This window comes from Plecotus auritus (assembly GCF_963455305.1).
Source record: "Plecotus auritus genome assembly, chromosome: 2".
Taxonomy (NCBI): domain Eukaryota; kingdom Metazoa; phylum Chordata; class Mammalia; order Chiroptera; family Vespertilionidae; genus Plecotus; species Plecotus auritus.
Genome location: NC_137771.1, coordinates 129,638,446 through 129,926,803, shown reverse-complemented (window position 1 = coordinate 129,926,803; position 288,358 = coordinate 129,638,446). Strand labels below are relative to the sequence as shown.

Genomic DNA, 288,358 nt, shown 5'->3' with positions numbered 1-288,358 from the left:
AATAGCCTATAATAGCTTAATCATACAACTCTGAAAAAAAATAATTTACAATTAGTAAAGCTTAGGGTAATTGAAACTGAAAAATGTATCTCTAGCATAATTTAGTATATTGTCAATGTAGGTTCTTAGTCAGTGTGGGTTGCTATAACAGATTATCGCAGATTGGAAAGCTTATAAACAACATCAATTATTCCTCACAGTTCTGGAAACTGAAAATCTGAGACCAAGGTGTCAGCATGATAGGGTGAGGACCCTCTTCCAGAGGGCAGACTTCCTAGTGTGCCCTCACTTGGTGGAAGGTCTAGAGAGCTTGTGAAGCATCTTTAATAAAGGCACTAATCCCATTAATGAGGACTCTACCCTCATGAACCTAAGCACCTCTCAATGACTGCATCTCTTAATACCATTACAATGGGCATTAGGAGTTCAACTTATAAATATTTGGAGGACAGGAACAGTTAGACCATAGAGGTAGCTATAACTCTAACGTAGGTATCAAGATCCATGTTTTCTAAAGTATGCTCTCTGAACTAACTCTTGTTAGCTTTATAAAATAAGAAGACATGCTGGAGAATGTTATAGAAAGTAATGGTCAAGTAACTAATGAACCCAATTTTTAAACATTTCTCTGGCATGTAGCTACACTCTTTGACCAATAAATGACAGTGTCCTCCCTCACGATCAGAGTGGCCTTGTTTGTCCCTCAGCTCTGGGTGTGGACATGTGTGTGCTTTGCTGAAGAGCCTGAAGCAGAAATAAAAGTTCTAATCCTAAACTTCAGAAGATTTTTGTGTGAGTCAAATTCCATTTCAATGTTGTGTTCTTGGCATGGCTTTGAAGATATGCTTAGGTTAATCTGCTGTCCTAGGAGGATGCATGTGGAAGAATTTAGTTTAGCCAGCTTCTCAAGATAGGTTGGCTAAGCAGAATAACTTAACTTTTCCCATGAAGTTTGTTTTCCAAATTACAAATGGTATTCCCAAGTACCTCAGGTAGCTGTAGCCAAACTGCTGCTTTACTCAAAAGTGTACCACAGTAAGAAACTGGTAATCAAACATAAGCAAATTGTGTTGAACAGCTTTATCTACTCCTCTTTACCCATAGGATGGAATATAATCAGCTTTCTTCTAAGCTAACTGTTTAAAAATAAAAAATATATATAAAAATGAATGATGAAACTTTGGAGAGACTATATTATCAGCAGAGATTGGGTAGTATGACTCCCTCGATCTTCAGAACACACATTATTCAAATGTGCTTTATAGATGAGTGTTTTGATCTTTAGCTATAATTTTAGGCAGTTTTTCAAAGAAATACAGGTTGTCATAATCTTATTCTAAACATCATTATACTAGTATATATTTTTTTACTTATGGGAAGACCTTTTCCACTTCATAATGCATAAAAGAACAACAAACTTTTAAACTTTCCACCTAAGGCAGTGATTGCTACCTGCTAAGTGTCAACTCATTTGTAAGCTGTTTTATGTGCTTACCAAAATTACAGAGTTATTTTGGAATGCTTAGGAATGATTCAGATATTATTCTTTACAATGCAACTCAGTTGTCCCCTAAAAGAGACAATATATTAATATTGACTTTGCTTTTTTTCTTAATTTTTTCTTATTGAAAGGATAAATTTTACTATGATTATTAGCCTTCAAATTATATTTTGCTGAAATAAAGTGTGTATGATATATCTAACATCAGGTAATTATTTTAACTGGAAAAAATAACTCTGTTTACATTTATATTTTCTTTAGCAATTTGGACTATACATTGTACAGGATAAGGCAAAGTAAGTTTATAGTTGTTCATATGGAAAATAATTCAATAATTAATAAGTAATAAAACTGTGTTTCACGGACTCACAACTGTAAACCTACGTTTTTCCCACCCTGTATGGGTAAAAACCAGCAACTAACCAGAAACAGATTCTGAGTAACCAAAACACAACTCAATTCCACAAATGTATCTTGAATGCCTGTTACCTGCCAAGCACTACTTTAGGTCAGCAATAAAGAAAACAAAGGCTCTTCTTTCCTGGAAATTATAATCTGGTAAAAATTTTTGCAATTAGCAGCTAAATTTTTATAATTAATTAATAAATTAATCAATTAAGTTCCACAAGAACTTATTTGACTCATTTTTTAAAAGAAAGAACACATGTCCACCCGCAGTACATTGATCTGGGATTTGGAAAACAGAGGCAGTAAATGAAGAACAATTGAGCAAGACAGTATAGGCTGTGTTATGTTCAATTTTCAGAGAAAGGAGAAAATAATTAGAAGTCACATAGAGGATGATCTTTAGTGGCCTCTCTAAAGCAATGCCATGTGTGCTAAGAACAGAGAGATGAGAATGAGCAGAACATACAGAGACTTGGAAGAACATTTCAGCAAATGCAAAGCATAGAAAACAAATGAACTGTAAATAAGTGAATTGATCTCCAAACACAAGAGTAATTAAGGAAGTGCAAATTTAGCAACAATTAGGTATGATTTTACACATTGGCTTGGCAAATATTTTAAAGTTGGCAATGTTTAAAGAAATGAGAACTCCCATAGTGTTTGAGAAAGAAAGATAAGGACCCAAAATGACAATGCTGATAAAGCTACAGTACATTGCAGGAAAAGGAATTGAAGTAAGGGTATACATCACAACCATGTTTAAGACATTAACAAAATACACTGTGGAGAAAAAGAAGGGAAGAATAATGATGGCATGTACAGTGATGACCCTAGAGTGATGGCCAGAGCAAGATTTTCCTGGATCTGTGCTAAGAAATACAATGTAGAGCCATTTAATAGTTTAACTGGAGCCCATCAATAATCAGATTTGTGTGGTGCCAGAGAGAAGGATACTCCAAGAAGCAAAAGCTCACACAATACCTACAACTTCCTGTTGTAGAAAATATGCACATGCCCTTCTAGAGCAGTCACATGCAGGTAGGTTTGCTTAGTGATTAATGGTCAATTTTTTATAGACAAATAGGAGAAAGCTTAAAAATAAGATTTCCATTTTTTTTTAACTTAAGACTTTTAGAAAACTATTTAAACTTTCTGAACTTCAGTTTTAAAATTATGTTTTTATTGATTTTTTTAGAGAGAGAGGGAGGGAGAAGAAGAGAGAGATAGAAACATGGATTGGCTGCACACCCTCTACTGGTGATCAAGCCCTCAACCTGGGCATGTGCCCAGACTGGGAGTCACACTGGTGATCCCTTAGTGCATGAGATGACACCCAACCAACTGAGCAACACTGGCTGGGCTTTTTCTGCCCTCAGACCCTGGGCACCTTACATAACTTCCTTTGCATTGATTTTCTCATGTATAAAGTGGAACATCTGTCTCAAGTATTTTGTTTGTCCTTTTCCAGGACCTAGATTAATTTGGTGGTGAGGGTGTGGGGGGAGGAGTAGAGGGAGTAATCACTTGCACTTTAACATAATTATATGTTTCTTTTAAAATTAGCATTTTAAATATAATTTAGCCATAATTTATCTTTTATTTTTAAATATTGCTTGCTTTAAAAATATCTATATGTGTGTAACTGTTTACATCTCTTCATATGTATCCATATCTATATGTGTGACTAAAAACAGAGTCTGGCCCATATTAACTGTGAAATAAATGATTAAATACTTATAATATTTAAACCTGCAAAGTTTTTATATGTCTGTAGTTGTGTTTTCTCTGTGTATATAAACTTATAGAAAGAGGTGCTCTTTGTTAATTAAAAGAAGTCAAGTAAGACTCCTTCCATGACTGTGGAAATAAATATTACATACTTTATTTAGTATCAGAGAAAACCATTTAGAAAAATATTACATTAATTGTAATTTTCAACATCCTAGAGATTCCATTATTTAAGTAAAGAAGAGATAAAGTTGTAAGCAGATGACAGGGCATGGATTTCACTTTTATCCAGGCACAACCTAACTTTGGCTGCCTGCACTGGATAACCAGCCTGAGGGCCCATGCTTCTGTCCTTACCACTGTTAGCCCCTTCGCACCAGGTCATTCATAGTGTTTCAGTTTTCATCTGCTCCATAGGTTCCAACAGAGTCTGTCTATTGATTGAGAAGCACCACCCAAATTCAAGATATATTAATAAGACTGTGTGATATTAATGAGTCTGTGTGTGTGTGTGTGTGTGTGTGTGTGTGTGTGTGTTTGAAAGAGAGAGACAGAGACAAAGGCAGAGAAATGGGAAGAAAGACAAAGAAAGCTATGAAAATGTCATTTACTATTCCCCTTTTCCCTTTTTGTTTTTTGATTATGACTTATGGCTGCTGTTCAGTGTAGTCACTCAGGTGGTCAAATTTTTCACATTTCACATATTTTGGGAGAGGATATTTGGGAGAGAATCACTCCTCTAGGGTGTAGTGATGATTTAAAAATTTCCTTTTTAGCCAAAACCGGTTTGGCTCAGTGGATAGAGCATCAGCCTGCGGACTGAAAGGTCCTGGGTTCGATTCTGGTCAAGGGCACATACCTTGGTTGCGGGCACATCCCCAGTAGGAGGTGTGCAGGAGGCAGCTGATCAATGTTTCTCTCTCATTGATGTTTCTAACTCTCTATCCCTCTCCTTTCCTCTCTGTAAAAAATCAATAAAATATATTTAAAAAATAAGTAAAAATTTCCTTTTTACACAAAGTGACTCATTTTTGTAAGAAGAAAAAACAATACCTGTATATCATTTTATCATTTGAGGATAAAATGTTATACATGTTATACAGATAATATAAATCATATAATCTAGGTTTTTGGGGTTTATAATAATTTAGAAAGAAAGTAGATCAAGACTATGAAATTGCACAATGTACTTAAAGAATTCAATGTAGTACCTAATAAAGAATTAATGCATAATTATCATCTTCATGATGAAATAACTTGAATCTCTACTAGAAATTTCCCAGAAATATTTGCTACCCAGTACAATTGTTTATTATATATCTGAATTAAAATATTGATAGGTAAAGTACATTAGTATTGCCATCTTATATCTACATGTTAACCATAAATTTGTATTCTCTTTCTTTAAAAAATATTTTAAATGATTTAAGAGAGTACAGGAGAGGAAGAGATAGAAACATCAGTGGTGAGAGAGAATCATTATCAGCTGTCTCCTGCATACCCCCTACAGGGGTTAAGCCCGCAATCTAAGCCCTGACTGGGAACTGAACCATGACCTCCTGATTCATAGGTCTAGGCCAGTGGTCGGCAAACTCATTAGTCAACAGAGCCAAATATCAACAGTTACAACTATTGAAATTTCTTTTGAGAGCCAAATTTTTAAAACTTAAACTTCTTCTAATACCACTTCTTCAAAATAGACTCGCCCAGGCCATGGTATTTTGTGGAAGAGCCACACTCAATGGGCCAAAGAGCCGCATGTGGCTTGCGAGCCCAGTTTGCTGACCACGGGTCTAGGCTCAACCACTGAGCCACACCGGCCAGGCTGTATTCTCTTTCAAGTGTTAATTTCAAATAATTGTACTTTAGAAAGTCCTTAATAACTCTCTTCTCAATTATTCATTCATTCAGTTCATTCAACATATATTTATTTTGCATCTATATGTGTCAGGAACTTCCCTAGGTGCTGCAAATGCAGCTGAGAATTAAATCCACACTTTCATGGAGTTAACATTCATCTGGGAGCAAACAGAACATAACAAGTCAATGTATATTGTAGAAGGGGTAATAAGTGCTTTAAAAAATAATAAAGCTACTTAATAGCATGGGAAATAGAGGGACGGTGTGGGATACTATTCTATCTAATAAAAGAGTAATATGCAAATTGACCATCACACCAAGCCATAAGATGGCCACCCCCATGTGGCCAAAGATGGATGCCCCCATGTGGACACAAGATGGCCGCCACAAGATGGATGGCAGGGGAGGGCAGTTGTGGGGGGACCAGGCCTGCAGGGGAGGGCAGTTGGGGAGGGACCAGGCCTGCAGTGGAGGGCAGTTAAGGGGGACCAGGCCTGCAGAAAAGGGCAGGTAGGGGGACCAGGCCTGCAGGGAAGGGCAGTTGTGGGCGATCAGGCCAGCAGGGAGGGCAGTTAGGGGTGACTGGGCCAGCAGAGGAGGGTAGTTGGGGGAGACCAGGCTAGCAGGGGAGGGCAGTAGTTGGGGGACCAGACCTGCAAGGGAGGACAGTTGTGGGGGGACCCAGGCCTGCAGGGGAGGGCAGTTGGGGGTGACCAGGCTGGCAGGGGAGGGCAGTTAGGGGCAATAGGGCTGGCTGGGGAACAGTTAGGAGTTGATCAGGCTGTCAGTGGAGTGGTTAGGGGGTGATCAGGCTGGAAGGCAGAAGTGGTTAGGGGCAATCAGGCAGAGGCAGGCGAGCGGTTGGGAGCCAGCAGTCCTGAATTGTGAGAGGGATGTCCCAGTTTGGAGAGGGTGCAGGCTGGGCTGAGGGACACTCCCTCCCCCTGTGCATGAATTTCGTGCACTGGGCCTCTAGTTTTAGATAAGAAATCATTTAGGCAGAGATCTGAATGAATGAATGAAACATTCAAATACATTAGGGAGAAAAAGTCAAACCATAGGAAATATACATAAATGTAAAATCTGTGAGTTGGAAGCAGGTTTGGCATATTAAAGGGTGTGAAAGAAGACCTGTGACTGAGTGAAGAGACAGGAGGTATGGTATGAAGTGAAAGAGGTAGCCCTGAGAACAATCATGCAGGACCTTGTATGCCAGGGTGAGATCCTGAGTGAATTGGGGACTTATGGGAGTACATTTTTTTTATCAGAAGAGTAAAATGATTTAGTATATGTATTCATTTAAAAATGAGCACTGCTATACTGAAAGTAGCCCTGCTATAAATCAACTTGAAAAAAATTGATAATTGAGAATGATGTAATCCTATATAATAAAAGCCTAATATGCTAAGTGTCCAGTCGGATGGATGGTCAACCATTCAACCAATCAAAGTGCAATATGTTAATGATATGCTAAGGCCGCTCAACTGCTCACTATGACATGCACTGACCAACAGGGGCAGACGGTCCAACCAGTAGGTTAGCTTACTGCTGGGGTCCGGCTAATTGGGACTGAGTGAGACAGGCCGGACACACCCTGGAGCCTTCCTGCGGTCCCTCCCTGTCTGGCCAACCTCCTGTGTCCCTCCCTGGCCCCGATCATGCACCAATGGGGTCCCTCGGCCTGGCCTGTGCCCTCTCGCAATCTGGGACCTCTCAGGGCATGTCAGAAAGCTGGTTTTAGCCCAATCCCCCAAGCCAGGCCGAGGGACCCCACTGGTGCATGAATTTGTGCACCAGGCCTCTAGTTCTAAAATAATATGTTAACTAGTGACTTGTTCAAGTTACACATTTTTTTTCATATCCAATCTGTTAAGCAGAAAGCTGTAGAATATAAATTACCATCTACCCATATGTTTTTTGTTTGTTTGTTTGTATGCTTAAAGAATAGTTAATAATGGAAAAATGTCACATAATCATTAGTCCCATAGTTTTTAAATGGGAATATCCTTATTAATATTTCAGTTATGTTGTTTAAAAATTAAAATAATGTCAATAAGTGAATTATACCTTAATAATGTTCTGTAACATCCTTTTTTTTCTTTATTAAGGTATTACATATGTGTCCTTAACCCCCCATTGCCCCCACCACCACCACCATCCCTGCTCATACCCTCACCCCCCTGGTATCTGTGTCCATTGGTTATGCTTATATGCATGAATACAAGTCCTTTGGTTGATCTCTCCCCCTTAATCCCACCATCCACTACCTTTCCTCTGAGGTTTGATGGTCTGATCGATACTTCTCTGTCTCTGTATCTGTTTCTGTTCATCAGTTTATATTGTTCATTATATTCCACAAATGAGTGAGATCATGTGATATTTATCTTTCTCTGATTGACTTGTTTTGCTTAGCATAATGTTCTCCAGGTCCATCCATGCTGTTGCAAATGGTAGGAGTTCCTTCCTTTTAACAGCAGCTTAGTATTCCATTGTGTAGATGTACCACAGTTTTCTAATCCACTCATCTGCTGATAGGCACTTAGGCTGTTTCCAAATCTTAGCTATGGTAAATTGTGCTGCTATGAACATAGGGGTGCATATGTCCTTTCTGATTGGTGTTTCTAGTTTCTTGGGATATATTCCTAGAAGTAGGATCACTGGGTCAAATGGGAGTTCCATTTTTAGTTTTTTGAGGAATCTCCATATTGTTCTCCACAGTGGCTGCACCAGTCTGCATTCCCACCAGCAGTGCACAAGGGTTCCTTTTCTCCACATCCTCGCCAGCACTTGTCGTTTGCTGATTTGTTGATGATAGCCATTCTGACAGGTGTGAGATGGTACCTCATTGTTGTTTTGATTTGCATCTCTCAGATGATTAGTGTACCCATCTGTTTTATTAATGTCAGGAAATAATTTAATGCTTTACTTCTATAATTTAGTAAAAGATAAACAACTATATATTTTTTAAATTGAAGTGAAGAACACTTATCAATATGTTTACTTTTTAATTATCATAGAATAATCAACATAACAAATGCATCTCCTAACTCTAGAAAATGTTTTTTTAATACATTGATTCATTTTCTGTCTTAGAGGAGAACTGTTGTGAATGCTTTTAAATTTATATTTATATTTACTGCTATTATTTCTCCCCTTTTCATTTTTAAAACATTTATCTATACTAAACCTCTTTTTATGTCTATTTTAGAACTGCCCCAATTAATTTTGATTGTACTAAAGTGAAAATAAATGGGCACATAACATAGGCACAATACTGTCAGCCATGCTTTCCCAGGCACAAAGCATCGAATAGAGCATAATCTTTCTTTTCAGTGTTCTACTGTTTAGTAGGAAAGAAAATATGTAATAGATAGTTATCATAACAGTATGTAAACAGTGAAAAATGTAAGATAGAAAACTTCTTTGACTAAGTAGCTGTGGACATATTGAGATGGTTCTTACTTTAAAATAGACATATGTTTAGAACTATGCAATAAAATCCTTTTTCTTTTTAAAATATATTTTTATTGATTTTAGAGAGGAAGGGAGAGGGATAGAGAGAAACATCAATGATGAGAGAGAATCATTGATCGGCTGCCTCCTGCACACCCCTTACTGGGGACTGAGCCCGCAACCCAGGCATGTGCTGTAATCGAACCTGGGACCCTTTAGTCCGCAGACCGACATTTTATCCGCTGAGCCAAACTGGCTAGGGCCCAGTTTAAACTTTTTAAACAGGGGGCCAGTTCACTGTCCCTCAGACCATTGGAGGGCCGGACTATAGTTTAAAAAAAAACTATGAACAAATTCCTATGAGCACTGCGGGCCCGGGATGAGTCGGCTGCTAAGCAGGACAGGCAGTGGCACCCAGTGGGCCAGATAAATGTCCTCGGCAGGCTGCATGTGGCCCGCGGGCCGTAGTTTGAGGACCCCTGGTAAAATCCTTTTTCATCTATTGCTAAAAATAGGATGTTTCTTCAGATATGTCATACACATACATATTATAAAAATGTGACTATATTAGAAAGTTACTCTGTAAATATACATATTTGATAATGAAATATGAAATGCTTGTTTTATTGGCATAATTCCAGGTTATGAGTGTCTATTTTTCAAGATACCTGAACTCAGACGTGGAAAAGACCTAACAATCTCAATGAGTTTCTATCTGAATAAGGGAAGATATTGCTTATCAATTCAAAAATGTCAGAGAAAATTCCCCATAACAGGGAGGTTATTTAATAAATAATATATGAAAAGAAGATCTAAGAAAGTAACCTTCTGCAACAACTTGAATTGTTTGCAAATGTTATTTGTTGTAAATCGTACAGGCAAAGAAAACTATAATCAACATATGTAACTAAGTAAATCAAAGAAGTTTTGTAGTATTTCCAAAGTAAATTCTTTGGGGCTTGAACTGTATTGAAAATTGATTCTTTTTTTTTTTCTTTTTTAATAGGTACTTGGTCAATTGAATATTTTTTAAAAATATTTTTATTGATTTCAGAGAGGAAGGGAGAGGGAGAAAGAGATAGAAATAATGAGAGAGAAAATTGATTGGCTGCATCCTCCACACCTACCCTACATTGGGGATCGAGCCTGCAACCTGCGCATGTGCCCTGACCAGGAATCAAGCCATGACCTCTTGGTTCATAGGTCAATGCTCAACCACTGACCACTGAGCTATGCTGGCCCTGTGTTTTTGTTTTTGTTTTTTAAAGAAAGCCCTAGCCCAAGCTATTGCAGAATCTACAAAGTTTGGTGCCTGTATATTAATTTGTGTTTACTTAGTGTTAATACTACAAATAGAAACATAATATTTTTAAATAAAATAAATCTAGGTATAAGAGAAATCTCTTACATAAGAAAGAATATGATCACATTTTTGTTTGTCTCTCTGTGTTTATTATGTTTTAAAGGATGCATTTATTGTCTTTCTTTTATTTGTATGAGGGTAAATCCTGTTTGATTTCATATTTGACTTCTTATTCACATGGCTTTGTAAGACTACACAGAATGGAGATAGCTATAATACACTTTGAATTATTTTAAAGATAAACAACAATGTGGGAAAGCATGATATATTATTTCTCTATCTACCCAGGGAAGTTGGGTTACCATTTTTTCCCAAATTAAAATAATAATGTGTGAGCATTTATTATTAGTTTATTACAATTTAAGTATTGGGAAAACAGTTACATGCTTGAAATTAATAATCCCTCTCAATATATCAACTAAATAAATACCATTGTCATTTTCATTTTACCAATAGGGAGAATGAGACTCAAAGAAGATGGGTTCTTTTCCAAAGATCGCATAGCCATGAGGAGGTAAACATTCTTACCACTAACTGTTTTCATGGAAGTATACCTGGCTTTCATTTTGAATAAAACCATATCCTTACTGAGTACTGGTGTCTCTGCTCTTTTAACCAAGTGTTTATACTTTTCAAAAGAGATAATATGTGGTCCTAGCTTGGCTGCCTTGGCCATCGGGCTGCCTTTTAGTGGTGCTGTAAGCGTTCTTCTACAAGTCATCTCACAGGTGCTGATTTCCCTGAAATCTGGCCCCTATATTTTTTGTTAAAGTCTTACAGTGACTTCTGGTCTAATGTGTTGAGATTGAGGTGACAGGTTTATTTCACTCCATATATGAGACACAGGCCAAAGATCTGAAGAGAAGTACTTGAATCTAATTTCAATTTTAATAGTGCTCTCTAATAATAGGCTTTTAAATAGACTTCTTTAAGTGGAAAACAGTTTGAATAGATTATTATTGATTTTTTAAAGATCCCTTGTTTTAAGATCCCAGCAGAAATATCTGAATGGTGGGAAAAAAGAAACGTTGAGCTTTGGAAATTTGGTCATAAACCCAACCATTATTTTGTGACAGGGATTACTATAAATAGTGCCTATTCTAGGGAATCTGTGATTATCTAAAAAGGGGGGAAAAACAGAAAGGAACCAAGCATTTAAAGATACAGTTCAAAATCCAAAGTATCTGTATGAACCACAGCATGGAAGCTGATCAGGGGAGAATGTATGAAGAAGAAAGCAGTCAGAATCATTTAAAAGTCAGTTAAATGATATATATTTATCCCTTGAATGCAGTAAAAGTTATAGATAACCTTAGTGAAAGCTGACCAGTGCAAAACATCAGGTAAAGTAAGTTGGAAGTGAATGTATGGTGATAGCAGATACCAAAAATGCCTTACCAAATATTTAATACTAGAGGTCCGGTGCAAGAATTCATGCACGGGTGGGGTCCCTTGGCCTGGCTAGCGATTGGGGCTGGCCAGCCGGGGGAAGAACCGCTGGAGGTTGGCTATAGGAGCGCACTGACCACCAGGGGGCAGCTCCTGCATTGAGTGTCTGCCCCCTGGTGGTCAGTGTGCGTCATAACTACCAGCCAGTCAACTTGTTGTCCAGTCGTAAAGGTCACTTAGGCTTTTATATATCTACACTAATAAAAGAGAAAGATGCTAATTGACCATACCTCTGCTACCTCCACAGCCAATCAGGAGTGATATGCAAATAAACCCAACAAAGATGGTGGGTAAATTTGCATATGCAGGTGGGGCAGGCAGCACCTGACCCCCCGTGGAGTCCATGGGGACTGGGAAGGCGGCATGGACAGAGCCTGTCGTTGCCCTGGGGTCCAGGCGGTAATCGGGACCAGGCAGGCCAGGCGGGCAGTGCCTGATGCCCCCCGCGGAATCCTGGCTGCGATTGGGACCCGGCAGTTCCAGCAGGTAGCACCTGACACCCCCTGCGGAGTCCAGGCGGGACCAGGCAGGCAGCGTGGACAGCACCTGATGTCACCCTCGGGGTCCAGGCGGCGATCGGGACTGGGCAGTTCCAGCAGGCAGCCCCTAATGCTGCCTGAGGGGTCCAGGCGGCGATTGGGACCGGGCAGCCCGGCAGGCAGCGCCTGACGCCCCCCGGAGTCCAGGCGGTGATCGGGACGGGCAGGCAGCATGGACAGCGCCTGACGTCGCCCTCGGGTTCCAGGCGGCGATTGGGACCTGTCAGTTCCAGCAGGCAACGCGTGATGACTCCTGCGGAGTTCAGGCGGTGATTGGGACCAGGCAGGCCCTGCGGGCAGCACCTGACACAAACAATAATAAAAATAAAACATTTCAACAACACTCCTTTCTGGACAAAATTCTTTCTTTTTAAATTTTTTAATTTTAATCAAAGTAGTAAATACAAAGTTCATAATGTATCTTTTTTTTTTTCCTAATAGGTGTGTAGTGTAGTGGTATATCATTATTGTTTTTATCCTATTGTTGACACTATTATAGGTGTCTCCCATCCCCCCCCCCCCCTTTACCCTCCTCCACCCAGCCCCCCCACCTCTGGCCATCACCACACTTTTATCTATGTCCATCCCCCTCCCCTCTGACCTCTGTCATTTGTCTATGTCCATCCCTCTCCCCTCTGACCTCTGTCAGTCCCTCCCATCCTATATAATAAAAGGCTAATATGCAAATCGACCAAATGGTGGAACAACCAGTTGCTATGACGCACACTGACCACCAGGGGGCAGACGCTCAATGCAGGAGCTGCCCTCTGGAGGTCAGTGCACTCCCAAGGGGGAGTGCCACTCAGCCAGAAGCCAGGCTCACAGCTGGCGAGTGCAGTAGTGGTGGCAGAAGCCTCTCCCGCCTGCACTGCAGGCGGGCAGTAAGGAGCAAGGGCTCCCAGACTGCAAGAGCCCGGGACTGTGAGAGGGATGTCTGACTGCTGGCTTAGGCCCGATCCCTGAAGGCAGACATCCCCTGAGGGCACCCCCTCCCAATGCATGAATCTCATGCACCAGGCCTCTAGTAGTTAAATAAAAGAGCAAAACTACCAAATTTGGAGATTTATATCCAGTTTCTTTAGGATATGCTGAAACTATATATATATATATATATATATATATATATATATATATATATTTTTTTTTTTTTTTTTTTTGCTGCACTGGAAATGATCTCTACCAAAAGAATTAATTTGAGTCATACTCTGGGAAAGAATAATAGGTAGTTAAAAATAATAACTGCTGTTAGAACTAGTAAATCAGAAATTTTACGATGCAAGCTTGACATCTGGGACACTGTGATGGTCAAAAACTTAGTATTTAAAACCATAGACAGATAATGAAATTGATCTCAAATGAGAGAAATGTTTCTCTTTCTACCATCTCTCTGTCTATCTAACTATCTAATATCTATTTATCATCTATCTATCTATCTATCTATCTATCATCTATCTTATATTTTTTGTTGAATCAGAGAGAGTTTTAGGGGGAAATAGAAATACATTTGATAAGTCTGCACTTCAATTTCTTTGTTTCACTTTAACTAATATGAGTATATAATTTTCTCAGAATCAAATCAAACAATAGAAATAATTTTTAGAGTAAGTGTTCAATTAATATGCTCTTCAGTAAAATAGACTTATCTCTTCCACTTCATTGCTCTGTAACCTTGGGAAATTTAACTTTCCTGCCTGTGACTCAATTTCCTCATACAGCAAATGAAAGCAACAATACTAACTTCATAAGGATATTGTGAGACTAAATAGGATATATGTATTTAAATGTTGTCCATCACAAAGCAAAAACTAAAAAAAAAAATTAACTTTTACTAGAATACTTTCTTGTGGCAGGCATTTTACATTCATTTTGTCATTTTATCTTCATGGTAGCTTTGTGAAGGAAGTAAGCTATTGTGCCAACTTGTTTCTTCCTGCCCTGTCTCTCCCTGCCTCCTATTATACATCCTCTTTCATTGTTGCTCCTATTTTTTCAGTCAGTGTATAAAGAACAAGGCACTACATTAAGGCCCAGAGCTACAAAGATAAATATGATATAAAAACTGCTTTAGAATTTATCAAAATATAGGAGGAAAAAAAGACACAATATATAAAAATTATGATTAGAGTGCTCTACTACTTCTTTTTAAGATCTTATGTCTAGTCACCGAGAAAGGAGATGCAGTGTTCAGGAGTCCTGCTTTCAGTATTGGGCCCTGTATACCTCAAATATAAGTAACTCAGACTTTCTTAGTTCATTTAATTTGTTTTGTTTTATTCTTGTTCTCCCAACCCCCATTAACTAAGATCATTGTATTAAGGATCTGAGCAATAGTTGGTGAAAGGGCTATAGTACATTAAAGATTCTTTCTAATTCTTAACATATTAGAGAAAAACATTTTAGCAGATTATAATTTGGATGCTATATCATCTTTCAGAGTTTTGTAGTAAAGTGTGAGATGAATTCCATTTGCTTGAAATGATAACAATCTGCTTTTTAAGATTCATTTTTTTTCAAACATCTTTTATTCAGTTCAACTGAAGGACAGAATAGAATGAAACAGATAATGAGCTAGCAGCTCATAAGACTAACCTTTTTGAATAATTAAAAAATGTACATTTGCTACCTTGTTGTGTTTCAACAGAAAAGACATGCATCCATCTCATCCAAAGGAATTTTAGGGATCTCTAAACATCAAAATTAAAGAATCAGAAATGCACAATTATTACAGGGGAAAGAAAATAGCTGTCAAATATATCTGTAGGAGAGAAATGTATTACAGAACAAATAGGAAGACTCAATTGTATTAGTGAATTTAGAAATCATCATAAGAAAAAAATGCAACAATGAATGGATAACAAGAACTTTTAACAGTTAATTCCTAATACTGAATAGAAATTGATGAAATTACTGTATTGAGATGGAAGAGAACAGCAAATGGCCATAGCCAAAACTAGTTAATTCTTTATACAACACCAGCCCTCCCCCCCGAACAGAGATGTTTAAATTTTAACCATATGTGATTAGTAGACTAGCATAAAACATTTAAGACAAAAGCTACAATTGTATAATATTTTTTATTTCTTAGTAAAATTATTCTTATATAGTACTAGAAAATAAATATTATATATATATATATTTTAATATATTTTATTGATTTTTTTACAGAGAGGAAAGAAGAGGGATAGATAGTCAGAAACATCGATGAGAGAGAAACATCAATCAGCTGCCTCCTGCACACCTCCCACTGGGGAGGTGCCCGCAACCAAGTTACATGCCCTTGACCGGAATCGAACCCAGGACCCTTCAGTCCGCAGGCCAATGCTCTATCCACTGAGCCAAACCTGTTTTGGCTAAATATTATATTTTGAGAGTAGTAGTTAATTTTCCCAGGACTGCCACATTTCTATATTTTATAATGTAGGCCATTAAGTTGAATTAACATGGCATTTTATAAACATTCTTAAGAACTAACTTAGCTCCCAAATTTTAAATATCTCTAATAAATTATATGTTTCTTAATATAGCAAAGAATTGACATTACAAATAGTTTTACTGCTTAATTGTGTCATGACAAAATACAACCCCAGAAGATGACTTAAAAATACCTCTCTTTAAGGTACTTAGTATCATAATTATTAATTCTATGGAATGAATCAACTTAAGGGAAATTCTCTTCATCGAAGGTTAAATGATCACTAGAAATACCAAATGAGAGGCAGGTATCCCAGTCATTGTTTTGTTGTCTCTTGATAACATTTTTTCATTTATGTTTCTTTTATTGACTATAAATGTGAATAATTTGTAAATGTGTAAATGGAGAAAATTCATAAAGAACAATAGCGTCTCCCAAACTTAAATTAGAGAATAGCCCAGTTGACTGTGTTACTCTCCTGAAACAATTTAATGTGGTGTTCTGTGAAACCACTTTCATTTCAGAATGCCTAGAATGGAAGGAAAATTGAAACAGATATGAAATCTTAAGTAACTCAATTTTATGTAAATTTATGTATGAAACAAAAAGCAGTGCTGCAATGTAATCTTCTGGGTTTTAATTTGATTCAAGGTCTGATACATATTTTGACCATCTTTCCCTCATGCAAAAAGAGAAATACTCCAGATAGAACAAGTCATTGACTGCTTAATGTACATCAATCAAGCTTGCTAACTTACGATGTTTCTCAAGGGTATTGGCTCTTTGGGAGTCGTCAGAAATATAAATGGACAACGTGATGTGGGTAAACAGTGCAATGGAGCAGGGAGGCATGGTTCAATGTGCCACATTCTTTCATTTTAAACATCTAATTAATGGTCTGCTGTATATCCTGTTTCTCAGGGGTCAGAGGTATTGTTAAGAATCTTTGATGTCACTTGATTAAATAAAAAGAGATGACAGACTCATCTGGGTGTTAGATAGGGAGGAAAAAGCCCTTATCTCTAGAAAACTCATGGGAAATAATAGAAGCAATGGAATACCAAGAGAATTAGTGCCCTTTGGTAAATTTTATTTATTAAACTTTTAACCCCTAAGGAAGAAAAATTAAAACAGTTTATTCTAAGCAAATAATTAATTTGATATATTTTGTCTGTGAAGCTAATTCCCTGAATACTTTTTTTTGATTAAACCACTTGTATAATGAGCAGAATATTTTAAAGAAAAATCATATTTATGAGAAAAATGGTGTCACCGATTGTAGAATTTTATTCTCTCTTTTGCAAAACAAAATATGTTATTGCAGTGAGAATTTAGATGTGTTTGAATACTGAGGTTTAGACATGAGGGCCTATATAGGTTATAGGAAAAGAAAATCAATAAACTTATGTCAGCTAGCATGTATTAAATATGGCAAAATTCACACTGAATTCAAATTGTATTACTTTTGATATTAATAAAGAAACTAGAGGCCCGGTGCATGAAATTCATGCATGGAAGGGGGGTGTGCTGCAGCCCAGCCTGCACCCTCACCAATCCAGGACTGCTGGCTCCCAACTGCTTGCCTGCCTGCCTTCCTGATTGCCCCTAGCCGCTTCTGCCTGCCAGCCTGATCACCCCCTAACCACTCCCCTGCCAGCTTGATTGACACCTAACTGATCCCCTGACAGCCTTTTTTCCCCTAACTGCCCTCCCCTGCATGCCTGGTCACCCCTAACTGCCCTCCCCTGCAGGCCTGGGTCCCTCCCAACTGCTTTCCCTGCAGGCCTGGTCACCCCCACCTTCCCTCCTCTGCCAGCTTGGTCACCTCTAACTGCCCTCCCTTTCAGGCCTGGTCCCTCCCAACTGCCCTCCCTTGCTGGTCATCTTGTGGTGGGCCATCTTGTGTCCACATGGGGGCAGGATCTTTGACCACATGGGGACAGCCATCTTGTGTGTTGGAGTGATGGTCAATCTGCATATTACTCTTTTATTAGATAGGATAGAGGCCTGGTGCACGGGTGGGGGCCAGCTGGTTTGCCCTGAAGGGTGTCCCGGATCAGGGTGGGAGTTCCCTTGGGGTGTGGGGCGGCCTGTGGTGGTTTGCAGGCCGGCCACACCCCCAGCAACCCAAGCAGAGGCCCTGGTACCTGGGGTTTATTTATCTTCTACAATTGAAACTTTGTTGCCTGGAGCGGAGCCAAGCCTTCTGTTTGCTTCGTGGTGGCAGCCATTTTGGGGGGGATTTATGTATCTTCTATAATTGAAACTTTGTAGCCTTAAGCAGAGGCCTGGGCTGGCCAGGGTGTGCGGAAAGCTTGGCTTCCTCCATTGCTGGGGGCAACCCTAGCCTCCTGCTCTTTTCAGCTCCATGGCTGCCACCATTTCTGTTTGGATTTATGTAAGCCTCCCTCCTGCTCTCTGTGGCCATAGCCATCTTGGTTGGGTTTATTTGCATATTCGCTCCTGATTGGCTTGTGGGCATGGCTTGTGGGCGTGGCTTGTGGGTGTAGCGGAGTGATGGTTAATTTGCATATTACTCTTTTATTAGATAGGATCAACTTTGAGTGAGCATATTTTAATCACTTAACTATTTTCCTGGATTACAAACACTATTAAAAATTGTGATTCATTCTTTTTTTTTTTTTCTCATACATTCAGTCACTGAATGCTGAGCTATCTGGTAGAAAATTAAAGGTGAATGGAATTTTAAAAAAATTAATGCTCCAAAGATATCTCTTCTCTGTGCCAGGCATTCCTCTTAGTGCTACTATTAATGACATCATGAAGCTTATATTCTTACAGGAATGATGTAATAAATATAAATGTAAATAACACTCAAGTATTACAGATGGTGTTAAACCATATGAATGAAATACATAGCATGAATTGACAGTAACTGGAAGAAGTCATTTTAAATAAGATTGTCAGAAAGACTTTTAAAATATATTTTTATTGAGAGAAACCAAGATGGCGGCATAGGTAAGCACCTAAACTGCTGCCTCACACAACAATTTCAAAACTACAACTAAGAGACAGAACAGACATCATCCAGAACCACAGGAAGGCTGGCTGAGTGAAAATTCTACAACTAGAAGGAAAGAGAAAAGCTCACGAAGAATCAGAGGAGTGGCAAAGGGCTGTGGTACGGAGACACTCACGCAGAGAGGAAGGGCAGCTGAGAGCCTGGCTGACTTTCTCTGGCGGGAGGGGGAAGGAAACACCCGACTGCACTGAACCCCAGTTCCAGGCGAAACCCCGTGGACCCAGGCTCATACAGGGGGAGTCTGGACTGTCAGGTAGTGAGAAAGGCACACGGAGACTTGGAGACTTGGGGGAACCACAGTGGGCAGAGGTCTGGAGGTGCGCACGTGCGAGTGCTCGCAGAGAGGACTGAATGCGGAGGTTGCCACAGGCTTTCCCTAGCAGAAGGGAGTCGGAAGCTCCTGACAGCACTGAACCCCAGTTCTGGGCTAGCCCCTGGGGACCCACGCTCTTACAGGGGGAATCTAGACTGTCAGGTGGAAACTCAGGGGACCTCGGAAGGCAGAGGTCTGGAGGCGTGTGCGCAAGGGCAAGGCTGATGGGAAGCCAAGACCGTCTGCTCCGCCCTGAGACTCCGCCCCATCCAAGCTGAGCACAGAGGCTTTTGCCTGGTCACCCCTAACTGCCCTCCCCTGCCAGCCTGTTTGCCCCTAACTGCCCTCCCCTGCAGGCCTGGTCCCTCCCAACTCCCCTCCCTTGTTGGCCACCTTGTGGTGGCCATCTTGTGTCCACATGGGGACAGGATCTTTGACCACATGGGGGCAACCATCTTGTGTGTTGGAGTGATGGTTAATCTGCATATTACTCTTTTATTAGATAGGATAGAGACCTGGTGCACGGGTGGGGGCCAGCAGCTGGTTTGCCCTGAAGGGTGTCCCGGATCAGGGTGGGGGTTCCCTTGGGGCAGGGGGCGGCCTGGGAGAGGGGCCTGTGGTGGTTTGCAGGCCAGCCACGCCCCCTGGTGACCCAAGTGGAGGCCCTGGTATCTGGGGTTTATTTATCTTCTACAATTGAAACTTTATAGCCTGGAGCAGAGCCAAGCTTTCTGCTCGCTCCATGGTAGCAGCCATTTTTGGGGGGATTTATGTATCTTCTATAATTGAAACTTGGTAGCCTTAAGCGGAGGCCTGGGCTGGCCAGGGCGTGCGGCAAGCTTGGCTTCCTCCGTCGCCGGGGGCAACCCTAGCCTCCTGCTTTTTCCAGCTCCGTGGCTGCCGCCATTTCTGTTTGGATTTATGTATCTTCTATCACTGAAACTTTGTAGCCTTGAGTGGAGGCCTAGGCCAGCAAGGGCAGGCGGAAAGCTTGGCTTCCTCCATTGCCGGTGAAACCCAAGCCTCCCTCCTTCTCTCTGTGGCCATAGCCATCTTGGTTGGGTTTATTTGCATATTTGCTCCTGATTGGCTTGTGGGCATGGCTTGTGGGCGTGGCTTGTGGGTGTAGCGGAGTGATGGTTAATTTGCATATTACTCTTTTGTTAGATAGGATATAGGAAGTTTATCAGATGTTATTTGCAAATATTTTTCCCAGTGTTGATTAATTTCTAAATATATGAAGATGTTTCTATTATTCTGTTATTGACTCCAGTTTAATTTCATTATGATCTAAGATAATTCTTGTTTGACTTTAATAAAATTCATCAAGGTTTGTTTTTTTTTGTTTGTTGTTGTGACCTCAAGATTTGTTTTATATTCATTGAATATGGTCTACCTTAGAGAATGTTATTTATGCATTTGAAAGGGATATCTATTCTATTACTTTTGGGTAGAGTGTTTCATAAATATAATGAAGTCCAAGTCATTGATATTTTTCATCCATTTTTGTCTATCTTGCTTATTTTATGTCTACTAGTTCCATTGATTAAAGGAGGAGTGTTGAAGTCTCCACTATGGGTTTATTTATTTTTTCTTTCCATTTTTGTGTTTTGTATTTTAAAATTATTTTGTTTGGTATATACACATTTAAGATTATGTGCTTTCTTAGTAAATTAACCATTCTATCATTATTTAGTAACTCCCTTTTTCCTTATGATCAACTTTGCTCTCATGTCTTCTTTGTCTGGCATTAGTATAGCTTCCACAACTTTTTGTTTTTGACTTGTGTTTGCATGCTATGGCACTTTTTATCCTTTTACATTTTTTCCTCCCTACCACATTGTATTTGAAGTGAATTTCCTTAAATAGCATTTAGTTGCGTTATAATGTTTAATTCATTCTGGCAATTTCTCACTTTTAATTCACATATTTAAGCACATTACATTTAATGTAGTTATAAATATGTTTTAATTTATATATACCATTAAATTTTTTAATTCCAGTTTATTCTCCTTTTTTTCTTTGTCACTTCCCAGCCATCTTTCATGTATATGCACATTTTTAGCATTTCATTTTTATTAATACACTAGAGGCCCGGTGCATGAAATTCATGCATGGGGGAGGGGTGGCTTTCAGCCCAGCCTGCACCCTCTCCAATCTGGGACTCCTCAAGGGATGTCCAACTGCCCGGTGAAATCAGGCCTAAACGGGCAGTCGGACATCCCTCTCACAATCCAGGACTGCTGGCTCCCAACTGCTTGCCTGCCTGCCTTCCTGATTGCCCCTAACCACTTCTGCCTGCCAGCCTGATCACTCCCTAACCACTCCCCTGCCAGCCTGATTGATGCCTAACTGATCCCCTGCCAACCTGTTTGCCCTTAACTGCCCTCCCCTGCAGGCCTGGTCACCCCTAACTGCCTCCCCTGCAGACCCAGTCACCCCCAACCGCTCTCCCCTGCAGGCCTGGATCCCTCCCAACTGCCTTTCCCTGCAGGCCTGGTCGCCCCAACTTCCCTCCTCTGCTGGCTTGGATATTTCTAACTGCCCTTCCCTGCAGGCTTGAAAACCCCCAACTGCCCTCCCTTGGAGGCCTGGTCCCTCCCAACTGCCCTCCCCTGCTGGCCATATTGTGGTGGCCATCTTGTGTCTACATGGGGGCAGGATCTTTGACCACATGGGGGCAGCCATCTTGTGTGTTGGAGTGATGGTCAATCTGCATATTACTCTTTTATTAGATAGGATAGAGGACTGGTGCATGGGAGAGGGCCAGCTGGTTTGCCCTGAAGGGTGTCCCGGATCAGGGTGGGGGTTCCCTTGGGGCGTGGGGCGGCCTGGGCGAGGGGCCTGTGGTGGTTTGCAGGCCAGCCACACCCCCTGGCGACCTAAGCAGAGACCCTGGTATCTGGGGTTTATTTATCTTCTATAATTGAAACTTTGTAGCCTGGAGCGGAGCCAAGCCTTCTGCTTGCTCTGTGGTGGCAGCCATTTCTATTGGGGTTTATATATCTTCTGTAATTGAAACTTTGTAGCCTTAAGCAGAGGCCTGGGCCAGCCAGGGTGTGTGGAAAGCTTGGCTTCCTCCATCGCCAGGGGCAACACTAGCCTCCTGCTCTTTTCAGCTCCTTTGCTGCAGCCATTTCTGTTTGGATTTATGTATCTTCTATCATTGAAACTTTGTAGCCTTGAGTGGAGGCCTAGGCCTGCAAGGGCAGGCGGAAAGCTTGGCTTCCTCCATTGCCGGTGAAACCCAAGCCTCCCTCCTTCTCTCTGTGGCCATAGCCATCTTGGTTGGGTTTATTTGCATATTCGCTTCTGATTGACTGGTGGGCATGGCTCATGGGCGTGGCTTGTGGGTGTAGCGGAGTGATGGTTAATTTGCATAGAACTCTTTTATTAGATAGGATTCAAGTTTTTGTTATATCTGTCTGTTAGTGCATATGTTGTTGTAGTGATCCATGGATTACAGTATACATATTTAATCTACATCTGTCTACTTATAATCAACATTTTTAAAGTGTGGAGTGAAATGTAGAAACATTACCAACATATCGATCTCTTTATATTGCAATTGCCTTATGTATTACATCTTTATTCATTGAAAATTCCATCAAATATTGTTTTAATTTTACTTACAAGCAACATACATATTTTAAAGAGCTCAAGTGAAGAGGAACATTTAATTAGATTTGGCCAAATGTATACCATTGCTTTGCCCTTTCCTCAGTTTTTGTTTTCAGTTATCTTCTGGTTTCATTTTCCTTCTTTCTGAATAAATCTTTTTAGCAATTCCTATAGAACAGGTCAGCTGGCATGAAATTCTCTTACTTTTCTACCTTATTCTTCATTCAATCTTATGCCAAAATTTCTGTTCAGATCTGAGTTCCTTGTCTCACAAAGTTGAAGTATTAATTCTTGGACTAAAACAGTTAGTGGAAGCAAATTTATTAAGAGATAGATGGATTCTCTCTGCCATAGGGAGCAACAGGAAGGGGGCCCAAAGTGGGTTACAGGTAAAGCTTCTTTCTCTCAGGCTCCAAAGGGATAGATATATGCTTTGCTAGCTCCCGATTGGTTCTTTTCAAAGAATTCTGTCTTAGCAACATCCCTAAGGATTGGTTATACGCCTCACTGCTTTGTGATTGGTTATTTGCAAGCTGCCTGTTTTAGCAGCATCCATACATTTTGAAGCTCACTTCTCTCACTGGCGCCCTTCCTTCCCCATCCAGCTGGGTTGTCTTAGCAACTCCCACCTAGCTAGGTTTTGTTTGTCTCTGTGGTGCAGTCAGCAAGCAACATTTTGCCTGTGTCTGCAATGCTCCACTACCGCCCCCCCCCCCCACACACACACACTCCAGTCCCTGATTACCAGTTTCCTTCTGCCCCCTCAAATTTTATTCATGAGGATGTTTTTCCTTTTTTTAAATAATATATTTTATTGATTTTTTACAGAGAGGAAGGGAGAGGGATAAAGAGTTAGAAACATCGATGAGAGAGAAACATCAATCAGCTGCCTCTTGCACACCACCTACTGGGAATGTGCCTGCAATCAGGGTACATGCCCTTGACTGCAATGGAACCTGGGATCTTTCAGTCTGCAGGTTGACGCTCTATGCACTGAGCCAACCAGTTTGGGCAAGGATGTTTTTCCTAAATGTAGCATTCCAGGTAAAAGTTATTTTCATTTTTATATATTAAAGTGTTTCTTAACTTACTTTTAGCCTTAATGGGTTCTCATGAAAAAATGCATACTCATTCAAAAAGCATTCCCCTGTCAAATGCTATATTACTGTATTGTTGTTTTGTAACTGTTTTCAAATTTTTTATTTTATCTTTAATTTTCATCTTTTCGACTAGGATGTTCCTTGATGTGTTTTTTTGGGGATATCTTTTGTGGGGTTTTTGATTATGATGTTTCTGGATGTGATGTTTCTGGGATATCTTTTGTGGAGTTTTCTGAGCTTCTTGACTCTGTGGTTTGATTTATTTGCCAAATTTGAAAAGCTTTCAGCATATATATATATATATATATATATATATATATACACACACACACATATATATCAGATTCAGATATATTGTCAAATTTGAGAACCTTTTAGAATATATGTATTCTAAAAGTATATGCATGAGCATATCATATATATATACTGATATATATATATATATCTGTATATGTATACATATACTTATATTCATATGACTGAAAGTTGGTAAAGTATTAGAGGTAACTTAATCATTATTTTATATTTTTGTCTCTTCATTTATTGACAGTTATGTTTTTGTGAATTACAAAATAAAAACATTTATAATTTATAATTGTTTGTTTATATCATAATATAAACATACTAGAGGCCCGGTGCACAAAATTTATGCACTGGGGGGGCTCCCTCAGCCCGGCCTGCCCTTTCTCACAGTCTGGGAGCCCTCAGGGGATGTCCTTCTGCAGAGGGAGGCCAGACTGCGGCTTAGGCTCGCACCCTCCGGGGAGCGGGCCTAAGCCGCAGTCTGGCCTCCCTCTGCAGAAGGTGACCGGCTGATCAGGAGAAGGCACTGTCCCCATCACCCCCTCGCTGTTGCTGCCTCTGGCCTCCCTCTGTGATCAGGGGAAGGCGACGCCCCCATCATGCCTCTGCTGCTGCCACTGTCAGCCATGAGGATGCCTGAGCCTCAGCCATCGCAGCCTCTGCAGCTTTCCTAAGCCTCGCCCAGCCCTCATTGCCTGAGCCTCGGGCCCTTGAAGCAGCAGCAGCCATCGGGAGTGCTCACAGCTGCTGCTGCCTTGTGGGGAGTACAGGCTGCCCTCCACCAGGCCCTGCCTCCCCTGCCTCCATCCCCGCTGCCACTTGCCCAGGGCTGGCCCGGGGCAAGCAGCAGCAGCCATTGGCAGCTTTCCGGAGCCCCGGGCTGGCCCTGGGCAAGTGGCAGCTGCCATCGTGTCCCCAACACTGCAAGTCCCCTCCCCTGTTCCCAATGCTGCAAGTCCCCCCCACCTGCTATGCACGCAGCCTGCTCATCGGTCATTACTGTGATGGCATCACAACCAATTGCATATTACCCTATTATTAGATAGGTATCTTTATTTTAAAAAATATTAATTATATTATAAACATTACCTTTTAATGTTTTATTTAAAAATATTAATTATGTTATAAACATTACCTTTTAATGTTTTATTTAAAATAATGTCAACATTATTTAAAATAATGTCTTCTATAGTGGCATTAGTAATGGGTGATAATAAAAAATATCTTTTAAACAATACTGATATTTAAAAATGAATTATGTAATATATATTAGGCCAAACCTTTTAAAAAAACTGCTAGTATGTGATAAGTATAATTATCTCAGAAAATATTGCAAAACATTTAGTTTTTGTTACTTACATGAATACAGCTAAATTTCTCATTATTTTCAGTGATTTAAAGTACTGACAAAATACACACACTTTTAATGTACTTTCATAATATTTTATTATATACATATGGGCTGGTAATATCTATTTCTCTATCTTAATGATAATTAGTAATTCATAACTCTAATTAAGGTGTCAATACATTCATCCCTGGTTGGTATGGCTCAGTTGGTTGGGTCATTGTCCCATACACCCAAAGCTTGTGGGTTTGATCCCAGGTTAGGGTGATCGGGGTGTGAATGGGAGGCAACTGATAGATGTTTCTCTCTCACATGGATGTGTCTCTCTCACGTGGATTTTTTTTCTCTCTCTCTTTCCTTTTACCTTCCTCTCTCTCTCCGAAAAAGAAAAATTGACAAAGATACATATGACAAAAATAAATTATCCATGACTTTATTACTGAGACTATTTTCCCTTTTCTCAGGTTGTATCTACTTTATGATCTTGTCAAGTATGAAAAAGCAAACGAGAAATTACAAACTTTTAGTTAAATACAAGAAAGAAGTACCTGTGCTCTGTACATTTAACATTTCACCTTGTAAAACCCTGTTCAAGCCCAGCTGGTGTAGCTCAGTGGTTGAGCATCTACCTATGAACCAGGAGGTTACGGTTTGATTCCAGGTCAGGGCACATGCCCAGGTTGTGAGCTCTATCCTCAGTAGGGGGCATGCAGCAAGCAGCTGATCAATTATTCTTTATCATCATTGATTTTTCTATCTCCCTCTCCCTTCCTCTCAGAAATATATATATTTAATATACTATATTAAAAAGAAAAAAAAAGAGATAAAGTGAGTCAAACTAAATTTGCTATGAACTTGACCCTCTCAGTCTCTGAAATCACATTTTTACAAACAAAGACAAATGAAAGAGTAGAAATTATAACATACCATAGATTGTTCTATCAATATCAACTGCAAACAAAATAATTTACATTGAATATTTTCCCCAAAATGTCATTTATTATATTTTTTCTTGCCTATTAATACTTAGATACAATAACGCTTTCTGGTTTATATGAAGAAAAAGAGCGCGTTAAAAATATCAATAGCTATTCAATATCATAAAACTATTAAGAAGTAATTTTGGCTTTAAGTCTGCTACTTTTTGGTTTGAAACTTTGTACTTATAGTTATCATGTTCCCCTTTTCACTTTTGTAGTTTTTGTAAATACATTATATTTATCACTGTGTGCATAGACTCTATATCTTTTTCATTTAAGCATGCCAATATACAAGGCATGAATAGGTGAGATATCAAGGGTAACAGATTTACATTTGGCTGGGAGAAACTAACAACAGCAATTAATATTTATATTTGCTGAAAAACAGACTTTGGAATTTTGATACTTAGTAACATAGAAGAACCTTGAGGGGGTGGGGGGTTATGGGGAAATAATTTGTGTTTTTGCTTCCCTGACAAAGTTTATATAAAGTTACAAAAAGAAATTGACAGCCAGCTTGAAATTGAATTGCCATGGCCTAGAGCAAAGAATATCCTTACATGATATTATTCTACAATGTCATTATAATTTTAGATATTTTACAACAGCATATTGTACAATTATCCCAAACAAACTTACAAACTAATTCTTTCAATGTTTGGCAGCAATTAAAAAAAAAAAAAAAAAAAGAGGACATGAACGGATTTAATCCCTTTCAGAAGGAATTAAGGCGCTGGGAAGGCACTTGAGCATTCTATATTGGCCCCTCTTGCTTTTTGTGCCAAGAGGGACCCTCTTCTCACAATCCAATTGCCCTCAGCTGTTGCCTGAGCTTTCTGTTCATGCTGAGCTTGAAGCCTCGTGGTGGCTGGTACCATGGATCTGTCTCTCGCCCAATCGTGTGAGCTGGGCCCTCCCTGGAGAAGAAACCTGAGTTCCCCGAGATATGTGATCAGTGCTGGGGCCCTGCCAGCAGGCGAGGGGATCCCAAGGCAGGTGCTGGGCATGGAGGCCACGGGGGGCATAGGCTACCAAGGAGACAGAACTGAACCTCACATCACCCTGCTTGGCCCCGGAGGATGACTGGTTAGAGACAGGGTAAGATTCCTCAGGGAAGGAACAAACAGGCACAGTCGCAGAGGGGCCATCAAGAGAGAACTTGGGAATCAACAGAGGTGGGGCACAGACCCTCACCCCCCCAACCTTGCAGGGGCCTGAACCCTCACCCCGTCTGAGGGAGGTCTACTGCCCCCATGGCTGCTTTGCTTCCCACGCCCAACTCAGATCAGGACACAGGTGACAGACAGTGACTTGGCCCAGCTCAGATTGGGACCCAGGTAACAGACAGAGACTTGGCCGACAGCAGCTGCCCTATATCTAAATCCAGCCTAGCACCAGGAATGCTCAGGGCCTACTCAAGAATGCAAATAATCCTTTCCACTAATATTTACAGGGTAAACTAAGATTGTTGGTAGAGTATTAAATTTGACAGTAAAATAATAATCAAGTTTTCAGATTAATTTAAATAGGCTAATTGAAATAAGTAAATATTCAAGAAAATGTAATTGTACTGGACAAAAAGCTGTTCCTAATGTGGTAACTAAAATTTCTATTGGTAGTTCATATCATGGTAAAATTCCTGAACATGCAATGAAACTAAAGCAGTCATATTTTTGTGCAAAAAATTAAAATTTAAAGTTATCAAGACTGCATTATAAAATTTACAAAAGCCTCCATTAATCAAAAAAGGGGGGATAGTAGGGTAATATCATGTAAGGAAAAATATCCTATAAGTAAATTACATCTAGAAAACTTTTACTTTACAAAATTAGTTTTCATTTGTAATGCTAACAGCAAGACACCCATGAAAAACACACATGGTGTCTAAATAAGACAAAGGAAAATCGTTTGGGCAAAAATAAAAAAGGATCCCAAATCAATTATATAGAAAAGATTCCTTTATTAACTTTTGGTCGAGAATATGTTTGTATATTTTCAGAACACAGCTCCAAGACCATGTGGATTCCTGCAACAGAGAGGAATTGACAGGTCTTTTCCAACCACGAAGACAAGAGGAGAAACAGTCCAGAGATGGAAGACGCTGACGACGCCTTGCCACGCTAGCAGTCAGCAGCTGTGCATCGCAGCAGGTTGCCTAGGACCAAACCAGAGAGGGTCTGACCTGCATTGCCACCATGTGCCCACCATCCAGATATCATTGCTGACATGTACACTTAAGGAACTGTTTGACATTGAAACGGGGACTCAGAACTGTTGGACATTGAAATTGGGACTCAAACATTTTTTGTTATTATATGTTTATTTCTAGTCTGCAGAGGCAAGATTTTTTAAAGGAAAGAAATGGGGGAAAAATAGATACAGAGGCAAAGAAGCATTGAACAGACTGTCAAACTATAGCGGGAAGGCAGAGGAGGTTGGGTGGGGGGCTGTAAGAGATCAACCGAAGGACTTGTACACATGCATATAAGCATAACTAAGGGATAAAAGACACTGGATGGGGGGGGGGGCGGCAGGTAAAGGCATGTACTGGGGGGAAGGGGAGGTCAATGGGGAAAAAAAAAGGAGACATATGTACTACTATTTGTAATACTTCAAACAAATTAAAAAGATAAATAAATAAAAGAAGAACCTTGATTGTGTTACATATGAAATGATTTAAATTAGTTCAGACACATTTCTAAGACACATCTTTTTTTTAACCTTGTGAAAATATAAGATTGAATTATCCATCAAATTGTTCCTGTCTTATACGAAATTATTAATACTCAATAAAAGAAGAGTGATTTATGTAAGTAAGTCAGTTTAAAGAGAATAAAGTATGAACAGGGAGACAAAATAAAAGTCTAAAATTCTGTGCATATTTTGCAAAGAGATAAAGGTCAAAAGGACTATTCTTAGAAAGGACATTAAAATAGCCACATTAAAATAGTAATATGTTCCAATCCATAAACTATAATTTCACAACCAGGGAGTAATAAAATACAACAGGATTCATCAATCAAGTGAACTATTATTTTTAACTCATTACCAATATATCCAAAGAAAGGATGCATAAACTCAAATTCAAATGAGGTTACTCAAAAATAATAGTTCAACGGTAGGTAACACAGGTATCTATAAGATACCTGCATGCTATAAGACAGTTACTACTTGAGCAAGAATCAGTTATTTCTTATTTTTACACTTTATCTCAAGTTATATTGGTGGATGATCAAGTCTTGATCTCTGATAATAATTGAACTAACCAAATACCATGGTAGACCCTGATATGGTACTTTTTGTCCATGTCATTATATACCTACTTAAGAGCAAAATAATTTTTTTTAATGCATATGAATTCAATAACTACAACAACAGTGCAATGCAATGGATATTTTATTTAGAATTGAGTGTCTACTCTGTGCCAGTTAGCATTTTATAACACTAATTTCAGTAAAATGTTTACATTGAAAAAAAATCAAAGGCAATATATAATGAGGATTAAGTGCAAGTCTTTACTGCCAGACAGACATTGATTTTGTCACTATCTGTGCAATTTTCCTCAAGTTCTACTTCTATATGCTCCTATCTCATCATCTTTAAAATAGTAATGATAATATTAATAACTAGAGGCCCAGTGTATGAAATTCATGCATGAATGGGGTCCCTAGGGCTGGCCAGCGATCAGGGCTGATCGGAGAAGGGGCAGCAGTTCCTGGGCCAGGCATGGAAGGAACCACCACCGGGCGGTTCCCCACCTATCCCCCTCCTCCTTCCCTTGCTGCCGTGCAGCCACCACGGCGGGTAGGCTGCGAGCGATCAGTGCACAGAAGGTTGGCTACTGGCTCCAAGGAAGGAGCCAGCCCTCAGTCCCCATGGAAAAGGGGCCTCGTCCACCGCCACCCACCCCCGGTTCCCTGTCCCAGCCCGGGGCCCGGCCATGATTGGGTAATCAGGGCCTGCTGGCTGTGGGAGGTTGGCTGTGGGAGCACACTGAACTGACCACCAGAGGGCAGCTCCTGCATTGAGAGTCTGCCCCCTGGTGGTCAGTGAGTGTCATAGTGACTGGTCATTCCAGTTGTTCCAGTCGTTCCGGTCACTTGGGCTTTTATATATATAGAATAATAATGATACTAATACATTTTCAATAAGCTTGTTAAAAATAATAAATAGTGCATTGCATGTATAGCTTAGTAGATTAGAATTTTTAATTAATTGTGAAGTGTTAATTTAACAAAACTTTGGGGACATTAAGTAACCCAAACTTCAATTACTGACATTATCAATTCATCTATAACTAAGATGCTGAGAAAATACATGCAAGAAGAAAAATATCCTAATGATTTTTTTAGTCCACATTGAAAATATTGGCTATATCTAATATTTGCTGAATATCTTTATTCAAAAGTCTTCCTTGGAGATGAAGCTCTGAAACTAGATTCAACTAATAAAATGTGTGTTCTTGGAAGAATGCTGGCACTTAGGGATTCTTTGACCTGTCTGATTTTTACCCTTGAGCTAACTTTTAGATAGAATAACTATAATCAATTATTTTTGGTGGAAATACTAGATTTTAATAATCAGTGATAATTTTGGCAAATTGTTACCTATACCCCCGTGCATTAGTCATACAAACTTGCCTATTGCAAGTGATGGATAAGGCAGATATTCATGTTGGGTGACCTGAGCATAATATATAGGCTATCTAAGGGTTTTACTGGTATCTATCCTACTGAACATAATTGTCTAAATTCCTAATCATGAAATTTCACTGCCATTTTTCACCCCTTTTTCTGATCTGTTCCTTTCTAAATCACAAAGTCAATAACACAACTTTTAAATAATTGACATATCCACATTATAATTTGGTCTGGGAAACAATTGGTTAGAAATTCATGTATTATTATGTTTAAGAACAGTATTTCTAAAAAAAATGTATTATGTATTAAAACCTAGTTGGAGGAAATTCACATCAGGAGTGTAGAGTTCTATTCTGTTCTAAATTTTAGAGGCTATTAAATAAAGAATTGTTAAATGACCTCTAGGCATTTATAACACACTAGAGGCCCAGTGCACAAAATTTGTGCACTGGGGGGGGGTTGTCCCTCAGCCCAGCCTGCACCCTCTCCAATTTGGGACTCCTCCTGGCAGTCGGACATCCCTCTCACAATCCAGGACTGCTTGCTCCTAACTGCTCTCCTGACTGCCCCTAACTGCTTCTGCCCACCAGCCTGATCACCCCCTAACTGCTCCCCTGACAGCCTGATTAACACCTAACTGCTCCCCTGCCGGCCCGATCGCCCCCAACTGCCCTTCCCTGCAGGCCTGATCTCACCCCCAACTGCCTTCCTCTGCCGGCCAATTTGGTTCTGATTAATAGGTTTCTATGCCAGTCAATGTCAAAAGCTCCACCTCCTAGGCAGCCATTGGCTCCTCACAGTTGACCCAGATTTGGTTCTGATTGGTCAGTTTCTATGCCAGTCAGCATCAAAAGCTCTGCCTCCTAAGCAACCATTGGCTCCTCACAGTGACCCAGATTTTGTTCTGATTGGTCTGTTTCTATGCCAGTCAGTGTCTCTGGGCTTATCAATGGTGCCTGATCAGAAAGGCGGGGCTGATCAGCAGCCCCGGTGGATGCCTGGAAAGAAATGGAGGCATGGCTGCTGGCCAGGCCCAGAGAGAAAGAGAGAGGCAAGTGCTGATCAACAACTGCCACAGAGGCTATGGATCACCCTGCTTCTCTCTTCAGGCCTCTCTCTGGGCCTGATTTGTAGCCCCCTCAGTAGTCAGTGCTGGGTCAACCCAGCACTGACTGCAGGACTGACTTCCGGTTGGTTGAGCCTCCCGTTGTGACAGACCCAGGGTTTTTATATATTAGGGTTAATTGTAGTCATTGTCTTTAGTTATGGATATAAAGCAAATAAAGTTTGTGAAAAGTATCCATATGAATAAAATAAACAACATAGTTACATTCATATTGGCACTAATAAACCTTTAAACAAACTTGCCTTTATAGTAAAAATTCCATTTCAAGCTTTATGTTATCCATAGTGTCATGCCATACTACCTTAATTCACCAAACAATGCATTGATTTCATAATATAATTTACTTGAATAGCCATATTATAAAATATAGCATTTTTTTTTTTACTAGATATCAATTACCTGATATTTTCCCTTTAATTTACTATACTGTGGCTTGTTTCAAATTGAAATGAATAACATAGCACTCTCTTCAATAACTATAGCCTTTTACCTAATGATCCAATAAATTAATGCTTGTTTGATGGGTGTGTATACTGCTTTTGCAAACCCAATAGGAAGTTGCCAGTGCTTTTATGCAGAGGCAATATTTTCTCTTGTTCTAAATTTCTCAATGGATCAGCTGTTAATATAGTATTTTCTGTAACAATTAAATTAAAGTGCCAGAGATTTGTTTCTCCAGATGTTCAATTTTTTTGATTAAGTAATGCCTTAAAGGAACATTTTAATATGGTAAGTGCACTACCTTCATGAACCAAGTTTTACTTGTTAAATGATGAGTGGCTTCCTGCCATTACATTTTCATGAAAAATGATGATTGTATAAGCCTTATACAGTGGAAAAAATATATTTGGCTGTGTAGGCCAATACTGAAAGACAAACCCACAAAAATGTTGCATTGTTATCCAAAAAATTAAAAATTATAGATAATAAAGAGTTGTATAACCTTTAGAAAATAAAGTAATATCATTTATGAAGCTAAAGGTTAAGTAAACATATTTAATATCTCCAAAACAAAAGTCTACATAATGTGGCATTTATTTACTGATTCATATTCTATCAGAATTTGAGATTCCTGTTAAATCACAGCATTGGTAATAGTAACTTCCCTAAAATGCATGAGACTAATTGTGAAATGTAGGCAGACCTGCAAAGTCAAACAAAGGTTTTCAAAATGTTTACACATTATCATGAAACAATTCCAACAGAGGGGGCAAATTCTTATGCAAAACATTTAAAAGTCTTCTACTTGTAGATATGATGTAGTTATTAGCACCATACTTCCCTCTATGAGCAGATAGAACACTGAAAAAAGACATTTTTAAAAAAAATCCAACTTATTTTTGTTTTCAAACAATAGGCAATGTATGACTTTAATCCCTCAGCAAACTGGATTCACTTATGATCCCTGATGAGGCCTACAATTTTCTTGGCTTTCTGCCAGAAAGTAGTTTCTAGGTAACAATACAGGAGACAATAATAGCCTCCTTGAATTGAGGAGACAATCAGAGGTTGAGAAAGCAGATACACCTATAGTTTGCTAGACTGTAGACCATAGAGGATGAAAATATAGAGAAAACGCATTTCTAAAATGTGGGTGGTTTTCCCCTTGGAACTATTGTGCAGTAACAAGCTGCACGTGGGAGGATGATATCCCATTAGGCTAAACAAAGAAAGGCTTTAAGAAGGAAGCTGAACAATTCTCAGAACTCATACTGGGTTGGAAATCATTCTCGTGCTGACTAGTCAGAGTGGAAAATCCTCACTGAAACCGGGTGTATTTAGTGGACACATGATAAGACTCATGCCTTAGTAAAACTGAATTATTCCTGGAATAAAGCCTGTTCTTAACTCACACTAGCAACTTAAAATGAGTCTCAAAGGATCCAGATAAACAACAAATATCATAACAGCCTGACTGATAAAACCTCCTCTACTCTAAAGGATACAACAGTACCTAGAGCACAAGAATGCAAAATTTACAATGTGCAAGCCCCAGCCAATAGCTTCTACATATGTGTGAATCTACGGTAGCTTCGAATGTGCAGAGCTGCAAGACAAGTTCCCACCCCAATCAATAAGAGGAATCTTTATAATCTACAAAATCATGTTTTGAACCCATGAGAGACACTGATATTCAGGACAATGGGTGAACTGAATTCCAATGGGTAATGAGCTACTCTGAGGACAGTGGGAACACATGAACTGTTTTAACTTTGGCAGATCATGAGAGATGGCATGGGAAGAAAACTTATGAAAATTCAGTGAGTTAAGGCCATATGTGAACTGGCATGAGAGTTTTGAACTGGGAAGCCCTATAACCAAAAGGGGTCCTCAGCCAATCAATAGCCCTTTTCAGTGACTCTCCATTAAGTGCCATGAGCGGGAAAGGTGGCCTGAGAGTCCCCGTGATGTAGGCATGGAGGCCGCTGAATTCTGAAACTGGAATAGAAGAATTATGCAGTGCCTATTTGTGCTCCTGCCACTGTGGAAGGACAGATTAGTGACCAGCTGGTAATAGGGACGAAATCTGCCGGCACCGCGTGCCTTTGCGATGAAGCAAAATCTGACTGCTGTTGGGGGATGAGCATACTGACCTGGAAAACCCTGCTTTGACCCACAGAGGAGCAAGTGGTTGGAGAGCAATTTCATCCTTGGAGCAGTGGATGTGCAAGACCTGCTGAAAATGTAATGTCGGGCAAGAATACTAAGGAAAAGCCATCTGGCACTTTAGGCTTCACATTAAAAAGCAGTTAGTGGTTGTCAACCACGGAAGGGATTTGAAGCCTGTGGCATATGTAAGGTAGTTATAGCAACAATAAAACTCAAACCAACATCAATTACAGTCCAGATTGATTTTAACCCTCAGAGGCCTGAAAAAAAAGGTGCACCCATGTGAAAGCATACATATATATTTAACTCAGTGTTTATAATTATTTTGCACACATCATTAAAACTACTGTGAAACACACATAATAAGCAATAATAAACTACATATTATGAAGAGGTAAACAGTCAATATAACCAGGAACAGATAAGACCAGATATTGGAACTATCAAAGATGGTCTTCAAAATAACTATAAGTAATATTCAAGGAAATAGTGAAAAAGGGGAAACTACAGATAGACAAAAATAAATTTTATTGGAGTAAAAAAACAAATAATCAAATTAAAATGCTAAAAATGGAAAACAGGATACCAGAAATTCTTTTAGAAGAGTTATCAACAAACTGGATGAAGCAGAGCAAAGAATGACTTAACTTGGAGATAGGTCAATAGAAATTATACAGACTGAACCATAATGAGAAAATCAAAAAGAAAACAAAGATAAGAGAATCTAAGTGGACAATATCAAATATCTTATATATGTAATTTTTGTTTCAGAAGGGAAATGAGGTAGAATAAATATATAAAAGATAATAGACACAATTTTCCCAAATTAATAAAAAATAATGAAGAGGCTCAAAGAATCCCAAGTTAGGTAATTACATTAAAACAACAATAAACAAAACACCAAGGCACATCAGAGTAAGACTTCTGAAAACCAATGAGAAGAAAAATCAAACTCTTCTTTTTATCAAGAATAAAAAGAATCATTACATACAGAGGAAAAATAAAAAGAATAGACTCAAATTTCTGACCAAGATCCAGAAAGAGTGACCATATTTACCCTATTACTTAAAACAACTGTAACAGAGAGATCAACTATACTAAAGATATTCAAGACATTAGACTTTAAACAAGAAAAGTGCTACTCCTTGGAAGCAGGACACAAATGATGTAAACTATTGCCCCAGCTTACTACCTGGAAATATTCTTCAATGTAAATTACGTTAAGAATACTTTATTTTCAATCAACTTTTATTTTCTCTTAAAAATAAGTAAAATTGATGACTCATGTTATATATATTTTCAAGGCTACTGATACAATTTAATAAATTTCCCTGCAGGCTAGTCAAACCAAAGTATATACTAGTACAACAGTGTCTGAGTGTATTACTTTCAAATTTTTATAATTGTTTTGTTTATGTTTGTCTCTAACACTTCTTGCAAGGGAAAATTCTATCTTATTTTTATCCCAAAGCCTAGCCCAACCCCTATAATATGCAGTAGCTAGCAGTCAACAAGGCTTTATAAATCTGTACCTATGCATGACAGGCTTATCTATAAGCACAAAATTATACCACATAACCTCTAAATGCAAGTATCTCTGAGCTCAGAAAGAAGACATGCATGTTTATTATCAGCTTGTAAATTAGATGTCTCAGAAGAGATGATGTGTAATCTAAGTTCTTTAGGAAGGAGGAGAAAATAACAATAAAAAGGCCACATCACTTAATAAAGACAGGTACTCAAAAGCTATTGAAATTTGAGCTTGCCCTTGAATGAAGATGAAATTTCAGTGTGTACAATGAAAACTTAAAAGACAGGAGGAAAGCAATATATTGCTTTTTGAAGAATGATGAAATTGTGTTGGGGAGTGACTGTGAAGTAATTGAGAATTTATAGGTATTTGAAAACTAAACCAAACAGCTGGGACTATTTTTGTCTTTGTTTATTTATTGTTTGATGGTGATGGTGGTGTTTTAGTTTAAGCAGTAAAGAGAGAGAGTACCTTTTTGTTTGTTTTATTTATTAATTTTAGATGAATTTGTGAACACTATACAGAATTAATTGGCTGTGAATAGAAGGATGGAAAAACACTAGAGATAAGATGGATATTAGGAGGCCACTAAGATGATTTAAATAAAATATTGTATAAGCCTATACTAAGTTTTAGCATAATTTATAGAATAATAGACTAGCAGACAATTGGGAGTCAGACATCCAAGCAGATTTATATCGTTCTTCCTTTAATAATAATAAAATGTTTAAGAAAATAAGAAATCCCAAAGTAACAGTTGGTCTCAACAGTTTATGATTCCTCAGCCATAACAAAATACTATGTACTATCTACAAGACTTGTCTCAGTTTTGTGCTACAGACTAATAATTTTTTATACATTGGTTTGAGTCTCTTGGGAAATAAGAAATACAATAGTAGGGCAATGTTGTCAACAGAAAGAAATCAACGATGCACATAATTGAGGAACAGAAAATAAGAAAGCAATCTTGATTGTGTTTTTATAATCAAAGACAGTGAAGTCAATCATTACTGTGATTACCTAGATTCTCAATCAACTAAGTAACTACACTATTTATTAATGGCGTGATTATTTAGGAGTATTTAGATTGTTAACCACTAATGGAAGTAATGAGAAAACAATGTACTTGATACATTATTTCTCATACAGAAATAATTGAGATAATGTGGGGAATGGACAGAAAGAAATAAATCAAAATAGAACTGAAATCAGAAGTAGAGTGAAAGGACAAAATATGTCTTTAAATTGATAATTTTCTTACCCAAGAACAAACAATATACCCTGGATTAGAGTCCTGGAAATTTTTATATTCATTTTTATTTAAATGTAAAATAAATAACATCAAATAACATACAAAAATCTTAGAATTTATTTTTCTATACTTAATGTGAGGGAAATCATTCAAAATTATGAAATAGAAGACTTCATTTTAATGCTTATGATGCTGGACAACTCACAGGACAGCCAAGGGAGGCCTCAATCCAGGTTCTTGTCACTGAGCAGGAAAGAATTCAAGACTGAGACAGAGAGGTTTATCGAAGCACAGCAGATTTATTCAAGTGATAGTATGCACTGAAGAAAGGTGAACTCAGACAGTGAGTCCCACTGATTGGTCTGTTGGGGAGGTTTTTATCAGTTATGGGCAGGGGAGGGAAATGGGTGGTTCCTGGTCTCTGATGCTGGGGGTCAGCTGGGAGAGTGGTTGTCTGCACAGCTCATCTCAGTCCCTCCTTTCCAGATGGTGTCAAGGTGATCTGAAGGGCTGAGTGGCTTCAAAACTGTGACTAGTAGGTCAACATGGCTGCATCTCAGGCTGAGAAAGGTTTTTATTCGTCTGAACTATTTAATACTCCCAGAAAATTGGGAGGTGGATATCAGGAAGCAGTTATGTAGCCACCAGTTTGGTCCACAGTGTTCTAACTTAGAAAGGGAGGGGAGGGGTAGAGCCTGGGACCACTCTTTTCTATGCTAACTTTCCTGCCTCACAGAACATTTCATACATGTGAATAATAAAAATTATATTTTAAATGTATTAATTTTGGATATTTGTCATATTTCTAAAATAAAATCTTAAACCATGTTTGAATGAACATGCTTGTCTATATAGTTTTGTTTCTACTGATGATTATATTATTGGTGTATATTTCTAGGACTTACATTACCTAGTTATTTAGTATGTCTTCTTGAGATATTTGAAAGGCTTTTTTTTTTTTCTTCAAATTTCCCTCTAGAAAATGTTGAAATCATTTACATTCCTATTAACTGTGTGAACTGCCCAGCATCACTGGAGTAATATATATTTTAATATACTTTTATTGTTTTCAGAGAGGAAGGGAGAGAGATAGAAACATCAATGATGAGAATCATTGATCAGCTGCCTCCTGCATGCCCCCCAGTGAGGATGGAGCCTGCAACCTAGGCATGTGGTCTTTGCTACTGATTAACTTGATACAGATTTCTTATAGACTTGCAAGGCAATCTGTACTTGATAAAATTCAGAAGGTATTTGGGCTGTAGTTACAAATATGCCACCAAGGGTAATTTTCAGTGTTTTTCCCTTTTGACTATGCTTCTTGTTTTTCAATATTAGTTCTCCAATATTTTTTTCTAGAAATAACCACTTCTATGAATGGCTTCTAAGATTGAATGATTTTGGTGAGACCTCTGCTCTTCAGTTGTCCCCAGGATTAGTGGTTCTCGGTATTCAAGGATAGCTTTGGGCTTTGTGGATAAGGAATCTCTTCTACCCCATCTAACTCATTTCCTCTTTGGATTCAACTCTAGTTCAGATTTCTCTGTTCATTTTGTTTCTTATCTTCTGACCTTTTTTTTCCCAAACCACTAGGGACACAGTCCGGGTGGACTATCAGTACTCTCTCATCACCTCCATTTTTTGGGCCTTCACAATCTCACTCAGTCTCTGACTAAAATGAAAGATTACCAATAACATCATCATCATCATCATCATCATCATCATCATCTATTTAATGTCATTATTTACAGCAAAGGATTTCAACACATAAAGATAAAAAAGTAATGGTAGGAGGGATTGGCTCAATAGGGCAATGCCTAAGCCTCATCTTGAGCCACCAAAATTCTCTGTTAAATAAGATAATAATAAAATAGTCCTCTCTATCTGTGTCGGATAAGGTTCAAGACCCCCAGCTGATACCTGAAAACAGATAGTACCAACACATATCCGTTGTTGTGTTTTTCTTTCCTCCTATACATGAATAGCTTTTCTCTTAAAGAACACACTTTATGGCTTCTCTTTGACATATCTAAATTGCCAGAATCACTACTTTATTTATTTATTTTAATTCTTTATTGTTTAAAGTATTACATAAGTCTCCTTTCCCCCCATTGACCTCTCCCCAGTGGTTCCCACCCCACCACATGCCCTCACCCCCTACTGTCTGTGTCCATGGATTATGCTTATATGCATGCACACAAGTCCTTTGGTTGATCTCTTAACCCCCACCTCTGCCCTGCCTTCCCTCTGATGTTTGACAGTCTATTTGATGCTTCTATGTCTCTGGATCTAATTTTGTTCATCAGTTTATGTTTTTCATTGTATTCCACAAATGAGTGAGATCATGTGATATTTTTCTTTCTCTGACTGGCTTATTTCACTTAGCATAATGCTGTCCTGGTCCATCCATGCTGTTGCAAATGATAAGAATTCCTTCTTTTTTACAGCAGCATAGTATTCCATTGTGTAGATGTGCCACCATTTTTTAAGCCACTTTTCTGCTGATGGGCACTTGGGCTGTTTCCAAATCTTAGCTATTGTAAATTGTGCTGCTATGAACATAGGGATAAATATAAATATCTCCTTTCTGACTGGTGTTTCTGATTTCTTGGAATATATCCCTAGAAGTGGGATTACTGGCTAAAAAGGGAGTTCCATTTTTAATTTTTTGAGGAATCTCCATACTGTTTTCCATAGTGGCTGTACCAGTTTGCATTTCCACCAGCAGTTGATGAGGGTTCCTTTTTCATCTACATCCTCACCAGCACTTGTCCTTTGTTAATTTGTTGATGATAGCCATTCTGACAGGTGTGAGATGGTACCTCATTATTGTTTTGATTTGCATCTCTCAGATGATTAGTTACTTAGAACATGTTTTTATATGTCTCTTAGCCTTCTGTATGTCCTCTTTTGAAAAGAGTCTATTTAGGTCCTTTGCCCATTTTTTTGATTGGATCCTTTGTCTTCCTTTTGTTCATTTGTATGAGTTCCCTATAAATTTTGGAGATTAAAACCTTATTGGATATAACATTGGGAAATATGTCCTCCTATGCAGTAGGCTCCCTTTTCATTTTGTTGATGGTTTCTTTTGCTATGCAGAAACTTTTTATTTTGATGTAATCACATTTGTTTATTTTCTCCTTAGTTTCCATTGTCCTAGGAGCTGTATCAGTAAATATTTTGCTGTGGCAATGTCTGATATTTTGCTGCCTATGGATTCTTCTAAGATTTTTATGGTTTCCCATCTTATGTTTAAGTCCTTTATTTATTTTGAGTTTATTTTTGTGAATTGTGTAAGTTGGTGATCTAGTTTCATTTTTTTGCATGTATCAGTCCAATTCTCCCAACACCATTTATTGAAGAGACTGTCTTGACTTCATTGTATGCTCTTGCCTCCTTTGTCAAATATTAATTGAACATAATGGCTTGAGTTGATTTCTGGGTTCTCTGTTCTGTTCCATTGGTCTATATGTCTGTTCTTGTGCCAGTACAGGCTGTTTTGAGAACAGTGGCTTTGTAATATAGCTTGATATCTGGTATTGTGAGCCCTCCAACTTTGTTCTTCTTTCTCATGATTGTTGTGGCTATTCAGGGTGTTTTTTTTTTAATTTCATATAAATTTTTGGAGAGTTTGTTCTAGATCTATCAAATTTGCCTTTAGTATTTTAATGGGGATTGCATTAAATCTGTAGATTGCTTTGGGTAGTATGGACATTTTAATGATGTTGATTCTACCAATCCATGAACATGGTATATTCTTCCTTTTGTTTATGTCTTCCTCTATCTCTTTTTTCAATGTCCTTTAGTTTTCTGACAATGTCCTTTAGTTTTCTGAGTACAGTTCTTTTACCTCCTTATTTAAGTTTATTCCTAGGTATCTTAATTTCTTTGGTGCAATGGTAAATGAGATTTTTTTTTTAGTTCCTCTTTCTGTAAGTTCATTATCTATATATAAAGCCTAAGTAACTGTCTGACCTTGACATGCAAGGACCAACAGGGGTAAGATGCTCCAACCAACAGAGGAGGTCCTGGAATTGGCCAGTGAGATCCCTTGGCCTAACCTGCAGGGATCAAGCTGAAACCGTGCACCAGTGGGGTCCCTCAGCCTGGCTTGCAGGGATTGGGCCAAAACTGTCTCTCTGACATCCCCTGAGGGGTCCCAGATTTTGAGAGTTGCAGGCCTGGCCGAGGGACCCCACCAATGCATGAATCCATGCACCAGGACTCTAGTTAGTATATAAAAAAGCCATAGATTTCTGGGTGTTAGTTTTATATCCTGCCACATGGAAAAATTCATTTACTAAGTCTAGTAGTTTTATGATGGAGTTTTTAGGGTTTTCTATGTACAATATCATGTCATTTGCAAATAATGACAGTTTTACTTTTTCTTTTCCAATTTGGATGCCTTTTATTTCTTCTTCTTGTCTGATCACTATGGCTAGCACTTCCAATTCTGTGTTGAACAGGAGGGGTGAAAGTGGGCATCCCTATTTTGTTCCTGTTTTCCACAGTGGCTGTACCAATCTGCATTCTTAGGGGAAATGCTTTTAGTTTTTGCCAATTGAGTATGATGTTGGCTGTAGGTTTGTCATATAAGTTTTTATTATGTTGAGGTATGATCCCTCTATTCCTACTTTGCTGAGAGTTTTTATCAAGAAAGGATATTGGATTTTGTCAAATGCTTTTCTGCATCAATTGATATGATTATGTGATTTTTGTCTCAATTTGTTTATGTGATGTATCACGGTTATTGATTTGCAGATATTGTACCATCCTTGCATCCCTGGAATAAACCCCACTTGGTCATGGTGTATAATCTTTCCAATGTAATGGTGGATCCAATTTGCTATAATTTTGTTGAGGGTTTTAGCCTCTATGTGCATCAGGGATAATGGCCTATAATTCTCTTTTTTTAAAATGACTTAATCTGATTTTGGAATTTGGGTAATGCTGGCTTCACAGAAAGAGCTTGGAAGTGTGCCTTCCTCTTGAATTTTTTGGAATAGTCAGAGAAGTACAGGTTTTAATTCTTCTTTGAATGTTTGGTAAAACTCCCCTGTGAAGGGCTTTTATTTGCTGGAAGATTTTGATTACAGAATCACTAATCTTGAGCTTTGGAGCCATTATTAAGTAAGCTAAGGGTTACTTGAATAAAAGCACTGCAATTCTAGTTCTTTATGAAATGTTAAAGGGTCTTCTTGAAGAAGAAAAAAAGATAAAAATATAAACAATAAGATGGCAATAAATACATACCTATCAAAAATTGAATACACTAAAATTTTCTTTAAAGCCATTTCACTAACTTATCTATTTAAAAATGTTAATTTTACAGAATTACTTTAAGTATAATTTTTGTATATTTACTAAAGATAACCTCAATTATCTATCTACATTTGTATTAACCTTTTAAGTTTCTATGCTTGTTATTTTTGAGTGAATTAGAAAACTGGTACATCTACACAATGGAATACTATGCTACTATATAAAAGAAGAAATTTTTACGATTTGCAACAGCAAGGATGGAACTGGGGACCATTATGCAAAGTGAAACAGGACAGTCAGTGAAAGAAAAATACCACATGATCTCACTCATTTATGGATAAAGAAAACATAAACTGCTGAACAAAAATAGATACAGAGGCAGAGAAGCATGGAACAGATTGTCAAACTATAGCGGGAAGGCTAGGGTGGGTTGGATAGGGGAGGTAAGAGATCAACTGAAGGATTTGTATGCATGCATATAAGCATAAATGATGGAAGCAAGACACCAGGGGGATGAGGGCATGTGCTGGGGATAGGGAGTACTGGGGGAAGGAGAAAAGGGGGGGGGGAAGGAGACTTATGTACTACTATTTTTAATATTTAAACAATAAAATAAAAATGAAAAAAGACTAAATCAGTAATCAAAAAAATTCTAGTGGCAGATGCTTCACTAATAAATTCCACAAACGTTTAAAGAATCAACACTAATCCTTCTAAATCTCTTCCCCCCAAAAAAGTGGAAGAAAAAACTTCTGAAATCATTTCATGAAACCAATCATATGTAATAAAAGAGTAATATGCAAATTGACCGTTCCTCAGCAACACCCACAAGCCACGCCCACCAGCCAATCAGGAGCGAGTATGCAAATTAACCTAACCAAGATGCCTACGCCCATGGAGAGAGCAAGAGGCTTGAGTTTCCCCGGCAATAGAGGAAGCCAAGCTTTCCGCACACCCTGGCGGGCCCAGGCCTCCACTCAAGGCTACAAAGTTTCAAATATAGAAGATAAATAAATCCCAACAAAAATGACTGTGGCCATGGAGCAAGCAGGAGACTTGGCTCTGCTCAAGGCTACAAATTTTCAATTATAGAAGATAAATAAATCCCAGATCCCAGGGCCTCCGCTTGGGTCGCCAGGGGTGTGGCTGGCCTGCAAACCACCACAGGCCACTCTCCCAGGCCACCCCACACCCCAAGGGAACCCCTATCCTGATCCAGGACACCCTTCAGGGCAAACCAGCTGGCCCCCACCCATGCACCAGGCCTCTATCCTATCTAATAAAAGAGTAATATGCAGATTGACCATCACTCCAACACACAAGATGGCTGCCCCCATGTGGGCAAAGATGACTGCCCCCATGTGGACACAAGATGGCCACCACAAGATGGCCAGCAGGGGAGGGCAGTTGGGAGGAATCAGGCCTGCAAGGGAGGGCAGTTGGGGGTGATCAAGCCTGCAGGGGAGGGCAGTTGGGGGGAGATCAGGCTGGCAGAGGAGGAAAGTTGGGGGCGACCGGGCCTGCAGGGGAGGGCAGTTGGGGGGGACCGGGCCTGCAGGGGAGAGCAGTTGGGTGGGACCAGGCCTGCAGTGGAGGGCAGTTAAGGGTGACCAGGCCTGCAGGGGAGGGCAGTTAGGGGCAAACAGGCTGACATGGGAGCAGTTAGGCATCAATCAAGCTGGCAGGGGAGTGGTTAAGGGGTGATCAGGCTGGCAGGCAGAAGCGGTTAGGGGCAATCAGGAAGGCAGGCAGGTGAGCAGTTGGGAGCCAGCAGTATTGAGAGGGATGTCTGACTGCCCGGTAGGATCGGGCCTAAAAGGGCAGTCGGACATCCCTTGAGGGGTCCCATATTGGAGAGTGTGCAGGCTGAGCTGAGGGACACCCCCGTGCACAAATTTCATGCACTGGGCCTCTAGTATTATCATAATACCAAACCACACAGAGGAGAAAATTGTAGAACAAAAGAGACATAACAAAAAAAAAAAGTTTCAAAATATAAATAATTTTCAGTACTTAACAGCATATAAATATAAAGCAATTGTATCTCTGTATAAACAATAGTCCTGACAGTTGTGTTTATCAGGTAAAATTATTACTACAAACATGGGCTTATTGGATTCTTAGTAGTATGAATCAATACCTTTGTGGAAAAAGGGATTGTAGCAAAATTATAAAATATTTACTCTATAAATATAATATCCTGGGTGCATGTTAAATAAAGAGCCACATAACAATAACTTGTTCACATACACATTAAATACTAAATAATTTAACACAAGCAATTCAAAGAATATTAAACAGCTATGCTGCTGTTTTTCCACTTATTCCAAATTTATTGATTCTGCTGCTACTCAAGTTAAACTTAGAAAATGATAGTGTCATTTATTGCTTAATTCTGTAATCATTGTTTTCTTATACATTACAGATACATGAAATAACAATATGGAAGGAAAAAACAAATTACATTATTTGGCTTGTTCTTAATTTACTTACACTTCCCAAAATAATTCAAGACCTCATGATATTCCTGTTTGATTAGATTTGAAGGTAATAGGCCATTTTATTGTATGAATAAATTCAATTCACTCTTTTGTAGACTATTATATTTTCCAGATTTTACAAATTATCTCATCTTATTTATATTTTAAATGTTGTAATTTCTTTGTCATAAATCAGAATATTTTAATCCAATTATATTTCTACTTTGGTCTTGCTTTCTATGTTTACTAGAGGCTCAGTGCATGAAATCATGTGCAGGTATGGTCCCTAGGCCAAGCCTGCAACCAGGGCCATCTTCCCCTGCTGCCAGCAACCAGCCTCGCCCCCTGCTGCCACCCACCTGGGTTCCCATTTTGCCGTCTGGCAATGGGAGCCTGAAGGCTCGGGGGGAGGGACTGAGAGGTTGGCCAGTCCCACCTGCCCATGGCCCTGCCCCTGCCATGGGTCACCTTCTGTGTGTGGGGTGACCAGCAGGATGGAGGCTTTGTTTTGGTGCCACCTGCATCCCCTGACACCCACCCCTGGGTCCTTGTTTGCCATCAGGTGATGGGAGCCTGCCGGCTGGGGAAAGGGACCGAGAGGTGGTCAATCCACCTCATAGTGACTGGTTGAGTAGCCTTTCTGGTCATTCTGCTGTTATGGTCACTGGGCTTTTATTATATAGGGCTAGTGGCCCAGTGCACGAAATTTGTGCATGGGAGGGGGGTTGTCCCTTAGCCTGGCCTGCACCCTCTCCAATCTGTGACCCCTTGAAGGATGTCCTACTGCTGGTTTACAGGGATCAGGCCTAAAACGGCAGTCTGACATCTCTCTCACCATCTGGGACTGCTGGCTCCTAACCACTCACCTGCCTGCCTGCCTGATTGCCCCTAACCACTCTGTCTGGCAGCCTGCTTGCCCCCAACTGCCTCCCACTGCCGGCCTGCTCACCCACAAATGCCCCCCCACCAGCGTGCTTACCCTCAACTGCCCCCCCCCCCTGCTGGTCTCCTCACCCTCACCTGCCCTCCCCACTGGCTTGCTCACCCCCAACTGCCCCCCTGCCTGCCTGCTCACCCCAAACTGCCCCCTGCTGTCCTGCTCACCCCCAACTGACCCCCCCCTCACCAGTCTGATCACCCCCAATGCCCCCCACTGGCTTGATCACCCACAACTGCCATCCCATCCTGGCCTGATCACCCACAACTTCCCTCCCCTCTTGGCCTCTAACCACCTCTACCTCGACCCCACCACCATGGCTTTGTCCAGAAGAACATCTGGAAGGTCTCCTGGAAGGTCTCCCAGTCTAATTAGCATATTACCTTTTTATTAGTATAGATAGAGGCCTGGTGCACAATTGGGGGCTGGCTGGTTTGCCCTAAAGGGTGTCCCAAATCAGAGTAGGAGTTTCCTTGGGGCATGGGGCAGCCTGGGCGAGGGGCCTGTGGTGGTTTGAAGGCCAGCCACGTCCCCCAGCGGGGACTCTTACTCCATTGGGCGTGGCCAGCCTGGGTAAGGGGATGAGGGCCATTTTCAGTCTGGCAACACCCCTTTCAGGGTGGGGGTTTCCACTGGGGTGCCTGGCTAGCCTGGGTGAGGGGCTGATGGCTGTTTGCTGGCTGGCCAAGCCCCCCAGTGGGGACCCTCACTTCATGGGAGTGTGGCCAGCCTGGGTAAGGGGCTGAGGGTTGTTTTCAGGCTGGTCATGCCCCCTGGTGACCCAGTCCCCCAGCCCCTCCTTGAGTGGAGGCCAAGACAGGTGGGAAGCTTGGCTTTCTCCATTACTGGAGGCAACCCAAGCCTCCTACTTGCTCCAGCTCCATGGCTGCCACCATCTTTGTTGGGTTAATTTGCATACTCACTCCTGATTGGCTGGTGGGTGTAGCGGAGGGACCGTCAATTTGCATGTTTCTCTTTTATTAGTGTAGATTAGTAGAGTTAAGTTTTCTCTATCATGTCACTTTTTTCTTAACATTTCCAGTAGTTTTTAATGGTCCTTGTTACCTCATCCTTAAACAAAATATCCTACAAATTCTTCTTTTTCCTCCTAGTTTCTTTACATTATTACACATCTTGTTAATTTTTAATACTCTCTTATTTTGCAATATCTCTGTTTAAAATCATTATAGATATTTCAAAATCTGACTTGAGTTAATATTTGTAGTTCTTTGACACCCCCTTTATAAAGACACATTTGTTTTAACAATAATAATTTGTTAAATAACAAAAATAAGTAAATAATAAAAAACTGAACATCTGGTTTTTGCATTAAAAAATCTAAACTTTGGTTTATGGCACTTTTCACTCTTTATCTTCACCATGTCATTCTACTATTTCAAGTCCATTCTTCATTCTGTTCATAAGTCATTATAAAAAAAATTAAGATGGACCTCAAACAATAAAAAAACAATCAAAGTTAAATATTTAGAAATGGAAAAGTGGTTATATAAAACATTACAATTACTGTTTTGATTTCATTTGGAATATAAATTTAGGGATCATGTAGATTATAGTCTGAAATACCTCACACTACTATTTTTATTTCCTCCTGTGTTTCTTTTAAAAGTACCAGAAAAAGATTTTTCCACTAAATCCTTCAACACAGAATTTAATTAGACTGATCTGCATTAATAATCATACATATTTTATTTTCTACCAATTTACCAGTTCATATTTTTATTTTACATTACACCCTAGTCTCCAGCCAAAATTCATTTAAACACAACTTGCAATTTCTTTTTTGGTTCATTTGCTAATTCAATTCTCCGACCTGTAACACCCTTGTTTAGTCTCAATTAGTAGACTAGGTGGAAGATAACAGCCTGTAGATATCAGAATGAAAATACAGTAACAATCTGGGTGTCCGTTGATTTTTTAAATTACTAAAATAACTAACAGGGTATTTTTTTTTATTATTATTGCTTAAACCAGGCAATTCTGTCAATACAGAGAATAGTAGTGGTGGTGAGGAGCTATATTATAAATTCTTCAGTGAATCAATAGGGATTGAGGGTTTGAGAGGTTTCCTCAATAACAGAAGGCAGGAGAGTAGTTGGACTGATGAGAAACATTTAAAGGAAGCAGGTTTCTTTAGAAAGATGAAAGGGACAATATTTTTGAAATAGTTATCAGAAGGATGTGTCATAATGGAGCATTGGAGAATCGTAGCCTGCACTTTAAAGGAGTCCAGAGAAAGCAGTTTTCCACTGACAAGTACTGGATTAGAACACCATGTTGCTTGAGGACATATCATAAGGTGCAGAGGACACAGTGTGGGATGTAATGAAATTTTGAATAAAATAGGAGGTATAAAAGAATCAAGAAAAATAAAAGTCTTAGTAATGGTGGATGACCAAAGAGGTTTAGTTTTTAGATGCTGAGTCAAATAAGTAAGGCAAGCATGGTGGAATTATTCTTAAAATGTGTAAATGGAAGTTGGCCTCTTTCTTGGAATCCATTTTTTCAAACTTGAGAAGCAGAATCTGTTGTGACTTGGTGAAGAAAGACCAGATATAAGAGAACTTAAGATCTGTGGGCATCCATTATAATTGATTTTAAAAGGCTTTGTTGGAGTAAAAGTTCTAAATCCTAGCATTTGGGGCTCTGAAAATCTAGTTTAAGAATAAGTATATATGTACTATTTTTAGACCCCCTTTATAGACACAAAGCCTAGTGTTGTTAAATGCTGGTTAAGTGATCAACTAAGCCAAGATTATACTTTATTGCAAATGCTGTGCCAATGATGTAAGATAAAAAGGATATGGAAATCATTATACACCATCATATAATTCTTTCATGGCACTAATATCAAGGAGAAAAAAAATGAATATATGGATATATCTTGTGCCCAGGCAAAAACAAAGTTCTCAGGTTAATATTTTTTCTTCATTTTAACTTAATTAAATGGACCCGCATAATTGATTATTTCTAAGTGAGCACTCTAATAGAATCCTGCCTCACAAGTATTTTTTAAATATGTTAGAATGCACTACATGGAATGGGGTTGGTCTAATTGTGCAACCTCATAGCAACTCTCTACATTATCTGTGTTCCAATGATCAGGGTTTTTGTTTTGTTTTGTGTTATTTTTAAGGATCATTTTTTTCTGCTAGGCTTCTGCATTTGTACATACTACACACTATTCACACTAATGGCATGGCATTATCAATTTCTTTACCTATCACTTCATCAACAAACTAACTCTCATTCAACTTGAGATCTGAACATTCAAATGTTATTTTTTCAGAGTGGGTTTCCTTTGACATATGGCATCACAGTGCTCTGAATGTGTATCCATCGATAATTAAACACTGGTTATTTAATATACATCTGCCTCAAACACAAGAATATAAGTTCAATGAGTTAAAACATTGCTTATATGATGCAAGCAATTTAGTTACTTTATTTTCTCAGAACTTAACATATTAGTTCTCAAAACTTAAAATATTAAATGCTTATTTTATACTAGAGGCCCAGTGCATGAAATTCATGCATGGGGGTGTGTGTGTCCCTCAGTCCAGCCTGCACCATCTCCAATCTGGGACCACTCGAGGGATGCCCAACTGCCCGTGTAGGCCCGATCCCACCAGAATCGGGCCTATACAGGCAGTTTGGCATCCCTCTCACAATCCAGGACTGCTGGCTCCCAACTGTTCACCTACCTGTGTGCCTGATTGCCCCTAACCACTTCTGCCTGCCATCCTGATCATCCCCTAACCACTCCCCTGCCAGCCTGTTGGAAGCCTAACTGCTCCCCAGCTGAATCGATTGCCCCTAAGCCCTCCCCTGCCAACCTGGTCTCTCCAACTTCCCTCCCTTGCTGGCCCAGTCACCCCTAACTGCCATCCCTTGCCAGCCTGGTCACCCCCAACTGCCCTCCCCTGCTGGCCATCTTGTGGCAGCCACCTTGTGTCTACATCGGGAGGTCCATCTTGTGTGTTGGAATTATGGTCAATTTGCATATTACCCTTTTATTAGATAGGATATATACTAGAGGCCCAGTGCATGAAAATTCATGCACTGGAGCAGGTGTCCCTCAGCCCAGCCTGCCCTCTCTCACAGTCTGGGAGCCCTCAGGGGCGGGATGCAACCTGGCGATCAGGAAAAGGCGATGCCCCCATCACACCTCTGCTGCTGCTACTGCCAGCAACGCAAGCCTTGGCTGGCCCTGGTTACCTGAGCCTCGGGCAGCCCTGGGCAGCTGGGCAGCCGCCATCCAAGGCTTGCCTGCACCTCGGACCGGCCCTGGGTGGCTGGGGGGCTGAAGGGACTGGGGGACTCCAGAGGCAGGCGTGTGGCAAGGCCAGTCCTGCCTGGGGGTGGGCCCAGCCTTGCTGCATGCCTGCCACCCAAGTGGGGCTGAGGGGACTGGGTGCTGCCATCTTGTGGTTGTGGGCACCGCCATCTTTGAGGGTGTGGCAGTCAATTAGCATATTCCCTCCTTATTGGCTGTGGGTGCCTCCATCTTTGTAATAGTGTGAGGGTCAATTAGCATATTCCCTCTTTATTAGATAGGGTATCTTACCTAATAATAGACAAACATGCTAATTGACTGTACCTTGGTGGTTAATTTGCATACGCGGCTGCTCTGGGCCTCTGAGCAGCGTAGGAAGGTGGAAAGGCAGCTCTGGCCAGAGCGAAAGTGGTGCCGGCAGCCAGGGAAAGGAAGGCCCATTCTGGCATGAATCTTTGTGCATCGGGCTTCTAGTCAACTAATAATAACCAATAGCCTCAGATGCTAAGCATACTCCAGAAATTTCATTTGTATAAATTTCATCTTCAAGATATTGTTAATGATGGATCAAAATGATGCTCAAATTCACTAATCATGAATCATCAGACAGATGCAAATTAAAACTACAATGAGGTATCACCTTACACGTGCCAGAATGGCTATCATCAATAAATCAACAAACAAAATGTGCTGGGGAGCATGTGGGGAAAAGGGAACCCTTGTGCATTGTTTTGGCAAATGCAGAATGGTGCAGCCAGTATGGGAAACAGTATGGAATTTCTCAAAAATTAAAAATTGAACTGCTGTTCAATGATCCCACTTCTGGGAATATATTATAAAATATTGAAACACCAATCAGAAAGAAAAAAATCCATTTTGTGTTCATAGTAACATTATATACAATAGCTAAGATCTCAAAACAGCCCAAGTGCCCATCAGTAGATAGCGGCATAAAAATGCTGTGGTACATTTACCCAATGGAATACTATGCAACTGTAAAAAAGAAGGGTTTCTTGTCCTTTGCAACAGTATGGATGGACTCGGAGACCATTATGTTGAGTGTAAGTAGGCCAATCAGAGAAAGACAGATATCACATGATTTCACTTATAAGTGGAATCTAATGAACATAATAGACTGACAAACAAAATAGGTCCAGAGACATGGAGGCATGGAACAGACAGGCATATCTCAGGGTGTGTGTGTGTGTGTGTGTGTGTGTCGGGGGGGAGGACTGGAAGAGATTAACAAAATAATGTATATGCAAAAGGGAACATTTGTAATACTTTCACCAATAAAGATTTTTTTAAAAAAGGTAAAAAAAAAAAGAATGTATATGCATATATGAATAAATAGCCCATGAACACAGACAATAGTGTGCTGGAAGCCTGGGAGGGGGTGGGGGCTCGGTGGAGGAAAGCAAATGAGGGAAAATGAGGGACATCTGTAATTCTATCAACAATAAAAAATAAATTTAAAAATAGATGGATCAAATATTCAGAAAATGGATGCACTTATAGTATTTTTTTGAAAACATCTGTCAACAGGGGAAATAAATTATACATTCAGTGAGACATTAAACAATTCAAAAAAATGTTGGAAACTAAAGGTTAATTTTTTGGGGGGAGAGGGGTTAGTCCTCACCAGAGAATATTTTGGCATTGATTTTTAGAGAGAAGAAGGAAAGGGGAGAGACAGAGAGGTAGAGAAACATCAATGTGAGAGAGACACATGGATTGGTTGCTTCCTGCACATGTCCCAACCAAAGCAGGGCCCTGACCAGAGCCAGGAATCAAGCCTGCAACCAGGGTATGTGCCCTTGACCAGAATCAAACTCAGGGCCAAAACTCTATCTACTGATCCAAACTGGCTAGGGCTTTTCAAGTGATTCTTGTAGATAATCTTTATCCTAAATGCTGAAAACATCTTTGGTTAGATAAGGATTTATATGTTTTTCTCCTCTGAAATTTTAACTATTATAATTATATATTTGGCCTAAATAAATACTGCTGGGATAAGTACACATCAGCAAATTTGAGGTATATGTTCCTGACAAGCAAAATTTTCCAAGGTATTAACATACCTAATAAGGGGGTTTTATTTTGCTAAAATTGACAATAGAAGTAAAATTTCAGTGTCTACACTTTATTATAATTAATTTGTTGTAAGTAACTGTGATCTGGAAATGTTATAGAAGGGATAGCTAACTCTTTGAGTAATGAATCAACCATGAAAAGATATGCTCTGTGCTTCACAGTAGAGAACTGGGGAGGCAGCAGTCTTACATCACACTCTTCCCCTAAGAAGCCCAATCATATATTTTTTGCACTTCATAATATGTCTTAATAATGAAGGTTGTTTAATGCTTTCTGGGTAAGGAGAGAAGCATAAATATCTGTTATGAGGTGGTATTATTAAAATGGAGGTGATAGATAGTAGTACTTTATGAAGTGCAGGCAACAATGTGGGATGTTTAAACAATTATTCTTCAAACTTTATTCTCTATAAAACTGCCTGTGTTTTGCTATAATACTCATGAGTTAATATTTTGAAAGACCTAGTTAAAATGCAAATGTGCTACCTAAGACAAGTACAGGAAAGCCATTTTTGTTTATTATCAACATTTATACATCATAATCTTTCAAGTGTGTAAAATTAGATGATAAAATTTAAAATTGTATTGAAAAAGTTGTTTTAAAAATAAAGAGACTTCTATCCTTAAAATTTTTCATTAGTACTGGTTAGTACTCTACTTTTCCCTCTTTTTGCTATCAGGAGCCTCAAAGATATGAAAATAAAGTAAATCACAGTAGTCCCCACTTACCTGGGATTTCTCCTTCTGCTGTTTGTCACCCACAGTTAACCACCAGCTGAAAATATTAAATAGAAAGTTCCAGAAAAACAATTCTCATATTTTAAATTGCAAGTAATTGTAAGTAGTGTAATGAAATCTCATGCCTTATTGTTCCCTCACACCCAGGACCTGAATCATCACTCTGTCCACCATATCCATGCTGTATACACTTCCCAACCTTAAGTCAGTAGCCCTGTGGGTTATCAGATCTACTCTCCTGGTATCACAGTGCTTGTATTTAAGTAACCCTTATTTTACTTAACAATGGCCCCAGGTAAAAAAATAGTGATGCTGCAATTCAGATATGCTAAAGAGAAGCCATAAAATTCTCCCTTCAAGTGAAAATATGAATATTCTCAATTTAATAAGCTTATATGAACACTCTGAAAGGAACCTCTGAAAAGTGACACCAAGCCATTTACTGCAATTAAGGGATGGTTCTGTTTTCAGATAAATGTGTGGATTGCCTTTCTCCTTTGCTAGTGCTGTTATGAATTGGAGTTACCACTGGGATCTCAGTTCTTTTCCTAGATGCGGAAAAGATTTTAAGGTCAACGAAAATGAAAGTAAAGCAAAATGAGGTTTATTGAAGATACACTCATTTGGTAAATGGTGTCTGAATTGAGTTAAATTATAGGATACTTAGCTTGTGTTTTGAGAACTAATTGTGGATGTGGGGAATACTACTCTCTTCCCCCACCCCACCCCCCAACCAATATACACACATTGAAACTGGGTCCAGAAACAAAAAGGGCTGCATATTTTCAGGGGCTTGGGGAGAATCTATAGAAGGATCTGACCTCAATAATGGAGAGTACTAATTGCTATTGACAACAACTGAATGTGAGTTAAAAATGCAGAATCTCAATATCAGCCCCACCCCAGATTTACTGAAGCAGGTTACTCATTTGACGAGTTATACACGTGATTGGTATAAATGTTAAAATTGGAAAGACACAGGATTATAATAGTAAAATAGTTGGCCCTGATCCTGTTAAAGTCTGCTTTGTTTCCAGGGCCTTTAGATTAATAGCTTCTGCTTGGTCTTGCATATAGACATGCTAATGGTTAGAGAAATTCTTTTTGTGGCTTGAGTTTTACAAAAATAGCCTTTTATCAGAAAATGCCTCTCCCGAGGCTATACTTGGAGTATATACAAAATCAGTGATTATTTATCAAAGATTTGCAGGCACTCCTTGACCAGACTCCCATCAATTAGAGTCACCAGGCTAAGAACAAATAAGTTTCACAATCATACTTGAACTCTGCTGGTGCTCAAATGTCTTCTGTCATCAATCACCTCTTGCCCCTTCCATTTTCCCCTTCTCTTGACATAAATGAAGCCTGAATTCTGTAATTTCTTAAGATGGTTCTTTAGGTCATCTTGAGTTTCTGAATAAAATCCCAATTCCTTGTCACTTAGCTTATTGGTACCGATTTGGACTTGTTTACACAAATGCATTAAGCAGTGATAACAAATAACAATAAAACCTTGGTTTTTAATTTAAGTGGAGAATTGAACCTTTTGATGGTCACAGGGAAGTATAACCTCAGTTAAATGCCCTTGTTTAAATCTTGGAGACTTTATCCTTTTTTTTTTTTTTTTAATTCTGCATCTAGCTTTCTGGCAAAATTCCTGTATTATGGAAAGTGTTAAGTAATTACTTGTTATGTGAAGAAATAAGTTTTATAGTTTTAATCATTTCAGGTTTACTGCTGCATGAACCACACTACAACTTTAATGGCATATTACAAATCAATTTAAAGAATTGAATAAGAAATACTATATCGAATAAGATCACTAGTATTTAGGAATTTGTAATCCCATAGACTCCATTAGATAGAGATAAGCTTTGCTGACACTTTCATATACTAAGATAAAAATAAATACATATTGCTTCAGGAAATATGGTGCAGTTAGTATCTATAATATATGACACATATCTCATTCATAATAAACTTATGATTGCTAAAAATTGTACTCCTTATTAATGCTTATAGCATAGCCCACTACTATTTTCTAATCATTAAAATACATAATACAATATCTAAAAAATTACATATATTTTAATTTTTATTGATTTAAGGATTAGATTACATGGAACAATATATACCATAATCTCAATTTATAATTTTGCATCTCCCATTTTAGTTATTTTGCAAGCAGAATAACTATTTCTTTATATAAACAATATTGCCTAATCCTTGCATGGCAAGGAGCATATCATAAACAAAACATAAGAAATTCCAAGCACATGATAAATTTCTCAAGTATTTATTGAATGAGTAAATAAACACACTTGTTATAAATTATTAAATGGCCCCTGAAGATAAATTAATGCATTAGGAGAAAAAATCATCAATTTTTATATATTGGTTTAAAAGTTTTTATATGGATAATCTATACTAATAAAAAGGTAACATGCAAATTGGTCAGGATGCCCTCATAGTAATGACTAAACAGCAGGCTGTGTGGAATGACCAGGCCGTTAGGGAGGTTAGTGAGGGATGACCACACTACTGAACAGCAGGCTGCGTGGGGCGACCAGGACAGCAGGGGGGTTAGTGAGGGATGACCAAACTACCAAACAGCAGGCTGTGTGGGGCAACCAGGCTGGTGGGGGATGGGGAAGTTGGGGGTGACCAGGCCAGCAGGGGGGGCAGTTGGGGGTGACCAGGCTGGAACGGGGGGCAGTTAAGGGCAATCAGGCAGGCAGGCAGGCAGGTGACTGGTTAGGAGCCAGCTATCCTGGATTGTGAGAGGGATGTCTGACTGCCGGTTTAGGCCTAATGGATTGGGCCTAAACCGGCAGTCAGACATCCCCCAAAGGGTCCTGGATTGGAGAGGATGCAGGCTGGGCTGAAAGGACCCCCCTATGAATGAATTTTGTGCACCGGGCCTCTAGTTTTATATAATGTTATATTCATAAATGATAATTTCTTACTTCCACTTATTTAATGTAGAATTTAATATAGATGTTAATAATTATTTTAGATAAAGCACAAAATGTTATATCTACCAAGTTACACAGTTAATTCTTAAATACTTTTACATTAATTTTTAAATAGAATTTTCAGTCTAAGACTTTTTTCCCCCACTAAAATTTTGTTTCTTATATATTATGTTACAATTTTCTTAACTACCACTAAGATACATTTTTAACTTATAGCTATCGAAGAGGACCAAAGTATAGATACCCTAAAACTGCCTCTTGGAATATTGATTTTATTAACCAAAAAAAAAAAAAAATCAGAAAGAGCTTTTTACCCTCCCCTTTCCCCATAAGAAATTCAGATGGAAAAATCTGATTCAGGAAGGGAACATTATCATAACCACCTTAGCATTAGATAGGAAGGATCCAAGCAGGGGCCAATTACCTAGAACAACCTCTGTGTCCCAATGTTCCTGAGTTGCCTAGCAAACATTGCATGTTCTGCCATATATGTTGTGCTCTTCCTCAACTACCCATAATTTGCCCATTTTCACTTTTAAAATTTAGGACTCCAAGCCCTCTTTTATTTTTCCTTCAAAATGATACATGTGGAGATTAAAAATGGTGGCAGAGTAGGAGGATGCTGCATGGGCATGCTCCCAGGAACAAGCTGGAATTACAACTGAAATACAGAAAGGCTTCCTGATTAATCAATGGAAAAATCACAGGAGAGAACCCTGATACCCAAGGACCGAAGGTGGAGACCACACAGAGACTGGTAGGAGGAGCAGAGGCATAAAAGGGCTGGCCAGGCACCCACAGACAGCAACTGAAGTACCGAGAACTATCTCAGCTGTGGGGGGGTTGCCACTGAGAACTCTGGGATCTAATCCCCAAGCTGGGCTCCCCAGCAGAGAGCACCAAACTGAGGAGGGTAACCGCATAACATCTAGCTGTGAAAAACAGTGGAGTGCTGTCTGCCAGGGAGTGGCAGCTGAAAGTTTGTGCACCCTCTTAAAGGGCCAATGCACAAAAATTCTCTATGGAGCCACCCACCTTGTGCTCTGGTAGAGGGAGGGTGAAGTGTACTGGAGCTATGAGAGCAGAACCCAGGATTGGGGATTCATGGAATAGAGCTCAGAAGGCAGACACCTGAAGTATCCTGGGCTGAGTCACTCCCTCACATGGCAGAGGACACCTTTCCCACACAGACATTTGCCTTGCCTGGGAGGAAGACAGTTGACACACCCTATTGGAAAACACCTTGTCCTGAGGCCACTTAAGAGATTAAAAGTAACAATTAGCCTCCAGGCAGAAGCAACTGCCCCACCCTGTTGAAAAAACAATTGCCTAGGGGCAATTCAAGCCAGAATCCTATTAGTCTATAGGCAGAGGTGGTCTCTGGAGGCTTTGAGTCTTTGCCTGATCCAGTTAGTCAGAAACAGCCTTTAACACTGTCCTACACTAGAGAGATGTAGAGGATTTACCTAATACATAGTCACAAACCCAAACAGACAACCAAAATGAGGAGACAAAGAACCCCCAAATGAAAGAACTAGGGAACTCTCCAGAAGAAGAGATAAATGAAGCAGAGATAAGAAATTTATCTGAAATAAGAGTTCAGAGTAATGATGTTAAAAATGCTCAACAGTATGAAAAAAGAACAGTCTGAGATAAAGTAACATAACACAAATAAGAATGCATTGGAAGGAATATACAACAGATTAAGGGAAGCTGAGGGTCAAATCAGTGAATTAGAAGACAGAGTTGAAAATATCACTCAATTAGAGAACCAAAAAGAAAAAACAATTAAAAAACAGGAGGACAGCTTAAGGGAGCTATGGCACAATGTGAAACGTAATAATATTAGAATATTAGGTGTGCCAGAAGAGGAAGAAAGGGAGAAAGGAACAGAGAAGGTGTTTGAAGAAATAATGGTAGAAAACTTCCCTAACTGGTAAAGGAAAAAGTTAGATAAATTCAGGAGGCACAGAGAACCCCAAACAAAAAGAACCCAAACAGACCCACAGCTGCTGACTGCTAGCGTGCAAGGCGTCATCAGCGTTTTCCATCTCTAGACTGTTTCTCCTCTTGTCTTCATGGCTGGAGCAGACCTGTCACAATTCCTCTCTGTTGCAGGAATCCACATGGTCTTGGAGTTGTTTTCATCCACATCATAATTAAAATGCCAAAAATTAAAGACAAAGAGAGAACCTTAAAGGCAGCAAGAGAAAAGAAAACTGTTACCTACAAAGGAGTTCCCATAAGGCTGACACCTACAGGCCAGAAGGGAATGGCATGAAATACTCAAGGTAATGGAAAGCAAGGATCTGAGACTAAGATTACTATATCCAGCACAGCTATCATTCAAAATAGATGGTCAAATAAAGAGGTTCCCAGACAAAGAAAAAAAAAAAAAAAAAAAAGCTAAAGGAGTTCATCACCACCAAGCCAGTATGACAAGAAATGCTAAAGGGATTGCTGAGAAGAAGAAATAGAGAGAGAAACATAGTCATGTAGAATTAAAATCTCTATAAATAAGTACCTCTCAATAATAACCCTATGTGGGAACCCCTTTCACGTCCCACATGGTTCAGGGTTCCAGTTCAGGGTTCGGGTTCTGGAGAAGGTCTCACACAAATGAAAAGAAACTTGGAAAAGTATTAATTTGGGAATATCGGGGGCCAGACGGGAGCCCACCTCTAGTGGGAGAACTACCCCTTGCTCTGGCCTTGCAATCCCTTTTATTGAGACTATGGGATACACCCATAGCCCTTAGGCAGGAAATTCCAATAACAGAAATTTACATAGGAGAAACAGAGGTGGAGGCTGCTTCAGCTAACAATGTTTCAACTAAACAGTGAGTGATTAGAGCAATTAAGGTTGTTGACCAGCCTTCCCGGTTTCCTGTCCACATCTTTCTATTAGTAGGACAATGATTGGTTTCCGGCACCCTAAATGTAAATGGATTAAATGCTCCAATCAAAAGGTGTAGGGTAGCTGAATGGAAACAAAAATATGACCCAACTATATGCTGTCTACAAGAAACCCTCCTCAAAACAAAAGACACACACAGGATGAAAGTGAAGGGGTGGAAAAAAATTTTCCATGCAAATAGAAAAGAAAAAAAAAAAAAGCTGGAATAGCAATACTCAGATCCAACAAAATAGATTGTAAAAGCATCATGCTAATCAAAATAAGCCAGTTGGAGAAAGATAAATATCATATGATCTCAGTCATTTGTGGAATATAATAAACATCATAAACTGATGAACAAAAATAGAGCCAGAGGGGAAAAATATTCTAGAATATAATAGAAGTAAAATGCCTGTTATTTGCAGAATTTTAATATTTCCTACAACTTTTGTGATATCATACTATATTAGTACAGTTTTGATAATATTATTATACTTAAAATTCTTTTATTCTTGAAATATTAATGTTTATTGCATGTAATATTATTATATATAATATAATTTTTCTTGAATAATTGGTGTTTATTGCATGTAATTTTATCATATTTAAAATTGTTTTTCTTGAGATGTTAATGTTTATTGAATGTAATATTATTATATTTAAAATAGTTTTTCTTGAAATAAAAAAAAAAACTGGAAAAAAATGACATACATACTCAATTTGGCCTCACTGTCTTTGGAATTTTCATTCTTATGTGGGTTTTCCTTCTGCACATATAAAATTTGATTTTCACCTGTTAATCTGTCTGTCAGTTTGATTTTTAGTCCAGTGGGAGAAAAACTTTTATTTTGCTTTTTACTCCCCACATCATTAAATTAACAATGAATTTGTGAATTCTCTCCTGGACCCTATTGTGAGTATGAGGCAGGTAGTACATAATACACAATCAGAATGTGAAAAACAACACCATTGCTATAAATCTTTCTAAAAAATTATTGCATTTTCTAAAATACCTAAAACCATGTTATGATACCTGATATGAATTCAGATAGGTATTAATATCTTAATTTCTATTGCCCATAATACTTCCTTGTACATATATTATACATACAGAGATCATGGAAAATTTACCTTACTATTTGAACAGGATTTACAGCAAAAAAAGCATATTTCAGTGGGAGGTAAGCAATATACTTTATTGAGTGTTTTGTCTATAGAGGTTTCCATTTAAAAATCAATACAGCCTCCTTCAAATGCATTTTTCATTTCTAACAAAACTATAAAGATTTATTTCTTTGCTTCTTTTTTCCTATAGGACAACTCTATACTTGATTATTTAAGTAAAATGTTACTTCCTACTATCACTACAGTTTTTTCTGAATTCACTATATTCATCTTTTCAATTATGCAATTTTTCAGTTACCTTGTTATTTTGACTCCTAGTCCATTTTATTTTTATGGTCAGTATGACTGGTGGTCAAATTTACACAGCTAACTGGAGGATGACTAATCCCTAAAATAGGTAAAACCAAAAATAATATTTTTATCACGTTTAAGAGATGAGATAGCCATGTAAGTTACTGCCTGTGACATTGTAATATAAGAAATATACACTGAGAGGCCAGATTATTATGATCTCTGAACGCATAATAATCTGGCCACTCAGTGTATATCTTATATAATAAAAGGCTAATATGCAAATTGTCCCCTCGACCAGGAGTTCGACCAGCAGGCAGGCCGGCCAACTGCCCATGTCCCCTACCCCTGGCCAGGCTGGCCAGACCCCACCCATACAAAAATTCATGCACTGTGCCTCTAATATATATATCTTTATCTATCTATCTATCTATCTATCTATCTATCTATCTATCTATCTATCTATCTATGTAATACACACACACACACACACACACACACAGACACTGAGTGGCAAGATTATTATGGGTTCAGAGATCATATTACCTTTTTATTATATAGGATATATCATATCCTATATAATAAGGCTGCTCAACTGCTCGCTGTGACGTGCACTGACCACCAGGGGGCAGATGCTCCAACTGGTAGGTCAGCTTGCTGCTAGAGTCCAGCCAACTGGGACTGAGCAAGATGGGCCGGACATGCCCTGGAGCCCTCCCATGGTCCCTCCCTGGCCCAATTGTGCACCGGTGAGGTCCTGCAGCCTGGCCTGCACCCTCTCAGAATCTGGGATCCCTCAGGGGATGTTGGAGAGCTGCTTTCAGTCCAATCCACAGGCCACTTCCCTTGGGAGGGCACCAGATGCAGGGCTCATGGCTAGCGAGGACTGCTGCAGGCCTCTCCCAATCAGGACTGATTGGGCACGAGCCCATGGCAGGCACAGTGGGGTCGGGATGAGCAATGAGTGGGAGCAGCAGGTAGGAGCTGCAAGTGGCATTGGACTATGGGTTTCGGCCCGATCCCTGCAAGCCATCCACAGAGACCCCACCCATACACAAATTTGTGCACCGGGCCTCTAGTATATATATAGGTATATATATTTATATATATTATTGATTTCAGAGAGGAGGGGAGAGGGAGATAGAAACATCAATCATGAGAGAGAATCATTGATTGGCTCCCTCCTTCTTGGGATTGAGCCCACAACCCGGGCATGTACGCTTTACTGGAATCAAACCTGGGTCCCTTCAGTCCACAGGCCGATGCTCTATCCACTGAGCCAAACCATCTAGGGTTATAATAAGCCTCTTTTAATGTTACCTGGGTTTATGCTAATAAACTCTTAATGGACCCCTAGATAGCTCTGGAATGGGAACCATGTGATTAGAGGGTCAGAACTTTCAGCCCCACCACCTGACCTCCAGGGGAAGTGAGAGAGGCTGGGACTGAGTTAATAATCAGTATATCTCATAATGGAACTTCCACAAATGTCATCAACAATGGGTTTGAGGAGCTTCCAGGTTTATGAGAGTGTCTCCATTCTGGGAGGTTGGCATACTGCACTGGACAGAAGCTCTTATCCTAGGACTCTTCAAGACCTTTATCTGGTTGTTCATTTATAGCCTTTATAATATTCTTTCTAATAAACTTGAAGTAGTAAGTAAACTATTTTCTCCAAGTTCTCTGAGGCATTCTAGCAAGTTTATTGAACCCCAGGAGGGGGATATGGGGGTCCCTGATTTATAGCCAATGGGTCATAAAAATGAGAAACCTGGGACTTATAATTGGCACCTGAAGTGGGAAAGGTCTTCTTGGACTGAGCCCTTAACTTGCAGGGTCTGTCTCTGGCTCTGGATACTTAGCATTAGAATTGAAGTGACTTGTAGGACACCTAGTTGGTGTGTGCAGAGAAGCAGAGAATTGCTTAGTGTGAAAACCCCACATATTTGCTGTCAGAATTGTAGATACAAACAGATCTTACTGGCCCAAAGTTTATTGGCTCTAAATCACTATTACATAAATGTCATAAGCAAGTCCTGGTCTGCAGAAGGAGTAGCTGAGACTTATTTAAACAGGCATAGCCGATGGGGTGTCGAGGTAAGAATTATTGAGCATTACTGAGTGCTCAGCACTCTGGTATGTGTTTACCATATATTATCTATTTTGTCCTTGAACAGCTATATAGGATATATTTTATGCGTGGAAAATCTTTAGTGTGTAACTCATGCAAGCCACTAGCAATTTGAAAACAGGCAGACAAAGCCAAAGATGAGACATTGCAGGAAAAATTTTAAAGGATTTATAGTTATGAAACTCAAGGTAAGTTCTACATGAGGAAATAAGTCCACTGAGAGGTGGTAGTGGATATGTGTGTTGGGTTGAATGTAAATATTAGTACTAAAAAATCTAAAATGGAGTACATTTTTAAACAATGAATAAGTAGTTAGATAAGTACTTCATTTTGCAAGCACGTACAGGGTACTAGACACAGTTCAAACACTTAGAACTATTAACTCATTTAATCATCATAACAACCCACGGGGGTAGGTAGGCACTTTTATTAACATCATGGAGAAGAAATGTGGAAACACAGAGAATCATCAGCAAATTATCCCAAGTCAAATAGGTATGAAGTGGTTCAAATTCTATCAAAGTTCCAAGCCCCAGGCTACAAGTCACAGAACTTTGAGTTGAGTTCCACTGGAGATTAGGGGCTATCTTACAGAATAAAGGGGGCATTCTTAAGTCCCAGTGTCTAAACAGTTGAAGTTGTAGGGGTAGGACATTCATGATCTGAGGCAATTAGATACCAATAGATTTGAATATTAGATGGACTAGTAAAAAAAGCAGAAGCTTAATTACTTAGAAATAAAGGTGAGGTTTATGGGGTAAAAAAGAATAAACCTGCTCTAGCTAGTTTTTTCAGTGATTAGAGCATCAGCTGAAACTGAAGGGTCATGGGTTTGATTCCCGTCAAGGGCACATACTTCAGTTGCAGGCTCAATCCCAGGCCAGGGTGCTTGCAGGAGGCAACCAATCAATGTGCTTCTCTCACAATGATGTTCCTCTCTCTCTGTCTCTCCCTATCCCTTTCATTCTCTCTAAAAATCAATGGAAAATATCCTCAGATGAGGATTAATTTTTAAAAAAGCATAAAAGCAACCATCAATAAAATAATAAGAATGCCAACTCCATGGGAGAACATATTCACCAATGATACATCCGATAAGGGGTTAACCTCCAAAATCTACAGGGAACTCATACAACTTAACAAAAGGAAGATAAACATCTAATAAAAAAAATGGGCAAAGGACCTCAATAGACACTTCTCCAAAATGGACATATAAAAGGCCAAAAGGCATATGAAGAAGTGCTCAAAGTCACTGATCATCTGAGAGATGCAAATCAAAACAACAAGGTACCACCTCACACCTGTCAGAATGGCTATCATCAACAAATCAATAAACAACAAGTACTGGTGAGGATGTGAAGGAGAGGGAACTCGCGTGCACTGCTTGTGGGAATGCAGACCTGTGCAGCCACTGTGGAAAACAGTTTGGAGTTCCCTCAAAAAACTAAAAATGGAACTCCCATTTGACCCAGTAATACCACTTCTAGGAATATATACCAAGAAATCAGAAACACCCATCAGAAAGAATACATACACCCTTATGTTCATAGCAGCACAATTTATAATAGCTAAGATTTAGAAACAGCTTAAGTGACCATCAGCAGATGAGTGGATTAAAAAACTATGGTACATCTATGCAATGGAATACTACGCAGCTGTAAAAGAGAAATAACTTTTTCCATTTGCAACAGCATGGATGGGCCTGGAGAGCATTATGCTAAGCGAAATAAGCCAGTCAGAGAAAGATAAGTATCACATGACCTCATTAATATGTGGAATCTAATGACCAACATAAACTGATGAACAAAGAGAGACCCAGAGACACAGAAGCATCAAACAGACTGTCAAGCCTCAGAGGGAAGGCAGGGAAGGAGAGAGGGGGGTGGGGAAGAGATCAACCAATGACCTCATATGTGTATATGCATAACCCAAGGACACAGACAGTGGGTGGTGAAGGCCTATGGGGAGGAGGGTGGGAGGGAGCAATGAGGGGAAAAAATGGACATATGTAATACTTTCAACAATAAAGATTTATTTTTGAAAAAAGCATAAACCTAATTATAAAAACCTAATATACCAAGATAAGAGATAATCAAACCCTGGTTAAAGATGAGCTATTAATCTATTGACAGAAACATAATACATATACTAAGACACAAAAATTGTCCAGAAAGCACTGAAGCTTTCTGCTAGGATAAGAAGTACGGAATCCAAGCAGAACATGACAAAAAGATAGACATGATTAAAAAGTGATAAATAAAACCTACTAGATTTTCCAGCTTTTTCTAATACAATAATCTTAACAATTTCTTACACATTTGACCTTTTTTTTTCTTATTTAGTTGCATATTACATGTTTACATTTATGGCAACATTTTCATAATAGAAAAAAAAATAGATCAATTTTCAATTTTTTGAACATGCATAGAATTTGTGATAGCTGTATTACTAAAAGAGTAAACCCCTAGAAAATTGTGCCATGATTTTAATGGATATGTTCCTCACAAAACTACTCAGATGACTTGATACCTGAATCAGATTGAGTCAGAGGCCACAGCACAAATTAGATATAATGTCAAAATGGTTTTATTATTTTCTAGCATGTGTGTGACTTCTTATATTTATTTCCAGGAATATGAATCAAAGTATCAGTGAAGTGCAGGTAAAACCAAACAAGTTTCATAGATTCAGTTCATACATCATTGATCAATGAATGTTATCAATTTTCACACAGCCCAGGATCCTGATAACTTTCCTGTTGAGTGCATAGCATAAATTTTAAATGGCCTAGGGCTTGCCATGAGGAGAATTGCTAGAAAGCACTCTCAATGCCCTAAAAAATATTCTGAATTACTAGTCCATATAATAGAAGAAACTTTTAATGCAATTCTCAAAATCACCTAAAACAAATAGAAATATACTTCTTTATATTTAAATTTTCTAAAGATCAACTTTCAAATAAACATTATGATAATATAGGTAACAAAAATATTTTTCACAGTTGATAACCTCTGTAGTTTGAAACTACAAAGCACTTATTAAATTAAAATGAGAACAACTCTAAACTCCAATTGTCCCAATCATATTTTAATATTCTTGTTATAAATTCAGAAGATAGAACTAATCCATAAAACATTTAATACCAACCATCAATTAAAGCACATTTTGAATGGAAACCTGGTGTTCACAACATCCAAATAGGCAGTGCCATTGTGGACCACTGACATGATACTATTGTGAATCTGTCTTCCTATGTTCTCCCAACCCCCAACTCTTCTCAACATGGGGATCACATGATGATTGCCTGATTCTTCTCAGAAGTCACTGCTGTATTAACTGTTGCTTCTAACACCTAAGGAAGTAGAAAGACCATCTAGGCCCACATTACAACTATAGGGATTCTTTTATAAAGTAGCAGAATAATCTATATTCTTCTGGGGTTAGTGGGGATGACATTTTCTATGCCTTTCCACTCCGTTTTATTTTGTAGCTGACAAAAGTAGAAGTCTGTCCTGCATCTGTCCAAAATAGAAGAGTCTTTCACCTCCTATCAGAATTTAACTTCCTTATTCTTCCTTTCCTCTAAGTAAAATCATTTTCTCTATTTTCTGTCCCAACACTTGGAACTCTTATTTCATGGTAGCAGCCTTCTCTACATGTACAAAGTCTTATTTGGAGGCAAACTTCTTTATTCTCTTACCCAACACATATCAGGGTCTTTGTTTCTGAATTTCAGTCCCTTACTGAAATATGGACCTCTACCATATTTTAAAAATATTAATGTTTAGGCCCAGCCAACATGGTTTAGTGGTAGAGTGTCAACCCATGAACCAGGAGATCACAGTTCCATTCCCCATCAGGATACATGACCCAATTGTGGGATTGGCCCCCAATGGAAGGCATGCAGGAGGCAGCTGATCAATGATTCTTTCTCATAATTGATGTTTCTATCTCTCTCTTGCTCTTCCTTCCTCTCTGAAATAAATAAAAATATATTTTTTTAAGAAATACTACTGTTTAAAGACTCATAAAACTCGAATGAAACTTTTGCTCCCATCTTATGGTATACTGATCTACCAACACTCCCTTTTATTTATTAGTACCTGAGTCAATCTTAATTTTAATACTTTTATCCATTAATTTGATTTTGTCATGCTCACAGATGACTCAGCCAATGTGATTATCTTTCAATTCTCTGGGAAACTCTTACTATGACTATTTTCTCTGCTAAATTTCTGGTAAAAATTCCCATGTTTATATACCGGAACTAGCAGCCAAGGTGCATCCATCCACCTCTGAAATTTATAATTTAAATGATATATACTAGAACATTACAATCTTCTACTTTGAGCTACACTTAACAAAATTTAACTCTGACTTTACAAAGAACTACAGCATTATTTATTTATGTTTCCCTACCCATTAACACTGTTTTGTTTTCTCCTTTAAGACAGCACGTATTTATAATCAATTGTTTATATTATTGTCTTTGTAATTCCTTAATATTTTGTCCTAATCTTTGTACTTGTAAAAGACACCACCATCTGCCCTAACCGGTTTGGCTCAGTGGATAGAGCGTCGGTCTGTGGACTGAAAGGTCCCAGGTTGGATTCTGGTCAAGGGCATGTACCTTGGTTGTGGGCATATCCCTAGTGAGGGGTGTGAAGGAAGCAGCTGATCGATGTTTCTCTCTCATCTATGTTTCTAGCTCTTTATCCTTCTCCTTTCCTCTCTGTAAAAAATCAATAAAATATATATTTTAAAAAAAAAGACACCACCATCTACTCAGTTATTTAGGTCAAGTGCTTGTGAGCAATACTGGATATTTACATTTTCTTTGTCCCTCATACCCTGTGAATCAGGTCCAATGATTCTGTCTTGTAAATGCACTATTATTATATTTTTCCTTATTTGCAATCTCATCTCAGTGTTTTGAGCTATCCTTACCTTTCATCTAAACAACATGAACCACACACACACACACACACACACACACACACACACACAGACACACACACACACACGCATGGGTGCGCACAGCAGGTACAATATGCAAAATAAATAAAGCATAGGTCAATATTTGTGGGCATAGTGAAACACTTTTTAAAGGGTCCCTTCAATTCTCATGTTTAGTTTCTATTTTTCTTTATTTTTAAAGCACTGAAAAAGATGTTTATTTGGTGAGTTATGTTTACAGTAGGTAAAGGCTATACAGAGAAAACCAACAAGAGCAGGTACCTGTCAAAGAAGTTACTGATCTGTTTCCATATCAACAAAATTCCAGTAAGGCATGCCTCAAAGAATCCCAATCTAGACATGAGTGGTTGAATATCTTCAATAGACTTTTTTTTTTAATAATAAGAACTACCATTTATGTAGTGGTATATTATTTCTAATCATTTCAACAACCCCGCAAGTTGGGCATTATCACCACCACTTGGCCCACATTTAAGGAGAAGTAGGAATGTACCTTGCTCAAGGTCAACAACTTATAATTTTAGAGCTGCAATCTAAACCCAGGCTCTCTGACTTGAAAGACCACCATCTTTCCACTTAACTCCACCATCACTCTCTGTCCAAAGCAGCCCCAGTTTTTATTTGGCTTTATGTACATCCTTATTCATCTGCCAGTGAATTATCTAGAGCACATTTTTTGTACTTTTAATATGTTTTTTTCTTTATTGATTAAGTTATTACATATGTGTCCTTATCCACCCAATACCCCCCCATGACACCACCCCCACGTTCGTGCCCTCACCCCCCTAGTGTCTGTGTCCATTGGTTAGGCTTATATGCATGTAAACAAGTCCTTTGGTTTATCTCTCCCCCTTCCCCTCACTGTACCCTGCCTTCCCTCTGAGGTTTGAAGGTCTGATCTATGCTTCTCTGTGGGAATTGAGGGGATGCATATTTTGTGTCATTGACGATGTCTTGTGATAGTATTGTTCTGATTTGATATTGGGAAATAATTGCAAGGTAAATTTAGTTTATTTATTTCATAGCTTTTAAAAATGCTAAACTTTTTGTCATACTGCAGCATGAATGATACTTTTTGCTTGATAGATTTTATTTTTGAGCAGTTTTAGGTTTATAAAAATATTGAGTTGAAAATATAGTCCCCATATAACCCTTCTCCCAGCCACCATGCACAGTCCCCCTTATTGTTAACATCTTGCTGTAGTGTGATATATCAGTTACAATTAATGAAGCAATATTGATGTATTATTATTAAATTCTAGAGTTTACATTAGAGTTCACTCTTTGTGCTGTGCATTTTATTAATTTTGACAAACATATAATAACATAATTCCACCATTACAATATCATTCACGATAGCCCTAAAAATTCCCCATGCCACTTATTCTTTGCTCCATTGACCCCAATGCACTCCTAGTAATCACTAGCTTTTTACTCTCACCATAGTTTTATCTTTTCCAAAATGTCATAAAATTGGAATCGTATAGCATGTAGCTTTTTCAGACTAGCTTTTTTCACTTAGCTATATGCAGTCAATTTTCCTCAATGTCTTTTCATAGAGCAATCTTATAAAAATAAAAATCACATCATGTCACTACCCTGCTTAGAATGCCTTGATGCATTCCCACTGTTCTAAAATAGAGTCTAAACCAAGCTTCTCAAACTCGCGGCCTATGGGCAGCCTGCGGTCCACAGTCAATATTTTTGCAGCCCAGCCAATATAACAGTATGTAAGAAACGTTTTAATAAAAGTTTTGTACTTAATTTTTACAATATCCTGTTATACATAATTATTAATAACAAACTACAATGTTCACTAAAAACTGGTTATCATAATTGTTATGCATGCAATTCCCTTACATGCCTTATGCACAGGCACACCATTTCTCTCCACTAATACTAGCAGCGAATATTTTAGCAGCTGATTGTCATGTCATTAGTCTTGGGCTGACTTGTTTGGTGTGTGCAACAGGAAATATTTCGCTTTTGGAGAACAAGAAAAATAGGTTTATTTGCATTATGCTTATTAATTTATGCAGTTATTCAGTGTCTGTTAAGTTAATATTCAAGAAAAAAATTAATTTTTATTAAAATGTTCTATTATTTTATGTTAACAATACTCATTTATTTCAGCCCTTTGTATTCAGCATGTCTCTATAGAAATAAACCTATGCTATGAAAATTGAAGCTTTTGATTTTTTACGGCCCACATAAACTTAAACCTTGCTTATTTGGCCCATGTTAGCTTTTAAGTTTGACATGCTTGGTCTAAATGATGTTAAGACTCTATTACTCAAAGTGTGTTTTCTAGAGAAAAAAAATACAGCTTCACCTAAGAGTTTATTCTAAATATGGATTCTCAGGGACCATCCCAGTAATATAGAGTCATTATCATATACTGGGAAGACCCCTAGGTGACTCAGATGTTTATTGAAATTAGAAAGCACTGGAGTTAAAGGTCCTGGATGATTTTTACTCTGCATCCTCTTTCTAGCCCTATTGTGAACCATCTGCCCCTATGTAAACACTGAATAACAAGGAATTCCAATCTTCTAAAAATAAAGACTTATTTTTCTCTAGATGAATAAAAAATTATAGAAGGTTTTTATTTGAAAGTAATGAAACAGGTAATAAAGTCGTATTAGTAAATAAAAGTTCTACTTTTGTAATCATACCTTTTCTCTTAATGGCAAATTACTTTGAGTTTTATTCTTTCAAGAATGTAAGTATTTTAATGATTTTTATTCTAGAACTAGAGGCCCGGTGCACGAAATTCTGCACTGGGCCCGGGGGTGGGGGTGTCCCTCAACCTGGCCTGCACCCTCTCCAATCTGGGACCACAGACTCCTAACTGCTTGCCTGCCTGCTTGCCTGCCCCTAACCGTTTCTGCCTGCCAGCCTGATTGCCTCCTAACTGCTCTCCCTGCCAGCCTGATTTACGCCTAACTATTCCCCTGCTGGCCCGATCGCCCCCAAATGCCCTCCCCTGCTGGCCTGATGGCCCCCAACTGCCCTCCCCTGCCAGCCTGATTACCCACAACCGCCTCCTCCACCAGGACCCACCTCCTCCATGCGAGGCAATGGAAATGCCAGGACCGGCCTCCTCCTTGCTGTGCAGAGCTGCAGGAGCCCCAGGCCTCACTGCACAGAGCGGCCACCAGGCACCGCCTCCACTGTGGGCACGGCCATCTTGTGGCAGCCATCTTGTGGCAGCCATCTTGTGACCACACCGCACGAGGGCATCACACGAGGGCGTGATGCCACCTAGGCTTTTATTATACAGGATAAAAATCTATGCAAAATGTATAAGTGTTTAATTAAAAATTTTACTTTCATTCCTTTTTCTTTGAAAGTAATCTAAAATATTTGAATCTATATGGACATTTAGTCCTAGATTAACATTTCTTTTCTTTATACTTTATATTTCTTTGATGAAGAACAGAGCTATTTCAGCTTTTAAATAAACCCAGAAAGGCATATATATGTATGTATGTATATATATATGCCAAGTGACCAGAACGACAGAATGACTGGAACAACCAATCACTCTGACATGTACTACAGTGGCCAATTGACCTGATAGGGGCCCCAATCGCCCCCTCCCAACTTCCTGTGGCCCCTCCCAGCCAACCTCCCTCAACCCTCCTGCAGCCCCTCCCAGCCATCCTCCGGCCAACCTCCTACATCCCTTCCCCCCAACCAGCCTGGCCCCAATCGGCCCCCATTGGGGCGGCTGGCCAGAACCCACCCGTGCATGAATTCATGCACTGGGCCTCTAGTGAGTTTCAATAAGAAAAGAAGGCATAACAACTTAGTCACATCAAAGCTCACCTGGCTAATTTCTATCTATCTATCTATCTATCTATCTATCTATCTATCTATCTATCACATAACAGCTTAAACATAATTTCTTTAGGAAAACCTAATTTGAATTCATCAGTTAAGGGTAGATCCTTGCATTAGCTTGATATTATTTTTGCATATGTCATTGTCACTGCTAAATTGTGAATCCCATTGGGAATTAAGAATAGAATGTTTCTCATTTTCTTCAGCATCCTCAGGCTCTAGGACACTGATTAAGTCACAGATGACTCAATCAAAGATATTTTCTCAGTAAACATGCAATTGCTGTGTGATGTCAGTAAATATTCTCACTCAATCCTGATATCTTTAACATGTATATCTGTTGTCTTGTGCAAAGAACATTGATTTTCAGAATCAAATACTTTTTAGTTGATTTTAAAGGAAGAGCCTAAAATATCCTATATAATAAAAGCCTAATATGCTAAGTGTCTGGTTGACCAGTCAGCCATTCAACCAATCAAAGTGTAATATGCTAATGATATGCTAAGGCCCCTCAACTGCTCACTATGATGTGCACTGACCACCAGGAGGCAGATACTCTGACTGATAGGTTAGCTTGCTGCTGGGGTCTGGCCAATCAGGACTGAGCGAGACAGGCTGGTCAAGCCCTGGAGCCCTCCCGCAATCCCTCCCTGGCTCGCCAACCTCCTGCGTCCCTCCCCGGCCCCAATTGTGCACCAGTGGGGTCCCTCAGTCTGGCTTGCACCCTCTCACAATCTGGAACCCCTCGGGGGATATCAGGGAGCTGGTTTCAGCCTGATCCCACAGGCCAGGCTGAGGGACCCCAGACTGGTGCACGAATTCATGCACTGAGCCTCTAGTGCTTCTATAATTTCAACTTTATTCTTCTTTGTGTTTAGCCTAAAATTTAAGTGTTTCTTCTTTTGCCAACATTGAGTATAATCCACAAATTTTTCTTAGTTTCATTTACAAAACAGATATATTCTTAGCAGGCATATTGGTAATTTTAGGTCCTCTCTAGGTACAATTTCTTTGGGGAAAAGGATAAGGTTTTTTTGACTGTTACTTTTCATTTTGTTTGATTGCTTGCCGTTTCATAGCAAGCATTCAGCAATTGCTCAATAAAAATTAATTTCATTTTTCCTATATATCTCAAGTATCCTTTCAGAATTTATTTTATAAGCTTTCTAACTACACTTGTTTCTAGATAAATGTCTTTTCTGTATATTTTTATAAAAGCCTGATGGAATGAAATGGCAGGTTCAATATCATACAGTAAAACAAAGATGAAATAAAATACAGGCCTCCTTAATCTTGGTTCACTACTCCCATCACGGCACCAAATTTCTTTGTGGAATATTAATGGGAAACTGTATTCTAACTTGCAGGCCAACAATAACCAAGATCAAAATAGAGTGAATAGCTTGAAATAAAAACACCTAGCACATCAGCAATAAAGACAGAATATATCCTTGAAATACTGCTTTCCTTGGGATTCAGAATTTATATTCAAAACAATTGCAGTTGCTCTGAGACACCACAATAACACTTTTACAGCAAAGTTTCAAAGGTCTAATAAATTAGATTCTTCCTTGGCTCAGTCAAAAATACTGTGTTCAGCAGTTTCAACAATGGGAGCTTCATCTAATTAAATTAAGTGCTGTAGAAGCCCATGCCAGCAATGCTACCTTGAGCTGATAGATTCAGGTTCCCAATATTGCTAATCTGGCACGCAGCCACCAGAGACTATGAGCCAACAATTTGATCTTAAGTAACTGAAAGACAAGAAAGGGGCAATTTTCTTTTTAATGGTACAACAGTTCTAACATGAAAATTTATATCTCACACTACTATCTATCTAAAACATTTTTTGGAGGCCCACTCATTAAATTTAGACATTTAATTCTGAAAAACACTGTGAGCTCATTACTATTTTAATATTATAACTAATTTTCCTCCACAATCATCTATGACAAAATGGCAAGTTTTACTTGAATGTACTTTCAACACTGAAAGATCTCATAGTATATGGAAGATTTAGTGCTTTTCAGCTTGTGGGTTTTTCTTTTTTTTTTTTTTTTACTTGTTAATATGTTTGTTTTGATAATTTAAAAAAATAAAAGTAAAAGTAAAACTTGCTACAAAAATTTTAATTATTATAAAATTTTAAATCTGGAGCAAAATTACTAGTATATTTTTTACAAGTGTAGAGCAGTGAATTTTTTCAGTGAATTTATATATTTAGATAGTTTACTAAAACTCATAATAAAATTTTCCATAATTTAATTATCAGATTGTTGATTTGACTCATAGTTTAATTAAGACTGATTATAAAGTAATCTTTCAATCATAAATAACCATATTATTATATTTATTCATTTCAGTCATGGTCTCACAACTACCAGAGTACATAAATGAAAGTAAGCAAAAAGCATGGTGTATATTAGAATTACCAGGCATATTGATAATTTCTGGTCCTTTTCCTTTTTTTAGATGTAATCTCTTTTCAAGGAAGTCTTATAAGAAACTGAGAATATTAAACTGTAAACATCAATAAAGGGACATGGAGTAAAATATAATTATCATTGTAGTGGAATGAGTGTTATAAAATCTTAATCTGGCTTTTGAAACATGTTTAAAAATGTAAGGTTTATGTAGCAGTCATGAGGGATCACATCCTGGGTATGTAATGATGGAAAGATATGTTTAACGTATGGAGGACTTTAAATATCAGGGCAAAAGACCAAAGCTTTAAACATAGGGCTAGTTCTCAGCCAAAATGTGAGATCAAGTGTTTAAAACAAGATCCACAGGTGATTTGTATGAAAGTTAAAGTTTGAAAAGCACCGATTATGTAGTATGTGTATTTGTAGTCTGTAAAGTTCATTATGATAACAACCCAAACATATTCACTTTTGTATTTGCACTACAGGCCCAGTGCACGAAATGGGTGTGGTCCCTAGGCCTGGCCAGTGATCAGGGCCTATTGAGGTTGTCTTGCCCAGTCCAGATCAGGGCTGGGCTTGCTGGGGCCTGCCAGATGGGGCCTGCCAGCAGGGGGAGGTATGGGGGGAGGGACCGCGGGAGGTTGGCTGTGGGAGTGCACTGACCAACTGGGGGCAGCTCCTGCGTTGAGCATGTGGTCCCTGGTTGGTCATTGTGCATCATAGTGACTGGTCGACTGGTTGTTCTGGTCCTTCGGTCATAAAAGTTGCTTAGGCTCTTATATAAATAGACCAGTGGCCCAGTGCACGGATTCAGGCACATTGAAAGGAAATTAATTAGAAGGTGGCTGGTGGGGCAGGACTGGGCAAGATGGGCCATACATGCCCTGGAGTCAACCTCCCATGGTCCCTCCCCAGCCAGCTGCACATGGGGCAGGACTGCGGCTCAAAGGGCATCTGTGAAGTGAGCGGGGTCCCTTTGGCAAGTGGGGTCCCTTGGTCTGGCCTGCAGGGATTGGGCTGAAACTGACTCTTTGACATCCTCTGAGGGGTCCTGGAGTGTAAGAGGGCACTTTGCAAAATTGCTGTTGTACAGGGTGTGGAACGCAAACACAAGTGTGCAGTAAACCAGGTAGAGGTAAAACAAACAAACAAACAAACAAAAAACAGTAAAAGAGGTAATATGCAAATTGACGGTCACACCCTCAGGCCGGCAGGGGGGTTAGTGAGGGATGACCAAACGACTGAACAGCAGGCTGTGTGGGGTGACCAGGGCAGCAGGGGGCCATGAGGGGCAACCAGGCCACAGGGGGGGCAGTTGGGGGTGACCAGGCCAGCAGGGGGGTAGCTGGGGGTGATCAGGCTGGCAGGGGGGGCAGTTAGGGGTGACCAGGTTGGCAGAGGGGGGCAGTTGGGGGCAACCAGGTAGGCAGGCAGGTGAGCGATTAGGAGCCAGCGGTCTAGGATTGTGAGAGGGATGTCCGACTGCTGGCAGTCGGACATCTCCCAAGTGGTCCCAGATTGGAGAGGGTGCAGTCTGGGCTGAGGGGACCCCCCTCATGCACGAATTTCATGCACTGGGCCTCTAGTATATAATAAAAGGCTAATATGCAAATAGACCAAACGGTGGAACAACCAGAACAACTAAACAACCAGTCGCTATGACGTACGCTAACTACCAGGGGGCATGTGCGGAACATGGCGGGTGTTGACCATGGTGGGATGGCGGAGCAGGTAAGCAGGGGCGCTAGACCAAAACGGTGTACCGGTCAGTGTCATCGGGGTGAGCCTTTGGTGGTTACTGAAAATTCTTTGCTCCCGTGCACCACGGTTCTGCCCGGCATTTGCACCTGCTGCCAGCACCAGCCCCGCTTCCACCCATTACCAGGCCTGGAGCTGCCACTCACACCTGTTGCTGGTGCCTGGTGCCAGTCCCAATCACTTGGTGCCAGAAGCAGGTGTAAGTGGCGGCTGCTGACCCTGATCGCCCCTGAGTGCTTCTCCACCTCCCCCTGCTCCTGAGGGACAATCGGGGCAGCCCCTGTGCCTACCACAGCCTCACGGCCCACAGTTCCTTTCAAGGTGCATGAATTCGTGCACTCGACCCCTGATATATATATATATATATATATATATATATATATATATATATAGAAGATACCTTTGATTTTGTCAATCTCTATTCAAAACTCTTCAATGGATTTCGTGCAAACAGGATAGTTTTATCTTCCTGCCTGGCATGTGTGGCCATTCTCTAGCTAGCCTTAACTACCCTAAACCCACCCTGGTCTCTCATGAGGCCCCTTAATAGCAGAATAAACTTCTCCTTTCCCAACACACCCTGCTCTTTTCAGCCTCCTTGCTTTGTTCCTGGTATTCCTTCTGCATGGGATGCCTTCTCTATGTACCTCCATATAAGTTGCTGACCCTCCAAGCTAGCTCAGGTGCCACCAGCTCCACAAAGTTTTCTCTCATCCCTCTAGAAAAGTGAGTTTTCCCCTATGGATTCCTGAAACAGTTGTCAGTTCTTCTACCTTAAAAAATTGTTACTTAGTTTCAGATTATCTCCCAAACAAAATATAGTCCTCTAAACCCAAGGTTCTATCAGTTTTATTTTATATCCCTACTAGAGGCCCGGTGCATGAAATTCATGCACAGGTAGGGTGCCTAGGCTTGGCTGGTGATCAGGGCCAGCTGAGGCCTCCCTTCCCCAGCTGTTGGCTGCCAGCTGGGGCCTTCCTTTGTTCCTGAAGCCCCCTAGTGGTCAGTGCACGTCATAGTGAGCAATTGAACTCTTGGTCTCCCAGTGGAACTCCCGAGGAGACAATTTGAATATTAGGCTTTTATATATATATAGATATCAATTAACTAATTAATCACTCAACAAATCAACTGAAATTAGTATTATATCTATCAGGAGATATAGTGCAGAGGTTTTTTGTGTGTTTGTTTTGTTCATTTTTTAACCTTCACTCAAGGACATGCTTAGAGAGAGAAAGAGAGAAAGAAAGAAAGAGAGAGAGAGAGAGAAGAGACATCTATGTTAGAGAGATATGGGCAGAGTTTGATAGGAAAAAAGGGGGGCATGGGAGATTGTTTAACAATAATAAATGCACTGACATTCTTTCTCTAATCACAGATTAACACTTCATTATCCCACTTTATTGAGTCAGGTGATATAATTATGTAATTTATATGCTCAGCTCTGCTGAACAGAGTCATTAGGATGACTTTTAGTTTAATATGTTATCCCCTTCAAATAAAATGACTTTAAATGAGTTTTCAGTTATTTACCTAATAGTGAAAATTTTCAATCTAAGCATTTTGATGATTAGCAGCTACTATTAATACCTTCTTGACTATCATATATTACATTGTCAAACTTTTTATAAATATTCCATCAGGATTTATGAGTTGAAAATTGGGTCTATGACAAAGATTACCACTTACGTATTCTAGATACCGAAGAAAATATCTACTCACTAATACTTTCCTGAGTGTAAAATATTATTAGGTTAATTCAATTAATTCTTAGTTTACTTTACAGATATTTAATAAAGGTATCAAAATCTTTTAAATTTCTTTTCAGATTATCTACAGATTATCAGGTATAAAGAGGATTCTTTAGATAATCGAAGTCAAACAATGAGAAACACTAAAATCTATATTTAATTTAACAGAAGGAAACTCTATTAGACACATACAATGTATACTAATAAAAGGGTAATATGCTAATTAGATCAGGAGACCTTCTGGAGATCTTTTGGACATCCTTCCTGGACAAAGCCATAGTGGCGGGGCTGAGGCAGAGGCAGTTAGGGGTGATCAGGCCAGGAGGCGAGGGCAGTTGGGAGTGATTAGGCTGGCAGGGAGGAAGTTGGGGGTGAGCAGGCCAGCAGGGGGAGGCATTTGTGGGGATCAGGGTGACAGGGGGGGCAGTTGGGGGTGATCAGACTGGTGGTGGGGCAGTTGGTGGTGATCAGGCTGGCAAAGGGGGGCAGTTGGGGGTGAGAAGGCCAGCGGGTGGGGGGACAGTTGGGGGCTAGCAGGCCGGCAGGCAGAGTGGTTAGGAGAAATCAGGCAGGCAGGCAGGTGAGTGGTTAGGAGCCAGCCATCCTGGATTGTGAAAGGGATGTCCAACTGCTGGTAGTCAGACATCCCCTGAAGGGTCCCAGATTGGAGAAGGTGCAGGCCAGGCTGAGGGACACCCCCTGCCCTGTGCACAAATTTTGTGCACTGGGCCACTAGTATTGCTTATAAAATCCCTTTGGTTCAACTCTTGGTCCAGCTATGATTACAGCAAAGCAATGCCAACCAGGCTCTAACCAGCATAGCACAAAGGTAGCTCTTACCTGATGCAGAATACAGCTTCATTCCTTTTTTTTCCCTTTTCATTCAACTTAACAAAATTATACAAATTTCAGGTGCACAATTCTACAATGCATTATTTGTGCACTGTACATTGTACTGTTTGTTCACCACTCTAAGTCAGGTCTCAGTCCATCAACATGTATCCCCTGCTATACCCTTCTCCACCTCCCTCCAATCCCTACTCCAGCCCCAGGCAATCACCACACTGTTGTCCATGTCCATGAGTTTTTTTTCTATTTCTGTTTTATACAATTTTACTCAATCCCTCCAGCTCCCCCATCCCCACCTCCCAGACAACTGCCAGCCTGCTATCTATTTATCTATCACTATTTTGGTGTTAGTTTATTTTGTTCATTAGATTCCTCATATGAGTGAAATAATATGGTACATGTCTCATCAGTAGATGAGTGGACAGAAATAGTTGTGGTACATTTACACAATGGAATACTACTTAGCCATGAGAAATCTTTTCCAGTCAATGTTGCTCAGTGGTTGAGTGTTGACCTATGAATAGGAGATCATGTTTTGATTCCTGGTCAGGGCCCATGCCAGGGTTGCCTGTTCTATCCCCAGTGGGGAGCATGTAGGAGGCAGCTGATCAATGATTCTCTCTCATCATTGATGTTTCTATCTCTCTCCCTTCCTCTCTGAAATCAGAGAAAGAGAGAGGTAGAGAGAGATAGAAATCTTACCCTTTGTGACGGCATAAATGGACCTGGAGAGCATTATACTAAGTGAAATAAGCCAGTCAGAGAAAGTAAAGCTTCAATCCAAATATCCTATGACTCTGTGGTACTGGACATCAAGAAAATCAGCTGAGTACTCTTGCTTATACAACCTAAATGGCCAGGAGTAAAGTTCAAGGGGTCACTTTTTCAATCGATTGAAGCCAAGAGATGAAGCCTTTTCATTTTTTGCCTCCCACGCCAATGCTTCTGAAATCCATTTTATGTCTTCTCAGACTGTTGGATCATATCAAGCACCAGTCATATGTGGCATCCTCAATGAGGAACATATCCTCCTCCCTTGCCTTCTTTTTTGCTTTTTGTTTTTCTTTGCTTTTCCATGCTTGCCACTCATGCTCCTTTGGATCAGTTTCCAAGTAAACTATCTGCAAAATACCCTATGTTTGGGGTTCACCTTTTACTGAAAAAGAATATAAATATGTAAGAAAAAGTTCATGTTCAACTATGTACTTATTACAAGCTTTTTCTCTGTCAAATATTTGCTTTTATGTGGAAGGAATGAAAATACCATTTCAGTAAAAAGTCTTCTGTTCCCCATTAAGGATCATAAAATTCCTAGACCTATACCTCTGGAGTTTATTGGCTGTATCATTTCCTTGCTCAGTTTTCCTGGGTGCAACTCTCTTTTGACAGCCCATCAGATAAACCATCAAAGAAATCTTGTGGATGTCATGCTTGTGCTTTCTCTTCCATCACCGAATTTAAACTTTCTCACTTTCAGACCTATACATATATAGTAAATAGCAGTGGCTAGAATCAATAAACCCCTCAATCAAACTATGAACTAACACCATATCACCAGACAGAAGTAATAGAGTTGAGAAGGGTCAGAAAGGGCAGCCAGAATAATGAAGGGGATGAAGTGGCTTTCATATGAGTATAAACTAAATCATTTGATGATAATCTGACTTAGATTTAATTTGATCCAGAGTCAAAAAGTCTGTGTAAAGTCACAAAGTTTTGGAGAGGACAATCTATTTTCCAACTTTCACAATGTTAGAATCATGATGCACGGTTCATTTTGAAGGCACAGTATTAAAAGTTCCTCTTAAACCTATGAGTTGTAGTTATTATTACCCCATGGGGAGCCATCTATTGAAACAATGGATAAGAACACCAAAAACCGTGGCTGATAAATATTCCTAAGTAGACAATATTGGCATCTGGCATACTAAAGAACATATCTGTGACACCTGCATATAAAATGTAGGTTTCTGTCTCTGGCTAAAACAGCTGAAAAGCATTTCTTTAATATTTTAGAGCTGACAGCCTTACAAGTTATTCAAAATAAGATATATATTGCCATCACAATCCAAATAGGGACTCTTTTTCATGGTAGGCAGTGCAAGATTCATCACTTGTCTCTCACCTTAGAAGTAATATTGCAACATACTACAAACCACTGGGGCCTTGGCAACTTAATTAATGTGTCAAGTTGCTGTAGTTTCCTGGGGATTATCTCTGATCTGCTGTCAGACACGTATTTTAGGCAGTTAAAGTGTTTCTCCACTTTTTGTTCACTAGGATCTAACATAATATCAGTGATGAAATAGGCTTGCATCATTTTTTAAGGAATATCATGATAATCAAGATGCCTTTGGACTGGGGAGCACAGGGAACAGAACTGACATACCCTGGTGCAAATACATGCTGGTATATTATTGTCCTTATTGTATTGAAACAAAGCACTTCTGATTTTCTTTGGTAATAGTGATAAAAATAGATTAATAACTGCATTTCAGGTTACAAAGTGTATTAGATTTGATATACCACATCCATTACTGCAGGTTAAAATAGTGCGATCAAATGAAGGAGTTTGGATGATAGATGATCAATAATTAGACTTTCTTCACAACTTACCTATTTTTGAGTTAACTGGTGATGTTAACTAGTTATTTAGTAGTGTTGATCACTCCTACCATGTTCAAGAATTTCATGATAGGACTAAACTCTGCCATCACCTCCATGGATGTAGAATTGGTTTTATTATCTTGATTGAGAGGGGCTTTTCTTTGGCTTTCAGTTGTCCCTTTCTGCCATTCCTGGGGTTAGGGAATTGATGTAGGCATTCTAAGCATATGTATTTCATTATGTATTCTCTGAATGGAAAGTAACCCTCAGATAAATCTGTGTTCCCAGGAATAGAGGAGGAGACAGATTTAGGTCTACACTCCCTTTCCAACCTGTGTACAAGATCTATTTTAGTGGGCCACTGTGATTTCTCAGGGCAACATGAATTAGAGTCAGTCAAAGCCAGTACCTCAAAAAAACTCAGAAATTCTAGTTATTCCCTGTTTACTTGCAAAATTAGTCTGGTAACTGGTGTTAAGTTTCTCTAGAGTAATTATGGACTAATATTCATAGTATACTACCATACCTGAGATGTAGAATCCCTTCCTCAAAGGAACTGTGAGCTCTCTGTGAACTGTCTAAGAACTAAGCAAGAGGCTATGAATAGTTTTCTGACCACTTAAACAAGAACTGTTTTGCCTAAATATAACAAGTTACATCGGAGTATTCTACCAAGCAATTTCATTTCCACAGACTCCTTGATCAATGAGATATATCAAATATTATTTTTTTTCTTTAATTAAACCTTTTGAGATAATTGTAGATTCACATGCAGTTGTAATAAATAATACAGAGTTCTTTTGTGTATACCCTTTACTTGTCACCCAGGGATAACATCTTACAAAATGATACTGCAATATCACAACCTGAGTATTGGCATTGATAAAATAAAGATATGGAACATTTTTATCACAAGAATTCTTCACATTGCCCTTTTATACACTTACCTGATTCTCTCCCAACTCACCCCTCTCTCCTAATTTTGTCTTTGCAAGAATGTTATATAAATAATACCATACAGTATGTAACTTGTAAGGAAAACCTTTTGTACTCAGAATAATTTTCTGGGAATTCCTTCAGGTTGGCGGTTGTGTCAGTAGTCAGTTTCTTTTTTTATAGCTGAGTAGTATTCCATGGTAGGGACTTCCAATGTTTTTTTTTTGTTTGTTTGTTTGTTTTAACCTCTTCAACTATTAAAGGATATTGGCTTTTTTCCCTATTTTTTGCTATTATGGGTATAGTTGTTATAAACACTTGTGTCCAGGTTTCTATGTACCTATGTCTTTCTTGATTACTGTACCTATATAATAAATCTTGAAATTAGATGGATTCCTCTTTATGACAGTTATTTTTGGGTGTTTTTATTGCAGTTGATTTCATTCCACTGTGATCTGAGAAGATGCTTTATATGATTTCAATCTTTTTGAACTTGTAAAGACTTGTTTTTGTTCTAACATGTGGTCTATCTTTGTGAATGACCCATGTGCACTTGAGAAGAATGTATATTCTGCTGCTTTGGAGTGAAATGTTCTATAAATGTCAATTAAATCCAGTGTGTCCTTTAGAGTCACTGTTTCCTAGTTAAGTTTTTGTCTGGAAGATCAATCCAGTGAAGTCAGTGGGGTGTTAAAGTCCCCTACTATGATTGTATTATTGTCAATCTCTCCGTTAAAGTCATCTAGAAGTTTTTTTTACATATATTTAGGTGTTCCTATATTGAGAGCATATATGTTTACCAGGATTATATCCTCTTGTTGGATCAATCCCTTTAGTGTTATGTAGTGACCTTTGTTGTTTCTTGTGATGGTCTTCATTTTAAAGTCTATTTTGTTGAAAATGAGTATTGTTACTCCATCTTTTTTTTTCTTTTCCATTTGCATGGAAAATTTTTTTTCCATCCCTTCACTCTCATCCTATGTGTCTCTTTTGTTTTGAGGTGTGTCTCTTGTAGATGGCATATACTTGGGTCATGTTTTTTGTATCCATTTAGCTACCCTATGCCTTTTGATTAGAGCATTTAATCCATTTACATTGGACAAGAGTCCCCCATATCTTCCAGGTAGCTGGCACCTGAATAAACCTCCTTCTATTCACCAGCTCCTGTCTCATGAGTTTGGCTTTCATGGTGCCATGCAGCCAGGGAACTTAGTTTCTTTCAGTTACAGCTCTGCTTGGCTGCTTTTCTAAGCTGGGGAAAAAGTGGGTTTGCATGAAAAAACAGGCTTTTTTTAAAAAGGTGGGCCATTGGAACCTTCCATGTCAGTATATAAAATGCAATTGTTTGAGTGGGACATAACATTTTGCATTTTTTTTCCAAACAGAAAGTGGAGGTGTGGTGATATTCCTGTGGTCAATTTATTGGGCATTCCTTCTGGCCACCTGGTCTTAACTTGGCTTTCTGGTCACCTGGTATTTCTCTATTCCTGGACTCAAGTCCCTATACTGTCTCACTTCCTTTCATAATGAGGCAGGGAGTAATGAAGTTTAGATGAGAGCCATAATTTGCAATCACTTACTCTTTCAGGTTGGAATTCCTAAAAGAGCCCAGGACAGAAATTCTGGTGCATGTGACTTAGTGAGGAATTTATTTCAAGAGAAGGTGATTGAGAAAAACAGAATAGGGAAATATCTTTCTATATTTCAGGCTTATTGAATGTTTATTGTCTGTGCTTGAAGCAAGCCCCTGGATAAACTCACTGTTTTATCTGGACTCAGCTGGGGGTAGACTAGGTCCTTCCACAAATTGCCCTGCAATTGATGATGGGTGCTAGGAGGGACCTGCTGGCCATGGGTGACCCACACACACTATTGAATCTGATCTTGTTCTGTCTCTTCTCTATGTTAGTAAAGTATTTTCTATCTAGTGCTTGACTATATTGTGTTTTTCTTGGCGACCCCAACACCAAAATGCAATGGGCAGAAATATTTATCCTGCCTTGGGTTTGATAACTATTGCACAGTTCTCTGCTTGCCAGTCCCGTCTTCACAAAGAGCAGAATCTCTACCTCTGCTGGTGAGGCTGCTCCACCTCCTTGGAGAGTAAAAGCAACCAGCAACGGGCATTGACCTTGACTTAGCTTTTATTTAAGGTTATAATTTGCGGTTTCACATCTGCTTCAAACTCTCAGAAATGACGTATGCTATATAGTATTGTGATCAAAAATAAAAATTTAAATTTAAAAACACTACATCAAATTATCCATATAGAAGATGTGGAACAACTGAAACTCTTAAATTGCTTATGAAATTGTAAAATGGTACAATAACTGTGAAAACAAATTTTTAAGTGTACTTAAAAATCTTTGCATGTAACTCAGATCACCTCCTTGAAGCCAGAGGCTGGAGAGGAAGTGGTGTGTTTTGAAAAAGAATGAAAAAAAAAAAATAAAAATTAGCAAAAAATAGTTAACCATCTGCTATGTGAGAGGAGAATTATGTAAACTCCAGAGGCAAAATGTCATAATTGGAATAGGAAGGCAAAGAATTGAAAGAAGCACAACTCTGCAACTACAGCTGCATAAACAATATTCCAAATATCATCCTGATGCAATTATCTTAAGCCCTGAATGGGAACTTGGGAGGGGGTCTCAGAGCAACCTTTAAGTCCTTCACAGGAGGAGTGATTCTAAAGAATAGATAAAGTGAAATAAAACAAATTAGGCTAGGAAATGTAGTCCCTTTTTTAAAAAAAATCTTTATTGTTGAAAGTATTACATATGTCCCTTTCCCCACCAAAGACCTCTTCTAGCCCACTCTTGCACCCCACCCCAGGCCTTCACCACCCTATTGTCTGTCTCCATGGGTTGTGCATATATGCATACAAGTTCTTTGGTTGATCACTTTCCACCCACCCATGTAGCAGTTGTTATAAATATGGGTATGAACAAGGCTGGATTTTTTTTTTTATCTCTTGGATCTACCAATTTACTTAATATTTTGCTGATTTATGTAAAAAAAAACAACCCTCAAAAACTGTTAAAAACAACAAATAATATGTACCAATTCTACTAAGGTTTTGCCTTTTGGTGCCCAGTATACCACATGAGAAATACTGTATACATGTATATATAGGGTGTCCCAAAATGTATATCTACACTCTGAATAATTATAAAGACAGTGTTTATTAAATACATTTATTTTCAAAACTGAGCTACCAGGTGTTAAAGTGGGTATACATTTTTGGGACACCCTCCATATTTAACTATATTCAAGGTTAAGCTGTTTGCTAAATTTATAAGCAAGCAAATTTTTCAAATAATCATTTACATGTATTGGCAGGTATAAAAACTTTATTGAATTTAAAAAAAAGAAAAAAAGATTTTTTAAATGTATTTAGGTGTTTAAGTTTTTTTCTATTTGAACACTGTGTTCATGTGTGTGTGTGCACAGAAGTCTGAGCAGAAAGATAGGGAGGGAAGGACAGTGAAGAACAGGGTATTTCTGCCAATTTTTTATCTGAATAATTTTTTGAGGCAAATTATAGAGGTTTGAAGTAGGGCAGCTGCTTTAATGAGTGAATTTGTGAATCTAAGATGAGTACATTTGAAAGTATGGGCACAAGCATTGTTGATTTGAATACTGATGGAAGAGTTGGGAACAGGACCATCTATTCCATTGCCCTGATCTGGCACACTGTGGGCCTGGGTAGTGCCCTGGAAAACTAGAGCTCCTAGAAGACAGAGGTCAGTAATTATGGCCATCAGAAGGCTGGCATTTTTTCAAGGGCACTAGACAATGTGAAAGCAACACAAACACAGGTCACTCACATTGGGAGCAAATCTTCAATAAGAAAACTGAGGCTGAATAACATGACATCCTAAGTTACACACAAAAATAATTGGGGAAAGCTTAGAAATAAAGTTGCTAAGGTCTAGGATGTGGAAAGAGCAATATGGGAACAGAATTTGTTCACAAAATTAATGGTGCAGCTTACCAAGTAAGTGTAAAAATGGTTTCATGAACATTTGGATTATTGTTCAAAGAATTTTCACTTGCAATAATGACAATAATACAGCATCCTACATACATAATTGTAATGCTTTTTATATCACATTGTTTTTTATAATATGAAGTTTTACATTAAAATTTTAATTAACAAAAAGACAAAGTGATAGCATTAAGAAATCTATCACCAGCTTTCTGAATATCTGAATGACCACTGAAAGATTTTCTATTATTTCTTGTATATAACTTGCAGTATTTAGCAATTTCAACAGATTTATATATTTTTATTCACTTAGCTTATACTCTTAGTTTTCTTGATAGACACTTTCCTCTGACCTTTAATATGTGCAAATACACATGTGTGTATATATAGACTAGAGGCCTGGTGCACAAAATTTGTGCATGGGGGGAGGGTTGTCTCTCAGCCCGGCCTGCAACCTCTCCAATCTGGGACCCCTCAAAGGATGTCCTACTGCCAGTTTACAGGGATGGGGCCTAAACCAGTAGTCGGACATCCCTCTTGCAATCCAGAACTGCTGGCTCCTAACCGCTCACCTGCCTGCCTGCCTGCCTGATTGCCCCTAACCACTCTGCCTGCCAGCCTGCTCGCCCCCAACTGCCTTTCCTGCCGGCCTGCTCACCCCCAACTGCCCCCACCCCTGCTGGCCTGCTCGGCCCCACCTTTCTTCTCCACTGGCCTGCTTGCCCCCAACTGCCCCCCTGGTGGCCTGATCACTCCAAACTGCCCCCACTCACTGTCCTGATCACCTCCAACTGACCCCCACTGAAAGCCTGCTTGCCCATGCTGGTCTGCTTACCCCCAACGGCCCCACCCCCCACCAGCCTGATCACCCACAACTGCCCTCCCCTCTTGGCCTCTAACCGCCTCTACTTTGGCCCTGCCACCATGGCTTTGTCCAGAAGAACGTCCTGAAGGTCTCCTGGAAGGTCTCCCAGTCTAATTAGCATATTACCCTTTTATTAGTATAGATAGAGGCCTGGTGCACGGGTAGGGGTGAGCTGGTTGCTTTGAAGGGTGTCCCGGATCAGGGTGGGGGTTCCCTTGGGGCATGGGGCCTGTGGTGGTTTGCAGGCCAGCCATGCCCCCATGGGGTGAGGGTCCATGCTGGGGGGGCATGGCCAGCCTGGGTGAGGGGCTGAGGGCTGTTTGCAAGCTGGCCAAGACCCCCAGTGGGGACCCTCACCCCATGGGGGTGTGGCCAGCTTGGGTGAGGGGCTGAGGGCTATTTTCAGGCTGGCCACACTCCCTTCAGGTGGGGGTCCCCACTGGGGTGCCTGGCCAGCCTGGGTGCATGGTTGATGGCTGTTTGCAGGCTGGCCAAGCCCCCCAATGGGGACCCTCACACCATGGGAGTGTGGCCAGCCTGGGTGAGGGTCTGAGGGCTGTTTGCAGGCTGGCCAAGCCCCCCAGTGGGGACCCTCACACCATGGGAGTGTGGCTAGCCTGGGTGAGGGTCTGAGGGCTGTTTTCAGGCTGGCCATGCCCTCCAGTGATCCAGGCTCTCAGCCCATCCCTTTTTTCTTTTCTGTTTTTTTTTTTTTTTTTTTTTCAGTGCCTCCTTGAGCAGAGACCAGGGCCAGCTGGAAGCAGGTATCTGGGATTTATTTATCTTCTATAATTGAAACTTTGTAGCCTTGACCAGAGGCCAAGGCTGGCCAAGGTGGGTGGGAAGCTTGGCTTCCTCCATCGCCGGAGGCAACCCAAGCCTCCTGCTCACTCCAGCTCCGTTGCCAACGCCATCTTTGTTGGGTTAATTTGCATACTCGCTCCTGATTGGCTGGTGGGTGTAGCGGAGTGATGGTCAATTTGCATGTTTCTCTTTTATTATTGTAGATATCTGCATAAACATATACATAAGACTTTCCTCATTTGTTTGGTTTCTTTGCTTTTGTTTTTTGATAAGTTTGCATTTTTTTAGTAAGATACAATGTGAAGTTGAATGAGTTTTGCTGCTATTTTTCTCAGGAATACAACAGCAATGAAAGAAGACTTCTATGGGACATTGGCAAGGCCATTGCATATTTTTAAATTCTCTTCCTTCATTAATTCATCAAGTGTTTATTGAGTACCTTTGAATGCAAAGTACTGTGCTAAGCACATAGGGGTTACATAGATAAATTGATCATTATCCCAAACCTGGATGTCTTCAATTTAATAGTTAGAATTAGACACAAAATTACTATAATCAAATGTGACATGCAAAATGCTGTGAAAACACATAGGAAAGATAAATGTGTTATATCATGGACAAGGCATAAGGAGTTTCAAGGAGAGCGATGCCGAGATGGAACATGAGAGATGATCAGGAGGTAACTAGGCAGAGATGAATAAACAGGCACTCTCAGTACAAATAACTGAAGGGGAAAGAAAGAGGAATCAGGAGCTGAAGGTGAGCTACAGGTGTGCAAGATACTAATGTGGCTGTAAGTCAACAAAGGAATGTGTGCCCAGAGATTGCAAAAAATAATGCATGCTGGTCTATATCCCTGTGAATTTTAACCTTCAAAACAAATTTACTAATGCTAGTCTCTGCTATTCTCATTGGATTTTCTTCTTAAACTTATTAATTTTTAAGACCCCCTCAAACTCTTTATAGTACTTGAAAATTTATCCCCCCAATAGATGAAATCATTTCTTTCATTATATCAACTCTGTCATACCTACTTTATATTTTATGGATATCATATCAGAGGCCTTTGTTTTTAAAATCTATGTAATCCTATTATTCTAAACTGCTATATAGATTTAGAAAATAGCGAGTACAATGAACATAATAAGCACTCAATAAATATCTGTAAAATATATGTCTGTAATTCAGATGTCAAGGTCACCCAAGCTGTTTTGTAGAGGAGCAAAAATTGAAATGCCTAAGCTGTGATGTTCATGCTCAGACTCTGTTCCCAGACTCTGGTTCAGCTTCTTAAAGCTGCCCTCTTTAAGGCTCTTTCAGTGGCTGTTATCTCCATGTTTCCTCCATCCCTCCCTGTTTGTTTTAACAGTGTAGCTATTTCCAGTTGCTGCTCAGAAGTATATTTACGCTGGAGCTAATGAAGCTTAATCTTACTCATGCTGTTGCCTTTCTAGGCTCAGAGGGAGGGTCCAGCAATGTTCTCTCATGCTCATATATTTTCATAAAATTCGCAAAACTGAGATAATAATTGCAATCAGTTAGGACTGCTTCTTCACACTCTAATTTCCACTCTGTCACACTTTCTCTAATTCTGTGTGGTATTAGGGAGACTACTGCTAAAGTTGAGGATTCATATTTTTTGAATTTTGTTTCATATACAGAGTGGGGCAAAATTAGGTTTACAGTTGTTTGTATGGAAAATAATACAATAAATAATAAATAAGAATAAATTATGTTTTGTATACTCACAGATGTAAACTTAATTTTGCCCTATCCTGTATATATAAATATATATTATACATATCATTTATGTTATAATAGATATAAAATGTAAACATAAGTAGATAATTATATGCATATTACATTTGCATTAATTATATTGCATTAATAAATTACATATGTTATATTTATATTACATATACATACATATAGACAATTTTATATGTACTATATATTAATTTTCACATTTATATATGCATATGTGAATATATGAACTTATATATATATATAATTTTTCTGCCCTTTATGATATATTTTTATAAGTTTAATGTAATAATTACATGGCTTTTAGTACTTCATTTTTATACTCAAAATGTATTGCAATTATGTTTTCCTTAATATTTGGGGTTTATGAAATTTGGATTTTTTTACTATACACAAGAATGATTGTTCTAAAACATTAGCAATTGAAGCTTCTTACCTTCACCCCAACTGATGTTTGAATATTTCCTTCTGCAGAATGATTGTTTTAATATCTGAAAAACTGCGTGTTTTTTGGTGCATATTGCATATTGTATAGTATAGAGTTGCTTCTCACTACAAAGTTAATCAAGTTTACCTATCACTTTGTCTGCACTGACTTTATTATTTGCAACACCACTCCCTTCCTTTTCCCACCCCATTTCCCATTCATTCCGTATTGTAGCCAACATCCTCACATTTCAGGATATTGTTATTTTTGAAATAAAATCACAGGTTTTATTCTAATTTATAGCCAATACCAAGAAAAATAAAATGGTCCATAGAAGAGAAAAATGATTAAATTGTTTAGTTGGTGTACATGTATGTAGGTTAATACTTTGAACTAATACAATCTTAAAATGAAGCCATATTATTCTCTAATATTAGTCTTTCTGAAGATATGATTTCTGAATTAAATTGACAACTATATTTGTATTGCTCCATTTGAGTCAAGTTATATTTATAATTTGGTGAGAAAATAGAAAATAAAATTAACTTTGAGTCTGATGAAGGAATTGGTGACTGTCAACAGTTTTCGTTTCTCTATGCAGTTACATGCTACACAGAAAAGGAGAATTAAAACCAGATATTTAATTAAACAAAACAACAAAAAAAAGAGAGATTGATATATGTAGTCAGAGTATCCCCTGAGAGAAAAATAAATGAGCAGTTAATTAAATACCAATTGCCTTAGGTTGTAATCACTTAATTAAAAAGATATACTGAAAAGGAATTTTACATAATTAATACTCTAAAATTATTCAGTTACTTAAAATAATTAGTAGCTCACCACCATTCTTTCTTTACATTTGAAAAAGCAGTCTATTTCTGAAAACATTGTGATGATTTTTACATGAAAAATAATTATTTCAGTAAAGCAGTAGATCAAACATGAAAGAGCTAAAATAATTTGGTTCTCTATTTATTTTTGCTGTAGATAAAATATAAAAATGTTTCTTTTCAGTAATCTTAATTAAAAAATCTAATGGAAACTATATAACATTTTTAAAAGTTTTGCATGAGACTATATCTATAAAATATTTCTTTTCCCCTCTTTTCAGTCTGTTGATACCCAAACCTAATATCAAAACAAAGTAAAACACTATTTTCTTCCTTAATTTACTCTCCTATGTGTTGTTCTATATTATAAACTGCCTGTGTGCTCTCATTTTTAATTCATCCTTTACCTAAGCATTTGATTCTCACAAGTTCTAAACTCTTCTTAACTCTCAAACCACCATTTTTAACTTGTCTCTGTTCCTAGTTTCTACTTAGTTGAATTTTGCTCTGACTACCAAATTAATTTCAGTAAAACATAATCTAGATTATGTTCCTCACTTGGGGCAGCAGAACTTACTTGAGCAATGTATTGAGATAGAAAACTGCCCCATAATTAAATGTTATTCAATAAATGAGCATTAGGAATTATTAATTAATAATTATAAATAAAACATTGGGAACCAAATTACATTCAAAGTATATATAAAATTATTTAAATTAAAAAACATGTACAATTATTTTAAAAGTGTTACTAATTGAATTATTCATAATACATTTATGGTTGCCTAGGAACTAAAATTTCAAGTCTTCTAACAGCTGTACATTCTCCCCTGAGAAAGCAGTGAGATCAGAATTGCTCCCCACTTCCTCTTCTATGTCAGAAACTATCCACAGAGCTTCTATTCTCATATCCTTCCAATAAATCAATATAATTATCACCCTACATTTTACTTTTACCTTTAGAGGTTTTATTCTAAGAAACAACCGTTATAACTTTTGGTCTTGAAATGGCAGGACAAGACTAGCTAATTTTCCCCTTTCTGCTGATATTTATAGTAAAAATAGGGGAGAAGATGTAGGTACATAGCTGGTAAATAAGAAAAAACAATATAAATAAATATGTCTTAAACCCACCCATCACAAATGCTACATTACTCTTTTATTATTGAATGATCAAACAAATATCTTTTGTCTTCAGAACACCCAGCAAAGGCAGAATGTTAATTCTGATAAGGTAAAAACAAAAACAAAAAACAACAACAACAACACTAAAAACCACACAAACAAAAAAACAAAACCAACAAACTATATAGCTTCCCTCCCCAAAGAAAGATACAAGGGGGGCATTTACTTCATAAATTTCATATCATTAATATATGCACTGAGTATAAAGGTTAATTTTTGTCTTCAAACACTAATTTATGGCTATACTATTTCTTTTATATATGCATTTTATCTGTTTTTGGCTTCAGTTACAACTGGGAGGCAACTGGGTAACATGAACCACAGTGTCTGGGCAAAATACTTTTCATGAAATATCTGAAGTTTAACCCTTCTCTATCATCCAACTCCGGTCTTTCCAAAAGTGAGAGAGACATAGCTCTTATTTTAACTTTCATATCATGCTTAATTTCTCTAGAAATCTAATTATTTTCAAATTAGGTATTGAAATTGTCTTTTAACTAGAAGTACGCATTGTTAAATGTAGTCAACCTTTGATCATTAATTAGCAGCAAATAATGTCCATGCTTGTCAAGTGTAAATATAAATGCATTTCAAGTACTATATTTACCTTTACTAATGAATAAACTAAGGTAAACATGTATATTTATTTTTATGTGTATTCTATATAATAAATTGGTAATATGCAAATTGACCATCACTCCAAGACACAAGATGGCCACCCTCATGTGGTCAAAGATGGCTGCTTCCATGTGGACACAAGATGGCCGGCAGGGGAGGGCAGTTGTGGGCGATCAGGCCAGCAGGGGAGGGCAGTTAGGGGTGACCGGGCCAGCAGGGGAGGACAGTTAGTGGTGAATGGGCCAGCAGAGAAGGGCAGTTGGTGGGGGACCCAGGCCTGCAGAGGAGGACTTTTCGGGGGGGGGGGCAGGCCTGCAGGGGAGGGCAGTTGGGGGTACCTGGCCTCAGGGGAGGGCAGCTGGGGGAGACCCAGGCCTGCAGGGGAGGGCAGTTGGGAGGGACCAGGCCTGCAGGGGAGGACAGTTAGGGGCAACCAGACCTGCATGGGAGGGCAGTTGTGGGGGGACCAGGCCTGCAGGGGAGGGCAGGTAGGGACAATCAGGCCAGCAGGGGAGCAGTTAGGCATCGATCAGGCTAGCAGGGGAGTGGTTAGGGGTGATCAGGCTGGCAGGCAGATGCAGTTAAGGGCAATCAAGCAGGCAGGCAGGCGAGCAATTGGCAGCCAGCAGTTCTGGATTGTGAGAGGGATGTCCCAGATTGGAGAGGGTGCAGGCTGGGCTGAGGGACACATACTCCCTCCCCTCATGCACTAATTTCCTGTACCGGGCCTCTAGTTATTTATAAAAGAAATCTCAGAATATTTGTTAATGACATCACAAAAAATCAATAAAACATTTTTCATGAAGTTAGTCAAACAGCCATACTGCTGTATTAAATTGATGTTAATAAAAGACATTAAACTGCAATTGAATAATTATTACTCTTTACTAGTGAGAAGCAAATATACATTATTTTACTAAGATGTTTAAATATTGAAAGAATCCTGTGAATAGCAGTGGAACCATGTAAGGGCAAATGAACCACATCAAAATGAGAGAGCTTCATGACTCCCTAAATACCCTCAAGTGCTTTACTTATGTTAAGTATTTCGTAAGTATATGGTTTATGCATCACTCTGTGCAAAATGGTGCCCTATTATTAGTACTTACTCCTCCTAAACACATACTTGTATTGTCTGATTAGATGGTTTTAGAAAGGTATCTCAGGAAGAGATTCAAAAATGGTGGAGGAGTTAGTGGAAGCTTCACTGACACTCTTCCAGGACCAAACTGGAATACAACTAAAAAGGAGAAGAACCACCCTGAAAAATCAACTGATTACTAGCTGGGGAGAATAACCAAGGATGGTAAATGGAGATCCCATAGAAACTGGTAGGATGTACGGAGGCCCTAAAGGGCTGGCTGGGCTCTGACAGAGAGTAGCTGAAGTTCTGGAGATATAGCTCAGCTGAAGGGGGTTCCCACTGAGAACTCTGAGGTCTAGACCCCAAGCTAAGATCCTGAGCCCAGAACACCAGAACTGAGAAAGGTGCCCACATAACAGTTGACTGTGAAAAGCAGCAGAATTGCTGTCTACCAGGGAAAGACAGCTAGAAATTCAGGCATCCTCTTAAAGGGCCAACACACAATATTTAGTGTGCAGCCACACTCCTTGGGCTCTAGCAGAGGGAGGGCAGAGTGGACTGGAGCTGTATGAGCAGAAACCAGGTTTGCGGGGGTCTGGGGTTGAAGCTCAGAGGGCAACCACCCCAGTTTCCTGTGCTGAGTCATTCACTCACACTGTGGAGGACATCTTTCTACAGTGAACCTTCGCTATCCAGGCAGTGTTCTCTTGGGGGCAAGGCAGTTACCCCCTCTGTTGGAAGACCTCTCAGCCCCACCCTGTAGTCAATAGCCTAAGGCAAATCAAAACTGAGTGTCAATGGGCCCACAGGCTGGAGGCTTTGACTCTTTGCTTGATGTAATCCAGGGCCCAGGGCTAGGAAAAGAAGACCCTGGTGCACATCTTGGTTCGTTCCAAAAGCATTCAGCACCATCAGAGGGAGCTGCAAGCTGTGCATTGCTGATAGTTCCAAACAGGGTACTCAGGGCCAGTTACAGACAGCATCTGACATTGTTCTGCACTGGAGATTGGGACTCATAGCAGATCTACCAAATATACAGACACAACCCAAACAGGCATCCAAATGGGAAGCAAACAAACAAGTCCCAAATGAATAAACAAGAGAACTCTCCAGAAGAAGAGCTAAATGAAATGGAGATAAGAAATATATCAGGCATAGAGTTCAGATAAGAAATATATCAGGCATAATGATGGCAAAGATGCTTAACAGTTTGAGAAAAGATATAGTATTTATGAAGAATGACATAGCACTAATAAAGAAAACAGTGGGTGGCATACACAGCAGATTAGGGGAAGCTGAGGATCAGATCAGTAAATTAGAAGACAGGGTAGAAAAAAAATCAGTCAATCAGAGGACCTAAAAGAAAGAAACAATTAAGAAAAACAAGAGAACAGCTTAAGGGAGCTGTGGAACAACATGAAACATAACAATCCTATATTAGAAAAGCCTAGGTGGCATGACGCCCTAGCGTGATGTCATGACAAGATGGCCATGACAATGGCTGCCACAAGATGGCTGCACACACAGCCGAGGAGGGGCTAGGTGGCCACTCCACATGATGAGGCCTGGGGGTCCCACAGCTCTGCAGAGTGTGGAGGAGGCCTGTCCCGGCATCTCCACTGCCTCGTGTGAAGGAGTTAGATCCCGGTGGAGGAGGTGGGTCGCGGCAGGGGAGCACAGTTGGGGGCAATCAGGCCAGCAGGGGAGGGCAGCTGGGGGTGATCAGGCCAGCAGGAGAGGGCAGTTGTGGGCGATAGGGCCCACATGTGGCTCGCGAGCTGCGGTTTGCTGCTCTGTTGACTAATGAGTTTGCCGACCACTGGGTTAGGGGGTGATCAGGCTGGCAAGCAGAAGTGGTAGGGTCAATCAGACAGGCAGGCAGGTGAGCAGTTGGGAGCCAGCAGTCCCTGATTGTGAGACAGATGTCCGACTAAACCGGCCGTTGGACATCCCCTGAGGGGTCCCAGATTGGAGAGGGTGCAGGCTGGGCTGAGGGACACCCCCTCCCCCCAGTGCACTAATTTCATGCACAGGGCCTCTAGTATTCACATAAAAGGAGTGTCAGAAGGGGAAGAAAGTGAGCAAGGGATAGAGAATGTGTTTGAAGAAATAATGCTGAAAACTTCCCTAACTTGGTCAAGGAAAAAGTCACACAATTTCAGGTGGCACAGAGAGTCCCCCAAACAGGCCCACACCCAAATACATCATAATTAAAATTAGAGACAAAGAGAAAAATCTTAAAGGCAGCAAGAGGAAAGCAATTTGTTACCTACAAAGGAGCTCCCATAAGACTATCAGCTTATTTCTCATCAGAAACTCCAAAGGCCAGAAGGGAATGAGATGAAGTATTCAAGGTAATGAAAAGTATGGATCTGAAACCAAGATTACTATATCCAGCAAGGCTGTCATTCAAAATAAATGGTGAAATAAAGAGCTTCCCCCACACACAAAAAGGCTAAAACATTTGGTCATCACCAAAGCAGCACTGCAGAAATGCTAAAGGGATAACTGTTATGAACAGAAGAAATATATAGAGAGAAACAAATGGAACTACATCAAAATAAAGACCTTCTGCACAGCAAAAGAAACCATCAACAGAATAAAAATGGAGCTCATTGTATGGGAGAACATATTTGACAATGATACATCTGATAAAGGGTTAATATCCAAAATATTAGAAACTCATAAAACTTAAAAAAAGGAAGAGAAACAATCCAATTTTAAAAAGTGGGCAAAGGACCTAAACCAAGCATGTCAAACTCTCGGCCAGCACATGACTACGGCCCACCAGCTGTGAGTTTGACATGCTTGACCTAAACAGACACTTCTCTAAAGCACACATACTGATGGCCAAGAAACATGAAAAAATGCTGAAAGTGACTAATCACCAGAGAGATGCAAATTAAAACAGCAATGAGATATCACCTCACATCTGTCAGAATGGCAACCATCAACAAATCAATAAATTACAAGTGCTGGTGAGGATGTGGAGAAAAGGGAACCCTAAACACTGCTGGTGGGAATGCAGACTGGTACTGCCATTATGGAAAACAGTATAGAGTTTCCTCAAAAAATTACTTATGGAACTGCCATTTGACCCAGTGATCCCACTTCTAGGAATATATGGTAAGAGACCTGAAACACCAATAATAAAGAATGTAGCAGCCCATTTTACTATAGCTTAGTTCTGGAAACAGCCCAAATGCCCATCAGTAGATGAGTGGATAAAAAAGCAGTGGTAGCCCTGACTGGTTTGACTCAGTGGATAGAGCATTGGCCTGTGGACTGAAGGGTCCCAGGTTCGATTCCAGTCAAGGGCATGTACCTTGGTTGCAGGCACATTCATAGTAGGGGGTGTACAGGAGGCAGCTAATCGATGTTTCTCTCTCATCGATGTTTCTAACTCTCTATCCCTCTCCCTTCCTCTCTGTAAAAAATCAATAAAATATATTTTTAAAAAAGCAATGGTAAATTTACATGATGAAATATTATGCAGCAGTATAAAAGAAGGATCTGTTACCCTTTGAGACAGCATGCAGGGACCTAGAGAGCATTATGCTAAGCTAAATAAGCCAGTCAGAGAAAGACAAGTATCACATGATCTCACTTACATGTGGAATCTAATGAACAAAATAAACTGATGAACAAAATAGATCCAGAGACATAGAAGCATGGAACAGATTTCAGAATATCAGAGGGAAGGCGGTGGAGGGTGGGTGGGTGGGAAGAGATCAACCAAAGAAGTTGTATGCATATATGTTTAGCTTATGGACACAGACAATTGAGTGGTGAAGGCCTGGGACAGGGAACGGAGGCAGGCAATAAGGATCAATGAAGAAAAAAAAGGGGACGTATGTAATGTTTGCAATAATAAAGATTTTTTTTAAAAGGTAACTCATATTTTTATTACACAATTTCTTCACACAAAGAAGATTAATTAAAGAGCAAATATTAAAGGAATGTGCAAATAAAATCAGTAATGTGTTGTTATGTATTTCATCTAAATGATATAGTATCCAAGTAATTTTGAGATACTTTTTAATTTATTAGGCTCAAAAGAAAATATATATTCCCTTGAGAGAGTACTGTTTTTATTATTCTTGTTGAAACTAGGAAATATCTGTAGTGATGCTAACTTATCTAACAAAATTGATTACCCCTTGCAGCACTTTATTTTTTCCTGCAATCTATATGGTTTTCCAAGAAAAAAGTTCTGGGTTACATTTATGTTTTATAACATAATATTAGCAATGTGAATCCTGTCTACTTGGTTTAAAACACCTGGGACATTTAAACAAACATAAAAAAGGAGATTTTTTTATTTCATATATTTTTTTATTATACAGATTGCTTAAAATAATAATAGTTATTTATGTATTTATTTATTTACTAGTGGCCCAGTAAATGAATTTCATGCATGAAGGGGAGTGTCCCTCAGCCTGACCTGTGCCCTCTCCAATCTGGGACCCCATAGAGATCAGGCCTAAACTGGCAGTCGGACATCCCTCTCACAATCCGGGACTGTTGGCTCCTAACCGCTCACCTGCCTGCCAGCCTGATCACACCCTAACTGCTCCCCTGCAGGCCTGATTGATATCTAACTTCTCCCCTGCTGGCATGATTGCCCCCAACTGCCCTCCCCTGCCAGCCCAATCACCCACAATTGCCCTCCCTTGCCATGACCTGCCACTTCTGCTGGGACCCACCTCCTCCGCACAAGGCAGTGGAGACACCGGGACCAGCCTCCTCCATGCCATATGGAGCCACGGGACCCCCAGGTCTCACCATGTGGAATGGCCGCCAGGCCCCACCTCCTCTGTGTGCGTAGCCATCTTGTGGTGGCCATCTTGTGACGACGTTGCATGAGGGCCACCTAGGCTTTTATTAGTATAGATTATTAATCCTCACCCTAGGATATTCTTTACATTGATTTTTTTTCCCTTAGAGAGAGAGTGGACAGGAGGAAAGGAGGGAGGGAGAAAGGGAAGGAGTAAGGAAGAGAGAGAGAGAGAGAGAGAGAGAGAGAGAGAGAGAGAGAGAGAGAGAGAAACACCAATGATTAGAGAGAATCATTGATCAGCTGCCTCCTGCATTCCCCACATTGGGATTGACCCTGCAACCTGGGCATGTTTCCTGACTGGGAATCAAACTGTGAACTCTTGGTTCATAGGTCAACATGCAACCACCGAGCTGTGCCAGCTGGGCTAAATTGGGAATTTTAAGTTATTAGGGTGACCTTTATTTATCCCAAAATTTTAAAAAATAAGGATTTTGAATAGGCATTATCTAGAAATCTGTGCAAAATTTTTAAATGTTTGTAGAAATTGCAGTGTGAAATATTCTAGAGCATTAGTGAAACAAAAATGCTTGTCTCTCAAATTTTAGGGTTTTTTTTTTTTTGCTTTTTTTTTTTCTAACTATATAAAAATTGGCAAATGAGATATGGATATTTATGCTTGTGTTAAATAAATCTTTATTTTTGAGTCTCAATCACTGTTATAAACTTCTATGTAGATATAAACTATTGAAAGCCCATTGTAATAAGGAATGCATTTTTAAAAAATAAACATTTCCAGAAGTGTAGTCCCAAACTTTGAATTTCATATGTTAAATTACAAAAATAATTATTTTATAAGGTGTTTTAAAATTAGAAAGAAAAAATACTTTGAAATAGTATGCATTCTATTTCTCCATTATCAAACCCATAAACTCTAGTCAGAGGCTGATTCTCTATCCTGCTCTTTAATATTAGCAGTGATGGGCAGTCTAAAATCCCCATTAAAATATTAATGCATACTGCACTAGCTTCCCCTTTCCCTGAATAATTCTTATTTATCATAATATTGCTGAAGATGGAAAACAGTAGATTAGCACCTTCAATCTAATTGAAGCGCAAACTATTTTTTGTTCCCACCTATCCTGCATATTCTTAAATGCTGCACCAATTCCATGAGTGCCCTTTCACTTTTTTTCTCTTTATGTAGAGTGCTTTCTTTTTCCTTCTGTTGGTAAAACATTTGCTCAACACTTATCACCAAAAATAAAGGTCATCTTTGCTCAAACTTTTCTACCTTATCCTGAGTCTTCCCTTTGTTCTTATTCATACAACAGAGTATCAGGTTGTGTTACAATTGTTTGCTTAGATGCAAATCTTCCCCATTGGTTTTGGCCATTTTTGGCAAGGACATATTTCTCTACCCAGAATCTAGCATAGAGCCGAACCATTTCCAAGTACTTAATAAATGAATTAATGTGCAAATACATTCACCCTAAGCAATGGTTTTTCAGTTCCAGCTACACCTGTAACTTTTTTTCTACAAATATAAATACTCTAAGATTTAAAAAAAAATTAAGAAGAACAAGTATTCTGAACCTTCAGTTGAAGTATAATCAACATAAAAAGGGAGAAAACCCTGTGAATTTTTAAATTCGAAGTCTTCGTTATTTAATTAATCACTTCGACAAGTGATTATTTGCCACAAGCATTCTGATAGGCTCTAGGTAGGTGGCCAGTGGTGAAAAAACTATATTCCTGAATTAAAGAAGCTTATTATCTAGTGGTGGAAGCATACCAGTGAGAAGTGAGCGGTAATTACAAAACTTGAAACAAAATTAAGAAATCAAACAGTAAATTAAAGTAAAGGGTAAAGGGAGGATAAATGGTAATGGAAGGATACTTGAGTTGGTGAACATATGAATACGATATGCAGATGATGTATTATAGAATTGTACACCTGAAACCTATATATTTTATTAACAAATGTCACCCAATAATTCCAATAAAAATAAACAAATAAATAAAAAAGTACTCATGGAATATAACTTATTAAGATTGTTTGGAGAAGACCTCATTAATGAGGTCCCTCATTTCTTATTTTACCTCTTAAAAGCATTTACAAACATATGCACACAGAAATTATGGTAAAACTATTACACATTTGCTAATATTCTCCTTAGGAATTATTCCCTTGCTGCCTTTTGTTGTTTTTGTTGTTGTTGCAGTTTAAAAACTATCAGCAGTGAGTTCTCATTCACATTAACTGTTTGTAGATTTTTAAAGGTGGTGACAGGTACATAGGTGAGCAATGTATAGAGTTTGTTTGGTGAATTTTCATCTTCATTACATTTTCTGGACACCTGCACCCAAATACCATACAAGACATTCCTTATTCCTTTGGCCCAGACAGCTTTGTTGAGCCTGATGTCAATGTGTACATCTGCAGTTCCCATTTCTCCTTCATGGAAAATTTCCAGATCTCTTTGATTACCTGAGGGACACACTTCTTGAAACCCATCCCATGGATACACTTGTGAATGTTGATGGTGTATTCTCTGATCATTACCTCAATGGCAGAACGCCCTTCTTGTTGTCACCCTTCTTTGCAGAAGCCAATATGCCAGGCCAAGTTGGAAAACCCTTGTTGCCCTTTTTACCATGATAGTTTATTTCCTTTGGTGAAAGATTATTTCTTTTACTTTTTCTGATTCTCACCTGGCATATGGAAAGCGTGAGATGATCGAAGGATTTTCTATCAAGAGAAGCAGGGAACAGAGGTGATATTCTCAATTCTAGATTTTCCATTTTGATTCTCAGCTATGAAAAATCTACATTTAACAAACCTAGACATTTTAAATGTGTGTGTGTGTGTGTGTCTGTGTGTGTATGTTAGGAAGAGAGGTAACTTTGATCTGAATAAATCCATGAAAGGAAAGACTGAACAAAATGGAACTGAGCATAACAAGTTGCCCCTGAGCTAGGGCAGTGGTGTATGTACCACATTGTTACTCTGTGATTCAGTAGAAATGCCCCATGTCTGAGAATATGCAGTAGCAACATTGATTCTATGGAGATGCCACTGTCCAGTCTACCCTGCAGAGGCCATAAATCTCATTTTTCCTGCTCACAGAGGGAATCGCAAATAAAGCACTTATTGGCTCCTTGGTCCCATGCTCTTCTTGTTTGCAGCTTTCTCTACTGAGAATACATGAAGAGCTTCTCAAAAATTTAGTGGAAGAAGAATTGCATGTATGCTTACCAAATTCTCATGCTATTCTAACTTGGGAGTCTGTTCACAATAAAATGAATTAAACTCTGACTTACCATTCTCCATGGCACATACCCTTAGAGTGGAATAACATTGCCTATATTTCTTGGTTACAATGGAGCGTTTATGAAGTTAAAAGTGCTCTATTTCTCTATCATATATTTCATCAGTGAGACATTGTTAATGTGGGTGACCTAATTATAAATAAACTAGAGGCCCCATGCACAAAATTTGTGCAAGGGGTTCGGCCCTCCTAGTCGTGGCAGCTTGCCTCAGTCCTCGCAGCCCTGGCTTCATCCAGAAGGTTCTCTGGAAGGTCGTTAGGCTGGCTGTCCAGTCTAATTAGCATATTATGCTTTTATTATTATAGATGAATAAATAATTTCAAAATGTCTCATAACTGCCACTAGATGCAATTAATTTCCCTATATAGCCAGGTATATAAATAAAGATTTCCCTATATATCTAAAATGATGTCTTTCCAAAGAAATCAATAAGATGAACTGTTACATATAATATAGCATTTAATCCAAAATACAAATCAGATAGTCCAGTCTTGGTTTATTTCTTGCAAGATATATCATCCTGCAATTATTTCTCATATATTCTTACTTTAATAGCAATGTTTTTCTCCATTTTCAAATATGTCATTCTGTATGACTTTATTTTTCCTATATGTGGTTCAGGAATAATATTAAATGATTTGCTAATGGTTAAAGAACAAATATTATCTGAGATTCTGGAGATAACTTCTAGATTCTTTGGAGAAAGAAAAGCCATCAAGTATTCCTAATCATGATGGAGTGAACAGAATGGAAGGAAACCAGATAAAACACTCATTTTTCCTGTTTTCTCCTTTCTGCTCCTTTTCTTTGGATTCACTTTATAAAACTGTTGATACACATACAAATTAATTATATGTTTAACCATCTTCAGGGAATTTGCAACCCAAGAAAAGTTTGGTTATCCAAAATGGATCTCTGATTGATTAAATACATAAAGAGGCACTATGGGGAGTGTCATGGGTTTTGCCTAACTCACATAAAGTATTTTATTTTCATATTATGAAGCCCCTATCTAGTCTGTTAGGGGGTATTTTTTTAAATATCAGGTTTGATTATACCCTGCAATAGTTTCATTTATCAAGCACCAATATTTGCTAGGCCAATCTTTCATCAATTCCTCAATGAATATTTATTGAGCACCTACTATATAATATGTATGAGAATAACTCTGAGGACACAGATTTCAACAAAGAGATAATTCTCTTTTTTTCATGGAGCACACCCAAATCCTAAATCTCTCATTTCATCCTTGTAGAAACCCTGTGAAGTACTTGTGTCATTACTCCTACCATATTATCATTCAGAGCTTCACAGATGTAGCTGAGGTCATGTGAATATAAAGTAAGAAAGTGAGGAGTATCTGTTAAGTTTAGTATTTGGTTGAATGATCATTGTTAAAAGTTAAATGTGCCCCCCAACCCCCCCAAAAAAGAATATATATGCATATATTCTAAACCAAAATACCTCAGGTATTTAAAGTGGTAATTAAGGAAAAATGCAGTCATATGGGTGGACCCTGATTCAATATGATTGGTGTACTTACATAAAAAGGATGCATGGAACAGACTGACAGGTCTCAGCGAGGAAGAGGGTTGGGGGCAGGGAACAGAAGAAATTAAGCAAGGAACATATAGGAATATATTCATAGTTCATGGACACAGACAATAATCTGTGAAAGGCCTGGGTTTGGGTGTGGGCTATGGAGAGGGGAAGAAATGGGGGAAAATGGGGACGTCTGTAATACTGTCAACAATAAGAAAAGACACACAGGCACAAGGAGAACACCTCATCTATAAGAAGAGAGAGGTCTCAGAAGAAACCAATCCTGTTGATACCTTGATCTCTGATTTCTAGCCTCCAGAACTGGAAAAAATGACTTTCTGTTGTTTAAGCCAACCAATCTGTAGTTGTTACAGCAGATTAAAGTTTTCTAGTGCCCTCCCCTCCCCCGCCAAATATATCCCCTATGTCCTAATCTCCAGAACCTGTGAATTCAGCTTAATTTGAAAAAATATATATATTTTCAGATGTCATTTAATTAAAGATCTCAATGTGAGATTATTTTGGATTATCCATGTGGACCCTAAGTCTGATAAGCATCATTAGAAGAGGAGAGACACACAAGGAAAGGAGGAGAAAGCCTTGTGAAGAAGAAGACAGGAATTAGGATTGTGTCCACAAGCCAAGGAACTTCTGGAATTCCCCCAGAAGCTAGAAGAGACAAAGAAGGATTTTCCCTTCAACACTTTAGAGTGTGGCTCTGCCAATACTTTGATGTGAGACTTTTGGCCTCAAGAAATGGGAGGGAATAATTTATGTTGTTTTCAGCCACCTATTTTGTGGTAATTTGTTTTGGCAGCCCTAAGAGAAGGAAGCCTGCATTCTGAAGAGTGTTTTCTCTGGATTTCCAACTTCTGACTCCATTTACTCCACTGTACCATGTTCACTGAAGTTTCTAGAGAAGAGACAAGAATGAAATGTTAAATTACAAATATGATTGCTGATGTTATATATGCCTCAGTCTTGGCTAACAACAACAACAACAAAAAACCACACTTCTTTAAAAAACAAAACAAAAAAATCTTGTGGATATTTACTTTCCTAATCTGTTATTTTAATGAAATCTTTGTACTGTCTAATCTCCCTCTGCTAAAACTTTTAATGTAGTTGGCCTGTTGCAAAATTTGATAAAAAGTAAATATTTAAAATGATTTCTGACTGTGCAAACACTTCTTTCATTGGTATTCCCAATTCCTTCTATATCTTTGCATATTAATTCAAATATTATTTTATACTCTGAAATAATAGAGTATAAAATAATATACTTTGAAAGTGATTGTAAACAATCAGAAAACAAAATATTTCTAATAGACCCTGAAGCTAGAGAGGACACTCTAGAAGGAACAAAGATATAGGATGGGAGAGATGTGAGGAGGCACTCAAATTATGTTCCTTGATCACTTTTTATGGTGCTGTAAAGAAAAATATGACAGCAATATATGAAAGAAAGCCCAGAGAGATAAATGATTTGACCTTGATTATAAGTGGAGGATTAACTAATGTAACCCATTTCTGTCCTGGGAAGGAAAGCAGGATGTCAGAAGTTAAAGATGAGCAAGCAGGTAAAAGAGCTCTGGTCAGACTGATGGGTAAGAGTTTTGTGGAACTGCTCCATGTGATTATCAGAAGGCAGTAGGATCAAGGCCCGGCTGGCAGGCATTCTCCCTCATAGGTCTGTCTCGAGAAAGACTGTTGTAGTCAAGATCTTGTCTTACCAAAATGAGTAGGGTAAAAAAGAAACAAACCATAGGCTTTCAAATAATAATAAAAATCTCTATAATATCAGGACCTAGGGAGAGTTAGTAAAAGCATACAACTACCATTAAATAATAATAATAATAATAATAATAATAATAAAAAGATTTTTGCCCTAGCCAGTTTGGCCTGTGAACTGAAAGGTCCCAGGTTTGATTCCAATCAAGGGCACATGCCCAGGCTGTGGGCTCAGTCCCCAGTGGGGGTCTTGCAGGAGGCAGCCGATCCATGATTCTCTCTCATCATGGATGTTTCTATCTCTCTCTCCCTCTTCCTTCCTCTCTGAAATCAATAAAAACATATTTTAAAAAAAGATTTGTGGTAGATTATTTCAGCTGCAGTTATCTAGAGAAAGAAAGTGCTGTTTTAAAAGCACAATGGGTAGAAAATTGGTAGTAGAAAACAACACAAATTGTATAGACAAGAACATATGGGCTGTAAAGTCAGCTTAGCCACTATGTTGCTTTGTAGCGAAGGGCTATTTAATTTGTTTTTCTGATCCTCAAATGACTTGATAACATTTACTTTGAAAGATTTATGTAAGGATTAGAGGTTTTCTAAAAGTCAGGCAAAGTGTCTATACATATGCAATGTTATATCATTATTTATTTTTACTTATAATATAATTAAGGATTTGCCAAGAGAATAAGACATTGCCACAGTCCTAAGCTCATGAAGAACCAAACAGGTGGAAGTGTCTGGACTTGCATTTTGCAAATTCAAGTTGTTAAAGTGGTAAAATATGGATGGTGATAAAAGGCTACCCTACTCCCTCTCTTCTTTCCATAATATCATTTTACACTTCATGGAATTGTTTTGTGTCAGGTGAAGCAGTCATAATCAGGATCAAACTAGACATGCCATAGTTTCAATTCACTGACTACCAATTACAATAGTTCAATAGGAGTACATGCAACCCATGCTTCCCTCCTTGATTATGCGAGGTAAGTTTTATATCAGAACTTAATAAATGATGTCTCTGGAAACTGACAGAATTGAGGAAGCTAGCATGGTTCCTGGAGTATAAATTGGGATGGAGAAGAACAGAGCTGAGTAGAAAGCAGGTCATGTAACAATACAATGTACTCATGAGCTTAAACCGGCATGCTACCCAGGAATATTGCAGAATTGTCAGCCATCATCAACTTAAGCCATAGTTCAATAGAGTTTGTTCCCATTCCTGATCGATTAGTTTTCAAAAATCTTGGCAGTTTTTGATATTCTGTGATTCTGATTTATGATTGATGATTTATTTATGGCTTAGTAGACCAACATGGCTCTCTGTGTATTATCGGTGGGCTCGTGTTGAACAGACATGATAGGAAATGGTCTGAAAAGAGCAAGTTGAGGGAAATAAATACATATAATATTGACAGGATGTAAAACCCACCTTCACTTTAATTCTTCACTTTTACTGCTGATGACAGGATTTGTAGAGATGAAGTGGCAAAGCCATGACCAGAGCACAGTGATTTTGACACCAGGTTCAGTATTTGTTGTGTTAGCCAACAGTTGTTCTGTGACCACATTTATTTCATCCAAGAACTCAACTAGTTACAGAGGATGTAATTCCTCTTCTGAAAGTCATGTCTTATAGGCATTATTTGTGCCCATTTCTATGAATCTTGAAAACTTTTCAGAAATGAACATTTATTTAAAATCCAAAATATAAGATAACAATCTTTTGTGGTCCTACCAACTAAAACAACTATGACAACTTAAAATAATTATGCTTAAATGTAAACATTTTTTTGTTGTTGTTGGTTACTACTGTCTTTTCATGTCTGAAACATAAATCCCAGCTACTGTCAATTTAGAATTCCTTTAAATGTAAATTACCCTTTGTAAGAAAATTGGTAAAATTATTTACATATCTAAACTCAAGTTTAAACATATTAAATTTGCACAAGTTAATAGGACTGATCTTTTGTTTTTATATCGTTGCCTGGGTACAAAATAAAATAAACAAACTATTATTTAAACATAATTAAAACAGTAAAATAAGTTACAAGGTTAGAAAAATAGTCACACAATATCATATTTATCTTTATTCAAAAGCAGCAGTCATCAGAACTCTGATATTGTTGCAAAAATTTCAGCAGTTGTTTATGCTAAAATGGAAAATATAAATAAGTAAAACTGCCACATGAACATTAATCAAATGTTTTATAAACAATTGGTCAATAGAAGAAATTTTGAACTCTGGACATTTTAAGTTATGTTATAAGTTGTTTTTAATATTCATGTAATAGTTTTTAAATATAAATTAATTTTAAAAATGAACATTTTTTCTATAACTACTTCTTTTTCAGTTATTAATGATACAGTGAGCCAGTAGACTAGAATCACAGAAAGAGTTGAAAATGACCATGACATAAGGAAAATATTACTATTATAGTTTCTGTTTATAAATCTAGGAATAATTCTTTTTTTTTTTAAATATATTTTATTGATATTTTACAGAGAGGAAGAGAGAGGGGTAGAGAGCTAGAAACATCGATGAGAGAGAATCATCGATCAGCTGCCTCCTGCACACCTCCCACTGGGGATGTGCCCGCAACCAAGGTACATGCCCTTGACCGGAATCGAACTGGGGACCCTTGAGTCCTCAGGCCGACGCTCTATCCACTGAGCCAAACCGGTTTTGGCAATAAATCTAGGAATAATTCTTAATAAAATGTTGAGAGACAAGGAAAACAGGAGTCTCAATGGATAAATAAAATATCTTTTCTGTTGAAAATAAATTAGTAAGGAATGCTTGAGGAAGAATTGCAAAAATATAAATGAAAGTCTGTACTTTTTATTTTTATATCTTCGATTTTTCAGTATTCCCTCGTTCCTGCTGTTTCTATTGCTGCTGTTTTTACCAAAAGGTGTATTAGCCTCACTTGTGATTTCCTGATTTACAGACATCAGTGAGTTGGAGGACAGCACACAGCACAAGAAAGAGCATTTGGGGATTCAATGAGTAGGTGTTAATCCTTTACAGAGAATATTTCTCTTTATCAACCTCCAATCTTCTGACTTCAGAATTTTTAAACAAATATTTTAGACACATTTTCTCTACCTTGTGTGTTTCCATGGGGTTGTATCTCACCTGCTTAATTGTTTCGTTGACAAATAAAATGAAAGAAAAAGAACACAAAATAAGCATTCTCACTTCCCCTTTGTGAAGAGTTTCCTATTTGATTTTCTACATTTTTGTTCACTTTCCTTTGAAAGGTAGAGAGTTGGTAATAGAACTGAAATGAACTTCTCTACTAGATTTTAAGACTTTTGACTATATGGACTACCTCCCCAAGGTTTAGCATTTTCCCAGAGTTTACAAAGTTTCTTGACTATCACAGCTCTTCAACCAATACCTTTCCTTTATCCAGACAGATGACTATTTCTTTTTTATTCAAGTCTGGAAACAGAAATAGTGAGTATAACTATAGGCATGATGAAAGCTTAGATTTAAGAAGTTGGTACAAGCAAAGAAATGTAATACTTAAGATAAATGAAACTATGTGTCAGATATATTCGTTTTTTTTTATATTACATAGAAATGACATTTCTTTAAATGTCTGGCACACTGATAGACTAATCTTGCCAGAACTTTATAAATATATTAACTCCGATGTGCTTTCTGGAGCTATTATTTTAAGGCAAGAAGTGTGCTTGTATAATGAGCTCGAGTCATCAAGAAAGCCTTAGACAGAGAAGTGGAGTAGGGATGGTGAACGCAGCATAGTAGCATTATCAACCACATTTCTGGCCTAACCACAGTAAAATGGGTTCTTATGTGTCTCAGCTGGTACCTAAAAAGAGATGTTTGAAAAAATTTTGTTCAGATATCAAACAATGGGAACAATAATACTAGTATTTCTTTGAGACTTGTTTACTGCAAAGCTTTGCTACCATACATGTTTTTATGCATGGTGCCACAATCAAGTTGGAAAGAAGAGCAGCTCAAAGACTCACTGGAGGGCTTTGAAGATTACCTGGGTGAAAACAGAATAGAGTTCTATTTCCTTTGGGTCTATTTCACTGGGATAAAAGATGCCAAGAGAGCTGGTAAAACATTATTTTAATGCATATCTGTGAATGTCTCCAGAAGAGATTATCATTTAAATCAACAGACTGACTAATGATGCTTGGCTTTATAATTGTGGGTGGGCATCATTCAGTACACTGAAGACCTAATAGAACAAAAAGGTAGAGTGTGGAAAGTTTTCTCTCTCTACCTGAGCTGAGACTGCATCATTTGCCTTCAAACATCCGTGCTCCTGGTTTTTAGCCGTTTGGACTCAGACCACAACTTCACCCTTTCACCATTGCCCCCTCTTCCCTGAACCCCATTTTCAGGCCTTTGGACTCAGACTGAATTACACCATGGGCTTTCTTGGTTCTCAAGCTTACAAATAGGCATTAATGGGACTTGTTGTCCTCCATAACAACATGAGCCAATTTCTGCAATAAACTCTTCTTGTGTGTATGCATGAACTTGTATTAATTTACCTAGTTTCCATTGGTTCTGTTTACCTGAACAACCATGACTAGTATGGTAGAAAGTTAGAGAATCTGAGCTAGCAAATGACAGTGAGGGTTATTCAAATTTAAATTACATCACAGAGTTGTTCAATATCAATGCCAAACTCCTAAATCTCTCTTCTGGGCTGAATTGAACACTATATACTAACTCTCCTGGATTCCTGTGCCCCTTAGGTTGTAGATGTAATTTAAATTCTGCAACCAAGTACAGTGAGTTGAGAAGTAAGACATGGGGCAGAAATGACATGGTTATAAAGCCAACAACAGTGGTCTCATTTTCCTAAGTGAACTGAGGATTTGTTATTATTACAGAAAAAGCAATGCCATTTCTGTCCAATTTTGTAATGTGGTCTTGGTAATATGACTGAAGATGTGAACTCATTCTTGAATCTGTGTCTTTACCTTCCTCATGATTCTGTAATCCAATTAATACCTTGAAAATCACTTTTTGCTTAAAGTAGTTTTAGAGGTATCAATTATTTGAATCTGAAATCTGAACAATATAATTAATAGAGATGTCATCATCACTTCCTGAAAGTTACCAAGGGAAAGAAAAATTAGATTTCATATAGTGTAGCGAAACCAAAGTGTATTGAGCTGTCATAATGAGGAGTGCATACAAATAGAAAGGAGAAATCAAGTGGAGCATAGGCAGTCACAAAGTGATCCCGCACACACACCAAATATCTCACCTAAGTTTTCTAAACAGAATATTGTGCATATTGAGAGCCTTAAAATACTTCTGCCAGACTCACTGGAGGGCTTTGAAATCCCTGGCATTCATTTTTGGTAACGCTCACAAGCACAGAATAGCCCAGTGGTCGCAAATTGCAGCTCGCGAGCCACATGCAGCTCGTGAGCCGAGGTTTGCCTCTCTGTGGACTAATGAGTTTGCCGACCACTGGAATAGCCTCACTTGTATAAACTACTATTCACTCTCCTAACTTCAAGACCGTCTCTACTGTAAATTAGCCAATTATAAGTATGCAACTACAAATATGCAACAACTAGCTCTCATCACCCCTCCACCCAGAAACACTCCAATTTAAAATGTAAAATCTTAAACATGGCAGCATAGGTTAACATAGTACTTCGACAACCATATCAAAATTTACAACTAAAATATAGGATAGCCATTATTCAGAACCACCTGAAATATAGCTGAACAGAAGTTCTACTACTAGGGAATTAAAGAAGAAGCATATCATCAAGACTGGTAGCGGTGGGGTGGGGGATGTAGGGCAGAATGGTGGAACCTGCTGGTACTATACCCAGGTGTGGTGGTTTAAAATTGGGAGGGATATCTTGAGGTTTCCCTGAAGAGTAATGGGTACATGCCCCACCCCAACCCCCAGCCTAGGGTTCTAGTACTTGGAAGAGAAGTCCCCACAGCTTTTGGCTGTAAAAAACAGCAGAGAGTGTGGCTGAGTAACACAGAGGCTGCCTGAGACCCAGGCAGTTCCTCTTGAAGGGCCTATGCATGAACTTTGTGGAACTCACTCCCCCTGAGCTCCAGTGTTGGGGCAGTAGCTTGAAAGGAACCTGGGATATTTGAGGAGGAATATAAGGAAGGGTAAAACACCCCATCAAAACAGCAAAAAGAATCCAAAAATATGAAGATAGTGTAAGGAGCCTCTGGGACAACTTCAAGCATATCAACAGTTGAATCACTGGGCTACTGGAAGGAGAAAAGAGAGAACAAGAAATAAACCTATTTGAAAAAAAAAAATAATTACAGAAGACTTCCCCTACCTGGTAAAAGAAACAGACATACAACCCCAGGAAGCACAGAAAGTCCCAAACAAGAGGAACCAAAAGAGGCCCACACCAAGACACATCATAATTAAAATGCCAAAGGTTAAAGACAAAGAGAGAATCAAAAGCAGCATGAGAAAAGCTGTTAGTTACCTACAAGGGCGTTCCCGAATGACTGTCAACTTATTTCTCAACAGAAACTGTGCAGACCAGAAGGGAGTGGCAAGAAATACTCAAAGTGATGAAAAGCAGTGACCTACAACCAAGATTACTCTTCCCATAAAAGCTATTGTTTGGAATTGAAGGTCAGATAAAGAGCTTCCCAGACAAGGAAAAACTAAAGGAGTCCATCACTACCAAACCAGTGTTACATGAAATATTAAAGGGTCTTCTTTAAGAAGAAGAAGAAATAAAAGATCAAAAATATGAACAATAAAATGACAATAAATGCATATTTATCAACAATTTAATCCAAAAATCAAAATAAATGAACAAGGAATAGAATGAAAAAAGTAAAATGATGAATAAAATAGAACTAGAGTAATGGAAACATGGAACAGACTGACAAATCTTAGAGGATGCGGGGAGGGAGGCCAGGAAGAGATTAAGCAAAGAATTTATATGCATATATGCATTACCTATGGACACAGACAATAGGGTGGTGGGAAGGCCTAGGGTAGGGTGGGAACCAGGTGGAGGAGTCAATGGGGGGAAAAAAAGGAACATCAGTAATATTCTCATAAATAAAGGTTTAAAAATAAAATAAAATGTAAAATAAAATATCTCATTTTCTCACATATATTAAGACTCATCTTTGACAACAATGCTGTTTTTTGGTGCCCACACCCGCCCCCTGTCTAAGCTCACAGGCTATAATCCTCCCTGACTTTACCTATCTTAGTATTTTGTGTACACCAGATAATTATTTTTCACTAGAGGCCCGGTGCACAAAATTCAGCTTGGCTTGTGCCCTCTTGCAGTCTGGGAGCCCTTGGGGGATGTTCGACTGATGGCCCACAGGGAGCGTGCCTCAGCCATCAGTCGGAAATCCTTAGTGCTGCTGCGGATGGCGGGAGAGGCTGCCACCACCACAGCTGCACCGGCCAGCCGTGAACCCAGCTTCTGGCTGAGCAGCGCTCCCTCTGTGGGAATGCACTGACCACCAGGGGCAGCTCCTGCATTGAGCATCTGCCCCCTGGTGGTCAGTGAGCATCATAGCGACCAGTCCATTCACCATTGAAAAAATGACAACTTTCTTTAGGCATTTTCAAGATGTGTCTTGCATAGGATATGACATTTCGTTCTTTTTTTTTTATCCTCACCTGAGGATATGTTTCCATTGATTTTTAGAGAATGTGGAAGAGAAAGGGAAAGACAGAGAGAAACATCAAAGTGAGAGGAACACTTTGATTGGTTGCCTCCTGCATGAGCCCTGACCTGGGCCCCAGCCAGGGAGGAGCCTGCCCTTGATCAGAATCGAACTGGACCCTGCAGTTGGCAGGCCTAGGCATTATCTACTGAGCCAAATCGGCTAGGGTAGGATATGACATTTCTTAGCCCTCCAGCAGCAGACCTTCGTTTTTTTCTCCAGGAGTGTGTTGGAAAAATGCTAGATCACCTTTTTGGATTCTTATACCCAAGTTACTAAGAATATTACCACTGGCATACAGAAAGCTTAGCCAATGAGCGGTCAGAAAAGGTGTTTCCTCTGTAGTTCACACCGATCACCGATTGCCTCCAATTGCCAGCTCCACCCCTGCCCAGGCCCAAAGCCTCTGGCCGAAGCTTGGGGCCTGAGCAGGGGACCCCCAGCTCCTTCCCATAGCCGCTCCGCCCCTGCCCAGGAGCCCTCTGTCTCAGGCCCTTCCCAGGTTTTCAGGACCCACGCAGGGCCTACCTCAGAGTGACCTGGGTGCCGAGAAAGTTCCCGGCACCCAGACTGCTGGGCGCCTATGTATGCAAATTAACCACCATGTTTGTTGGGTTAATTTGCATACTCACTCTAATTGGCTGTGGGCATAGTGGAGGTACAGTCAATTTACATGTTTGTCTATTATTAGGTACTAGAGGCCCGGTGCACGAATTCGTGCACCAGTGGGGGTCCCTCAGCCTGGCCTGTGGGATTGAGCTGAAACTGGCTCTCCGACACCCCCCAAGGGGTCCCGGATTGTGAGAGGGTGCAGACCTGGCTGAGGGACCCCACCGGTGCATGGTTGGGGCCAGGGAGGGACACAGGAGGCTGGCCAGCCGGGGAGGGACCACGGGAAGGATCCAGGGTGTGTTCAGCCTGACTCACTCAGTCCCAATCGGCTGGACCCCAGCAGCAAGCTAACCTACCTGGTCGGAGCATCTGCCCCCTGGTGGTCAGTGCATGTCATAGTGAGCGGTTGAGCGGCCTTAGCATGTCATTAGCATATTACGCTTTGATTGGTTGAACGGCTGACTGGTCGACTGGACACTTAGCATATCAGGCTTTTATTATATAGGATGATATCTTTATGACTACATACAGGGGTTGACAAAAGTAGGTTTACAGTTGTTCATATAAAAAATAACATGCAGGTTATTATTATTACAATAGATTGATTAACTCAAAAGAATGTTACAATTCAACTGTAAGCCTACTTTTGTCCAATCCTGTATTTTTATTTTGTTTTATGGATACCAATACTTTATTTCATCAGTCGCTCATTTTGTGGTAGCTAGATGATTTCTAATTTTCCTTATTTATTTATTAGTGCTTCTTTACATTTAGCAAATTAATATTTAAAGTGTTATATAGAAATGTGGTTATACAGTTCCTAGTTTACCTTTTAACTTTATTATGTGATTTGTATTCAGAAATTTGCTTTTAATTTGTGTTTTCCTTTTAACTTTGGACCCATTTTATTCATATCTTTCACTGCTAGCCCCCTACCTCTGCTAACAACCAATCTATTCTTTGTATCTGTTTGCTTGTTTTTTGTTTTTGTTTTGATTCCACAAAAGAGAGATTATACAGTATTTGTCTTCCTCTGTCTTAATCGTTTCACTTAGCATAATGTTCTTGAGGCCCATTAATTCTGTTGTAAAGGAAAGACTTTATACTTTTTTATGGCTGAATTATCCATAAGTGGAATGCCTGGATCATATATTAGTTCTATTTTTAATTTTTTGAGGAACCTCCATACTGTTTTCCATAGTGACTGCACCTATAGTCACCTATTTACATTTCCACCTATAGTACATGAGGGTTCCCTTCTCTCCATATCCTCTAGAACACTTGTCACTTTTTTGTCTTTCTGATAATAGTCATTCTAACAGGTATGAGGTGATATCTCATTGTAGTTTTGATTTGTATTTTCCTGATAATTAGTAATGTTGAGTGACTTTTCAGGGACTTATTGGCCATTTGTGTTTTCTTTAGAAAAATGTCTATTCAAATTTTCTGCCTATTTTTTTAATAGTACTGTTTTTTGTTTATTTGTTTGTTTGTTTTTTGCTATTGACTTGAATCTGAGTTCTTTATATATTTTGACTGTTAGCCCCTTATCACCTATATGATTTGAAAATATGTAAATATGTTCTCCCATTCAGTAGGTTGCCTTTTCATTTTGTTGATGGTTTCCTTTATTGTGAAGAAGCTTTTTTAATTTTATATAGTTTCACTTGTTTGCTTTTATATTTTCTTTATTAATTAAGGTATTACATATGTGTCCTTATCTCCCCATTGCCCCCCAACCTCCCACTCATGCCCTCAACTCTCTGGTGTCTGTGTCCATTGGTTAGGCTCATATGCATGCATACAAGTCCTTTGGTTGATCTCTCCCCCTTACCCTCACCCTCCGCTACATTCCCTCTGTGGTTTGATGGTCTGATCAATGCTTCTTTGTGTCTGGATCTGTTTTTGTCCATCAGTTTAAGTTGTTCATTATATTCCACAAATGAGTGAGATCATGTGGCTTATTTAGCTTAGCATAATGTTCTCCAGGTCCATCCATGCTATTGCAAATGGTAAGAATTCCTTCTTTTTTACCGCAGCATAATATTCCATTGTGTAGATGTACCACTGTTTTTTAATCCACTCATGTGGTGATGGGCACTTAGGCTGTTTCCAAATCTCAGCTATGGTAAATTGTATCACTATGAACATAGGGGTGCATATATCCTTTCTGATTGGTAGTTCTAGTTTCTTGGGATATATTCCTAGAAGTGGGATCACTGGGTCAAATGGGAGTTCCATTTTTAGTTTTTTGAGGAAACTCCATACTGTTCTCCACAGTGGCTGCACCAGTCTGCATTCCCACCAGCAGTGCACGAGGGTTCCTTTTTCTCCGCATCCTCACCAGCACTTGTCATTTGTTGATTTGTTGATGATAGCCATTCTGACAGGTGTGAGATGGTACCTCATTGTTGCTTTGATTTGCATCTCTTGGATTATTAGTGACTTTGAGCATGTTTTCATATGTCACTTGTCCTTCCTTATGTCCTCTTTCCAAAAGTATCTATTTAGTTCCTTTGCCAATTTTTTGATTGGGTTATCTTCCTTTTATTAAGTTGTATGAGTTCCCTATAAATGTTGGAGATTAAACCCTTATCGGTGATAACATTGGCAAATATGTTCTCCCATGCAGCAGGTTTTCTTGTTGTTTTGTTGATGGTTTCTTTTGCTGTACATAAACTTTTTATTTTGATGTAGTCCCATTTGTTTATTTTCTCTTTAGTTTCCATTGCCCTAGGAGCTATATTGGTGAAGATATTGCTTCAGCATATGTCTGAGATTTTGCTGCCTGTAGATTTCTCTAATATTTTTATGGTTTCCCATTTTATGTTTAAGTCCTTTATCCACTTTGAGTTTATTTTTGTGTATGGTGTAAGTTGGTGGTCTAGTTTCATTTTTTTGCATGTATCTGACCAAGTTTCCTAACACCACTTATTGAAGAGACTGTCTTGACTCCATTGTACTAGTATGTTCTTGCCTCCTTTGTCAAATATTAATTGAGCATAGTTGTTTGGGTCAATTTATGGGTTCTCTATTCTATTCCATTGGTCTATATGTCTGTTCTTGTGCCAGTAGCATGCAGTTTTGAGAATAGTGGCTTTGCAATACAGCTTGATATCTGGTATTGAGATCCCTCTTACATTGTTCTTCTTTCTCAGGATGCTGCAGGTATTCGGGGTCTCTTTTTCTTCCAGATGAAGAAATAATGTGAAATCCTCAACAAAATTTGTTCTTGGTCTGTGAAATATGCCATTGGTATTTTAATGGGGAGTGCATTGAATCTATTGATTGCTTTGGGTAGTATGGACATTTTAATGATGTTGATTCTACCCATCCATGAACACGGTATGTTCTTCCATCTGTTTATGTCTTCCTCTATCTCTTTTTTCAGTGTCCTGTAGTTTTCTGCATATAGGTCTTTTACCTCCTTAGTTAAGTTTATTCCTAGGTATCTTGATTTTTTTGGTGCGAAGGTAAATGCAGTTGTTGTTTTTTAATCTCTCTTTCTATAAGTTCACCATTGGTGTCTAAAAATGCCAAAGATTTCTTGGCATTAATTTTGTATGCTGCTACATTGCAGAATTCATTTATTAAGTCTAATAATTTTTTGATGAAGTATTTAGGGTTTTCAGTATCATGTCATCTGCAAATAATGACAGTTTTATGTCTTCTTTTCCAATTTGGATGCCTTCTATTCCTTCTTGTCTGTTTGCAATGGCTAGCACTTCCAGTACTATGTCGAACAGGAGTGGTGAATGTGGGCATCCCTGTCTCATTCCTGGTCTTAGGTAAAATGGTTTTAGTTTTTGCCCATTGAGTATGATGTTTGTTGTAGGTTTGTCATATAAGGCTTTTATTATGTTGAGGTATGATCCCTCTACTCCCATTTTGCTGAGGGTTTTTATCGAGACAGGTTGTTGGATTTTGTCAAATGCTTTTTCTGCACCAATTGATATGACTGTGTGATTTTTATCTCTCCATTTGGTTATGTGATGTATCATGTTTATTGATTTGTGGATATTGTACTATCCTTGCATCCCTGGGATAAATCCTACTTGGTCATGATGTATGATCTTTCTGATGTAATACTGGATCCGACTTGCTAGAATTTTGTTGAGGATTTTGCATCTATGTTCATGAGGAATATTGGCCTGTAATTCTCTTTTATTGTGTTGTTTTTATCTGGTTTTGGTATTAGGGTAATGCTGGCTTCATAGAATGAGCTCAGAAGTGTTCCTTCCTCTTGAATTTTTTGGAATAGTCTGAGGAGGATAGGTTTTAGTTCTTCCTTGAATGTTTGGTAGAACTGCCCTGTGAAGCCATCTGGTCCTGGGCATTTCTTTGCTAGCTGCTTTTTAATGACTGCTACAATTTCCTCCATAGTTATCAGCCTATTGAGATCAGATTGAGTTTAAAAAGGTTGTATTTCACTAGGAATATGTCCACTTCCTCTAGGTTGTCTAGTTTGTTGGAATAGAGTTGTTCATAGTATTTTTTAATAATTCTTTGTATTTCCTTGGGGTCTGTTGTTATTTTGCTTCTTTCATTTCTTATTTTTTTTATTTGGGTCCTCTCTCTTTGCTTTTTAGTGAGTTTAGCTAGAGGTTCATCAATCTTGTTTATCCTTTCAAGGAAATAGCTCTTGATTTCAGTGATCTTTTGTATTTTTTTTTTTTTTTTTGGTCTCTTTGTCATTTATTTCTGCTCTGATCTTTATTATCTCCTTTCGTCTGCTCACTCTGGGCTTTTTTTTTGTTGCTCTATTTCTAATTCTTTAAGTAGTAGAGTTAGATGATTTATTACCATTTTTTCTTGTTTTTTGAGATAGGCTTGTAGAGCTATAAACTTCCCTCTCAGGACTACTTTCACTGTGTCCCATAGATTTTGGGTTGTTGTGTTTTCATTGTCATTCATTTCCAGGATGTTTTAAATTTCTTCTTTGATCTATTTGATAATTCAATCATTGTTTAATAGCCTGCTATTCAACTTCCAAGTGTTTGAATTTTTTTATTGTTTTATTGTAGTTTATTTCTAATATTATGCCATTGTCTGAGAAGATGCTTGATACGATTTCAATCTTCTTGAATTTGGAGAGACTTTGTCTGTGACTCAATATGTGGTATATCTTTGAAAATGTCCCATGTGCACCTGAGAAGAACGTATATGCTGTGGTTTTGGGGTGAAATGTTCTGAAGATGTCAATTAAGTCCATCTGATCTAGTGAGTCATTTAGGATTGCTGTTTCTTTGCTGAATTTTTGTCTGGCGGATTTATACAGTGATGACAGTGGGGTATTAATGTCCCCTGCTATGATTGTATTGTTGTCAATTTCTCCCTTGATATCTTCCAGCAGTTGTTTTTTTTTTTTTAATGTATTTGGGTGCTCCTGCATTTGGGTGCATGTATGTTTACCAGAGTTATATCCCCATATTGTATTGATCCCTTTAATATTATAAAGTGGTCTTCCTTATCTCTTGTTATGGCCTTCACTTTGAGGTATATCTATTTTGTTAGATATACCATAAGTAATGCCACCCCAGCTTTTTTTTCATTTCCATTTGTCTGAAAGATATTTTTCCATCCCTTCACTTTCAGACTGTGTGAGTCTCTTGTTCTGAGGTGGGTCTCTGGTAGACAGCCTATATATGGGTCATTTTTTTTTGTGTGTGTGTTTTTTTTGTTGTTGTTGTTGTTGTTTTTCTTTTTATCCATTCAGCCACTTGATGTTTTTTGGTTGGAGCATTTAGTCCATTTATGTTTAAAGTTATTATTGATAGGTGCTTGTTTATAGCCATTTTTATTTTATTTTTTTGTGCCTGTGTTCCTTCTCCCCTTTTTATTTCTTCTTTTACAACAGTCCCTTTAGCATTTCTTGCATTGCTGCCTTGGTAGTGATAAACCTCTTTAGCCTTTTTTTTTTTCTGTCTGTGAAGCTCCTGATTTCCTCTTCAATTTTGAATGATAGCCTTGCTGGATAGAGTATTCTTAGATTCAGTCCCTTACTTTCCATCACTTTGTAAATTTCCTTCCATTCCTTTCTGGCCTGATGTGTTTCTGTAGAGAAATTGTTTGATAACCTAATTGGAGATCCCTTGTACTTAACTTTCTGTCTCTCTTTTGCAGCCTTTAAGATTCTCTCTTTGTCCTGAACGTTTGCCATCATAATTACAACGTATCTTGGTGTGGGTTTTTCTAGTTCATCTTGTTTGGGACTCTCTGTGCTTGTGTGACTTTTTTTCTTTCCCACATCAGGGAAGTTTTCTGACATTTCTTCAAATATGTTTTCTAACCCTTGTTCCTCTTCCTGTTGTTCAGGCACCTCTATTATTTGTATGTTCCTTTGTTTCATGTATTTCGAAAGCTCTCTTAGGCTCTCCTCTTGTCTTTTAATTTTTTTCTCCAATTGCAGTTAAGTTTGGGTGCATTTTGCTTCCCTGTCTTCTAATTTGCTAATTCGGTCATCTGCTTTTCCTAGTCTACTGTTGAAACTTTCCATGGTGTTTTTTATTGCAGCTGTATCACTCTTTATTTCTTCTTGATTCTTACATAAGTTGTTGATTTTTTCATCTATCCTGTTTATGAACTGTATGGCCCTTATTTTGATTTTTTTCTGACATATTGCATGCCTCTATTTCACTTAGCTGCCTTTCTGGTGATTCCTCATTTTTTTCCTTTGCGGGTTTCTTTGTCTCCCCATTTTTGCTCTCTCTGAAGGATCTAGGTGTTGAGTGATAAGGGGGGCTGCTCCTTGGGCAACAGCAGCTCCTCAGAAGGTGGATGCTCCTCTGGTGGGTTCTGCTCAAAGCAGTGGTGGCTCCTCTGGCTAGTTGGGGCAGGCTGTTCCCATAGCTGCTGCTCCTTGGATGGGGGTGGGCAGCTCACAAGGCAGGAGCTCCTTGGACGGGAGCGTGCTGCACATGGCTGCTGCTCCTCAAATGGGGTCTGGCTGTATGTGGCTGCTGCTCCTCAGAACGGGGCACACTGCTCACGGGGCTGCTGCTCCTCAAATGGGGGCAGGCTGCTCACAAGGCTGCTGCTCCTCAAATAAGGGCAAGTTGCTCACAGGGTTGCTGTTCCTCAGATGGGGGCAAGCTGCTCACATGGCTGCTGCTCACATGGTCACAGTGCCCTGGGCTAAAGCATTGGGCCAGCCAGAGGGGAACATGTTTCAGAACTCACAGGAGCTCACACCCAGGGTGGCTGGAGTCTCAGTGACCATGGGACCATAGCTGAGGCAGCAGGTCACTGGTGGGGGTGGCTGTAGAGTCCCGGCTGTTATCTGAGGGCACCCTGGGTGGAGGTGAGGCTGGGATCCCAGTTACAGCAGCTCTCCCCTTCAAAAAGCCAAGGCTTCTGCAGAAGAATCAGCCACTCCAGGACTGTTTGCAATGGTAGCAGAGGCTGCCTGGTTAGGCGAGCCCAGTCAGCCTGCCCCCGAAGGTACTACGAGATCTAACTGTGCCCTACTCATACACACACACACACACACACACACACACACACACACACACACAAACACCACACATCCACACACTCCTCTTTTGCTCCCTCACTCACTCACGCTCTCTCCTTTACTGCTGCCTTCTTCTTGCCTCTGTAGTTGAGTATGGAATGTTATTGACCCGTTTGTGGATGGAGTCTCCTCTCTGGGTGTCTGGTTATGTGGCTCGCTCTCTATTACATTGGCTAAACGGGATAAATTTCACCTCAACAAGACATGACACAAAGAGAACAAAACATGAATGTACTCACAACACTGATAACCTCAATATAAGTGACCACCAAAGAAAAGAGAATTAGGGGAGAGAAAAGAGAACACAAATTATATTGAAGAGAGAAAAAAATGGTATGAGAGTAAAGAAAAAAAAAAGAAAAAGGAAAAAAAAAAATATATATATATACACACACACTAGTATATGGGGAGAAAACACCAGAGAATAAACAGATAAAGCAAAACATACAAACACCAAATACCCAGTAAAAAGGGTGGGGACAGAATTTTATATACAAAAAGTAAGGATAAGGAATTGGATGAATATGGGGAGGACCTCAGTACAGTATAGAGGAAGTAGAAAGAGGATGAGTGGATAAGAAGAAAAAGAGAAGAAAAAAAAATGAAATTAATTAAAAATAGGATAAAATAAAAAAATTAGTATGATAAAAAATAATGCAAAAAAATAAAAAATATAGAAACAAACAAAAAAAGGAAAATAAAGAAAAAAAAGAGACAAAATAATAATAAAATAAAGTAAAATAAAAATTAAAAAGTGAAGTGTTGTTCCTTTCTGCCAATTTTTTATTTTCCATTGAGGGCTGGTTTAAGATCCCACTCTTCTGTACTGTCTGCCGCTTCTGTTTCCTGTTGCTGGGACTGAAGGTCTCTCTTTAGGCCACTTCCTGAGGGCTGTCAGGGACTATTCAGACTTTTTTTTTGTATCCTTTGTGCCACTCAAGGTGTAGTCTGGGTGTGGCTGTATTCGTTGCCTGGAGACTCCAGGGAGGGGCTATCTCTTCAGGATAAAATGGCTGCCTAGGTCCAGCATGTCATGTATGACTCAGCGCTAGACTCGCGGCCACCTCTCCACAACCTTCTCCTCTCCCCAGACTCCACAAGTCTGCACCTCCACCTGCACCTCAGCCATGGGAGAGTGTCTGTATTTGAAAGGTCCTATGAACTAGGTTCAGCTAACAAAAGCAAAGACCAAAAAGAGGGGAAAGAGCTGTGCCACTGCTAGCCCCTCTCCCCACAGAGCAGTGGATCCTGGGCAGCTGTCCAGGCTGCCCCCTCTGGGCTCAGTCTTTCTTGGCTGTGGACCCAGATCTAGAATCCTTTCCACAGTCAGACACTATGTCTGTCCCAAGGGATGAGGCCTCAGTGCAGTGCGGTTTCCCTCTGACCCTCTGGACTTGGAGGTCTTGCAGTTCTCTCCAGCCCAGATCCCTGATTCTCCAGGCATCCTCTGCCATTCCCAGCTGCAAATTGTCTGACCAGCTGTGTCTACTTTGCCAATTCGGGGTGGATGTTATTTGATTTAGTTGCTTGTTCTATCTGTTCTGGGACAAGGCTCAGGACATGTCCATCTATTTTGCAACCCAATACACTTTTGCTTTTGGTTTTATTGTTTTCAATTTTTTTTATAAAATAAAGCTGACATGTGATATTGTGTAAATTTGAAGTGTACCACGGGTAAATTTGATACATTTATATACTGCATTATGATTGTCATTATAGCAATATTTTGCATCTTTATCACATTACTAGAGGCCAAGCACATGAAATTCATGCATGGGTATGGTTCCTAGGCCTGGCCTGTGATCAGGGCCATCTTCCCTGACTGCCTTCAGCTGGCCCTGTCCCCCACTGCCACCCACCCACAGCTCCCCATTCACCAGTGGGTGATTGGTGCCTTACAGCTGGGAAAATGGACTGAGAGTTTGTCCATTCCTGCCCTTTTGCCAGCCCCACCCTTGCAGCGGGTTGCCCTCTGTGTGTGGGGTGACCGGCGGGGTGGGAGCCTTGTCTTGGTGCCGCCCATGTCCCCCACCATCCACATCCAGTTCCTTATTTGCCATCAGGCTATTGGAGCCTGCTGACCAGGGAAAGGGACTGAGAGGTTGTCAGTGCACATCATAGTGACTGGTCCAGCGGTCGTTCTGGTTGTTCTGCTGTTAGGGTCAATTTGTATATTACCCTTTTATTATATAGGATAGAGTCCTGGTGAACAGATGGGGGCCAGCTGGCCTGCCCTGATAAGGTTTTCGGATCAGGGTTGGGGTCCCCATTGGGGAGTGGGGCTGGCCTGGGTGAGAGGACACCAGGGGTTTGCAGGCCAGCCACACCCCTGATCAGGGTGGGGGTTCCCATTGGAGGGTGGGGTTGGCCTGGGCAAGAGGCCTGGTCATTCTAGTCCAGCCGTGGGCAAACTACGGCCCGCGGGCCGGATCTGGCCTGTTCGGCTGTTCTATCCGGTCCGCGGAGCCGAAAGAGCGGAGGGTTCTCTTGCTCTCCCCTCCGCTCCTTCACCAGCAGCAGTGTTAACATGGCAACATTGGGAAACACGGCCGCAGCTCCTTCTTCTGAGTGGGCGGATTTATATCCACCCATTCAGTAGAAGGAACAACCTCTCAATCTTCCAGAGGCTCCTTGTAATGCCCGCGGACGCGTCCCCCGACATCACCCTGGGAATGCGTAGACACGTTATCATGGTGATGTAGGGAGACACGCCCCTGGAGAGCACAGTATCAGAGCATTAGCTAAAAAGGAGACCAACAGCACTGTTCCCACTGAAGTGGATGTTTTAAAGACCAAAAACCTTTCAACCCAGTCTACATTGCCATCTACATCTATGTCCCGGGCATAATTTGGAAGTTGCACTAAAGAAAATGTTTAATTTACTGTTTACACATTTTGTTCTTTTCTATTTGTTTTAGTTTTAAATTATTTTATTATATTTAAGTTTAATTTGAAAGGCTTTTGTACCTTTCCTTTGTTAGGCAATTTTATTTTGCCTTTGCCATCTTCAATATAAGGTATGTTATTGTGCTATGATTCCTCTGTTTTTTGAAGTTTCAAATTATAATAATTAGTGTTTACATTCTTCTTGTTAAAATGTTTGAAATGAATAAAACTATTGAAATAAAAAGAAAAAGACCATACCCTTTTATGTAATGATGTTTACTTTGAATTTATATTAGTTCACACAAACACACCATCCATGCTTTTGTTCCGGCCCTCCAGTCCAGTTTAAGAACCCATTGTGGCACTCAAGTCAAAAAGTTTGCCCACCCCTGTTCTAGTCTCTGGTTGTTCTGGTTGTTCCTCTGTTTCGGTCACTGGGCTTTTATTATATAGGATATCATTTTCAGCCTCTTTGTAGTGGTTGAGATAATTAAGTTATTTGTTCCTTAACAAGTTTGATAATTATAGACCATATTGTTGTCTACATTACTATACTCTGCATTAGATTTCAATGGCTTATTTACTACTCATAAGTTTGTACCCTTAAACAACATCAATCTTATCCACCTCCTTTCATCCCATGACAACCACCATTTTGCTCTCTGCTGTTATAAGTTTGATTTTTTTTTATATTTCACATATAAGTGATATTCTACATTAGTAACCTTTTCATGACTCTTCGTACTTAAGATAATGTGCTTGATGTTCACCCACTTAGTCACAAATGGCAGAATATCTTTCTCATGGCTGAATTACATATACATGTATATCCATTCATCTGTTAATGGACATTTAAGTTGTTTCCATGTCTTGCCTATTGTAAATAATGGTGTGATAAACATGGGAAAGCATATATATCTTAAAAATCCTGTTTTCATTTTCTTCAGGTATGTATGCAGAATTGAACTTGCTGGATAGTATGGTAAACTTTCAGTCCTAAAAGATTACTATGTAAGCAGAAAGTACAATAGACAAAAGAGGGATGTCAATTACACCTGTGAAGTATTTAGGAACCTCTTAAAGAGCAATTTGAATAACATGTAGGCAGATGTGAATGACAAATAAAGAGAAAATAAAAGAACATTGCAGCAGAGAAAGCAACATGATAGTAGAGCTAAAGTCTGTAGAGGGACTAAATTTGATGCTATATGGTGAAAACTCAGAAGGAGAGAGAGTAAAAGAGGGCTGTTATTTTTAAGCAACATTACTCTTTTTTTTTTTTTAAATAAATCTTTATTCAGATTATTACAATTATTTCTCCTTTTTCCCCCCATAGCTCCCCTCCACCCATTTCCCACCCCACCTTCTGCCCTTACCTCCCCCCGACTGTCCTCATCCATAGGTGTATGATTTTTGTCCATTCTCTTCATGAACCCCCCATACCCCTTTCCCCCTGAGAATTATCAGTCCACTCCCTTTCTGTGCCCCTGATTCTATTATATTCACCAGATTATTCTGTTCCTCAGGTTTTTAATTCACTTGATTTTTAGGTTCACTTGTTGATAGATATGTATTTGTTGTTCATAATTTTTCTCTTTACTTTTTTCTTCTTCCTCTTTAAGAATACCTTTCAGCATTTCATATAATACTGGTTTGGTGGTGATGAACTCCTTCAGCTTTTTCTTATCTGTGAAGCTCTTTATCTGACCTTCAATTCTGAATGATAGCTTTGCTGGGTAGAGTAATCTTGGTTGTAGGTTCTTGCTATTCATCACATTGAAAATTTCTTGCCACTCCCATCTGGCCTGCATAGTTTCTGTTGAGAAGTCAGCTGACAGTCGTATGGGTGTTTCCTTGTAGGTAATTAACTGTTTTTCTCTTGCTGCTTTTAATATTCTCTCTTTGTCTTTTGCTCTTGGCATTTTAATTATGATGTGTCTTGGTGTGGTCCTCTTTGGATTCCTTTTGTTTGGGGTTCTGTGGGCTTCCTGGACTTGTAAGTCTATTTCTTTCACCAGGTGGGGGAAGTTTTCGGTCATTATTTCTTCAAATAGGTTTTCAGTATCTTGCTCTCTGTCTTCTTCTGGCACCCCCATAATTCTGATGTTGGTACCCTTGAAGTTGTCCCAGAGTCTTCTTACATTATCTTCAACTTTTTGGATTTTTTTTTTTTTGCTTTTTGCTTTTTCGGTTGAGTGTTTTTTGCTTCTTTGTATTTCAATTCTTTGATTTGATTCTTGGGTTCCTCTATTCTGTTTCTGGGTCTCTGTATAATATTTTTTATTTCAGTCAGTGTATGTTTAATTTCTAGTTGGTCCTTTTTCATATCTTCGAGGGTCTCATTATATTTATCGGCCTTTTCTAGGATATTCTTAAAAAGTCTTATAACCGTGGTTTTGAATTCTATATCCAGTCGTTTGTTTTCCTCCATTTCTTTCGTTTGTGATCTGATTCTTTGATGCCACATTTTCACTGCTTCCCTGAGTTGGTAGGGTAAATTTGTGTGCTAAGTTTCCAATATGGCCCAGTGGGTCTGCCTCCCCAGTTAACCTGAGGTGGACACTCTTGGTGCACCCCTTTGTGGACTGTGTGTACAGCCTTGTTGTAATTAAGTCTTTATTGTTGTTGGTATCACTGGGAAGAATTGACCTCCAGGCCAGTTGGCTGTAAGGATCAGCTGTGTCTATGCTGGGAGAAGTTCGGTGCTGGAGACAGCCTTATAGGATTAGACTTGCCAAATTGCAATAGCCTCTGTGCTCAGCTTGGATGGGGTGGAGTCTCAGTCTTGGCTTCCTGTCAGCCTTGCCCTTGCGCGCATGTGCGCTTTCAGTCCTCCTCCTTCCCCAGCTCGAGTCTCCGCCTGAGAGTCCAGACTCCCCCCACAAGAGCGTGGGTCCCCAGGGGCTCGCCTGGAACTGGGGTTCACTGCAGTCAGAACTGGGGCTCAGTGCAGTCAGGATCCTCTGACTCCCTTCCACTAGGGAAAGCCTGTGGCAACCTCCGCAGCCTTTGTGCGCACTGGCCCGCTTGCGCCTTCAGACTTCTGCCTTTCCCAGCTTGAGTCTCCGCCCGAGAGTCCAGACTCCCCCCGTAAGAGCGTGGGTCCCCAGGGGTTCGCCCGGAACTGGGGTTCAGTGCAGTCAGGACTGGGGTTCAGTGCGGTCGGGGGCTTCCTTCCCCCTTCCGCCAGAGAAAGTCAGCCAGGCTCTCAGCCGCCCTTCCTCTCTGCACGCACAAAGCCCCTTTGCCGTACCTCCAATTCTCTGTGAGGTTTTCTCTTTCCTTCTAGTTGTAGAATTTTCACTCAGCCAGCTTTCCTGTGGTTCTGGATGGTGTCCGTTCTGTCTTTTAGTTGTAGTTTTGAAATTGTTGTGCGAGGCAGCAGTTTAGGTGTTTACCTATGCCGCCATCTTGGTTTCTCCTACTCTTGTTTTTATGCTATAATTTTTAAATATATATTTATTTTTATGCTATAATTTTTAAATATATATTTATTAAATATATTATTTATTTCAGGGAGGAATGGAGAGGGAAAGAGAGCTAGAAACATCAGTGATAAGAGAGAATCATTGATAAACTGTCTCCTCCACGCCCCCTATCGGGGATCAAGCCCACAACCCAGCCATGTGCCCTTGACCAGAATCAAACTGGGAAACCTTCAGTCCACAGGCCAACGCTCTGTCCACTGAGAAAAATTGGCTAAGACTGTGCTATGATTTTCTTGTAATTAAACATTGACCTAAAGCCACAGTAAATATTTCTTTATATTTTTTCCTATTGGACATGGCATATATTTCAGATTTGTCTGTTATGTGTGTGTTTCAGATACATTGTATTTAACACCAGCATAAGGATTCTTTTATAATAAAGATTGGGAGATTCTGGATTGATAATATCTTAGAAATTAGCCTAATTCTAAAATAATTAATTACTTGTCTTATTAAATAAACTAGAGGCCCGGTGTATGAAATTCATGCACGGGTGTGTGTGTGTGTGTGCCCCTCAGCCCAGCCTGCATCCTCTCCAATCTGGGACCCCACCAGGATTGGGCCTAAATGAGCAGTCGAACATCCCTCTCACAATCCCAACTGCTGGCTCCCAACTGCTCACCTGCCTGCCTGCCTGATTGACCCAAACCGCTTCTGCCTGCCAGCCTGATCACCCCCTAACCACTCTCCTGCCAGCCTGATCGAGGCTTAACTGCTCTCATGCTGGCCTGATTTCCCCTAACTGTCCTCCCATGCAGGCCTGTTCTCCCCCAACTGCCTTTCCCTGCAGGCCTTGTTCCTCCCAACTGTCCTCTCCTGCTGGCCCGGTCACCCCTAACTGCCCTCCCCTGCAGGCCTGATCACCCCCAACTACTCTCCCTTGCAGGCCTGGTCCCTCCCAACTGCCCTCCCCTGCCAGCCATCTTGTGGCGGACATCTTGTGTCCACATAATGGTGGTCATCTTTGACCACATGGGGGCAGCCATCTTGTGTGTTGGGGTGATGGTCAATTTGCATATTACCTCTTTATTATATAGGATAATACATTCTTAGAAAAATTAAGTTAAGTAATAGGCATTCAGAATGCAAATTGTCTTAATTTAGGTGAGGATAGGGATATGGATGAAAGATGTCTCTTTTCTCTAATACTTGGTTATAAAACAGTATGTTTTTGTATTTTCATAGGATCATTTGGGCAAAGCTGCTTCTTTGTGTCACAATTAATGTTATCTGATTTAGAAATAAATCCATAAGACTAGTATCAGAAATATGGCTGGATCTGAATAAAGTTTAATGCCTCAAAAATAGCACAATGTAGCTTGTACAATTAAAGTGATATTATGAAATTTTAATTAAAGGGGTGATTTGCATAGGCAAATAGTAATTATATAAGTTGAAATTCAGTCAAGTCATTAAAATCACTGAAAGTACTGACCTTGATATATTTTTATAAACCAAAATGACAAGTGACTTTTCCTCCCATAATACCTAAAATAGCATATTTAAATTCACATATTGTATGAACAATGTATAAAGGAGTAGAATCAGGTTAACTCCATGTCTTAGAAGGTTTTCAAATCTATATATATGAAAGGCTAATATGCATAGTGTCCCCTCAGAAGTTGGACTGGGAGAATGGGAGTTTGATCACTTGCTATGTGTGCTCATCACCAGGGGGCAGCACGGAACATGGTGGGCAACCAACAACAGCAGTGGGATGCTGAGGGAGCAAGGGAAGGAGAAGGTGGGGAGGTGGGGAGGTGGGGAGCGAGAGGGAACTGCACAATGGTGGAGAGCATGGGCGGCGAGAGAAAGAGGAGGTGGGGAGGGCAGGTGGGGGAACCTGATTGGCCCTGATCACCGGCCAGGCTTAGGGACCCTACCCATGCATGAATTTCATGCACCAGGCCCCTAGTTTAAATATAATATAACATTTTTTTAGTGTGAAATAACCCCCCCTCCAAAGATAAACAAATCCTTGTAAAAGTGGTTGTAATTAAGTCACTGTGATGACGTGAGATACTTTAGAAAGACAAGAGACTGGCAGTGGCCTAGCTGGTGTGGCTCGGTGGTTGAGCATCAATACATACGCCAGCAGGCCATGGTTTGATCCCTCTTCACAACACATGTCCTGGTTAAGGGCTTGATCCCCAGTAGGGGACATGCAGCAGGCAGCCGATAGATGATTCTCTCTCATCATTGATGTTTCTATCTCTCTCTCCCTCTCCTTTCCTCTTGGAATGAATAAAAACATATATAAAAAGAAAAAATAACTTACCCTCTAACTTACTTTTAAAAAATATAGTCAGTGAAAGAAACAGAATTCGTTGTTACTTGTGCTTAGTAATTAAAAGTATTTTCCCTTGCAAATAAAAATAATATAGATGCAACATCTTAAAAAATACTGTTACCATGTAAAATCTCAAAAGCCTAAATATGTTTATTTACATACTTTGATGAGTATAGATTGGATATTGATGAGTTTTAAATGATCTTATATGTCACTATTGGGTAAGCTTAAGAATGAGTTAATGGAGGTCAGATCTAATTTCATGTAAGTAAATGAAGAGCTTCTTTATCTAAAGCCTCTTGTAACCTAGAATAATGAGCACAGCAGTTGAGATGGGTTATGAATGAAAATGTAATCAACTGGCAGCTGACTATGTTACTTGTATAAACATGTTCAGGTGGCCAATGTAAACCAGGCTCTGACAAAATAGTTTATCCAAAAGGGAATCTAGAATAAAATTGTCATAACACCTATAAAAATCCTTGTAGAGAACTGACACTTTCCTTAATTGCAGAGGAAATTTTTCTAGAATATAACTTGAACTTATAATTGATTTTAAATGTATGGCTTTGTTGAATTATTGACACTGAAAATGCTTACATAATCTAAATGGTCTGGCTGGCCCAATATGGAAGATATAATAGAATCACAACAGCCTTAATAAAATTGAATCCCTCTAGCTTACTCCTGTCACCAGCAGCATTTGTTTCAAGATTGGAGACAGAAAAGATAGCATTTTTTTCTATAACATTTTATACATACACTAGAGGCCCTGTGCACGAAAATTGTGCACAGAGGGGGGCGTTCCCTCAGCCCAGCCTGCACCCACTCCAATCAGGGACCCCTCGGAGGATGTCAGACCATCAGTTTAGGCCCGATCCCAACAGAGTGAACTCTCTCTCTCTCCCAAGAATGCCAGAACCTCTCCTCCCTCTTTTGTTCTTTTGTCTCTCAAGGTACCCCACCCCCTCTCTCCTCCAAGAGCCCTTCTTTGGCTCACTTCTTCCACCTCTGTGACTTTCTAAATAAACTTTCTCTTATAATTTGAGTCTTGTCTCTGAATCTTTTTCCTAAACAGAATTCAAGAACAGAGGTTGCTGGACCCAGGTTAATCCCTGGTGCCATTTTCCCACTGCTGACACCAGGATGAGCTTTTCTGTCTCTTCACAATGAATGACTTCCCCACCTTACTGCAGTTTAAAAACTATCCCCTGTGTTTTGACATTTTAAAGAGAATCAGTTCTAAATCTCCAACTACTGATAATTCACCCATTTTCCTACCCAAATACACATCCTATTTCACACTCTGACTCTAGTCCACTTAGTCACTAACACTCTAGATTCTCTAGTCTCTCATAAGTTTAATTGTTATTTAATTTTTAAAAAGTTAGCAGCCAAAACTGCAGTTGAACATCCCCCCAAAAAAGTTTCCACTCATTATTTGTTCTTTTCCATACATGTTAACAAAGGATTCTTCATCTCTTTGAATAGTAAACATTACTTACTTTGGTCAGTAAATATTTTTTGGTATCTGATAAACATAATAAATTTGCATTTTAACTTCAAAATAATAAACAAAAATTCTTAAGAATTTTTCTAAAATAGCTTAATTTATTTTATTCTGATGTTAAGAAAAATGTTGTTGTTGTTGTGTGTGTGTGTGTGTGTGTGTGTGTGTGTGTGTGTTGTGTGTTTTAAAATTCTGTGGGGCTATACTTTTCCCAATTAAATGAATTTCTCAAACTAAAGACAAAAATGTCAAACATATTTAATCAGCTATAAGTGAAATATTGTACATGAAATTCCACTGGGTCATGAATCAGCAGAATGGGCTCTGATCACTCGCTATGTGTGCTCATCACACATAGCGAGTAATCAGTCATTTTAGTTTTCTGGGTCTCATAAACTAATTGTGACTGTTCTTGGTAATAATCCACTTTTACTATATTTTTAGTTAGTATGTACCATCATGAGACATATGGGTTTGTCTAGAGATTTTTCTTTTTTAGAAAGTACCAGGTTTTATTATCTTTTTATCAAAAAGTCAGTAACAGACAACAGTGTGAGGGGCTACAAGAGGTGCTCACTTCCAACACAGCCAGACAGAGGAAAGGACCTGGGGATGGGTGGGTGGGGGATGGAGAAGAGGTCATAGCCAGCTGGGAACCATGGATTGTGGGGGTGAAGGGTACAGGAAGTGAGGCTGATTCCCCCCACCCCAGGCAGTGGGGTCAGAAGGTGCAGCCTACCCAGGCTAGGCCACCAAGGAAGCCCTCCTCTCTGGAAGGGAAGGTCATGGGTAACAGGCTCTGAGCTAGGGCCTAATCAGCCCTCTTCAACCCCGTCCTTTGCCCAGGAAGACAAAGGTCATGCCAGCAACGCTGGGGCTGTGAGTTGGTAATCCAGCTTAGTTCTCTAGCAGTGCTGTCCTATAGACGGAAATGGCCTCCACCTGCCTGCTCACTACAGTAGCCAATAGCCACATGTGGCAGCTGAGCACTTGAAATGCGGTTAGTGTAACTGAGGAATGGATTTTTTACTTGATGTAATTCTAATTGGCTTAGTCACCTGTGGCTGGTTGTTAGTGTATTGGCTAGCACAGTTCTCCATTTTTCTTTTAAATTTGGAGAAATGAGGAACACCAGCTGAGTTCAAAGCAGAAGCTAAAAGGAAGGCAGAACTATCTACCCACAGCTATTCTAGCCCCGTGAAGGGGCACCAGGAATGGGCAAGAGAAACAGGCAAACCCCTCTCAAGCATATAAAAATTCACACACTCAACCGCCCAGCCAACTTCAAAAGGGAATATCACACTATCTCCTGAAAAAATATATTCATCTATTCTTCTAGAACCAAGAAAGAATAATAATATATTACAAGAAAAAGAGACACAAATATCCCACCATCCCTTACATTATATTTTGGGATGTGCTAGAAAACTATGTTTCAGCAAAAGCCACTTCTTAGAAGAAGCAGCTTCAGAAAGGGTCAAAGTCATGAGCAGAGGACTGTAAAGTCTGTTTTCTAAAATGGGGAGGGGACTTGAAAGAAAACAGAAAAGTGCGGCCCTGTTGGAAGCTGTAAATAGTAAACATAAATAAATAAATAAATAAATAAATAAATAAATAAATAAATAAATAAATAAATATCGTATATCCGGCTCTTCTCCCATTTTCGAGAAACAAAAACCAAAACAAAACCAAACAACCATTAAATACAAACTTAGCAGGTACGGTGGAAATGTGCAAGAGAGCAGAGAACGCCTCGGGGCCTGTGCACTCCTGCCCAGGCAGAGACTCTACACAAAGGAATGCACTGTTGAAACAAAAACAAAAACAAAACAAAACAAAACAAAAAAACCCACTAAAAATAGATTTACAAAATTCTACAAATTCATTTCAATATGAACTTTCAGCTCCCCTGCCCCTTCCCTCCCCAAATAAAAAAGGTTGATTTCCAAAAGTCACTAAAGAGCCCAGTGGCCCAAGGTATACCACAGAGACTCCTGTAGTGTGGACACAGTGCCCTTGATGGGCACATCTCAAGGTGCGGATGGTTCTAGTTCCTTCTCCCAGTTCCTGGCAGAGGGGCCGCCGGCTATGAAAGGGAAGCGCAGGGAGGAAGGCGCTGGAGACAGACCTCCAGCAGGACTCATTCCACCCCTCAGAGGAGCTCTGGATGAGGCGTGGTCAGTACAGGCTCTAAGCAGGCCCCAGATTCTAAACTGGAAGATGCAGAAATAATGCAATCCTAGGCTTGCCTTTAGAAAGGCCAAGTTGAGCCTCATTTTTCTGCTGGGACCATGGAGACCCAGCGAATCCAGAGGCAGGAAGGAACAGAAGATGATGTGCCTCCTGTCCCTTACAATGTAATCAGAGCTGAAGATGCTCACAGGTCAGTATTAGGGTGTTCTCTCCCCTACTCTAACGTCCACCCTCCAAAATCCTCCGGCTTCTCGCCCCCCTCAAGTCCAAGCCGGTGTCCATGAGGAAGCTTCAGGCGTAGAACTCGTTGGTGGCGGCTTTTTGTAGATGGGTTTCTTGCCCAGGTCGTAGCTGCCTTCGTCCTTTATCTTCATGCGGTTCACCAGCAGCAGGACCAGGAAAACGGCAAAGCGGATGCCACACTGCCTCCCACCTCAGAGCTGCCAGCACCTCTTTTCTCTCAAAGATGTTGCTGCTCTGGGCAGTGCTGGACATGGACACCCTGTTGGATACATCCTCGTTCCCTTCAAGCGGTGTTGAGAGCTCCTTGGGGATGACCTCATTCTCCTCCAGTTCCTTGAGTTCGGTGGGGACCCGGCTCCCAGGCCCTGCCCTCTCAGGAATGTGGTTATCTAAGGGCACCGAGGGTTGGATAACTTCGGGGAAGACCTGGGGGTCCTCTGAGTCATCCAGATCTCCATTTCCTGCACGGGCTCCCCCACATCCTTATGGTCTGGTAGAGGTCCGGAAAAGTATCGGCCTTCTAGGAGGTCTTGATGACCCCGGTCTCTCGGATCCACTCCGCGGAGGCGGCGGGGGAACCCACGAGCAGCAGCAGGAGCGCGAGCAGGCGGGTGGGGGCCATGGCGTGGCGGTCTGGAAAGCTAGAGATTTTTGTAAAAATATAAAAATAAAAACTTAAATATCAATAAAAATAAGCAACTATAACTTATTTGGTTTACTGATATTTGTATTAGTTTCCAGGGGTGCCATAACAAGGTACTACAGACTTGGTGGCTCACACAACACACTTAATTTCTCATGATTCTGGAGGCTAATGGTCTAAGATAAAGGTATCAGCAGGTTTGATTGGTATCTTCTGAAGCCTTTCTCTTAGTTTGTAGATGATTTATTTTCACATGTCTTCCCCTATGTCTATTCTGTTCTAATCTCTCCCTCTTATAAGATCACTATTCATATTAGATTAAGGCCTACACATACCAGTATGAGCTCATGTTCTGAAGCACTGAAGGTTATGATTTCAGCATATGAATTTTGGGGGATATAATTCAGCCCATAACAGCATTAAATTAAATAAAACAAATGTAGAAAACATGATACCATAAAGGTATCAAAGCAAATTTATATGTTTGAAAAATGACACTAATGCTAAGTGTGAAGCCAGGAGAGTGGTTGTGATATGCATATACTTTATTTATAATGTTGACTTTATGTATATGCTAAAATGTATAATCTGGAAAATCCACACATATCTCTCCCAGAGCCTAGAATACAGCTCTCAGACTATTCCACTGAAGATCTTAATATCACCAAAAGACATATGGATAAACGTGTCAGCAGCATATTTCAAGATCAGAGATGAAAAGGCTGACATGTTTTGTGACATTTTAAGCATTTATGAAAGAAATTTCTAGATATACTAAAGTTGAAAAGTAATTATCAATTATAATTTAAGAATATTTTCACCATTCCATAAACTATTAAATCCTTTAATAAGCAAGAAAAATGTCTCTAAGTGAAAGTTTGAAAATTTAATATCAAGGAAGAAATACAGTATATTTTAGATAAATCTCAAATAAAAAAATGCTGCCCTGTGTTTACAATGTCTGTAATGGACTATTCTCAAATCTGATCCTTTATTTTGATCACCTTCATACTCAGTTAATATTGCTGCTGGGCATATGTAATAAAATTTTAATCTTTGACCTACTTTGATCATCACATATAAATTTCAAAAATATCTGTATTTTTTCTATAGTTGCTTCATCTGGGAAATTTTGATTTTTAATTATGAATACATTGTTATAGTAAGAGCTTAATTGCATAATGCTTTATGGTTTGCAACATATTTTAAAAATGTAACGTTTCATTAAATTATTAAAACAACTTATAATATTTTATTATAATTTAGATAAGAGCACCAAAAATCTAGGAAATATCAAAGTTAACAGTGAATAAGTGACAAGGTTTCTTAATTGTAAAACAGACACATGCCTAGATTTTTAAATTTTAATTATTGCTTATTCTGCAGGATATGATTCATTTGACATAATGTCAATAAAATTGTTTTTAGTCCCCATTCTATTTTCAAAATTAAAATAATAATGACTTACTGTACAAGGTTAGAAAGCAGTTTGAATACTGAGCAAACTAGCGATTTTTTGAATTATTATCAAGGGCATAGACCTGGACATTGCTTGTTTATTTCATTCTGATGAGATAAATTTAAACTAAAACAGCCATATAATGGAGAACATATTTGAAGGAGGTTTCTTTTTTTCTTTTGCTAGGAGTACTGAATAACACAAAATTATTTCAGTTTTAAGTGAAGAGTTGGTTGCAATAAAAGTTCATAAGATTTCTTTAACAGCCACAGGTAAAACCATTTTATATTTTTAATATTTACCTTTAAATGTAACACTAAGTTTGTAATATCTAATGATGTGACTTGAGAAAGATTAAATTATCTGGTTACAGAGGTACTTTATTTCTCCTTACTTTTATCAAGTCAATATATAATCTTACTTAAAAGTATACTTTTTTTATCCATAGAATTAAGTAAATTTAGCAGATCACAAAATTATAGTTTTCTAAGGATTCCAAGAGAATAAAAACCTTCTTTTCAGAAGTAATACTAATAGTTCAGCTCTGTTTTCTACACTATTCCAAAAATATTCTTCCATTATCTATATACTAGAGGCCTGGTGCACAGATCCATGCACTGGTGGGGTCCCTCTGCCTGGCCTGTGGGGATCGGGCTGAAACCAGCTCTCTGACATCACCTGAGGGGTCCTGGATTGAGAGAGGGTGGTTCTTGGGTGAGGCACCCTGGAATCGGGCTCTCTTCAGCTCTGTGGCTGCTGCCATTTTTGTTGGAATTTATTTATCTTCTATAATTGAAACTTTGTAGCCTGGAGTGGAGGCCTGGGCTGGCCAGGGTGTGCGGAAAGCTTGGCTTCCTCCATTGCCAGGGGCAACCCTAGCCTCTTGCTCTCTCCAGCTCCGTGGCTGCCACCATTTTTGTTGGGATTTATTTATCTTCTATAATTGAAACTTTGTAGCCTGGAGTGGAGGCCTGGGCTGGCCAGGGTGTGCGGAAAGCTTGGCTTCCTCCATCGCCAGGGAAACCCAAGCCTCCCTCCTGCTCTCTGTGGCCACAGCCATCTTGGTTGGGTTAATTTGCATACTCGCTCTTGATTGGCTGGTGGGCGTGGCTTTGTGGGTATAATGAAGTGGTGGTTAATTTGCATATTACTCTTTTATTAGATAGGACTAGAGGCCTGGTGCATGAAATTCGTGCATGGGGGATTGTTTCCCTCAGCCCAGCCTGCACCCTCTCCAATCTGGGACTCCTCGAGGGATGTCCGACTGCCCGTTTAGGCCCGATCCCTCTCACAATCCAGGACTGCTGGCTCCCAACTGCTCGCCTGCCTGCCTTCCTGATTGCCCCTAACTGCTTCTGCCTGCCACCCCCTAACCACTCCCCTGCCAGCCTGATTGATGCCTAACTGCACCCCTGCCACCCTGATTTCCCCTAACTGCCCTCTCCTGAAGGCCTGGTCACCCCTAACTGCTCTTCCCTGTAGGCCTGGTCCCTCCCAACTGCCCTCCCCTGCTGGCCATCTTGTGGCAGCCATCATGGGGGCAGCCATCTTGTGTGTTGGAGTGATGGTCAATTTGCATATATAAAAGCCTAAGCGACCATCCGACCATTCTACCTTATGACCGGTAGCTATGATACACACTGACCACCAGGGGGCAGATGCTCAATGCAGGAGCTGCCATGATGGGCACTGGCCATTTAAAAATAAATGGCACCACAGACCTGGCACCAACAAAACAACACTTGGCTTCCTCCAAGTGGAACACAGGCCCCGTCACCACCCCGGAGCAACACCCTACCAATTTGCAGCCAATGCTGCCAGGACCCCATGGTGTAAAATGTGGCCCAGAGCACAGCCCACCCGAGAAACGGTCACTGTGGGTGCTGGGTAATGATGTCATGTAGCAATACCAGGCTTCCTATCCCTAGTGAGTAGGCTCCTTGGAGTTCCTTCAGCCCAGGAACACGACTTGCTTTATAGACAGGTGCAAATATTTTATACTTTAACCAAACGTTTGTGAAGCATTTTCATGTGCCTCAGCTCATTTGATCCTCACAGAAGTCCAATCTGCTTCAGGTTGATATTTACTGCTGTGTTGCTGATAATTATCTGAAAGAGAAGTTGGGGTGCTTCACTGAGCTGGAAAAAGTTTAGCTAAATCAGAAAGCAGGTCTAATTAAGCAAGTTTATTCTATATATATAAAAGGCTAAGTTGACTCACGCATGAGTGATATATATAAAGTTCTCACTGGTGCCAATCACATGGGTGTGTTTCCATCTGTCATTGTCTATCATGAATTTGGTGGACACTTCTGTTATAGAGAAGGGGCAAATAGTGATATTAAAATATTTCTTCTAATTAATTTCCTTTTGATGTGCACTAATCCATGCACTGGGACACTAGTTAATACTAGTATATAAATATTTAATAGCAATATAAAGACACTAGACATGATATTAAAACCAAATTTAATTTCCAGCACCTATGTTTTTATTTGTGTAAATGCAGAAAGTGCCAAGTGTTCAGCAGAAGAATAAAAGCATTCATATTTTGGATCAAATTATGATGGGGTTGAGTAAAATTAAAATGCATATCCTTGGTAAACATATTAATTAAAATCCAGCCATGTAATTGGAATGCTGAATTATTAGATGGAGATTAAATGAGTTTTTCTTGGGTGAATGAATATTCACTATATATTCTAAGACACATTCCAATTCCATCAACATTCTAAGTGTGCTCCTCTGTTATCACTGTGCTTTCCTGATTTATAGTATTTTCTTTACTCACACTTCCCATATTTTAACAAACGTTATATATATCATTTAGAATATTGAAAGTGATGAATTAAGCTCAACTTTTTTTCTAGTTAATTTTAGCCTCTATAACACCCCTTGCTTCAATAACTGTTAAGTGAGTTGTTAGCCAAATATTTTAAATATGTGAATATGTTGGAATGCAACTAAAATCACTATACAGTCACTTCCTTTTGAATGGTTCAGAAGATTTCTAACAAACTGTTTAGAACATTTAAACAGAATAACAGAATTATTTAAATTAAAATCCACTAAACAATGCTCTTAAATAGTGAAGTGAAACCTGCATAGATAGCAAATTTACACGCATGCAATTAACATTTGCTTAACATCAAACAGCTCACACGGTTTACTGACTTTAGTTTGAGTAATACTGTCTATATATTTCAATCTATGAATACCAAGTACCTTAGGCAACTTAGACAATAATATGTTAGAAGAAAAGTGGAATATCTAATGGAGAGCAATATTTCATATTTTCTTTCAAATCAGCAAGGTATATCAATCCATTACTTTTGAATCCTCTCCTGAAGATATATTTTTATTGATTTTAGAAAAAGAGGAAGAAAGAGAAAGGGAGAGAACCATCAATGTGAGAGTGAAACATTGATCTGTTGCCTCCCATAAGTGCCCCAACCTGGGATCAAACCCACAGCCTTATATGTGGCCTGACCGAGAATCAAACCTACAAGCTTTTTGGTGTATGGGATGATTCTCCAATCAACTAGGTCACTCAGCCAGGACTCAATCTATTTTGAATTGTTTACTTTCTTCTGGACAGGATCTAGACTATGCTCCATAATAGTGATTATTTTGATGCAATAGATATCAATAGTTTAGAATATATTTTATCAAAGAACAGAATAGAATAGAATAGAATAGAATAGAATAGAATAGAATAGAATAGAATAGAATAGAATAGAATAGAATAGAATAGGAATTGTCAGAATACATAAGAATGGCAAGACACTGTAGTGTTCAGACTCTGGGGTAAGGCTGCCTAGATTTAAATGCACATGCTCATGCTTAATGGTGTAAAAACTCTGGTTACAATAATTTTTTGTGCCTCAGTTTACTCACAAGGATAATACAGATGCTTCCACTTCAGAGAGCTCTTGTAGAAAATAAACTAATCATAATGAATAAAGCACTTATAACAGCACCTCATAGTGAATAAAGTACTTATAACAGCACATTTATACCCTTTAAATGGAAGCTACTACTCTACAACATTATGTGATTTTCAAATCATCCACTTTGTTTAAATGTGTATTGCCGGCAGGAAGAAAATATTTCTCATTGTCTTTATTCTGGGAAAGAATACATGTTGAGAACATGTTAAAGATAAAAAATAATTTTAAAGTCAGAAAAGAAATTAGTGATACCTTCAGAAGAGGAGTCTTAATTTAAAAGACATTTAATTTAAGTATGTGAGTTCAAATACTTGTTATGTCAGTGTTACATAACAATCAAATCAATTAAAATACAAGTTTTTAAAATGTAAGGTAAACATTGTTATGTATATCTAAAAACAAAGAAGTAAATGTGTTTACCATAGCTGGAATATATTGAACATTTTTGTGGATTGTGTTTTCTCAGTAAGTTTAAACTTTTATTTAATATAAATTGAGCTAAATATCATGTGCCTAATAAATGAATGATTTTGAGGGAAGAGGGCAATTTCTCATATGGTCACTGGTTCCATTCCTGGTAAGGGCACATGCTGGGGTTGTGGGCTCATTCACCAGTAGGCAGCATGCAGGAGGCAGTTGATCAATGCCTCTCTCATTGACATTTCTGTCTCTCCCTCTCCCTTCCTCTCTCTCTAAAAAAAAAAAAAAAAAAAAAAAAAAAAAAAAAAAAAATCAATTAAAAACATTAAAAATTTAAATAGGTATGCCTTTCAAGAGGGAAATTTGGCAAAATGTATGCTTTTGGGAAGTTGTTCAGAGAAAATAAGCAGAGTCAAAAGTCTATTTTGGCAGAGCACAAATGCAGAAAAATATGCCAAAACCTTAGCATAAGAAGACCTCACTTTTCAGTCCCACCTCATGCATTTGTTACCATGACTTAATGGTTTAGTTAAATAGCACCAGTTCACCAAGAAGAGTGTACAAACTTTGTTGCAGTTATTCAGTCAAAAATTCATTATGTAAAAACAAATGTGCATCATAATAGATCACATCTCTCAAAGTCCACACATCAGTTATTTAGTTTATGCATTAACATAAAGCATATTGTTGTGGTGTTTTCTTTTCTCTTAGTAATAAACACATGTGGTATTGTATAAAAATGAATAATCATGAGAGGAAATTAGACAAAAAAAAAAAAAGACAAGCAATAATTTCTGGTAGCAAGATTTGAATCAAATGTAAATGGAGATATGAAGGAAATAGTTAACCATTGAAATGTCTACACTGTGGTCATTTAAAGTACTCTAAAATGGACACAGAGAAACTTGGAGAAGGCAAATTTATAGAACTAAATGAGGAAAGCAGTTGTGATGGAAAGGATAAAGATATCCCAGAGGAAGTGGCACCAGAAAAAAATTCTCATTAAAGGCAATCTTGAGATACTCTTCAACATTAAAATTAAAAAAAAATCAAATGTTGGAAGCGAATCCAAATTTAGCAGAGTATGCTAATTAGCCAAGGCATGGAAAAATTTCTCACTCTTTATTCAGAGCATAGTAAAGACAAATACTTTTCAAACTACTTTAGATAAGACTTTTGTAAATAAGCAGAACTCTTTACTTCTCAATGTATGTAATGTTTTAAATAACAATATATTAAATAAATATTAGCTTTATTATTTTCATATCTATAATAATAAAAGTATAATATGCATATCGACTGAACAGCCGAACAGCAGGACGACCATCCGCACGACCTTCAGGAAGAAGTCGGAGCTGCAGGAATTGAGGCAGACAGGACTGCGAAGGCCTATTCTTGCACGGATTTCATGCATTGGGCCTCCGGTATATTTATAACTAATGATAAGAGAATTTTAATACTCTGCTTAAAATTTTTAAAGGTCTTGAAATAATCATAATTTTTCCCTTTAAGGTCACCTTGCATGATTTCAGCCTGCATGGAAAGTGAGGACTGCCTGCTTTACTATGAGTAAAGAATTGGCATGTGACTTTCACTTACTACATGAATATGCATTCCTTTTAGTAAATGTATGCATATTAATAAAGTAATAACAGTATACATATTTATGTACATACATAAATAGAATTGATTGTTTTAAAAATATAAAGTTTGATATAAACTGTCCTCCAGTTTTTTATAGTACTGAAGATAAAATGGTATTAAACTATATGGACTATTATCATTAATACTAAGCAAACAAATGAGACTACCAAACCAATGATATCATTTCAAAGCTAAATGTATAACCAAAAAAATGGTGCAATCTATATCAGAGATTTTCATGTAAGTCATATCCAAATACATCACAGAGGTTAATAATAAAAGGATAATATGCTAATTAGGACGGACATCCTTCCTGACTTCATTCCAGACGTCCTTCTGGATGAAGCCAGCACCGAGGGAAGCCCCTGCCCCTGGTGCCTGTGGGTGGCCGGAGGGAAGTAAGCCTGGGTCCTGGGTGCCAGAGGGAAGCCGGTGCCAGCAGCCGGGTGAAGGAAGGCCTACTCTTGCATGAATTTTGTGCATCAGGCCTCTAGTGTATTATATTAAATCAGAAGAAACATATATTTGAATTTATATAATAATATTTATGTGATATGATTTCTAGTAAATTATTAAGGTGTGAAAATTGACAGATAAATATTAAAAATCTGAATACCATTAAAGGGATAATATCCAGGGAAATAAACTCTTGTGAAAATCTGAGAAATCTAGAAGAGTAAACATCAATACCATACTAACTGGACTATTGAAAACTGTTCTTAAAAGTCTCCATAATAACAGTATTTCTATAATGTATAAGATCTAGAAAAATGGCTAAAAACAAGGACACATGATGATAGCAAAAGGACCTGGAGCTACATGTTATTAAAAATATAAATACATGCTGAGAAATCTTCCTTATGATGAACAAGACCAAGTCCACAGCTACACGTATTGTGAACATCTCCAGATTTGTTTCCTTAACCCCACAGTGACAATAAGCAGATATCCATCTATGCAGAGCATAGCCCATATTTATAATGGGGTATAAATAAAATGTGTTCTATGAAATAACTTATATCCCTCAAAGTGTAGTACAAAATTAAATTACTATAACTGACATGTTATCTTAGTTTAGTTAAGTAAAATATGCCCTACTGTCTTTATTAATAATCAAGACTAAATTATACTGTATAGACCAGGGGTGGGCAAAATTTTTGACTCGAGGGCCACAATGGGTTCTTAAACTGGACCAGAGGGCCGGAACAAAAGCATGGATGGAGTGTTTGTGTGAACTAATATAAATTCAAAGTAAAGGAGCGGAGGGAAGAGCAAGAGAACCCTCCGCTCTTTCGGCTCCGCGGGGTGGATAGAACAGCCGAACGGGCCGGATCCGGCCCACGGGCCGTAGTTTGCCCATGGCTGGTATAGACCCACCCTTTTCAGAGAACTGTTTCAAATATATGGTTTGAGGAAATAAAGACATCAGCAATTTTTATAGTTTCATCTTGCTTTGTATTTTCAACATTAATTTAAATCTTAATGAATCACAGAATATGTGGACTCAACAAGAGATGATTCTGATATGGGTAAAATAGATTAACCCTATTCTTCATGTTATTGAGATATAGTGGAGTGAATATTGTCTAGCAGGAGGAGGACAATAAAAAAGAGTTTTAATAGTCACTTTACCACACACTAAGCTGATCTGACTACAACTTATTTCTGATGAACAAATGGTGACAATGAGCTATTCATGACTGTATATGCCACAAAAGAATTTCAAAACTCATGTTGTTCTGAAATCAGTGCTTGTTTTATAATTTATGAAGCATTATATCTGACTAGAGGCCCGGTGCACGAAATTCGTGCATGGGGGAGGAGGGTGTTCCTCAGCCAAGCCTGTATCCTCTCCAATCTGGGACCCCTTGAGGGATTTCCGATTGCCCTTTTAAGCCCGATCCCACCACCGGGATAGGGCTTAAATGGACAGTTGGACATCCTTCTCACAATCCAGGACTGCTCGCCTGCCTGCCTTCCTGATTGCCCCTAACTGCTTCTGCCTGCCAATCTGATCACCCCCTAACCACTCCCCTGCCAGCCTGATTGATGCCTAACTGCTCCCCTGCCAGCCTGATTGATGCCTAACTGCTCCCCTGCCAGCCTGTTTGTTCCTACCCTCCCCTGCAGGCCTGGTCACTCCTAACTGCCCTCCCCTGCAGGCCTAGTCCCGCCCCCCAACTGCCTTTCCCTGAAGGCCTGGTCGCCCCCAACTTCCCTCCTCTGCCGGCTTGGTCACCCCTAACTGCCCTCCCCTGCAGGCCTGGTCTCCCCCAACGGCTCTCCCCTGCAGGCCTGGGTCCCTCCCAACTGCCTTTCCCTGCAGGCCTGGTTGCCCCCAACTTCCCTCCTCTGCTGGCTTGGTCACCCCTAACTGCCTTCGCCTGAAGGCTTGATCACCCCCAACTGCCCTCCCTTGCAGACCTGGTCCCTCCCAACTGCCCTCCCCTGCTGGCCATCTTGTGGTGGCCATCATCTTGTGTCCACATGGGGGCAGGATCTTTGACCACATGGGGGCAGCCATCTTCTGTGTTGGAGTGATGGTCAATCTGCATATTACTCTTTTATTAGATAGGATAGAGGCCTGGTGCATGGGTGGGGGCCAGCTGGTTTGCCCTGAAGGTTGTCCTGGATCAGGGTGGGGGTTCCCTTGGGGCATGTGGTGGCCCGAGCGAGGGGCCTGTGGTGGTTTGCAGGCCAGCCACGCCCCCTGGTGACCCAAATGGAGGCCCTGGTATCTGGGGTTTATTTATCTTCTACAATTGAAACTTTGTAGCCTGGAGCGGAGCCAAGCCTTCTGCTTGCTCCCTGGCAGCAGCCATTTCTTTTGGGATTCATGTATCTTCTATAATTGAAACTTTGTAGCCTTAAGCAGAGGCCTGAGCCGGCCAGGGTGTGTGAAAAGCTTGGCTTCCTCCATCGCCGGGGGCAACCCTAGCCTCCTGCACTTTCCAGCTCCGTGGCTACTGCCATTTCTGTTTGGGTTTATGTATCTTCTATCATTGAAACTTTGTAGCCTTCAGTGGAGGCCTAGGCTGGCAAGGGCAGGTGGAAAGCTTGGCTTCCTCCATTGCCGGGGAAACCCAAGCCTCCCTCCTGCTCTCTGTGGCCGTAGCCATCTTGGTTAGGTTTATTTGCATATTTGCTTCTGATTGGCTTGTGGGTGTAGCGGAGTGATGGTTAATTTGCATATTATTCTTTTATTATATAGGATCATTTTCTGACAAAGGAACCAAATCCTCTGAATCCATTCTTTTGTTAGAATATATATATAATTTCCTAGAGGATATTTTGACCTGCTAATTGCTTCAAAATCTGCATTTATATTTATTATCACATTTTCTAAGGTTATGTACATGCTAAGATATTTTCTCTTTCTAATGTCTTTCATTATACTAAGTGATATATAAGGTACTCTCAAGATAAAGTTTTGACAAAATATTATTCAATAGAACACTTCTATATTCATTATTCATTGCATTATTTTAGGAGATACTGGTAAAATAATTAAAGGGAATAAAGGATATTTCAAATACAAAATTTAAACGTAAAGGGCATAAAATAGTAAACTGAGAACTTGGAGTCATAGTTCTTAGATTTGAGGTTAAACATTTCCAGGATAATGCATGGATTAAGCACACTGGATCTCTAACAATGATTGAATTATCCATTATCTGTTTTCTGATCTATAACATAGTGATGAAAATAGCACCTAATCTTAGTTAGGAGAGTGAAATATGCCTATAAGAGCACAATGCATAAAGTAAATGCTACATAAAATTTTGAAATTATTATCATAGCCCACAAAGTAGCATGGAAAGAAGTAACTATAGAATCATGGTAAAGGAAGTCCAATGGAAACAGGCTGTCTTACCAGCATCCTATATAATAAAAGGCTAATATGCAAATTGTCCCCTCGACAGGGAGTTCAACTGGGAATTCGACAAGGTGATGGGGCTGGCCCACCAACTGCCCACAGCCCCTCCCCATGGCCGGCCCGGCCCAATCGGCCCCAATTAGGGGCAGCCAGACAGACCCCAACCATGCATGAATTCGTGCACCAGGCCTCTAGAGTGGGAATATGAACAGATGTTGTTATTAGAATAATTAATGTCTTAATCCATTCTGGCTGCTGTAACAAAATACCATAGACTGGGTGGCTTATTTGTACACAATAAAATTTATTTTTATCAGTTCTGTGCAGTTCAACATCAAAGTGCCAGCAGATTCAATGCCTGGTGAGAGCTCACTTTCTGGTTCAAAGAATTCTGTCTTCTTGCTGTGTCTTCATATGGCAGAAGAGGCGAGGGGAGATCTATCTGAATCTCTTTTATAAATATGGTAATATTATCCACGCTGATGACCTAATCACCTACCATCATCTCGGGATTTACAAATATGAATTTTGGGGGAACACAAACATTCAGACCATAGTGAGGGGATATCCAGATTTGAAAAATGCAAATATTATATACATTTTGGGTTCTTCCTTTAAAAAATGAATATTAATATGAGAAATAAATCACCTCAAATTACATTGCAAGAATGTAACAAAATCCATAATTACGATAAAATCTATAAAAATAAAAAGCTATTTTATTGACCCCACTCCTGACACTTCTATTATAATTTTTAAAAGACTAATTTTTGGCTTTTGATAATCTAAACATTGATTCTCTTCTACTATTTATGTTTCTGATGCCAGTTGCAGCTGAACACTTTGCTATGGCTGTTGACTCTTGGCCTGAAACGTCTCCTCACAACACTGGGTAAGTGGATCTATTGGCCTGTGAGAATTGTTATATAAGTCAAACATTTACTGTAATAACAAGGAAACCTAACAATTCATGGCCTTGGTTTTGAAACCTCTTAATAAATCCACTAAATGCACACACTTAGATCATCTTCTTACTTGGCCAATCCAAAAATAAAGCCTAATCAGTCAAATACCATCTCACAAAGAGGAAGTATTTTTGCTGACTTATCTTGCTAGGGTTACTCTTTCCATGAATGAATGGCAGATAAATCAGTATTAGAGAGAATGTGCATGTGAAATATTTGTAATCCTTTTTCTCCACAAAGGTCATAGTTGTGGTGGATTTCAAAGGCATGAAAAAATTTAATATGTACTTGTGGATGTGACAGTGACAGTACACCAACCACTGAGTATTAAGAATGTTGAAAGATGATATGTCCCCAAAATATACATATAAGTTAAGAATATGAAAAACAAAGAAAAATAGATACAATTTGTGGAAAATAATAAAACTTAGTGAGACTGACAGGCCACAGTGTGGCATTTGATCTCAAATATTATAATGTAGAGAAAATATTTTGACCTTGGTAATTTTAGAATTTATATATATATATATACATATATATACATACATACCCTAATATGCAAATAGACCAAACGGCAGAACAACTAAACAACCAGTCGCTATGATGTGTGCTGACCACCAGGGGGAGTGTGCAGAACATGGTGGGCGTTGGAAGCAGGCGGCAGAGTGTGGAACATGGCGGGTGTTGGCTGTGGCAGATGGAGGAGCAGGTGAGCCAGACCAAGGCGGGATGCCGGTTGCTGTCATCAGGGCAAATCTCTGATGGTTACTGAAAATTCTTTCCTACTTCTCTCTGCGGTCTCACCCCGTGCTCGCACCTTCTCTGCTGTGGGCACTGGCACTGTTTGCACCCACTGCTGGCACTGGAGCCGCTGCTTGTACCTGCTGCTGGCCCCAGGCGCCGGTCCCAATTGCTTGGTGCCATCAGCGGGTGCGATTGGCAGCTGCCAGCCCTGATTGCCCCTGAGGGCTTCTCTACTTCCCCCTGCTCCTGAGGGGCAATAGGGACAGCAGCTGCCACTAGCACCCACTGATGGCACCGGTCCTGCTTGCACCAGCTGTTGGCGCCAGCCCCAATTGCTTCAGCCAGTATGAGCGGGGCCAGGCCGGCGCAATCAGCATATGGGAGTAGCAGCAGCAGAAGTGAGGCTGCCAAAAGACATGGGACCAGGGCAGAGGTGGAAGGGGCTGGGCAAGGGTGCAGAGGATGGGCCAAGACCCGCCCCTGTGGCCACCACAGCCTTGCAGCCCACAGTTTCTTTCAAGGTGCAAGAATTCGTGCATTGGGCCCCTAGTCATATAATAATAGCCCACATGTGGAATCCTATCTCAACTGTGTGAGACACCTTAAACAGACCATGCAAGGTATGATAAAACTCTTCTCTACCTTGATTGTGGTATTGGTCACATGTCTGTATATGCTTCTCAAAATTTACAGAATGTTACACTAAAAAGAGTTAATTTAATTGTTCATAAATGATATTCTAATAAAAATATTTTACAAAACCTTTGACAATAATAATAACAACAATAACAAAGTAAATGGAAAACATAGGCAAAGAATTTGCAATTGAAATCACAAAAGGCTCATATTTTTGAGAAACCCCATACTGTTTTCCATAGTGGCTATACCAGTTTACATTTCAATCAGTAGGGAATGAGGGTTCCTTTTTATCCACAACCTCTCCAACACTTGTTATTACTTGTCTTGTTGATGATAGACTTTCTGACAGCTGTTTATTGTAGTAGTTTTGACTTGCATTTCCCACAAAGCTAGTGAAGTTGATCACCTTTTCATATATCTGTTGACCATTTATACATCTTCTTATGTCCAGTTCCTCTGCCCATTTCTTACTTGAATGGTTCCTTTGTTTGCTGTTGAGTTATATGAGTTCTTTGTATATTTTGGATATACACTCCTTGTCAGAGCTGTTGCTTGCAAATATCTTCTCCCATTAGGTTGGTTGCCTTTTTGTTGTGTTGGCATTTTCTGTGCAGAACCCTTTTAGTTTGTTATGGTCCTATTCATTTATTTTTGCCTTTATAGTATAAGGTACTTCTAAAACTAGAAAAGAAAATATGTGAAAATAATTGAACAAAAACTATAAACAGATATTTCATGGAAAATAGAAACACAAAAGACCCTTCAATATATAAAAATATGTTCACCCTTACTCATAAATGAAATGCAATTTAAAACTAAACTAATCATGTCTAATTAATTATTTATAAAAATCAATGTGTGATGACATAGCAAAGCTCTGGGGAAATAAGCATGCTCATTAATTACTGGTGTATATGTAAAATCTGAAAATACTATGAAGAAATTGTGGCACAGGACTAGAATTGTCTTCACCCAAGACATGGTGGCCATATTTACTGGACAGGACTCACTAGAAAAATGATGTTTCAATGAAAACAATAAAGACCTCAACAAAGGCCATATAAAGATTTTAATACACACAATAGGTGGCTGGACTTTACAGTATTTCAAATTTCTAAATTTTGGAAAAGGCAATAATGTGCCAAATTTAGAAAAAGATATTCAACAATGAAAGACACCTTTCCTTCCTCTTACCCCACCCAAGCAAGTTCTGGTAAACACACAATGACAAAATTTGCTGAGAGATTTCTCCCAATTAAGTTTAAGTACACAGGTTACATCATGGATTCTAGATAAATAAAAAGATGATTCAGCATCCTGGGGAAACTGCAATTAAGGTTATGGCTGGATTCTCAGAATATAATTTCCCCTGAGATATTTGCTCTAAAACCTGGAGATTGTTTTTTTGTTTTTTGTTTTTTTTTTATTTTAATGTGGGCATAAAGATTTAGGTTTTGATAATTTTGTGTATCTGAGTTACTCATTACAATCCTTAAAAGTGAGACTCATAGGGTTTGGTATTGATATTATACAGTTTCTGAGATCCTGAGAAATGATTGCTATTCTCTTGAGATAGCTCTCTATCTTCAATTGCATAACCCTACTCTACCTAATCAAGAACTCCTCCAGCTCCGATTCAAAAGTATAAGTGAATAGGTGAGGATGAGTTTTATAATGTGATTAATTTGGAATGCAAGTGACAGTCATATACTTTTATTTCAGATTATAATTCTTTAGAAAATTAACATCATTGGATTATAATTTGCAATGGCATTTGAGAGTTGACATTATCTTTTCTGTAAAAAGTGTAATAAAAGGGATGGATTGTATTAAGTAAAAAATGGTTGGATTTTCAGTCTTGTGTGCAAAGAGTTCTTTGATTTTAGTTCAGCTAATGCATTGTTTAACTTATAAATTGTCTTCATAGATATTTGCATCACCCTATTTCTATATGGTAATAAACTAACTATTTCCAAAGGAAAATAACTAAGTAATATGAGATGGATCTCTTCTTTTTACTCCTGATTTTTTTTCCAAATGAAGGTAGATAAAATAATTTGAGGTTACTGTCCTCTCTCTGCTCCGTTCTTTCCAAAGTATTTTGAGTAAAATCCTCTGTTCAATATGATAAACTGAACATGCTTTACTCAGTTTTTTGTCTGTTTGTTTTTGTTGTTGTTGTTTTTCCTATTGGGAGTGACTATTTGGAGCAGAGTTTCTCTTCTGTTATTTCAGACTATAAATCTTATTTGGCAAAATACCTGTGTGATGTGTGTGTGAGTGTGCTGGTTGTGCAGCATAGGTAAGTATGCTCTATTTTCCCACTTTTGTTGTCTAAAGAAATCCTTTTTTTCTCACATAAAAGTTAAATCCTTAAAGATAGTCTTTATTGGTAAGCTGCTAATTTGGCCTCCACCTGCTACAACTTGGTTTATTTCTCAATTTAATAAAAAGTCACTTAAAATGGTGTCACTTATTGGGACTTTGACCAAACCCTTTTAACAATCTTTGATAATTCTGGGATTTAGAGGGAGGCAAAAATACTCAATCAGAGATTTAGCCACAAAATTCAACAAGAAAAATATACTCAGATTTCTCCTCTACCTTAACCCAACATAAGTGAGTTAAAGACCTTTAAAATATTATTTGGTATTAAAGACCTTTAAAATATTATTTGGTAGTATATTGTTTATTTACTTCTTATGTCATTTATTGAATCAACATGTGTTACGTTAATGTTACATAACATGTAACACAGGCTATATGCCATGTCATGTACATAATATATTAAATTTCTTTTTTATAGCTCTGTTATAAGAGTTACTGGACATCATGTCTATTGTATATTTTCAGTGTTCACTGGAGTTGAGGAATAGGATAATATGCCAATAGAATCTCTATTTCATGGAAATAAATTACCAAGAATTCCTACAAATAAAGAAACTTATATTCATTAATTTATTAAATCAAAATAAGTTAAAATGTTGGTTAAATATCTAATATGTACCCCATATATTCTAGGTCATGAGATATAATAATGATCCAAATAGACAAGGCTTTTCATATTACAGATCTTGTATTATACTGAGGAGAAACAGTCAATAAATGGTAAAATAAATAAATTCATTAATAAATTTGATGTTTCTAGGTAGTAATTATTCCCATAAGGAAAATAAAACTGTACTGTCATAGAAAGTATATCAGTTCTATAATGCTATGCATCAAACCACCTAAAAGTTAGTGGTTTAAAAGAAATAGCATCATTTATGACAACATGGATGGACCTTGAGAACATTATGCTAAGTGAAATAAATCAGACAGAAAAAAGCTAAGAACCAGACTGGCACAATTTCACTCATATGTGGGATATAAAATGGAAACTTATGAACACAAATAGCAGTGTGGTGGTTGTCGGGTGATGCAGGGGAAAAGGGAGTCCTAATATGAGGTGACAGGAGAAGACTTGATTTTGGGTGGTGGACACATGGTGCTATATACGACTTTGTAACTTAGAAATCCACACATGAAACCTATATGTTCATGTTGACCAATGTCATCCCAATACAATTTAATATAAAAAAATAAAAATAAAGTAAAAAAAGTACTTTTGTCTATTTCTCATGATTTATTTGATTGACAATTTAGGCTAGGTTGTTCATTTAGTCCAGTGGTGGGCAAAATGTGGCTCGCGAGCCACATGCGAGCCATGGTTTGCCGCTCTGTTGACTAATGAGTTTGCTGACCACTGGTTTAGTCTCATCTATGGTCACTTCTGCAGCTATATTCATCTAGTTGCTTGGCTGAGGCTGAAAGATTGAGGAAGCTTTATTTGCATGTCTAGAAGTTAGTGCTGGCTTCTGTATTTTTATTTTAATTTTTTATTTAATTTTTAAATTTATCTTTATTGTTCAAAGTATTACATATATCCTTCTTTTTCCCCCTTTGACTCCTTCCATCCTGCACTCCCTGCCCCACACCTACAGTACTATTGTCTGTGTCCATGGTTTATGCAAATATACACATAAATTCTTTGGTTAATCTTTTTTCTGTCTCCCCTCCCCACTTCCCTCAGATATTTGTCAGTCTGTTCCATGTGTCCATGTCTCTGATCTATTTTGTTTGTCAGTTTATTTTGTTCATTATATTTCTTATACAAGTGAGCTCATGTGATACTTGTGTTTCTCTGACTAGCTTACTTCACTTAGCATAATACTCTCCAGGTGGCTTTTGAATGGGCCTTTTCAATAGCTTCACAAGGGATTCTTTACATGATGGTCAAAATGCAAAAAAGAATACAAGCTCCAATTTACAGTACTTATTAAATCTCTCCTTATGTTAAATTTGCTGATGTTCCTTTAGCCTATGCAATTCATATGGAAAAGCTCAGTCAATATGGATGGGGGCTATGTAAAGGCATGGTTATTGGGTATTGTGTTCATTGGGGGCCATTAATGTAACAATCTCCTTAGGGAGTTACTGGTATGCCTGTGTATTTGTGTAAGAGTTTCTTTGGGGTGGTTGTGAGTATACCCCAACTTCAGTAGCCATGAAAGCTTTCAAACAGAAAGCAACATTTGAACTTAGATCTGAATATTGAGACCAACAAGCAACTTCAGTAGCCATGAAAGCTTTCAAACAGAAAGCAACATTTGAACTTAGATCTGAATATTGAGACCAACAAGCTTTGCATTATAATCCTATATAATAAAGAGCTAATAAGCAAATGGTCATCATGCCCTCATGTGGTAACACTATAATGGCTCAGACACTCAACACTGGAGAGAGAGGAATGGGGACCAGCCAGGCTGCGGCCTAGGAGAGGGACAAGCCACCCGCCTTGTGGTCCCGGGTACCAGCAGCTGGGGCTGTGGCCTGGGAGAGGGACAAACCATCCACCATGTGGTTCTAGGCACCAGCGCCTGTGGCTGTGGCCCAGGCAAAGCCACCTGCCCACGATCCCCAGCAGCTGCAGCCAGCCCGGGTGAAGCCAGTGCAGGTCCTGGGTGCCAGAGGGAGGGAAGCCCAGGTCCCAGATGCCTCCGACTGACCAGAGGAGGAAATTCTGGGTTCCTAGTGTGGGGCGAGGCAGAGGCAGTTAGGGGTGATCAGGCTAGCAGGGGAGCAGTTAGAGGCAATCAGGCTGGTAGGGGAGCATTTAGGGATGATCAGGCAGGCAGGCAGAGGTAGTTAGGGGCGATCAGGCAGGCAGGCAGGTGAGCGGTTAGGAGCCAGTGGTCCAGATTGCGAAAGGCAGTTGGACATCCCCCAAGGGGTCCCGGATTAGAGAGGGTGCAGGCCAGGCTGAGAGACTCCCCCGTGTATGAATTTCATGCACTGGGCCCCTAGTCTAGTAATAAATGGATGAAGTGTCCTACATATTTTTTTAATTCAATAAATCTTTATTGTTCAGATTATTGCAATTGTTCCTCTTTTTTCCCCCCATAGCTCCCCTCCACCCGGTTCCCACCACACCCTCTGCCCTTACCTCCCCCACACTGTCCTCATCCATAGGTGTACACTTTTTGTCCTGTCTCTTCCCGCACCTCCCACACCCCTCTCCCCCCGAGAATTGTCAGTCCACTCCCTTTCTATGCCCCTGATTCTATTATATTCACCAGTTTATTCTGTTCATCAGATTTTTTATTCACTTGATTTTTAGATTCACTTGTTGATGGACATGCATTTGTTGTTCATAATTTTTATCTTTACCTATTTCTTCTTCTTCCTCTTCTTAAAGAATACCTTTAAGCATTTCATATAATACTGGTTTGGTGGTGATGAACTCCTTTAGCTTTTTCTTATCTGTGAAGCTCTTTATCTGACCTTCAATTCTGAATGATAGTTTTGCTGGGTACAGTAATCTTGGTTGTAGGTTCTTGCTGTTCATCACTTTGAATATTTCTTGCCACTCCCATCTGGCCTGCATAGTTTCTGTTGAGAAATCAGATGACAGTCGTATGGGTGCTCCCTTGTAGGTAATTAACTGTTTTTCTCTTGCTGCTTTTAAGATTCTCTCTTTGTCTTTTGCTCTTGGCATTTTAATTATGATGTGTCTTGGTGTGGTCCTCTTTGGATTCCTTTTGTTTGGGGTTCTCTGCGCTTCCTGGACTTGTAAGTCTATTTCTTTCACCAGGTGGGGGAAGTTTTTGGTCATTATTTCTTCAAAAAGGTTTTCAGTATCTTGCTCTCTCTCTTCTGGCACCCCCATAATTCTGATGTTGGTATGCCTGAAGTTGTCCCAGAGGTTCCTTACACTATCTTCATATTTTTGGATTCTTTTTTCTTTTTGCTTTTCCAGTTGAGTGTTTTTTGCTTCTTTGTATTTCAAATCTTTGACTTGATTCTTGTGATCCTCTAGTCTGCTGTTAGATCTCTGTATAATATTTTTTATTTCAGTCAGTGTATGCTTAATTTCTAGTTGATCCTTTTTCATATCCTCGAGGGTCTCACTAAATTTATCGGCCTTTTCTAGGAAATTCTTGAAAAACCTTATAACTGTGGTTTTGAACTCTATATCCAGTCGTTTGCTTTCCTCCATTTCTTTCATTTGTGATCTGTTTCTTTATCTCTGCATTTTGGCTGCTTCTATTAGTTGATAGAGTGGCTTTGTGTGCTAGGTGTCCTATAGGGCCCAGTGGCTCAGCCTCCCCAGTTACCTGAGGTGGACACTCTTGGTGCACCCCTTTGTGGGCTGTGTGCACAGTCTTGTTGTAGTTAAGCCTTGATTGTTGTTGGAATCACTGGGAGGAATTGACCTCAAGGCCAATTGGCTGTGAGGATCAGCTGTGTCTACGCTGGGAGAACTTCTGTGCTGGAGACACCCTTATGAGAGAAGACTTGCAAAAGCCTCTGTGCTTAGCTGGGATGGGGTGGAATCTCAGGGCGGAGGAAACAGCGATGGCTTCCCATCAGCCCTGCCCTAATAGGCCCCTGTGTCTGAGTGTCCCATGGTAATCGCTGCAAGCACCTCAGAGAGAAAGCCGCCCTCGAGTTCCGCCCGCTGCCAGACAGTCCAGTTTCTCCCCGAATGAGTCTGGTTCCCCAGAGTCTCACCTGGAACTGGGGAGCTTTTGTCTCCCTCCTGCTTGAGAAAGCCAGCTGCGCACTCAGTTGCCAGTCCTCTGCACGTGCGTGTCTCAGTACCTCTGCCTCCTGCAGCTCCTCTGAGTCTCAGTGTGCTTTTCTCTTTCCTTCTAGTTGTAGAATTTCTACTCAGCCAACCTTCCTGTGGTTCTGGATGATGTCCATTTTGTCTTTTAGTTGTAATTTTGAAATTGTTGTGCGAGGCAGCAGTTTAGATGTTTACCTATGCTGCCATCTTGGTTTCTCCTTCGAAGTTTCCTACGTATTAAAATTTCTTTCTATTATGAAACAACTGTGATACACTAAAAAGCAGAGAGAAAAAATAAACACTGCTGATACCAAAACTTGATTTTAAATATAATTGTAACATCTTTCATTAGATTTATTCCTAAATTGTTCTTTTGATGCTAGTGTAAATGTTCTTTTTTATTTAATAGATTTTATTTTCTAAGTATTTGTTGCTAGCATATAGAAATGCAAGTTATTTTACTATGTTGACTGGTTATCCTACAATCTTGCTGTATTGACTTATTAAATCTAGTTGGTCTTTTATAGACTCCTTAATATTTTCTAATAATCATGTTTTCTGCAAATAAGGCTGTTTTACTTTTTTCTTTCCTCCCTGTATGCCTTATATTTCCTTTTCATACCTCATTTCAATGGTGACTTGAAATGGTAGACATTCTTGCTTTGTTTTGAATTTCATGTTTTTGTTGTAAATGTACTTCAATAATGGAGGATAAAGCCATGTTGTGGATATGATCCTTCAGTCTACACATGTATATTTTCCCTCTACCCATGCCTTTTTAAAAAATTATTATTATTGATTTTAGAGAGAGGAGGGTGGAGGGGGAAAGAGATAAATAATGATGTGAGATACACTAATTGGTTGCCTTTTGTACACGACCCTGACCAGGGATCAAACCCACAACCTGGGTATGTGTCCTGACCTGTAATTGAACTCCCCACCTTTTGGTGTACAGAATGATGGTTCAACCCACAGAACCACATAGGAGAGGGTCATGTTTTCTTGTTGTCTTTTTCCATGTACTTGGATTAATTTCACATTTATTATTATTTTTTTTAAATTGATTTTAGAGAGAGAGAGTAAGGGAGATGCTGGGGCTGACAGGCAGACCCTGACTGATGGATGAATGATTACTTTGACATGTGTTTCTCTGAAAGAGAGGGCTAAGGGACTGCCTGCCTAAAGGAACCAGACAGCCCCATTCGCCTGCCTCCTTTGGCTTTATTTGTAACAACAGCTTGAACTAAAATTAACTATTAGCTACTATTAACAGGGTAAGTATCCTTGAGAAAATATACATATCTGTAGTGTCTTTTAAACAAGGATGTTTTGAAGTCTAAACATAAAAATTCCAATAAAACACCTGGGGGCTCAGACTTGTTTAGAAAAGTCAAGGCAGGATCTGCTGCCTTCAGTTAGGTCCCCGAGAGGCCTCTGACCTTTCAGAGAATCCTCCTTACAGACTTTCCAACCAAGTCCCATGCTTCCCCATAGGGAGATAGATATATGATAGATAATTAGATGATAGATATAGATAGATAGGTAGATAGATGATAGATAGATAGATGATAGATAGATAGATACATAGATACATAGATGATAGATAGATAGGTAAATAGATAGATAGAAACATTGTTTTTTTGTCCCACTTATTTATGCATTCATTGGTTGCTTCTTGTATTCTTGTATGTACCCTGATCACATTCATTCTTAGGCTAAATGTGTATTCCCAGGAACCCAAGTTTTATGCTCTAGTGTCCTATTAGTTTCCCTAGCATGGACATCCTGGATTTTATTCCCCTTTCCCAATTCATTCATATAGCAGAAGTCTCTTATATCCAAGGTTCATTGAAAATTCTTGGGCTGAGTGCTATGTTTGGAATCTGTGTTTCTTCTGTGACATTAGTTGGAAAGATGGCATGTGGATAATTTGAAATGTGACATGAAATAGAAATGAACTCTGCCTGAGAAGAGAATGAGGAAGAATCCACATTGCTGAGTGCTTCATATATACCAGTCACATGTATTTTACATAACATTACTTCATGTAATCTGAAAGCTGTAACTTCAAATAATGAATGTTAACATAAATACTCACATAATTATATGACAAAATTGAAATACAAATGATTAAATGCCAAACCTAAACCAGCTTGTAGATGATGAAGCTTTATTTTTAAACAAGATCATTTTTTAAAATTAATGAGTACAGTACTTAGTACCAGTTGGCATTTAATAATTCATCTATTGTACTATTTTTTTATTAATTTCTTTATCGATTAAGGTATCACATATTTGTCCTCATCCCCCCATTCCCATCCCAGACCCCTCCCCACACATGCCCCCACCCCGCTGTTGTCCGTGACCACTGGTTGGGCTTATATGCATGCATACAAGTCCTTTGGTTGATCTCTTCCCCTTACCCCCACCTTCCTCTACCTTCCCTCTGAGGTTTGAGAGTCTGATCGATGTTTCCCTGTCTCTGGATCTGTTTTTGTTTATCAGATTATGTTGTTCATTATTTTCCCCAGATGAGTGAGATCATGTGTATTATTAATTTTGCACCATGTTCATAACACAACTAACTTGTTTATTATTGAATCAAAGAAGTTACAGTTGTTCATGTACTCATTTTGGAATAGCCACAAGGTTATATAGGTAGAAAAGTTGTCACATATTGGTAATTAATTACAATAATAGTGCTCATTCTATATCTCTTCTTCAATGTAAAAATAATATGTGCCAAATCTACAGTTATTGAAGTAATCATTTTAAAGTTGATGAATTTGAGGCATAGCAAAATAAAAATGAAAATTGTGAGGCCAAATCTATACCCCTGCCTCTTACAGTATATTATCTTTTTATGTAAATGATAATACACAGTTCAAGTAAAGGCATATAATCAACATATGATTTGAAATTTCAATGCATATTAAATATGAAAAAAATCATCATACCAAAATAAAAATACATTTTGACTTAAGAAAATGATAGTTATCCTAAAAATATGTAGGTATGGATACTAATATAGATTAAATGAGAGAATTGACTTCTATTTTCTATTTTTACTTGAATTATTCTAGTAATAGTCACATGTTTATATAGAGAGATAATTAAACATAGTGTGTTTAGTAGCATGTTTATTAACACCATCTACTAAACATGGTGCTGGTCATTTTTATAGTTTAGGGCATGTTAACCTGTGTAACAAAAATCTCAATGCCTTAAACAACAAAGATTTATACCTTTGTTTTTTTTTGTTTGTTTGTTTAATTTTGTTTTCTTTTGGAGAGGCTTTGTTTTATATACTTTGTTTTATACGGTCTTAGCTTATCTAGCTGGGCTGCCTTTGTCTAGGATCTCAGAACCCACTGAGGCAAGGAGGTAAAGAAAGAGTGAGCATAGAGTATTGTAAGTCAAATGAAATGGGCTGGGCTGTAATTTTTTAAACTTACTGTTGCCTACAGTCCATGGCCAAAATTAAGTCACATGGCCATACCTACCTGCAAGGGGGCTGCATATGTAAACAGTGTTCTTATGAGGGGAATAAGAAGACTCTGGTAAACAACTAGCTAAAATAGTATACAACATTTTAAAAAATAGGGTAAATAATGTAACTTAGTGCACATTGTTATGCTCACTTGCCCATAGCTCAGACAGGAGGACCAACAAGCATAAGATTACTGAAGCTATAATCAGAAACCGTGACTTTAATTTTTTACTTTTAATTTTTATTTTTTAAATAATTCTTTGTTGTTAAAAATATTACATATGTCCCCTTTTTACCCCATTGACCCCTCCAGCTCACTCCCTCCCCAGGCCTTCACCACCCTATTGTCTGTGTCCATGGGTTATAGATATATGCATACAAGGTCTTTCATTGATTACCTCCCACCCATCCATCCTCCCCTGCCTTCCCTCTGAGATTTCATACTTTTAGATGCAGGGCATTAAATGAGAAAACACATGGGGGAAGGAAAAGGGCTTAATATAAAATTTAATGAATTACTAGTAGATGCATCTTCAAAAGATAGGAGAGAAAGATAATTTAGGAATGTAGTTTAAGTCTAATTAAGAATTACCAATGCAGTGATTTGTAGCTGTTGAGTGATTTTCACATAGAGAGTAAATGGTTACATGGATGTGTTATGAAGAAAAATTTAAGAAGTAAATATTCTAGAGGCAGGAAAGTTAAGGAGAGAGGTACCCCAGAAATTTAAGCCTGGACTATAGTGGGGCTATGAGATGAAGATAGGCAAACAAATTGGAGATATTTTGGAGATAAATAGAATGGATGCTACCATTTATTTAATAGACTTATAATCCCGAATATAAATTTTGAAAATAAAGATGTCTTCACATAAATGCAGTGAATGTGTCTGGGCGTGACTGGGGTTATATCTCAAGTGTCAGGAAAATATAAAAATAACTATTTTTAAAATATGTTTTTATTTATTTTACTTTAGAGGGAGAGGAAGGGAGAGAGAGAGATAGAAACATTGATCATCTGCTTCCTACCTTTTGGGGATCGAGCCCCAACCCTGGCATGTGCCCTGGCCAGCAATCAAATCAGTGACCTCTTAGTGCATGGGACAAAGCTCAACCAATTAATCCACACTGACCAGGCTCAAAATAACTATTAAAAAGACAGGTTACGAGAGCATGTAAATAAAAGGAGAGAGTGACATGTTTGCTAATGGTTACCATAAGATGTTGGCTGTTGGTATAGTTGATAAAATTATGGCAAAAAATAAAGAGATGATTGAGTATTTGTGAAGCATCTTAACAGTGAGAAAATTATATTGAAACTTGTTTAGTTAGTTTGGTCACTATAATTTTTTTTTTAAGTAGAGTTTACATGCTAATAAAACACGGAACAAAACTGAAACTCACGGTTTTTTTCTAGGCAGCATGCAAAGGTGATTTCTTTCTCAGGTTCTTGTCCAGGTGGATTTGAAGAATGAAACCATGGACAAAAGGTGCTATATAAAAAGGTGGAAATTTATTGGAAACAAGTACAGACTCCCACATAGGGAGGGGCTCCCAAAGGCGGTAGCCCACTAAACCCCTCTTTCTAAGGTTTATAAAGGCTGAAGTTCTTTGTGTCCTGATATTCCCTTCTGACTGGTCACTATAGCAGCTTCAAAGCTCAAACCCCACATAGGGACCCCCTTTTAGTCTCCCCCTTCAGTGGTAGAATTCTCTATCCCCTGTGAAAATCTGTTCTTCTCTTTCTCCCTTTTGTTTCTCTACCCGCTGTGGCTTTCCCCTGTCTTCTGTGAATGGGTGTATTCCTCTCCCTTATCCTGTGGAGCTTTCTGTTCTTTGTGAATGTATGCCTTTTAGCAGCTCCCAGCTCCCAACTATGCAGTCCTCCCCCATGGACCCTCTTTATTTCTAAAACTTCTTAGATCTGCCTATTTTACCCTTAAAAACTCCTTTCACTAACTTAAAGTTTTCATGTTTTGTAATATTGACCTCAAGAAAATATTATAATTGAATAATTTATAATAATTATTTAAGATTTATAAAATAGGGCTTCAATGTACCTCTGAAGATCTAGCTAGCTAGACCAAGAGATAATTTCATTTTATAAAACAGAGATTGTTAAAGGCATTTTCATTCTAAGTGGACAGTCTAATATTTTTATGAGAACCAATGAATCTATACTCTTCTTAAGAGAGATCTTTATTTCAGAAGTCATGGCTTTAAGATATCTTTAAAATAGTGTCTTCCTTTTAAAGTACACATCTACCAAAACAACAGTCTGTTTCTTTATGGTTTCCTGTTGGAAGCCGCCCATTGTCTTCACTAGCAGAGAGGTGTGGACAAGGAACCCGGAAGGCAGGTCAACCTTGAAGCTCTAAAAGGTCAGAGCCAACCACCCACTGTCTAGTTGAGACAACGGTAGCTAAAGCAACCTCCACCTATTAATCTTATGTAAATCCTTGCTGATTGGCTATTACTGGAATTGCCTGCCTAGAGCTCTGGGTGGATCCCATAGTCTTAATAAAAGGGATCACTAGGCCGGAGCAAAGCGGAGTCCTTCCCCTTGAGTTGGGCTTTCGCCTGGCCCCCAATATTTCCAAATTAATATTTTCTAGTCTCTTTCATTTGTGTGCTGCCTCCTCCAGAACCTGAACCCTGAACCTGAACCCTGAACCACGCAGGACATGAAAGGGGTTCACTACAAACTGGAGTCCAAACCTGGGACACTACAATTTCCACCAGTCAGTTTTGTTTTTTAATTTTTTTTGCTGACAATGTAACTGCATATTTTCAATGGATTTATACCTTATCAAGGCAGACAAGCACAGTTTTCTATTATCTGTCTACAGTCCACAAGGTCTGCTTTTAGAGAACTTTTCTGAAAAGGCATAATTTGTTCTTATTAGTATTTTATAACAAGTTCACTTGACATAGCAAAAACCAGGAAAGTCATGTTTTTGAAAATATTTTCTATTTGTTCTTTAAAACCTCTAGAAAATCACAAAATCATCATAAGAAACTTTTAAATGTTTTTTTTTAAATTTAATTTTACTGCATTGTTTCTCAAGGAGATAGAAGTTTCTGCATCTATCTGGAAGATAGCTTAAACCAGTATAATAAGTTTCAACTCACAGATAGTTAAAATTAGTTATATACATCACACTTATTAGATTTTTAATGAAATGATGATAGACCATTAAGTATAACAGCCATTAAAAGCAAATTCAAAATATAATGTGGCTTTTTTTATTGTGTGCTAATTTTCTCATTTAATAATTTTTTTATAACACTATTGTTTTGGTAGATTTGTACTTTGGTAGATGTGAATCTTTGATGTCAAATAAACAATAAGGTTTTTGGGAGTACTACTAGCATTTAAGGCATTTCTCTCCATATTTTGTACCTAGTTATTAAAATCTTAATAATACTGTTTGAAAAAATAAAAAGGAAAATAAAAATTGTTGAAAGTTATCAGACCATGGCACTGAAATGTGATTATTAATAGAAATATAAAAAAAATAATTCATTCTTGCTAATTCTATTGCATTTATCTCCTTGATATTGAATTAGTATGAATACGGATTTCTGAAATAACTTTTCATGTATTCAATTTAAATAGATCCAGAAATATAGAATCATGGAACAGACTGATGAATCGCAGAGGAAAGGCAGGGGTTGTGGAGCAGGGGTGGGTGAGAAGAGATTAACCAAAGAACTTATATGCATACTAGAGGCCCCTCGCACCAAATTTGTGCGTGGGTATGCTCCCTAGGCCTGGCCTGCAATCAGGGCCATCTTCCCTGGCTGCCAGCAGCCGGCCCCATCCCCCGCTGCCACCCACCCCCATTTCCCCATTTGCCATTGGGCAATTGGAGCCTGCCAGCTGGGGAAAGACACCAAGAGGTGGTCAGTGCACCTCATAGTGACTGGTCGAGCAGTCATTCTGGTTGTTCCGTTGTTAGGGTCAATTTGAATATTACCCTTTTATTATATAGGATAGAGGCCCGGTGCACGGGTAGGGGCCACTCAGCCTGCCCTGATGGGGGCCCCTGATCAGGGTGGAGATCCCTGAAGAGGGGTGGGGCCGGCCAGGGCAAGGGGCCGTGGGTGGTTTGGAGGACATCTATAATATTTTCAACAATACATACAAATTTAAAAAGAAACTAAATAGACACTTTTTGAAAGAGAACATATAGAAAGCCAAGAGACATATGAATACATGCTCAAAGTCACTAATCATCGAAGAGATGCAAATCAAAACAACAATGAGGTATCATCTCACACCTGTCAGAATGGCTATCATCAACAAACTACAAGTTCTGGTGAGGATGTGGAGAAAAAAGGAACCCTCGTACACTGCTGGTGGGAATGCAGACTGGTGCAGCCACTGTGGAAAACAGTATGGAGTTTCCTCAAAAAACTAAAAATGAAACTTCCATTTGACCCAGTAATCCCATTTCTAGGAATATATCCCAAGAAAATAGAAACACCAATCAGAAAGGATATATGCTCCTTTATGTTCATAGCAACACAATTTACAATAGCTAAGATTTAGAAACAGCCTAAGTGCCTGTCAGCAGATGAGTGGATTAGAAAACTGTGGTACATCTACATAATGGAATACTATGCAGCTGTAAAAAGAAAGGAACTCCTACCATTTGCAACAGCGTGGATGGAACTGGAGAGCATTATGCTAAGCGAAATAAGTCAATCAGAGAAAGATAAATATCACGTGATCTCACTCATTAGTGAACAACAAAATATAATGAACAACAAAAACTGATGAGCAAAAATAGGACCAGAGTCATTGAAGTATCAAAAAGACTCTCCAAACTATGAGGGAAAGCGGAGGATGAGGGGGTAAAAGATCAACCAAAGGACTTGTATGCGTGCATATGAGCATAACCAATGGATACAGACTGGGAAGGGAAGAAGGGCATGGGCTGGGGAGTGGGGATGGCTGGGGAGAGGACAATAGGGGCAAAGGGAGACTTATGTAATATTTTTAACAATAAATATATTTTTAAAAAATAACATAAGTAATAAAATTCACTGAAATAGAAAGAGTCAACTCTTGATTAAGAAGTATGAACTTATATATACTGGCTTGAGCTTAAAGAGAAATTTAATAATTTCCTCTAAACTGATCATTTTTCTAAGGAAGTAATCATGTATATATATATTAGATCTCCACAAAGCAAGCATTCATATATATTTAATACTACTAGTAGGGCTAGATACATAGGATCAGAGTACTGGGAGATACCTAGGGCAACTGTTCTCACTTTAAAGCTAAGGAAAATGTGGTTCAGAAGTGAAGGTTTATACTCAAAGATCGTAGAGCTAATGTGCTTTTGACAAGTTGTCCCTGAAACTCCACAGCAAAGAATGAAAAAACAAACAAAAGCTGTAGAGCTCACAACATTACATACCTTTATTTCTGACATTTAGTATATATTTAATCAACACTAGCTATGATTAAAACTAGTGCAAGTTTTGTATTGTTTAGTTTTTTATATTCAGTCCATGGCATTTAATAGGGTTAACACTGGCTTTATTTTAGACATAATGAAAAAGAGACTTATAAAAGGTAAATGACTTGAAGTAGATCACAAATTTGGGCACGACTTGTTACTAAAATTAGTAAATAGAATATTAAATATTTTACAGTTAGACTGAAGAATGTCTAACAACACCTGTGACCTGGACAAATACTGTTAGGTAATAGGAAAGTATCTCAAATGGGGTCAGTTTTTGGTGACACTGAGCCATGAACCAAAAATGGCAGTTACAGTGAATAGGCTTTCATGTGTGCAATGTGAAAAGGACACCATTATTAAAATAATTACAGGAGTTGGTTTTCTAATTTAGTACAGCATATGTTGTTTTTTTTAAGTCTTGGAAAAAATAATAAAAGCATGCATAAGAAAATGAACTAATCAGTACTCTCTGTTAATATTTTCTTACAAATACACACAGATTTGTTCCTTTTTTTTTTCACTAAACAATGTAAACAATTCTAGCAAATGACTTGTCTGAATTTCTGACTGCATTCTAAGTAAATAATTAATAATTATGAATATTATAATTATCACAATAATAATCAGATAACAAATAGTTACATTTATTTTATTTTTACCAAATTGGTAAGTTAAAATGGTAGCTCATTGATATTTAATCTACTTTTGTGCTTCTGAGATTATTAGGGAAACTAAACATTTGTCTTATTTATTGGCCATTTATTTTCCTTATCGTATGGAGAGCCTCTCCAGATGCTTCATTTCCAATTAGACTCAAATAATTACCACTCACACCTTCAGCATCCGAGGAAATAAATTCAAATACAACTATATATTTTAGTGAAAGTAATTTAGATGTCCTGCATGTCTCTATTATAAATGTAATTAATTTTCACTATTGAAAATTAAAAGAACATAAATCATGGTAAAAAAGAAAATCATAAAGCACAGGAATTTTCTACTATTGTAATCTTTTGATAATAATAATGGCTAACATGCTATTGTATGACTTCTTGTTGTTTTATACAAATATGGTATGTTCAAATATATATCCTTGTTTCTTGAAGGAAAAAATGGATAGATAAATAGATAGATAGATAGATAGATAGATGATAGATAGATGATAGATAGATAGATAGATAGATAGATAGATAGATAGATAGATGATAGGTAGAAAATAGATAACAGGAAGTAGAAAATAGTTACTCTTTCCAACACACTTTATTCACAAATTCTTCTAAGATAACTAAAAATATCTTAAATGTGTATGTCATGTTACTTATCTACTTAAACTTCAAACTTTATATAAAAGTCATCATGGGAGAAACCAAGATGGCAGCATAGGTAAACACTTAAACTGCTGCCTCGCACAATTTGAAAACTACAACTAAAAGACAAAACAGACATCATCCAGAACCACAGGAAGGCTGGCTGAGTAGAAATTCTACAACAAGAAGGAAAGAGAAAAGCACACTGAGACTCAGAGGAACTGCAGGAGACAGAGGTACTGAGGTGCACATGTGCAGAGGACTGGCAACTGAGTGCGCAGCTGGCTTTCTCAAGCAGGAGGGAGACAAAAGCTCCCAACTGCACTGAACTCCAATTCTGGGCGAGACTCTGGGGACCCAGACTCATACAGGGTGAAACTGGACTGTCAGGAAAGAGAAAAGCACACTAAGACTCAGAGGAACTGCAGAAGGCAGAGGTACTGAGGCGAGTGCGTAGAGGGCGGGCAACTGAGTACATGGCTGGCTTTCTCAAGCAGGAGGGAGGCAAAAGCTCCCAACTGCATTGAACTCCAGTTCCAGGCGAGACTCTGGGGACACAGACTCATTCGGGGAGAAACTGGACTGTCTGGCAGCAGGCGGAACTCAAGGGCAGCTTTCTCTCAGAGGTGCTTGCAGCGATTACCATGGGACACTCAGACACAGGGACCTATTAGGGCAGGGCTGACAGGAAGTCATCGCTGTTTGCTCCACCCTGAGATCCCGCCCCATCCCAGCTGAGCACAGAGGCTTTTGCAAGTCTTCTCTCATAAGGGTGTCTCCAGCACAGAAGTTCTCCCAGCATAGACATAGCTGATCCTCACAGCCAATTGGCCTGGAGGTCAATTCCTCCCAGTGATGCCAACAACAATCAAGGCTTAACTACAATAAGACTGTGCACACAGCCCACAAAGGGGTGCACCAAGAGTGTCCACCTCAGGTAACTGGGGAGGCTGAGCCACTGGGCCCTATAGGACACCTAGCATACAAAGCCACTCTTTCAACTCAGGGAGGCAGTGAAAATGTGGAGACAAAGAAACAGATCACAAATGAAAGAAATGGAGGAAAGCAAACGACTGGATATAGAGTTCAAAACCACAGTTATAAGGTTTTTTAAGAATTTTCTAGAAAAGGCTGATAAATTTAGCAAGACCCTCGAGGATATGAAAAAGGACCAATTAAAAAGTAAGCATACACTGACTGAAATAAAAAATATTATACAGAGATTTAACAGCAGACTAGAGCAGGGGTCCTCAAACTTTTTAAACAGGGGGCCAGTTCACTGTCCCTCAGACCATTGGAGGGCCGGACTATAGTTTAAAAAAAAAACTATGAACAAATTCCTATGCACACTGCGGGCCCAGGATGAGTCAGCTGCTAAGCAGGACAGGCAGCGGCACCCGGCGGGCCGGATAAATGTCCTCGGCAGGCCGCATGTGGCCCGCGGGCCGTAGTTTGAGGACCCCTGGACTAGAGGATCGCAAGAATCAAGTCAAAGATTTGAAATACAAAGAAGCAAAAAACACTCAACTGGAAAAGCAAAAAGAATCCAAAAATATAACGATAGTATAAGGAACCTCTAGGACAACTTCAAGCGTACCAACATCAGAATTATGGGGGTGCCAGAAGAAGAGAGAGAGCAAGATACTGAAAACCTATTTGAAGAAATAATGACCGAAAACTTCACCCACCTGGTGAAAGAAATAGACTTACAAGTCCAGGAAGCGCAGAGAACCCCAAACAAAAGGAATCCAAAGAGGACCACACCAAGACACATTATAATTAAAATGCCTAGAGCAAAAGACAAAGAGAGAATCTTAAAAGCAGCAAGAGAAAAGCAGTTAATTACCTACAAGGGAGTACCCATATGACTGTCAGCTGATTTCTCAACTGAAACTATGCAGGCCAGATGGGAGTGGCAAGAAATATTCAAAGTGATGAATAGCAAGAACCTACAACCAGGATTATTCTACCCAGCAAAGCTATCATTCAGATAAAGAGCTTCACAGATAAGAAAAAGCTAAAGGTGTTCATCACCACCAAACCAGTATTATATGAAATGCTGAAAGGTATTCTTAAAGAAGAGGAGGAAGAAGAAAAAGGTAAAGATAAAAATTATGAACAACAAATATATATCTATCAACAAGTGAACCTAAAAATCAAATGAATAAAAAATCTGATGGAAAGAATAAACTTGTGAATATAATAGAATCAGGGGCATAGAAAGGGAGTGGACTGACAATTCTTGGGGGTAAAGGGGTGTGGGGGGTGCGGGAAGAGACTGGACAGAAAGCATACACCTATGGATGAGGATAGTGGAGGGGGGTAAGGGCAGAGGGTGGGTTGGGAACTGGGTGGAGGGGAGTTATGAGGGGAAAAAAGAGGAACAATTGTAATAATCTGAACGATAAAGATTTATTAAATTAAAAAAAATAAAAAAAATAAAAGTCATCATGTATGGATATACCACATTTGTTTATTTATTCATCTCTTAGTGAGAGTTGGTCCTGCCTTGTTAAATCTGTAATTTCACACGTTAAAATTTATTTCAAGAAAACAAATAAATATGGATACAGTGTTTTATAAATAAAAATGTTGCTGAATTTTTAACAGAGGTTTATTGTCTACTCTGTGCCCAAAACTACATTAGTCACTGGAATTAAAACAGTGAATGGCACTAACCAAATCTGTAACTCCAATGAGATTATACTCTAGTGGGAATGACAGATAATGAGAATATATAATTTAATATGTTTAGGTAAATATAAAAAATTATACTTTTTATATTAAATAAAAATATACATATTGTCATGTCCAACAGTTTTTTGAACATGAATATTTATGCATAATATACACAACTATATAAATATACGCTAAGAAATAAGAATCTTTAACATAAATAAGCCTCAAAATTATTATACTTTGTGAAAGAAGGCTGACAGCCAAAGAAAATATGCTGTGTGGTACCATTTTTATAAAATCATAGAAAACACAATTTAATCTGTAGAAGAAACACATCACAACTTGCCCTTGGCTGGAGAGGAAAAAAAAGTAGATTGCAAAGAGTAAAAGAAAAAAAATTATAAACTTATTACCCAATACACTAATTGAAATCATGTATATATTGCATTTTTTTACTTTGTCCTTCCTTTTGGTTATTAATGGAAATAAAAAATATTTTTGTCATCCATAAACTTTCTTTGTGCCCATTTTTTGTCTTTTTTAAAACTAAAGTTGATTTTTTTCATATTGATTTCAAATATAAAAATAAATTCCTTTAATATACATTGAAAATATGTTTTAATTTATTTTTATTTTATTTTATTTAAAAGCTTACTGATATAAAGAAGTTTTACATTTATGTATAACCCATTCGATTCAATTTATTTTTTCATCTCTTCAACAGCATATGCAAAGTATCTATGTTGGACACTGAATTAATACATTATTATCTTTATCAAATAATTTTAGTTCTGTTAGAAATAAACTGAGGCATCTCAAAAATTTAAATTGTTTATTTGAGCAAAAATTTATTCCAATAAGGCAGCACCAAAGGAGAAGTGGTTAGAAGCAAACTCTACCAACAGGAGCCAGGGCTTTTTTTTTTTTTTTAATATATATTTCATTGATATTTTACAGAGAGGAAGGGAGAGGGACAGAGAGCTAGAAACATCGACCAGCTGCCTCCTGCACACCTCCCACTGGGGATGTGCCTGCAACCAAGGTACATGACCTTGACCGGAATCAAACCCAGGACCCTCCATCCGCAGGCCGATGCTCTATCCACTGAGCCAAACCGGTTTCGGCAGAGCCAGGGCTTTTAACAAAAGATGCAGAAGCAAAGGAAGGAAATTATGTCATTGGCTGTAGCTTAAACAGTACCCTTATCTGGGAAAGCCTAGTTGGCTGCTTGTGATTGGGAGTTGCCCGTAGGTTTTGACTTTTTAACCTAAGGCATTTACAGGCTTTTGTTTGGGTTTGCTTCTGTAGGCTGCTAAGGCCTTAGAAGCACCTCAGTCTAATGGACTCCTTGTTTAATTAATTCAACCATTCTAAATAATATTATCTTGCCTTTTAAAGAAAATAATATGAATTTTAATTATAGACTGTGTTCTGTTTTTAGGTAGTTTTTAAAAATCCAAGAAGATTCTTTGATAGTCTATTTAAGAAGGGGTTAAAAATAAATAAGCAAAGCATGTGCTACATTTCAAGCATCAGAATTAATCACAGTAGTTGCTAATCATTATACAGTTTAAGTAAATATTTTCATTATTGTACCTTTTGTTTTAAAAAATCCAACAACAACACAATTCCCTCCTCCTTTTGTTCTGCATAGGAGTTATAGTAATCTTTAAAATCTCACTCAGCCTTTTATAAAAAGTGAAAGGTGTGTAATTGGATCCTACTAAATGTCACTAGCTGCAGAAACAATTCCATTTTGAATTATTTTAGACATATCAGAGTTTACACAGAGTTGTGAGTATTGCCTTTGAAATGCTTATACACCTAAAAATGAGAAACTTTGTAAATAAATGAACAATCACTTCTCTGTAAATTACCTCCTTGTTCCACCAGCTGAGTGACCAAGCAGAATCAATTTGTAGTCAAGAGATTATTCTTGGTTTCCCAGCAAAAACGGATGGTGATGGTTCAACAACTTTACAAAATTACAAAAATAATTTATAATTTTAACCACCACTTGTCAATCAACAATAACTATATATTCTACTCACTAAAATTTCAAAATTCATCATCTATGTTTATGATGCTAAAATAGATGAATTACTTATTGAGGATGTAAAGCCAGAAAGAATGAGATCAAACTTGGCTCAGTGTCAAATCTGACACTATTGCAATTGAGTGCTAGATTCAAAAATACTACAAACACAATAATCGATAATGGTCAAGTCTAAAATAACTAATGTGAATTGGTTTTGTCTCCTAGATTAACTTTCATCATTTTTTTTGACAGGTTAAAAATGCTTATTTTTTCATGTTCATAAATAACTAGAGGACCGGTGCATGAAATTCATGCACGGGTAGGGTCCCTAGGATGGGCTGGTGATCAGGGCCCATTGGGACCTTCTGGCTGCTGGCCAGGGCCTTCCTTTGTTCCGTGCTGCCCCCTGGTGGTCAGCACACATCATAGCGAGCGATTGAATTCCTGGTCTCCAGTTGAACTTCTGAGAGGACACTTTGCATATTAGCCTTTTATATTTATAGATTATAGCATTTGTACTAAACTATTGCAGAGATATATAATCCTTAATTTGGAAAAGGACATTATAAAACATGAATCTATATTTTCTTGTACAACATGTTAACTTCACAACTTAACACCTATATCATGTCCTTATCTATTTTTGCTTCTTCTTTTTGGAGTCCTAACACACACACAGCCACACAGCCACACATAACACACACACAATGTATCCACCTATTTAAAAAATGAGTTAGCTTAGGGGCAGAGTGAGTTATGCAATTATCATCTAATTATTTTCCTAGGTATAACTTTGTGAAGGATTGAGAGCTTTGGATAAATAAATCAGATGAGTCAAGATTGTGATTCTTTCAAAAATATTAGTGTAAATAGCTTAAATGAGAAGACAGAAAAGTAAAAAATTCTAGTTTTATTAAGTTACAGATATCTTTTTAAGTTACCTTTTACACCATACACAAGAATAAAGTCAAAATGGATAAAGACTTAAATGTTAGGCTTGAATCCATAAAAATTCTATAAGAAAACAGGAAGTAAAATCTTGGACATTTCTCATAGCAATATATTTTTTTTTTGATATACCGCCTCAGGCAAGAGAAACAAACAAACAAAATAAACAAATGAGACTACATCAAACTAAGGTATCCTATCTAATAAAAGAGTAATACGCAAATTAACCATCACTCCACTACACCCACCAGCCACGCCCATGAGCCACGCCCACCAGCCAATCAGAAGCGAATATGCAAATAAACCCAACCAAGACGGCTACGGCCACAGAGAGAAGGAGGGAGGCTTGGGTTTCCCTGGCAATGGAGGAAGCCAAGCTTTCCACCTGCTCTTGCCGGCCTACGCCTCCACTCAAGGCTACAAAGTTTCAATGATAGAAGATACATAAATCCAAACAGAAATGGCAGCAGCCACGGAGCTGGGAAGATCAGGAGGCTAGGGTTGCCCCTGGCTATGGAGGAAGCCAAGCTTTCCGCACACCCTGGCTGGCCCAGGCCTCTGCTTAAGGCTACAAAGTTTCAATTGTGAAGATAAATAAATCCCAGATACCAGGGCCTCCACTTGGGTCATCAGGGGGCATGGCCAGACTGCAAACCACCACAGGCCCCTCGCCCAGGCCACCCCACGTCCCAAGGGAACCCCCACCCTGATCCGGGACACCCTTCAGGGCAAACCAGCTGGCCCCCACCCATGCACTAGGCCTCTATCCTATCTAATAAAAGAGTAATATACAGATTGACCATCACTCCAACACATAAGATGGCTGCCCCCATGTGGACACAAGATGCCCAGCAAGGGAGGGCAGTTGGGAGGGACCAGGCCTGCAAAGGAGGGCAGTTGTGGGTAATCAAGCCTGCAGGGGAGGGCAGTTAGGGGTGACTAAGCCGGCAGAGGAGGGAAGTTGGGGGCGACCAGGCCTGCAGGGAAAGGCAGTTGGGAGGGACCCGGGCCTGCAGGGAAGAGCAGTTGGGGGGGACCAGGCCTGCAGGGGAGGGCAGTTAGGGGAAAACAGGCTGGCAGGGGAGCAGTTAGGCATCAATCAGGCTGGTAGGGCAGTGGTTGGGGGTGATCAGGCTGGCAAGCAGAAGTGGTTAGGGGCAATCAGGAAGGCAGGCAGGCGAGCAGTTGGGAGCCAGCAGTCCTGGAGGGATGTTCGATTGTCGGACATCCCTCTAGGGGTCCCAGATTGGAGAGGGTGCAGGCTGGGCTGAGGGACACCCCCCCCCATGCACAAATTTCATGCACTGGGCCTCTAGTTTGTATAGAAAAGTAAACCATCAACAAAATGAAAAGACAACCCACTGAATGGGAGAATGTATTTGCCAATGATACATCTGATGAGGGGTTAATATGCAAAATTTATAAAGAACTTATAAAACTCAACACCAAAAAAAACTATCCAATAAAAAAAATGGTCCAAAGACCTGAATAGATACTTCTCCAAAGAGGACATACAGATGGCCAATAGATATATAAAAAGATGCTCAACTTCACTAATCATCAGAGAAATGCAAATTAAAACTACAATGAAATACCACCTCACACCTGTCAGAATGGTTATCGTCAATACATCAACAAGCATCAAGTGTTGGTAAGGATGTGGAGAAAAGAGAACCATCGTGCACTGTTGGTGGCAATGTAGATTGGTGCAGCCACAGTATAAAGTAATATGGAGTTACCTCAAAAAAGTTAAAAATTGAACTGCTTTATGACCCAGGAATTCCACTTCTGGGAATATATCTGAAGAAACTCAAAACATTAATTCGAAAGAACATATGCACCCCTATGTTCCTTGCAAAGTTATTAATAATAGCCAAGATTTGGAAACAGCCCAAGTGCTTATCAGTTGATAAGTGGATAAAAAAGATGTGAATTGCCCTGGCCGGGTGGCTCAGTAGACTGGAGCATCCTCTCATAGACCAAAAAGTTGTAGGTTCATCCTTGGTAAGAACATGTAAGGGAGGCAACTGATGGATGTTTCTCCTCACATTGATGTCTCTCTCTCTCTCTCTCTCTCTCTCTCTCAAATCAATAAAAAGAACATATCCTTTGGTGAAGGTTAAAAAGAAAACCTGTGATACATTTAAACAATGGAATATTATTTGGGCATAAAAAAATAAAGAAGTAGCTCTAGATGGTTTGGCTTAGTGGATAGAGTGTCAGCCTGACTGGGTCCCAGGTTCGATTCTGGTATGATCCCCAGTAGGGGGCATGCAGGAGGCAGCCAATCAATGATTTTCTGTCATCATTGATATTTCTATCTCTCTCTCCTTCTCCCTTCCTCTCTGAAATTAATTTTTAAAAAAGTAAAAAAACTTTACCCCCCAAAATCCTATATAATAAAAGGCAAATATGCAAATCTACTGAACGGTGGAACGACTGGTTTCTGTGATGTGCGCTGACCACCAGGGGGCAGACGCTTAATGCAGGAGCTGCCCCCTGGTGGTCAGTGAGATCCCACAGGGGGAGCGGCACTCAGTCAGAAGCCAGGCTCACTGCTGGCGAGTGCAGCAGTGGTGGCAGGAGCCTTTCCCACCTCCGCGGCAGCACTAGGGATGTCTGACTGCTGGTTTAGGCCCAGGCCTAAGCCAGCAGTTGGACATCCCCTGAGGGCTTCCAGACTGTGAGAGAGTTCAGGCCAGGCTGAGGGACTCCTGCCACTCCTCCCACCCAAGTGTACAAATTTCATGCACCAGGCCTCTAGTTATATATATATAATATATATATATATATATATATATATATATATATATATATATATGTAAATCTTACCCTTTGAAACCGCACGGATGGACCTGAAAAGTATTATACTAAGTAAAATAAGGCAGTAAGAGAAACACAAGTACCATATAATTTCACTTATATATGGTATCTAGGGAACAAAATAAGCTAACAAACAAGATAGAAATAGACTCATAGATACAGACCACAAACTGACAGCTGTCAGAGGGGCAGGGGTGTGGGGCCTGAGTTTAAAAGGTGAAAGGATTAAGCAAGAAGAAAAGGAAAGAAAGAAAGAAAGAAAGAAAGAAAGAAAGAAAGAAAGAAAGAAAGGAAGGAAGGAAGGAAGGAAGGAAGGAAGGAAGGAAGGAAGGAAGGAAGGAAGGAAAGAAAGAAAGAAAGAAAGAAAGAAAGAAAGAAAGAAAGAAAGAAAGAAAGAAAGAAAGAAAGAAAGAAAGAAAGAAAGTGAAAGAGGGAGGGAGGGAGGAAGGGAAGAAGAAAGGAAACCTCATAGTCACAAGCAACATTATGGTGATCACCAGTCGGAAAGGGGGGTGGAGGGAGGTTTAAGAGGGTAACAGCGGGATATATGGTGATGGAAGGAGACTTGACTTGGGTTGGTGAACACTCAATGCAATATAAAGATGGTATATTATGGAATTTTATACTTGAAACCTATTTTAAAATGCCATATATTTATTTCTTCATAATATGTATTTTAAACACCCTGTTTTTAGTTGCTTCCTTCTCTATTGATGCCATGCATCTGCACTTTGTAGTGTAGTAGCCACTAGCCAGGTATGATGATTGAACACTTGAAATATGACTAGCACAACCAAACTGTATTTAATTTTAAGTAAATTAAATTAAATTGAAAACATCTTCTACTTAGTTATTGAAAAGCTTTTAAGTAAGTTTGGAATACCTGGTTTATTTGTATCTAATTTTTCAACTAAATTTTATAAAATCTAAATACAGGCTATTTATTTTTCTATGGAAATTTAGCTTCCTAATTGAGATATGCTATAATTACAAAATACACACTAGATTTCAAAAAGTAAGTATAATAATGATGTAAAATATTACAGTAATAATATTTTATTGATGAAATATTAAAATAATTTGGATTATAGGTTTACATAAAATATACTTTAAAACTGATTTTGCCTGTTTTCTTTTTACACTTTTAATAGAAGAGAAATTATAAAATGAGGATTAAGACATTTAATGGTGGTAAAGTAGTTAACAATTCCTAACACACAATTTTCTCATCAATATTCAGAAATTTCATGAGAACCCATCTTATGGGTTCTCGTGAGGCATTTTTCTTTTATAATTTGAAGGTTATAATTTAAAAACCTGCTCAAAAGTGTCACTTTATTGTGGCGTGGCCTGGGACTGAGATTATTTTTTTTTTAGAATAACTTTAGATTAGAGCAAGAATGTCCTACCAAAATTCATACCCAGACTAATGTTTCAAGTGTTTTCAAACTCAGCTACAAGAGCAGTACTATCTGCATTTTCTTTGTGATCTTACTTAATTCTTACAAAAACTCAGTGTGGTAGGTAATAACTCCAGCACAATGAGAAAGCAATTAAAGTACCCAACAGATACATGCAGTCATTAAACAAATGTCTTCTGAGCCTCTCCCTAGTGCTTAGGTTACTCAATGTGCATGAAAATCACACATGAACGAAAGCAACAAAGACTTATCTTTCTGGATTTATTAAAGCTACATGACTTTTAAAAAATTCCCTGCCTTCATTAAATCATACTACTTATCTTATGACTTTGGGCTAGGTACTTAATCTCTCTGGTCTTTATTGACTTGATGTCTGAAAAAGAATGATTAATAACAGAAATAATAATAATAATAAAGCAAATACAACCATTTAGCAGTTGGGGTTAATAAAATATCTTATAAAGCACTGCTTGATTAATTATATTTCCCATATATTTAGTTTTTAAATGTTTATATTATTTTAAAACTATTCATTATATGTCATAGCATATTTTACTATAATTTTTATTTTTATCAGAAATATTTAATCATTTATCTCAGAAAATGAGTATAGTCATATCATAATAGTATATTTGTAAGATTTTGATAATAAATCCTCAAATTTTGATACAACAAAGTGTAGAAATAGAAAAAAAAACCCACAACTTTTTTACATATGAGAGAACAGAAAGCAGTATAAATTTTACTCTCTTAATATTTTAAAAGTATCATCAGATAATTCAAAGATTTTTGTTTTTATTTGGAGAGTTAAAAGTTACTTAATTTTTTCTCACATACAATCTATGAAAAGATTTTGGATTTCTATTAACTCAGACATCAAAGAAAGATGTTTTGATATCCTTGAGAGAGAAGCGCCTCAAGACAGTCTTTATTTTTCATCTCTGCTTCATTTTCTTAATCATATATTTGTCATATTGAAGGACATGCATATTCAAAAATCTAAAGTAGTATGTGTTTTCTTCAGCCTATTTACAGAAGAAAAACTGTTCATGAGAACCTAGGAAAAATAGTCTTAGGACATTTTAAAAAGTAGAGTAATTTTGTAATAAACTCATTGCATTATTAAAAGGAATCTCATGTTTTTCTTTGAGAAGCTAAGAGTAGGTTTAAAAACATGTGTAAAATGACTCCTTTTGAAGTTTTGAAGTGAAAATTAATCATGGCCTTTTAATTTTGAAGATCATATTACCATTGAAATGCCAAATACCAAACAATTAAACAACTTGCAAACATAATCTGAACATGGACTGAGTGTTTCTATTAAATAAAATGTATGGATTTTGGCCTACTTATTGACTAAAATATTATAGGATGGTCAGAATTCAGCTACTCTAACAATTCAGAAAATAAGCTTTGAAACAAGGGTTTCACAATACCTCCCATAAATAACATTATGGAAGTATTAATTAAAAAAGTAAGACATATTGTTTGTCTATTAATTTTTTTCCTGATTGATTTAGCCTGTTCTTATTTGGCCAGAAGAAACATCTGGGAGATCTGTGATTAAAATAAAAGTGAGTATATCTGTGCAAAAAACTCTTATTCCTTCAAGTAGTGACTTGTGATAATTTGTTTAAGATGAATAAATAAATAGAAAAGAGTTGTTTTAAGGGCTTTTATTATTGAAAACTGATAGGTATTCTTTAAGAAGAGGAGAAAGAAGAAAAAGGTAAAGATAAAAATTATGAACAACAAATACATGTCTATCAACAAGTGAATCTAAAAATCAAGTGAATAAAAAATCTGATGAACAGAATAAACTGGTGAATATAATAGAATCAGGGGCATAGAAAGGGAGTGGACTGACAATCCTTGGGGGTAAAGGGGTGTGGGAGGTTCGAAAAGAGACTGGACAAAAAGTGTACACCTATGGATGAGGACAGCCGTGGGGGGGAGGGGCAGAGGGTGTGGTGGGAACTGGGTGGAGGGGAGCTATGGGGGGAAAAAGAGGAACAATTGTAATAATCTGAACAATAAAGATTTATTAAATTAAAAAAAAAGAAGTGGTCACATATTTTTGAGACAGACTGAACCTCTCTTGAATGGATAGAAAGGCTCTTCAGTTATTTTTTTAAGCATCTCCTAGATAAGTTAAAGTTTCTCTCTCTTTTTAAAAAATCTTTATTGTTAAATAAACAAACAAGTGAGCAAATTAGTAATCAGGTTTTTGCTCCTACTTAAGCTGAGATATATATTTTATTATATTGATTTTTCTCTCATGAGTTAAAGGTTTATTTATTTTTTTTAAATAGGATGAGTAGTAAAAACATTATTGATCTAGTTAGAGTCAATCTGAAATTCACCTTAGCATTAAGAAAGGATAAAAATAAAGTTACCTTGGGAGAGTTAAGTATTATTTATCATGATAGTTCTAGTTTAAATTTTGTAATTTAAAAACAAAATAAAATAAAGAATATGTTATTAAATGGAAGTGTTTTAAACATTTTATTAAAATTATTAGGTACTAAATAAACTCATGAACTTTTCAACTAAATTATTTTGTCAGTTTCAGTTCTTTGTGTTAATAAAAAGAAAATAATGTTTAAAAATCTCCAAGGAAAGAAAAAGCTATTCTGATTTACAGTTACCGCAATATGAAGAAATTCATGCTATGCACATTTCTTAAGTTGTAAACTCCCTGAGGAAATTGGATATATTTTTATTCTTTATCCATAACTTCTGCACAGCACATCTGAAATAGAATAGATGCTCATTAAACTTTTATAGAGAATGGGACTGGCAACTGGTCAGATATTGGAAAAATAGAGATGAGAAAAACATACAGAAATTGTTATTTTTAAGGAGTTAAATACCTGGACTTGAATGTACAGTGTATTGTAGATAAGGTCATTGTTAATACCCATTAATCAGACCATTCTAATAAACAGCAATGTAAAAGCTGATTTGCATTTAAAAAGTGAATTTATCTTCAAAGCTTCTAACAACCCTCCCAAATTTCCACATGGATATATTCTGTTATTAGTAATAATGTTTTTATGCCTAAAGAAGTTATAGAAAAGCATCTGGATGCATGATAGCAGAACCTTGAACTGTTGAGAATTATGATCTCTACCATGCCATATCTGGTCTGCAATATGAGAGTGTTTTTTTTTTTTTCTTTGCTTATTTACCTCTTTTTTTGGCATATTTATGTACTCATTCTTTAATTTATGGAATATCTTATTTCATCTTGTCCCTAATATTTTTGCATCCCATTGCTAGAAAAATGTTAAGTGGTCTTTATGAGGTTGATACTTTAAAAGCCTTTAATCAAAATATTGATCAAATAACCAATTAATTGTATCAAAATGTCACCAGCAAAAGGGTTCTTGACCTGCCCTTTACCCCAAGACAGAAATCAGGAGAGGGAGCTAAACAGAATAAAAAGAAGAGGTTTAGTGAAAACGAGATGGAGGGAAAGAGAAAGGGAAGGAACTTGATGCATCAAGGGAGCACACACTAAGTCAAGCATCGCTCTCCAATTGCTGCCTGGGGTCTGGCCTATATAGGGTTGTGTTCTTCACACAAGTGCAGAGTGGATTCTTGGCTTTCCAGGTTCCCGTGGTGAACTGGCATCCATGCAGAGACCAGCTCTTTGCTTTCTAAGTTCCCTGTAAGTGGTGTCCACTTGCAAAGGCACAGTGAAGCTCTTTGCTTTCCAGGTTCCTGCCATTGGCCGGTGTGAACCAGAGCAGGCACAGAGCAGAGCTCTTTGAAGAGTGCCTGGAAAGTATTATGCTAAGTGAGATAAGTTAGTCAGAGAAAGACAAGTATCGCACGATCTCACTCATATGTGGAATCTAATGAACAAAATTAACTGATGAACAAAATTGAAACATGGAACAGACTGTCAAATCTCAGAGGGAGGGTGGGGGTTGGGGGTGGGAAGAGGTCAACCAAAGAACTTGTATGCATATATGCATAGCCCATATGAAAGAGGAGTATGATTGTTGACCAGAATATAAGACACTGGAGTTTAGAAATTCAGACAATAGGGTGGTGAAGGTCTGGGCAGGGAGTGCAGGGGAGCTGGCTAGAAGGGGTCAATGGGAGAAAAAAGAGGACATATGTAAACTTTCAACAATAAAGATTTTTTAAAAAGAGAGAGAAATTTTAACTTATCTAGGAGATGCTTAAAAAAATAACTGAAGAGCCTTTCCATCCATTCAAGAGAGGTTCAGTCTGTCTCAAAAATATGTGACCACTTCTTTTTTTATAATTTAATAAATCTTTATTGTTCAGATTATTACAATTGTTCCTCTTTTTCCCCCCATAGCTCCCCTCCACCCAGTTCCCACCACACCCTCTGCCCCTCCCCCCCACGGCTGTCCTCATCCATAGGTGTACACTTTTTGTCCAGTCTCTTTTCGAACCTCCCACACCCCTTTACCCCCAAGGATTGTCAGTCCACTCCCTTTCTATGCCCCTGATTCTATTATATTCACCAGTTTATTCTGTTCATCAGATTTTTTATTCACTTGATTTTTAAATTCACTTGTTGATAGACATGTATTTGTTGTTCATAATTTTTATCTTTACCTTTTTCTTCTTTCTCCTCTTCTTAAAGAATACCTTTCAGCATTTCATATAATACTGGTTTGGTGGTGATGAACTCCTTTAGCTTTTTCTTATCTGTGAAGCTCTTTATCTGAATGATAGCTTTGCTGGGTAGAGTAATCCTGGTTGTAGGTTCTTGCTATTCATCACTTTGAATATTTCTTGCCACTCCCATCTGGCTTGCATAGTTTCTGTTGAGAAATCAGATGACAGTCGTATGGGTGCTCCCTTGTAGGTAATTAACTGTTTTTCTCTTGCTGCTTTTAAGATTCTCTCTTTGTCTTTTGCTCTAGGCATTTTAATTATAATGTGTCTTGGTGTGGTCCTCTTTGGATTCCTTTTGTTTGGGGTTCTCTGCGCTTCCTGGACTTGTAAGTCTATTTCTTTCACCAGGTGGGTGAAGTTTTCGGTCATCATTTCTTCAAATAGGTTTTCAGTATCTTGCTCTCTCTCTTCTTCTGGCATCCCCGTAATTCAGATGTTGGTATGCTCGATGTTGTCCCAGAGGCTCCTTACACTATCTTCAAGTTTTTGGATTCTTTTTTCTTTTTGTTTTTCCGGTTGAGTGTTTTTTGCTTCTTTGTATTTCTAATCTTTGACTTGATTCTTGCAATCCTCTAGTCTGCTGTTAGGTCTCTGTATAATATTTTTTATTTCAGTCAGTGTATGTTTAATTTCTAGTTGGTCCTTTTTCATATCCTCGGGGGTCTTGCTAAATTTATCGGCCTTTTCTAGGAAATTCTTGAAAAACCTTATAACCGTGGTTTTGAACTCTATATCCAGCAGTTTGTTTTCCTCCATTTCTTTCATTTGTGATCTGTTTCTTTGTCTTTGCATTTTCATTGCTTCCCTGAGTTGGTAGAGTAGCTTTGTGTGCTAGGTATCCTATAGGGCCCAGTGGCTCAGCCTCCCCCAGTTACCTGAGGTGGACACTTTTGGTGCACCCCTTTGTGGACTGTGTGCACAGCCTTGTTGTAGTTATGTTTTGATTGTTGTTGGTATCACTGGGAGGAATTGACATCCAGGCCAATTGGCTGTGAGGATCAGCTGTGTCTATGCTGGGAGAACTTCTGTGTTGGAGACACCCTTATGAGATAAGACTTGCAAAATTGCAAAAGCCTCTGTGCTCAGCTTGGATGGGGTGGAGTCTCAGGGTGGAGCAGACAGCAATGACTTCCCATCAGCCCTGCCCTATGAGGCCCCTGGGTCTCAGTGTCCCATGGTAATCACTGCAAACACCTCTGAGAGAAAGCCGCCCTCGAGTTTCGCCCTCTTCCAGACAGTCCAGTTTCTCCCCGAATGAGTCTGGGTTCCCAGAAACTTGCCCAGAACTGGAGTTCAGCGCAGTTGGGAGCTTCTGTCTCCCTTCCACTTTAGAAAGCCAACCGCACACTCAGCTGCCCATGCACTCAGTCGCCCATCCTCTTCACGCGTGCACATCTCCGTACCTCAGCCTTTTGCAGCTCCTCTGAATCTCAATGTGCTTTCCTCTTTCCTTCTAGTTGTAGAATTTCCACTCAGCCAGCTTTCCTGTGATTCTGCTTTTCAAAATGGTGTCCGTTTTGTCTTTTAGTTGTACTTTTGATGTTGTTGTGCGAGGCAGCAGTTTAGGTGTTTACCTATGCCACCATCTTGGTTTCTCCTGTGATGACTTCTTAAGTGCTAAGAAAAATATGTGACCACTCCTCTAGTGCTAAGATAAAAGTGACTCTGATATAAATAGGAACATCTACCTTTATGAACATCTGATTGTTAAAATTTATTAAATATGGGATACCCCAAAAAGCTATATATTTCTTTTTACTCTTTACAATTGTTAATCTGACAACAATATCATTTAGCAAAAAAGTATCAACATTAGTTGGAAATTCCAAATGCCAAATAGATTTTGACTGCCCATCTCCAGTAATTGTCTGTGTCATTTCTAAATCAGGATTTACCTATCAGTTTGCACTTAAGATGAATTAGAATTCATATTAATAATTCAGATTCACCTTAAAGCATCCAGTTATATTCCTGCATGCTCTCCTATATTTTCACAACTAAGAGGTTGCACGTTTGGGGATACTTTGGGACTAATGTACTGTGTTATGGGTTTCGCTTTCACTGTTATTGAACCAAATCACTTAATTTAACTTAAATATTTAAAAGACATTTTTCAGAAAAAAAAATGATCACTTATGCAAGTGATCTAAGTTATCTCTTGTAAACTTAGAGAAAAACAGGATCAAATACTCCCTTAAATCTTAAGTGAATGTCTGCATTCATTATTCAATTTTATTTGAATGACAACACTATACCCCTAAAAATGTAATGTTAGAGAGTACCAACCCTGACCAAACACCCCATTCGGTCATGGAGGCAGGTATAAAACATTACTACAAAGCATGGTAAATTGTAATTTGTAGCTATTGCGTATAGCTGGTAACAGAAAATTCAAAGAATAAATGACTCATTTGATATGAAAAGGTTAGAAAACACTTCACAGAGAAGGTGACAGCTAATCTTTTGAAAGAGGAGTATGATTTTGACCAGAATATACGACACTGGAGTTTAGAAATTCAAACATCTAAGTCATTTATCAAGTTCAGGAGGCATAAAAATGTATGATGTATTTTTGGAATTAGAAGCAAATCAACTCGGCTTATTACCTCTTTTGTGCAGCCTTACCTGTTCTGCTCAGTTTAAATAAATCTTTCCCCTGAATATCCTGTTGTCACCTTTCATGCAGTGCAGTTTGATTTCTGCCTTATGATTCTCTAGGGAATGTGTTTGCTGATGACATAGATTAAGGTAATTGAGTTAAAATTATAAATTCATAAAACAGTTACATAGAATTGTAAAACAGAAAGAAAAAATGATCTGTGTTTAGACCAGTGATATCATCAAATAAAATGAAACTATTCTCTGATATTCTTAAAGTAAATTAATTAATATAAATGAATAATATAATATAATTTAATATCATTTAACATCCCTAATGTAAAAGATGGATAAATAAATAAGAATTTTTATTGTTATAACAAGTCACATAAAATGTATATGCTATTAATTCTTTCTGATTTCTATCATATGTTGGAGTTTCACTTTTGCAAAGATTTTCTATCACTCTAGTAGTCCCTGTACCTTTCTCTTATAAAATTATTTTGTTGTGGGAGAAATAGAATAATCTGCCAGTCAATGAACTACTATTGAAAAGGTCAAACATTTTTTCATGAAAATGTTGTCATTGTGCTCTTTGTTCCTCAGATTCTTCTGAGCAACAATTAATTCAATTTAACCAACTCTAAAGCTGTGAATTGTCATAGATCATAAACTTTCAAAATGTCTGTGTTCTTCCTCAAATTTACTTATTTAGCATATTTTAATGGTATCACATGAAAGGATATTATTAAGTATTCTTGCTATGCTCAAGAATACTTAATGCTATGCTCAAGAATAACTATAATACTATTCTTGCCAATGGCATTATAAGGAGAATGAGAGTAGTGGTATTTCAAGACAGTGAGATATCAACACAATGAATCACATACAAAAGATCAAGAATGATAAGGATAAATATACAAAGTGACATATCAACCTCAAACATTTATCATGTTGGCATCATGGTTCACCTTTATCTCTTCAGTTGTATTCAAAAGGAAAGAAATATGAAGTGAGAAAATCTAAATGCTATTTAATTAATTTAAAGATTAAGGAGAAATAGCATAAAATTTTTCACATTATAATGGGTAAATTTTTATTATTGGATTATTTTGCAGTGATACCTGGCATTTATTGTGCTTTTTCTGTTAAAGAAAGATTGTCTTTATCCAAGATCCAGTTTGTTTCATTAAATGTACTGCTGGGATATCCTAAAAAACTAGAGTTCCAGAGCAAGACTGAAAAAAGATACAGCATTATTTCTCTGAAGCCTATAAGACTTTATTTTAGACTAGAGGACCGGTGCACAAAATTCGTGCACTTTGTGTGGGGTGGAGGTCCCTGAGCCCGGCCTGTACCCTTTCGCAGTCCAGGAGACCTCGGGGGATGTCTAACTGATGGCTTAGGCCTGCTCCTCACAGGGATATCCTTATTGCTGCCACAGAGGTGGGAGAGGCTCCCACCACCACCGCTGTGCTTGCCAGCTGTGAGCCCAGCTCAGGGTTTCTGGCTGAGTAGCGCTCCCCCAGTGGGAGCACACTGACCACCAGGGGGCAGCTCCTGCATTGAGTGTCTGCCCCCTGGTGGTCAGTGTGCATCATAGCGACCAGTTGTTCTGCAGTTCCATCGATTTGCATATTAACCTTTTATTATATAGGATACTAGTGGCCCAGTGCACAAAATTCGTGCATGGGAGGGGTGTCCCTCAGCCTGGCCTGCACCTTCTCCAATCTGGGACCCCTAGGGGGATAACCAGCAGTTGGACATCCTTCTCACAATCCAGAACTGCTGGCTCCTAACTGCTCCCCTGCTGGTTTGATTGCCCCTAACCACCTATGCCTCAGCCCCGCACCCAGGACCCAGGATTTTCTCCTCCAGCTGACCACAGGCACCTGGGATCCAGGCTTCCCTCTCTCTGGTCAGCCAGAGGTGCCTGGGCCGGCTGCAGCTGCAGGGGTTGGTGGGCAGGAGGCTTCGCCTGGGCTGCAGCCGCAAGTGCTGGCACCTGGGACCGTGGAGTGGGCGGCTTCTCCGTCTCCCGGCCCACAGCCAGCCACAGGTACTGTTGCCCGGGACTGCAGTGTGGGCAGCTTCTCCCTCTACCAGGCTTCAGCCAGCCTCAGGCACTGGGTCCCAATTTCTCAGTCTCCCCCAGGATGTGGGGCAGGTGAACGTGAGGCTTCTGCAGCTGGCTGCAGCCTGGGATCACAGGGCAGGTGGCTTCTTTGTCTCCCGGTCCGCAGCCAGCCTCAGGCGCTGGTGCCCGACTTCTCTGACTCCCACAGGCCCAGAGTGGCTGGGGAGAGGGGCTGCAACCATCTTTGTCAGGTTAATTTGCATACTCACTCCTGATTGGCTGGTGGGCCTAGTGAATGTACAGTCATTTTGCATCTTTCTCTTTTATTAGTGTAGATATTATTTACAACAAATATTTAAACAGAAATTGCATTTCCACAATTTTTCAGTTATACAATTCTATACACCTGTAAAATTTCTAGATGAATTTAGTTTTTCTAATCACATAAGTAACAATCTAATGCTACAGAAAATTTGAAAAAATTTAAAAATTCTATAATTTTAAAGTAAAATCCAAAATTGTAGTTCTGTGTACTACTTCCTCAAATTTTATATATGCCTATTATATATGTTTTATATACAAAATGAACTAAGAAGGAATGTCATATTTACTTAATTATATCCTTATTTTAGATTGTTTCTGTTTGGTTCTGTGATAACTCCGAAATAAACATATTTTTTTCCTATAGCTTTTCCACATATTTTAAATTATTTACTTAGAGTTGATTTTCATAAGTAAGAACTGATGGGAGTTGTGGTATAGAAAGGAGTAATTGCAGCAATAAAAAGGGGGCAATTAGTTGCTGTTTTCCTTTTGATTGTGTTGATATGTACTAATATATCTGTGATGATATTTGATTGATCATATTTTTCTCCATTTATATTGCCAATCAAACTAGAAGTTACTGAGAGATAGTGTCCACAACATCATTCTTTTTATGGAGCATAATATCTGATATATAACAGACTCTCAATAACTGTTTAAGAAATGAAAGTTATTTTAACAAAATGCCATGGAAATCTAGCAATCTTTATAGCTTTGGGTGAGTAAATCAAAAATCTTTACTTGTTGCTTTTATTTTAAAAAAATAACTACTGTGGATACATTCCTTAAAAGTGTTGTTTACTACTTTGAATAGCATGCATAATTAATTTTATTTTAAAAATGAAAAACACTTTCATTCCTCTGTTTTTTGAGATCTTGGTGTATAGATAGAGACTGAGCTGTTTCTAATACAGGTAATTGTTATTTGCTTAATTCCAAAATAAACTCATTTTCTTTCTATAAAAAGAAATCGCTTTATAAATAGGGTTGTTATGGGTGGAATTGTGTCTCCCCATAAGATATGTTAAAGTCCCAACTCTTCATACCTCAGAATGTAACTATATTTGGAATTTGGTAATTACAGATGTAATTATTTAAGGTGGAGTTATACTAGAGAAAAGTGGTGTCCTTATGAGAAGAGGAGAAGAAATACAGAAACAGACATACCAAGGTAGAACACCATGTAATGAAGGCAGCAGAGACTGAAATGCTACAGCTATAAGCCAAAAAAATGTCAAGGATACCTGGCAAACCCCAGAAGCTGGGAAGAGGCAACACTACATGAACCAAGTAACAGGTCCTCACCAGACACAGAACTCAGCCATGCTGACACCTGATCTTGACTTTCCAGCCCTCAGAACTCTGAGAAATAAAATTCTGTTATTTATAAGCTACTCAAGCTATGGCATTTTTTTTAATAAGCCTGAATGGACTAAGACAGTAGCTCTAGGAAACTAATATAAAGGACATTAGTGTTTTTTTATTATTATTATTATTATTATTATTATTATTATTATTATTTAAACTAGAGGCCCGGTGCATGAATTCATGCACAGGTGAGGTCCATCGGTGTGGCCTGTGGGGATTGGGCTGAAACCGGCAGTCCAATGCCACCTGCTGCTCCTGCCTGCTGCTCCCGCTCATCCTGGCCCTGCTGCGCCTGCTATGGTCTCACGCCCAGTCAGCCCTGATTGGGAGAAACTCGCACCACCAGCTGTGAGCCCTGTGCCTGGTACCTGTCCTGAGGGGAATGGGGTCTGGAACATGATAGGTCCTCCAGGCAGGCAGTGGGATGCCCCTGCCAGTCCAGGACCCAGATCCGTCCATCTGACTTTCATGCTGGTTGTCGGGAGCCACCTGGTGGCCGCTTTTGTATTGTTTTTTCCTTGCAGAGCATCTAGGGAGGGGAAGCGGCTGCAGTGCCTGAAGCCAACTTACAGAAGGCTGGTGGTGCTGTTGGGGTTGTGCCGCCAGCACCGGTCCATCGGTGCCTGGCCTGTTCTCCGGAGATTGGACCTGCAGGACTACTGAAGGAGTGAGTGGCTGCCACCTGCCTACTGGGCCACTGGGATGGGCAGTAAGCTGAGCGGGATTCCCACTGTGGAAGAGCACTGACCACCAGGGGGCGGCTCCTGCATTGAGCGTCTGCCTCCTGGTGGTCAGTGTGTATCATAGTAACCAGTCGACCAGTTGTTCAGTTGTTCACTCGTTCAGTCACTTAGACTTTTATATACAGATATAGATTCTTATTGTTTAAAATATTACATAAGTCTCCTTTTTCCCCCATTGTAAAAGGCATTAGTTTTAGCAAGTGAAAAAAATATATATATATAGGATGCCCAGTTAAATTTGAATTTAACAAAAACAATATATCCCAACTATTGCATGCGTATGACAACCCTATTTATAAAACAGTCTAAGATTTAAGACTTACAAAGCCTGCCCTAGCCGGTTTGGCTTGGTGGATAGAGAGTTGGCCTGCGGACTGAAGGGTCCCAGGTTCGATTCTGGTCAAGGGCATGTACCTTGGTTGTGGGCACATCCCCAGTGGGGAGTGTGCAGGAGGCAGCTGGTTGATGTTTCTAACTCTTTGTTTCTCTCTCATCGATGTTTCTAACTCTCTATCTCTCTCCCTTCCTCTCTGTAAAATACCAATAAAGTAAATTAAAAAAAAAAAAAGACTTACAAAGCCTGCAGACAGTCAATGAGGTTAGATTTTCTGAGGAATATTGATATTTGACAGATAACATGCAAAAGTAAAAATGTATTCTATTCTCCTCAAGTTTCCTCGAGCATCCCTTTAATGAATAATGAAAAAAAAAATGATCCACTTTTTAAAAATTTAATTTTTCATTTACAATTTCCATTCAAAATTATTTTATTTTAGTTTCGGGTGTATAGCATAATGCTTAGTAATCATATACTTTGCAAAGTGACCCCCCCCCCCCCCAATATTTCAGTACCCACCTGGCACCATAGAGTTATTACAATAGTAGAGGCCTGGTGCAAAAAATTTGTGCACCAGATGGGTATCCCTCAGCCCAGCCTGCACCCTCTTGCAGTACGGGTCCCCTCAGGGGATGTCTGACTGCCAACTTAGGCCTGATCCCTGGCAGTCGGACATCCCTCTCACAATTTGGCATCCCTTGCTCCTTACTGCCCGCCTGCTCACTCCTTACAGCTTGACTCACTGCTTCTTAGTGGCAGGCTTCTTACCGCTTGGCTTGCTGCTCCTTAGCACTGCTGTGGAGGTGGGAGAGACTCCTGCCACTGCCACTGCTCTCACCAGCCATGAGCCCAGCTTCTGACTGAGCAGTGCTCCCACTGTGGGAGTTCACTGACCACCAGGGGACAGCTCCTGCATTGAGCGTCTGTCCCCTGGTGGTCAGTGTGTGTCACAGCAACAGGTCATTCTGGTCATTGCGCCATAATGATCACTGGGCTTTTATTATATAGATTGACTATATAGTCAATCTATATAATAAAAGCCCAGTGTTGTCCTTTACATCCCATGTGTTATTTTGTACCCAGCCTTCAATATCCCTCCCCTCTGACAACTGTCAGTCTGTTCTCTGTATTTACGTGTCTGTTTCTATTTTGTTCATTCAGTTAATTTGTTCTTTAGTGAAATCACATGGGATATTTCTCTTTCTTTGACTGACTTATTTCACTTAGTGTAATATGCTCTAGGTCCATCCATATTGCAACATTTTAATGACTGAGTAATATTTCATTGCATATATGTACCACCACTTTAATATCCACTCATTTATTGATGGGCAATAGGGTTGCTTCCATATCTTGGCTATTTTAAATAACATTGCATTAAACGTAGGTGGTGCATATATCCTTAGTGTTTTGTATTTTTGAAATTTTTTATTTCAGAAGTGCAATTGCTGGGTCAGAAGGGAGTTTAATTTTTAATTTTTTGAGGCACCTCCATACTGTTTTCTATATTGGCTGCACCAATGTGCATCCTCACCAACAGTGCACGAGGGTTCCCTTTTCTTTACATCCTCACCAACACTTGTTGATTTTTTATTTACTAATGATAACCTTTCTGATAGTTGTGGGGTGATATCTCATTGTGGTTTTAATTTGCTTTTCTCTGATTAGTTATTTTGAACATCATTTCATATCTCTTTTGGCTATCTGTATAGCCTTTTTTAGAGAAGTGTCTATTCAGGTGCTCTGCTCACTTTTTAATTTAATTTGCTGTTGAGTTATCTGAGTTCTTTGACAATTTTGGATATTAACGCCAATCAGATGTATCATTGGCAAATGTCTTCTCCCATTCAGTAGGTTGTCTTTATTTTGTTGAAGTTTCTTTTGCTGTGCAAAAACATGTTACTTTGATGTAGTCACGTTTATTTTTTTCTTCTGTTTACCTTGTCTAAGGTAATATATCAGAAAAAGTATTGCTAAGAGAGATGTCAAATAGTTTGCTGCCTTGTTTTCTCCTAAGAGTTTTATGGTTTTGAGTCTTTAATGCATTTTGAGGGTTTTTTTGTATATAGTTTAAAAAGGTTGTCTGGTATCATTTTTTTGGATGTTTCTATCCAATTTTCCCAGCATCATTTATTGAATAGACTGTCTTTACCCCATTGTATATTATTGCCTCTTTTTTCATATATTAATAGATCATATAGGCAATGATCCAAATTCTCAGTTGACATATTATAAAGCACTTATTACAGTTTTGAAAGTATTTGTGAACTAACAAAAGATCATAAAGAGCATTAACTTTGACAAAAATAAAGATAATTTGTAGAAAAATTTAAATACTTATGAACAACCAAATAGGTTTATTTATAATGAAATTGATTTGAGGGTGAACAAACATTGAATCTCTAGCCATTAAGGACATTTGAAAATTATAGACCCATATGGTCCTCTCAGTTGATACTGAGAAAGTAAAAGAGACCTTCTATGGGATATATATGAGAGGTGGTGCTGACCATCCACAAACTTTATCAGGACTCCTTTGTGAAGATCTAGGAAATCTAACACTGTCCATTTGCCCTGGTGAGAGTTTACTTGAGAAGCAGAGCTGGAGTGCTTGGCAGGGTGACATTACTGAGCTGTGTTTGAAAACACACAGCAGATGGCAGCAGCTAGAGTCATTATATGATCAGTTAGAAGATATACCAAGAACCTAAAAAGTTTAGGTGCACAGAAAACAAATGTGTGCCAATGGTCTAAATGATTGTGAAACTCCCATGCTAGCGCCAAGCACCATCAGAGAAAAAGTATACTGTTTTCTTCCTATGATAGATAAGACATAGTCACCGAAGTAAACCCCTCAAAACTTCCATAAGTGGAGGACACTTGGGCTTCAAGACAATGAGTCATCTATGGAAAGCTGAAATGGAGTGTTACTATGCCCTGCAGCCGTATATTAAATCATGAATTGACTTGAAGAATGATGGTATTAAATTAAGAAAAACTAAATTAAAATTTGTTTTTCACTGAGGTTTTCAGTCTACACTCTGTACAGGGAAATCAAGTTTCATATCCATGATGGTAAATGATCTTCACCACAGTAATTATGCAATAATTTGCAACACACAAGATATTTTAAATACAATGGAAATATCAACTTTTTTTCTTTATCTCTCTGATATTTCAGAGAGAAGTGCACTTTATCAAGAGGACTACTCAGCAGACAGTTCCTTTCTCTTTCTGCTGTCCATTTTCCCACTTTGATATAAAATTAACTCTATTTTTGAGGGAGCTGCAATTTTTGTTTAGTGGAGAAAGTGACTTTTCTCCCAGATCATATCATTCAGAGGTTTTTTTTTCATTCTTCAATAACTATTTCAAAACAAAAACATTTCCCTAATAATTGAGATATTTACTCTAATAAAAAAAGCTGAATTCTCATTTTCTTTCCATTATTTTTCCAAAATTAAGCTTACAGAATGCTCTTAACCAGTACGTATTGCTTTGTAACAGTGCGCATTTCTGGTTGGATAAACATCACATTTTCACTGCTGAATCTCATTTTCACTTTGTGTAATCAGCTCTAAATTTTGTTTGAAATATCTGAATGCATTTTTTTCTGGTTCAATATTCAGTAAGTGATTTTTCTTCTTTTTAAAGTCTTACTTATAAAGCTGATGAAGTTACTGTTTCCACTTTACTATGTTATCTTGTGATTTCACACATACATATAAGTACAGTTATCTCTGGCTGCCAAATACCAATCTTTTCAAAACAATTCTAATAAGATTTTAACAATATAACCCTTCACTTCTTTTAGGACATTGAATGAACCCATATTAAAGTAAAATTAATAATAAAATGATCACCTTTAGTATTTATTCACTTCTATGCTTTTAGATATGGGACATAAAACAAATCAATACTATTTTATAACTATGTAGATAGTTGAAAATAGAAATCAATTTAAATATTAATAAAATGATTCCTGTAAAAGGCCAATTGTTTTTACTACTACACTATTTATACAAATCTACTTTAAATACCTGCTATACTCTTGTAGAAAATAATTTGGGCAACACTCAGGTTGTTTTTCTCAGGAATTTTGTTTTCCTCTGTAAGCTGTGTTATGTCTTAGATAAATGGACAAAGTTCTCATATTCCATCCTTAACATTACCATGTTTTCACTGGAAATAGATTCTAAGTATTCTAAGTTATTGTAGTAGTTCAGATTAATGATTTCTCTGACTATAAATATCTTAGATGAGAAAATATTACTGAAATATATTTGAGCCCTTTGTTTGATGGTTTTATTTACTCTTAAATTTCTATTTTACTTATACACAACATTTATCATTAATGGATATTTAAACTGATATGAGCATCTATGTTTCCTGTATAAGAAACTGTGTGGATAGCCCGCTACATAATGTATTTATCTTCCAATAATTTATTTTGTATGAAAAATTACTTTTCTAATCAAAACTGCCTTTCTACTATAACAAAAAAAAAACTTTCTTAAATAAATATAAAACTAATTATTATGTTTAGTGAATATAGTCAAGGAGAAAAAATTTTAAATTACTTTGTGGAGAAAACAGCTGTAAACCCTGAATTTTTAAATGTAAAATATATCTCAGTACAAACAGTAAACCTATAAAAAGTTAGGTCTTCAACTATCATCCATACATGGAAATTAAATAGACAGAAGTTCAGCTACAATGATAAACATTATATTCCTCCTCACCCAAGAACAAGTAGTCTGCTTTCATTCTTTGTTTATCTGCCTTAATGTTGGAGGCATTTATCATTTTATAACTTGGCACCATAAGCATAAATGCAAGTCAAATGTAAGAAGCAACAAAACAAACCTTACTTTGATTATTTTGAATTTCCCCCCTAGACTTTGAATTCTTGAAATAGAAAATAGTTTAATTTAAGGCATCATCAGGTAACAGTTTAAGCATCTTGAATTTATATTTAGAAGATTTAGTGATTTGCCTTGAAAACATGTAGTCCTTGCAATGCATTGGGTGATATGCATAAACTCTCAGTAATCAATGAGATTATATAATGGCAAATTGAAACAGATCATTTAGCATGGTGACAGTATTTGTAAACGCAGATCCTTCTATATGATGTTTTTGTCGTGCACACAACTAATGCTGCTCTGGAGCACATGAGCATGATTTGTGAGCCAGCCATGTCCCTTGTGTTTGGAGAGTAGTGAAGCATGACAATCCATATGCTATCTTAGCCTTTTTCTGTTATCCTTGATGACAGCATCTAATAGCATCTCTGGTTTCTACCATTCCCCGACAGTAAAGCTGAATAGTTGTGATGTCTTTCCAATTTCCTACCAAACAATTGTTTGGGAACTTGACTTCACTTTTATTAACCCCAAAGGTCTCTCCATTTATTTAGTTTCCCCAAACTGTATCCAACTTTCAAAATTCAGCAAAATAGATGTTGCAAAGTCTATACAAGACATTTCTTTGTAAGATCCCTTTAAAAGCTTCAGCACTTAAGGAAAATCAATAGTGCTTGATGTGGTTTTGTGGCTCTGTTTCTTGAACACTAAATTCAATTTGATCCATTGCTATTAGCAGCTTAGAGTTATAGTGCAGCCATCTAGAAAGGTGAGGGTGTTTGGCCCATCATTTGCCATAGATTCACTCACATTGACAAAGTTAATAAGTTTTAAATTTATAGATTTCTTTAACAAATAAATGATAAATGTAAAAGGTAATGTTCTATTTTATGTAAGCACAATACTAAGTGGTAGAAAGTTGGTTTTGATATATCATTAAATCATTTATCATTAAGTCACTTATTAATCCAGTCCCAATTTAAAGTAAAATTTAAATAAGCCTGGACAATAGTGTGATGAAGGCCTGGGCAGGGTGGGTGGGGGAAACAGGGGTCAATGATATTAAAAAAGGGGACATCTGTAATACTTTCAACAATAAAGATACATTAAAATAAATAAATAAACCTGGACATACATCATAAATTTGTGTTATGGGCCCAACCATTAGTATATCTGTATGGAAACTGAGGACCCTCCTGAAAGAGAACTAAAATTGCATATTTTAAGTTTTAGACATTGCTGGACATATTCTGTGGAATTTACCCTAAAGAAATTTATTGACATGGAACCAAGAAGTTATCCTATATAATAAAAGGCTAATATGCAAATTGACCAAACGGCAGAACGCCATGACACGCACTGACCACCAGGGGGCAGATGCTTAATGCAGGAGCTGCCCCCTGGTGGTCAATGCGCTCCCACAGGGGGAGTGCTGCTGAGCCAGAAACTGGGCTCATGGCTGGCGAGTGCAGCTGAGGTGGCAGGAGCCTCTCCTGCCTCCGTGGCAATGCTAAGGATGTCTGACTGCTGGCTTAGGCTCACTGCCTGTGGGGAGCGGGCCTAAGTCAGCAGTTGGACATTCCCTGAAGGCTCCCGGACTGTGAGAGGCACAGGCTGGGCTGAGGGATTGCCCCAAGTGCATGAAGGTCGTGCACCAAGCCTCTAGTCTATTATAAAAATTATTTATTCTAAGGGAAAAACAAACAGGAATTTGTACCATAATGTATAAATTAAGTTCTTAGTACTGAGGAAGAGAGAGGAGTAAAGTTTCTGAGTATAATGTGTTGAAAACATGCCTAGACTCTAGTAAGAGAAAAGGTTTATTTTCAGGAAGCAGGCAAATAAAATCGCCTTATGTTCTCATTATAAGATAAATTTAAACAAGGAACTGAGCTCTCAATAGTATAGTTATAGACATATGACTTTGAAATTCACTACAATGATAATTTAAGAGAATATTTCTTTAGAAATAAAACCTATTATTATAGGGAAGGACAACAGTTCATCACTGACTAAGTTCCCTGAGAAACTAGCATGTGGGTATCCATGCCCAGAAAAATTGATGGAGAGACAGAGCCATGAAGAACTAAAGCAAGACTTGTCCCTCAGCCCCAGAATGCAGCAGGAATGAACTCATTAAGGGTCACATGCTATTGTTAGAACACATTATATATATAATCACTACAAAATAGAATTATGTGTACATAAAGTAGCAAAAAGTCAACATTTTTAATATAATCAAGTACTAACGTATAGTATTACAGGGATAGGCAAAAGTAGGTTTACAGTTGCTCATATGGGGAGAAAAAGACATGAGGTTATGACTTTTACAATAGTTTTAACTCAGAAGAATGTCATGTCTGGCAGGTGTGGCTCAGTGATTTTTTTTGAACACTGGCCCATTTACCCAGAGGTCAGGTTTCAATTCCAGGTCAGGCACATTCCTGGGTTTCGAGCTCAATCCCTAGTAGGGGGCATGCAAGAGGCAGCCAATCAATGATTCTTTCTCATCATTGGTGTTTCTATTTCTCTCTCCCTCTCCCTTCCTTTCTCTGAAATCAATTTAAAAAAAAAAGTCACAATGTAACTCTAACCCTACTTTTAAACATATTGGAGGCTTAAGCAAAATCGTTGGCTTTACTGAAAACTGACATTGCAATATATTGTTATGTATAGCCACATTACAATTTCTAGGGAAAGTCAAGTGATACATTCAAGTATTTTACCTTCTCTGATTTAGTTTTTAAATGGTCATATTATATTTTGGGCTTAGGAAGAATGCTGGACTTGTATTTAGAAAAAGGCAAGTCTAAATGATGCATAGACCAAAGAGATAATTATAACTTAAAATGTATGCTCTGTCTTGAGAAACCATACATATAAGGTTATTATCTACTATTCCAATGAACCTTGAAATTATAAAATAATAAAAAGACATCCATGAAGATTATTTTAATTTTAAAGCAACTTTTATGAAATGCAATTTTGGCATTGATAAATACATAAAAAATAGTTTTACATATTTAAGGTTTTGAAAGCCAGATTTCAAAATGATTGGCAAAGTCAAGGAACTATTAATTAATTCATTTGCTGGACAATATTTTATGTTTTACTTGAACAGTTCCAGAATAGTTGATGAATTTATGGTTCAATGGATTTAGAAGTGCAGTTTTTATGAACATATTTAAGTATTAATTTGTTTTAAAATTCAGTTTCATTAGGTTAGGAATTTTATTATGAAACAAATTTTCTTTGTAAGAACTGTGTTAAATGTATAGTCTCAAGAACTGTTATAGGAAAAATAGGAGTAAATTGCATGTACTACAGCTCCAGGAATTGCATTGCAGTCTGTATCGATTTCCAGATATGCAAACCTTTTAATCTTTACTGTGGTAACAATGAATGCAAATGAGAAACCTAAATTCTCAGCCTTTACTGTTTCTTGGATGTTTTCTTTGGGTATCTTGCTTAACTACTTTGAATACCAATAAATTAAGAACAGTAAGATTTTTCTGTGCACATTTCTATGTACTATGTATTATTCATATTGGATATATGATAGACAAATACATTCACTGAATGCCAATTATATGCCATCATTACATTAAACTTTTCAGACTTATTAACTCATTTAATCCTCACAATAACCAGTGTTAAAAATACAATGTATTCCTTCAAATTATAAATGAGAAAGCTAAGCCACAAAGAGCTTGCAACAAACATACGCCCATTTTATTATTTTCAGGAATCATCAGCACACAGATTTAATTCCACCTATTTTCTTAAACATTATGAAAGTCAATGAAGGAGAAATTAATTTCCCATAATAGACATATGACTTTTAAATACACTAAAATATTTTAGGAGTTCATTTCTTTAAAAATAAACTCTAAATTATTGCCCAAGCTACTGTTTATTAAGAAACTGAAATTAAAAATATATATATATTTATTAAGAACCTACAGGGAAGGCACAACAAACAGTCCATGTTCTTCGAAGGTATACAACCTGGTCATCATTGCTACTTTTATTCAGGACAATTTGTTGGTTTCCCAAGGCCTTTAGAGTGATACTTTATATTACTATTTCTTATTATTTTAAGGGTATACTCAGGAAAGCACTTAACTAACCCTTTCACCCATTTTTCTAATTACCTTTTCCCACTCATTTATAATATACCTTCAAGAAATTTATATAAAAATTTTGCTGATTATAAAGTCTGATGTAAAAAAAAATAAGACTCTATTATTCAATCATTTAAAATATTTTTTTTTCTGAAAATGACATGTAAATTAATGAATGTCATTTTTGGAAACAATATAAATTGAGTCTGAACATAAAAAAATATATGATCCCAGCCAGTGTTGCTCAGTTGGCTGAGCATTGTTACATGGAACAGGAGGTCACAGTTCAATTTCCACTCAGGGCACATGCCCCATTTGCAGGCTCCATCCTCAGTAGTGGGTGTGCAGGAGGCAGCCAATGGATGTTTCTCTCTCCCTCTCCCTTCCTCTCTCTGAAATAAATTAAAACATATATATGTACATATATACATACTAGAGGCCCGGCACATGAAATTTACATGCAGGTATGGTCCCTAGGCCTGGCCTGCAATCAGGGCCATCTTCCTTGGCTGCCAGCAGCCAGCCCCACCCCCCACTGCCATGCATCCCCAGTTCCCTGTTTGCCATCGGGCAAGTGGAGCCTGCGAGGTAGGGGGAGGTACCAAGAGGTGGTCAGTGCACCTCATAGTGACTGATTGAGTGGTCATTCTGCCGTTAGGGTCAATTTGCATATTACCCTTTTATTATATAAGACTAGGGGCCTGGTGCACAAAATTCGTGCACTTGGGGGTGTCCCTCAGCCCAGCCTGCCCCCTCTCATAGACTGGGAGCCCTCAGGGGATGTCCTACTGATGGCTTAGGCCCATTTCCCATGGGGAGCTGGCCTAAGACGCAGTCTGGCCTCCTTCTGTGGGAGGAGACTGGGCTGATCAGGGGAAGGAGTCAGCCCCATCACCCCGCTGCTGCAGCCACGCCAGCCACTGCAGCTGCCAAGGTGTTTTTATCAACACAGACTCCAGTCCCTTCACCATGAAAAAATGACAACTTTCTTTAGGCATTTTCAAGATGTGTCTTTCATAGGGTATAACATTTCTTTATTTTTTTTTTATCCTCACCTAAGGATATGTTTCCATTAATTTGTACAGAGTGTGGAAGAGAGAGGGAAACATCAACGTGAGAAGGACACTTTGATTGGTTGCCTCCTGCATGAGCCCTGACCTGGGCCCCAGCCAGGGAGAAGCCTGCAACCTAGGTACATGCCCTTGATCAGTATCAAACCCAGACCTTGTGGTCGGCAGGCTGAGGCATTATCCACTGAGCCAAACCCACTAGGTTTGAGCCATCTTTGTTGGGTTAATTTGCATACTCACTCCTGATTGGCTGGTGGGCATTGTGGAGGTATGGTCAATTTGCATCTTTCTCTTTTATAGTTTAGATATGTACACATATATGTATATATATGAAAAATTAACAAAAGTTAAGAGGAAATAATTTAGCTTTGCCTTTTAAAAGTTAACTCTAATATATCCTCACACCTGTCAGAATGGCTTTCACCAATAAATCAAAAAACAACAAGTGATGGCAAGAATGTGGAGAAAAGGGAACACTTTTGCACTATTGGTGGGAATGCAGATTGGTGCAGCCACTATGGAAAGCAGTATGGAGTTCCCTCAAAATATTAAAAATGGAACTGCCTTATGACCTAACGATTTTACTTCTGTGAATATATTCGAAGAAACTTGAAACTCTAATTTGAAAGAATATATACACCCTTATGTCCCCTGCAGTGTTTTTTACAACAGCCAAAATTTGGAAGCAGCCCAAGTACCTATCAGTAGATGAGTAGGCATAAAAGCTGTGATACATTTACATGATATTACTCAGCCATTAAAAAAAGAATGAAGACTTACCTTTTGTGACAGCATAGATGGACCTGGAGAGCATTATGAAATGAACCAGTCAGAGAAAGACAAATACTAAATGATCTTACTTATATGTAGAATCTAATGAACAAAATGAAAAAAAGAAAAGAAAAAAGAAACAGACTGATAGATACAGAGACAGACTGACAGTTGTCAGAGGGGAAGGGAGGTTGTGGGACTAGGTGAAAAAGGTGAAGGGATTAGGCAAAAAAGAAAAGAAATGAAAGTGAAAACGCATAGACCCATTCAACAGTGTGGTGATTACTAGAGGGAAAGTGGGTAGGGGGGTTGAGGAGGGGAGAGGTAGAAGAAGGTAAAGGGGGAAGTAAGTGCTGTCCTAGGAAGCTATGTGATGGGTAAAAGGGACCTCTCTGTACTATTTGTGAAACTTCTTTTGATTCTGTAATTACTTCAAAACAACAAGTATCAAAAAATAAAAGTAAATAAGCCCAGGCCCGGTAACTCAGTTAGTTAGAACATGATCCTGTTTGCCAAGGTTGCAGGTTCTATCCCAGGTCAGGGCACATACAGGAAGCAACCAACTGATGCATTAATGCATAGATAAGTGGAACAACAAGTTGATCTCTCTCTCTCTCTCTCTCTCTCTCTCTCTCTCTCTCTCTCTTTCCCTTCCTTTCTCTAAAATAATTAATAAATAAAATAAAGTAATGTTAATCATAATAATGAATATTAGATCCTATTTCTTTATATGTATTAGTTCTAACCTATTTTGACGAAACTGAAATCAATAAAAAATGCTATAAAAGTAATTAAATAATGCCTGTTTCATTAATAAAGGTGATTCAGACACCCAGACAATTGATAAATATTAAGAAATATACATTTAAACCTAGGGATACAAAGCATCTTAAAATCAGATACATATATATTTTTAAAGCAAATACATAAGCAGATAAATACATAGATACATATATATATTTTATAGATACATACATATATATATATATATATATATATATATATATATTTAAAACAAATGTGGCCTTTTGTTTAATAAGCCTTCTTCCAGATTTGCTATTATTTTAATCTGGTTCATTTAGACAGGCTTTGTGTAAAATTTTATTTTGGCTGCTACTATTGAAAAATAATAAAAAAGGTGCTACTGGGCTAAGAATTAAAAAGGAGAAGATAGAACACTCAGAAGTGTATCTCAGTGTATTTGCATTACTGTATGATTGCATGAGAGTTATCATATTACAGCCTTTTATTCTCCCTTAAATGTTTCTGTACTTGCTATTTTCTTAAATTCTCTTTTTGCCAAACCTCTCTTTATATCTGCTTTCTCATGAATCTACATGATTTGAACATCTTTTTTTTACATATTTCATATAATATACTCTATAAGCACAAATTTAAAGAAAAAAAATCCAACTTTCATTTTATTGTTAAATTAAATATATAATCTTCTTTATAAGTTTAAAATTCTTAATATTTATTCATAAACCACATTGTTTGCTTTTTGATAATTTCAGAAAGCAAGAGATCAATATGTTTAAATAAATCTTATTATATGATCACAAACTTTGGCAAAGAGTTTTCATTTATAAGGCTTAACAATTAAACACTATGTTTTTTTTTAATTAGATATTTATTATTTCTACTTTACAGAAATTTGAATTGCCTTATTGCTAGAACTTCTACAAAGTAGAGAATGACTTTACAAATTTCCCCTCATCTTTTCATGGACCACAGTTAGAAGAATAGAGACTTAAAATAAATACAAAACATTAGAAAAGCCTATTTGTGATAAGAACACTTACCCTACATACAAAGAACAAAAGCTACTGTGATGGCAATTATTTATTGGGCTTCTGAAAAATTACTTTTCTGTGGAATGACAATGTTTTTCATCTAGTCTTAGACTAGGAAAGAAAATTAAGTCAAATATTCACATGAGCCAACTTCAAAGGAAATCTGTCATGGTAACCGTACCTCTAAAGCCTGTGGTTGCAGATTTTTGCCAATTTGCAACTCCAAAGGGTGTTATTAGTTCCTTCAAAAACATAAGGGACGTGATTTTTATCTGTGATTTCTATTTCTCTTTTAAAATATGCCATGTAAAAGGTGGAATACACAACAGCATACTGTTTAGTTCTTACAATCATACAGCTCGTTAATAAAGAGGACAATGCATATCTTGGTATAGTACTTTTCAATTTAAAAATTGTCCTTGCTAAATCATAATAATTAAATTTAAATTATTTCATTAAAGCAGATTATACCATTCCAACACCAAACATCTAAACCACATTTAATATCTAAACTATACATTCTTTTCAAGATTTCTATATTCTAGGCTGTGAGCTAGGGATGGAATGGATGACAGATACATAATGAGAAGCTTTATTTAGTACTGTGAATATGGCAACTGGAGATGCTCTAAGAATTATTCTTTATAATTAAACATCAATTACATATTTGGATTGGCATTTGAAGAATATTTAATTTCAACTTTATTTTTAATTTTTATTATATTTCCTGAAATCTTATGAGGTATTTTCTACCAGGCTTTCCTAAAGTTCTGTATTTAACTAGAGTTACAAAATTATTATTTTAATGCACTCATACAGATGATTTTATAAAATTGCAAGGGAACATAAAGAAAATTAAGAGCATTTTGATTCTTTATAAGGTGCAAAATTTTAAAAACTTTGCCTCTTTATCATTAGCAAAGTATTTGACCCATTTAAAATAGAAAAAAAAAAAACAGTATGAAACTACCATAGGCATAGCATTATTCATTTTAAGACATCATTTAAATGGTTTGAATAAGTCTGCTATAATAGTCAAGTAAGCATTAAGAATATTAATGTTTGTTAAAATGATGACATTATGATACAGCTCTAAAACTAAGAATATAAATAATTCTCATGTAATAACAAATACTTCAGATAACAAAAACTATGTGAGGAGAAAAAAAATCCCCAAAGAATTTTAAAATCTCCTTTGAAAATTGAACCTCTTTTTTTTAAACACTTATTTTTTATTTTATTTAACTGCCCAAAAGGTAATACAAATAACTTGGACTGAAGACAAATTATAAGAATGCTCTCTTAATATGAGTTGTTAGTTCAACAAACGGTTACAAACCATTCAAGAATGCCTGTTAGTTTTCAATTTCCTCCTAAATGAAGGAAAAAGCAGCATTTTAACAATTCAGATAAAAATACAATTCAGGAGTGGCAATTTGTGGCAATTTTTATTGGGCACTGCTATTTTAGCATTTTATACTATAGATGGCATTATCATCTCCTTTTTCTTAGAAGACTGTAATGATATAAATTACATTTAATATATTTTCTTAGATTAGCACTCCATCTACATATATAATAGAAAGCACATAAATACCTCTGAAGGAAAACAAAAGAAAGGATACTGAAAGGATAAAAGAAATCCATGAAAAAGAAATTTTCTTAGAAATACCAACTGTCAAAAAGGACATTGCTAATGATTATAGGGAATTTTATTATTCTGAAATAACTACAATTGAACCTGTAAGGTGAGATACATGTTTTATTTAAAAACTAAATTTTACATTTCAAGGTTCTTGATCCTTTGAAAGTTTTCTTTGGGTTGCTTATCAATGTTTTCTCAAGAAGGGGGGAGCAGTCTTATGGGAGTACCTCCATCTGAAGACAACATTTATATGGAAAAAGGGCCACTACCACATCTGTATCTATTGCCTTGAATAAAATAAAAACATATCTATGTTTCCTACAGTAAATAAGAATAGAATTTTCAGTGGTGGACTTCTTTGTGCCTTATACATGCTAGCTATTTAATTCAATTGTTTGTGCATCAGTCTCTGCATATCATAAAAGTTACTTATTAAAAAAAAAATTCCTTGTACTTTTAACCTAGAGTGACTAGTATGTCTCTAGGGCACATTATGAATTACATTAAAGATTATTTTTTTAAAGACCAGCTTTTAGCTCACCAGAATGATTTATGTATGGTGGAGAAAATATATAGTGATTAGAGATATTAAATATTGTGACACATTAGGTTTGCTTTGTTATACTAATTGTTTTCTAAAACAGTTCCTATTTTAAAGTAAAAAGGAGATTGGGAGACATGACAGTGGCAGATTTTAGCAGAGATCAAATTTGTGTTTTTTTTTTCATTTAAAAATAATGAGAATAGCTTGGACAGTGTGGCTCAGTGGTTGAATGTTGACCTAGGAGCCGGGAGGTCACAGTTCGATTCCTGGTCAGGACACATGACGGGGTTGTGGGCCCGATACTCAGCATGGGGCATGCAGGAGGCAGACTACCATGATTCTTTCTCATCATTGATGTTTCTATCTCTCTCTCCCTCTCGCTTCTTCTCTAAAATCAATAAAAAAATATATTTTTGAAATAATGGAAATATAAATACAAACTTTGTTTTAAAGTTGTTGAGCAGATTAACTAATTAAACTTTTAATTTCAGAATCCAACAAACTATTTTGATAAAAGTGAACATTATTCATATCATTTAAATTCAGCTTTAAAATTGACTCTCAAAAATGCATTTTTCTTAAATTTCATTTAAATTTATTGTCAATCTAATATGAACCCAAGGTTTGCAAGAGGCTGTACTACATGCTTAAGACATAGCCAGAAACATGATAGATGTCCCCCCCCCCCTCCCCCCCGCTTGGAGTATATCTTCCACATAGAGGAAAAAATGTAAACATGTAATTCCAAGTGTAGGGAAGAGGAAGTGCAGATAACTACAAATGCATATGATGGTAACAGTAACAGAACCTACTGGGTCAGGGAAGGTCTGTTTTAGGAATGGGGAAAGTTTAGCTTAGTGGAGAAGGAAAGGGAATATTGGCAGACAGAAAAGAGGTTTGAATTTACATAACTGAGAGAGATCATGTTTCTATTCCATGACTCAAACAAAAACAAAAACAAAAAAAAAAAAAGGAAAGGAAAACAGTGAAAATAGCTATAGCTGGAGCATTGAGGAATGTAGAAAAAGTAGATGAACAAGCTTTATCTGTGGTACTTTTTAAGTCATGAAAGGGATTATAGAATTTATCCTAAGGATAATGGTAAGCAGAAAAAAATAACATAACAAATAATACTTTAAAAGATCATTTTTATGGAAGTGGATTAAGAAAGAGGGGGGTGGGGCAACAACTCACACAGGAGATCCATTCAAGTGAGAACAGTAGCATTTAGATGCTGTTGTATTTACCTAAGTTGAGATCACTGTGACTTTGACTAAGTGGGTGGTACTATGGACAAAGACAAAGTCATGAATTTAAGAGATACTTGTGAGTGAGAAATAACAGAATTGGATATTATTTGAATGAGGCTGGTTGAATGGGAAAGGAGGAACTAAAGACACACTATTCCTAGTTTTCTAATATTAAAAATGTAATAGGTGGTGCTACTATTTGTAGAAATAACCCCTTACAGAGATAAGAATCATAAAAAAGTTCTTTGGGTGTTTTTTTTTGTTTTGTTTTGTTTTGTTTTGTTTTTACCTTTTGAATTTAAGCTGATTATGAAACACCGAAATAGAAATATTATTCACATTGTAAAAAACGCAAATCTGGAATTTGTGAGTAAATTCTGAGGTGGGAAGGTGTTAACCTGGCAGTAACCAATGAGAAGAATGACTTTGAGAAGGAGATCTCTATAGATAGTGCATAGAATGATGTTAATGAACTAACAAAGTTATTTACTGAAATTGGATGTACAAATGAATGAATAAAGAGAATATTATAAATAGTTTTTATTTATTTATTTATTTATTTATTTATTTATTTATTTATTTATTTATTTCAGAGAGATGAAGGAAGTGAGAGAGAAGAGGAACATGGATGTGAGAGAGAAACATTGATCTGTTGCCTCCCTCACATGCCCAGACTGGGAATCAAAACTGTAATCTGGGTGTGTGCCCTGATTAGAAACCAATTTGTCACCTTTTGTTGTTTGAGATGATGCTCCAACAAACTGAGCCACACCGGCAAGGGCTATAGATCATTTTTTTAGTCTCAGAAACAAAGGTCAGAATGAAGTAATTTGAGGAGTGAAAAGTAATATTTGTAATGAAGACATTAATAATAGCTAGAAAGCAGCATGGAATCTGTAGATATGTTTGATTCAGGCACTTTTTAGTTTGGGTTAATTGTGTTTTAATATGGAATACAACTGAAACTAGTGAGGAAAATTTAACAAATAATTGGAGAATTTTGGAGAGGAAATCATTCAAAACATCATTGTTCTTGAAAAGTAATGAAATAAAAACACTGGGCAGATGCAAGGCAGTTTGTAATTTGGGTGACAAATGTTCAAGTGTTTCTATCAAATGACTTTCACTTTTTTCCTAAAAGGCTGAAAGCAATGTCAACCTCAAAGAGTGCAAAGAGATCCAATAAATATTTAGAATGGAGATTACTTAAGATAGTAATTCCAGATATTTATATGTACATATGAAATAAAGAAGAAAATGCTGTAGCTGCTGTGATAGGTTTAGGGTCTGAGGAAAAGTCATGATTATAAATTATATTGCTAAAAATATTACTTCATATTCCTGGAGGTATGGTTTTCTTAAGCAGTGCTTGAGAAGAGTAGGAGTGACCACACTCCCCAGTGCCAATTTGTAAATCTGCCACTTCCCTCAGCTTCTGTTCAGTGATACAGGCATTTTGCTCAAGAAGACAGGCATGCCAGAAAGCCTCAGAGTTATGCATAAGGAGTCTGTCCTTATTTGGAAAAGAGAATAGAGAATTTTATTGGTAAGAGTGTTGTCAAAAACAATACCAATATGGGTGGACAGCAATTAAGAGAGAGCTCAGGGCTGCATAACAAAAGTAGTAACAAGCAATATGACAGTGAAATAAAGGCATTCCAAGGTGAACAAAAGCTGAATTTTGGGGTAGTAGATCTACTTTAAAGAAATACCAAAGAAACTTTTTCAGACTAAAAGACACTTCCATCAGACAATAATTTGAAACCACACAACCAAATAATCAAAAGCACCAGAAAAGTTGAGTTTGAGGGGGTAATAATAAAATATAAATACAAAAAGTAAAAAACTGCATATTTTCTCTCTTAATTTAAAAAATAAATTGAATATAATAATTTGATTATAATTGGATTTAGGATGTTTCTATTAGAAATATAACATATTTGAATATCTATACTAATAAAAGGGTAATATGCAAATTGATCAGGACACCCTCACAGTAACGACCGAACAGCAGGCTGCATGGGGCAACAAGGCCAGCAGGTGGGTTAGTGAGGGACTACCAAATGACTAAACAGCAGGCTGTGTGGGTGACCAGGCTGGCAGGGGGGGCAGTGAGGGTTGACCAGGCTGGCAGAGGGGGGCAGTGAAGTGCTACCATGCAGGCAGGGGAGGCAGTTGGTGGAAACCAAGCTGGCAGAGGGGGCAGTGCAGGGTGACAAACCTGGTGGGGGGGGCAGTGAGGGGCAACCAGGCCAGCAGGGGGGACTGTTGGGGGTGACCAGGCCAGCGGGGGGGGGCAGTTGGGGGTGACTAGGCTGGCAGGGGGTGGGCAGTGTGGGGTGACCACGACACAGAGGGTATCAGTGAGGGGTGACAAGGCCAGCAGGGGGACAGTTAGGGGCAATCAGGCCAGCAGGCAGAGGTGGTTAGGGGCGATCAGGCTTGCAGGTAGGTGAACAGTTAGAAGCCAGCGGTCCCAGATTGTGAGAGGGATGTCCAACTGCCGGTCAGGCCTAAACCGATAGTCAGACATCTCCTGAGGGGTCCCAAATTGGAGAGGGTGCAGGCTGGGCTGAGGGGACCCTCCTTGTGCACAAATTTCATGCACCAGGCCTCTAGTATCAACATAAAGGATGTGGGAACAAAGTTATACTGGAGTAAGTAAATGACATGAAAGGTAATGAAATCTTCAAGAATAAGTGAAGATAATCAGAAATGGTAAATAAGAAGGCTACTATAACAAACTCTACAATTATATATTTATTTTCTTTACACTTTAAAAAGATAAGCATTTATATGAATTAATACCTACAATAATGTATTATAAACATGTAACATATAATTACATAAAAATGTAATATATATATAGCAAGAACAATAGGAAAACTGAAAAGACAATGCACAGAACAAGAGAAAATATTTGCATATGATATAGCTCTTATGTATCTAAAATATATAAAGATGTCTTATCCTATCTAACAAAAGAATAATATGCAAATTAACCATCGCTCCATGACAAAATTGGTGGTGCCCATAGCCACATGATGGCCACGCCCAGTCCTCTCAGACACACTGGAGTCCCCCAGTCTCAGGGAGGGCTGCTCCTGAGAGCCGGCAGAGTAAGCAGCCTGGCAAAATGCTGCCCAGAGACCCTCCTGACCCTTTATGAAAAACAAAAACAAATTCACTCCCCACGGCATGATCCCCTCCCAGTGGAGGCAGCCTGGGGCCTCAACCACTGAGTCACCAGCCAGGCAGATATGGAGGAATCTTAAATGTTTCTTTTTTAAGAAAATATATTTTATTGATGTTTTACATAGAGGAAGGGAAAGGGATAGAGAGTTAGAAACATCTATGAGAGAGAAACATTGATCAGCTGCCTCCTGCACACTCCCCACTGGGTATGTGCCCCCAATCAAGGTACATGCCCTTGACCAGAATTGAACCTGGGACCCTTGAGTCTGCAGGCCTATGCTCCATCCACTGAGCCAAACCAGTAAGGGCTGTCTGGTATGTTAAAGAAAAAACCCTATCTAATAAAGAGGGAATATGCAGGGGAGGGCATTTGGGGGTGACCAGGTTGTCAGGGGCGGGCAGTTGGGGACAATTGGGCTGGCAGGGAAGCATTGATCAGGCTGGCAGGGGAGTGGTTAGGGGGCAATCAGGCAGGCAGGCAAGCAGTTGGGAGCCAGCAGTCCCAGATTGTGAAAGGGATGTCCGACTGCCTAAACAGGCAGTCGTACATCCCCCGAGGGCTCCCAGATTGGAGAGGGTGCAGGCTGGGCTGAGGGACACCCCCCCCCCCCAGTGCACGAATTTCTTGCATCAGGCCTCTAGTCCTATATAATAAAAGCCTAATGTGCTAAATGCCCAGTTGTCCTGTTTTCTGTTCAACCAATCAAAGCGTAATATGCTAATGATATGCTAAGGCCGCTCAACCGCTCACTATGACATACACTGATCACCAGGGGGCGGATGCTCCAACTAGTAGGTTAGCTTGCTGCTGGGGTCCGGCCAATCGGGACTGAGCGAGATGGGCCCAACATGCCCTGGAGCTCTCCCGCAGTCCTTCCCTGGCTCTGATCATACTGCAGTGGGGTCCCTTGGCCTGGCCTGTGCCCTCTCGCAATCTGGGACACTTCGGGAAATGTCAGAGAGCTGGTTTTGGCCCCATCCTGCAGGCCAGGCCAAGGGACCCCACTGGTGCATGAATTCGTACACTGGGCCTCTAATAACTGAATAATAGAAAGGCAACCTTAAAATATAGGAAAATAACTTGGATAGGTATTTCATCAAAGAAGATTACTATACAAATGATCAAAAGCACATAAAAAAGTACTCAACATTAGCTATTAGAAAAATTCAAGTTAAAACTACAATTAGATACCATTTCACACCCATACCCATTCACTGGATATATTTTAAAAAGTGGGACAATTAAAAATATTTCCAAGTTATGGAGAAACTGGTAGCTACACTTCTTGTTGGTGGGACTGTAAAATAATGTAGTCATTTTGGAAAATAGTTTGGTAGTTTCTAAAGACCCAGCAATTCCACTCTTAAGCATATATAGAAGAGAAATGAAAACATGCTTTCACAAAAAGAACTTGCATGAAAATTCACAGCAATATTATTCACAATTGCAACAACCCAAATGTTCATCACCTGATGAACAGAAAAACAAAGTGTGTTTATTTGTACAATAGAATATTATTCAGCCATAAAAAGAATAAAGTCCTGATACATGAATAAACCTTGCAAATAGTATGCTAATTAAAATAATCTTGACATAAGACTATATAATGCAAGATTCCACTCATATGAAATGTCCAGAAAAGCAAGTCTATCAGGACAGAAAGTACATTAGTGGTTGCCCAAGGCTGGAGAGGGGATGGGAGAGAATTGGTAATGCCTGCTAGTGGGCACATATTTATTTCAGGAATGACAAAAATGTTCTAAACTTAGATTGTGGTGATGGTTGCACAACACTGAATATACTACATATATTGAGTGTTAGATTTTAAATGTATGAATTTATGGTATGTGGTAATTATCTCAATACATGTGTCTGAAAAAGTGATATAAGGAGAGGTGAGAGAGGAAAAGAAGATGAGGCAGAGTTTAGGAGGTTTCAGTAAATTGGGCTTTGATATATGTTGAATAAGTCATTTACTTTTCTTTTAGTTCCTCTGCTGATAATTGAGACAAAGTGTATATATAAAAGTATTCTTTTTGCAAGGACTGAAAAAGATGATGCCTGTGGAGTACTTTACTCTATCTTTGATAACTGGTGACTGCTTTTATTGGCATAACAGACCAAACTATCAAAAGATTGACTCAGGTCTAATTTCTTCAAATGGGCAATAAGAATACTCATGTACCTAACTGAGCTATGAGATTAATGAGATACTTAAATTGAACCTCAAGTTCATTTCAAACTAGGCACAATATGAGTTTAGTAATAATATTCAACAGTGTTCAGTAATAATATTCATATTTATTGTGATTTTAATAGGAACATGTGTCTGTGCTAAATACTTCACATAGGGTATAATACATCTTCACAGGCAGAATGCCTTAGTCACCACAACAGCTGTGTGTTTCTGAGGAAACAAACTAAAAACAAACAAAAAATGACAATAATATAAAAAAAACAAGTATTACAAGTCACGTGAGTAATTATGTCTTAGCCAGGTGTGAATGGGTGGAAAAAACAGAGAAAACATCCTTCTTTATACTGTGCAGAGCATTTATAGTTTATGCCTAGTCTACTTCTAAAAAAGATTTGTGATTTTTTATTAAAACAAATCAGGATTCAAAGACAAAAATCTGACTTTATATTCTTACTACATGTATATTGATCAAGTTATGTCTGGAGCCTTGGATCCCCCACTGCTAAGTTGAAGTTTATATTAAAAACATTGATCATATTAGAGTGGTCATAAAACTCCAATGAGATCATATAAAAGACACTCTGTATCTTAAATTGCTATACTATGCTACGTAGTAGTAGGTGTTGTTATTTTATAAAAGTATAGTAATGGCAGCATACACATCCTATCTAATAAAGATGGAATATGCAAATTGGCCATAACTCTGCAACAAAGATGGCGGCATTCACAGCCAATAAGGAGGGAATATGCAAATTGATGTGACAAGGTGAGAGGCACAAGGCGGCTCTGGCCAGAGTGAAGGCAGTGCCAGCAACCAGGGGAAGGAAGGCCTATTCTTGCACAAATCTTCATGCATCGGGCCTCCAGTTTTAAAGAAGGCTTAAAATTAAAATAAAACCAAAACTAAAGCCCATACATTGAGAAACAGAAAGACAAAGAGTAATAGTACATTTAGTTAGTCCTAGGCTCCCTGACAACTAAAATAAAGAAAGGAAAATACTTTATTCTCATTGATAAATTGTTTTTAAAAATAGAAAATCATTTTCTAATGCTAAACTCAAAACAGCTTATCAAGGATCTTTAAACAAGAATCATTGAATGCACAACATTACAGATGATGTCTTTGATTATAGTTTTTCAGAAAATATATAATTCTTATAAACATTTTAAATAAAAATTGTTGATGAAATTAATATGAAAATATTGCTTAGTGAAAGCATTCTCTGGGAACTAAACTGCAGAGAACTAGGATATAATTTTCCAGTGATGAAAGGTATCATGTCTTTTTTGAGTTCTTGTGTGTACCAAAGATGGGACCATCATAGTGCATGCATTATCTCTAATCCTCATGACAGCTGTAAGATAAGTGTTATTATCATCTTTCACTACAGTTAGCAGGAGATGGAACCATCTTACTTTCCATTATTCAAGGCAATCTTAAACTTGATACATGGATTAGCTTTATCATCTGAGTGATCAGCATCCTGCTTTTATCATATTCAAATATCAATAACTGCAGTGAGACTTTGGAGAGAAGTCAGAAAATAAGCAGTTCAAGGCTCACCTTGCAGGCAAGTGTCCAGGAATCCAGGACTTAATGTCCACTCCCACCTCATAGAGCTTTTTTTGTACCATTTATTGTACTCAAATATTCAGCAGCATTATATGGACTATACTTTCTGTTTCAGAAACAAAATTAAACAAATTTTATTTAATAAAATTATTAACACATTAAGAGTGTGATTACTTAAATTCTTCATCTTCAAAGGTCTTTTCCCCATTCCTGGAACAATGAAGGTATCTTCTTTGTTAGGATTGCTGAAGGGAAAATGCACGAGGCCAAAGTGGTAGGGATTATAAATTTATTAGGTCATCTGGATACCAAATGGGTTGAGCCCCAAAATGACGCCAGCTCCCAAAGTGAGGAGTCAAAGGTTTTTAAAGGATTCCAGGTGGGCTTTTTCTGAGTAGAGCATTCTTTGGTCAGGTCTGAATACAAGGAAGGTCTGGAGGGGAAGAATAATGGTCTTAGTGAGTGGAATGTGGTCTAAGCAAAAGGAAATGTCCATTGTTAAGTGGCCTAAAGGTCAGTTCCCAGGGGAAGGAGTATCAATTCAATTATTTGATCAGACCTAACATTCCAGCTATTTTTGTTTTAATGAAATAGGGATGAAGGTTATATTATCCATAGTTACATCCTGCTGAGGGAGGACTTCGAGATCACAGGGGGATGGACTTTGGCTGGAATACTATATACATTCCTCCTTGTTGGAGCGAGGGGTCGCAGCAGCATGATTTCCCAAGAGACTGGCTGGAGAATGCACGAAAGTGGTCCTGTTGAGTGACTTGGGCAGTAGAAACTGGTCGTGAGGCTGCCACAGCTTCACTTGTCTGGTTTTGCTGCTTTTCTGGGCCTGGAGCTGAAATATAACTGAAGCCTAGATGTTATCTTTAGAGAGGAAAAGATCAGGGGTCCAAGTTGCCTGACTAGTGATATGCTAGTGGAAGATAAATTACCCTGGTGGTGAGATTCTTGTTTTACCAGTTTTGCATCCAGAACTTTCTTGTAGGTCTTAAGACAGGATTTCAAAATATGATAAAGCAATGGTTAGGGCCCCTATGGCAGTTCCAACCCCTGCTGTGATGTCAAGGGTTATGAGGAGAGGGATTATCTGGACTGCCCTGTTGTGTCAGATATAATGGGTTATGAGGACAAGTAAAGACTGATTATTGGCAGCTATGTCAACATTGGGTGAGAGAAGAGAGTACAGATTCCTGTTCAGTTAGTTGGGAAGCAGATGTATGTGTTTTCCCCACAGAGGAAGAAAAATTCCCTGATCCTGGAGACAAGCTGAAAGGTATAGGGAGAAGAGGTGGACTAAAAGGTATGAGGTTCCTTTTCCTGGTTCTGTACTCCAAACCAAGAAGGTAGTCACCATGGCACTACCAATAAGGGGTGATAGATGAGTGGTTGAGATTTTATTGTAGTGAAAGTGGGTGGGAACACTAAGATGGGCTGTTATCCAAGGGAAAAGTGAAAAGGAAGGAAAGGAGTGGTTGAAGCCTCTGGCATGGATGGTTGGATAAGTAAAATGGACCAGCTGTAGGATATAACCATTGGCTTCTGGGGAGACCTGGTAGTCAACCCATTGGGACCAATGTTTGCTCAGTAGTTCTAGGTAATTCTGTGGTGTTGCAAGCTGATGATGGGAGATGGCTTATTGTTATATTTCCCTGTGACCTTGTAAAGCATAAATGGGCTTGGACGATTAGTGGGGTGTGCAGAGTGATAGGACCTGTGGCCAGGATGGAGGAAGGAACTACCTTAGTAAAGATAGAATATAAGTACAAAAAAGAAGGAAGGCTTGATTTGCCTGGGCTGTAGGATGATTACCTAGAAGGGTGTCTGCCTTTTTGAGAAATATAGTTCCCTTTCTCTTTTATAAGCTAGAGTGAATTTTTCCTGATTCTATCTCTTGATTGGTGTAAGGATGGTAATATATACTGAAGAAGAGAGGGAAAGGCAGAGGCAGAAATTCCTTGCCAAGGTTGAATTGGTCTGGGTTAGGAGGGAATGTGTAAGGCTATGTGTTCGTTCGTGATGAGTGAAGGTGAGAAAGTTTCTTACGGGATTAGGAGAGGAGGATTGGAATAGGATGAGAAAGAGAGTCAATCCCCACTTCCAGGGTCAGGATTGTCCCAAGGGCAGTGGAGGTGGGGGGGAGGATCTAGAAAGATGGAAATATCTTCTCATGGGTATCAAAGTCCCCTTGTAGAGGTGAGTCCCATGGAAAGGTGAGAATCCAGATGCAAAGGGAGAAGGGGCAGTAGCTAGGACCTAGAGAACTTGTATTGGGAGAGGAGGTGGGCTTTCAGGTAAGTCAGGGTTTTTAGGGTTAAAACATGGGGGCATGTGTAGGGATATTCACTCATTCGTCCTCTTCTTCTGGGATGTGGGTAAGGCAGAGCCTGGTGGGCCTGATCTGGTGGCTGTTTTACTTAAGGGACTCCAGCTCATGTGATGGAGGTGTTCCTAGGATGGGTTTTAATCTGGAAAGGTGGAACCCTGGGGTATGCCCTGATAGTTCAACTGCAGTTGGGAAAGTTAGGAGTACCTGATAAGAGCCTTGCTATCAGGCCTGTAAATTATTGATGGATATCCTTTAGGAGGAGCCAGACCCCTGTCTGTAGAGGAGTAGGGGGGATGACTCCTATAAAAGGTTGAGTGTTCTTAGCAGCATGTTCTTTCAGTAATTGTTAGACAAGATTTAAAATGGAGACATAGTCTCCTAGAGGGGTCTCTGTGGAAGGGAAGTTTCCTAATAAGAAAGATCTTTCATACATGAGTTCAAAGGGACTAAGAAAAGATGGTACAGGGGGAGGGCTTCCCTGATGCACATAAGGGCTAGAGGTAGGAGAGTAGTTTAAGGTTCTTTAGTTTCAGAGTTAATTGGTTAGTTGAGACTTAATTAAGGAATTTTCTTTTTTCTACCTTGTCTGAAGGTTGGGGCCAGTAGCGGGGTATAAGTTCCACTGGATGTTCAGAGTGGAAGAAACCTGGTGAGTTATTGGAGGTATGAAAGCAGGCCCATTATCTGGTTGTAATGAGGTGGGTAGACCGAATCTGGGAATGATATGCTGAATGAGAGCTTGTGTGAACCTCAGAGGACATTTCAGATCTAGTGGGGAATGCTTCTACCCAGCCTGAGAAGGTATCTACCAGGGTTAAGAGATACTTGGTTCTCTTAATAGGGACATGTGAGTGAAGTCCAGGGATTTGGCCCCTAGCCTGATGAGTGGGGAAAGAAGGTCTAACCTGTCCTTGGGGAGATACTGAGTAACAAGTAAAACAGGTTTTGGTGATATCTTGCAATAGGGAGACTAGGCTAGGACATGTGATGAGGGGTTTAGGAGTTGTAAAAGTGGTCTATATCCTGTAGGTAGGGAATTGTGAATAGCCTGTAAGATATTCTGGGTCTGTCCCTGGGGAAGGATATATTTTTTCCTGAAATATTAGCTGCGGTTCTTCCTGAGTGGCCTCAAGAGCCAATAGGGACTGAAGTTCCTCTGGAGTAAACTTGGGAGTTATATGAGGTAGAGATAAGAGCTGGGGAGATGGAGGCTTTTTCTGAGCCATTGCCTTGGCCTCCTGGTCTGCTTTGTTATTTCCCTGCCTTACAGGATCATTCCTAACTTGGTGTCCATTGCAGTGCATGACTTTTAAGAAGGCTCGAAAAGGGGAGAGAGGTTCCTAAATACCAAGCAGGAAGACATGTTGAAGCTTTCAATGATAGTGTCAAGGACTGTGAGCAGTGGGAATAAAGAAAGTTTCCAATATTAGGACTTAAGAAATAGGAGAGTCTGGGCAGGGTTGTGTTAGCTTACTAGGAGAGAAGGGGTCCCTTCCGAAGTCAGGGGGTGGGCAGGTGTGTGATCAGGTCCTGACTCACTGGACAAACTTTTCCACAACTTTCACAAATAACCAGATTTAGACAAAAAGTAAACAACCAGCATTTCTTAGATTGACATTTATGAACACACTTTAAACATACTCTTACTTTCAAGAAAATATACCGTCAACAAAGTACAAGAGATATTGTACTAAATAAAAGCTAATAAAATGTAATAAAAGCTAAAAGCAGGTGAGTTTTAAACTTGTCTAGGAATCAATGTAAATATTTAAATATTAATCATTTAACCCAGCAATACTTCAAAGCCTTTAAGTATCAAAGACTTTGGAAAATTATGTATAGGCCTATGAGGCTGGAGAAAAGGTGGGGGATGAGGGGGGAACAGGCCCTCCAGCCTGTTCTAGGACTGCAGTTTCCAGGCCTCCAGCCACTTGGATTTAAAGTTGCCACATTTTTCCTTAGAGATAACATGCTAAGGTTTGGGTGATAATCAGTTCAACTTCTGATAGTAGCAGGACTGTTCAATAAGCATTTGCAGTTTTGCAGTAAAGAAAATTGTTCTTTGGGAAGTGTGGTGAAGTCTCTGAGGTGAGAGCAGTTTTCAGAGCATTAAAGGGATGAGAATGCTGGCCTTGGGATCTAAAGGCTCAGTGAGAGGTCCTTTTACCATGTCATAGAGGGGCATTTTGAGAAGACTGAAGTTGGGAACCCAGAGGAGAAAATACCCAACAAGCCACAGAAAGAAGAATATTTCTTGTCTAGAAGAGGGAACAGTCATGGAGGAGATTAGGTGTTTATTTTCTAAGGCTCATGAGCCGCCGTTTGCCACTCTGTTGACTAATGAGTTTGCCGACCACTGACCTAGACTCTCGATTCCAATAATTACAGGCTGTTGTTGTTCCTTGTGATTAAGCCCCTATCCCAGTGGTCGGCAAACTCATTAGTGGGCAAACCGCTGTTGGGTAATGGCTTAACTTTGTGGGGTGAGAGTGAAACCAAGTAGGTCTGTGGTTCAGGAAAACTGGGTTTTATAAGGGGATGTATAGTAGTGGGGCACCAAGGTAGAAAGTGAAAAGAGTGGATAAAGGGGGTGTTTAGTAAGATGCAGTGTAGAGGTGAGGTGGCTAATGGCTGTAAGACTAGTCTGTCAACCCCCATAACAGAGACTGAGGAGGGGACAAGGGTTCCAGTGAATTTGGGGAGGGTAGAATAAGTGGCCCTAGTGTCAATTAAAAAGGAGATCAGCTTATCTGCCACCACAATAGTTACCTGAGGCTCTGTCCTGCTGGTGTAAATCTGTGGGGCAGCTTCGGTCTTCAGTGGCCAGTGCCAGGAGGTCTGGGAGCTCCAAATCATATCCAGAGGGTGGCCTTGCTGGACTGGCCAAGGTCCAACCTGGAGGGGTCAGACTGCAGTCTGATTTCCAGTGTCCTTCCCTCCTGCACCTTGGGCAGGGCCCAGAAAGGGGTCTCAAGTTTGGGCAGGACTTGGCCCAGTGTTGCATTTGAAGCATGGTCCTGGAGGAGGCTTAGCCCCTGACTTACCCTTGGTTGGAGGACCGGCACTTCCTTTGCGATTCATGAGAGTGGTGGCTAAGAGCTGGAAGGCCTCCTACTGGTCCTCAGCCTTGACCTGATATTGCCTTTGTTTTTAGATTTGGGTCTTCTCGTCTCTATTATTAAAGACCTTAAAGACCAGGTTAATGAGGTCTTTTTGAGGGTTTTGTGGACCTGTGTTTATCTTTTAAAGATAAGTTTGTGGTGTATGTTGAGGGCTAAATGGGATATAAAATGGGTGTTCAGAAGAAGGGTTCCCTCTAGGAAGATGAAGTCTAAGGTGTTAAATTTCTGTAAGGCCTTCATGAGGAAGAGGAAAAGAGCTGGGTTTTTGTCAGGGCCCTGGGTAATTTCATTAAGTTCATCATAGTTGACAGCATTATGGGCCACCTTTTTGAGTCTGGCAATTAGATAGGTGATTATATGGCTACGGAGCCAGTCCCCTGGAGGATTAACCTGATAGTCCCATCTCTGGTCAGTTTGGGGGACCATGTCTATGCCAACCTAGTTGGCTGCCATGTCCTGTCTATGGAGGGCATCAGCATGGTCCTGAGCTGCTAATCAGATGGGCTCCTTCTCCTCTGGGGTTGCAGAGTGTGAGGAAGCACGGGACTTGGTTGGAATGTCTGTAAGGAGGATTCCCTGAGAGGTTGGGAGCCCCTGAGGGGACCTTGCCAAGGCGGCAGCACCTACCTTGACTTTTCCAAACAAGTCCAATCCCCTGGGGTGTTTTGCTAGAATCTCTACGTTTAGCCTTTAAAGACCCAACCTTGTAGAAGCATATATGCATATACTACTTTCTCAAGGATACTTACCCTGCTGATTGTATCTAAAGGTTAATTTTAGTTCAAGCTGTTGTCACAATAAAAGCCTAAGAAGACAGGAGAACAGGACTGCTATTTGCTCCTTAAGTAAAACAGTCCCTTTAGTCCACGCTTTCACAGAAACGTGTGTCAGAGCAATCTGTTCATCTGTCACTCAGGGTCTGTTGGTCAGCCCCAGCAGCTGGTGCCCTGTGTGAGGAGGCCAGGAACCCAACAAAACACGGCAGAACCCTTGAAAACCAAGAGGAAAAAAAACTAAAGTAACTGTGCAGTAGGTCATTAGAGCCCGCTTGGGATTTCCAAGTTTGAGGGAATTCTTTCTCAGCTAAGGCTTCATAATGGGACAAAAGTAGTCCACAGAACAGCAGCAATATATCACAGTGCTGAAACGGTTATTAAAAGCAGGTGGTGCCTCTGTTACAGAACAACAGCTAAAAAGCTTATTAAAAATTGTTATGATTTATAATCCTTGGTTCCCTGATACTAGAACACTAGACCTTAATCTCTGGGAACAAGTGGGCAGAAATTTAAAGAGAAATCAGGCCCAGAGAAAATGAGTGCCCTTGTCATCATTAACTATGTGGGCTCTTGTTCAAGCTGCATTTCATATCTAGGATCAAAAGTCTACAGAACAACAGGAGGATTTACCACCGCCTCCTCCTCCTGAAGCAGAGCCTGTAGCGCCTGTAATACACAAAGCCCCACCACTGGAGGAAAGATTTCCCGATCCTCCACCTCCAGTGTGGGAGAGTCCATCAACTAGATCAGGGGTGGGCAAACTTTTTGGCTCGAGGGCCACAATGGGTTCTTAAACTGGACCGGAGGGCCGGAACAAAATCATGGATGGAGTGTTTGTGTGAACTAATATAAATTCAAAGTAAACATCATTACATAAAAGGCTATGGTCTTTTTCTTTTTATTTCAATAGTTTTATTCATTTCAAACATTTTAACAAGAAGAATGTAAACACTAATTATTATAATTTGAAACTTCAAAAAACGGAGGAATCATAGCACAATAACATACCTTATATTGAAGATGGCAAAGGCAAAATAAAATTGCCTAACAAAGGAAAGGTACAAAAGCCTTTCAAATTAAACTTAAATATAATAAAATAATTTAAAACTAAAACAAATAGAAAAGAACAAAATGTGTAAACAGTAAATTAAACATTTTCTTTAGTGCAACTTCCAAATTATGCCTGGGACATAGATGTAGATGGCAATGTAGACTGGGTTGAAAGGTTTTTGGTCTTTAAAACATCAGCTTCAGTGGGAACAGTGTTGTTGGTCTCCTTTTTAGCTAATGCTCTGATACTGTGCTCTCCAGGGGCGTGTCTCCCTACATCACCATGATAACGTGTCTACGCATTCCCAGGGTGATGTTGGGGGACGCGTCCGCCGGCATTACAAGGAGCCTCTGGAAGATTGAGAGGTTGTTCCTTCTACTGAATGGGCGGATATAAATCCGCCCACTCAGAAGAAGGAGCTGCGGCCGTGTTTCCGACATTGCCATGTTAACACTGCTGCTGGTGAAGGAGCGGAGGGGAGAGCAAGAGAACCCTCCACTCTTTCAGCTCCGCGGGCCGGATAGAACAGCCGAACGGGCCGTTTCCGGCCCGCTGGCCGTAGTTTGCCCACTGCTGAACTAGATCCTCAGTTATAGGATCACGTGTCAGGCAAGCCATGCTAGAAAGAGAGCTTTTAGCATGCCCAGTTATGCAAGATCAACAAGGTAATAAAGTTTATGAGCCGCTCTCCTTTAATACCTTTAAAGAAATAAGGAAAAGTGTTAGAGAAATTGGGGCTAACAGTCCATTTACAAAAGGACTGCTTAATGACTTGTCTGAAAATTATCACATGACACCTTGGGACTGGCAGATTTTAGCCAAGACAACTCTGGATGCCAGTCAATATCTATTATGGAGATCAGAATATAATGAGAACTGTGAACAATAGGCCGTATGTGTTCACTAGCTACCCCACTCAGGAGCCCTCTGGGCTGCATTCTAGCTGTAAATCTGGGCACTATAAGACATTTTCTGAAAGATCCAGTGAAAGGACTCTGGCTTATTAAGTCTTGTCTGTAGGTTGTACACACCTATAAATATTGTAAGTAGAGTATCTCTGTTAATTGTTGTTTTTTGTCTTTGTTGTTTAGTTTAATTTGTTTAAACATAGTACATATGTCACTTTGCTGGGGGCCCCCAGCTACTTGTAGCAAGCTGAACTTGTAGCAGGAATTTCAGGAAATTCTAGGAGCTGCCAAGAACTCTTATTATTGGGGACCTTCCTGCTCTCCCTCTCAAGACATCAGCCACTAGAAACTCTTAGCTCGTAGAAGTTCTTGTCTGTCTATAATGTAACTTGGTTACTAATTAATGTTCTTTACTCATTTTCTTACCTTTGGGGAACTTAGTTTGCACTTCCCCATTTTATAAATATAGGGAATTGTCTGTCTCTGCTATTTGGGCTTTATGCCACTCAAAACCTATTTGCTATACTGAATTAATCTATGATAATAAAAACATAATATGCTAATTAGACCAGACATCCTTCCAGATGTCCTTCCTTCCGGACAAAGCCACAGCAGGTGGGGGCCGAGGCAGAGGTGGCAGAGCCCCTGGCCGTCTGCTGTGGTGGGTGGGGGCTGGGGCCAAGGCCCTTGCATGAATTTTGTGCATCAGGCCTCTAGTGTGAAATAAAATTCTAAGGCTAATGTCCCAGTCCACCTTTTATGAGTACTCATTCATTTACTTTAGGGTTTTTTTGTTTCTGTTTTTAAGATATCTTCTTATATACAAAATTTCATTTTACTAGTCTACTCAAAAAAATAAAAATATGGAAAATAATTATTTAAGCTCCCCAAATATTTATCCTAAAAGGCTGGGGCTACAGAAATACCCTTAAATAGGCTGCAGAAGCGACAGCAGTGAAGTTGGGAGGGAGGGGGCACACTCCTTGTAAAAAAAATAGTACTTTTACACTAAAGTCATTAGAGGCCCAGGGAACAGTGCTGGGAACAAACTCCAGGACATGCTATCTCCCCACATGCACACCCACCCTTTCTCCAGACTCCTGAGAGTTGTCAAGGTCATATTATCTCTATTATACTTAAGAATGTGAGTATATTTTCCATTGGAAAAATAAGCCTATTTCTAAAAGTAAAGAGAGAAAGAGTTTTCTTATATTTTCCTAAGAAGCAAAGGTTATATATATATTTATATTTATATATATATATATATATATATATATATATATATATATATTATTAAAATAATTATGTTAATCAGGAACTTGATTACTTTAAATGAATAAATTACTTAATACTGCATAATAATAATACATAAGCTTTTAGTCTAATATATTTTACTACCTTCCCAGGGTTTAAATTTTAATATTTTCTTTCTCTCTGTATAAAGAAAATTTTATACTTAATATATATGGGAAGCTCTATCAAATAAAAAACAATACTTATATTCTATTTATATATGCATATTAAATAAATTCTAATATGCTTTCATTTATAACTAATTGTTATAAGTTATAATATTGTGGAATATTATGTTTTACAGAAAGGACAAGATTTCATGTCATTTACATTACTCTATAAAATATCTGAATTTATGAAAATACTAGCAGAAAAAATCAGAAAAAGCACCAATTTTGTTATAGAGCAACAATTTATTATAATTAATAAATAACTAGAGGCCTGATGCATGAAGATTCATGCAAGAATGGGCCTTCCTTCCCCTGGCTGCTGGCACTGCCTTCGCTCTGGCTAAAGCTGCCTTTCCGCCTTCCCATGCTGCCCAGAGGCCTGGAGCTGCTGGGGTGGTGCAGAATGCCCCTGGCCGCTTGGTGCCTGCATATGCAAATTAACCTACCATCTTTATTAGGTTAATTTGCATACTCACTCCTGATTGGCTGGTGGGCGTCACAAAGGTACGGTCAATTAGCATGTTACTCTTTTATTAGGTAGATTATATAATTTTTGTGACTTTTGTTGAAAGTATTACTAATTCTTAAACTTCTTGTTTTTCAGATATAAGAAGCATTTTTAAAACAATTTGGTAAATTAAATATTTCTCTCAGCAGGCAGTCTGACCTGCAGTAATCTGACTAATACTACTGTGCCTCCCATCCCTCCATGTAAGCAAAATAAGCAGTGGGATCTCTCTGCTGAGGCATTTCATTGGGAAGTTTGTCAAGGAAATCATGCCCATTTGACGGTCCTAGGGGACCAACAGGTTATAGATTAAAGCCCACATGGTCATTTACAAGCCAACCACATTTACATTCTGGTACACCGTGCATCTAATGCTAGTTATATCAGTTATGCAGGCATGCCTAGGATTTGGACTAAGGGAGGGATGAGTTCCCCAAGACCTCAAGTACTAGGCTTGCCAGTTCAGGAAACTTTATAGAGATTAGGCCATGTTTTCAGCCCTTTGAAATTATAGCATGATAGCTGCCAGAACTCCTCTGGCCACTATAGTATAATTTTACTAATATCTTACTGACAATTTACACCACTCACCCCTATGTATTAGTTATTTGTCCCAATCTACTAATAAGCCATAGTTCATCTTTTCTAGTACAGATTGGAGAAGGAGCTTATTTTTCATCCTGTATTACCACCCAGAATATTACCTTATAACATCAGCACTATTATGGTACTTCAGAAACAAGCAGAAATCCTGATACCTGTTAATATCACCAGGAAATGGCAAGGATATCAAAATCTTAGAAAGAATATTGAGCCAATTACGACCCAGAAGATTTTTGGGAATGCTCATTGCAGCCATTCTCTCAGCTGTTGTTATTCTTACTACTGCCAACGTCGCTGTGGCGGCCCTTTCTGAGTCTGTGCAGACGGCCACATTTGTAGACAATATGACCTATAATGTAACTAGGGAATTCACTATACAACAGCATATAAATTAAAAAAATATATGAGCTAGACTACAAGCAATGGAGGCAGCCATTGAATATCTGGGGGAAAGACAGGACGCCATAGCATATAGGCAAGTGCTTAATAGCGATTGGGAGCATAAGCACATATGTGTCACCCCTTTAAAATGGAACAGTAGTCACCACCATTGGATTGATGTTAAAAATAATCTATTGGAAGTCTTTCATGATAACCTTACTGAAGAAATAAACATGTTGCAAAGGCAAATTAGAGAGCCCTTATTTGCTGTCAATAAACATGAAAAACAGACTACTGGTTGGTTATAATAAAGGGGCATTTGGAGTGGATAGACCCCACCACATGGTTTCCTAAAATCAATTGGTAACTGATCGGACTAACCATTGCTGTCATTGTGATTCTCTTTGTTTTTTCTTATAGTCTACAAAATCAGAACTCGAGCAGTGAATGAGCTTTGTAGATCTGACCTTCCAAAGCAGAAAGTTTGCTGCCTTCTTCTGTCTTCCGCAGCCAGCAAAACAAAAAGGGTAGGGTGGTGGGCTGGGGGAGGAGATGTGGGGAAGCATGGGACTTGGTTGGAATGTCTATAAGGAAGATTCCCCAAAAGGTCGGGGGCGCCTGAGGGGACCTTGCCAAGGCAGCAGCCCCTACCTTGGCTTTTCCAAACAAGCCCGATTCCCCTGGGTGTTTTGTTAGAATCTCTGTTTAGTCTTTTAGACCCAACCTTGTAGAAGCATATACATTCTCAAGGATACTTACCCTGCTGATTGTATCTAAAGGTTAATTATAGTTCAAGCTGTTGTGACAATAAAAGCCTAAGAAGGAGGAGAACAGGACTGCTATTTTCTCCTAAAGTAAAACAGTCCCTTAGCCCTCTCTTTCACAGAAACATGTGTCAGAGCAATCTGTTCATCCGTCGCTCAGAATCTGCTGGCCATCCCGGCAAGAGAGAAGGACAGATGACATAAATGACATGTCAGGTCAGGTCATAGGACTGGGTCAGGTACTCAAATTCCTAGTAAAGGTGGTCAGGCCTGTGGAAAAAGATCTGAGATGCCTCTCAATCTGTGTAAGATCATATGTGGAAAATGGAATGTACCCAGACAATACCTTCAGTTCCTGCTCCCTCCATCACGCAGAAGTGGCTGTTGAGGAAGGTGGTCTTTCGGTGCCCCCAGAGAGATGTTAAGTGGGAAAAGGCTGTTTTGGAGCTTGTGTTCTCAGGATTTGAGCCCTCAGGGGCCAGAGGAGAAGGTGGTTTCTGGTTAGGAGGGTCTGGTTTGGGCGAATGTATTGCATATGAATGAGGGGGCTCATAAGGGGTTGGAGGTCAGTGGTCTGCTGGGTCAAAAATAAATTCACAATCAGAAGTATTAAGGGTATGATGTTTTGCCTGAAGGAGAAGGATCTGATGCATAGAGCAGGACTGACAGAGAGAGCGTCGAGACTGGAGGGTGAAAAACGCCTGGATGTAGGGAATCTCTGACCATTTTTCATTGTGGTCAGAGCAATTATCTATATCATACAAATTGAAATTATAAGGTACTATTTTCAGGGCATTGAGACTTATTATCTAGTTTATATTGTGACCAAACAATATTACAAAAGAAAATGAGGTGTTTGGGCATTATCTCCCCCACGAGTGTGCAGAGGGAGTGTAGCGTGGCCCACGAAAGAGGAAGGGTGAGTAACAGACCACAAATCCAAAGGTGGCTGTTTAGGGCAGGTGTCCCTGTTGCTAAACAAATCACCACGAGAAATGGACCCAAAGCTGAATGGCTGGGTAGTCTTCTGGCCTAGCGGTAGGACTTTTGGGACAAGAGACTTTAGAGAAGTCTGTGAGAGAGAGTGGGCAGAAGACTCAAGACAAGGGAAATTGTGGAACATCACTAACCTAGAGAAGATTGGCTGGTGTGGGATGGAGGGTCAGCAATGGAGAATGAGAGATTCCTGATCTGGTGTCTTCCTTGGCTGGTTTGGGAGGGCCCAGTAGGGAGGGAGGCCTAATCTAGGCTGGAAATTGAGTCACCCAAGTAGGATTCAGATGTAAGACCAGATCGGGCTGCTGCCTACCACTCTCTGAGTAGCAGGTAAGATCAGAGAAACAAAGAATGAAAGTGGGGTAAAGAGTTCATAATCCAAAATATCATCTTCCTACATTGTTCCCCCCCCTGCCATCCTGATAAATCCATGAGTCTGTTTCTTTATCAAGTTAACTGGACTTCTTTACTCTATATACCCATCTCCAAGGAAGAAATGGACAGCCATGATAAGCCATTATCTATGAGTGTGCCTTTTCTCCAAAATTCTCTGAGGTAATGTTTTTAATTCTCCTTAATGGTTAAAGGTCTGATCTTCTAACTAAGTTTGCTACATTTTCTTCCAGGAAGATCTAAGTTAACTCAATTCTGCTTACATCTCTTAAACAAAGCTTGTCTTTTATTATGGAAACTTCTCTGGTCTGGAATGAGAATATGGCCCTACTTAATAACAAGGAGTACACCACTCTCTTTGTCTTAGAGGTGGGAGGAAATGAAGAATAAGATCTCAACTAAACTGTTCAACTATGGCTATTTCCTCCTCAAATTCCTCCTTCTAAAATGTGTATGTTTCTATTTTTTAAAAATATATTTTATTGATTATTTACAGAGAGGAAGGGAGAGGGATAGAGAGTTAGAAACATTGATAAGAGAGAAACATCGATCAGCTGCCTCTTGTATACCCCCTCCTGGGAATGTGCCTGCAACCAAGGTACATGCCCTTGACCAGAAACGAACCTGCTACCCTTCAGTCTGCAGGCTGACGCTCTATCCACGGAGCCAAATGGGTTAGGGCTGTATGTTTCTATTGAAGTAGCAAAATAATGCCAGGGGAAACTTAACACTTGTGGCCCCATAGTATGTCCTCAGTTTCCTGAGGTGTCCCAATATTTACTTCATACTTTTGTCTTATAATTTATAGGCTTTATTTATGGATGCACCATGTTTCAAACTGTTGTTTCTTCTGTTTTATGAAAAAACAAACAAATAAAAAACCTTGAAATATTCCTCATCAGAGTCTACTGGCATCCTTAAAATCACTAATAACTTCTGAGAGTGCAGCTCATCCCTGTACATCACCATTTTTACCAGGTTATAGCCCTTGTTTCAAGGTCAATTGCCTTTAATTCAAGTACAGTACTGGACTTTTAAGTAGCCACTGTTGCAGTTATGTTCTGTAAGATAATTCTTTGAAATTTCAGAATGACCCAGTAAAATGAAGTGGCTATGACTATGAATCCATCAGTGTTAAGAATCTTTCTCTCTCTCTCTCTCCCTTTTTATATTTCCAAGGAAAAAAAAAACTTTGTTTCTATAGGGAGTTACAGTGCGTGGCCAAGAATAATTTCAGGTAATTCCAGGTAGTCTCTGCCAAAGCAATTTTCTTACTTCTAACAACTTACCCCAGATAGAGCGGAGCAGCAAATAACCTTTGGTTAAGTCCTATCTACAGAATCAACCCATGGGATAGCCCTTATTTTCAGTTAGTCTCAGTAGCCATTTCCAAGTAGGTCATTGTTGTATCTGTTTGTTTGTCTGTTTGTTTTTTCAAAACAAAAGACCTCATTTGGGAAACTTTTACATAAGATGTGTCCAGTTTCACCTTTTCTCAAATCCATATTTTAGCAGGTGGACCCCAACCACAGTCCCTTATATTCTGTTTATCTATTTTCAAACAGAGAAGCACACTGTACAAACGTCCTTTACAAGCCCTTCTCCCTACCTCTTATTCCTCCCCTCTCTTTTCTCTGCTCTTCTTATGTGGACTTTCTTCAAAGCCATGAGTTTGCACAACCTAGAAGATAGAAGACCATGATCACTGAATTTCCCAGGGGCAAAAATGAGGTCAGGGGGTCAATGTATAAATGCCATAGGTTCTAGCCTTTCAGAAGGGAAATTGTGAGGTGCATTGTAAAGTTCTTGACGGCATTTTAATGTAGATTGTGCTACAGATACAAAGATCAGTAAACAAATCAATAATACAGTCTTATTATTCCTGCTCCATCACTCTTTTTTCTTGGAATCTTTTCCCAAAACAATCACTTATACACAAGTCATTGTTTCAGGCCTTTTTTAAAAGAGAACCCACATAAATACAGTTTCTACTAACAGTAGCCCTAGAAAACAGACCCTCTGAGTGGGAGACTGAGACTCACCTCATACGGCAAGGACCCTAATACTGACATGGAGGCATAAAAGGAGTGAGATGCTAAGAGCTGAGATTGCAGCATTGGGTGAAATACATTTGAATCCTCCAGCCTGCTAAAAGCAGTTCCCTCACTCTTCTAAATAATACAGGGCTCCATTTTTGTTTGTTTGTTTGTTCTGAGTCCATGCTAAGACTTCAACTGAGTGGAATGACTTGCAAGATGACATGCTGTCTTCTCAAATTCACTGTTATCTCCCTTTATAACTTCTAAAAACAACTTTGGTCAGTGCTCAGTATAGCCCAAGTTGAGTACTGTGTTCCTGGATATTAGAGGAACTATTTCATTTACTAGCAGAATTACAGGGAGTGTCCCAGTAGAAACTGGAAAAATATAATTAGGATCAGATCTTAAGAATATAGAACCAAGATGGGGGAAAAATACAACAAGGAATGCTATTGACCTACAAACATCATTCAAGAAGTTAGAATTTAAAATTTTAGCAATGACTCTTTGTAATTAATCAAAAGATGCTGCTGCTAGGATAATGGGAAAGCTCCTTGAAGCTTGGAGATGACATTGCTTGCCATTTGGTTGACAGTTTCTTTGCCTGTTGCTCATGTTTCACCTCAAATATCTTCCACTTTTCTTTTTCAGGGATTTTCTCTGAAGCCATGGAAGCAGACTCCAAACCATCAAAGGCAGCCTCGATGTGTAATTGAATTCCCACCTTGGGGGAAACCTTCAATAAATGAGGGGGAGGGTCCTCAGTATCTCAATGCTCCCATTTCTTATTCTTCAAAGAGAAAATCTGAGGCACATTGTACAAATCACTCAGAGGGTCTAAACCAGTATTAAACCTCAGTGATTGCAGAAGTGCCTAGCTCCACAATACACCCTTGCTAATTTTTCCTCATTTCCAATTTTTCTTCCTTCTTTAGGGGGTCATCGTCCAAAGAATATATCTGTGCCTAGGTCCTTGAATCAGGCTGTGCCTTGGGAGATATGTCTTAATAATTTCCATGATGTAAATAAATAAATAAATAGCTCAGAAATAAAACATATGTGAGTGATGTTCAGCATAAAGAAGGTGGGGTATCTATGGTAACATGTAGCAGACAAGTCTTTTCTAATTTTTAAAGTGAATTGATTTATTTTTCAAGTAGTAGGAATCAATATTGTGGTCAGGAAAAGAGCGATTTTAAAGGATCAAAAGCATATCAAGTGTACATTGGAGATCTTATTGGGGTGATGAAATTTCCTGAACCTGTATTATGGTGATGATTGAACAAATTAGTAAATTTACTAAAAAATAATCATTGAATTCTACACTAAAAGTGGAAGACCCTTATGAAATATAGTGTCATGATAAAGTAGTTCAAACCTAAGCAAAATCCCATAAAGAAAAAAACAACAACATAAAAAGCATATTAGATGTAACATCAGAACAGGTCTCGTGATTTTATTTTTTTTCACGACCTTGTCATATTAGACAGAATTCTTTAAATTGAGATCAGAGAGCCTCAGTAATCTTTTGACATATCTGTTCCAAGGCCTAATAAATTTAAGCTCTGTGAAAGAATCTTCATTTGATCAGGCAGAAAAAAAAAAAAAAAGAAAGATAAAAGGAGAAAAGAAAAACTCTTCATGGCCTAAACAGACAAGCACAATATAATGCAGAAGCTCAACTACAGATAGGTGGCGACACTGGTTTTCTGACATGAGGAAATGATTTGGATCCCAGCCCAGGACAATTTGTACCTTTCCAAGTTTAGCTGTGTACAGAACCAGCAAAGATGATGCATGATATGGGAACTAGAAAAAAACCTTCCTGAGAGTTCTACATTTTAGCTCCCTGACATTTCTTTCTCAATGTGCTTAAAGCATCAAATGAGCTGGGATCCAGAGAAAAAGTCATCCCAAACCTGAGGCAGATGCCATATAGGCACATAAAATTCATGTGCATTGAAACTTTATTGTATAGAGATTTAATGCATTTGTTTTATAAGTGATTGAAATTTATAAACAAAAGAACTCTAATTTAATCAAAAATGTACTTTTTAGGGTACATAGTCTTTTCCTAAAAAATTATTTCCTTGTATAACTTAAGTTTGGAAACTACTATATTATATGTGCCATTTTAAAAATATGTTAATTTATTAAAACTACATGCTGTAGAGCCAAGCCGGCGTGGCTCAGTGGTTGAGCTTCGACCTAAGAATCTGGAGGTCATGATTTGATTCCTGGTCAGCCGATCAATGATTCTCTCTCAACATTAATGTTTCTATCTCTCTCTCCCTCTTCCTCTCTGAAATAAGTTAAAAATAAATCAATAAACAATAACTACATGCTGTACAAACCTCCAAATTTCAGTGACTTTTTGCACAACTAAAAGTCTTTATTGCAAAGTTCATGTATTTTAAATTAAAATAGAATATTTAAGAAGATAATAAAATATGAATGTTGACTTAGAAGGTTACTATATATTATGTTCACAAAAGTAAGAGAAATGTAGTTTGATGAAGATTCAATTTGAGTCAAAGATGCATCTCTTAAGTAGTACAGCATTTCTATCATCATTGCTAAGGGAGAATCCAAACATTCTGTGACTATAGAGAAGCCCCCATTTCTTGGTATGTTGCAGCAAGTCTTATGTCCTTTACATGTGGAGGGCTCCTCTATGTAGGAGCATGTGGAGGAGGAAGAATCCAGCCCAGGGACGCACCCACTGGTCTCAGGGACCCTCAGGTGGAGGTGGAGGTGGAGGCAGGCAGCACAGTGGCAGCTGGAGAGGCCATGTGGAGAAGAGGGAACAGCTGCTTGAAGACCCAGGTCCACTCCTCAGGAGGGGCCCATCAGGGCTTGGCTCCTGGTATCCTGGCAGGGTTGGAAAAGCAGCTTGTGAAGTGGAGATTTTCACGACCACTTCCAGGGACCTCAGCGTCTTTAGCATTTCCGCCATCTCCTCCTCTTGCCTGGAGCATTTGGATCTCTCTTCTTTCAGTTCATGAACCAGGCACTTAATATCCTGCTTCAGCATCCTGTAGGTCGTGGTGACCTTTCTGCAAGCATCAGCAAGGCTGGGTATACTTAATGCCTGTTTCTCACTCCTGCCATCCTCTAAGGATGACTGGATCTCCCTGCACTCCTCTTCAGCCGCGCTCAACTGGTCAATGAGCTGGCATTTCTCCTCAACCTGTGCGGCCAGTGCTTCTGCCAGCTGCGCTTCACGTCTTACATAAAGTCGACTCTGAACAGACTGAAACAGTCTGACCATAAACAGGAGACCCACCAAGAAGCCGATGACAGGTGGGCATGCCACTAACTCCCAGAGGAGGAGAGGGACAGGGAGGCGTGAGCCCAGGCCACATGGAAGCAGATCCACTGCCTCCTCGCCCAGCTTCCCAAGGATGGGCCCGAAGCCCAGGTCTGCAGAGGACCACAGCGCCTCCATGGACCTTCTGCACAGGGACTGCCTGGTCACCATGGAGCCTCTGGCCACAACAGACCTGATGACACCCCAGCATTCCACCTGTGGCAACCCTGACTGGTCACCAGTGATGTGTCTGAGATGGGGAAAGATTTTTAAATAAAAGGTTCTCCTGTCCATGACTAACTAATGATCATTCGCCATTTTCTCTGGATGGTTTTCTATCAGTATAAAAATATAGTGAAAATAGTAATCTTAAGTGTACAAGTTGATCCATTTCTTAAACTTTATTACCTGTCTATGGTAGGTATCCAACAACCCTATGTATGCAGGCGTACCTCAGAGAGATGGGTTCAGTTCCTGGCTTCCTCAGTAAAGCCAGTATCACAATCAAGCGAGTATTCACATTTTAGTGACTTTACATACTAGTAGTAAAAACTGATTTTTTACTTATTGGGTCCAGTGGCTTTAACCCAAGTCATGATTCAGAGGCCTAGATTAGTTTCATGCCACTTCAACATGTGGCTTTGTTCTCTATCTCAAGGGGTTTGCCACTTGGGATATTCTACTTAAGAACGAAATGTCGCTTCCACAGTTTAATTTACTTTCAGCAAGTAAGGGAGACAGGGGATTCCCATCCAAAGCTCTGTCTCCCTCTAAGGGAGGCTTAGCCATTACTTATATAAACTATTTGGTTAATTACATGTTGACTTCGTTTTTGTAGTAGACTATACTTACTGGTTGTGTTCCTGTCAATTTTATGTTATTTACAGCTCTTGTCGGTAAAATACTGGCTACTGTGGGGCCTCAGTTCCCCTGCCAGGAACTGGACTTTCATAGACATGGGGTATTAGATGGAGACATGAGAAGTCATAGGCATATAAGAGAGGCTTTTTTGCAGACCAAGTAGCCATTGCTAACAAGGAGTCATCAGACAAAATAGTTCTTCAAAGTAGCCTTATAAAGTAACCTTACAAAGCAGTCCTTGCTAATACAGTAGCAAAGACAGGAGCCCTTGTAAACATAGCAGCCATTGCTAATAAAGCAGCGTGACCAAGCAGCCTTGCACCGGCTGGTCAGTAACAAAAACAAAAGAGGCTCCTGGCAAATAGTGACATCAATATTTAAGTTATAGAAAGGTACGCCTGTGCAGTGCATACAATAAAATTGCTGTGTCCTTGCTTTTGCACCTGCATATGACAAATTTGTCTTGAACATCCAGCTTACTCTGATTAGGGTTCCCATACTCTATCCCTTATGCTGGGTGGTCTTCTAGGGATACTCTGGCCCATATCCCAGTACCTTGAGCACAGAGTCCACAATAGTAATGCAGACTACAACATGTTATGACCAGTGCTCCAGCACCAATAGCAACATTCATAAGTGCCCAGCACCATGCTCCTGACAGTCCATCCTACCAAGCTTGGATGGGTCATGGGATAGGGCTTGTATGGCCTATACTTCACTATCTCTTGCAGGGTACTGGTTACATTGACAGGTCTGGGTCAAGGGGTGCAGCTGTAAGGGGATAGGAGGGTTATCCCTGGCCCTTCTCCTGTAATGAACCATGGCCAGGTCCATACTCCCTCTCCCCCCTCTGCCAAGGGAGAAGGCCTTGGGTCACAACCGTTCATCTGTTGCTTTCACCTGTGCATGCAGTGTCTGAGGATACCTCTGTGTCCACTCATCTAGCCCAATCTTTTAGGTTAGGTAGGTCCATCCCTAAGTGGAACTCACATTTCCTGTCGCCACATGGGGTGATGGCCACTATTGCTTGTGCCATTGTGGCAATTACATAGTTAAGCCTGTAAAGACAGCCCATCTGTCTGTTCTTATGGCCAAAGGGCTACTTTGTCTAGTATCTGAATTGAACTACATAGTTTGTCAGTATCCAAATGGACAGTCACAGCTGGCTAAGTAGCAGGGTTCTCCCCTATTAGACCTGTCCTTATACTACATGGTGTCTGGGAGGTGTCGCATACCCTCTTGGAATGGACTAGGGAATACCTTCTTCATATGAGTTTCATCACTTGACAGGGTCTCATAAGTCACAGGACCCAACAGGGTTTGCAATTCCTGTGACAGAGGGCTGGTACTCACCACTGCCCTTTGTTCTAAATAGTCCCCCCCCCCCGACTTTGCTAAAGTTGGGGTTTGGGCCACTCTCGACATGGGTGTGGTCACACAGGCCTGTGAGGCAGCACACATGGCTGCCAACTGTCTCTCACCAAGAGAGTATTGACTCCCAGTTTTATTCCATAACTGGGACCAAAACCTGATGGGTTCCCTCTCCACCCACTTGGGTGACTGCCCTCTTGGCAGCTGGGTACCCTCTAATTCTGGGGTTCAACCCCTTGTTGCCCCCTTCCAGGACAACTGACATGTGGCTATAACAATGGCACCAAGTAGGGACTGGACACTCACCAATACCCTAATAGACCAACATAGGTCTATAGACCAACATAGGTCTGTAGACCAGCAAGGATATTGGCAAGTGTTTATTCCCCACTTGGCGCCAACAACTGCTGACTGCTGCATTCAAATCTGCAAGCTAGTCAGAGGTTAACACAATATTATTAATACAATGAAACATTGGTCCTATGGGAGGCTTGCCTCAGGCAGCCAAATTTCACGCCATCAAACCATGACAAATGGTTGGGCCATGAAAACATCCCAAAGTCCACTGTCGACTTTCCCATGTAAAATCAAACTCTCCTTGACTTTCTGGAGCCCTGTCCATGGAGAAGGCACCAGCTAAGTCCATCACATAGGGGCATTGCCCCAGTGCCAGTGCACGGCGATCTATGTGATCCGTTACAGCTGGCACCGTGAAGTGTAGCAGGGGAGTCACTTTATTTAGTTCTCTGCAATCCACAGTCAGTCACCATGTGCCATCAGGCTTCTTCACTGGCTGTACCAGAGAATTGTAGGAGCTGTAAGTGGCAGACAATCCTCATTGGCAGCAACCCCGTCTGTCCAATCTCTCTAACCCTCCCTGCCCCCCTTGGGAGGCTACATTGCCACATCCAGACTACCCAGCATGTGAGGCCCTGTGTTTCCACAGCCACATTTTAACATTTAGCAAAAATAGCATGTAGGGAGAACTCCTGGACATTGAGATCCTTGTCTACTCAACAGCTTTAAGATTTCCCTGGCATCATTCTGCTAGCAGATGGAGAGAAGAGATATTAAAGAGCACCATAAAAGACATTTAAGGCCTCAATACTAGAAATGGCACACATCTGTCTCCACAATGCCAGTTCCATTGCTCTGAACTGAGTCCAAGGTCCTATCTAATTGCAGAGGAGGCAGAAAAATATAGCTCAGCTGCGTACCCAAGATGAAAATAAAATAGATTTGGTAATCACATTGAATCTTCTCTACCATAGCTTATTAAGTTATGCAGCCCATCCTATGGACTATTACCCTTCTTAGAGAATCCTTCAGATGAAAATTCTAGAACACGTTCAGAAGAGTATAGCACACTCTTCCTCCTAGCCACAGCTGATTGCACAAGACTACCTACACAGAGATTCCTACTATTAAAAACCCTAGAGCTCCTTGAGTCTACAATGGCACCCTGATAGTTATTCTTTAAATTATTGTTTGTTGAAAAATTTTAGTTGCTTATTTGGTTGTGAATCTTTACAGGGAAGATACACGATTTGAAGTAATTTAAATGAATCTCCATTCTTTGTTAAAGTTCCTAATGACAACAATTTTACATCAGCCATCATCTCTCCCTCTGGACACTTCAGCTGTCATTATCATGAGCCCTTTAATCTGAACACATCTAAACTTACCTCGTTTTTTTCTCACCTAACCTACCTTTTTTAAATAACTTTTAATATGTTTCAGTGACAAAAATTTTATGAGCTCCTTGGACTTTGTGTATCTTTATGTTTATATGCATTTTTGTGCTTACCTAATTTTACTGTCAATTTGCGTGCTCAATTAATGTTTGACCATGGATGGAAGAGCATACAAGGGAGTAAAAACAGTCTTTTCAATAAATGGTGTTAAGATAATTGGTGTTAAGATAATTGGTGTTAAGATATGCAAAAAAATAAAAATAGACCACAAAATTACAACATACACAAGAATAAACTCAAAATGGATAAAAAAAAAACTTAAATGTAAGTCCTGAAACAATAAAAATCCTAGAGGAAAATGTAGGTCACAAAATATCATACATCTCAGGTAGCAAAATTTTCACAATACATTTCCTTGGTCAAGAGGAACAAAGGAAAAATGAACAAATGGGACTACATCAAATTAAAAATCTTCTGTATAGCAAAAGAAACCAGCATCAAATTGAAAAGGAAACCCACTGCATGCAAGAACATTTTTGCCAATGATACAGCTGATAAGGGATTAATCTCCAAAATATATAAAGTACTCATACAATTCAACAAAAGGAAGACAACCCAAATAAAAAATGGGCAGAGGACTTAAATAGACACTTCTCCAAAGAGAACTGACAAAGGCCAAAAGACATATAAAAAGATGCTCAACATCATCAGTTATCATAGAGATGCAAATCAAAATGACGAGGTACCATCTCACACCTGTCAGAATGACTATCATCAACAAATTAATAAATGGCAAGTGCTGGAGAGGATGCGGAGAAAAAGGAACCCTCTTGCACTGCTGGTGGAATGCAGACTGGTGCAACCACTGTGGAGAACAGTATGGAGTTTCCTCAAAAAACTAAAAATGGAACTCCCATTTGACCCAGTGATTCCACTTCTACGGTAGTTATATATCCCAAGGAATCAGAAACACCAACCAGAAAGGACATATGCCCCGCTATGTTCATAGCAGCACAATTCACCATAGCTAAGATATGGAAACAGCCTAAGTGCCCATCAGCAGATGAGTGGATTAAAACACCATGGTACATCTACACAATGGAATACTTCGCTGCAGTAAAAAAAAAGGAATTCTTACCATTTGCAACAGCATGGATGGAACTGGAGAGCATTATGCTAAGTGAAATAAGCCAGTTAGAGAAAGATAAACATCACATGATTTCACTCATTTGTGGGATATAATGAACTGATGAACAAAAATAGAGCCAGAGGGAAAAAAATTATTACTTCTATTTAGAATAAAATAGAAGTAATCCTGTTATTTACAGATTTTTAATATTTCCTACAACTTTTGTGATATTATACTATGTTAGTATAGTTTTTGTAACATTATTGTACTTAAAGTCTTTTTTTTCTTGAAACATTAATGTTTATTGCATGTAAAATTATAATATTTAAAATCAGTTTTCTTGCCCTAACCAGTTTGGCTCAGTGGATAGAGCATAGGCCTGTGGACTGAAGGGTCTCAGGTTCAATTCCGGTCAAGGGCATGTACCTTGGTTGCAGGCACATCCCCAGTAGGGGATGTGCAGGAGGCAGCTGATCAATGTTTCTAACTCTCTGTCCCTCTCCCTTCCTCTCTGTAAAAAATCAATAAAATATATTTAAAAAAATCAATTTTCTTGAAATATTAATGTTTGTTGCATGTAAATGGATAATTATTTTGTATCTACAGTCTGATAATAGATTTATTTTGCATATTATAAAAAATAAAATAAAATAAAGATAAAAAATAAATTCAAAAGTTAGTCAAGGGAAAAAATAAAAGAAAATAAATATTAAAAATAGTATATGAGGTTAGGGGTCAGGGAAATCCTTATATAAGAAGATGAGGAAGCAAAGAAAGAAAATTATTGGATTGGCTCTAGTCTAGATTAAAGCCTAGTTGTCTGTTTGTGATTGATTGTCCTAAGAATTTTTATTTTATAACCATGAGGCATTTACACACTTAGATTTTGAGTTGCTTATGTAGGCTGCCACAGCATTAAAGCCACCTTAGTCTAACAGCCTCTTTGTTTAATTAATTTAACAATGATAAACCTCAATATTTTATTCAGTTTATGGTGGATATAATATAAGAATGTCTGAGAAATTTTGGTCATTGATCAGTAGTCTAAGCTTTATGAAATAGTAATTGTATAAATGTGAAAAATGTTAATAAAATTAAATTTATTCATTCACCTTTATTATATGCAAATTTACACCATCTGCATGTTCAACAAATTCAAAGCAAATAATTGGTACTAAACAATACAGACAGATATTTTTGTAGTTCCACGTGCTTATAATCTCTTTAACAAAATAGTGCATCAGTCCTTAATTCTGTGAAATGAAAATGAAGAGGCTAAACTGTATATTACTTGCTTATAATATTAAACAGAGCCTAAAATTTTAATCTTTAAATTATCTTTATAATTATAATGTCTTTAAAAGGTCAATCATTAATTTTCTTGTTTTGATAATGTACCATAGTCATATTATATTTTCTCTTAGGAGACAAGTGGATGATAGGCACATAGTACCTCCCTGGATTTTTTTTATTTTTTATTTTTCTGTGAATCTATAGTTGTTTCAAATTTTAAAAAAGTTAAAGTTAGTTATGAAACAATTGTGTTATTCTCTACCTTTTTGTATTGCTACTTACTAGAGGCCTGATGCACGGAATTTGTGCATGGGAGGGGGAATCCCTCAGACTGGCTTGCACCCTCTCCAATCTGGGACCCCTTGGGGGATGTCTGGCTGCTGGTTTAGGCCCAATCCCTCTCGCAATCCGGGACTGCTGGCTCCTAACTGCTCACCTGCCTGCCTGCCTGATTGCCCCTAACCCCTCTGCCTGCCTGCCTGATCATCCCTAACTGCCTCTGCTTTCCAACCTGAGTGCCCCTAACTTGCCCCCCTGCTTGCCTGATCACAGCTACCTTGCCCCCCTGCTTGCCTGATCACAGCTACCTTGCCCCCCTGCTAGCCTGATTGACCCTAACCACCTCTGCCTTGGCCCCTGGCCTAAGCTGCAGTCTGGCCTCCCTCAATGGGAGGTGACCTGGTGGATCAGGGGAAGGCATCGCCCCCATTACCCTGCTGTTGCTGCCACTGCCAGCCTGAGCCTGGGCCCTTCGCAGCTGCACCTCGGCCCTTCACAGCCTCCCACAGCTGCCGGAGCCTCGGACCTCGCAGTCGCTGTGGCTTTGTCCAGAAGGACCTCCAGAAAGTCATCTGGAAGATGTCCACCCTAATTAGCATATTACCCTTCTATTAGTATAGATTATGAAATCAGTTTGTACATATACTCGTGTACAAAAGTTCATGATTTGGAGAGTTTAAAGATGAAACATATTTTATTATAAGAGGCAAATGGTCAGTTTATAGTTACTCCTTTCAGTTGACATTCCTCTGTATAGTCTCCTTCATTTCCCAAAGCTTTATATGCTGATGTCATTTTGACAGAGGGGCTGAGCTATTGGATATGCATGCCAGACTTGAAGACAGAAATGCCATTTTCCTTCATCATATCCTTCCTACCCATGCTGTACATAATTTACCTTCCTCATGTGAAGCAGAGGTTACATGCTGTGTGAGTGAAAAGGGAAAATGACCCCAAGGGTGAATTACTCAATACATCTTCAGATGCCTTGATGCTCAGCAAGAACATGCCTCTAGGTCAGAGTGATGTATTGCTGTGTATCAAGTCAAATTTTACTAATGCTTCTTGACTTCTTTTTCCACATTTGGAAGAGTAGACACACTAGAAAAAGGGATATTGTAGATAGGTATTAGAGCATACACATTCACATTGGCAAGTAAAATTAAATATAAAATTGGTTTATAGAATGTGAAACACCCTGTTGATTTTAGCAGCACCAATCATTCTTGGCTTTCTCAGGTCTCACAGCAATAGACCAAACTTCTTCCTTCCAATACTCCAATCATCACATTATAAATCATAAATTTTAAAATAATTATTTTAAAGTAGGAAAAGTAAAAGCAGTAGGAATGAAAAGGCAGTTGTGATTGTTTAGTTTATCATCTCAAATAAAATAATAGTCCATTTGTTTCATAGTGATTGTTTCTATCTGTGCTTGTCCCATCCTATCTAATAAAGAGGGAATATGCTAATTGGCCCTCATGCCATTGCAAAGATCATGGCACCTACAGCCAATAAGGAGGGGATATGCTAATTGACTGCCACACCCTCAAAGATGGCGGCGCCCACAGCCACAAGATGGTGGCGTCCAGTCCCCTCAGCCCCCCAGCCACCCAGGGCTGGCCTGAGTGCAGGCAAGCCTCAGATGGTGGCTGCCCAGCAGCCCAGGGGCTCCTGAGGCTCAGGTAACCAGGACTGGCCAAGGCTTATGCTGCTGGCAGTGCCAGCAGCAGAGGTATGATGGGGAATCGCCTTCCCCTGATCACCAGGTCGCCTCCTGCCCCTGAGGGCTCCCATACTTTCAGAGGGGCAGGCCGGGCTGAGGGACCCGCCCTCCAGTGCATGAATTTTCATGCACCGGGCCTCTAGTATAAGATAATAATGGTTATGGGTCAGATGTCACTAATTATATCTCAAAAATGAATTTTATATATATATATATATATATATGTATATATATATATATATATATATATATATCAGTTACCTTAATAATCACACAAATATCTCATATTTAAAGTGAATGCTATCTCCTAATCTTTGCACTATTTAGTTGTAAAAATATTAGATCCTTTGTTTAATGCAACAAGTTAAAGTGTCTTAGGTAGTGTGCCCTCAAAAAACTTCATGCAAGTCTTTAGAAAGAGAGAGAACAAATTAAAGAGATTAATATATACTCTATAAAGACTTTGCTTAAAGTGGCTGTGAGTATTATTACTGATTGATGTACTTGGGAAACAGTCAGGAAGCTGCCAGTTCAACTTTTCCTGTTTGAAATGTTGAATAAATATGGTCTGGCTGCCTTCATAACAAGTATATCTGACTCACTATCTGCAGAAAATTCCATGAATAATCAAGATTATACTCATATAATTTGTGTGTGTGTGTGTGTGTGTGTGTGTATTTCTACTTTAAAAGCATCATTTGGGGACATTCTTTCTGATTGTTATTTGTGAGTATTAACACCAGGTTTTCCATTAATCACAGTTAAGGAAATATTAATAGATTGTATGCATGGTGATTATGTTTTGAAAGTTTAAAGTCTAATTAGCATAATGAAATGATCCATGAAAAAATGCAGATGTTTTATTTTTAACATTTGGTGAAAATTAGAAAATATAACATCACCTAACTGTAAAGATCATTTAAGCAGAGAATGGTAGTAAATTATGCTATTACTTATTTTTTTTATTTGCTCTAGGTTTAGTCATAAGAGCTAATCATTTAGTATCTATTGTTTTCAGAGACTATCTAAGCATCATTTTTGTCAAAAAAGCTCATGAAAGTGGGAACTATTATGCTTTTACTAGAGGTCTGGTGCACAAATTCATGCACCAGTGGGGTCCCTCAACCTGGCCTGCGGGATTGGGCCAAAACCAGCTCACTGACATCTCCTGGATTGTGAAAGGGTGCAGGCCAGGCCAAGGGACTCAACTGATGCACTATCAGGGCCAGGGAGGGATGCAGGAGGTTGGCCAGCCTGGGAGGGACCTTGGGAGGGCTCCAGAGCATGTCCAGCCCATCTTGCTCAGTCCCAATCAGCCCGACCACAGCAGCAAGCTAACCTACTGGTCGGAGCATCTGTCCCCTGGTGGTGAGTGCACATCATAGTGAGCAGTTGAGTGGCCTTAGCATATCATTAGCATATTATGCTTTGATTGGTCATCTGGTTGTCTGTTCAACCAATCAAAGCGTAAAGATGACCGGACACTTAGCATAAAATTATCCTTTTATTATATAGGATAGAGATGAAGATCTGAGATTAAGTTTATTAAAGGTTATTTGACTAGTAAAGGACAGAGTGGGACTTTCATCTAGACAGGTGGCTCCAGGACCCATGTAGTTAAAAAAAGAGCATATGATAAACCTGATAATTATTGTAATTGCTTTTATAGCTAATGTTTGCTGAGAAATTACCATATAGAATGATGATTGTGAAGAATTATGTGCTGATTTTCTCACTTCAATCTCACTACAGATTGCTGAAGTAGATTCTGTTATACTTATTTTATAGTTAGGAAAATTGAGGGTTATAGAGATTATATAATTTCTGCATGCCCTTAACCACTACTGTTTGCTTTACTGTTAAGATGTTTATCTATGTTCAGATCACTAATTATGCTATAATACTTACATAAGACAATCATTTAATTCATTAATTCAGCCAGTCCATGCTATACATGTGTTAAACAATGGGAATAAAATGATGGATAAAGAAGAATCCCTGAAGTAGATGCGTGTTCATCTTTTCAGTTACTATCCTATCTAATAAAAGAGTAATATGCAAATTGATCGTACCTCTGCTACACCCACAAGCCACGCCCACAAGCCAATTAAGAGCGAGTATGCAAATTAACCCAACCAAGATGACTGCTGCCACAGAGAGAGCAGGAGGCTCGGGTTTCCCCAGCGATGGAGGAAACCAAGCTTTCCGCCTGCCCTGGCCTGCCTTGGCCTCTGCTTAAGCCTACAAAGTTTCAATTATAGAAGATAAATAAATCCCAGATACCAGGGCCTCCACTTGGGTCACCGGAGGGCATGGCCAGCCTGCAAACAACCACAGGCCCCTTGCCCAGGCTGCCCCATGCCCCAAGGGAACCCCCACCCTGATCTGGGACACCCTTCAGGGCAAACCAGCTGCCCTCCCACCCCCCATGCACAAGGCCTCTATCCTATCTAATAAAAGAATAATATGCAAATTAACCATTACTCCAACACACAAGATGGCTGCCCCCATGTGGTCAAAGATGACTGACGCCATGTGGACACAGGATGGCCAGCAGGGGAGGGCAGTTGGGAGGGACCAGGACTGCAAGGGAGGGCCCTTGTGGGGGACCAGGCCTGCAGGGGAGGGCAGTTAGGGGCAAACAGGCTGGCAGGGGAGCAGTCAGGCATCAATCAGGCTGTCAGGGGAGTGGTTACGGGGTGATCAGGCTGGCAGGCAGAAGTGGTTAGGGGCAATCAGGACAGCATGCAGGCGAGCAGTCCTGGATTGTGAGAGGGATGTCCGACTGCCCGGGAAGTCAGACATTCCTCTAGGGATCCCAGATTGGAGAGGGTGCAAGCTGGGCTGAGGAAAACACACACCTGTGCACGAATTTCTAGTTTTTATAATTTCTGCTATGTAGAAATAAATGTGCTATGGATACACAAAAGAAGAATTGATTTATTCTGCTAAAGGAATCAGGAAGTTCTCCTCTAAGATATAGGAGATGGTTGGAATTTTATGTCATGGATTTTATGAGTGAAAATATGAATGTGGTAATTGGCAGTCCAGGCAATGAGATGGTGTCAGTATGGACCAGAGACTGACAGTACATGGTGTGTTTGAATAATGAATAGTTGTGCCATGATGTTGCTGTATACCGTGAGAAGATGTGTGATGAGAATAAATCTAGAAAGGAAGATTGGGGCAAAGTTGAGCACAACATTTCAGCTATGATAGGTAACAGTAAATTGTATGTATAGTGTCAGAGACAGCAGGAGCTCTGCACGGCTCTGCTGCTCTGAGTTGCTATGAGTCCATGTATTCTTCTCAATTATTACTGACTATGCCAGGGCAGGTCCTTCTCAAACCCTGCCCACTGTAATAACTGTTGGGTACTTAGTCCAAGTTCCTCCTTTATCCACTGCTCAGTAGTTACAGGTGTTGGGTTTGAGATAGAGAAGCCATGCAAAGTTGTGGGTGTATAAGAATGAGTCTTGCCCTAGTTGGTTTGGCTCTGTGGATAGAGCATCAGCCTGCAGACTGGAGGGCCCTGGGTTCAATTCCAGACAGAGGCACATGCTCAGGTTGCAGGCTTGATCCCCAGTGGGGGGTGTGCGGGAGGCAGCTGATCAATGATTGTCTCTCATCATTGATGTTTCTCTCTCTCTCCCTCTTCCTTTCTCTCTAAAATAAATGAAAATATATTTTTTTTTTTTTTTTTTTTTTTTTTTTTTTTTTTTTTTTAATATATTTTTATTGATTTTTTACAGAGAGGAAGGAAGAGTGATAGATAGTCAGAAACATCGATGAGAGAGAAACATCGACCAGCTGCCTCCTGCACACCTCCCACTGGGGATGTGCCCGCAACCAAGTTACATGCCCTTGACCGGAATCGAACCTGGGACCTTTCAGTCCGCAGGCTGACGCTCTATCCACTGAGCCAAACCGGTTTTGGCATAAATGAAAATATATTTTAAAAAATGAGTCTTTATTGCAAAATCCAGTGGCTATATAACCATTAGACAAAACAGTCCTTTACAACAAAGTCCATACAGGCAGGCAGCTGGACACTGGCTGGTTAACACGTACATCTTTCTCACAAAACAGCATCGGTCTCTATATCCAAAGCTATTATCTGAGCCCCCTAGACTCACTGCCTCACATCGTAGCAGTACCTAAGCTCTCTGGATCAGCAGCTTCTCCTATCTCCCCTGCCCAGCACACTGGCTGGTTAACATGGAAGCTATATCTGAGCTCTCCCTTAGAGCTTCAGCCTCAATGACCTCTCCAGCCTTTCTGAGCTCTCTAGCCTCTGTTCTGCCCAGCTGCTCGCTCTAGCAGACTTCTTCACACACTCCTGGTCAGTAACCTGTATGTTACTCCAGAGACAAAGACGGCTAGCTGCCAACAGTGACATCAATCATTTGGGTTACAGAAGGGCACAGCATACCGTGTGTCCTTGCACCCACTCGTGGTGTCTTCACCTTGGGCACCCCAATTAGGCTCATGTTCAGAGCAGCCATGGCTATTCTGGTGTATTGACAACAAGGCCTCTGTGCTCCCATTGGACTTGACTAACCGGGGACCCTGGCATGGTTCCCATAGATAGGCAATAGTGAAAAATCAAAAGCTTTTTTATGGAGTAGAGTAATGCAATCCATCATCATGCCTTTGTTAGTCTTAGAGACACATATATGCAACATCATGGGATCAGTGGGAAATAAGAATAGAATAAGCTATGTTGAGATCAGCTTGTCCTTGAAAACTTCATCTGGCACAGAGATATAGAGGAGTTCATAAGATATTTTTCTCCATGGAATGTACTTTTTATATTTTATTAAAGTTTGAGAATTATTACCTAGAAAATGTATAACATAGAGATGACATCCTAAGTTGATCACAAACAATATTCTCAGTGGAAATAAGAGGAGACCCTAACTGGTTTGGCTCAGTGAATAGAGCGTTGGCCTGTGGACCAAAGTGTCCCGGGTTCGATTCTAGTCAAAGGTACATACCTTGGTTGCAGGCTCCTAGGGCTTGTGCAGGAGGCAACCAATCAATGTGTTTCTCTCACATGGATGTTTCTGTCTTTTCCTCTCTCTTTCACTCTCCCTAAAAATCTATGGAAAAATATCCTCTGGGAAGGATTAACAGAAAAAAAAAGGGGGGGGGGGATGGAATAAGCCAAAAGTGATTATATACAAATATGTAATTAACAACCAAAATATGCACATATTTGCTTAAATACTTGTATAGATGACTGATTGTGAGACCTTAATGTATACAAATCAATTCATTTTTTATTAACCAACTCATATATATTTTTCCCTCAGTCAGCACTTCAGCTAGTTGGGTTTCTTCAGCCAGTGGAGTAATTAATTTGAATGCTTAGTGACCCAGTTGTTACAAGTTGAATGCTTTATCCAGTTGTTACAAGTTTCTTTTACTTTTTACTATTAAAATTAAAGTTTTAAGAGAAACCTCCAGAAAATGGTCTGGGTTACACATGAACTTCCCTTAGGTTACCATGTTACCATGTTAACTTAGGTAACGACAACCTGATTTTTCTTTGACGTCAGAAATAACTAGTGGCCCGATGCATGAAATCCGAGAATGGGAGGGGAGGGTTGTCCCTCAGCCCAGCTTGCACCCTCTCTAATCTTGGACCCCTCAGGGGATAGCCAGCAATCAGACATCCCTCTCACAATCCAGAACTGCTGGCTCCTAACCGTTCGCCTGCCTGCCTGATTGCCCCTAACTGCTTCTACCTGCCAGCCTGATTATCCCTAACTGCTGCCCTGCTGGCTTGATTGCCCCTAACCACCTCTGCCTCAGCCCTGCACCCGGGACCCAGGATTCCCACCTCCAGCTGGCCACAGGCATCCGGGATCTGGGCTTCCTTCCCTCTGGTCAGCCAGAGGCACCCAGGACCCAGGCTGGCTTTGCCCAGGTCGACTGCAACTGCGGGGGATGGTGGGCAGGTGGCTTCGCCTGGGCAGCAGCTACAAGCACTGGCACCCAGGACCACGGGGTTGGTGGCTTCTTCATCTCCCAGGCCACAGCCAGCTGCAGGTGCTGGTGCCCGGGACTGCGGGGTGGGCAGCTTCTCTGTCTACCAGGCTGTAGCCAGCCACAGGTGCTGGCACCTGGACCTCAGGCAGGCAGCTTCTCCGTCTTCCCTGGGATGCAGTGTGGGCAGCTTCTCTGGCTGGCTGTGGCCTGGGATCGCAGGGCAGGTGGCTTCTTCGTCTCAGCCGCAGCCAGCTTAAGGAGCTAGTGCCCAGTTCTCTGTCTCCCCACAACTTCTCTGACTCGCACAGGCTCAGAGTGGCTGGGGGCGGGGTCGCAGCCATCTATGTTAGGTTAATTTGCATACTCACTCCTGATTGGCTGGTGGGCATCACAGATGTACAGTCAATTTGCATCTTTCTATTTTATTAGTGTTGATTATCTCCTTCACCTGGCATTTAATATTATAAATAGACTAAAATGGCCAATTGGCAGTCTTACCTTACAGTTCAAGGGAATGATTATTCAAAACCCGAACTTGGGGAAATTTGGTATAATTGAGAAAAAAGTTAGTTTCAATAAATCTTGTTGTCTCCTGGACCAATATATTTTGTCTTTGTTGACAGCACAAAATTAAAATGACCTAGCAACCATAATAAATTCTCAGTGGGTGATGCCAGTGTTTTTATCAAGCCAGCTGTTTTTGGTTGGTGGATGGAGCACATGTTAAGACCCAAAATTCCATCAGCTATACTCTCTGCATGCACTTTTTGGCTATAAAATGAATTCTTTAATAAATAGAAATATAAATTCTCTTTACTATGATCATGGATAAAGAATTTAAGTACTTCACTGAGGAAGAGGAGGAAAAATACATTGCATGAAAGGAAGGTAAATTCATATCCTGAATTACTGTTTATTACATTGAAGATCCATTGATGCCTTCTTCTTGATAAAAATATTCCATCTGTTTGCACAGGTAGTGGTGCAATATTACTGGTTCAGTAGTGGACTCTGCCCTTGGTGGTTTGGGTATTCAGCACTTCTGAAACCTTCTGAAGGGCCATATTCTAGGATAGACACGTACTTTCTCCCTCTCACACAGATTAATATTTAAATCAACCTGTTGACCAAACACTGTGGTGTCTGGTAAAAAAAAGGCTGGATGGTAAATGGACAAGATGTCCACATGATAATTAAGAACTTTTTTTTGTAGTGTATTCCTCTGGTGAGCATTTATGTGTGACACAAAAACCTCAACTATGTGTTCTTTCTAGAGAACTATCCACATTCTTCTTTATCAGGCATTTTTGTCATAGGTCCTCCAACTTCTTTTCCTTAGTCCTTGACTATCCGGTAAAATTATAGAAGATTTCTCATTAATCATCATATATCTATAACATTGGCCACCTCCATATGATAAAGTGGATAGTCATATCAAACACTCAAAATTCTGCTCAGTGGCATGGTTTTTATTGTCCACATTTTTTCCAGGGAAACTAGAATAAGAATATAATGTTCTTATTGATAACAATATCATTGATAATTAACAGGTAGAGATATTATCTGCTAAGTTCGATTTATGTTGCATGATATATGACCATTAACTATCTCATTATTTTTTAATCATTATCAATTTTATAGAAAATTTTTTATACAAAACCATGTACTTTTCATTTTGTAAAATACTATGTACCATCTTAGATATTTATATTAGGTATTATCAACTTCCTCTTCTTGCTGATATAATATTAAGTAATACACCAATATATAAGAATTGATTTTAGAACTAAATTTCTTCCATTGAATGTGTACACAAGTCACATTAATTAGTAAGAAACCTACTAAGCCTGTGGGTCAGATTCAGTAGCCTCAGATGTGTCTTTTAATCTATACATCTATTATCTTACTCAAATATTCTGCAGCATATCATGATATAGACTATACTGTGTGTTTCAGAAATAAAATTAAACAAATTTTATTTAATAAAATTATTCATACATCTTTTTTATAATGACTATTTAAATCCTTTCCACCATATTTTGCAGGTCTTCAAAGGTCTTTTCCTTATTCCTGGAACAATGAAAATAGAATATTTGCTAACTCCCTGGACTACAGGTAAGGTCAGAGAGACAAAGAATGCAAGTGCGATAAATATTTCAAAAACCAAAATAGCATCTTCCTACATTTCTCCCCAACCTGACTTCCTGATAAATCTGTGAGTCTGTTTCTTTATCAAATGCATTGAACTTCTTTACTCTCTACACCAGTCTCCAAGAAAGAAAGGGGCAGCCATGGTACTGATTTTATTTGGGTACTCTGAAGTGCCAACTCCCATTTTCTTATAATGCATTAATTATGAGTGTGCCCTGTTTCCAAAGTTCTCTGAGGTAATATTTGTTAATTCTGCTTAATGGTTAAAGGCCTGATCTTCTACCTACATTTGTTATCCTTTCTTCCAGGAATATCTAGGTTAACTTAATTCTGCTTACACCTCTTGAAAAAGCATGTCTTTCATTATTGGAAGCACCCTGGCCTAGAATGAGGGGTATATACAGTATAGCCCTATTAGAGAACAAAGAATGCACTTCTGTCTTTGTCTTAGTAGTGGGAGGCAATCAAGACTAGGACCTCAAACAAGCTGTCAAACTATGACTTTTTTCTCCTTAGAACTTCTAACATTTGTATGTTTCTATTGAGCTGGCAAAATAATGCCAGGGGAAACTTGACCCTTGTAACCCCATAGTATCTCCTCAGATTCCTGAGGTGTCCCGACACTGAATTTATACCTCTTTCCTATAATTTATGGGCTTTATTTATAGAAACTCCCTGTTTCGAGCTGTTTGTTTCTTCTGTTTTGATCAAATCAAGATAAAAAAAATAATAAAAAAACTATGAAATGTCCTTATTCTTAGATAATAGTTTGATTTGTTCCATGTGTAAAAACTATGGTATTTCAGGACCTTAAAGTTTGATGTCAACAGATTTGAGTAAAAATGGAAATTAAGGACTCCTTCTTCAGCAGTTCTGAATGTCAGGACAACAGCAAACATTAAGCCAAACATGGGACTGTATGAGACTGAATAGCTACATGCACATGTAGCCAACCCTGTAGGTATGTCGTAGGTTGGGTTTCCTAAAAGCCTGAGATTGGAAATTATATTTAAGTGATCTAATGAGCAATGTCTTTAAGAAAAGGTAACTGAAAAAAATAACAAGGTGTAATAGGAACAGCTAAGCAATGTCTAGATTCACAAGGAAAATTCTGGAGTTCAGCTTTCTTTAGTTAGTCAAATCTTGAGGAAAGAGGGCAGGACTTGTCTTACCTCATGTATCTGATCTTAGGTGATTCTCAAGAGAAGGGAGCAATACAGTAGCTGGCCATACAGTGCAAATGCCAGTAAATGGGATCTAGGTAGTGCAATAACCTCTTCTACTACAGTGTCCCTTAAAATCTGTGCTACTCTCCTACTTATAGGATTTTCAACTGTTATGCCACAAGAAGCAAACTGGTGTGCTGCAAAAATTATTTTAAACATGCAATACCTGACTATTTAGTCAAGGACACTAATCTATTTTCCTTTAGATTGTCAAATTAAGAAAAAAAAAAGACAACAGCCGTCTGATGTTAATGAATCAAATTTATATCTATTTTTTGTCAGCTCTTCAAAAATGTATTTTTGGTGTACTACAGAATTTTAGTGATTAGTTTATGTGTGCCATGATATAAAAAGGTTGAAAATCGCTGTCCTTGACCAATGTATCTATGCCACACTGAAATGTAACCCATCAAGAAAGGTCACAACATGGTAGTGTATGAATTGTTCTGCCTCGGTGATTTGACCAGGTGCTCAGAGCATTACCTATGGTGAAAACCTAAGTTCTTACAAAATTTCAGTTTTTTTATGGTGTATTTTAGTTCATTCAGGCTGCTATAACAGAATACCACAGACTAGGTGGCTTATATATAACAGAAATGTATTTCTCATACTTCCAATGATTTGTAAATCCAAAATCTAGTCAGTAGATTAAGTGTCTGGTGAGAGCCAGCTTTATGGTTTATAGCAGATTATCTTTCTGCAGTATCTTCCCATGGTGGAAGGGGCAGGGGGATCTCTTTATAAGATCACTATCCTCATTCATAATGGCTCCATCTTCAATGACCCAATTACCTTCCAGAGACCCCACAATCTAAAACTATCCACTGGGGATAGGTTTCAATCTATTAATTGGAGGGGAGGGGAGTACAACATATAGAGTCTATAGCAGAGCAATTTTAAATATTGCATCTTTCATTTCTCTCTGTTCTTGCTTAGGATTTCTAGAACTCAGATTATTTAAAAATCTCAATAAATTAACAAAGTTGAATGTAACTTTTTTCCCTTTATAGGCCCACTGAATTTACAAAACAGTTTGAAAATTTATATAGAGCTCTATCAAACAGCCTCAGAACAATACACTGATATTCTTAAAATTAATAACTTCTGAGAGTGCACCTCATCCATGCACATCACCTTTTTTTACAGGGTTATAGCCCTTGTTTCAAGGTCAATTGCCTTACATTCAAGTACTAGGCTTTTAAACCACCACTGTTGCAGTTATGTTCTATAAAAGAATTATTTAAAATTGCAGAAGGACCCAATAAAGTGAAGTGGCTATGCCTATCAATCCATCAGTGTGTTAAGAATGTACTCCCTCTTTTTTTCTTATTTAAAAAGAAAAAAACTTTCTTTTTATGGTAGCTACAGTTATAGTGAATGGCCAAAAAATAATTTCAGGTAATCTTTGCCAAAGCAATTTTCTTACCTCTAACAACTTCCTCCAGGTGGAGGGAGCAGCAAATAAATAACTTTTGGTTAAGTCCTGTCTCCAGAGTCAACCCATGAGATAGCCCTTGTTTTCAGTTGGTCTCAGTAGCCATTTCCAAGTAGGTCACTGCTTTCAAAACAAAAGAAAACCTTATTTGGGAAACTTTTACATAAGATGTGTCCAGTTTCACCTTTCCTCAAATCCATATTTTAGAAGATGGGACCAAACCACATTCCCGTATCCTCCATTTATCTATTTTCAAAAAGAGAAGCACACTGTACAAACTTCCTTGCCAAGTCCCTCTCCCTACCTCTCATTTCTCCTCTCTCTTTTCTCTGCTACTGTTCTTATTTGGGCTTTCCTCAAAGCCATGAGCTTGCACAACTTAGAAGATAGAAGACTATGATCACTGAATTTCCCAGAGGCAATGTATAAATGCCATAGACTCTGCCTTTCAGAAGGAAAATTGTGAGGTGCATCGTAAAAGTTCTTTATGGTATTTCTATGTGGATTGAGCTACAGGAACAAAGAGGAGTAAATAAATCAATAATGCAGTCTTATTTTTTCCTACTCTATTGGAATCTTTGCCCAAAGCAATCACTATCCACAAATTCTTGTTTCAGCCCCCCCACCCCCTTTTTTTTAGGGAACCCAAATAAAGACAGTTTCTACTAACAGTGGCCCTAGAAAACAGACCCTCCGAGTGGGAGACTGAGACTAGATCACTCACCTCATATGACAGGACCCTACTGCGGAGGACAAGGCAGGAAAGGAATGGCATGCTGAGAACTGGGATTGCAGCATTTGGGTGAAATACCCTTGAATCCTCCAGCCTGCTAAAAGCAGTTCCCTCACTCTTCTAAATAATATGAGGCTCTGTTTTTCTGAGTCCATGCTAAGACTTCAACTGAGTGGAATGACTTGCAAAAATGACATGCTGTCTTCTCAAATTCACTCTTATCTCCCTTTATAACCTCTAAAAACAACTTTGGTCAGGGCTCAGTGTAGCCCAAGTTGAACACTGTGGTACTTGATATCAAAGGAACTATTTTACTCACTAATGGAATTATAGAAAGTGTCCCAGGAGGAAATGGGAAAATAAAACTAGGATTAGATTTTAAGGACATAGAACAAAGATGGGGGAAAAATATAGCAGGGAATGTTTTGACCTTGAAAGAGCATTCAGGAACTCAGTATTAAAAATTTTAGCAATGACACTTTACAATTAATCTAAAGATGATGCTTCAAGGATAATGGGAAACCTCCTTGATGCTTAGATATAACAATACTTGCCATTTGGTTGACAATTTCTCTGCCTGCTGCTCATATTTTACCTCAATGCCTTCTGAATCTTCCACTTTTCTCTTTCAGGGTCTTTTTCTGAAGTGAAGAGAGCAGAGTCCAACCATTGAAAGGGCAGCCTTAAATGTATAAAATGAATTTCCACCTTGGGAAAAACCCTCAATAAATGAGGAAAATCTCAATGTTTTCATTTCTTATTTTTCAGAGACAATCCTGAGGCACATTGTACAAATTTCTCCAAGGATACCAAGCAGTAGTAAACCTCAGTGACCACAGAGGAGACTAGCTCAACAACACACCCTTAGTAACTTTCTCACATTTTCAATTTCACTTCTTTAGGGGATCACCAACCAAAGAACAACTCTGCCGAAGTCCTTGAATCAAGTTGTGCCTTGGGAAAAACTACATGAAGATATATGTCTTAATCATTTGCATGATATAAAATATATAGCTCAGAAATGAAACATACTTCTGTGTGAGTGATGTTCAATAAAAAGGAGGGTATGTACAATAAAATGGAGCATACAAGTCTTTTCCAACTTTTAAAATGAATTGATTTATTTTTCAAGTAGTAGGAATCAAAATTATGGTCAGTAGAAGAACAATTTTGAAGGATCAAAAGCACATCTGTTAAATGAACATTAGAGATATTATTGGGGTGATGAAATTTTCTGAAGCTGAATTATGGTGATGGTTGAACAAGTAGTAAATTTACTAAAAAATCATTGAATTCTACACTAAAAGTGGAAAGCTCTTATAGAATATAAATAGTGTCATGTAAGGTAGTTTAAATCTAAGCAAAATTCCATAAAGAAAAAAACAAACATAAAAAGCATATTAGATGTAACATCAGAACAGAAGGTCTCCTGATTTATTTTTTTCAGTACCCTGTCATATTAGACAGAATTCCTTATATGGCCTCAGCAATCTTTTGACATGTCTGTTCCAAGGCCTAATAGTATTAAGCTCTTGGAGACATTCTTCATCATCTCTGACATTTGATCAGGCAAAAAAAAAAAAAAAAAAAAAAAAAAAAAAAAAAAAAAAAAACTTCTCTACATAGCCTAACCCAGATAGGCAAAATATAATGTAGAAGCTCAACTATAGGCTGGTGGGAACACTGGTTCCATGACATGTGGAAATGATTTGGATCCCAGTCCAGGAGAATTTGTACCTTTCCAGCTTTAGCTAGTACAGAACCAGCAAAAAAGATGCATGATTTGGGAACTAGAAATAAACTTTCCTGAGAGTTCTAAATTTTAACTGTCTGATATTTCTTTCTCAATGAGATTAAAGCAAAAAATGAGCTGGTTATTTAGAGAGACAAGTCATTCAAAATCTAGGCAAATGCAATATATGTGCATAATATTCATGTAAATTGAAAATGTATATAGAGTTTAATGCATTTGTTTTATTAGTGATTGATATTTATAAACAAAAGGACTCTAATCAAAACAAACTTTACTTTTTAAGGAATATAGGCTCTTCTTAAAAATGTATTTCCTGTAGTTTGACAGTCTGTTCCATGCTTCTTTGTCTCTGTATCTGTTTTTGTTCATCAATTTATAATGTTCTTTCCACTAATGAGTGAGATCATGGGGTGGGAAGGCAGGGGAGGGTTGGGGGCAGACAGGAGAGGGTTAGGGGGGAGTAAGAGATTAACCGAAGGACTTGTATGCATGCATATAAGCATAACCAATGGACGCAAGACACGGGGCAGGGGTGGTGAGGGCATGTGCAGGGAGGAGGAGGGCGGGGGGATAAGGGAGGCGGGGGGGAGGTCAATGGGGAAAAAAAAGAGACATATGTACTACTATTTGTAATACTTTAAACAATAAAATAAAATAATAAAAAAGTATTACCTTATATAAATTAAGTTTAGAAAAATCTATAATATACATACCATTTTAAAAATACGATAGGACAATAAGTACTACGTTATGCAAACCTCCAAAATTTCATTGACTTTTTTTTTTGACAATTGAAGTCTTTATTGAAATGCTAAATATATTTTAAATTTTAAATAGAATATTTAAGAGGAGAATAAAATATAAATGTTGACTTACAAGATTACTATATATACAGTATAACAATCAAAAAAGTCTAAGAAATGTTGTTTGATGAAGATTCATTTTGAGTCCAAGATGCATCACTTAAATAGAACAGCATTTCTTTCATTGCTATTAAGAGAAAATCCAAACATGTCTTGGTGTGTTAAACTAAGTCTTATGTCCTTTACATGTGGAGGGCTCCTTTATGTAGGAGCATGAGGAGGAGGAAAAATCCAGCCCAGGGAGGCACCCACTAGTCTCAGGAACCCCCAGGTGGAGGTGGAGGTGGAGGTGGAGGCGGGCAGCACAGTGGCAGCTGGAGAGGCCACGTGGAGAAGAGGGAACAGCTGCTTTAAGACCCAGGTCCACTCCTCAGGAGGGGACCATCAGGGCTTGGCTCCTGGCATCCTGGCAGGGTTGGAAAAGCAGCTTGTGAAGTGGAGATTTTCACGACCACTTCCAGGGACCTCAGCATCTTTAGCATTTTCGCCATCTCCTCCTCTTGCCTGGAGCATTTGGATCTCTCTTCTTTCAGTTCATGAACCAGGCACTTAATATCCTGCTTCAGCATCCTGTAGGTCGTGGTGACCTTTCTGCAAGCATCAGCAAGGCTGGGTATACTTAATGCCTGTTTCTCACTCCTGCCATCCTCTAAGGATGACTGGATCTCCCTGCACTCCTCTTCAGCCGCGCTCAACTGGTCAATGAGCTGGCATTTCTCCTCAACCTGTGCGGCCAGTGCTTCTGCCAGCTGCGCTTCACGTCTTACATAAAGTCGACTCTGAACAGACTGAAACAGTCTGACCATAAACAGGAGACCCACCAAGAAGCCGATGACAGGTGGGCATGCCACTAACTCCCAGAGGAGGAGAGGGACAGGGAGGCGTGAGCCCAGGCCACATGGAAGCAGATCCACCGCCTCCTCGCCCAGCTTCCCAAGGATGGGCCCGAAGCCCAGGTCTGCAGAGGACCACAGCGCCTCCATGGACCTTCCGCACAGGGACTGCCTGGTCACCATGGAGCCTCTGGCCACAACAGACCCGATGACACCCCAGCATTCCATCTGTGGCAACCCTGACTGGTCACCAGTGATGTGTCTGAGATGGGGAAAGATTTTTAAATAAAAGGTTCTCCTGTCCATGACTAACTAATGATCATTCGCCATTCTCCCTGGATGGTTTTTTATCAGTATAAATTAAAATATAGTGAAAATAGGAATCTTAAGTGTACAAGCTGATCTATTTCTTAATCTTTATTACCTGCCTATGGTAGGTATCCAACAACCCTATGTATGCAGGCCTACCTCAGAGAGATGGGTTCAGTTCCTGGCTTCCTCAGTAAAGCCAGTATCACGATCAAGCGAGTGTTCACATTTCAGTGACTTTATGTAGTAAAAGTTGATATATTCTCACTAATATAATATTGTTCAAATAATACATTAATATATATAAGAATTGATTTAGAAATAAACTCCTTTCATTGAATGTGTACATGAATCATATTAATTTGTAAGAAACCTATCATTAAGTGGATCAGATTTTGTAATAATTCAGTAACCTCAGATGTTTCCTTAGTCTATAAATACATTCTCTATCCATTTACATATCAATTTATACCTCTATCTATTAAAATATTTAGGTACTTTCTATATTCATAAAATTTAGTTTCTTACTTCAAATAAATTACCAACTATCATAAAATAATATAATAATAACTTAAATAATAGTAAGGTACCAAATATTGATTTTATTGGAAGAGAACTTTAACGCTCTGATCAACTTTATTCTTTGCTTTATTCTAAGATGGCTTTCATTGTTTTAGCCAAGTTTAAGTAAAGTGTCTTCATTAATTCCAGAAGTGAAATTAGGTGGATTTTAAATGAGTAGGTTCTCTTATTAAAATAATGCTGAGCTACAATTTCCAATATGAATTAATATTTGATTTAGTGTCTTTATAAAATCATAACTTATTTTACTTTCTTCAAGGTAAATCTTTCATTTCTTACATATAATAATGTCCTAGAAGCAGTGAACAAAGTAAAATAAAAATTGATATATGCTCTTTCTATAAAAGTATTTCTTCTAGCAGATGGCACTTCAAAAAGTAAAATCTCAGCAATTTGAAAACTTGAATAAACTTAAACAAATATTCAGATTGCATCCTACATCTTTCACATAAGTACCCTGAGATCCAAATAATTTAATTGATTTTCCTAGAATTAAAGTTAGTGCAAAACTGACGTGAAAGTAGAACTCTTGGGATTAGGGGACTGTACCCAAACGCATGTGTGAATGAATTCTATGTAAAATAGGTAACAGAAAGAGGGAAGATATCCAGGAAACATGCTTTTTTAGTGCTGCCTCTTTAACAAGTTGTGTAGTTTTAAAATTGTTAAACCACAACATGTTGCTTTGATAATGTCATACACTTGTCTACTCTTTTGACATAGGAAGCAATGTAGAGTGAATAATATTTGGGTGGAATAGGTTTGTTTCAAGTAGCATTCAATTTGGATATTTTCCCACTAATATCTTCTATTACAAAGAGAAAAAACATCCTAGTGTCATAATTATAAACATGTTATAAAAATGTATATGCAAGATAAGGAAGGATCTCACACTTTTAAGGCACTAATATGGGTCAGGCACATTGTTAAGCATCTTACGTATTTTGTTTCATAAGAACAACTTTTAAATGTTCAACATTTCAACTTTACTTCTATTCTTTGTTGTTTTTTCAAAATCAAACATAACATGAAGTTTTCAATTCTTCGTGTCCAATTCACTTGTCAATCAATTTTAATCTACCTTCTACTTATGTTTATTGCATTGATATCAGTCTTTGACTTCCAGCACTCTCTTGTTAACGTTACTAATGGCATTCATATTGTTTACTGTCTGTCTTCATGTTTGCAGCTCTGGATGCAGGAACCACAGATGTTTTATTCTTTCAGTGGGAAAACTAATCCTCTCCTGTCTTCTATGATTTCATAAATTCTTGGCTTATCTACTCTAAACTCACTAGCCAGTGTTGGTCATATTCCATTGCCATATACTCATTTTATTTTATTTTTCAATTATAGTGGAAATATAACATTACATTACTTTCAGGTGTACAACATAGTGATTAGACAATTGTATACCTTGCAAAGTGATCAATAAATCTTATACCTATTAGACACTATCCATATTTACTACAATACTAGAGGCTTGGTGCATGAAATTCGTGCATGGCTAGGCGGTGTCTCTCAGCCTGGCCTGCACCCTCTCCAATCCGGGACACCTCAGGGGATGTCTGACTGCCGGTTTAGGCCCAACCGACAGTCAGACATCCCTCTCACAATCCGAGACTGGTGGCTGCTAACCGCTCACCTGCCTGCCTGCCTGATTGCCGCTAACCACTCTACTTGCCTGCCTGATCGCCCCTAACTGCCTCTACTTGCTGGCCTGATCACCCCCTAACTGGTCCCCTGCCAGCCTGGTCACCCCTAACTGCCCCCCTGCGAGCCTGGTTGCCCCCTAACTTCCTTCCCCTGCTGGCCTAGTCTCCCCCTAACTTCCCCCCTGCCAGCCTGATCACCCCTAACTGCCTTCCCCTGCTGGCCCAGTTGACCCCAACTGCCCTCCCCTGCAGTCCTGGTCACCCCTAACTGCCCTTCCCTGCCATCCTGGTCACCCCCAACTGCCCTTCCCTGCTGGCCTGATCGCCTGCAACTACCCTCCCCTGCAGGCCATCTTGTGGTGGCCATCTTTGACCACATGGGGGTGGCCATCTTGTGCAAGGGCATGAGGGTCAATTTGCATATTACCTATTTATTATATAGGATTTGAGCGAAATCATATGGTTCTTAGCTTTTTCTGTCTGACTTATTTCACTTAGTGTAATGTTCTCAAGGTCCATCCATGTTGTTGCAAATGGCATCATTTCATCCTTTCTTATGGCTGAAATGAGTAGTATTCCATTGTGTATATGTACCACATCTTCTTTATCCAGTTCTCTGTCACAGGATACTTTGTTTACTCCAATGTTTTGGCCACCATGAATAATGCCGAAATAAACATAAGGGTTTATATATCTTTGAAAATACATGATTTTGAGTTTTTTGGGGGTATATATCCAAGCGAGGGATTATTGGATTATATGGTAGCTCTATTCTCATTTTTTGAGGAATTGCCAGACTGTTTTCCACAGAGGCTGTACCAGTCTACATTCCCACCAGCAGTGAATGAGGGTTTCTTTTTTTCTCACAACCTGTGTAACACTTGTTATTACTTATCTTCTTTATAAAAGTCACTCTAACATGTGTGAGGTGGTATTTCATTGTAGATTGATTTGTATTTCCCTAATTGCCAATGAGGTTGAACATTGTTTCATATATCTATTGGCTATTTGTATGTTTTCTTGAGAGAGGTGTATTTCCAGGTTCTCTGCCAAATTTTTTATTGGGTTGTTTGTTTGATTTTGAGTTTTGTGTTCTTTATATATTTTGGAAATTAAACCTTTTTAGGAGCTACTGTTTGCAAGTATCTCCCACCTGGTCAGCTGCCTCTTTGTTTTGTTGTCATTTTCTTTTGCTGTGCAGAAGCTTTTTAGTTTGATATAGTCCCATTTATTTATTTTTGCCTTTACTGCCTTTGCCTTTTGAGGTCAAGTTCATAAAATATTCTCTATAACCAAGGTCATACATTTGTTACCTATATTTTCTTCTATATAACTTATTGTGTGAGGTCTTATCTTTAGGTCTTTGATCCATTTTGAGTTAAGTTTTGTACACGGGGACAAACTGTAATCCAGTTTTATTCATTTGCATGTGGCTTTCCAGTTTTCCCAGCATCATTTATTGAAGAAACTCTCTTTATTCCTTTGAGTGTTTCTGGCTCCTTTATTGAAAAATATCTGTCCATATACATGTGGTTTTATAGCTGTACTCTCTATTCTGTTTCATTAATCTGTATGCCAGTTTCTCTGCCAATACCATGCTGTTTTATTATTGTAATTCTGTAGTATAATTTGAAGTTAAGTAGCATGATACCTCCAGCTTCATTCTATTTTCTCGGGATTGTTTTGGCTATTCAGAATCTTTCGTGGTTCCATACAAATCTTATGATTTCTCATTCTATTTATTTAAAAAACGAGATTGGGATTTTGATGAGGATTGCATTAAATCTGTATATTGCAGACATATGTAATACTTTAATCAATAAAGAAAAAAATATTTAAAAAAATCTGTATATTGCTTTGAGTAATATGACTATTTTAACTATGTTGATTCTTCCAATCCATGAATGCAGAATATTTTTTCCATTTTGTTGTGTCTTTTTCAATCTCTTTTAATAATGCTTTGTAATTTTCAGTATATAGGTTTTTCATGTTCTCTGTTAAGTATATTCCTAGGTATTTTATTCTTTTGGTTAAAATTGTTAAAGGAATGCTTCTTCATTTATTTTTTGAAGTTTTGTTAGTATACAGGATGGCAATGGATTTTTGCACATTGATTTTGTATCCTGAAACTTGACTGTATTTGTTTATTGTTTCTAATAGTTTTTTTGTTTTTTTTTTTGTGTGTGTGTGGAGTCTTTAGGGTTTTCTATATACATAATCATGTCATCTGCAAAAAGTGACAGTTTACTTCTTTCTTCCCTATTTGGATTCCTTTTAATTCTTTCTCTTGCCTTATTGCTCTGGTTAGCACAATGTTAAACGAGTGGTGAGAGTGGACATCCTTGTCTTGTTCCTGATCTTAGAGGAAAAGCTTTCAGTTTTTCAACATTGAGTGTGACATTAGCTGAAAGTTTATTGTAAATGCCTTTATTATGTTGAAATACTTTTCTTCTATACCTATTTTATTGAATGTCTTAATCATAAATGGATGCTGTATATTATCAGATACTTTCTCTGCATCTATTGATAAGATCATATAATATTTATCCTTTCTTTTGTTAATGTGGTGTGGTGCATTACATTGATTGATTTACATAGGTTGAACCATTCTTGTGCCCCTGGAATGAACCCCACTTGTTCGTGATGTGTTATTTTTTGGATGTACTCTTGTATTCTATTTGCAAGTATTTTGTTTAGGATTTTTGCATCTGTAATAATCAGAGATATTGGTTTATAGTTTTCTTTTTTGTGTTACCTTTGCTGGGGCTCAGTATCAGGGCCATACTGCCTTCATAGAATGTGCTAGGAAGTATTGCCTCTTCTTTAATTTTTTGGAAGAGTTTGAGAAGACTAGATTTTAACTCTTCTTTGAATGTTTGGTAGAATTCACTGGTGAAGCCAACTGGTCTTGCACTTTTATTTTTTGGGAGGTTTTTGATGGTTGTTTCAATTTCCTCACTGCTATTGGGTCTATTTATATTTTCCAATTCTTGATTTAGTCTAGGAAGGTTATATAATTCTAGGAAAGTTATCCATTTCTTCTAGGTTATTGAGTTTGGTGGCATATAGTCTTTGATAATATTCTAGTATGATCCTTTGAATATCTGTGATGTCTGTGGTGACTTCTCTTCTGCCATGTCTGATTTTGTTTATATGGATCTTTTTCCTTTCTTTAAACTTGTGAGTATGTTGTTTAATCTCCATGTATTTGTGGGCTTCTTTACTTCCTTTTTGCAGTTGATTTTTAATTTCAAGTCTAATCAAGGCTTTGTCAATTTTATTAATATTTTCAAAGAACCAGCTCTTTGTGTTATTAATTTTTTGTATAGTATTTTTTCCTCCATTTCATTTAATTCTGCTCTAAATTTTATTATTTCCTTTCTTCTGCTGACTTTGGGTTGCTTTTCTTCATCTTTTTCTTGTACTTTAAGATGTTATGGTAGATTGTTTAATTGGGATTTCTCATTCTTCTTGAGATAGGCCTATAATGATATAAACTTCCCTTTTATTACTGCTTTCACTGCATCCCAGAATATTATGTATTGTCATTCTCATTTGTCTCTACATATCTTTTGATCTCATCTTTTATTTATTCTTTGACCCAGTCATTTTTAATAGTACTAGTATGTTGTTTAATTTCCACATATTTGTGGATTTCTTTATTTCCTTTTTGCAGTTGATTTCTAATATCAAGGCACCATGGTCAGAGAACACGCTTGGTATAATTTCAATCTTCTTGAATTTGTAGATGCTAGTTTTGTGACCCAACATAAGGCCTGTCCTTGAGAATGTCCCATGTGCACTGGAGAAGAATGTGTAATCTGATGTTCTGGGATGAAAGGTTCTAGGAATGTCAGTTATGTCCATTTTGTCTAGTGTTTCATTTAAGGATGATATTTCTTTACTGATTTTCTGTTTTGTTGATCTGTCTAGAGCTGTCAATGGAGTATTAAGGTCCCCAACTATGACTATTTTGATCTGTTTCTCACTTTACTTCTGTGAGTAGTTGTGTTATATATTTTGATGGTCCCTGGTTGGGTGCATATATATAAAAAAGTGTAATGTTTTCTTGATATAGTGTCTATTTATCAGATATAAGTATGCTTACACCTAATTTTCTATGGACGATATTTGCTTGGAGAATCATTTTTCCACCCTTTTACTTTGCATCTACCTTTGTTTTTGCAGATTAGATGTGTCTCTTATAGGCAGCGTATGGTTGGGTTTTGTTTTTTGATCCACTCTACTACTCTGTGTCTCTTTACTGGTGAATTCAGAGCATTTACATTTAGGGTACTTATTGATGTATGAGGATTTCCTACAGCCATTTTACCATTTGTTTTCTGGTAGCTCTGTGCTTCCATTAGTTCTTTTCCTTTGTGTTTCTGTCTATTGTTTTTGTTTGGTGGTATTCCATACTTCTTTCCTTTGTCTCCTTTTTCTTAAGCTATGTATCCTGGTTTGGGGATTTTTGTGTGTGGTTAACATTAGGTTTATAAAAAATATATACTGTAATTAATATGTTTTCTTTTGAGTGCATCTGATGTTCAACCTCCTTTGTCAGTTCAGACCTTTATCACTTCCCTTTTTATTATTTCTGTTGTTACAAAGTATCCCTGTTTATCTGTAAGTTTTTAATGATCTTAGTCGTAGTGTTGTGACCTTATGTCCTTTGTTTCAGGTAGAATGACTTGCTTGAGTATTTCCTGCAATGGAGGTTTTCTGGTGATAAAATCCCTCAGCTTTTGTGTATCTGGGAACATCTTTATTTCTCCTTCATACTTAAAGGATAATTTTGGTTAGTATATTATTCATGGCTGGTAATTTCTCTGTTTCAGACATTTGAATATTTGGTTCCACTCTCTTCTGGCTTGTAGAATTTCTACTGAGAACTTGGCTGAAATTCTGATGGGTTTTCCTTTGTAGGTCATTTCCTTCTTTTCCCTGTCTGACTTGAGATTTTTTTTTCTTTGTCATCAAATTTTTACAGCTTTAATAGCAAGTGCTTTGGAGAGGCCCTCTTTGGATTGAGGTAACTAGGTGTTTTGTTTGCTTTTTGGATTCAAGGATCTAGTTCTTTCCATAATTTGGGAAGTTCTCATCCACTATGTTTGAATAGACTGTTCCTTCTCCAAAATGCCTATAATTCTAATATTGCTTTTTCTGATGAAGTCAGATAGATCTCATAGAGCTCTTTTTTTCTCTTTTTATTTTTTATTTTTTTTATGCTCAGGTCTCTCTCTTCTTCCCTCTACATCATTTATAGATTCCTATCTTTTGATATCACCAATTCTCTCCTCTATCTGGTCAGCTCTGTTTTCTGTGCTCAGTAGTTTACTCTTTTTTATCCTCATTACTTTCTTTTTAATTGTGGTTAAAAAAATACATAACGTAAAAATTACCATCCTAATTATTTTTATGTGTATACTTTAGTAGTGTTAAGGATAGTCACATTGTTGGGCAATCTATCTTCAGAGCTTTTTCATCTTGCAAAACTGAAACCCTATACCCATTAAGCAACAAGTTCCCACTTGTACCTATCCCACTGCATGGCAAACACTGTTACTTCCTGTTTCTGTGAATTTGATGGTTGCCAGACCTAAAAGTAGCATAGGTTCTTTTTTATTATTACTGTTTAAAGTATTACATATGTCTCCTTTTCCCCCATCATCCCCTCCCCAGCCACTCTCCACCCCCCACCAACCCAGTGTCCATGTCCATTGGTTATGCTAATATGCATGCATACAAGTCCTTCAGTTGATCTCTTACACCTCACCACTACCCCACCCTCTCTTGCCTTTCCTGAGGTTAGATAGTCCATTTGGTGTTGCTTTACTTCTGGATCTTTTTTTGTTCATCAGTTTATGTTGTTCATTATATTCCACAAATGAGTGAGATAATGTGATATTTATTTTTCTCTAAATGGCTTATTTTGCTTAATATAATGCTTTCCAGTTCCATCCATGCTGTTGCAAATGTTAAAAGTTCCTTCTTTGTTATAGCAGCATAGAATTCCATTGTGTAGATGTACCACTGTTTTTTAATTCACTCATCTGCTGATGGGCACTTAGGCTGTTTCCAAATCTTAGCTATTGTAAAATGTGTTGCTATGAACATAGGCATGCATATATCCTTTCTGATTGGTGTTTCTGATTTCTTGAGATCTATTCTTAGAAGTGGGATTACTAAGTCGAATGGAGTTCCATTTTTGACTTTTTGAGGAAACTCCATACTGTTTTCCACAGTTGGCTGCACCAGTTTGCATTCCCACCAGTGGTGCATGAGGGTTCCTTTTTCTCCACATCCTCACCAGCACTTGTCTTTTGTTGATTTGTTGATGATAGCCATTCTTACAGATGTGAAATGGTACCTCACTGTTGTTTTGATTTGCATCTCTCAGATGATTAGTGATTTTGAGCATGTTTTTATGTGTCTCTTGGCCTTCTGTATGTCCACTTTCAAAAAGGGACTATTTAGGTCCTTTGCCCATTTTTTTACTGAATTGTTTAGCTTCCCTTTGTTAAGTTGTATGAGTTCCCTGTAAATTTTGAAGATTAAACCCATATCAGAGATAACATTGGCAAATATGTTCTCCCATGCAGTGGGTTTTCTTCTTGTTTTGTTGATGGTTTCTTTTGCTGTGCAGAAGCTTTTTATTTTGATGTAGTCCCATTTGTTTATTTTCTCCTTAGTTTCCATTTCCCTAGGAGCTATGTTGGTAAAGATATTGCTATGACATATGTCTGATATTTTTCTACCTATGGATTCTTCTAAGATTTTTATGGTTTCCTGTCTTATGTTTAAGTCCTTAATCCATTTTGAGTTTATTTTTATAAATGGTGTAAATTGGTGGCCTAGTTTCATTTTTTTTTGCATGTATCTGACCAAATTTCCCAGCACCATTTATTGAAGAGACTGTTCTGACTCCATTGTATACTCTTGCCTCCTTTGTCAAACATTAAATGAGCATAATGACTTCTGGGTTCTCTGTTCTGTTCCATTGGTCTTTATGTCTGTTCTTCTTCCAGTTCCAGGCAGTTTTGAGAACAGTGACGTTGTAATACAGCTTGATATCTGGGATTGTGATCCCTCCAACTTTGTTCTCAGGATTGCTGTGGCTATTTGGAGTATTTTTTTTTTCCAGATGAATTTTTGGAGACTTTTTTCTAGGTCTGTGAAATATGCCATTGAAAAGATATTTTCATAAACATGAAAATGTAGAAATATAATTGAGTATCATTCCTTCAGGCAATTGGTCTTAACCGCAAAACGTATTAGAACTGGTTATAATACTCAGATAACTTATTAGTATTTCTCAACCCAAGAGAAGTTTCCTTCCAAAAAGCATTTAAAAAACAGAAGGGCTAATTTTGGTTGTCACAATGACTTGTGAGTCAGTTTGGAATTAACTATTCAGGTGGCCTTGTCTTCTAAGTGCCTGCAATATGCTGAAAAGTACCTGCTAAAAATCCCCCTTTCTCAAATACCAATTTATTGTAAAAACTATGAATTTAGAGACCAGGAAATTAACAATAGAAACAAATTAGTGTTAGAAACAAAATTGAAATTATCTTTGACTGTAACTCTGAAGAACTATATAAGGGTACTAGAGGTCCAATGCACAAATTCATGCACCAGTGGGGTCCCTCAGCCTGGCCTGTGCGAACTGGCTAAAACTGGCTCTTTGACATCCCCTGAGGGGTCCCAGATTGCGAGAGGGTGCAGGCCAGGCCGAGGGACCCCACTGATGCACAATCGGGGCCAGGGAGGAATGTGGGAGGTTGGCCAGCCAGGGAGGGACCACGGGAGGACTCCAGAACATGTCCAGCCCATCTTGCTCAGTCCTAATGATTGGCTGGGTCCCAGCAGAAAGCTAACCTACCAGTCGGAGCGTCTGCTTCCTGGTGGTCAGTGCATGTCATAGCAAGCGGTTAAGCAGCTTTCGCATATCATTAGCATATCACACTTTGATTTGTTGAACGGCTGACCACTGGACTACCAGACACTTAGTATATTAGGCTTTTATTATATAGGATCATTACTTTCAAGAATGATTTTATATTTCCATTCCATTTATCAGATTCATATGAAAAAAATTATTAGGTAGTTATAGGTATAAGAAGTTTCAAATTCCTCCTCTCTTGACTATGGCCTTCCCATGTATTCTTCCTCCAAGAAAATCTTTGTCATACATTTTTAATATACTAGAGTCCCATTGTTGTGGTGGTAAGATATAGGGCTATGTCTTAGGTGTCTAACACTTACAAGTGTTTCTCTGGTGGCATAGTATTGTTTCCTCCACTCCCATCCCTGGCTTCAGAGCTTCTAATCAATTTCCTCAAAACCCTGACCCCTGTTGATAAGGTATTTTCCCCCCATAGATAAGGTAGAAAAGTTGGAATGTGCTGGACACACAGGAATTTCTTTTCCAAGAAAAGGTAACCTCTGGCAATAACTGACCCTGGAAAAAATATTTTTAATAAATAAGGCTCTGAATGTAACAAAAATTATCCTTCACTTTGTGAGAACCAGAAAGATGGAACACCTGAAGATATTCTGATGCTATTCTATATTCAGTGTTTCATTAAAATTACCATGTAAGTGTTCCTTTCAGTTAATGGCTTCAGTGATTTCTTGGGTAACCAAACCTCAGTTCCTGGATCTCTCATGATGTGCCTGTCACTCCAGATTTTAAAATAGCTGTTTGCCCTCTAACATCAGTTTCTTGATAGGTCCAGAGAAGTCTTTTTGTTTTTCAATTTTCTTGTTGTAAGACCAGGAGTGATGACCTCCAAGCTGTTTACTTGTTGGACTTAACTAGTCAGAGCTGCAAGTAAAAAGCTGGAGTTTTCCCTTTAACTTTTCTAAATTTCTGTCTCTTGTTTAGGGAGAACAAATAATTGGAATCCTAACATATCTAAATTACTTATAAATATGTTTATGACCTTTGAAAAAGAAATGCAGTGGGGATATGAAAAGCAAACCTCTACCAAGAGCCCAGTGGTTCTGGAAAATTATTCTAAAAGAACTGCTAAGCAAGTAATTACTAAAAATGTTAAATGTGAAAAGGGAAAGAATACAAACAATAAGTTAATATTAATTGTTCTTAAGAGAGGCATGTGTATATGTGTGTGTGATTATTTATATGTGTGTGCTGTGCACTAAACTTTGTCTCCCCAAAATACATACATTGGAGCCCTAATTCTTAGTGTAACAATTTCTGGAGCTAGGATCTTTAAGAGGTAATTAAGGTTACATGAGATCTTAAAGGTATGACCCTATTCTAATAGGACTTTGGATTGACAAGGAGATCTTTCTCTTCTCTCTCTCTCTCCCTCTCCACCATCCCACCATGTGAGGACACAGTAAAAAGGCGGCCACCTATAAGCCAGGAAGAGAGCTGCCAGAACCTCTGGGACTTCCTAGCCTCCAGAACTATGAGAAAACAAATCCCTGCTATTTAAGCTATCTAGTCTACGGTATTTTGTATGGCAGCTTGAGACAACTAAGACAAATATACACTGAGTGGCCAGATTATTTTAATCTCTGAACACATAATAATCTGGCCACTCAGTATATATTAATAGAGGCCCAGTGCATGAATTTGTGCATGGGTGGGGTCCAGCCAGCCTGGCCAGGGGAAGAGGACATGGACGATTGGCTGGCCTGCCTGCTGGTCAAACTCCTGGTTGAGGGAACAATTTGCATATTAGCCTTTTATTGTATAGGATATACACTGAGTGGCCAGATTATTATGTGTTCAGAGATCATAATAATCTGGCCACTCAGTGTATATTTGTATGAAAATAACATTTTACATTTTTCTTGGGTGAATACTTAAGAGTGGCTTTCTGGGTCATAGGTGCATATTTAACTTTATAAGGAGTGTTGATAATTTCTGATTTGGGGTAAAATAATATAAGTATACTCTACCCTCTCTCCTTTCTACAGAATGCAGGTAAAAACAGGGATAGGAAGTAAGAGGTAGCACTTAATGATTTTTAAAAGTAGCTAGTATCAGACTGATTGGGGAAAATCAGAATTGCAGTAATCCCCTTTTTCTGCCAGTAGCAATCATTGTCAGGGGCAGAGAGAACTCTTGGAGTTGGAAAGGGATTGCTTGGCATTGCTCAGTGGCAGTAGAAGCAATGTAGGTTACTTCAACTATAAGCAAGGGGTGTCTTCCTCTCTGATTGAACAAGTTATGGTCCCTAAATTGTGCAGCCAACCCCTGTTGGGCTTTTCCCCCTTTTCTGACTTTTTAAATCTTAACCCTGACACAGGTACAAATGCAGGAGTGCATGGAAGAGAAGGGTAAATAAATTTCCTTATTTCTCTCTGGCAGAAAATAAAAAGAGCCCCAGGGAACCAGAAAATACTAGAGATACATTGGAGAGGGAAATGCTCCTGATAGTGATGCATGAAATATTTTTAATAGACTTCTGGGCTCAGCCCTGAGGTGTGCATGAATGGATTGGATATTATATAGCATACAGCATACTGTGAACACTGAACTAGAGTTAGACCATTACTTTGATTACAAACTGGCCACAGGGCACGCAAATTTCCAAGAGATCAGAATAGTATTACAAAGACTTTAAAAATGGAATGACTATTGAAATTATTGAAATTTAAACTCTTGAAAATCTAAGAGAAACTTGAGGCCTAATTGCCACCAGGCCAATTGTCTACTAAACCAAAAAATACCATTGTTTTCCATAGGACTTAAACATGATCAGAAACTTATAACATAAAATCACAATACAAAAAATATTAAAAACTATACACAACATAATATAAAAGCATAATAAAATGCATTTTTCTGTGTATTCACCAAATAGACTGTGTTATGCATAATAATCCAAACTAAAAACAAATTTAAAATTCAATCATATAAAGTTATTCTCTGGCAATATGAAATTTACAATAAGATAATAGCAAAATCTTCAAACAATTTGAAATAAAACACATACTTCCAAAAATTCATGTCACTTTGAATAATTTAAAAATATTTGCAATGAAGAAAAATAGAACTATAGCATGTAAAAATTATGGGATACAGTTAAAGCAATGCTTAAAGCAATGCTTAAAGGAAAATATATATCATTAAGGGCTTATATTAAAAAAGAAGAAAGGTCTCAAATCAATAATCTAAGCTTCTCCCTCACAAAACTAGTAAAGAAGAACAGAAATTTCAAGTATGAAGGAAATAATGAAGATGAGAGGGGAAAAACAAAAGAAAAGAAAGCAATCAAAAAAACATAAAGTTGGTTAACTGGAAAAAAATCAATAAAATGAATGAATCTCCAGCAAAATGGAAAACAAAAATTGAAACACAAATTAAAAATATGAGAAGTATATTCTTTATTTTAGACAGTGTATGCTTAATTTCTGACTGGTCCTTTTCCATTTTTTTTTTGGCATTCTCATTAAGATCCTTAAAGGTCTCACTAAGTTCCTCACCGGTTTTTAGAAGATTCTTGAGTAACCTTATAAATGTGGTTCTGAACTCTATGTTGTCCAGCAGTTTGCTTTCCTCCATTTCTTTCATTCGTGACATGTTTCTTTGTCTCCGCATTTTGGCTGCTTCCCTGTGTTGATGGAGTGGCTTTGCGTGGTAGGTGACCTATAGGGGCCGGTAGCTCAGCATTTCCAATCACCTGAGGTGGACACACTCTTGGTACACCCCTTTGTGGGCTGAGTGCAAAGTCTTGGTGTAGTTAAGCCTTGATTGCTGTTGGTACACTGGAAAGAATCGACCTCCAGGCCAATTGGCTGTGAGGACCTGCTGTGTCTATAATGGAAGAACTGCTGTGCTGGAGACACGCTTATGGTTCAGGACTTGTTTCAGTGGGGCTTTGGTGCTCACTGAGTCTGCCTCTTGAATGTGTCACTTATGGATGTGAGGAGTTGAAATCTGGTGTCTCACAATGACCACTAGGTACACTGGCTTCTGGATCTCCAATGGGGTGTAGGTCAGCTACTGTCTGAGGCCACCCAGCAGGAGCTACAGTGAGAACGACAGTTTGCTCCTCTTTGCTTGGGGTTTGGAGGTTTTGGAGCTGTCTGACCCCAGCTGCAAGTTTGCTAGGTTAAGCTGTGATAGGGGAGGCCATTCATATGCTAAAGCCACTGTTTGGAGTTTGGGTGGGTTTGTAGGTTGTGCGGGGCGGGGTCTCAGGGCATCACTAGGCTAGGGTGTGGCAAACAGCGATGGCTGCCAGTTAGCTGGCTCTGTGTCTCTGATCGTGTCCCTGCGTCCCACGCCCCAGAGCAGTAAACAATTATTCCTGCGCGCAGCTCTGCAAGCAAGACACCCTCACTTTCTGACCCAATGGCAGACAGTCCAGCTTCTCCCCGTAGGAGTTTGGGTCCCCCGCATCTCCCCAGAAACTGGATTTCAGAGTAATAGGGGGCTTGTCTCCCTTCGGGTTGAAAAAAGCAATGCCTGTGGCCAGCCTGGATCGTGTGCCTCCATACCTCAGCTTTTCAGCGCTTGTGCATATCTCAATGCTCTTTTATCTTTCCTTCTAGTTGTAGGATTTCCACTCAGCCAGCTTTTCCGTGGTTTTGGTGGCAGAAACTCAACTGTAGATCAACGTACCCCAAGAATCAAACCAAAGATCTGAAATATGAGAAAACAAAAAACACCCAACTAGAAAAAACAAAAAGAAAAAAGAATCCAAAAAGTTGAAGATAGTGTAAGGAGTCTCTGGGACAACTTTAAGTGTACCAACATCTGAATTTTTGGGGTGCCAGAAGAAGAGAGAGAGCAAAATATTGAAAACCTATTAGAAGAAATAATGACAGAAAACTTTCCCTACCTGGTGAAAGAAATAGACTTACAAGTTCAGGAAGTGCACAGAACCCATACAAGAGGAATCCAAAGAGGACCACACCAAGACACATCGTAATTAAAATGTTAAGGGCAAAAGACAAAGAGAGAATCTTAAAAGCAGCAAGAGAAAAACGGTTAGTTACCTACAAGGGAGTACCCATACAACTGTCAGCTGATTTCTTGGCAGAATCTATGCAGGCTAGAAGGGAGTGGCAAGAAATATGCAAAGTGATGAACAGCAACAACCTACAACCAAGATTACTCTACCCAGCAAAGCTATCATTCAGAGATGAAGGTCAGATACAGAGGTTTACAGACAAGAAAAAGCTAAAGGAGTTCATCACCACCAAACCAGGATTACATGAAATGCTGAAGGGTATTCTTTAAGAAGAGGAAGAAGAAGAAAAAGGTAAAGATAAAAATTGAACAACAAAATGACATCAAATACATACCTACCAACAAGTGAATCTAAAAATCAAGTTAATAAAAAATCATAAGAACAGAATGGACTGGTGAATATAATAGAATCAGGGACATAGAAAGGGAGTGGACTGACAATTCTCAGGGGGAAGGGGGTGTGAGGGGTGCGGGAAGAGATTGGACAAAAATCTTACACCTATGGATGAAGACAGTGGCGGGGGGTAAGGGCATGGGGTGGGGTGGGGAATCAGGTGGAGGGGAGCTATGGGGGGAAAAAGAGGAACACCTGTAATAATATGAACAATAAAGATTTATTTTAAAAAAATATGAGAAGTAAAAGATATAATATTACTACAGACTCTGTGGACATTAAAAGTCTATGACGTACACTAATTCTTTTTTTTTTTATTTTATTGATATTTCACAGAGAGGAAGGGAGAGGGATAGAGAGCTAGAAACATCGATGAGAGAGAAACATCGATCAGCTGCCTCCTGCACACCTCCCACTGAGGATGTGCCCGCAACCAAGGTACATGCCCTTGACCGGAATTGAACCCAGGACCTTTCAGTCCGCAGGCCGACGCTCTATCCACTGAGCCAAACCGGTTTCGGCACGTACACTAATTCTTAAACACACACACACACACACACACACACACACACACACACACACACACACACCACAATAACCACAATTCACTCAAAATTAAATGCATAGCCAGGATAACCCTAGATTTAGTAATGAAGTTGAATTTGTCATTTAAAATCTTCCCCCAAAACCCTTGCTGATTGACTATAAACACTTAGTCTCACAGGTTATGGGCTTAGTGTATAATGATGCTTCTTGTGTTTTTAGTGTGTTCATTTGTTTTTCTTTTATGTTTTTCCTTTCCCTTCGTGGCTCTGCCATGAGTTTTCATCAGTGCCCTAAGGGCAGTAGCACTCATGACCCTTCCCCTACACACTAAGGTTTCTCTTCTGTAGTGGAGTGTTTGTCCCCTCCTCAATGGCTGCTGCTCTCCTCGCCAAGTCTGCACCAGAGTGACCATTGTTGGGCTCTTTCCAAGTTTTTCTATGTCCCAAGATGGTTCATGGAAGAAAAAGCCTTCAAGAGGTTATGGATTCCCCTAGTTTCTGCCACAGCCATGGTTGTATTCTGCTCTGGCAGCCCACACTCAGTCTTCACCAGTGTGTCAGCTTTTTTAGCTCACCCTCTGCAGGCACCATCACAATTTAGAATGTGGGCCAGTTGGTTACTTTGCAAACTCAGGTCTCCAAAAGGTTGGGGAAAGTTGTGAATTCAAAGTTAGTCTGGCTCCTTCTTGTCAAGGTGGGAAAGACCTTTCTTCTTGCAATGTATATTCTGGGGCAAATGCTTGAGACTGAACTTCTTACTTTCCTTGGCATATTTTATAAATCTCTATCTGTAAACGTAACTGTCCTTCATTTTTGCAGTATTTTACAATTTTTTCTTAATATGGAGTTATAATATATTATGTAGTCAATTCCTAACTAATGGTCACAAATTATTCTGCTTTTCAATCAAGCATTGCTCTATAGAAGCCTTTGGAAATATATCCGTGTGTTTATTTCAGTAGGATAAATGCACAGAACTTGAGGTGGCGGTACAATCTGAACTGTCATTCTAAAATTCAAGTCTCATTACTAGTATGTTTCTCCTACATTACAGTTCTTCATTTTCCCCTCATAGTTAAATCAACATACCTTTACTTCTTCATTATCTACCTCTAATCTATATTTCTAGCACTTCCATATCTTCCATACAATTTAAGCCTTTCAGGAACATCCAATAGTTCTTTCTCACAACAACTCTTCAAACCTATGCTATATTATTTCATTCCACAGAGATTTTCTCACAAAATTTGATTCTTCATTATGCTTATTGTTTTTATTGTGTATAAGAAACAACTAGATGGCAATTAGTCTAACATCTTGTGACACTGTTGTTAGAGACTTGTCCACTAGGTTGTTCAAAGAACCATTTACATAATGAATTTCTCTTTATATTTAGGGCCAGGAAAAGTTTATTTTCCTTTTCCTTATAAATGTATTTATCTGCTTTTTATTAGATGAAGAAAGCATTATAACTGCCTGCTCTCCATTTCTATTTTGATTTACAGGATGTCTTAGTTAAATATGGTGTTCTGAGTTACAATGCCAGCTTCTATTTAATTGGTATCTCTTTCTAAAAGATTATTGGCCAATTACATTATACAAGGCACTATGCTAATTATAGAACAAAGATAAAAAAAAAAAAAACACAAACCTTTCTGTTCTTGTGCTGCTTACTTACATCAGGTTTGGGAATAAAAATGCTTTAAAATTCCAAAAAATGGAATACAATATAAAGCATAAGATTTCAGGAAAGTAGATTATTATGACCTGGAATAGGTTTTTAAAATGTCAGAAATTTTTATTCTTAATAGTTAATGAATTAGATTGAGGTTAGGGTTAGAAATAAGAAGCATGAGAATATGAGTATGTTTGTAAGGCATGTTTAAAAGATAGTAAGAAAGTTATTTATAAACAGAAACATTAAATTTTCATTTGGCTTTGGATAAAATTAATAGAAAGTATTGGTCATAATAAGACTTCAAGATTGGAATCTTATAAAATCAAATATTGTGAATTATTAAAACATTAGACTAAAAGTATCTGTAAGATAATGTAAAGGGAGTTGCAGAACATTTATATTCTAATGATTATGAAACCAGGAAAAAAGGGCTAAAAATGGAAAAAGCATCTTACCTTAAATGTATAAAATTCTGATTCTTACTTAATGCCTTCAATAAGAAAAAGTAAGAAGCTTTCTAAATTGTACAATGCAAATTATTATTTGGAATAATTTTTAAATTATAAAACACAAATGTTCTCAGAATCTAAGCCAATCTATAAATATGTACACTATATGTTTTCTCTTTTTGTTTATAGTATGAATGTGCTTGATATGGGAAAGATACTTTGTGAATCAGATAGGGAATGTGTTAAATCAGACCCTTGCATAATCAATTATGTAGGATCTTAATTAAGAAACTCAGATACTGTAAGTTCCCTTACAGATCACATTTAAGGGAGTGTTCTGCAAATTCAAACTTAAAGACAATACAATGCTGTGAATGATTGATTTATTGCTCCAAATCATAAGGTTTGACAAAATGTATAAATGTGGATTAGGTGACTGCTGTTAGACCTGAGATTACCCAAGATAAGACACATTGGATTTCTCTCTCATAGGTAGTAAAAAAGTCAGATAATGTTCATCCAAAGTATGACATTGGATAATATAGATATTTACATCATTCATATTTTTGCATGAACAGTTAAGGTCTTTGTCTAAATTTGAGAAGTTGCATAAGAAAAAAATAAGTGAAGGCAGAATTACCATAAATATGTGATAAATAAGATTCAAATTAGTTAATGTAAGATCAATGCCTTTTATAGAATACCTCTCTCCCAACTCTTTTTTAAGTCAGAGAGAGAGAGAGAGGGACTCAAAGTGAAAGGCTTCTTTTAGCAATTTTTTGAGCTACAGTTTCTTTCTTTGAGTTATGTGGAAATTCATTGAAGTAATTCTGCTAACAGATTTGGCAGAGCTAACATTAGGTTTTAATATATCAGGGTAAGTTTTGTGAAGAATTTCTCTGTTCTTTGGCTAATAACTGACATTTTATGTATGATTAAAAGTTAATGTGCTTTAGTTTGGAATGAGAACTATTGAACATATTGTGTGAAAACTAATTTATGCCATAAAATGTTTTGAATGAAAAAAGTCTGTGGTATCATGCTTCTTTCACTTAAAGTAATGTTTTGGTTTTGATTTTACTTGCTCCAGCTCCTTCACTCAATCTCTCTCTCTCTCTCTCTCTCTCTCTCTCTCTCAATTGTAAAATTATTTAAATTCCATTACCCCTCAATTTCACTTTGGTCTTTCAAATAGCTAACTAGAAGTTATTGAATGAAAAACTCTTAGTAGTTTCACAATATATTAGAACTGTGGAGTTTAAAATACTGTTGGATGCATAACTTTCTGTCGTACAATCCTCAGAGGTAGATGTTATTCATTGAAGCAAATGCATCCATTAAAAGAATGATAATATATATACAATATACCTAAATACTTTAAGGACTAAGTGAGGTTAATCTAAGGATAGAAGTAGGATAAAAAGTTTAGACAGAAGCACCTTTAGAATAATAAGTTTTATTTGTCTATTTTATAGCATTGGTTGAATTCTTAGTATATGTGAGGCAGAGTATCAGAATTTAGCAAAACAAAAACATGCATAACACTTGCATTCAAACCATATCCAAAGAAAGGGATAATACACAAAATATTTTAGGCATATGGCCACTCACTGGTTTTCTAATGGAAGTATAGAAGTCTGTGTCCTTCTGTAGTGACAGAGAAGGAAAGGTACAGTCTCAGGAACCAAAGCCAGCAAGGAGATGTGTTAAAGGTTAGGCATTGTGACACATAATATGATTGTCACAGGGGAGGGCACTTAGGGGCGACTAAGTCTGCAGGGGAGGGCAGTTAGGATTGACCAGGCCGGCAGGGGAGGGCAGTTAAGGGTGAGCAGGTCCGCAGATGAGGGCAGTTAGGGGTGACCAGGCAGAGTGGTTAGGGGTGATCAGGCAGGCAGGCAGGCAGGTGAGGGGTTAGGAGCCAGGGGTCCTGGATTGAGAGAGGAATGTCTGACTGCCAGTTTAGGCCTGATCCCACAGGGGTCCCGGAATGGAGAGGGTGCAGGCCGGGCTGAGGAATTTCTGCACACACACACACACACATTCCATTTATCCATTTATAACATTTGCTGAATTTTTAGTATATGTAAAGGATAATACCAAAGTCTAGCAAAATAAGAGGCATAATTATTGACACATAGAACATTCAATCCAAAGAAAGAGAATCAATACAAAAAATATTATAGGCATTTGGCCACTTCCTGGTTTTATAATGTAAGCATGGACTTTATTTATCAGTCAAATTTTTAAAAATTGGATTTTTGTAATATAATCTAAGGAGGGAAAATCCATTGTAAATTTTATCTAACATAAGGTATATTCTGACTTTGACAAAAATATTAAGTCAGGTAAACCTCAAAATAAAAATTAGGATATTGTTCTCTGTCCCTATAATGTACCCTAGTTTCTGTTAGGAAATGGCCTGGGTATGTTGCCTTGTCATAAAATTAACTACACTATTTTTTTAAAAAGTATAGAAAAACTCCTAATTGGCACATACACATACATACATTTTCTTAGTGTCTCCGCTAGCAAATGAAATTTTCTCAATGCATTGAGGTGACCCTTTAGCACAAACAAAACAAACCAGAGATACAGAAATCAGTAACAAAGAATTTTATTGCATATCTAACAAAATTACACGAAAGGATTTCACAATATCCTCTAGTCTAGTCCGCTTCCTTCAGGCATGTGACATGTTATTATGTCTATGCCTTATTCATTTCTGCATCCCCAGTGCCCTACATCCTCCTGGTCACATAAGTATGGAATGTCGACTGAGGTCTGTGTGAATATTAAATAACTTGCCTAAGGTCATGAGGCTGATCAGAAAAAGAAGAGAAAAGAAAAAGGAAAACAGCTTTTCTGTCCGCTTTCTCATGTTGTGATAGTCTTTCTGGTAGGTTTGCCTGCTCTCTTTAAACAACTTGTCCTTCCTCTCCTCATTAAATCAACACAGACTGCTATGGGCAGATCCCAGGGACCTCTGGTTTTTCCAAAACTACTTCTTGGGATGACAGCCTGATCCTGCTCTGCTTTATTTCAAAACAGTTATTCATCTCCTTAGGTCTGCATTTTGCCTCTTCTAATTGCTGCCTTGTTTATGCCCCATTTGAATCTGAAGATTAACTGATGTTTTAAAATTACCAAGTCTTGAATGTTTGGTATTTATCTACCCCTTTTTTCAGTAGGTGTTTGCAGCCTGCCCCTCAGATGAGCTTATAGTCAGATTTAGCCCAACTTATCAGTTTATCCTGCTACTGGCTATTGTGCCCAATTGCTCTCCTTCTTCAGTTACACTTTGCCCCCTGACTCAGAAATAGAAAATCTATCACGGTACAAAATAATTTCAACGAGAGTTTTGTAACATTAGTGACAATTAGATTTAGAACCCCACCCACATAAGAAAATAAAGAAAATTTTTCTTATACAAACCTGAAAAACATATTTGGGTTAGAATCTGTGTAGCATGTTTCATCAAATTTATAAAGTGTACAACATGTGATAATTGTCAACCTTTCAATAAACAACTCGCTTCTTTTTTTGTAAAATGCCCTCCTCTTCTCTAGGAACCTTCTCAAAAACCCAGCATTTATTTTTAGATCTGTTTTTCTTTTGAGTTACTAATTAATACATTTTGCGATATTAACTAATAATTTAGATAGAAATTAATGATGCCTCAGAGTATGACTCATTCAGAAAATATTAAAATTTTGAAAGCAAATATTGGATATTAATGGATGAAGTCAATGTGCTGAGTTTGTAGAATAGGCTGTGATTTTGAGGCAGGGGGAAATTTTCTCTATAGACTTTATTTGCACAGTCTAGGCTTAAACTAGAAGGTAAATGTTGTGGTTATTGGAGATGGAGTAGGGCAATATTAGACTTCCTTAAGGATATTCTAATAGATTATACAGAAAAATTTTTCAGAAAGTATCTAAAGTGGGTATCTAGAAAGAGAAATTTGCTATGTTGCTAATAGTTGTTGTGTGATAATCTATGAGAGTTTACACTAGGGCAAAATGAATCCATAAACCAGAACTTGGAATATAAGGGTAGTTCTGTACTATTGATAACAATCTATACTAATAAAAGGATAATATGCTAATTAGACCAGACATCTTCAGGACATCCTTCCGGACATCCTTCCAGACAAAGCCACAGTGGCGGGGGCCGAGGCAGAGGCAGTTAGGCACGATCAGGCTGGCAGGGGAGAGCACTTAGGGGATCAGGCTGGCAGGGAAGAGCATTTAAGGGGATCAGGCCAGCAGGGGAGAGCAGTTAGGGGATCAGGCCAACAGGAGAGAGCAGTTAGGGGGAATCAGGCTGGCAGGAGCAGTTAGGGGAATCAGGCCAACAGGAGAGAGCAGTTAGGGGGGATCAAGCTGGAAGGAGCAGTTAGGGGGATCAGACTGGCAGGGGAGAGCAGTTAGGGGGATCAGGCTGGCAGGGGAGAGCAGTTAGGGCATTCAGGCCAGCAGGGGAGAGCAGTTAGGGCATTCAGGCCAGCAGGGGAGAGCAGTTAGGGGGATCAGACTGGCAGGGGAGAACAGTTAGGAGGATCAGGCCAGCAAGGGAGAGCAGTTAGGAGTGATCAAGCCAGCAGGAGAGTGCAGTTAGGAGGATCAGGCCAGCAGGGGAGATCAGTTAGGGGGATCAGGCCGGCAGGCAGAGGTGGTTAGGGGCAATCAGGCAGGCAGGGGTCCTGGATTGGAGAGGGTGAAGGCTGGGCTGAGGGACCCCTGTGCTGAATTTTGTGCACTGGGCCTCTATTCTATATATTTAAAAGCCTAAGTGACCGTACAACCAGGAGACTGGTCGACTGGTCGCTAAGATGCGCACTACCCACCAGGGCGCAGATGCTCAACAAAGGTGCTTCCCCCTGGTGGGCAGTGAGCTCCCACAGCCAACCTCCCACGTTCCCTCCCCTTGGCCAGCCGGCCCTATAGGCCCCGATCACCGGCCAGGTGGAGGAACCCCACCCATGCACAAATTCGTGCACCAGACCTCCTCTAGTCTTTAATAAAAGTACTCAGTGGAAAATATAAAATCAAGTAACACAGTTTTCATGTTTCTCAAAAAAAAAAAAAATGTTTTCAGCTAATGCTGTTAATATATCACAGTTTAAATCCAAGTCCTAATCACTATGATCTAGATTTCAAGCATCTAAATGTTGGACTCACTTGACTTTTAGTAATGTAATGAGAATTGATCCTTTTAAGATAACATTTCTTATTCTATTTTTTAATTGCATTGTCCAGTGACATTATGCCCAGTCAATCACATTCCCTGTGACCTCTACCATTTATGAGAACATCCTGAAATCATACCATGTTCATATCCTCTCTCTGCCTTTACATTTTTTTTTTTTTTCAGTTTGCAGTGTTCATCACTGCTAAGGTATTACCTTCTTTGCAGAGTATAGGATTCTATGATGGTAACTCCCAACCTAGATGAAACTAAAATAGGTAAATGTGTAATTAATAATTAAATAAAGGTTTTAACAGATGCTCATTTGTTGCTGACCTCTTTGAAAATATAATTTTACATCTAATGACATAAATATCAGATCCTGTATCTTCTATTTTTATTTTTTTGATAGAGGACATGCCTTACACAGCAATTGAATGTTTTTGATAAATTGCTATAAATCAACATTTAGAATATGGATATGGTTTTAAGACATGCAAACTAGTACTATGGCCCTCTCTGTGCCTAGTTGTGTGCTAAGTTCTGATATTAGTAAAGACATATAAAATATGCTCTCTTTGCTTATAGAAAATTTAGCAAACACTCTCAGAAAAGCTATTGTGATTAATTAAAACTATCCCAATAGATATAATTTGTATTTAATTTTGAAAATTAAGACACTGAGTTTTTTAAATTAAGCAACTTTATTAATTTCACAAAGGATCTGTAATTTAAAGTAAGTTTTCTTTATGATAGAAAAACTATAATTCCAGAGGGTTAATATATATTAGACTTTTGCTTTAGGATAAAAATAATCTGAAATATACACTGAGTGGCCAGATTATTATGACCACTTCATCAGTACTTCGTTGGGCCACCTTTTGACTTCAATACTGCGGTGATTCTTCTTGGCATTGACTCCACAAGATATTGAAAGGTGATGCGAGGAATCTGACACCATGCCTGATGAATAGCACTGTCCAGTTCTGTGAGATTTGATGGTTGTGGAACAGCTGCCTGATGGCTCTTTTAACTTCGTCCCACAAATGCTCAATTGGATTGAGATCTGGTGATTGTGGGGGCCACCTAAGCAAGGTAAAGTCTCCCTCATGTTCTTGAAACCACTCCTGCCCAATACGAGCACCGTGGCATGGTGCATTGTCTTGTTGGAAGAAGCCATCTCCATTGGGATACGCCATCAACATGATAGGATGAACTTGATCAGCAATGATACTTAGGTATGTTGTGCTATTCAGATGTTGTTCCACACGAATTAAAGGGCCCAAATCATGCCAGGAAAACATGCCCCAAACCATAACACTGACCCCTCCAGCTTGAAGGTTTATACTCATGCATGTGGGGTGCATGCTTTCATTTTGTTTCTGCCAAATTCTCACTCTGCCATCTGCATGATGCAACTGGAAATGTGATTCATCGGACACATGCCTTTTTTCCAATGTTCGACTATCCAATCCTTGTGTTCCTGTGTGAACTGGAGCCATTTTATCTTGGTAACTGCAGACAGCAAAGGTGTTCAAACAGGTCTTTAGCTTCCATATCCCATATGATGCAGTGTATGGCTAATTTGCCTACAAACATCAGGTGGTCATAATAATCTGGCCACTCAGTGTATACGTGCATAGAAATAATATAAATATATACATATATCTTTTTTCATTTTTCAGGATTAGAATTCTAAAACCTCTATGATAACTTGCTTGAGCAATTAATTAACATCATGGTTGAACATCTTTTTTCCTTCCTTATGTCTAATTAACAGTATTACAGCAACTTATGATTTTATCTTTGTCGTGACCTTTAGAAATTTAGAAAGATATGGTCATGATTCTTATAATCAAGCTAGTAACTTGAAAATAGGTGTCAATTATCCTCTTAACCTTCTATTTTCTAATATAAATATACATCTATTACTTGAAAATAGGTGTCAATTATCCCCTTAACCTTCTATTTCCTAATATAAATATATATCTATTACTGTTCTACATTTTTTCCATAGGACCCTTCTAAATATCTTAATAATTTGCCTAGACATTTTAAAATGAAGAAAGCTTCACTGAGATAAATGTAGAATATAGTAAAAACATTTGTGTTTTCTAACATATCATAAAACTTATTTAAAGAAGACTTTACATTTCATTTATTTATATAATGATACATTTTTTGAAAATGTTTAGAAGCAAACAAACAAAAATCTGACAAATATCCATCAAGTGTCTACTATGCTGAGGATACAATCCTGAGTCTTGGGACTGCAATTAAGTTTTAGATACTTTCTTGTTTTCAAAGTATTTGTACTTTGCTTACAGTAACATGGAAGAAAGAAATGAAAATATAATAAAAAATACAAAAATAGCACACAAAAATAGAAAGGAATGAAAGGAAAGAGAAAGGGAGGGAAGGCGGAAGGGCAAAATAAGTGAACAAGGCAGTGTAGAGTTCTTGCCAAGGAAGTGACCTTGACAATTGAGATAAAATAGCTCTGAGTAAGAATTGTTCATATTGAGAAAGTATTAAAATATTTTTTAAATATTTTGTTTTGTTTTATATTTATTTATTTATTTTTAAGGCTTCATTTATGGAGGAGCAGTTTTAGGTTTACAACAAAATTAGGAGGGAGACTCAGAGATTTCCTCTTGCCCCAACACACACAAAGCCTCTCCCACTATCAACATCCCCCACCAAAATGATATATTTGTTATAATTTATGAACCTACACTGACACCTCATAATCACCCAGAGTCCATAGTTTACATTAGAGTCTACTTTTGGTGTACAGTCAAATTGTTACTGGGGAGATGATAAGACCTCAGCTCTTGTCTTCTTGAAGGAAAGGTTTCAATCAAGAGACAAAGGGTACCTATTCTTACTCCTTTTACCTACCTCCCAATGCCTGTATTTCCTTTTTCCCAGTTCTCCATGTAATCTTTGTCCTTATACCCAATATTGGCAGCTGGCTTATGGGGTGGTTGGTGCAGAGAAGATTTTCGTCAAGGATCTGCTGCTCTCCCATACTTCCAGCATTATTTGAGTAAACGCTCATATATGATTCAAAAAGAGAGAGAGTGTGTGTGTTTAGCAAAGTAAATAAGAATCTATTTGCCACAGCAAAAATATACTTAGGACAGTAAAACAAAAAATAGCATAGAAGAAATAACATGAAAGCCTAGGCTGGGCTGCTTTGGGGTCACTGAGAAGTCAGAGAAAAGGGGGCCTTGGAGACAGATTTAGGAGTTTAGCCCAGGATGAGCTGCTGCTGCCCATTGCTTCCCTGGTTGCAAGTCTCGTGGCATCCCTTATAGGGATGAAGGGGGAAGGAAATGGTGCTGGCATGCTTCCCTGGGGTAGAGCACTTACTGGGTCCTTCATACTGAGTGTATTTATCTCTCTCTTGCTGGTGGAAACCTTAGAGGAGATCTCGGGGAGGGTCTCTACTTTCCAGGTGTGTTCTTTCAGGTTCATGGTATCCCTGATTATGGTCAGTGCCAAGGCAGGGGGTCATTAATCAATGTAGCTGCTCCTGAGGCCGCCACAGCATCACTTGTCTAGCTTTGCTGCTTTTTTGGGTCTGGAGCTGAAATACAACTAAGGCCTAGATGTTATCTCTAGAAAAGAAAACGTCAGGGGGGCTAACCTGAGCCAGCAGTATGAAAAACCAGGGGTTGAAATCCCATGACGAGCAATATGCTAACGGAGGAAAGGTTACCTGGAGGCCAGGTCTTGTTTTCCCAGTTTTGCCCCTTGCTAGAATGATGTTTCTGTCCATCATTCTTGCTCTGCTCATGTCTGTCTAACTGTCTAACATTCCCCCCTCAAGGACTTTGGCTCTGAATTCTTTTAGAGAAAATGGGCATACAGTATCCTCTGTAGTTGTTTCCTGCTGAAAGGGGACATTTTTGCTCTCTTTCAGAGGGATGATGAGGCCTAGGAACAAAAGGAGGTTTTGATGATGTCTAGAGGTGGTATTTTCTGAATACAAGTAGAGTTTGTAACCCGGTGGAGACAAACTGTGTTTCAAATTTTAGTATTATTGGGGCAAAAGCTAGAATGGCAACAATTATGATAAATGATCTGATAAAAGGAAAAAGTTCCAGCTCTTAATAATTCCAAGTCAAGGATGACAGAAAGAAATGAAACATTAGTTTGGGGGTTGTAGTCAAATACTTAAGAATATTACACAATTCAGGATCTAGTTTGCTTCATGGGTAAAAAAATAAGACTTTGAAGATGAAAAACTGAACTAGAATCTAACATTTATCATTGTATATATGGAGTCTATTTTAACACATTTTCCCCTAAAATTTCCCTTATTTCTATCAGTCAAATTAAGACGTAATTTATTTGTTTTATTAAGTTTAGTTTTAATTTGGCCTGATCATTTGCATGAACACAACAAAAATAGTAAATGATTATATATAGGCTTTTTCAAATATGTTTGCTGGAATTTTTTACTCACAAGGAATCTTCAGACTGAGCTTTAGCCAGCATGCCAGGGCCCAGAAGCCAAGCCACACAATTGCCTTCTGACTTTGCCTGTAATACCTATTAGTTTGTGTGGATTCCTCAAATTCTTGAGATTCCCAAAATGTTTTCAGGTTTTTCCTTGCTATATCTCAGGAAAGCAATCTTTGTTTCTTACCTGGAAAGACTGCCATGAACCACTGACCAAGCAAGGTACCAGGCCATTTTTTGCAAGTGGCTTTTGATTGGTTTTGGTCAGTTTTAAGAAGGCTTTCTGGTGACATCCATAGTCAAGGCATGTCTCTCTTAGACATGACATTCCAGTCAAAGACTTGGTTAATAAAACTACAATTGAAAACTTTTCTGATGGAATTCATGCACAGAAAAGTATTGCCATGAAAATAATATTCACTTACTAAGAGTTGCTGAATTCTGGAGGGATTAGGTGAAGAGAAAAAATGTAAATGCTTCAATATTGCTTATGAGGGTATAATTTACCAAATTGCTTTAGGCCCACAGGTTGAGAACTGCTAACAGGGTCGCCTAAGACCATCATAAAACACAGATATTTTCATTATGATTCATAACAGTAACAAAATTACAGTTATGAAGTAACAATGAAAATAATTTTATGGTTGGGGGTCACCACAACATAAGGATCATGGCATTAGAAAGATTGAGAACCACTGCTTTAGGGAAAAAACAAATATTCTTATATTTGGAAAAAATATTTTAAAATTAGCAATATTTTGATGATCTGTTTAGAAACCTATAATTTAGAGTATGTCAGAGTCCTTTTCATGAACCTTTCCAAAGACATAATTAACATATTTGCAATTGCATTAGAGTAAACAATGACTGCTAATACACACTTAAAATGACATGGTTAGAGATCTGATTATCACAGGATTGGTAAAGAACTTTGCTTTTTATGAAACAAAAGGCCAAAAGTAGGTGAACTTAAGACTTATCTATCAATTAATGTTCACCAGCTGAAATAAGTTAATTTGATTTGCTTTGATAGCTAAGGTTGTTGTTATTTTGTTTTTTCTTTTTCTTTTTTATGAGTATTACTTTATAGAAACTTGCATTTTTGGTCTTTTGCAAGAGCAGGGGGCATTAGACAATGTATCTGGTCTGGAGGAAACCACACCATCACTTGTCTGGTTTTTCTGCTTTTCTGCACCTGGAGCTGACATACAACTGAGGCTTAGCTGTTATCTTTAAGTTGACCAGCAATATGTTAGTAGAGGAAAGGTTAGTCTGAGGGTGATATTCTTGTTTTCCCAGTTTTGTCCCTTGATAGGCATCTAGGACTTTCTGCCCTGCTGCATTTCTGTACCAGACCCATCATCCTTGCTCTACTCATATCTGTCTAATTGCCTATATGACAAAACTAGAGGCCCAGTGCACGGATTCGTGCACCGGTGGGGTCCCTCAGCCTGGCCTGCCGGGATTGGGCTGAACCTGCTCTCCAACATCCCCCTAGGGGTCCCAGAGTGCAAGAGGGCACTCTGCAAAGTTGCTGTCGCTTGGCAGTTTCAGCTTTGAGTGTCTGCCCCCTGGTGGTCAGTGTGCCTCATAGCTAATAGTTAGAATCATATTGTATGTATGATTTTCAAATTGGATTTTATTATTTTTATTTTTTTAATCCAACTACTATGTTGTTCTAGCTCTTCAAGCTGTTCAAGATCCAACTGTTTGGTGAAGGTTTTTTTTTTTTTTTTTTTTTTTTTTTTTTTTTTTTTTTTTTTTTTTTCTTAATCCTCACCAGAGGGTTTTTGTTTGTTTGTTGGTTGGTTGGTTGGTTTGTTTTATTATTTGCGGGGGAGAGAGAGAGAGAGGGAGATCAATTGGTTGCCTCCTATATGATAGACCCTAATCAGAGGTCAACCCATAACCCAGGTATTTGCCTGCACCAGTAATCAAACCCACAACCGTTTGGTGTACAGGACAAAACTCTAACCAACTGAGCCAGCCTACAAGTGTGGTGAAGCTTTCATCAACTAATCTCTGACCTTATTTTAGTGCTCCCTTCCATCCTAGCCCCACTGTGTGCTGCCTCCATTAGCCTTTTTCTCATTTAGAAACACAAAACCTACCCTGCCTTAACTCTGAATATTCCCTCATGAATGCCTAGAATCCATCTCTTTTAGATCCTCATATACTTGTTCCCTCTTGTCATTTAAATTGCTCAGATTTTACCACCTCCAAACCTTTTCCTGACGAGTCTTTTCTAATGTTTTTCCTTCTTATTCCTACTACTGTTATTATTTTTGAATGGACAAAATAAAAGTCACAGTAGCTTTTTTTTAGATTTTATTTTTTAACTAAAATACAATCGGTTTACAATGACATTAAATGGATTTTATACGTTTGGATATGTGTACCCACAATTAAATTAGAATACCATACTTTCCAAAATCCCCCAAATACTCTCTTGTACTATTTCTTTATAGTCATACTCTTTACTGACTCCAATACATGAGTATTCACGGAACTCTTCTTCATCACTATAGTTTGATCTCTACAATTTTTATATAAATGGAATCAAACAGTATGTAACATTTTGAGACTTGTATCTTTCACTAAGCATAATGCCCCTGAGATTCTTTTAAGTTCTTATTTGTATCAAAACATTCCTCTTTTTTGATGAATATTATTCCATTACATGGATATACCACTGTTTGTATATTATCTTTTGAAAAATATTTAAGTTAGGTAGAGATTTTTTGCAAAGTTGAATAGAAAAACTATAAACATTTGCTTACATGTGTTTTTGTGAAAACAAAAATTGTCATGACTCTAGGCCCTAGCTGGTTTGGCTCTGTGGATAGAGCATCAGCCCATGGACAGAAGGGTCCTGGCTTCGATTCCGGTCAAGGGCATGTACCTCAGTTGCAGGATCTATCCCTGACCCTGGTGGGGCACATGCAGGAGGCAACCAATCAATGTGTCTCTCTCACATCAAAGGTTCTCTCTCTCTGTTTCAGTCACTCCCTTCCAATCCCTTAAAAAAATAATGGAAAAATATCCTTAGGTGAGGATTAATAAAAAAGTAAAAAGTTTTCATGATGCAAGCATAAATATTCAAATATGGGGTAGTTGGATCATATAATAAACATATACAGTATTTAAGTTTATAATAAACTGCTAAATAGTTGTTAAGAGTACCTGTATCATTTTCATTCCCACCTGTAATGTATGAGAATTTAAGTTGCTCCACATTCTTACTTATTTTTGGTATCATTTTAAATAAAATAAAATAAAATAAACAGTATGCTTTTATTTAGCTACTCTGATACGTGTCTAGCAGTATCTCAATGAGGTTAGAATTTGCATTTTCTTAAACACTGATAATATTGAACACCTCCCAGGTGCTTATTTACCATTGTACATCTTCTTTAAAAAAGTCTGTTCACATGTTTTGTATATACAGTATATCTATATATATTTTTAATTTGGCTTCTGTTTTATGTGCTGAGGAAAATCCTTATGTATTCTAAGTTGGTCCTTTGTTGAGCATATGATATGAAAGTATTTGCTTCCAGTGTGTAACCTAACTTCACTGTCTTAAAGTCATTGTCTCTTATAAAAAACTGCCCACCTTTTTTGCATAATACATAACAGTTTGTGACCTTTTCTTCTTCATTTATGGGATTACTTAAAGACAGCCTATACAGTCCACAAAACATACACCCTTCATGCTTGAAGATAACTCCTTTATCTCTATAGTGACGGAATACTGCTAGAAGTATTAGCATATAGTACTTAACAAATACAAGGAAAATGAATTTAGGGGTACACCATCTATTTGTTTAATGTGGCTGCTGTAATAAATAACTACATACTTGATAGCTTAAAACAACACATATTCTCTTCAAGTTTTTGAGGTCAGAAGTCCAAAATCAGTTTACTGGGTCAAAATCAAGGTGTTGGCAGGGCTGCACTATCTCAGGAGGCTCTTATGGAGAATTAGTTTTCTTGTGTGTTTTTTTTGTGTGTGTGTGTTTTGTGTTTTTTTTTTTTTTTTTTTTTTTTGAGTTTCTGGACACTGTTCTCATTTATGCCTTCAAAGATTCTCATCACAGTGCCTCCCACTCCCTAACACCTGCTTCTATGTACATGGTCAAATCTCTCTCTACCTTTCTTTTAAAAGCACACTTGTGATTTCATTTAGAGCCAATCCAGAATAATCTGCACATTCCAAGATCCTTAATTTAGTCGTATCTACAAGGTTGTTTTTACCATCCTATATAATAAAGAGGTAATATGCAAATTGAGCCTCACGCCCTCACAAGATGGCCACCCCACGTCGCCACAAGAAGGCTGCCCCATGTCATCACAAGATGGCTTCCACAAGATGGCCACCCCCATGTCAACATAAAATGGCTTCCACAAGATGGCTTCCACAAGATACCTGTCCCCACATCGTCACAAGATGGCTACCCCCACATCATCACAATATGGCCACCGCAAGATGGCCACCCCACATCATCACAAGATGGCTGCCCCCATGTTGTCATAAGATGGCAAGCAGGAAAGGGCAGTTGGGGGGACCAGGGCTTCAGGGGAGGGCAGTTGGGGGCAATCAGGCTGGCAGGGGAGAAGTTAGGTGTCAATCAGGCTGGCAGGGGAGTGTTTAGGGGGTGAGCAGGCTGGCAGGCAGAAGCGGGTTAGGGGCAATCAGGCAGACAGGCAGGTGAGTGATTAGGAGTCAGCAGTCCCAGATTGTGAGAGGGATGTCCAACTGCCGGTTTAAAACCGTCAGTCAGAGATCGGCTCTAAACCGGAAGTCGGACATCTCCCGAGGGGGTCCCTGATTGGAGAGGGTGCAGGCTGGGCTGAAGGACACCCCACTCCAGTGCATGAATTTTGTACACTGGGCCTCTACTATAATATAATACTCATAGGTTCCAGGATTTAAGATATGGATATCTTTGGGGGCCATTACTGAGCCTATTACACATCCCAGACTATGGTGATCCTGTTAGTATCTAAGTTTTGTAACCACTCTGGTCCTAACCTCAGAAAATTGTATGTGATTATATACTTTGATTAGTTATGGTGTAGAGATTATATATGTTTTACTAGTTTTTCTTTATCTGCAACCAGACTGTAAGCCTCTGAAAACTCAGGATTATGACTTCTACTTTTCTACAATGAACAAGTAAGTTCTTGTTGAATTCATATATTTCTAGTCAGATAATGGATTACCTGAGATCATGAAACACTTGAATCATTAATAATGTTAACCTTCATTTAAGGCTGGGAATTTAACCAGGCTCCAAACAACTAGGTTGAATCAATATTTTCAATAAATTTGTTTTAATTCCAGAACTAACCTCACCTAGTGTCTTCTTCCCATTACTTGTCTCTTGATTTCTCTGTCGTCCTTTCTTCCATCTCCGTTACATTTTCCATGCCTTCTCTTTTGATTCAAGGCATGAACTCTATATAAGACAAATTTTGGCTACTATAGTATGTATTTGTTGGTTAGAATTGATTTATTTAATTCATCTGCCAAAAAAATGCAGCAAATTTTTTAAGGAGACTGTGATGTTGTGGCTTTTTGTTGTTGTTTGTGTTATGAAATTGAATTTCAACTTCATATTAAAGTGTTGGGAAAAAATATACTTAGTTTATATTCTTTCATCTTTTTAACTACCTTTTCAAGTTCCACAGAAAGAGTATATTAAGAATACAAGCTTACATAAATATTATGTAGCTTATTTTTTGTGCCATTTTTTAGATTCTCTTGATATTAGTGGTAGATGTGTTGTTGGGAAATAATCCTAATATATAAAAAGCCAGGTGCTGTCACGACCAAAACAACAGGATGGAAGACTGAACAGCAGGCTGCGTGGGGCGACCAGGCCAGCAGGGGTGTTAGTGAGGGATGACCAAATGACTGAACAGCAGGCTTCATGGGGCAACCAGGCTAGCAGAGGAAGGCAGTTGGGGACGACCAGGTCGACAGGGAGGATAGTGAGGGGTGACCAGACTGGCAGGGGGGGCCGGTTAGGGACAACCAGGCCGGCAGGGGAGGCAGTTAGGGGTCATCAGGCTGGCTGGGGTGGCTGTTAGGGGCGATCAGGCAGGCAGGCAGGTGAGCAGTTAGGAGCTAGTGGTCCCGGGCGATGTCCAACTGCCGGTTTAGGGCTGATCCCCAGGATCGGGACTAAACTGTTAGTCAGATATCTCCTGAGGTATCCTGGATTGGAGAGGGTGCAGGCTGGGCTGAGGGGACCCCTCCCATGCACAAATTTTATGCACTGGCTCTCTAGTTTAATATAATGTTCAAAATGACTAGGCCTTTCATATATTCAATATAGATATAAGTTCATTCATTTTATTTCAATAACATATGAATCAGTGTTTTACTTTTATATCAGTAGTTATACCTTGTCCTATATAATAAAAGAGTAATATGCAAATTGACCGTACCTCTGCTACACCAACAAACGATGCCCACCAGCCAATCAGGAATGAGTATGCAAATTAACCCAACCAAGATGGCTGTGGCCACGGAGAGAGCAGAAGGCTTGGATTTACCCAGCAATGGAGGAAGCCAAGCTTTCTGCTTGCCTGGCAGACCCTGGACTCCTCTCAAGGCTACAAAGTTTCAATTATAGAAGATAAATAAATCCCAGATACCAGGGCTTCCAATTGGGTCGCCAGGGGGTGAGGCCGGCCTGCAAACCACCACAGGCCCCTTGCCCAGGCTTCCCCATGCCCCAAGGGAACCCACACCCTGATCTGGGACACCCTTCAGGGCAAACCAGCTGGCCTCCACCCGTGCACCAGGCCTCTATCCTATCTAATCCTATCTAATAAAAGAATAATATGCAAATTGACTGTCATTCCATCACACAAGATGACTGCCCCCATGTAAACACAAGATGGCCAGCACAAGATGGCCAGCAGAAGGTAGTTGGGAGGGACCAGGCCTGCAAGAGAGGGCAGTTGTGGGCAATCAGGCCAGCAGGGGAGGGCAGTTGGGAGGGATCAGGCATGCAAGGAAGGGCAGCTGGGGGCGATCAAGCCTGCAGGGAAGGGCAGTTAGGGTTGACCAGGCCAGCAGAGGAGGGAAGTTAGGGGCAACGAGGCCTGCAGGGAAGGGCAGTTGGGGGGGACTCAGGCCTGCAGGGGAAGGCAGTTAGTGGCAATCAGGCTGGCAGGGGAGCAGTTAGGCATCAATCAGGTTGGCAGGGGAGTGGTTAGGGTGTGATCAGGCTGGCAGGCAGAAGTGGTTAAGGGCAATTAGGAAGGCAAGCAGGTGAGCAGTTGGGAGCCAGCAGTACTGGATTGTGAGAGGGATGTCTGCCTGCCTGTTTAGGCCCGATCCTAAATTTCGTGCACCGGGCCACAGTAAAGAAATAAAAATGAATTAAGCTTTTTTATAAAGAATAAATGTAGTTTTATCTTTTAAAAATGTACTTTTTTTCTGATTCACTTTTAAAGTCAATATTATTGGCATCTCTTATTGCCAACATTGGGTGACACACATTTATATTTTTTAAATCAGAATCTCTTACTATTTACATAACTTTGAGTAAACTGAAAGTACATGATCTTGAATTTGAAGGAATATCCAAGAATATTTCCATCCTAAATAGGTTAATAAATATGGAAATGTTTTATTCTATATTGCATAAAAATAAAAAAGCAAAAATATCAAATAAACAAGCTAGGAAAAAAAGTAAAGAAATAATCAAATAAAAATATATCTATTTTGATTTCTTTTCCATTGAGAAACTTAATTTATTTTCATGATAGAGGCTGAAGGATCTGGAGCTCAAGCCTGGTCTCTTGCTTCCTTCCCTTTTGTCCCAGAGAAAGAGTGGCTTGGTCAAAAGGGCCAGCTGGAGTCTGATGAGATCCAGGGTGGTTCCTTGGCTTGAGAGTCTGTTCAAACAGGATGGCAAGCAAATCTTGGGCAGGTAACTTGGGTGGCCGATATGTCATCTTCTGGCTCTTTAGGAATGATCACTTTGCCAATTCATGGCAAGCCCATCA

The 288,358-nt window shown here is 38.7% G+C and overlaps 1 pseudogene across 1 annotated transcript; it reads right to left on the bottom strand.

Moving 5' to 3' along the window:
* Positions 1-133,384: 133,384 nt before the first annotated feature.
* Positions 133,385-133,958, bottom strand: LOC308241932 (syndecan-4-like; annotated as a pseudogene). The gene has a single exon. The product of its transcript is annotated as a syndecan-4-like (transcript).
* Between the last annotated feature and the right edge of the window lie 154,400 nt (positions 133,959-288,358).